The 230,016-nt window shown below is 41.3% G+C and overlaps 1 protein-coding gene and 2 long non-coding RNA genes across 39 annotated transcripts; 1 reads left to right on the forward strand and 2 right to left on the reverse strand.

The window, feature by feature from the left end:
• Nucleotides 1-6,561: 6,561 nt before the first annotated feature.
• Nucleotides 6,562-8,122, reverse strand: LOC122461148. Its single transcript, XR_006282917.1, has 2 exons — nucleotides 8,017-8,122; nucleotides 6,562-7,595 (listed from the first exon to the last, which is right to left on the reverse strand). It is a non-coding gene; the product is annotated as an uncharacterized LOC122461148 (long non-coding RNA).
• Nucleotides 8,123-42,698: 34,576 nt separating this feature from the next.
• Nucleotides 42,699-225,130, reverse strand: ADD3 (adducin 3). Of its 37 annotated transcripts, none has more exons than XR_006282909.1 (19): nucleotides 224,851-225,130; nucleotides 162,604-162,649; nucleotides 97,354-97,577; nucleotides 85,325-85,463; nucleotides 80,522-80,673; nucleotides 80,288-80,368; nucleotides 78,545-78,694; nucleotides 77,330-77,473; nucleotides 77,142-77,240; nucleotides 74,626-74,808; nucleotides 72,328-72,585; nucleotides 70,934-71,053; nucleotides 69,584-69,673; nucleotides 62,712-62,835; nucleotides 51,690-51,785; nucleotides 47,483-47,586; nucleotides 45,995-46,847; nucleotides 45,715-45,898; nucleotides 42,699-42,804 (listed from the first exon to the last, which is right to left on the reverse strand). XR_006282909.1 is itself a non-coding variant. In XM_043519437.1 (18 exons), the coding sequence occupies exons 5-18, from the start codon at nucleotides 97,546-97,548 to the stop codon at nucleotides 50,327-50,329; spliced, it is 2,130 nt and encodes a 709-aa protein (XP_043375372.1). In that variant the 5' UTR covers nucleotides 97,549-97,577; nucleotides 127,011-127,112; nucleotides 137,195-137,288; nucleotides 162,604-162,649; nucleotides 224,851-225,128; the 3' UTR covers nucleotides 48,274-50,326. The 37 variants fall into 37 exon arrangements, 32 of the variants coding, with proteins under 32 accessions (XP_043375372.1, XP_043375388.1, XP_043375371.1 ...); XR_006282906.1 differs by having other exon boundaries at nucleotides 45,715-45,919; XR_006282908.1 differs by having other exon boundaries at nucleotides 45,711-45,919.
• Nucleotides 69,360-83,828, forward strand: LOC122461149. Its single transcript, XR_006282918.1, has 3 exons — nucleotides 69,360-69,891; nucleotides 70,244-70,245; nucleotides 83,817-83,828. It is a non-coding gene; the product is annotated as an uncharacterized LOC122461149 (long non-coding RNA).
• Nucleotides 225,131-230,016: the final 4,886 nt, after the last annotated feature.

Consider the following 230,016-nt stretch of genomic DNA (forward strand, 5'->3'; position numbering starts at 1 on the left):
TAGCCCGAGGCAGGTGATTGACATGAGACTCCGAGTGGTTTGCTTTCATTATGTTTCATACAAGCCTGAGTTAAAAGAAAAGGAGTACTTGTGGCACCTTAGAGACTAACATTTATTAGAGCATAAGCTTTCGTGAGCTACAGCTCACTGCATCCGATGAAGTTAGCTGTAACTCACAAAAACTTATGTTCTAATAAATTTGTTAGTCTCTAAGGTGCCACAAGTACTCCTTTTCTTTTTGCGAATACAGACTAACACGGCTCCTACTCTGAAGCCTGAGTTAGTAGCACACCTACAATGAATTGAGTTGTCCTGCAAGAGTAATTAGTCTTTCCTCTGTTTAATTGCTAGGTGTATGAGAAATAATTGCCCCTAAGAAATAGTTTCAAAGTAGCCCCCTCCTCATACTGGCACGTTCAGCCATCCAATACTGTTTGTGGCACAGATTAATTTGATGCTGGGCTACATTACTGGATTCAGAGTAGCAGCTGTGTTAGTCTGTATTCGCAAAAAGAAAAGGAGTACTTGTGGCACCTTAGCGACTAAGAAATTTATTTGAACATAAGCTTTCATGAGCTGAGCTGTAGCTCATGAAAGCTTATGCTCAAATAAATTTGTTAGTCTCTAAGGTGCCACAAGTACTCCTTTTCTTTTTACATTACTGGAGTTTTCATCCCATTGTAGTTGTACTTGAAACCTTAAATTGTTCTTGGTTTGAGTGGTTTGTGTACAGTTCAAAACTTACTTGGACCCAGGGGTTGTCTCCAAAAAACAGAAATGGAGCCCACAAATGTTGGTAGTTATGTCAACTCTGAAATTGTGTTGTCTCAAATTGTGATACAGCTGACGTCTTTGTGAATGGCCAGCTGGGAACTTAAGTTCAACAGGGACAAAAACTGAGAGTTTGATCCCCATTCCCCCAGGACTTTCCTTCTGCATCCCTCCCTCACCATGGAGAACACCACCATCCTCCCAGTTACTCAGGTGTCATCTTGGAAATGGCCCTTTACCCGCACATCCAACCCACATCCAAGTCTTGCCCCTTCGACCTGTGTAACATTTCTCAGAGTTAGCCTTGCCTGTATGGACTGCCAAGGCTCTTGTTCAGGCCTTTGTTCTGTTCCCCTTAACTACTACAATCCCTTATTTAGTCTTGTAACCAGCCGCTTTGCTCCCCTCAGGTCCATTCCAAATGTTATTACGTTCAGCTTCCCAGCTCTTTGTACTGACCACCTCACCCCACACTGTGTGTTCCCTCATTCATTCTGCTTTCAAGGCCTTCCGCATTTTGCCCCACCCAACCTATGTTTACTAGTTTATTGAGATGCCTTCACTCTGCCAGAGACGGCAGCTTCAATTGCCCACCTGTCCACTTTTCCCTCTAACACTCCTGCACATGGGGGAAACTCCCCTGCAGTATTGGTAAAGCTGCAACCTCAGTATGTTTTAAATCCCTCCTTGAAACTTACCTCTTGCGATGCCTCAAAACCCACTTCTGTCTGGCACAGGTAAAGCATGTGGCAAACTAACCTCTGCTTTTATGATAAATTCTTTTTACGACCACCTCATTCACTCACTCCATTTGTCTTGTTTTTTCCTGACACCTAGATTGTACTCTCTCTGGACTCAGGTACAGTTATCTTTATTACTAGTCCTCCAATGCTTTGCACCCTTGGGCCCTGATTCTTGATTGGAGTTGATAGGCACTACTGAAATATAGATAACAAACAACAATGTGCCTTTTTCTATCCTTAAAGGGAAAGCACAACTGAGGTCTCATGCTGTAATGCACTAGCAGGGGATGGGTACATCTTTTCTGTGGATGGATTAGCTGCTGGATATTTCAGACAGGTCTGGGTGTCTCTGACGGGATCAGCTATCTTTTTAGGTAGATGGAATGACACATCAAAAGTCCTGAGATCATGTCCCTGGTGGGATGGGCCAAATGGAGGATCTAGTTCTCTGGCCACTGAAATGTGAATTTTACACCACTCTTAGGAATACATTGATTGATCCACTGTCTAAAAACAAGTCTAGGCTGGCAGATAAAGAGAAGGTCATTTGGTATTATAATTGCAGAAAGAACTCAGACTATTTTCAGCAAGCAATTTTGCACACAGTGTACTTGAGTTCTTATATCAAGCCCAATCACTGTGGCATCCATGTATCTAAGGGCCAAATTATGCCATCCGATTTACACCTACCACTCACACTAATTCTAATGGGAGTAGAATTCATTCCTTAACAGGCAGAGAAGAAAAAAAAAAAACACACACTGTATCAACACTACCTTAGAGCCGGTCCAGTTGCCTTACTCATCTGAGTTGTCCCACTGAAGACAAGGGATCTGCTCGGGTGAGTAAGATAAGCCAGCGTTAGCTCTGAATTTGCCCCCTTAAAATATGGTTGGGCATTCATAAATTTTTAAGTAACACTTTCTTCCAAACGATAGCAATTCCTGAAACCCCTTGCAATTGATTTTTGAATTTTTATTGCAATGTAGAATAGTTTTCCTGCTTTATGTACCGTCCTGTGCATGATGTATTGAGGTTTTGCATATACCATAATATAGATACTGAGTGGTACAAGGTGTAACTGGTCCACGCTTCACTCTAACCTTCCATGGGCTTCAATGGATCCAAATAACCAATTTCAAAGGATTCTCAGGGAGCACCAGCAACAGATAAGTGGACTGAAGAGCCAATAGCAAAGGGGTTATTAAAAGAGGCATTCCTGGAGGCTTTACAGTGCACAAGTAAATCATTTGGAACACAATTAGGTTGTGTTTAGGGGAAAGTGTGGAAGGAATGGCTTACACCCCAGAGGTGGATAATCATTTCCTGAGCCTTTTCTGATTTTGACTACCTGACCACCCCAACTAACCTCATATCAAATCACCTCCTGCTCCCCTGTGTTTTGATACAGGAACTCTGGTTGGAGTTCCATGACAACTGAGACTCTGTGCTAACCCCATTAAACCAAGATTCCTTTATGACTGTAAAGGAGGAGCTTGGAGCCCTGGTGACTGTAGCATTGTGTCAGCTGCTGCTACAATGATTAACCCAGCTATTTTTTTGTTTGCTAGGCCTGAAACCACACACACACACAACCAGTGGTTTTAAAGGGACAACTCGTATGAGTAAGAGCTAGAGGCCTGGACCTTTATACAGTACAATAGAGTTTGTACAATGCTTCCTGATCCCTGGGGAAAAGGGAGTAGAGCATATATTAGGATTTGTAATTACTGTATTAATGACTATGCTTTCACTCTTGTTCAGTATGTTTCACCTTCAAAGCATTTACAACCTTTAAGTAACTAATCCTCACAATAGCTTGTGAGGTATGGAATTATTATTCTGCCCAATTTACAAATGGAGAAACTGAGGCAGAAACATAAAATGACTCACCGCAGGTCAAAGAGGGAGTCAGCATCAAGAGGCCACATTAATCTTTGGTGTAACTCCACTAAATGAGTGATGAATTTGGCCCAAGCTATCTCTTTTCACATTGACTTCTCATAAATTGAGGATCCACATATAAGACTTAAGTGACTCATTCATCCTTTCAGTCCCTAATTCAAGGTTGACTGGACCTTGTCTCTCTCTGAGGTAGTTAGTGATGATGGAAAGAAAAACAGTCTATAGAAAGAAAAGGCAGCAGTTCTCTCAGAAGAAAATATTCTTAGAAGATTCCAGCAATGCTCTGCGGTTAACATCGTGGAGAAAACTGGATTGATGCGTTGGCACTGGGCAGGGTTTACAAACATCCCTTAGTGCACATGCTGGCCATGCTCTTTGGAACCTTTGCAGGCGCTGTATTTGCTCTGTATCCAGCTTGATCAATCAAAAATCAGAATGGGTCGCCCATCAGGTTGTATTGGTTGTCACTAGAAATCTGAAATCGGGCATGTGAACTCCTGGCAAACCAAACAAAACCCCAAAACAGAAAAACCACCCTCAAATTTCCCCCTTAAATTGTATCCATATAGTTTGAGTAATCCAGACGGTCTCGCTGTTCCTGTGTGTTTTGTTCTTCTAGTTGTGGCAGGATTTTATTGGTGGTGGGTTGCATTTATAGCAGGAGCACATTTAATGTAACAGCATCTTCACCTGCTAGTTTATCCATTCATATTATTTCATATTTAGGTACTGTAATTCTTAGAAACCCTCTACCATGCTCAAAGTCCCTTTTGTGCTAGGCACTGTACACATGCAGAGAGAGTTCCTGCCCTCAAGAGCTTACCCATCTCTCCGCATTGCACCTTTTTTGTAAGCTCATTTTATAAAGTCAGTAGGAATCCAATAAACACACGACAAATGTCAAATCAACCATTCAGAAACTAACAATTAAAAGACTTTCCAAGGGGTAAAGACTTCAGTAAAATGATGGGGGCATGGTTTGTGTTTCCTTAATTTTAACAATAGTTTGAAATCGTCTCCCTCATGTAGACTTTCTGAGTCAGTCAGGTTTTCCATGACTCATATGGCCCATATTTTGGTCATCCAAATTTCAACATCAGTTGTTCTTTCTGTATTCAGTGGGATACTGCAGCCATCCTGAGCTGGGAATTCTGTTGTCTCCTTTGACAGCATAAATTCCCTCAATGCCTAATCCCATAAGAAGGATTGCAGGAGCCTATGGGAGAGAGTTACTGCTGAGATGCAAGAACAACGTGAGGGTATTCCCACCAAATATGCAGGAAGTAACCTGTCTCCCCACACTTTCATCAGCCTCTATTCATTTAAAAAAAAACCTTTTAAAGTGCAACTGTTCTTTAAGATGTGTGCTTGCCCTGTTGACTTTACAGTGAGTAATTAATAGTCTGAATAAGGCAGTCATTATTACTAACTCCCGTCCAAATCAAAGGGAGCTATGTCTGAGTAAGCACTGAATACAAAGCAAGAAAGGACCTCAGGATTTGGCCCGTAATAACAGCACCTAATGCTCAGAACACTTTTTATGTAAAGATCCTGAAGTGCTTTACCAAATCAAACATTATCCCCATTGCACAGATGGGGAATCTGAGGCACAGAGCGGTCATGTGATTTTTATTTGTCACATGGCAGAGCTGGGAACAGTATTCATGTTTTCTGATTCCTAAGCTTCACCCATGAAACAATATTGCAGCACAGGGCGCAACAGAGGGAAAGGGTCTGGGAAATCCTTTGCTTTCAGTAACAGCACCACACAGGATCAGGCCCAAAGAAGGGACCTAGACTCAGTTTTTACATTTCTGGCCCAGTTACCATTTTGGGCTCATAGGTTCGGCCTTGGAAATAGAGAAGAGAGGAGAGGAGGGGTGGGAAAGAGAGTTCTTAGACAGATTGTCAATATCTAAGCATGAGAAGGGGGAAAACAGCCCTTGGACACAGTGTCAATAACTAAATAGGAGACTGTCTCAAAAAGAGCATGTGTTGCTGACAGACATCAAAGTGCTTCCATTGAAAAGAACTTACAAGAAAACAAAACCTTGAGATCAGCCTGTGTCATTAGCTACCAAATGGTTCAGCTGTTATTATGTAAATGACATATTGAAATACAAATTGGAAGCTTTACAGTGTAATTATTGTTGCGTATTTATTTCCTTCATTTCCTACCAGCATTTCCCGCTAAACCCCTCTTATCTAACATTGGTGAGGTTGCTTTGTTTGGCTTGTTTTCTTCCTCAGAGAGGAAAGAACAGCCATGGGAAATACAAGATTTAATGAAAAGTTTCTATTTCAATCAAATAATAATAAAACAACACACATTTCTCTGGCATCTTTCATTTGAAAGATAACAAGGCTTATGCTCTCTTATAGCACTGGAACTCAAAGCACTTTACAAAGGACATCAGGCACATCCCCATGTAACAGACAGGGACCACGAGGTGCAGAGAAGGGACTTGGCCCCGCTCACCCAGTGACAGAGGTGGGAACCAAACCCAGAGCTCCTGAGGCTTAGTTCAATGCCCTATCCGCTAAACCACGCTGTCTGATTAAGGAAATCACCAGTCCCTTTACTAGTGTTCACATTCCTGTACGTGATCCTACAAACAACTTCCCACACTGATTTTACAAAGGGGTTAAAGTGTTTTGCCCAAGGTCATAAGGGGAGACGTTCACCCCATGCTGAGAGCCACCATAAGGCTCATATATCACTTAGGTCCTCAAAAGAGGGCTTAAACATAGGCCTTGTGCTGGTCCCCTGCCTGTGGCTGAATTTTACGCACGGGAATGTGGCAGATTCACTGATCTGCAGTCCCCTGCATTTGCCACTAGACAACACTCCTTCCTCATTGGATTTAGCTAGCATTCCCCAGAGTGCCTCCAGGCTGAGCGATCCACCATTATTTTGTTAAAGGTAGAAGACTCCACGCTAAAGCAGAGGTGTTACTCTGTCTCCCATATGCTGCACTGTTACCGTTAAGTGGGCAGCATGAGGAAGGCCCAAGGCAGTGCTGTCTATGGCTAGAGGTGACACCATTACTTTGTTATTTACTGTTGGAAACATCACAGTATATCTTTGAACAGCCAATGCTACATCACAGGGAGGAAGAACCACAAGGAGAGAGTCTTGAGAAAAATTGTAGCCTTTTATTAATCTAACAAAATGAATAGTGGAAAGATCTTCTTTACTTGATTTGAAGGTTGTAGGGCTCTGGGTTATTTAAACTGTATTTCAGGGGTGAGTTTATGACCACAGTTCAGGGAAGAGTACAGAGAGTGGATTGTTACCTTACCTTTGAAGCACACAGGAATTGCCGAATGACAGAACAAAGGGAATATTTAGAAAGATCAAAGCCTTTCCGGGTTTTTTGATATTGCTTTTAAGTGAATTTTGAAATGTAGCTCCTCCTTATTTCGCGAGCAACAGCTGGACGGCACAGGAGACAGTCCAACTCAGCAAGGACCTAAATGGTGAGGCACATTTCACGTCAGGTGCAAGTGGGAAAGCAGTGAAACACACACCAATTTTAAACACAAAATGGCCTCTGTCTCTCCAGACAACAGAGGCCTTTGAGATTTCAAGATGAAGGAGGCGGCAGTGAGTTCTGAGACTGAGAACTGTCTGGGGTAGGGACTGTTATTTGTTCAACGTCATCAACACAGTGGGGCCCTGATCCTGACCGGAGGCCTCTAGATGCTCCGGGAATTCAAATAATGATGATGATAATATGGCTAAATAAGCCGTCATAATCAAGGTCTGGAAGCTAACATTAGGGGAAGCCTGATAATATACTGGCCATAGACCTCATGGCCCGATGTTCCACAGTTACCGGTTATGAAGGACAAGGAAGAGACTAATTCACGTCATACACAAATGCTGAGTGCTTGGCAGGCCATAAGTCTGGAAGCTTCTGTTTCTTTATGGAACAGGAACTGAACTCTGCCCCCAAAACTGACCTAACTCCAGACTCAGAGCGGTAAGATAAAGGAATATGTGCTTACCTACCTGGCTTTGGAAAACCCTGCTCCAATTTAACAAGCGTTTCTTGTGGTAGCTCTGAAGTGGAGAGTTCTGCGTGTGCTGCTCTTTGCCAGCTGTGTGGTTCAGACCTGAGTCTACACTTCTCCGCAATGTTCTGACCCAGAGCCTGGGTTTGACCCTGCAAGCTAGTAGACGGAGGTGGCAGAAACAAATTACAGGGACCAGAACTCACTTTAAAGGATAATGTCAAGATAGGCCCAGTTGTGGATTCAGCACAGACCTAGGCAGTTCTTCTCCTTTCTGTCTCCCCAGCAGCTAATATATAGTCCTTCTCCTGAGCACTGGGTGCAGGTGGTGGTGGTTGTGAGGGGCTGCTGAGCTGAGATTAACTCCTTGCTCAGTAGTGATCAGAGAGGACACACTGCCCCCTGCCACAGAACCCATTTCTAGCTCCCTGCTGTTTCAGAGAGCACTGGGGTCCAAGTTGTGGGAATACACAATGAAGAAAACAAACCCCACACAAATATCTTCCCAAGATCTTTCTTTATCCAAGGAACTGGCCACAGCAGCAGGCAGCCCTGCTGTGTCATTTTCAACAGGACTTACCTTTTGGGAAGGTAAATTGGATAACCCTGTAATTGGATCTCCTCTCATTACACAAGTGGCATCTTCAGACCCAAAGGGGATAAAGTATTTAGCAGCACCTGCTGGGGAACAGCAAAGAAACAAAGCTTCAGTAATAGCAGGATCAAGTCCGTGATATTTAAATGTGCCCCCATCTACCATTTAAATTGGATGATTTAGTTGGGGATTGGTCCTGCTTTGAGCAGGGGGTTGGACTAGATGACCTCCTGAGGTCCCTTCCAACCCTGATATTCTATGATACCCAAGCTGACGTTATTTGTAGAGATGGGTGAAACAAGGGACAGTTCAGATCCAATCAGATTTAATCAGAACCCTCAAAGTTTAGCAGGGTTTGGATACTATTTTGCTCATGTCTGGTTACTTCAGATTATGGAGTAATCTGGCATCATGGCAAATCCCAAAGGGACATAGCCTCCTGGCAGATCAAATGCCATGCAGGTCGATCTCTAGATAGGCCCTTAAAACCGAAAATCCAGCCAGACCATCTAATGTCCATCATTGGGAATCTTATTGCGCCATCAAAGCTTTTGGTGAACAAATCCATGCTCATCTGCCATGGAGCAACATTTCTCGTCAGACATGCTTCAGAATTCGTTGGTCTTTCATCCTAGTAATATGCCTGTACAAAGAAAGCCACTGAAACCAAGCGAGAGCTAATGGAGGTGGTAGGTGGGTTTAGCTACAAAAATCCTTATTTCTGATCTTGTCCTGCCATTTAATATGAAGCAGCTGAGGAAGACGACAAAAACAATCTGGTATTCTTGACCTTCCTCCATGCCCACGTTTCATTCCTGTATGATAGCATTGATGTAACCATGGTTCTATAGATCCGGACCTTCGTAGCAGGCTTGATGTCTCCACAGAGGCCACCATAGTGCCTGAAACCTGGTGGTGGCTCATATTATGTTATTAGTAAAGACCTCACATGATTATTGAAATATAAATAAAATACGTTTCAGTGACTTATAGCACCTTTTCTTCCAAGGATCTCAAAACACTTTATAGTGCACTGAGTCTCACAGCATCCAATGGATCAGGCAAATATTATCCTCCGTGACAGATGGAGGTACAGCATCCAGTGGTGTGGCCACTTTGCATCAGCTTCGCTGGCATAAAGTGGCCACAGACTGGGAGCTAGAAGTCTCCTCGTGGGATATACCCTGGGTGTAGGGGCCTCTCCAGAAGATGCAGAGTTGGTTCTGTGGGAGATGTTCTGAAGTGGGCTGGGTGTTTTGTATGAGAACTTGATAGCAGAACTGGACAAGTACCTGAAAACTGTTTTCCATGCATATTAGGAATAAAAAACAGAATTCACTCTGGATATATTTGTGCCCCTTTTTTTGCATTCACTTTCTATAACTCTCCTAGTGAATGAGTTTGCAGGCATGAAATGTACATGGAGGTGGTGAATTTTAAGTAACTATCCACAGAAAATTAATTTTGAATATGTGAACTGGAGTCTGAGCACTAAGGAGCACATAGGTCATGCTCAACCACCATGGCTTATAATTCAAACGTTGGACACTAACTACAATTTGCTCATGAACACTCTCTGAGCCAGAGGCTAGTCACTTACATTAACTGCCAATAACACATCAATATGAGAAAATCAGCAGCTGATTATGGACAATTTGTAAACAGAAAGAATTGGAATACATTATTTGCTAAGAATTATTCACTATTTGATAGCGCATGTAACTTCCTATGCATATCTTGGGCACTTTCATTCTAGACTTGCAAAGTATTTCATAAACACTAATGCATTAAACCTCCCAAGACCTATGGTAAAGATGGATCCAAATGCTTCCCCCGTTTTACAGATTGGTGAACTGAGATGCAGAGAAGTGACTTGGCCAAGACCACACAGAAAATCAGTGGCAGAGACAGGAATAAGACTTAAGAATTCTGTTGCCTTGTCCTTGCTTCAGCCACTAGAGCACACTTTCTAGCCAAGCTCATTTTGATAGGGGGCTTAGAAGGTCGAGTAGCCTAGTGGTTAGCACACCCGACTTCTGGCCATGTGCCCCTCTCTCAGGATGGTAGTGGTGCCTGTTCCTGACCTTAGGCAAGGAATCTTCGGTTTTCCACCAGCATCTGGGCCTCAGCCCTTAAGAGGTGTGGTGGGGACCCGGGCCCTCCCTCTCCACCCAGTTTCAGCCCAGGGACTTGTGGGAAGCAATACTGGCTGGGTCCTCCATGCAGCAAGTCCAAGTTCACTTCCCTGGGTTACTTCCTACCATTAGGTCCCTTCAGTTTGGGGTGTGGCCAAACAGGCAGTCTCTCAACAAATCACAAAGGAGTCTAAAGGAGCAGGGCCTCAAAAGGGGTGGTGGTGAGAGACGGAACTGCCTGTAGGCCTCATCCGCTCTGTCGTCCCTTCTCAGGCTCAATCTTCTGTCTGGCTTCCTTGAGAAGGACTCTTCTTTCCTGCACCCTGTCCGCTACTCTTTGTCTGGGCTTCTGAGATCCATTTTAACCTGCTCTTCCAGTCAGAGCATTCTTGACAGGCCAGGAGGGCTGGACCAACTAGACCCGACATTGCCTTTTAACGCCCTGAGACTCAGTGTGGGGTTTGTATACCCCATCACGCATGTCTATTTGTAAACATCACTTATACAGGTAACATGCCTAAATCAGCCTGGTTCATCAGCGCCCAGTCTAAACTATGTCGTTTAGAAGAGCTCCAATTCACCCTGTGCACAAGCCAGCCTCCAAGAGTACATGACTGCAATCCTTCAATATTTGTCAAGCACCAGTAAAATACTCAGCACTGTAGAGGACCCAAAGTGAGACAGTCCCTGCTCCAAAGAGTTCACGGACTAAAAGATATGGAGAAAAGGGGATTTACTGGGAAGCCGAGAAGAACAAACAACTCACAGGAGGATTTTGATGTCTTAAAATATTTGGCACAGTTCTCTTCTTATGGGTATTGTAGGAGAAGTGAAGTGAATCTTAAGGAGGGAGTTGAATGTGACATAGGTTTGGGTTTGGTGAATAGGAAACAGCATTGCATGCATATGGAAATTATATTTGTGGGAATACTGGACACCCCTGCCTTCACATCCCTTTCTTGTGTGAAAGTTCAGCCCAATGATAAACCCTGGCTCCAACAGGAGGTGAAAGATCACAGATGGTCTCAATTCATGGTTAGTTTACAAGGCAACTAAATTCCTGATGCCCACAGAGTATCTGGGTCTTGAACAATAGAACTAATAATGTACAGAACTCTCATGCAGGAAGTGGCTTTAGGTTTAGGATTTTCCAAAGGGCCTAAGTGAGTTTGGCACCCCACTCCCAATGAAAATCAACTAAGGCTTAAAGGCCAGCATCTGTTGAAATCAATGGAAACCTGTCAGGACCCTGGTCTCAAACCCAGGCCCACTGGATTTTTGGGAAGCAACAGTGGCCATTGGGACACCGGACACATCAGATTACCAGTGAATTCCTTGGCTAGGTCAGCGTCCAGGGCTCTGCAACCCGCCTCCTGATTGGCCATATAGTCTTGACCCTGATTGGCTAGTGGCTATATATAACTTCCTTCTTCCTTTCTGGACTTGTCTGAGCAATTTCCCCGCTAGTTGCTACTCAAACCCTGCCCCTGCCTTGTCACTGCTCCTGACCTGTGTTGCTGCCCCACCTGACCCTACCAGCTGCCTTGCTGCCCCGTCCCCTTGGATTGGATCTCCTGGCAATCAGACCTCGTGTGTGAACTCTGATCACTGATAGGAAGTACCTTACAGAACCTTTCCATTGACTTCAGTAGGAGTGCAGCTCTCCTTGTGCTCTTGCTCTGATCCAATCTCACTGAAAACAATCCTACTATCTTCAGCGGACACTGGATCAGGCCCTTTAGTCCTAGTTTTATCATTCTTTGGCAGTCAGGACACTTCCTTAGTGGGATGGGATAGGAGCCCAGTGGGCTTTTCATGCTAGAAACCAATCAATGAAAGCTAAAGGACTTGTCCGGACTGTAATATTAAGGGGCCACTAAATGTGTTGTCAGCTATTGGTTTACATAAACTGGTCCTGAGTGCAGTCAGACTTCGAGTGAGGATGAGGAAGGATCATGCTTAGAATTTGGGCTTCAGCAAAATAGCTGAACACAGTTTCTCTTTGTCTCTGCTTGCATCTTTAGCATGCTCAGTAGCAATTCAGCCAAATCAATTACTGGCAGTCGTGCTAGGTAGAGGTTTAAGTTTTGCTGTGCAGACAATGCGGGCAAGACAAGACAGACAGAAATAAAATGGAGTTTAGAGAAAAGGCATAAGTAGGAAGGTTAATATTTTCTGCCTGTCTCCCCCAGCTGCCAAGTGGATTATGGCTGCCTCTCAACTGCCCTGTTGGCTGGGATACCAGTTTCATTGGTATTTAATTGTCTGCGCCTAACTATACATTACACAGAGTGTAATTTAACATTGCAGGCCAGATTGTAGAGATAAGCAAGGTTTACACAAACAGCTACCAGAGCAGAGAATTGTTTCTGTCTAGAGTCCTTTGTAGTTAGTGGCTCCAGACAAGGGTGGGACATCACATCTTCAGATGTTTCTGAGAGTTATAGGAAAATCTTGTAACACCGGAAGAAAAACTTTTAAACAAAAATTATGGTAGAGATCCTCAGCTGCTGTAAATTGGTGTAGCTCCATTTCAGTTGCCATAGCAATACTGATTTACACCAGCTCAAAATCTGGCCATACATTTGTATGATTTAGTTTATCCCCTTTAGCAACGATCTGCAAAAGGGGAGAAAAAAGGGGTTATGCCCCCTATTTTATTTACATTATTTACGTATTGTTACTTTATCACATATGGAGGAATGAGACATCTTTAAGGGTCCCCCTCACCATACTTTTCACCTTAGCAATATAAGGACTGTCAAGCCTATTCTTCCCTTTGTCATAGAACTTGGAAGGGGAGTAGGGGTGGTCTCAGAGATGTGGATTAAAAGCTTCATTGGCCAAAGGGACCGAAGTGTTGATTCTTTAGCAAAGATATTTGTTTCAAGAGTTGTTTGGGCAACTGCACTAAACAGGAGTTTAGAAGAAGCAATCAAACCCCAAGAATTCTAAAGAGCCTGATTAAAAATTACCTTCTCTCTCAATTAATCTGATTTCACACCTTAGTTCTGTGCTGCCATAATCCTAATAGTTCTTTGATGGTCCATAGAATCTTTCAGGGTAAACAAGCTCTGAATTTCTAATAAAAGAATCAAGAATGTTGGGAATCATTAAGAAAGGGATAGATAATAAGACAGAAAATATCATATTACCTCTATATAAATCCATGGTACATCCACATCTTGAATAGTGTGTGCATCCATCCATCTCAAAAAAGATGTATTGGAATTGGAAAAGTAGAGAAAAGGGCAACAAAAATGATTAGGGGCATAGAACAGCTTCCATATGAGGAGAGATTAATAAGATTGGGACTTTTCAGCCTGGAAAAGAAACGACTAAGGGAGGATATGATAGAGGTCTATAAAATCATGACTGGTGTGGAGAAAGTAAATAAGTGTTATTTACTCTTCATAAGAACTAGGGGGTCACCAATTGAAATTAATAGGCAGCAGGTTTAAAACAAGCAAAAAGATATTTAAGGCTGTCAAGTGATTACAAAAATTGTGCACTTAATAATAGAATACTATTTATTTAAATATTTTTGGATGTTTTCTACATTTTCAAATATATTGATTTCATTTACACCACAAACTACAAAGTGTACAGTGCTCACTTTATTTTTGATTACAAATATTTTCACAGTAAAAACAAAAGAAATAGTATTTTTCAATTCATCTAATACAAGTTGAACTTACAAATGTAGAATTATGTACAAAAAATAACTGCATTCAAAAATAAAACTATGTAAAACTTTGGAGCCTATAAGTCCACTCAGTCCTACTTCAGCCAATCGCTCAGACAAACAAGTTTGGTTACAATTTGCAGGAGATAATGCTGCCTGCTTCTTTTTTACAAGGTCACCTGAAAGTGATAACAGGCATTTACATGACATTGTTGTAGCTGGCATCACATGATATTTATGTGCCAGACGCGCTAAGATTCATATGTTCCTTCATGCTTCACCCACCATTCAAGAGGACGTGCATCCATACTGATGACGGGTTTTGCTCGATAACAATCCAAAGTAGAGCGGACCAACGCATGTTCATTTTCATCATCTGAGTCAGACGCCACCAGCAGAAGGTTGATTTTCTTTTTTTTTGGATGGTTTGGGTTCTGTAGTTTCTGCATTGGAGTGCTGCTCTTTTAAGACTTCTAAAAGCATGCTCCACACCCCGTCCCGATCAGATTTTGGAAGGCACTTCAGATTCTTCAACCTTGACTCGAGCGCTGTAGCTATCCTTAGAAATCTCACATTGGTACCTTCTTTGTGTTTTGTCAAATCTGCTGTAAAAGTGTTCTTAAAACGAACATGTGCTGAGTCATCATCTGAGACTGCTAGAACATGAAATATGGCAGAATGCAGGTAAAACAGAACAGGAGACATACAGTTCTCCCCCAGGGAGTTCAGTCACAAATTTAATTAACGTACTTTTTTTTTTTTTTAAATAAGCATCATCAGCATGGAAGCATGTCCTCTGGAATGGTGGCCAAAGCATGAATGGGTATACAAATGTTTAGCATATCTGGCATGTAAATACCTTGCAATGCCGGTTACAAAAGTGCCATGCGAACACCTGCTCTCATTTTCAGGTGACACTGTAAATAAGCAGCAGGGAGTAGTATTTCCCATAAATGTAAACAAACTTGTTTGTCTTAGCAATTGGCTGAACAAGAAAGAGGACTGAGTGGACTTGTAGGCTCTAAAGTTTTACAGTGTTTTGGTTTTGAGTGCAATTATGTAACCAAAAAAAAAATCTACATTTGTAAGTTACACTTTCACAGTAAAGAGATGGCACTACAGTACTTGTAAGCAGTGAATTGAAAAATACTATTTCTTTTGATTTTCATTTTTACAACGCAAATATTTGTAATAAAAAATAATATAAAGTGAGCACTGTACACTTTGTATTCTGTGTTGTAATAGAAATCAATATTTGAAAATGTGGAAAAATATCCAAAATATTTAATAAATTTCAATTGGTATTTTATTGTTTAGCAGTGCTATTAATCATGATTCTTTTTTTAATCACAATTAATTTTTTTAAGTTATTTCCATGAGTTAATTGTGACTAATCGACAGCCCTAGAAGTATTTCTTCACACAACACACAGTTAACCTGTGGAAATCTTTGCCAGAGGATGTTGTGAAGGCCAAGACTGTAACAGGGTTTAAAAAAGAACTAGATAAATTCATGGAGGATAGGTCCATCAGTGGCTATTAGCCAGGATGGGGAGGGATGGTGTTCCTAGCCTCTCTGTTAACCAGAAGCTGGGAATGGGCAACAGGGGATGGATCACTTGATGATTACCTGTTCTGTTCATTCCCTCTGGGGCACCTGGCACTGGCTACTGTCAGAAGACAGGACACTGGGCTACATGGACCTTTGGTCTGACCCAGAATGGCCGTTCTTATGTTCTAAGCAGGAAAGAAAACTCAAATCAATCCCGGTTAAAAATAGAACATACAAACAAAAATCTTCCCTGGTCCTTCTTTATGAACCATAAAGAGGCACATAAAAGAGATCCAACCCAATTTTTGTTTGATTTTGCAGGTGACCTTTCAGTCATGTTGAGTGTGAATAATTAACTTGGCTTGTCAAAATGCAACTAAGCTCCAATATTATAAGCATATCAGGACCAAGACTGTGTAATGCAACCAATTCCATGCATCTAATCCAGACAGGTAAATTCCAATGTGTAAAGTATATTTTTCACCCTCACTAAAATGTATTTCCTTTTTATAAAGATTAGTCTTTAAACTAATATCCTGGGAGAAAAGGAAAGCCATGTCACTTGCACAGAGCATAAATGACACGTGCCTTGGCTTCTATTAGTCACATGCAGAATGTTCACTGGGTGTTCCATATGTATCAATCATTTTATTAATCATTGCATTTGTGAGACACTCAGCTCTTTAACAAGCAAAGGAGCGGCTGCTTAACAAGCGGGACAGAGGCTCAGCTGACCAGCTAGCTAAACTCAAACTAAATTCATAAAAGCAAAATTGCCAGAAGGTAGCGGGAATAATTAGGTTGTTAGAAACCCAGTGGTTGATTAGTGGACTGAGCAGCAGCACAAGGTGGCTTATGGAAGCTAAGGCAAGGACGGCTTTTGTTATATACGAAGATTACAACAACAGTCAAAGTAAGTTGGATTCCTCAGTCTGGGCTAATCACTGCCCTTGCTGGTTGTTTGACTGGCTTTGCATCACTTGCCCTGAAGTTTGCCATCATACACAAACACCTGCTGCTCCCTCAAGTTTTAAGTCTTTACACTCCCTCTGATTCTTATGCATAAGGGGCATTCTCTGTCTTCAGCAAATCCTCCCACTTCTTCTGAATTACAGACATGCAGCAAAGCACAGATTGAGCTAAACAGCACTCATGATTTTTTGCTTTGTGGGTCAGTTCTCCAGAGGAAAGGGTCCTGAAGGTCACTGGGCCCCGAAACGTGGAGTCTGTCCTGGCAGAATGGGAAGGGGAGAAGAGTGTGTTAAACTAAATAAGGTCACATGAGAGGCAGGCGATTCCTTGTGAACAGTTGAATTGGTGTACAACTTCAGGGGAACCTTGGGAAAGTTTCCTGGGATGCAGAGTAGCTAGAGATAATCACGGGAGGTCCTCTTCCCACTTATAACCCACATTTGACCTCTCCAGAGGTGGGGACAGAGAGGAGTAGCTGTGCCCGTGTCTCTGGGGGGAACTCTTTACCCTCTGGGATCTTTGGGGCAGGTTCTGAGATGGTGACATTGGGGTGGGTGGATATTGAATCCAGTGGCTCTAACATCACATGCAGGCTGGGGAGAATGGGGGGCTCTGACTGTGAGGAGGAGCTGTGACCAGAGGATAGAATAGCAGCTGTAGCCCCGCTCCCTGTCATAGGCTGTAGGGCGAATTTCACCTTCCCAGACCTGGCTCCCATCATACGATTAGCCGGGCTGTAGGCAGTTATAAATAAGGGCCAGGTAGTTAAAAATTAATCCCTCCTTGCAGTGTGAAATGCACTGCAGTATAAAAAGCTATATGTGCCTATGCCCTTCCCTTTTCAATGCATACGTTTTTACATCCTAACTTTATATAATGCCACCACGAGTAACAAGGTAGAAACCCACACATCCAATATTGATATAGAGGTAAACATGGTTGCGCAGATAACCGGATGGATTTTAATAGTCCTTAAATATTTACACATTCCAAGTTGTTAGTCAGTGTCACTTTAAATAACTTAGGTATCAAAATCAAATAAGCCTTAAAACAAATCAGAAGCAAGGCGTTTTGCTGCTGAAATTCACTGACAAGTCATCTGGTTTAAAAACAACTGTGTATATTTTAAGTTTCATTTAGAAAGGGATGTATTTCAATCTACAAAATAATTGCAAATATTTAGTTCTTACATAGCACTTTCCATCCCAGATATCTCAGTGGTTTATAAATGAAGTGTAAGTAAAGTTTATCCCCATTGTACAGAGAGGGAAACCGACGCATAAAGAGGGGAGCTGACTTGCTCAAGGTCACATAGCTGGTCAGTGGCAGAGCCAGGAATAGAACTCAGATCTCTTAGGCTACATCTATGCAGCAATAAAAGACCCACAGCACCGAGCTTCAAAGGGATGTCTATGCTGGAATAAAAGATCTGTGGCAGGGCCATGGCTGGCCCAGATCAGCTGCCTCAGGTTCCTGAGGCTTAGGCTGTGGGGCTAAAAACTGCGGTGTAGATGTACAGGCTCAAGCTGGAGCCCAGGTCTGGAATCTTCTTGCCTCATGGGGCCTCAGAGCCCAAGTCTGAACATCTACACAGTAATTTTACAGCCCCACGAGCCCAAGTCAGCTGATCTGGGCCAGACTGTGGGTGTTTAAGGGCTGTGTAGATTTATCCCCAGCACCCAGGTCAGCTGACTGGGGCTCACGAGGCTTGGCCTGTGAGGCTGAAAATAGCAGTGAAGAAATACAGGTGTAGGCTGAGCTGCAGGGTCTACACCACTATTTTAGCCCTGCAGCCTGAGCCCCACAAACCAGAATCAGCTGGCCCGAGCTCAGACTTGATGCTGTGGGTATTTGATTGCTGTGTGGAGGTATCCTTTTTCTTCCAATCCAGTGCCCCAGAATCGTCTAGGCTATTCTGCACCATAATCTAGCATTTTCAGGAATCTAAGTATTAATGTCACCCATGCATGGTAAAATCCACCACTCATTTCACTTATATATGTATATACACACACACACACACACACACACACACACACACACTAAAACAAAAGGTTAATTTATGTAGGCCCTTATGAAAATAATGTGCTCTTGTGTGCCCTCTGCTAGTACTGCAGCAGCAGCTCCTTATTAAACCCTGTTCCCACAGGTGAGGTGATGTTTGAACACAAACAGGGAGGAAGTAAATAAACAAAGAAAAAGGGCCGCTTTTGTCTCAGGCTGTTCTAGAAGGGCAGGAAATCAAGGCTTGCCAAAATGGAAAAGAACAAAACTGGTGGGGAAATATGGTTTATTTTTAAGCCTCCCTGAGAGTCATTGCAAACAATGGGGAGTAGGAAAAAAAATCCTAAAAACCATAAACAATGAAAATGTGCTAAGAATCTCTGTCCTAGGACTCTGGCTTCCGTTCATGGGTTTGCTTAAAAGTTCTTACAATGCATGGCTTATATTAAAAAAATGTCTAGCCTTATACTTGGGATCCCTGCACTTAGGGCCTCATCTTATCTGTTTAGGTAGCCACATGTTCTCCTTTACTATGGTATCGAAGCCTCTTCTAATTATTAGTGGATTTTGTCCTCATAACCTCCCTGGGAGGTACGGCAGGGCCATTATCTCCACTATACTCATGGGGAACAGAGGCAGAGAGAGACTAAGTGACTTGCTCAAGGTCACACAAGAAGTCTAACTGAGCAGAAAACTGAACTCAGATCTCCTGAGTCCCAGTTCAGTGCCTTAGCCACAAAACCATCCTCCCTACCCTATCAAGTGATAACAAAGACTCCTATGAACTTACAACACAATTGAGCATCTGAAAGGCAAGTGTCTTAGAGGAACAGGCAGCAGGTAACTCAGAGAAAGGAAAATTACCTCTTCAACAGAATGACATGAGATATTCCAGTTGTAACAAAAGTGGTGAGGATATAGAAAAAGTTACTTTACTGAAACATATCTGAGATAGAACCCATAAAAAGGGGTTAACAGACAAGTACAGATTGCCCCAGACCAGAACCAAGCTGAGCTAGAGCAGGAATAATTAAACCTTAAATATATTGTTATGAGCTGGATGGAACCTTGTTATGGGTTGAGTTAAAAACTCATTGAGATTGATAGGTATGCACTCACCTGTCAGTTAACATAACTGTAAGCATAAACCCCAATCTAAGTCAAAAGGGATATGTGAACCTGCCCAGGAGCTTTTGTCTGGGTATTGTTTGAGTAGGCAGGTGTGGGAAGAGAGATCACACAACAACACAGGGAGGGCAAGAAAACCAAGCAGGAGCTTGTGAACACAGCGTGACCCTGGAAAAAGCTAGAGTGTTTTTGGGTCTCGTATTGGCTAAAGAGGCTTGTGGACTGGTAAGCCAAGAAACTGCTCCTTTTGTTCTTGGTTCCTTCTGTGTTTGGAGACACAGGAGTTTGTACATTCCTTGGAAATAAACAAGATTGTCTCAAAGAAAATACCAGACTCCATCAATTTCTACTTCGAACTGGCACATCCCCGGGCCCTGAACTCTGGCGAGCTGGTCAGGTTGAAAACAGGCAACAATATCTTGTGTATCAGAAGATCTCCAAGCCCTTTACAAAGAAGGGCCATATCATGATCTCCACTTTACATACGGGGAAACTGAGGCATACAGTGAAGCTGCGACTCGCCCAGGGTAGCCAATGGAATAGAACCCAGATTTTCTGAGTCTCAGTCCAGTATGCTATCCACTAAGCCACAGGTGCCATTAAACTGGTTGTACTATTAGTAAGATACTTAAGTCTAAGGCTTTATCTACACATGCTACAGTGTCATCATCACACAGGTGATTTTCCGCTCAGTGTCTCATCCACAAACACTCTGCAGTCTCATTAATTCCCAGTTCCAGATCCTGTCAGAGGTCTGTATGAAAGTGAACTGGCTTGGGTCAGATGGAAGCGATACCGCCTAGTCCATGGGGATACTTTGGCAGGCATTGCTATCTTACAGTGGGTTAAAGTTCTTTTGTTATCAGGGGTTAAAGCAGGAGATTCTTTCCATCTCTGGTGTCTAGGGCTCGTCTAAGTGGCTGCAGCTCCATTGACTTCAGTGGCATTTTGCCAATTTATGCTAGCTGAGAAGTTGGCCTCTAGAATCCTATGGTGCTTACTGAAAGTTAGAGGTTGACCAAAATTATGCTATTTCTTGGGCCTATGAACACACAAGATAATTTCAAACATTCAGCCACTCATTGGTAGACTGCTACAATAATGAGAGAGGTTTATACACGGATCCCTGATGCAAATTGCAGGTCCAAAGGACACTGAAGGAAATCTCTGATAGCAGCTCTTATTTTAAGAACTGCTAATACACAGATATATTGAGGCATATAGGCTACAGAGAGTGTGTATGTCGTTGACCTCAACAGAAATTAAGAGAGCTTGAACCTATATTGATAGATGGATGGACTCAGTGCTTCATTTGTAATGAAATTGGTGCCAGGACTCAAGCAATTTTTTTACATTCAGAACTGATGCAGCAAGCCCAGAGGTGCCGGAGCTACGAATTGCCAAGCCTCGAGGTGCCAGGGCTCAGCCCTGTCAAAAATTAAGGACGGGATGGAATGGATCACCCATTAGGTCTTTTCTATCTCTAACTTCTATGATGCTTTGCCTCAGCCTTTTAATTTTAAATTTTCTGTAATAATTAATCGTAAGTACCACAACATCTACAGTATTCTTTCAAATATACACATAGCAAACAAACTTTGAAGGGATCCATTTTTATGCTAAAACAATACTTAGCATTTCTACAGCAACAAGTTCTATCCATGGGTGTCAAAGAGGACACTAAGTACTATCATTGCAGATGAGTGGTTAAGTGACATACCCAAGGTGAACCAGAGCATCAGTAGTGGAGCAGGGAACAGAACCAAGGAATCCTGATTCATTGTTCCGTATTTTAGCCATTAGACCACACTCAACCCATGACTTTAATTTAGAGATAACACATCAACAAGAATAAAAGTTAGATTAGATGGTGAATACAAGAAAACAGCAGGGCTTTTCTTATATAACAGAGACCATTTAATTGATAAATATGTTTTAAGTCAATTAACTTTAAGTATGTTTTTAAGTATTCTGCTGAAAAGCAATGGATTTATGCATTTGCTTAAATGCTTTTTGAATCAGGACTCCAGGCCTCAGTCTAGCAAAGTACTTAAGTACATATTTAACTTTAAGCACGTGAGTAGTGCCATTGACTTCAGTCAGGTCAACAACATGCTTAAAGTTGAGCACATGCTTAAACATGTTGCTAATTGGAGAATAAGTGAGGAAAGGTTGCAATACCGGGCCCTAATCACCCAGGGCATTAATTTTATTTTCTTAAATGCAACATGGAAAATATTAGAGGTTTTTTTAAAAAATCGTGTGCAAAAACAAACTTTTTTTTTAAACAATAGTAACAACTGATGGAGATGAGAAACCTGATGGAAATAATATGAAGTGGGAACTGCAAAGATGCTCTTAATCAAGAATTTAGAAGCTGAAAAAATGTCCTAATTTTACTATTATTTTTAAATAATTGCTCCAACAATTGTAACCAAGTGAATGCAAATAGTACACAGAATTAACTAGGCTAACAAGGTAATTCATACAGACAGAAAATAGATGCAACACAACAGAGGAGTAATGGGATAAAAGGAGATGTCAAGAAACTGACATTATCTCCATCTGTCCAGAAACTGTGTGGGATTGTTATATCCAAGCTCCTCAGTCTATGCAGCTGGCTGGCCAGTAGAAATGTCCTTTTAGGTTGCTGAAGACAGATAGCAGGAATAAAGGGCTAAACTAGCTACAACTTTGACAGCCTTTTGGTTAACAAAGAGAGTTAAGGAGTATCATATTTCCATTTAGGCCAGAGAAGTAACGATAGCTAATCCTAAAATCAATCCGTTAATCACATCTATCAAATTAGAGGCAGCTGTCAAAAAATAACGCACACAAATGCCTCAATGAGAGCATGGCTGAGTGTACACAAAACAAAGGTCTTTAATTCAATTGCTGGACACAGACTAACATGGAGGAATGTTCCATGCATACCAGAATTTCTTTTCTCTTCTTATGGGATGCTGCCACATTTAATTTAAATTTTCCGAATATTAAGCCATTTGTGTCCTTCAGAAATTTGTGAGTTAAGTCAGGAAGAATCGCCATTGTGGGCTTGGCTGGCAAATGAAAAGCTGGTCAGACCCAAACCATGAGTCTGATGAATTTGCCCTTTTAAAATCGAGCTAAAAAATTAGTTTGGAAAATTAAGTCTACTGGACATAGTTTCGCCCATGCTCCCAAAGCAGGCACAGATGTACACTGCAAAGTTATCCTTACTGTGTATCTGTGGTCTGGTCAGTGACTGCTCATTCATAGAATCATAGAATATTAGGATTGGAAGAGACCTCAGGAGGTCATCTAGTCCAACCCCCTGCTCAAAGCAGGACCAATCCCCAACTAAATCATCCCAGCCAGGGCTTTGACAAGCCTGAATTTAAAAACTTTTTAAGGAAGGAGATTCTACCACCTCCCTAGGTAACCCATTCCAGTGCTTCACCACCCTCCTAGTGAAAAAGTTTTTCCTAATATCCAACCTAACTCTCCCCCACTGCAACTTGAGACCATTACTCCTCGTTTTGTCATCTGCTACCACTGAGAACAATCTAGATCCATCATCTTTGGAACCCCCTTTCAGGTAGTTGAAAGCAGCTATCAAATCCTCCCATATTCTTCTCTTCCGCAGACTAAACAATCCCAGTTCCCTCATTGTTCATGTTCTCTATACAGAAGATTCCCCCAAGAGCACATATATGGAAGCAGAGCATAATAGCTATTCCTGGGTCAGGTGATGCAAGCTTAAAAGCTCCTTGACCATACAACCCACTCCCAAATCCATTACCCTCCCCCACAAAAAACAACCACCAACCACCACCACCTCATGCCACGCAGGGCTTACCTGTTTTCTGGCAAGTACCTATGGTCAGTGTTCAGATACTATGATGATAACTGCACTGTGAAAGTTAACACATCAGAATTTGGTCCTAGATCTTCTAAGCATGACTGCCAAAATATATTAGAGGGGAAGCATATTTAAAAAGGTGGAAAATAGATAGAAGATGGACAAAAAAATCATGTCTGGCTTCAGGAGGTTGTTCTTTACAAGGTTTTTCCTTGTGGTTTATCCAGGAGACCTATAACTGGCAGTAATGACAACAAAACTACACAACTTGAAAACAAACTCCCAAAAAATGCAATGAGCATCACATGGGGGCGGGGGGGGGGGAGGATGGAGACTCACCTCTAGGGCACTGTAGTTCCAGCAGCACATGGAGAAGATGTCTTGAATTCTATCAGACAGTAATGGGCCAGATTTAAGCCTATGTTCTAGAGATACTATTTGGAGAGGTTTACCTACAGTTTTATTTTAAGATGGAATTTATACACATTTGAGTAGAATCAGAGAGTTTATCTTCACCCACTTTTTTCTGTATTTATTCAGGTCCATATTCAGCAAAGTAGTTAAGCATATGCTTAAACCTCATCTTGACTTCAGTGGGACTAAAACACATTTTCAGTTAGGGCCTCAGTTCCTCAGCTACGAGATACTATAACTGTGTCTGCACTGACAATTTTGGAATAATTTCCCATCAGTCCAGCTAACGTTAGCAGTTCCCATCAGAACTGCTAATGTGGCACCGATGTTTTACAACCAAATCATCTACAAAGAGCAGATCTGAACAAAATTTGCTGCCATCATGTCTACACTAGTTCTCCCGCCATTGGTATCACCAGCAGAGCTGCACTGATACTAGATTTCCTGAAAATTGCACATACAGACAACGTCTCTAGTACAGAGTTGGATGAAATTTTTTGGCAATTTTTTTTTTAATAAATATGAAGATTTGGATTGACCCCAATATTTTCCAAATTCATGTCAATTTCGCCAAATTGTTTTGGTAAAAACAAACCTAAAAAAAATCCTGAAAACAGCCTAAACATTTCATTTTGACAGTTTCAAAACAAAACATTTTCATTTTTTGATTCAAGATGACTGTTGTGAAATTTCCTTCAATTTTATTAAACATAAAAATACCAAATACCTCAAAATTGAACATTTTTTGACCTGATTTTTTTAAATTCTCCAGTTTTCCAAAAATTAAAAAACCAAAAAAAACGAACAAACAAACAAACAAACAAAAAACCCCATATTTTGGTTCGACCCAAATAGCCTTTTTTGAATTTTTGAAACTGCCAGGAAACCGAAAAAATCAGTTATTCACCCAGCTCAACCTGAGTCATATTTGGCAGTCAGTCAAGTTTTGTTTGTTTACAGATCACAGATCTTGGCTCAACGTCACTGAACACTAGCAAGAACTATTTTTCTCTCTCTCAAAGATTTCCTGAACTGGGATAATCAGTGAGTGGAGCCTCATTTGCTGATTTCATTAAACACGAAAGGCAAAGGTTACAAAAAAATTAAAAAACTGTTTAAGATCACAAATTAGTAATGGAATATAATGTAGGATGATGGTCTAAAAGTTGCAAATAGACATCTAATTCACTTACCTGTCTAGACTGGATTGCAAGATTCTGTGTTTCCTCTGCAGAGAGTTTTGTGGTGCATGTAAGCTATGTATTTGTTATTTAATTGTTTTGCATACTGGACCTTTACGTTTCTAGAAGCCTGCTGGAGGTATATGTCATTTTGTGTTCGGTTCAGGTACAACCTGTTACAGAGGAGATGCACACACTCTCCTTTATTTCTGGAGATTTACTTTTCTTCTTTCTTGTTTTAGTGTTTTCCCATAAGAATATGGCTATGCCTTGTGCATAGAAAACATTGATAGCATCAGTTGTATCCAAATGAGAGAATGGACTGCTTTTATCAGAGGCTATATCTCTGCTTTAGGTGATACCACCAGCTAATCAATTCTTGCAGGGAAATCACTGTGATGGAACTTAGCACAATATTACCTCACTCACCTTGTCTCTCTAGCCAGCATTTCTCAAATGCGGCCACTAGGGACTTTTCTTGGGCAGTGATGGGGGGTGGCGGGGGGCCCCTCCCTCCTCCAGGGCTGCCAGCAGGGGTTGGGCCCTGCCCATCTCTGGAGACAAAAGCTGGAAGAGCAGGCAGCCAGTGGGTTCCCCACCTTCCCAGGGCTGGTGGGGGTCAGGCGTCAGCCCTTGGGTGGCAGGTGGGAGGCTCCATTCCCTGGCCATATGGGGCAGGCTCTGGCCCCAAGGTCACCCCCCCGCCCCATCCAGTGCCCCTGACCCCTGCTACTTTCATATTCACCTCCCCATCCAGGCTTACCAGGGCTAAGTAAGTCTGCTGTGAAAAGTGATATATGTATATGTTTGTTAATATCGCTTTTCACAGCAGACTTATTAACTAGCACATCTTGAAAAAAAAGCAAGCAAAAAAAAAACAAAAGACAAGAACAAACAAAGCACTTATTTGTGTTTCTATTCTGTTTAGGTCCAGTAAAGAATAGAGACAACTGTACATTATTTTTATTATTGAGTCTGCAATAAAAATCCTACATAAATAAACTACAACGATGGTGCTCAGATCCTGTTGGCTGCACTGTCTCAATAGATCTTGGTTTGAGATTGTTCTGGGCCAAAAGATATGGAGGATTTTTTTGAGGCAAGTTGTATGGAATGAAGACAGTTTGGACATGTCAGACTTTCTCATTCCCCAGCATTCTGCACTATAAAGTAGTGTTGAAAGTACGCAGCTCTGATAATCTTGAGTTTGGTGTTGTGCTGCCCAAGTATGTGACCGTTTCTACGTAGGTGAGAACATAACCCTCTATCCGTACTGGTGATGGTGAGGCAATATTAAAGGCGATGGAGATGGATCAGTCATGAGCTTTGGATGGAAACTGATTCCATCACCAGAGTATCAACAAGATGGACACCTGAAGGCAAGCGAAAATGAGGCCGCCCGAAAACAACATGGTGAAGAGCTGTGGAAGCCAAGCTGAAAAATCTGACACACAGCTGGAGAACCACTGAAAGACTTGCCAGAAACAGACAGGAGTGGAGGAGCTTCGTCACGGCCCTAAATGCCAGAGGCATAATAGGAACTCATGATGATGATGAAATAAATTACAATGATTTGGACATGGATATGTGCATATTTATTTGTTTTTCCTAAAGTTACTTAAGTATTTTAGGAAAAATTGTCAGCATTCTGAGGCCACCAAAAACATTGTTGTGAGAACCCCTGCTCTAGATGTTTTCCAAGTGTAGAGAGGCACAGTGGCCTCCCTCCAATCTTGATGGGGAGGAACCACCCCACAGCCCCTGGTGGGTGGAGCCAAGACAGTCCTGCCCACTCCAACAGAAGCAAAGGGGCAGGACAGGAAGTTTAGGAGGCAGGCCCTCCAGCTCAGTTGGGCTGGATAAAGGGAAGGAGGCAGACATCTCTGTGGAACTCCAGACCAGGGACCGAGCTGTGCAGCGCCCTGCTCTTGAGTGGACCTAACGTGGAATGGAGTTGCTGGGACTTCCGTCTACCGTTTACTCCGAGAAGTCCGAGGACCCAAAAAACTATGGAGCCACGCCAAGGAAGTGGGGTAGGAAGTGGCCCAGGGAATGAGTCATTAGTCCGGTGATGTTGCTGGGAAACGAGTCAACATGTTTCAATGGCTTCCCCGCGGACTTAGTGGCGGGAGCACCCACCACTGTTAGGGCCCTGGACTGGGACCCAGTAGAATAGGGTGGGCCGGGGTCCCCCTACTGCCAACCCCATTCCTGTGGTGGCGGTCTGGTCACCCTCGGCTGGAAGACTTGTGCCTTTTTTGTGGCTTGTTGCTCTATCCCACCCAGAGGGTCCGAGCCCCAGACTGTGTTTGCTGTCTGCCCAAGCCAGAGGCTGGACAATAGACTGTGTGCTGCTCTGTCTGACCTGAGGGCCAGAGCCAATGCCTGCTAATTGACTGCTTGCTATTTGACATGGTGAGGCGGAGTGGCCTCCCTCTGAGCCTGACTGAGAGGGATGAACACTGAACCACTACACTGAGCGGAATAATAATGATTTTCAAAAGTAATTCCCTACCCATTAACCCCATGTGAATGTGACTACAGGACCAGGATTTACAGAATTATTCACAATCTCCAGGTAACAAACACATTCAAAGCCCAGTCCTGGTTCCAGGGGAGGCAATGCCATGAGTGACTTCCCCAAATCCACATAAAGTTAATGGCACAGGAAAGTTAGAACCTGAGTCCCAGCTCTGTGGTCAATTCACTAGACCATGCTATTATTATTATTTATTACTTGTATTGCAGTAGGCCTAGGGGCCTCAGCCACAGACCAGTACACTGTAAAAACAACAAAAAGATGGTCCCCCTCCCACAGAGCTACCCTGAGAGCTCTTAAAATCTATGAAGATGAATCCTAGTTGTTTTAGGACACATATTCAGGATGGACTTCAAACAATGTTAGAAAAAGTGGCATTAATATGGTTAGCTATGAAGATTATACAAGCCTGTTCTAAGACTAAGCTTTGAGCAGACAGTGAATTGACCAAGAGGATTTACCATAACAGAAAGACGGCCTAAAACAGTACACAAGTGACCATAGAATCATAGAATATCAGGGTTGGAAGGGACCCCAGAAGGTCATCTAGTCCAACCCCCTGCTCAAAGCAGGACCAAGTCCCAGTTAAATCATCTGGGACCGACCTTTTCCATGTTGTACGCAGTGCTGTTGTAGCCGAGCCATTCCCTGGATATTAGAGACCAGGTGGGTGAGGTAATATCTTTTATTGTACTAACTTCTTCTGTTGGTGAGAGGCGCAAGCTTTGGCGTTCACTCTGACCTGAAGAAAAGTTCTGTGTATGCTCAAAAGCTTGTCTCTCTCCTGGAGAAGTTAGTACAATAAAAGATATTGCCTCTCCCACTTTGTCTCTCTAGATATTTCCCTAGCAGAAATAGAACAATTTTCAAAACTAATTCCCTAGCCATTAACCCCAAAACAGCATCTCCTTGTCACTGGCAAAACAAAAAAAATTCTGATCCTCGATTGTGATTTATCTTACTGTTTCTTGCCCATTCCTAAACAGGTTCCATCTAAAAGTGATATATTTCTGTCAGGCTGTCAGCTCGATTCACCAGCTGTAAAGAAAATTTCATTTTAAAAAGGTGCTCATTCAAAAGGGCCATTTGTACTGTCGTCTCCTTTAAAGCCAACACATGTGATTTAGCACAAAGTGAGAACTCGTTAGCTTAGCCATGCATGCTCGGTAAGGTCGCAGAGCAGACAATGAGTCCAGATGGTAGGGGGTTGCAGATGTATTGGGATCCACAGCTGAAATGCACTGCACTGTGTCCGCAAGTGCTTGTGATACTCACACAAACTCAGCAGGGTCAAGGGAGAGCTCAGACAAGATTATTGTCATGCAGATTAAAGGTGCTGATCCCCTTTGTAAAACAGACTGGTTTCTCGGGCCAAATTTTATATCTTTTATTAGCCTGCTTTGCATGCTGTCTCTTGCTAACATCCAATTTCCCATTTAGCAAGAAATTATGACTATATACACACAAACATGTGCACAACCCCTCTGCTCCATCCATATGTGTGTGTGTGTGAGGGGCATATAATATATTGTATGTAATGTAATCATTATGGAATGGGAATGGTTTTTAAATTATATATAATACAATATTCATTTACACACGATTTATAATATAAATAATCAAATTAACATTTCCACTTCACCATTCTGAGACAATAACTAGGATTTTGGCAGAATTTAAGAGCCACTGGTCTGTCCAATTTAAGTTATATCGTGGGGGAAAAAAGACTGAAAGGAAAGGACAAAAACAGTCAGACTTCGTTACTAGCTGTGAATTGCATTTAAATCCAAAAAAGGTTGATGTAGGACAATTGACAAGTACATTTCCCTCCTTCCCACACCCTGTTTCTTTTCTCTGTTAAGTTTTTTAAAAAAGAAACTGCATTGGGGTACTTGTTGAAATTTTCAATAAAGATTCAATGAACATGAACATATAGCTGCTCTTTCAATACTAAATGATGTGCATGGTGCTGTGTTATCCTGATGGCACAGAAATAGTCTGCATGCATCCGATGAAGTAAGCTGTAGCTCATGAAAGCTTATGCCACAAGTACTCCTTTTCTTTCAGCATGCAAAGTTCTTCATGGTTTCCATCCTCATACTGGACAGTCAGCCAGCCTAGGAATTAATGCACATTCAGTATAGCTTAAGTAAGCCCCAAGTAGCATCTGGCTATCAGAAGCCACTTGAGTAAACATAGGTTAGCTTCTCAAATTACCGGAACACATGCAGAACAAAGTCTCCCAAGTTGCTCCTTTCAGGTAAAGTCAGGATGTAACCAGATTCATCAAATCCAGGAAGGATCAACTAGTCTAGATGAAGGAGAATGAAATTATTTTGAGAATATACCAGAAGAGAGAAGAGTAGAGGGATAGAAATGAATGGTTATTACTCTTACATATTCAGTAACTTTATAATTTCAGATAGGTTTCAGAGTAGCAGCCGTGTTAGTCTGTATTCGCAAGTTTACTTGTGGCACCTTAGAGACTAACAAATTTATTAGAGCATAAGCTTCGTGAGCTACAGCTCACTTCAATCGGATGCATTTGGTGGAAAAAACAGAGGATTTCCACTCTATACGGCTAAATTCAGTGCCTTGCATAATGACAGGTTTCAGAGTAGCAGCCGTGTTAGTCTGTATTCGCAAGTTAATTTCAGATAGTAATTCATAGTTCTGCTGAAGATTCAAAATCAGGCTGGAAATAAGACCTACATTTTTAGGAGTGAGAGTAATTAACTACTGGAACAATTTACCAAGGGTTGTGGTGGATTCTTCATCACTGTCAATTTTTAAATCGAGACTGGATGTTTTTCAAAATATGTGCTCTAGGAATTATTTGTGGGGAGTTCTATGGCCTGTTTTATGCAGGTCAGACTAGATGATCACAATGGTCCCTTCTGGCCTTGGAATCTATGAATCTATTTATCAATGAATTTCATCTGTAAGTATTTGCACAATATTGTCCTACGCTGCTTGAACAAAAAAAATGATTTGTGCCTCGACTCTAATTTTATTTTACAGCTGAAAAATAAAAAGCAGTCATGGGTAAGAAGACTTTCAGTGTCAGTGGCTTACAATTAAATGTGTAAGACATAATTCTCTATGTGAGAAATTGTTGTATACCCAAGAGTAGTTAAGATTTAACTTACAAAATATTTAATCGTACAACAGAAAAGCAGCGTAATTTACTGGAGTTAGAGCTCGGAATTGGGATTTAAAGTTTCTGGGGTTTTTATTCCTAACTTCCCTGTCTTGCTGCTTGAATTTGGGCAAGTCACTTCATTTCTCCATCTCCCAGTTCCCCCATCCATAAAATGGAGATAATACATGTACCAACTTTTACAAAAGTATTGAGATCCTTGGGCAAAAAACTATAAATCGCACATACTGCCAACATGTACATATACACACACACACACACACACACACACACACACACACACACCCATGTTATGTGAAAGTGATTCTCACATGAGAAAGTGCAGAGCTATGTGATACGGAACTTATTATTTTCCTGGGGTATCACTTGTACTCTGTGCATGATCCTGTCCCTGCATGGATTGCTTCTGACAATCCAAACAGCTACCACTACTGAAAAAAAGTCAACCTGCCACAAACGCGTATCTTTATTTCCATCCAAATTACACTACCTAGTGGTACTGGGTGGGCAACAGTCCTTGAGGATTAAGTGCCATGCTAAAAACTCCATGATCCATTTGGGCAACAAAGTAGAAATCTGTCTGTATTCCGAGCCCTGGCAGATCATGAGATACTGAACATTAAAATCCCAATGATGTGGTTGACAGAAAAGCTGGTTTAGATCCTTTCTAAAGTTTTCTAAAATGTATTAGCTGTAATTTCTCTCCCTCTGAGGTCCATATGGTTGGGTTCATGGTACTAAGGATCCCTGATTTTACAGGTGGAGGAAATACTCATGTAAGGCACCCAAACACCATTAAATCTACCCTGCAGTGACACCAGGAGGAAAATAGGAAAAAACCCGACCCTGATCTATCTTCAAAAGTCAGTTTCATCTAATATGGGCTTGCAGACAATAAATGCTTAACCATAATAACATGGCTATTGCATAGTCTCTCTACAGGGCCAGAGTTAAGGTTGTCTTAGGTGACTTAATTTTTTCCCCTTCATTGACATTTTAATTAATTTTGAATACATAATTAAATGGAAGCAGGGGAACAAAGGGGAGATACCTGCAGGGGTGGGGGTAGGTGCTCATATCCCCCAACTGATGCTCCCCCCTTGCTCCTGAGGGAGGTATTCACCTTGCTCAGTTGGAGTCCTGCTCCAATGAACCTGGTCTGGCCTTTTGGAATGGAACTCCCTTCTGAGCTTTGTCACAAGGCAAAGCTGAAATGGTCGCATGTGGCTGTGGAACTTTTAAGAGCAGTGACAATTAGAGGCCAGGTCATCTGCCAGTGAAAACTCTTGACACACATACAGTACAGTCACCCTCTTGATACTTACGCACTTCAGCCAGCAGAACAAGTACATTCAACTTGGTTGGAGAGGAGGGCGGTAATTGGTGAGTGACCTCCCGTCACAATGGTCCCACATTAGAGTGATCTCAGCTGTTGTCCCAGCCCTGTCTAAAGAACCATACAAGAAACTTGGTATTATTATTAATAATTATTATTATAGTTTAGGGGTGGGATTTTAAAAATACTTAAGGAAATTAGGAGGACAAGTCCTATTCATTGTCAATGGGTTTATGGTCTTAAATCCTTAGAGCTTTTTGAAATCTTCCCTATAATAGTAACAGATTCAGCAGCCATGGCAGCAGCAGTTGGCATGGGAATTAAAAGCCCCCTGGCTCTCCTTTACACCCCACTGTGCTAAACGTTAACATGCATGACGTTCAAGAGCTAGCTCTGGCACTGTCGTCAGTGCTTAGGCCTTTCTTAGGGGGACAGCAGTGAGAAAATAAGGAGCACTATAAACGTAGGCCTGAAAAAAAATCCAGTAGTGCTCATGAGAAGAGAGAGAGGAGATACCGGATACATACAAAGTATGCTCCCCAAGAGACAGACCCGTATTCAACCTGCAGGATTTCTTTTGGGCCAGAAAGAGTTTTAAAAAGGAATTTTGCTCATTGTTGCTAATGACCACCCGTACATGTGCCTTCACCTGCATCTGGCTGCCACAAAGTAGTATCCTCCTCCCACTCCTATCCCTTTCATATGCACGGTCTTTGAACGTAAAGGCTGCACTTTGCTGCAAGGTTAATGTAGACAGCAAGACAACAGTGATGGGATGTTAGATGGGGTGGATCTGAGTTACTACAGAGAATTCTTTCCTGGGTATTAGAGTAGCAGCCGTGTTAGTCTGTATTCGCAAAAGAAAAAGGAGTACTTGTGGCACCTTAGAGACTAACAAATTTATTAGAGCATAAGCTTTCGTGAGCTACAGCTCACTTCATGCATCCGATGAATGATGATGGATTATGAAATGCATCCGATGAAGTGAGCTGTAGCTCACGAAAGCTTATGCTCTAATAAATTTGTTAGTCTCTAAGGTGCCACAAGTACTCCTTTTCTTTTTCCTGGGTATCTGGCTGGTGAATCTTGCCATATGCTCAGGGTTCAGCTGATCGCCATATCTGGATGTGGGGAAGGAATTTACTCCAGGGCAGATTGGAAGAGGCCCTGGGGTTTTTTCACCTTCCTTTGCAGCATGGGGCACGGGTCACTTGCTGGAGGATTCTCTGCACCTTGAAGTCTTTAACCATGATTTGAGGACTTCAATAGCTCACACATAGGTGAGAGGTTTATTGCAGGAGTGGGTGGGTGAGATTCTGTGGCCTGCATTGTGCAGGTCATCAGACTAGATGATCATAATGGTCCCTTCTGACCTTAATGTCTATGTGTCTATGGAGTAAGCCACGAGCCACTCGAACCGAACATGGCAGAGTGCCACTGTTCCTTAGCAATATCCCCACCCCGCCCATTCACACACAGGGCCAAAGGTTCTTTGGTCATGTTTACTACTGTCAATTGCTGGTCTCAATATATTGGAAATAGAAAATCATTCATCCACAGCAATCACCCTTTTCCCTATTCCCAATTGGGGCTCAATCACCAGAACTTTAGCTGTGAAACCTGATCCTCATGAGACCTTCAAACAGTAATGCAACCCAACTGTTTGTGTTTTGGCTCTAATTCCCTTTCAATGACTTCCTATATTTTATGAAAGGGCCCATTGTGAGCCTCTTATGCAGCAAAGGGGTTATGATCTCATATACTAGAAGGACTGGGTGAAAGGCAGTGATCTGCTATTACAGTGATCTCATTTGTTTGGGAGGCTGAGGGAGCCTATCCTGAGCGTGAGGGATATTACGAAGTGAATGGATGCAACAGCAGTGGGTTGGCGAGTGCTGGGAGCATCTGCTTTAGTTTGGCCCTTATTACATCAACCATTTCAGTGCATGCTGCATTTTCCACTTTTGAGAGACTCCAGAGGCGTCTGCAAAAAATTGGGCATTTAAAGGGAGGTTGTATTCAGCAAGGTGACTATGTAGAAAAGGCACTTCTTGGCTAGTCTTGGGTCAGGTGACACAAACTAGTTTTTATTCCTTTTGCCCTGGTAGCTACAGGAGAGTGAAATAGGTTCAGTCCTCCCATGCAAAATCAACAGGATTGTGAACAGAGTCCCAACTGCAGAGTCTTTACTGTCAGCGATATAAGGCAGAGCACCCACAGATGGATTTGCTGCTCTCTGGTGGGCTTTGCAGCTCTGACTCTGCCGTTCCCTTGTTCCCTTCAGTAGAAGTTCTGGATGCTCAACACATTTGCAAATCCAGCCACCTATTTAGATGCAGCGTTCAAACTTGGATGCCTAAAGCTCTAGGCATCAGAGCTGTGGAGCATCCACAGCTCCCACTGACTTCAGTGGGTTTTGTGGATGCTCAGATGTCTGATAATCAGGCCATACATTAGGCAATCCAGTTTGAACATCCTGGGCTTTAGGAACTGTACTGAGATCAGCAACGCCTTGCTCAAGAGGCCAACAAACAGCTATTCGATGAGATGGGAAAGGCTTTTTGTCACAACCAACTTGATCTACATTGGCTCAGCGTCCAAGAGGGGAAAAAGAAAAGGAGTACTTGTGGCACCTTAGAGACTAGTACTCCTTTTCTTTTTGCGAATACAGACTAACACGGCTGCTACTCTGAAACAAGAGGGGAAAGGCTCCCAGTTGCATTACCAATACCAGGAGCCATGCAGTCTCCCTAGAGAGATCATCAATATTTATTATTTCGTTGAGAAGCTTAACAAGTCACTGATCATGTACGTGTAGCCCAAGCTGTCTCTTCAGGTGGCTTGTTGTAGGAAACACAACTTGTGCTGCTCACAAGCTATTATTTATGTAATGTAGCACTTAGAGCAGGGTGGGCAAACTATGGCCCGCAGGCCACATCTGGCCTGCCAGTCGATTTAACACGGCCTTAGATCCCCCTCCCCAGCGGGAGCTCGGAGGCTTGCCCCGCTCCTGCGTTCCAGCCAGGGAGTGGGATCGGGGGTTGCTCTGCATGTGTGTGCCACAGCGCTGTGTGGATCCCGCAAGCAGCGGTATGTTCCCCCTCCAGCTCCTACATTAGGGCTACGCCAGGGGCTCTGAGTACTGCCCCCCACTCCAGTACCACCCCCAGTAGTTCCTGGCCAATGGGGAGCTGCAGGGCAGTGCCTTCGGACAGGGCAGCGCACAGTGTCACCTGGCCGCCGCCTCCACATAGGAGCTGGTGGGGGGACATGCTGCTGCTCTGGAGCTGCTTGAGGTAAGCGCCGCCCAGAGCCTGCAGATCCTGAACCTCCCCCCAAACCGCTGCCCCAGCCCTGATTTCTCCTCCCACCCTCTGAACCCCTTGATTCCAGCCCAGAGCACCCTCCTACACCCCAAACCTCATCCCTATCCCACCCCAGAGCCCGCACCCCCAGCCAGAGCCCCACCACCCCCAACTCCCTGCCCAGCCCAGAACCCCCTCCCGCAACCATAACTCCTCATTCCGGCCCCCACCCAAGCCGCACCCCCAGCCAGAGCCCTCACCTCACCCCAGGAACGCACCCTCAGTCCCTGCTGGTAGCCAACCTCCTACATCCCAAATCCCTCATCTCCAGCCCTCTACCCCCCCCCCCCAACCCAACCCCCTGCCCCAGCCCAGAGCCCCCTCCAGCACATTGAACTCCTCATTTCGGCTCCACCCAGAGGCTACACCCCCAGCCAGAGCCCTCACCCCTCCTGCACCCCAACCCAATTCATGAGCATTCATGGCCCACCATACAATTTTCCAATACCCAGATGTGACCCTCGGGCCAAAAAGTTTGCCCACTCCTGACCTAGAGGCCTGCATGAAGATCAGGATAGATGCTTTATAGACATGTAGTAAGAGGCAGCCCCTGCACTGAATAGCTAGCATTCTACATCGACAAGGCAGAGAAAGGGTGAGGGAAAGGAAGCATTATTCACCAATGGCTGGGGCACTGGGCTGGGCCCAGGAGACTTGGTTCTGTTCCTGACTTGGCTACTGAGTTGATGCGTGACCTGGAGCAAGTTACTTCATTTCCCATCCCACCCACTAGCCTATTTAGATTGTAAACTCTTTGTGGCAGAGATGGTCTCTTACAGTGCATTTGTACAGCTTCTAAAAAAATAGGGGAATCGTGGTAGGGCCTCTAGATGTAAGTGTAACACAAATATTAATTATTATCCCCATTTTACAGATCGGGAGTTCAGACACAGAGATTAAGTTACACTGGTAGCCTATGGCAGACCTGGGAATTTCAGATCAGTTGACCCATCTCCCTTGCATCCTTTTGACACTTAGATCCCTTTGACAAATAACATGCACTTAAAAACTAAGAAGACAATGAAAACAATGAGAGGGTGGGGTGTGAATCCTCCTCACGCCCAATCAGTGCCAGCGGTGCTCCAAGTACACACCAATAGTTCAAGAGCAGAATATCATATGCCTGACACGCACACAGTTTAGGCCAACAAATCCACTTATAAGGCTCTTAGACTTTCAAACAAAAACTCCTGCTGGAGTTAGCAAAACACTAGCTCAGCAGAGTCAAGGGCATTTTCATGCACATGTTGGTACAGCAGGAGTTTGAGATCTAGGTCAGAGTCTGAGGCTTCAAACATGAGTCCAAGTGAAGAACTAAATCAAGAAACAGCCAATGAACTGGGAACTAAATGCTGCTCTCAGTTCCATGGTGTATAGACAGAGCAACTCCAGTGGCTTTAATGGGGTTACTCTAGATTTACAGCACACTGGTGTAAATGAGGTCAGAATCCGCCTTAACTGTTCAGCCATTGACTGCACCCAGCATTAGAATCACAAAAACCTGCTCAGAAACTCTGACAGCATTTTAATGATGAAAAAATGTAGAGTCTGTTTGAAGAGACACTCGCATGTTACCTGTGAAACCTGTCGGGCCTAGACGCAACTGGAGTGAAAAGCTTTTGTTTGCATGCCAGCAGCTAATTCAGCCCCTAATTCTTTCTCTCTCTCTCTCTTTTTTTTTTTGTATTGTACACATAGTTCCTCCACAATTAAAAAGAAAATGTATTTTTCTCTTAATTTTTTCAGTCTGAGGAGAAGCAAAAAAAAAATAAAAAGCAGTCCTGAGGCAGCAGCTTTTGCAAAGCCAGCGTCCTGAAGTGCCTTGGCAGACACTGCGTGTGCATGGTTTGCACAGAGAAGGAATATCTGACACAAAATGTCACTGAATTACAGAGATGTCATCAGAGCTGACGACATTTTCCTAGAGTGTAGGCAGGCCTGTGCAGTCTGCCTGCCATGGTGTAATGAGATGGGAGGTTGGGGGTGAGATATAGAGGGGGTGTATCCAGACAGCTTCACCTGTATGGGATCTGAAAGTGCTTATCCTCCTCCTCTTGTGACTATCCTGAAGAAAAAAAAAGATTCAATATTAGTTCAAATGGTCGAGGTTATGATATTCCAGGATGCATCCAGCCTAGGGAGGGGCTGTCACCACTTGCCCTACAGCCTGGGGTGCCTCCCAATGCTTTGCTGTGGTAGCTCCCAACCCTGCCTCCTCACAAGTAACCAAACAGTATGCAGGTTCCACCCTGAGTGTCTGTGTACAGCCACAGCCCTGATCCAGCAGCTCTGACCCCAGCAGCCTGTCAGCAAACACCAGCCACACTCTGGCTTCTGGCAGCCTTGGTTATTACTTGCAGGGTGACCCCAACACATTTCCAGTCCGAGATTTCCCCCCAGAAACATGTGTTCTGCACTGTTCATCTTTCTTCTGGACAGTCCAGATTATTAAGTCCATTGACCCTCTAAGGGATCAACATACAACAGTCTGCTACCCTAAATGGAGTTACCCAACCAGTTCACAACACTCAGTTTTAATTAAAGAATAAAACAAGTTTATTAAGGTAAAAAGAGAAATTTTAAGCGAGTACCAGTAATGAGGCATTCAAGTCAGAAATAGTTACAAGAGAAATCATAGAATCCTAGGATCAGAAGGGACCTCAAGAGGTCTTCTAGTCCAGTGGTTTTCAAACCGTGGGCCGCGGGAACGGAAGGGACTGGGTTGTGGCGACTCTGGTCAGCACTGCCGACCAGGCCATTAAAAATCCCGTCGGCGGGGCTGCCCAGCTAAGGCAGGTTAGTCCCTACCAGTTCTGACACCGCGCTGTGCCCTGGAAGCAGCCAGCAGCAGGTCCGGATCCTAGGTGGGGGAGGCCACAGGGCTCCATGTGCTGCCCTTGCCCCAAGCACCGGCTTCACACTGGGGGGTGTGTGTGCGCAGTACTTGCAGGCAAGAGCCACTTTTGGGGCACAGCATGGTCCTAGGACAGGCAGGAAGCCTGCCTCTGCACCCCCACTGTGCCGCTGACCAGGAGCCGCCAGAGGTAAGCCTGTGCCCCAAATCCCTACCCCAGCCCTGATCCCCCCCAAATCCAGAGCCCCTCCCTGCACCCCAAGCCCCTCATCCCTGGCCCCACCCCAGAGCCTGCACCCCCAGTCCAGAGCCCTGACCCCTTCCCATACCCCAACCCCCTGCCACAGCCCTGAGCCCCCTTCCACACCCTGAAACCCTCATTCCTGGCCCCACCCTGCAGCCCTCACTCCAACCCTCTGCCCGAGCCCTGAGCCCCTCCCACACCCTAAACTGGATATGAGTCAGCAGTGTGCCCTTGTTGCCAAGAAGGCCAATGGCATTTTGGGATGTATAAGTAGGGGCATAGCGAGCAGATCGAGGGACGTGATCGTTCCCCTCTATTCGACACTGGTGAGGCCTCATCTGGAGTAGTGTGTCCAGTTTTGGGCCCCACACTACAAGAAGGATGTGGATAAATTGGAAAGAGTACAGCGAAGGGCAACAAAAATGATTAGGGGTCTGGAGCACATGACTTATGAGGAGAGGCTGAGGGAGCTGGGATTGTTTAGTCTGCAGAAGAGAAGAATGAGGGGGGATTTGATAGCTGCTTTCAACTACCTGAAAGGGGGTTTCAAAGAGGATGGCTCTAGACTGTTCTCAATGGTAGCAGATGACAGAACGAGGAGTAATGGTCTCAAGTTGCAATGGGGGAGGTTTAGATTGGATATTAGGAAAAACTTTTCACTAAGAGGGTGGTGAAACACTGGAATGCGTTACCTAGGGAGGTGGTAGAATCTCCTTCCTTAGAGGTTTTTAAGGTCAGGCTTGACAAAGCCTGGCTAGGATGATTTAACTGGGACTTGGTCCTGCTTTGAGCAGGGGGTTGGACTAGATGACCTTCTGGGGTCCCTTCCAACCCTGATATTCTATGATTCTATGATTCTATGATAAACCCCAGCTCCATTGGGTCACAGGCATCAACAATTTTCTTCAACTGGGTCACCAGAAAAAAAGTTTGAAAACCACTGTTCTAGTCCAGTCCCCTGCACTCACAGCTGGACTAAGTACTATCTAGACCACCCTTGACAGAGTTTGTCTAACCTTCTCTTAAACATCCCCAATGATGGAGATTCCACAGCCTCACTAGGCAATTTATTCCAGTGCTTAACTACCCCCAACAGAAAGTTTTTCCTAATGTCCAACCTAAACCACCCTTGCTGCAATTGAAGCCCATTGCTTCTTGTCCTATCCTCAGATGTTTAGGAGAACAGTTTTTCTCCCTCCTCCTTGTAACCTCAGTCCCCCCTCAATCTTCTTTTCTCCAGACTAAACGAACTAATTTTTTTCAATCTTCCCTCATAGGTCATGTTTTCTAGAACTTTAATCATTTTTGTTGCTCTTCTCTGGACTTTCTCCAACGTATCCACATCTTTCCTGAATTGTGACTCCCAGAACTGGACACAATACTCTAGCTGAGGCCTAATCAGCGTGGAGCAGAGTGGAAGAATTACTTCTTGTGTCTTGCTTACAACTCTCCTGCTAATACAGCCAGAAGGATGTTCACTTTTTTTGCAACATTGTGACACTGCTGACTCATATTTGTGATCCACTATGACCCTCAGATCCCTTTCTGCAGTACTCCTTCCTAGGCAAATCCATTTATTGTTTTTGTGCAGCTGATTGTTCTTCCCAAGTGGAGTACTTCAGATTTGTCCTTATTGAATTTCATCCTATTTACTTCAGACCATTTCTCCAGTTTGTCCAGATTGATTTCAATTTTACTCATATCCTCCAAAGCACTTGCAGCCCCTCCGAGCTTGGTATCATCCACAAACTTTATAAGTGTACTCTGTGCCATTATCTATAAATAAAGATAAAATGTTTCCTAAACTTAACCTAGACTTGGTTCAAGGTGAAATCCCTTACCACATGTTTTCAGTATGCTGCTGACCAAACTCTGAGGCCAGGATCTGCTTCCTAAGTCCAACTGCTGTTTCTTTTTTCTTCTTAGGTGAAAAGAGAGAGAGAAGGGTAGGGAAAGATAACTTGGCATGTTTTTGCTCCTCCCTTTTATAGTTCAGTCACCCTTTGAAATGCATTTTCCTGAGAGTGACCCCTAGATACAGTTCTTTCCAGCTGAGCAAGGACACAAGGAGTCTGGGAGAGGTTTATGCTGTTTGCTAAGATGCAGATCTGTTTGTTCCTGTCCTGCTTCCTTGCCAAATAATGGCACTTGAAAGGTGATGGCCCATCAGCTTTGGTAACACCAACTTTTTTTTTTTTGAGCAACCGATTTACTCATTCCCCAAACTTGTCTGGTAAACACACTTCAGTCATGATTTCAGCTTATGTTCATAACTTTACATATAATGTTGCTACATACATTTCACCATGATATTATTGACTAGCACGTTATGAGTTTTCCAATTATACCTTACAAGGCATATTTTGTATAAAGATTAATACAATAGTGTGTAGGGTGTGAATACAGGGTGCACTCTGCCACAGAGGCACAAAGGAGTGTTGACTCCATCAAGCTGAAACTCACGAGTTCTCTTCCTCAAGAAGCAAGTGTGCAGATTAGCCAATGACTATGGTGTCTGCATGCAACCATGAATTAGATGCATGAATGGGCACTGGCTCTTCTCCAGCTGATGCTTCCGCTACCACTGACAGCAGGTATTGTGTCCAGCTGTGCAGATTCAGTACTGGGCAACTGATGGCTCACTGGATGAAATGACTGAGCTGTGGCAGGGTGAAGGGAGGAAATCTATGGGCTCAAAATCTCATATAAGCTACCTCCCCCAGGACATGATTTCACCTTTCTACTGAGATGAACCACTGGCTAAAATGGGGACTGTGTAATGCCCTTATCCTTGGGGCTAGAGCATTAAGGTAAAGCTTTGAGGAAACGCCACATCAGAAAGTATGAGCGCTCTCACCAAAAGTTTAAGAAGTTTCATTTTTCCCCCCATTTGAGATGCTGCCAAGTCAACACCACTAGAGCTTTGAGGCTTTAATTTATCCACAATACATCTGCGGAGTGGGTAGCTTCCCCCTTGCTTCTGTATGCCACGTTCCTGACCTGGAAAACCTTGGTCCATTCATTCCTTGGCATTTCTGCTGAAACTGGCAACCAAGTATCCATCAAAGACAAAGGAGCTGGTTTGTTGATGTGGGTAGATTATCCACTAGGAACTGAAGCCATCAGCTCAGGTAACGTAGTTCACAGTCACAGATTTCAATCACTACTAAACTGAGCTGGATTCAAAACTGGGAACGGGGAAACGAAAGACTCCATACTGTGTTATCAATCCTTTGGTCCATCTCATCCCCTAACAAACAGGAACCAAGTGGTTTGGAAGGGAAGAGCAGAGAGCCTCAGGGGTGTGGGTGTTAATACAGGTTTACATACATTTTTGTCTTTGTTAGAGTAAATATTTAGTTAGCTTTATTAAAAGCAACCCATCCACTTAATTGTTATTTTTGCCCATTGGCATGTGGAAGTCTCTCTCCCCATATTGTTTGACAAGGACAAGGACTCAAAGCTTTGCTCAGAGAAGTTTATTCGTCTCTGATATGGTCAGTTGTCTCTGACCTTTGCTTTCACTTCACGAGCAAACAACATTTGGAGAAACTATTGGTTTTGACAACAGATCAGGCGGTATCTGGCAGGTAGGGGAAGAAAAATCTATATTTGGAGCAGTGAGGAAGAATGGATGCATTTTTCCATGGTGTTATCTTGTTGGGACAGACTACTTGTGATTACGACCGACAGTTGAGCACCAGGGTAAACAGCACCTTATCTCTATGGTGCCTGCCTCTGCTGATTTCAGCAAATGTACACTCACTCCTGAGTCATATAGCTCTGCAAGCTGTTACAGTGACCTCATTTACTTAACATGTTGTACTATCAAAGCCTATATTAAATAAAACCTAGGATTGTGCCAAGGAAATATATAGTAGCCTGAAAGGAAAAACTATAAGCAAAAGCTTGTGTGCACTAATAGATTTGGGCATCATGTGGTTCGATTTAAAAAAGCACTTTCGTACTATGGAAAGCAGTGTAGTTCATGTATAAGCATAAAATCCAAAAGAGAAAAAAAACCCCACGTCTCTCTCTCTCTCTCTCGTGGTTTTGATTTTCCTTCTCCACTTTTGATACAGGTCTGAAGCCTACTGGGGACAAGAACAACAAGAATATTCAGAGCAAGACTGGCCAAGAAGAAAGTTCTGCTAAACATCTGTTTGGACACTTCCAGCCATTGTTCTCCTCTAACCTGATTTTATTTATAATTGAATCCCAAATAAAAACAGTCTCTGACTGATCCACTTTGACTTACTTTGAAAGGTTATTGGCAGGTTGTCAAAATGTACAATTTCCCTTGAGGGTATCTGGAGCAGCCATTGCCTTGTCCATCATCTTTCTCCCAAAAGGACTTTCACCAGCTAGTGACACAAACATAGAAATCATATTTATTATTTGCTTGAGACAATGCCCGCAACATGCTTGGTACTTTCCAGGCACCATGCACCTTCCAACACACACCCAACAGGGCTCTTGTCATGCTAAAAATATTAGTAATAGTATGTGAAGACATTTTGTGCCTATGCTCACACCTCGTGGTCATTTTGCCGGGCTGGTTTAATATCACATCTGAAGGATGGAGTCTGTGACAGCATTGGTAGTGCACTGCAGTGCACATATTAGGATTTGGAGCTCATGATTTTCCCTGGAAGCTGAACCAGTGAGCCAAGACACTCTGACACACTGGATTGCAATGCAACAGGATCATCAGAATCATAAAAAATTCACAAGTCATTGAAAAACAAAAGCATTTCACGTACTGGTTTGGTTTTGGTGATATTGACATTTTGCTTTTTTGATGGGAGGTAAGTTCTTGGAAGGCAGGAAGTTGAATATGAGACTTGTATAATCCTCTGTTCCAGAGGGTACAGTTTTAATAATATTCATACCTATATTTTTGCACCTGTTGCTGGTTGGAAAAGTTAGGAAATAGTCTCAAAAACTTTGAATAAAATGGATGGAGCTCACTTCCCAGAGTCTTCATTCCATTTCAGGGTTTTTAACTGAACTGATAATGAAATCAGTTCTGTAGCCAGATGTCTGCTTTCATCTCTCTGCCATGCAGCTGGAATCATGCCCACAAAATCTCCACCAAAATACTTTCTTTGAAGGCTGTTTGCTAATGGCTTTCAAATAATGTAGAACAAATGTATCAGAAGTAAAAGTCGACAGATGCCATCTAATGGCCATTTGCATGTTCAGCTACAGAACACTGGGCTATAGTTTGGTCTCTTGATAGAAGTTCCAAAGATGCACAGGCCTGAATTTTGTTTAAAAAAGGACAATCTTTCCATATGAAGAGACTTAGATTACGAGTGTTTAGTTTAGAGAGGAGACTAATAAGGAAGGACTTGATAGAAATATATGAAATAATTATATAGTTACAAAAAAGTAAATTGGACATTCTCATTAATCTTTTTTCATAGCATAAGAACAAAGGGACAGTCAAACTATAGGCAACATATTTAAAACTGAAAAGAAAAACATTTTACACAACATAATTGACCTGTGGAATTCACTGTCAAGATATTATTGAGGTCAAGAGTATAGAAGGATTTTTTTAAAAGGATTAGACATCCTATGGATAAGAACAACCACCATACTTAAGTTAGACAGGATAATTACAGGCACTGCCTATTAAGGTTGCCTATACATCATGATAGTCTTTAATTACATACTCTTTTTTCCACAGGATCCATGCCTCATTCAGTGCAAAGGGTGTATAGTGCCGATTTAATGTGCGACTATTCATTGTTTTTTTATCCTCTTTGTTCAATGGGTTGCCCCAGACCTTGTTTACAACACACTTTTCAAACCCTGCTCTGAAAACAGAATTATATTAAGTTTCCTTAGGGGCTTTTCTGTCATGCTCATTGTTTCCAATGTATGAGTGCTTCACAAATATGAACTTATCTTTTCAACATCCCTGGGAGATGAGGGGACATTGTTACTCCTTTTTACAGAAGGGGAGAAGAGACAACGAGAGGTAGGTCAAAAGTTTCCACTAATTTTGGGTGCCCAATTTGAAACACTATGGGCCGGATTTTTCAGAGTACTTAGCATTACATAGCACTTAGACTATTCAAAGCACAGCTCCCATTGACTTAAGTTGCAGCAGAAGTGTAGAGCGCACACAGCAACCGTGACCCCTGCATATTGAGTCGGGAATCCAGTGACTTGCCCAACATCAAGTGTCCAGTGTCTGAATGCTGGCAAAGGCAGGGACAGAACACAATTTCCCAAGGCAGCATTCAACTACTTTAACTAAGAGATCATCTTCTCTCTTCCTGCAGTCCCCTGCCTCAATCACTACACACCTTCCAGCTTCTGCAGCAAACAAGGCAGGGGTCAGAAAACAGCCTTTTTCACCACATAACCCTAATTCATCTCCGGAGCAGGTCCCTCCTGTGTACTGAATGAAGCAGGTGTCCTGTGAAGAAAATTAACGTGATCATGTAATTAAAGACTGTCATAATGTGCATGAACAAGGGGTTTGTGTGTGTGTGTGTGTGTGTGTGTGTGTGTGTGTGTGTGGTGTGTGTGTGTGTGTGTGTGTGTGTGTGTGAGAGAGAGAGAGAGAGAGAGAGAGAGAGAGAGAGAGAATGAAGCTTGCTTGCAAAGGCATTCCTAACTTTTGAGTACATGATTTTACAATCTTAGTGTTCTTATAACTGTTTGTGTAATAATCTACATAAGTTCTTGTACCAACTCTTATGATAGTGTCTGAGCGCTTTCCAATAGTACATTAAGTGGTATGACTAACATCCATCACACCTGGTTTGTAGTGCTCAAGAAATTGAGGGCCTAGAAGAGTTTTCTAAGGAGCCTGGCACAGGGCAGACTTCTCTGCACAACCCTTAGGCAGAGACCGTCAATGCTGCCAAAGTCTGTGGTAGATATGAAATATGGAGACAAAGATGAGACCTTCCACTTACAATTTAAGCCAAGATTTAAAGTCTCCAGTGATGAAAAGCTCTAATCTACCGCAACAGCAGCAGCACTGCTGCATACTCATCTAAAATAACTTCTCTGTCTGGGCTTGATTTCACTGCCACTGAAATCACTGGGAAAATTTTGGTATTGCAAATCATTGGATATGCAGTACTCTATTTAAATTCTTAATTGCACATATGTTAATATATTTTGATCATCATCATGAGACAGAACACACTAAACTCTTGCACATCTGACAAGTTGAGTAAGACCCATGACATTTTAAATGGAAATGGATTTAAGGAATTATGGAATGAAGCTTAAACTGAATTACATACCTTATCAAGGTGAAAGGGCAAACAAAGCCACTTCAGAGATCAATTACTACTGGCTTTATTCATTCAAGTTTTCTGGTTCAAAAAGGCACAGGCCACAGATCCTTCATGACTGGTCCTCTGACTTTGATTTCTGGCTCCATGCAATTCGTGGAAGATCATTCAACGATCTTCAGCCTTTTCCCATCTGCACAGGCCAAAATCCCATCTGATGAACACACACGACACATGATTATGGTTTACAATTTTATAGCTGCGGTGATGCCTACTGAGTGATACTTACACAATCAGGCCGCTGAAGTCGTCATGAGGAAGGGGGTGTTTCCAAGTTGATTGGCATTGGTTCTCTGATCATTCCAAATTTTTTTTTTTTAATAGCTCCTCAAATTGAGCACCCACATTTTAAGAAAAAATACAAATGTAAGGTCAAAGACACAGACTAGTTTAAGATAAAGTGTAAACCAAACATCTGGGGTAAAAAATGGATGGAAATGAAAGAGTTTGATTGCACAGGCCTGGGAAACTGCAGCAGTGCAAAAAGGCATCTAGGTGCACTTACATTCTGAGGGAGCAACAGGTGGTGGAAAGCCAGCCTTAAGGAGAGCAGGTAAGGGGAAGACTCTACTAATGCAATCCTGCCATGGTCTCAAAAAGAATTTAACAGGAGAATGTAAAACAGTTCAATATAGTTTGAGCACTTTACATGTAAGAAAGTTACAAAATAGATTCTCAGTACTGATAATATTCTTTTAATAGTACTTGATATGTTAAAAACATGTTCCATTGCACAATTAGGCCCTATGGTGATGCTGCACTGTCTGTGTGATCCTCTATAGGGTTCCTGCATATGGTGATTTGAACAGCTGGGAAGGTTACTTTTTTCCTCTTATTGCCTTGGTTCCATCACAATTGCTGTCTGCTGGGCCAACAAACAGCTTTCTTAGCAGTCTGTCCAACCTGGGTTTTCCAGCATCCCTAGCTTCCTAACACTGTTGTGGACTGCACAGCCTCTGTGCCTGACTTACACTTGCCTTATTTTACATGTTCAGGGTCACAGAATCATACCCTTTTGTAACTCCGCGGAAGAATTTGGCTCTAGATAACCAAATAGATAGGAACCATGGTTCATGGACACTCTGAAACAAAGGGAGATCCCTAGTAACCAACAAAAGCATTTAGAGAATAAGCTATTTGGGGCAGATTTCATGCCTTCTTTTGTGTTTATACATCACTGAGCACAAAAGATAAATAGTAAGACAACAGGTGTGGGTACCCAATCTAAGATCTGACTCTGCAGCAATTTATCTGCTAGACTGAGGTTGATGTTGTTCATGGAAAGATCACTGGAACGATGAAGAGCTTGGGTTTGGCCTTCATGGAAAGAAAGTGTCAAAGACAGATTTGTGGAAGACAGTGTGCTACAAGAAGTTTCAACACCATTTATCAGCTCTCTACAGTAACCAAAGCCATAAAAAACACAACACACAAACTCGCAATTTGGCAGAGATTTTGAGGTATGCTGTAGGTTGCTAGAACATGACACAGATCACTTCATATGAAGAACTTTAGGCAATGGCCTTCTTTGTTACTTTTCATAAAACAAGGGAAGCTAAATTTATCTAAGATATTTCTATATAACCCAAAAAACAGTAATATTTTACACTTATAGATCGCTTTCCATTCAAGGACTTCACACTACACATGTAAAGTCAGTATTATTAAACTCGTTTTGTAGAGAAGGAAATAAGGACACAGGGATGGAGTGACTTGCCCGAGAAAGAAAGGAAGGAAGTTTGTGGCACAGCTGGAAAGACAGAACTCTGACGACCAGTCCTCTGTCTTGGTGGCAAGACTGTCCGTTTTCCCCAATGTGGCCTACAAATTAATGACAGAAACATTAACCAAATCTCTAAAGTCCAGGTTATTTCCTTGCAGGTTTTAGGGGCAGGCTGGGAGAAAAGTTGAAGTCATAATTAAGGCAGTTTTCCCCTTATGTTGATGGTTTTCAGTTGAAGAAAATTGTTGATACCCAACAGAGCTGGGGATGAGGGGTTTAGGGTGTGTGTGGGGGGGGACTGGGGCAGCGGGTTGGGGTGCGGGGGGTGAGGGCTGCAGGGTGGGGCTTGCAATGAAGGGTTCCGGGTGTGGGTGGGGGCTCTGGGCTGGGGCAGGGATGCAGGAGGGGGTCAGGGCTTTGGGGTACAGGAAGGGGCTCCAGGTTTGGGTGGGCTGAGGGCTGGGGTAGGGGATTGGGGCACATAGCTCCCATGCATAGGAGCCGGACCTGCTGCTGGCTGCTTCCGGGGCGCAGCACGGCATCAGAACAGGTAGGAACTAGCCTGCGTTAGCCGGGCAGCACCACCGACGGGACTTTTAACAGGCCGGTTGGCAGTGCTGATCAGAGCCACCATGATGCAGTGCCTTACATTCCGCAACCCAGTATTGGGTCACGACCCGCAGTCTGAAAACCACTGGCTTATGTAATCTTTATAGTAATATACAAAAATAAAATGACATTTGACAGGCAAATGAACACAATGAAAGACTGCAGTGCAAAATTCATCTATTTAAAATACTGTTTATTTGTGATTTAACATTAATTAGCATTACATCTATGAGCAATTTCAGATAACATTTATATATTTTCCACAGGACACAGAGTTGGCTGGCTCATTCTTTATGTCAAAGCAAGTAAATAGAGGCATTAGCAAAAGGTGCAAATAGTTCATGGTTGCATTTTAAAAAATATTTATGCACATTGCATTCATTTAGATATATTTTTTAAAAAAAGTTATGAAAAGCATAGTTCACAGGTTACTGTTTCTACATATGTTGTAATACAACACAAATAATGTAGAACATAAAAAACCAAAAAACAAAAAAAAATCCCAAGTTAAGCAACTGGAAGTTTCCACTAAGATTAAAAACACTGTTTCCAGTATTTAGTGATAACTAGAATATCATTTCCAGGATCCATTCCAACATTGCATTGTCACACTTACACGGTCAAAGCTAACCAGCCCCAGAACATGCTATAGTCAACATTTTTGCATGCCAAACCACTCTCCAGCCATACTTAATCTATATACTGTATATTTATCAACTGGCAATCTGGGAATCACACTGATCTTTTAAATTTATTTGCTATTGCAATGACTGATGTACTATGACAAATTTGAAAAGAAAAAACCTTATGTTAATTTCTATGTTTAGTTTGTTTTTACAATACAGTAAAAAGCAAAAATGAAAATATCAGCAAAAATGAGGAAGTGGCACTACTGCCACTACCCGTGGCACTAAGATCTAATTTGTTCCGGGTTTGTCTGAAGGACACGACACCGATTAATAAAACCCTTTTAAAATTAAACTGAAAGTAAGAAAAAAGCGTAGATCTCCATGTGAAACCATGCAAGTTATTTTAACTTCTAATATGGAAATGTGATTTTGCTGATTTAATAAAAATACCTCACAATCCATATCATGTATTTAATAAAAAATAATCACCAAACTTTTACTTTCTTTGCATCATTCTATTTTCTTACTATTTCACTTTCCCTTTTAACAGGTTTGTTTCCTTCATTTGGTTATGTTAAGAGATTATTTTTCTTCATTCATCAGCAATGCCATGAGGAAAAAAAACACAGTAAGATTTAAACATGAATCCAGTTTAATTTTATATGCTTTAATCCTTTGATAGCAGAGTCCCTGGATTCCTGAATTATATTTAAGTATACTCTAAACCAAGCATCCTTAAATACACTCTACTGTTAGACGCTTGGTTTACATGCGTATAATACTTTTATACTAAATGGTATACAAACATTTCAACATATAAAATCTTATTTTGTTTTGCCATAGTTTAACTAAGTTATCAATGTTAAGTGTATAAAATCCCCTTTATTGAAAAATAAGGGTTTTTTCCCAACTGATAGAATAAAAAAAGAAGTATTCAAAAATTATATTTCACTAAAATGAAATATTTGGCAAAAAAAGTCATTGATGAATGGTCTTCTTACACATTTTGTATAATTCCAAATAAAATTTCTTACAGTTTTTCTTCTAATATGTGCCAGTGTATAATATTCGATATAATCTAACCTTAAAAGATTTAAAGGTGTGCTGTTAATATGCACCCATTGAAGCAGGGTACAGAAATAAAATGTAGGATCTGAATCACAATACAAAAAAGTATTATATGATTACCAAGTGAGGCAGCAGTTTAAAAATGAAAATTCATATAATCACTCAACAGTAGCTCTATTAGAGACTTCAACTGTGCTGAAGATTTTAAGGTCTGCAAAATACTCCAAGTGTAACTTGCCACAACAATGTACTACAATGGTATCTGATCTCACTATGATAGTATTAAAGCACCTGCCAGTGTAGCTCTATGTGAAACTACTGAATGTTTCAAACCCTCAGTAATTTTTGACATTAAGTGAGAGATGAATTAATTTCTTATTTAACATAAAATTGTTTTTAGTAAAACCTTTTCCAGTTCTGTTCATAGATTAAGGTCCAGTTTACTGCACACCCCTAACACTACTTTGTTAATTTTCGACTTAAAATGTGGTTTTAAAATGTGCAATGCCTTCTCTTAACAACAGAGCTGCACTTATGCTTCCACCTTTTCCTTCTTTTTGTTCTTTTTCAGAAAAGATGGAGTGCGGAATTTCTTCTTCTTCTTTGATGGAGATTTGGAAGGGGAGCCCTCAGGGGACAGGGTCTCTTCAATCTTTTCAGAGGTTTTAATTGTAATCTCTATGCTCTCCAGAGTACTAGTGGTTAACTGACTGACCCGCTGGGTGAGATCTTCTTCCACGTCATGCATATCTTCCTTGCCATTCACCACCACAACTGGTACCTCTGTGGAGATGAGGTTAGCATTCTGGGCATACAAATCTTCATGATTTTCTATGAAAATGGAGAGTTCCACTATTATTATTCTTATTTTTGTGAGCAATGTCTATGCAAAAAATCAGAAATGGGCCTGGAATACAAAGTTTGGATTTGGATTCAGATAAGAACTGCTGCAAAATTTAAGGTGCTCAGATGTGGGGTTTTCCCGTCTTCTCTGCTCTTTATTTTGTTTTTGCCAAACGATACAAAAGTCATAGTGTGCAAATTTCATTAAAGGATACAGGGTCAACTTCTCAGCCCATTCATATCCAATGGCAAGTCAAATACTTAGAAGACTAAACAGCCTAAAAAGTGCGGTTAGAATTATTTGTGCCCGCACTAGGCCAACATATGAAGATGCACCCACTATGCAGGGTAACTTTCAGAATACAAACCTTTAAAAATATGCTGTGTTGCTTCTGTTGGTTATGTATTAACAGAGGCTCTCTTCTGGAAGACTGTTATACAAAAAATATAATAGCTACATAACAGGGAGCAATCGACAACGTATATGCCTCCCATTTTATTAACGTGTGATTTTATTGTGTGGATTTCACAACAGGAAAAATAATTCACTGATAGACTAAGATGGACTCACACATGACACTGTAGTTAACTAGGTCAGTTTTTGACCAGCTGATTTTGAGAACGTGTCTTATCAATTCCAGTTTTTCATTTAAATTAAGTCTAGAAAGATGCAGGATTCATAAAAAGAAAAGGAGGACTTGTGGCACCTTAGAGACTAACAGATTTATTTATTTGAGCATAAGCTACAGATTCCGATGAAGTGAGCTGTAGCTCACGAAAGCTTATGCTCAAATAAATTTGTTAGTCTCTAAGGTGCCACAAGTACTCCTTTTCTTTTTGCGAATACAGACTAACACGGCTGCTACTCTGAAAAGGATTCATAAACTCACTGGTTGTAAGAGGCAAGAATCTCGTACTGAAGTACTTAAATTCCAGTTTCTAAAATACTGAAATCCGGCTGTACTGCACCCTACTTAAAGGTTATAATGAAACCAATCAGTGACCCAGATTACTAAAGCTCTTTGTGTTTTATAGGAAGTTATATTTAATACCTTCTAATTTTTCAGGGACATTTTGCGGTGACTGTGTTTGTGACTGAATTTGTGACACAGATGAACCATCATCTGAGACTAATTCCTGTTCAGCATCTGCAGGACAAGATTTGAATTAGTAGCCATGCAAAAATAAAAATGAGCAAGAATATCAGTGTTAGTATATACAATATTCACAGCTCTGCTCACATTTAACTGCTCATGCTAATATTGTCAAGAAGTTAACGCACAGTAGCTTAAACACATCATTAGGAAGTCATTACAGTCATTAACAGTTATCAGATGTTAGCTCTTCTATATAAATAATTAAAAACAAGGCTGAACACAAGGGAGCAGGGAGCCCCTGCATATGTGGCTTCATCTCACCATTAACTATGCGATGTACAAGAAATCATGACACTATTCATACCTTTAAAAAGTCTAAACTATGAAAGTCAATCATGCAGTATTAGTGCAGGAGAATGCATTAAAAATGTTATTGTTAAGCAATTCTGAATTAGTAATTCTGATAAGAGTAGCAATATAAAAAAAGTTATAAAATGCTTTTAACTGAAGTGGATGAAAGTCTTGGGGATATAGGAAAGATTACTGAAAGAATGTTTTTACCTTTGAATCTTTAAGCTTTTGAAAATAAAAAATTACAAAGGTGTGCTTTAAAATACTGGCATTTCAGAGTTAAGACATTGCCAATGATATTGCGAAGTTTATAGCAAACAGAAAACTATACCATTTAAGAATATTATTTTTGATAAATGAGGGTTCAAAGGCTTTCGCTTTCTATTTCTATCGGCATTGATGGGAAAAATCAACCAGGGTAAATGTTTAAAATTTTATTTCTTGGTATGTGTTTCCCAATTTACGGTGACATACCTCTCCTTTCAAAGGATCAACTATTCCTATCTGCAATACACAGTGTCAGAAGACAGTACAAAATGAACATGTTAATGTATTTATTCGACTTCCATTGTTGTATAAGCCTTCTGGTGCTTTAGTTCCTACACAAAGTAAAATCAACTAAGATAAAATTCTACAGTTCTCAAAGAGTAATCATTTTTAAGTTTTCCCAGGATGGTTGCTCTTATCATGTGAGAGTAAGAACTATAGCATAACAAAGTTTCAAGATGTGCTATCCCGCCCCAACATAACAATGGCAGTATGTCCATAATGCAATACATCAAAGTTCAATAAGGTCATCCGGTTACTGTTTTCCAGTTTGTCAACCCAATTAACTCCACATCTGTTTTTTTATTATTATATTATTAATTATTCTTATTATTATTAACATTGCAATAGTACCTAGAGGCTCCAATTGTGGATGAAGGTTCCATTGTGCTAGGAGCTATACAAACACATTACAAAAGACAGTCCCTGTCCCACAGAACTTACTAAAGGTTTGCAGTGTGCTGCATACTAACTGTTCATGTAGATCCTGCTACCGTGCACTAAAGGTTCCCTAGTGCACAGTGACCTACTCATGTTTCAAAGCAGGATAGATCAAAGCACACTAGGGAAATTTTAGTGTGTGGTAACAGGGTCCATCCACATGGACTGTTAGTGACTGGCACACTAATGTGTGGTAGATTTATACCCCATCTAACCTTGAACTTACTGTTCAACTAGATAAACCCTCAGTATAAGCAGAGACAAGAGAGACTGGGAGAGCACAAGGAAACATTGGTTAGCATAAAAAACAGAGGTCTCAGTACACTAGCTAACCAATAGTGTCCGGATTGGGTTGTTTTTTTGGTAGGGATCATGGCAAAGAGTTTTAAGGAGGGATTTAAAGGCGGGCAATGAGGATATTTACAAGGACCTCCTGTGCATGAGGGTACCAAGGGAGAAAGCACGAAGGTGCTTGTTTGAAAGTTTAACAAATGGGTGCTGAGGGCTTGAACCATTGTCAGAGTGGAGGCAGTCTGCCATCTCAAAAGCATACAAGAGGTAGAGTGGGGATAGGGCATGAAGGGCCTTAAAAGTGAAGATGAGTAATTTGTGGCTGATGCAGTGGAGCAGGGGGAACCATTGAAGAAATGCAAAGAGAGGAGTGACATGGTCAAAGCAACAACCCAGGAAAATTATCTTTGCAACAGTATTATGAACGGATCTCAGTGAGGAAATATTGCATCTATCAAGGCTAGAGAGGAATAGGTTGCAGTAGGTAAGATGTGAGATAATCAGGGCCTGGGCAACAGATGTAGCTGTGTGGATGGACATCAAAGGTCATAGCTTAGAAATGTTAAGCAGGAAGAACTGGCAGCATTTTAACACTGCCTGCATGTGATGATCCAGAAAGATGGTTGAGCTGAATATGATACCTAGGTTATAGGCCTGTGTGACAGAGATAAGAAGGTTTTCCACAGTGACAGAGAGGAGGGGAGACATGGGAAGAAGATTAAAAGCTCTGTGTTGGCCTCTAGCTTAAGATGATATCTGGACTTCCACAAGAAGACATCTGAAAAACTGACAGTGATTTTAGTGTATACAGAAAGGACTGGACAGGACTGGAGATGTATACACGAGCTGTCAGCTGAGAGTTGATAGTTAATATCATTTACAAATGAGATTGCCCAGAGACAAGGTCCAGAGGAGGGGGCCAATAATAGAGCCCTGTGGAACTCCCACAGAAGGTTAGTGGGGAATGAAGAAGATCCTCTTAATGAAATGCAGAAGAAGCAGTTAAAGGTAGGAGAACCAGGAGAGGACAGTCATCAAAGCTGAGGGAGGATAAAATTTCAAGAATTCTTAACTTGGTTGAAGGCAGCTGGCAGACTGAGGAGAGTGAAGATTGAGTATTGTGTCTGCTTTGGCCAGAAAAAGTTCCTGAGAGGCTTGGTGAGAGCCACTGAATTGGAGTGCAAGGTAGAAGCTGGATTGGCAAAGGACTTCAGATAGTGATTGTACATGACACAGTCAGTTTACAGATAAAGGGGAGAAGCCAGATGGGGTGGTAGTTGTACAGTATAGGCAAGTGGAGATAAGGATGGAAGAGACTAAGGCATGCTTGCATTGCAATGGGAATTGAGGAGATAATGGGAGCAGAGGTAAGATCTGGAGATGGGATGAGGTCACTGAGGCCCATGGAAGGGGTAGAAGAGGAGAACAGATGAGAAACGTGTGTGTCATTGAGAGGGGAGGTGGAAGAAAGCACGTTATAGGATGGGATGGAAGGATGGTAAGCAGGAATGCAGGAGGTAATGCTGGAACCTGTCAATTTCCTCTTTGAAGAAGTTAACAAGGTATTTTGCAGAGAAAAAGTGCAGGGTGGGAAGTGAGGAGGATGTAGTCAAAGGTGGAGGACAGGTGACTAGGACTGTGGCCATGGGAGTCAATCAGGATGGAGAAGTAGAAATGATTAGTTAGGGAAATAGCAAAATTTGAGGAAAGGAGAAGTTTTTAGTTTTAATTCCTCTTCACTGTTAAAATTCTCCTTTAATGTTAAATCTAGCAACCGCTGCCACCACTCTACCGCTGACATGCTGTACTGAAATATGTTCTACCAGAGGGGACTTTTCCTGTTGTAGAAAGGTCCTCCCCTAAGGGCAAATTCAGTAGGGCTGAACTAGTGGAGATCATTGTCAGACTGATGTCAATGGTTTTACAATCAACCAGCTCCTTCAACTAAGGGAGGCTGTCTCATATTTAAAACAAAAGCAAAGATTCATACTTTACAAGTACTTTTTTTTTAGTGAAAAACATTTCCACTATTTTAGATTAAAGGGAAAACTGTGCAAAATACAAAAGCCTTATAATGAAAAAGATTTAAAGTATTTAGAAAAGGCACCAAAAATGATGCAAGCAATAAGTGGTTCTCTTGAGCATCTAGTGCTAAACCACACAATTTTCTTGAAATAATTTACTGGCCTGACAGTATCTGAACCAAAGAACTGCAGTTCAAAATTGAAATCTGTGGTTTTGTGGTAATTTATAACAGCTTTGTCATTCATTTCAATGGGCTTTTATAAAACTACACTTAACTATATGCAGTACACAGCAAAACAAATGGAGATGGATAATTAAGTTATTAAACCAGGGTTTCTGCGTGTACCACAAATTGTAAGAGTAAGTAGAACGAGTTGCAATGACAATGGAATATAAGACTAAGTAGTAACTAGGCAGCCTCTGTCTGCAAAAGAATAAATTATAATCTAGAAAAATGTATATACTTTCCTCAACTGTCAATAGATTTAGATGTTGATGGTCCTTCTACGCCAGTATAGGCATCTTATAAATAGCATAAATATAGCCTATGTAACTTGGGTATCAAAGCACCAAACAAAAGTACGTGTGTGTGTATTTGGGGGGAGGGAGGAAGGAGAGAGAGAGAGAGAAGATCACAACAGTCCTGGCCAACTGCTATACCATTGCTATTAATATAAGAGTTAATTTCTTCTTATGTCAAGCTGGCAAAGGTGGCCAGTGAATCATCAGCCATTTCTATAAAAAGACATTAGGTGAGTGAGGTAATATCACAAGATTGTAATACACAGGCTTGTCTCTCTCACCAACAGAAGTTGGCCCAGTAAAAGATATTACCTCACCCACCTTGCCTCTCTAATATTCTGGGACTCACAAGGCTACAACACCACTGCATACAGCCATTCCTTTGTAATCCCTTACAACCTCTCACAGGCCTCTCTCCATAGGAGGACTTCAATGTTTGATCAGGATCTTAATCTCTGAAACTGAATTCCACAATTTAGCTAATTAATAAGAACTACTTACTCTTCTTAAACTACTTTGAAGAGAACAGTTAAACAATAATGATCATGAATACTGAACATGCACCAAGAATCTGACTAGAGAAAGGAACTCTGCTACTTTCCCCTATGAATTGCATCTGTCCTGTTATAGTCAGATAACAGGAACAATTAGCACATGGTTTGTTGCTCTGAGATTTGGCTGCCATTAGTACAGACCATAGTGTGCTCTCTTGCACTCTCCAGGATGAAAGTGATAAACAACCCCGGGTGGGGGGTAAGGGGGAGAGAAATACAGATGTAGAAAGGTAAGAATAGGAAGAAGCAAATCTCCTGCTGAGCTAGTATTGCTCTCAGCATCTGGCATTGAAAAATCTTATTAGTTGCAGTGGTTAAATGAATGCATGCAAGGAATGACAGGCAGCTGTGCTTTGCTCATTTCCTCTAGCAAGGCTTCCTTGAGGAAGCTCGCTGCAGACCTTGTAAAATAAGCAATTATGCCCAGACTTTGCATTGTATTGAGAAGAACTTGTTTTTTTGTCACCACTCACTGAAGAGACCAAGGGCATGTCAATGATGCAGCTGCGCCACTACAGTGTGTCTGGTGAAGCTCTCCTGTCAGCATAATAAAACCAACTTAGGCCACTCGCAGAGGTGTATCCACTCAAGAGGTATGGATGTAGTGCTGACCACACCAGCACTTGTGTCGGTGTAACTTATGTCGCTCAGGGGGGTGTTTTATTCACACCCCTAAACAACAAACTCTGCTGACATAAACTGTAGTATAGACATAGCCTAAGAAACTAATTCAAGAGGTAGAGAACCATAGGGTCAAACACCAAAAAAGTACCCATGTAAAAGAAAACCTGAGTATAATTTAGGGCTGTCAATTAATTGCAGTTAATTCACACAATTAACACAAAAATTAATCAGGATTAAAAAAATTAATCAGGATTAATCGCCATTTTAATCGCACTGCTAAACAATAGAATACCAATTGAAAAGTATTAAATATTTTGGATGTTTTTCCTACATTTTCATATGTATTGTATTCTGTGTTGTAACTGAAATCAAAGTATATATTATTTTTTAGTACAAATATTTTCACTGTAAAAATGATAAACCAAAGAAATAGTAACAGGTTTCAGAGTAGTAGCCGTGTTAGTCTGCATCAGTCAAAAGAACGAGGAGTACTTGTGGCACCTTAGAGACTAACAAATTTATTTGGGCATAAGCTTTCGTGGGCTAAAGCCCACTTCGTCAGATGCATGCAGTGGAAAATACAATAGGAAAATATATATATATTTTCCTATTGTATTTTCCACTGCATGCATCTGATGTGTGTGTATGTGTATATACACACACACACACACACACCCCCACACACACACACACACCCCCCCACGAAAAAATAATTCACCTCATACAAGTACTGTAGTGCAATCTCTGTGGTGAAAGTTACTTACAAATGTAGATTTTTTTTTTTGGTTACGTAACTGCACTCAAAAACAAAACAATGGAAAACTTTAGAGCCTACAAATCCACTTAGTCCTACTTCTTGTTCAGCCAATCGCTAAGACTAACAAGTTTGTTCAGATTTACAGGAGATAATGCTGCCCTCTTCTTATTTACAATGTCACCTGAAAGTGAGAACAGGCATTTGCATGGCACTTTTGTAGCTGGCATTGCAAGGTATTTACGTACCAGATATGCTAAACATTTCTATGCCCCTTCATGCTTCAGCCACCATTCCAGAGGACATGCTTCCATGGCGATGACGCTCATTAAAAAAATAATGCGTTAATTAAATTTGTGACTGAACTCCTTGGGGGGAGAATTGTATGTCCCCTGCTCTGTTTTACCCGCATTCTGCCATATATTTTATTTTATAGCAGTCTCAGATGATGACTCAGCACATTGTTCATTTTAAGAACACTTTCACTGCAGATTTCACAAAAGGCAAAGAAGGTATCAATGTGAGATTTTTAAAGACAGCTACAGCACTCAACCCAAGGTTGAAGAATCTGAAGTGCCTTCCAAAATCTGAGAGGGACGAGATGTGGAGCAAGCTTTCAGAAGTCTTAAAAGAGCAACACTCTGATGCAAAAGCTACAGACTGAACCACCAAAAAAGAAAAATCAATCTTCTGCTGGTGGCACCTGACTCAGCTAATCAAAATGAACATGCGTTGGTCCACACTGCTTTGGATTGTTATTGAGCAGAAGCCATCATCAGCATGGACGCATGTCCCTTGGAATGGTTGTTGAAGCATGAAAGGACATATGAATCTTTAGCGCATCTGTCATGTAAATATCTTGCGACACCGGCTACAACAGTGCCATGCAACTGCCTGTTCTGACTTTCAGGTGTCATGGTAAACAAGAAGTGGGCAGCATAATCTCCTGCAAATGTGAACAAACTTGTTTGTCTGAGCGATTGGCTGAACAATAAGTAGGACTTGCAGGTTCTAAAATTTTACATTGTTTTATTTTTGAATGTAGTTTGATACATAATTCTACATTTGGAAGTTCAACTTTCATGATAAAGAGATTTCATTACAGTACTTGTATTAGGTGAACTGAAAAATACTATTTCTTTAGATTTTTTACTGTGAAAATATTTGTAATCAAAAATAAATATAAAGTGAGCACTGTACACTTTGTATTCTGTGTTGTAATTGAAATCAATATATATGAAAATGTAGAAAACATCCAAAATATTTAAACGGTTTTTTTTAATCGTGCATTAATCACTATTAATTTTTTTAATTGCTTGACAGCCCTAGTATAATTTAAAACCTGGTCCTGACCCAGATGTCACCTGAGGTGTCCAAGATATTCCTATGCCCTAACTAGGCTTCCCTGGAAGAGGAGTTTCAGTAAAGTAGGAAAAAAAAAATCCCACTTTTTGTGTGTGTTTTTGTTCAAAGAACTCAGCTTCATCGTGCTGGGACCCCACAGGAATGGTACATAACACAGATCTGAAGATACCATTGATTTAGTCTGGAACTGTGTCTCCTATGCCATGGAGGCCTAATCTACACAGTACTCGGGGATAAGGAGAGAAGACTATTCTGGAGACAATCTCGCCTTAACGGCTTCAATAGATCCTACCTAAAGGGGGGTTGACAGGATTGGTGCCGATGATTATTCTGTGTCCTCTCACATCCTCTAAAGAGGATTGACTCTTAGTGTTGTGGCCACATAGATATAATGTAAATGATCGATCCAACAGGCCTAGATCTGACGATGCCCTCTCCTTTTCAAGACCCCACTTGGCTGTTAAAAGGAAAGACCCATCCCATCCCCAAGATCGGTGTTTGTGTCAGCTAGATTTCGGGGGTGGGGTTGGCACTGGAGTATGCCATATTTTTGATGCAGCAGTGTCTACTATTGGTCTTTTAGATCATTTGAATTTGATTTTTCAGATTAATTTTTATGCATTATAGAAAGTGTGTCTAAGCACATGCAAAGATCTTGCATTTGCAGGGAGACTGAATCTAGTTGGCCTCTTCCATCTTTTATTTTGATGACTACAGTTAAAGTGGACAAAACTCCATAACTCTATATTTCAAAAGTCACTAGGAGTTAGTCAATCCCAATATCATAGCAAGTAACAAATGAAATAAATAGGCATAACCAAACTCCACACACGAATATTTTATTTATACCAGACCATATCATATTTGCTTTTAAATTGTGTTTTAGTTTAAATGTTCTTTTATTGTCAGATTCATACAAGAGAATTGTTCAGATAAAAATTAGCAATTAACTGACCTGCTATATTAAATTATTATAAGTTATTCCTTTCTAAACTTAACTTCAAATTTCAAGTCTCATTATTATAGTTTTAGGGGCTGCTCCTGCTCCCACTGAAGCTGAGAGTTTTGACACTGACTTCAGTGGAAGGAGAACTGGGTCCGTGTTTACAAGAATTAATACACTGCTTTGTCCCCCAACACTCCTGCCATCAGCTGTCAGTTTGAGTCTAGCACAGATGCTTTGAGGGGGTCATGTTAAAGCTGCTTTGCTAATGGCAGGGACTGACCTTTTGGAAACGTACAATAATCCAAATGAACTTGATTGCTGAGCCTTTTAAATAAAAGTACTATATTAAATTTTCTATTGTTGAGACATATCAAACCGCAACAATAATAAATTAGTTTCCAGAGTGAAATGAATCTTTCAGGTATTTTGTAAATTTTTTTTTTATTATTATGTTGAGTGTCTAACATACTACTGAAAAGCCTTAGCTAACCCCCTTGGAAATTCATTCAGACAGACACGCCTTATTCGCTTTATGATGCACAAAGCTTTCAATGCAGACTAAGATCTGAGATTTTTCATATTTTTTCCTGATACAAGATGTGTGTGTGTGTTCTTCTCCTCTAATTCCACCCTAGACCTTCTCCAATCTGTCCGCCATCCCTTGCACTCCACTGAAATTGCTCTCACCAAGTTCTAATGACCACTCCCTAGCCAAATCTTCACAACCAGTACTCCATCCTCATGGACCTGTCAAGCTGCCGTTGACACTGTCAACCAGCCTAATCTTTTCCTCCCCTGGGCTTCTGTGACTCTCTCCTCTCTTGGAATGAGAAATTAGGAAGGTAGGAGGAAAACCCACTCCCACTTTCCATGGGGGTTTCACAGGGCTCTGTCCTTGGTCCCTGTAAAGGATTGAGGCCTATTTTATAGTGCCCTCCTCCTACCAGATAAAGGTTTGATCTTGCTGAGCCAACTCACAGCCAACTCTGTCTGAGCTCTCACAGAATCTAGGGAAGCAGTTTCCAGCAGGGTTACACTTGTTTTATTTTAAGCCTTCTTAACAAAAACACCACAACTCATATCCATTCAAAACTGGTGCTGCAGAGATTATTTTATTAAAGCTTGTGGCTTTAAACATATTATCGCCTCTCTTTGAATTCCTCCTGTGGGTCCCCCTTCTCTACTCAAACATAAGCTATTTGTACTCACCTTCAAGGCTCTTTAGATATTATTCCACCCGACTGATCACCCCTCATTCACTAATTGAGGGGTCAACTCCTGCCTCCAGTCAGTCTCCATTGCCCATGGGTTAAAATTTCAAAACAAGCACCACTGTGTTTTCTCCCATGCTGCACCTCACAACTGGGAGGAGCTCTCCATAAATACCCACTAAACTACCTCAGTATCTTCAAATCCCTCCTCTGCTGTGATGTCTTAAAAAAAAAAAAAACCCAAAAAATCAACCCCCCCAAACTTCATAATTATTAGGCTGGTGGTGTGCTGAAACAGTGGCCTATCATGCTGACCAATACTGACTCATCATTTCCTTGTACTCCCGTCAGTTTGTCTGTATCCATCGGTTGTCTCTTGTCTTAGAATGTAAGCTCTTTGCAACAGGACTGTCTTTTGTTTTGTGTTTGTACAGCACCTAGCACAATGGGTTCTGGTCCATGATTAGAGCTCCTTGGTGAGACCACAATACAAATAATAAACCAATAGTTATAATAATACTTAGAAATTTAAGTATGAATGTTGTTTAGATTAATTCCTGTCGATGTAGTGCCCTTTCATTATCGTTAGTAATAGCACTTCAGTTAATGACAGACATTCTGGTTTAACTTGTGGTTTGTTTGACTGGGGAATATTTAAACATATTCTGATTGTTAGCTGCCCTAAGTAAATAGGACAGAATGACTATTACAAATAAGTCTGTCAAAGAAATATGACACCAATAGAGTGTAATATTTCAGCTGCTTTGGAATTATTCTATGAAATGTTTCTTCTCTTTTGGATATGTTTACTACATTATAATTCCCTAGCAACTGTCTTCTTTAGGATAGTAAAGAATATCATATTTTAGTATCACCAGCTTCCTCAGTTCAATAAAGAAAATGCTTCCAATACAACACATCCAAGAGACCCAACATTAGAAAGGGAGTAATGGGATTCAGTACATATGCAGTAAGATGAATATCCTTTTCATTTCTGATTTTGTATATATGTTATGTTTAATCTACTGATTATAGTAGATTTTTTAAAACAACCAACCAAGATTTAATTTTGCCAGAAGCTGGGAATGGGCGACAGGGCATGGATCACTTGATTACCTGTTCTGTTCATTCCCTCTGGGACACCTGGCATTGACCACTGTCGGAAGACAGGATATTGGGTAAGATGGACCTTTGGTTTGACCCAGTATGGCTGTTCTTATGTTGTCATGTTCTAATTACAATTAAAAATCTCAACCACTTCATTTATAGTTAATTATTTCAGAATAGCTTCCAAGAAGCATCCACCTCAAACTTAACCGCCAATGTTTGGCAGTTTAGACCACTGACCTTCCACTCCTTGTTGCTTGCGCTCAATTGTCTTCTTGTACTCATCCAGTTCCTTTTCTGTAAGATCGCTGAATGGATTGGGAGGGGCTGGTGGTGCATGGTCATCTTCCTCAAACTGCATGGGCTGGAAAACAAGAAAATCAGACATAGTAAGTAACAGAAAATATTTATAATATCAGTTCCTTCCTTTCCCCAAGGTTTGGGGACAACAGACCTATAAGAAAGAGCTTTATGGAAGGAAGGAATATAATCAATCAAATGGGAATTGCCTCAATTAATAAGCATTTGCTTCCAAGCATATTATAAACATTTGCTTATTTAAATACTGTGGGTTGGGTATTAAATTCAAATAATCAGAACGTTTACGTGTGGTGACTTACTTCAAGAAACTACTAGGTGAGACTTCCAATGACTGACCTATTGCTGTTGATATAAAGTGGCAACAGGCATTTATTGATTGCTTATTGTATAAAATCTCAGATTAGCCACCAAGGTGCCAATTTATTAAAGCACTTAAAGCATATACATAAGTGCTTTGGTGAATTGTGGTCCAAATATCCAAGCTCTTTTGAAAATGCCATTTTGTCCATTTCGATCAATGGATTGCTCTAAAATCTCATGATAATTCATTTTTATAAAAGAGAATTTTAATGCTTGAGAAAAATGCCTGATTGATAGTGACTGGATGCGAAGGGTGGGATTTTCAAAAAATGCCAAGTGACTCAAGACTATAAATTGCACCGACTTTCAGGAACTTGTACTCCGCGATCATGTATGCACGTTTGAAAATCTCATGCAAAATTCTAATTTACAGAATACCTATAGACAATGAAGCATTGTGAGCTTCCTTCTTCCTTTCTCACCACGGTGCCCAAACTCTCTTCTGTAGGGTCCACCCCTAAGTGGATAACTCTTTATCTAGTTAATATTTGATCATTCTGCTGAGAATTCTAACAAAAGCACCACTGAAATAGGGACCTCTCTCTACACAAGACTAATCAACACTAATCAAGACTAACTTATTTTACACTGGCCACTTGACAGCGATCAAAATAGCAGGACTTCACTATCAACCCGGGCTAGATTTACATCAGTAATTTACAGGAATATGGAGTCTGAGTTATTCAGTCCTAGCTTATTACAATTCCTACAATAAGAAGTGTATAATTCTTCCATCTACACTTCAATATAATTTTATTCTTTCAGTTTATGATTGTTCTACAGCCAGCAAACTACTCTGAAGTTCAATTTTATGAAATAAGAGATGGAGAAATTGAATGGTTGTTTTGTTCTGAAAACAGTGTCCAAGTCAATAAGATGACATTCACTTACACTACATAACAAAAGAAAAAAATGAGTATAGGGAACAAAAGTGAGGAAAAAGGCATAACCCCAAACATTGTGGCACAGCTGCACTCAAAAAATAATGACACGAGATCACTGTCAGAATAAAAGGATTTTCTATGTTTATCTTCCAAGGCATGCAGAATTATGCATAATTAGGGCCATCTGTATAATTCAGAAATAAATACAATTATGCTAAAGAAAAATCAGAGGTATGTGTGCAAGGAGGTAAGAAATTATCACCACAGAACTGGAAGTCCTTCTTGCTCTGAAACATGGTCAACTGATACATAGTTCCAAGTTAATTATATAATTTACAAATGCATTACTATAGATAGTGGACAGAAGTAGTACCTGATTTTATTGACAAAGTTCATCTCATTGGTGAAAGAACTGGTTAAGGACTATTTAGAAAAGCTAGAAATGCCCAAGTTCATGGGTCTGGATCTAATGCATCTGAGAATGTTGGCTGATGTGATTGCAGAGCCATTGGCCATTATCTTTGAAAACTCGTGATGATCGGGGGAGGTCCCGGACGACTGAAGAAAGGCAAATATAGTGCCCATCTTTAAAAAAGGAAAGAAGGAGAATCCGGGGAACTACAGACCCGTCAGCCTCACCTCAGTCCTTTGAAAAATCATGGAGCAGGTCCTCAAGGAATCCATTTTGAAGCACTTGGAGGAGAGGAAGGTGATCAGGAACAGTCAACATGGATTCACCAAGGGCAAATCATGCCTGACTAACCTGATTACCTTCTGTGATGAGATAACTGGGTCTGTGGATATGGGGAAAGCGGTGGATGTGATATACAAGACAGTTACTTACCTCTCGTAACTGTTGTTCTTCGAGATGTGTTGTTCATGTCCATTCCAATTAGGCGTGCGTGCACGGATATCAGAACTTTTCCCCCTTAGCAGCTCCTGTTGGGATGGCAGGGGAGCCCCCTAGAGTGGCGCCCTCATGGCAGTGAATATAGTACCCTGCTGGCCCGACCCCCCTTCGGTTCCTTCTTGCCATTGACTCCGACAGAGGGGAAGAGGGGTGGGTATTGTAATGGACGTGAACACCACATCTCGAAGAACAACAGTTACAAGAGGTAAGTAACCGTCCTTTCTTCTTCGAGTAATTGTTCACGTCCATTCCGATTAGGTGACTTCCAAGCTTACCATTGGAGGAGGGTAGGAGTCATGGAACAACTGATTGAAAAACAGCTCTCCTGACCGCTGCATCATCTCTGGCCTGGCCTAACAGCATAGTGGGCTGTAAACATGTGCACTGAAAACGGGGAGCTCCTAAGGGAAAAAAGTTCCGATATCCATGCACGCGGCACGCGCACACCTAATTGGAATGGACATGAACAATCACTCGAAGAATATCTTGACTTTAGCAAAGATTTTGATATGGTCTCTTACAGTATTCTTGCCAGCAAGTTAAAAAAGTATGGATTGGATGAATGGACTATAAGGTGGATAGAAAGCTGGCTAGATTGTTAGGCTCAACGGGTAGTGATCAACGGCTTGATGTCTAGTTGGCAGCTGGCATCAAGCGGAGTGTCCCAGGGGTCAGTCTTGTTCAACATCTTCATTAATGATCTGGATTGCTCCTTCAGCAATTTCATGGATGACACTAAGCTGGGGGGAGAGGTAGACACGCTGCTGGAGGGTAGGGATAGGGTCCAGAGTGACCTAGACAAATTGGAAGATTGGGCCAAAAGAAATCTGAGGAGGTTCAACAAGGACAAGTGCAGAGTTCTGCACTTAGGACGGAAGAATCCCAGGCACTGCTACAGGTTGGGGACTGACTGGCTAAGCGGCAGTTCTGCAGAAAAGGACCTATAGGGTTACAGGATGAGAAGCTGGATATATGAGTCAACAGTGTGCCCTCGTTGTCAAGAAGGCTAATGGCATACTGGGCTGCATTAGTAGGAGCATTGCCAGCAGACCAAGGGACGTGATTATTCCCCTTTATTCGGCACTGGTGAGGCCACATCTGGAGTACTGTATCCAGTTTTGGGCCCCCAACTACAGAAAGGATATGGACAAATTGGAGAGAGTCCAGCGGAGGGCAACAAAAATGATTAGGGGGCTGGGGCACATGATTTACAAGGAGAGGCTGAGGGAACTGGGATTATTTAGTCTGCAGAAGAGAAAGGGGGGGCCGTTTGATAGCAGTCTTCAACTACGTGAAAGGGGTTCCAAAAGATGATGGATCTAAACTGTTCTCAGTGGTAGAAGATGACAGAACGAGGAGTAATGGTCTCAAGTTGCAGTGGGGGAGGTTTAGGTTGGATATTAGGAAAAACTTTTTCACTAGGAGGGTGGTGAAGCACTGGAATGTGTTACCTAGGGAGGTGGTGGAATCTTCTTCCTTAGAGGTTTTTAAGGCCTGACTTGACAAAGCCCTGGCTGGGATGATTTAGTCGGGGTTGGTCCTGCTTTGAGCAGGGGGTTGGACTAGATGACCTCCTGAGGTCTCTTTCAACCCTAATGTTCTACGATTCATGAAATTTCTTTACTACAGTTGAATATGATTATGTGAGTCTTACTCATTTTAATCTCACACTCTTTTTGCTATCACAGAAGTTACAGGCGGAAAAGAATGATTAAGACCATCTTGTCCACCCTTATGGCAATATAGCACTATTCCCTACAGTAATTGTAAACATTTGGTCCTTTTTTGCAATTAATTTTTAGTAACAATTTTCAGAGAGATTAAAATATAAATATACAACACACATACATATACGAAAATAAGAATTAGCAAGAACAAACAAGACATCACACATTTACAAATACTTAATCATATACATTGTTGCAAACAGAATCATAGAATAGAATTACAGAACTGGAAGGGACCTCGAGAGGTCATGTAGTCCAGTCCACTGCTCTCATGGCAGGACTAAGTATTATCTAGACCATCCCCAACAGGTGTTTGTCCAACCTGCTCTTAAAAATTCCTAATGATGGAGATTCCATAAATAGTTTTTATTGTAACCATATTTTTTATATATGTATATATAGGGAACAACTAAAACAAAATTGAGAGATGACTTCTAGTGTGGCTAATTTTATATGAATTAGGCCAATGTTGTAATTTATCACATTGCTAATAGCTACAAATACGGTTAGCAGGATACTAAATTACTAAGATGTACAACTATTTCTGGGTCTGACTGGTTTATAAATTTAGTTATAAAAAAGTGAAAAGAAAACTACCACCCATAAAACAAAGTCATCGTACCCAGGCTAATGAAGAGAGCTACGCATCTATGCTGTTTTGATCAAATGAAAAGTGACCATGCAAAAAAAAAAAAAAAAAGGGCTGCTCGCACTATCTATGCACTTGGTTATAATACAAGTGTACCTAATGTTAGTTTTCCATCTCACTGTTTATGTAGATCATGTGAGCTCTTAAAAGCAGCATCAGTAAAAACTACTCACTCCCTGAGGAGGAGATTTGGACCTATTTCTGCAAAGGAGTCCTCCAGTCTGGATCCTGGCCTGCTGCACTTCGCTGCCACATTGCTGTCAGGTAGCCCCTCCAGCTAGACTGGTTACTAGTGTTGAGCTTCTGACAGGCATGTATGAATAGCAAGAATATGAGGGGGTCCCATATCCAAAGAGAAGGCAGTAAGAAGTTGAACACCAAATGGATACTGCTGCTGAAGGGGCATATGTTCCCCACAGATGTCTTTGCTTCCCCATTTTTCTACGGGGCAGCCAAGAAATCTGCGGAAGGTATTAATTCTACACCCCCACAGGGTGCAGAATTCCCCTACGAGTAAAGGGGGTTATTCTTTGTCATCAAGAGTAAACTGATTAGCCCTGTAAAGTAAATGAATTGAGAGAGGAAAAAGAACAAGATGTTGAAGCTTTCTATCATTCAGAACCTCCCCGTGAAATTAGTTTGAGTTCATAAGGACATAGGAATTGCCATACTTTCCATGTAGTCCAATATTCTCTCTCTGACGGGGTCCAACACCAGATGCTTCAGAGGAAGGTTGAAGAAACCCTAAAGTAGGCCAACGACGGGCAATATCTGTGATGAGGTGTCCAGGGTGCAACTTGGACTGTGGGACCACTGAGCTCTGTGTCCCCCCAAACCTGGGATATCCCTCTCATTCTGTGATGCTGTTGCCAAGCTACAAACCTCTGACAGGTTCTGCATTTACACAGACATCCACAGGCAGTGACACACCCGACTGAGTTACATGAACACTTTGCCAACCACTCATGAACCAACAATAGAGGCTCCAGCCAATCCTCGCCCCCCGCCTTTGCACTAGTCAGAAGCCTGGCCAATGTAAGTTCATTACGCAGTCTGTCCCTCCCTCAATGTGGAGAGGGCACACCCTAGCCTTTGTAAACTGAGTTGAGATTTCCCAAGCACTTCAACCAAAACACATTGTTTTAGGTAAAATATAGAACAGATTTATTAACTACAGAAAGACAGATTTTAAGTGATAAGTAGCAAGCACAGAGATCAAAGTTGGTTATCTAAGAAATAAAATAAATTCATAGCCTGAGTTCTACAAACTGAGTAGGATTTGAATCAAGTAGTACCGCTCATTGACAAATGGTACAAACGGGTCACAGATCTTCAATACACAGGCTGGAACGGCCACCACCCTCCCCAGTTCAAAGTCTTTATTCTCCAGACGTGTTTCCAGGTGGTAAATTGTGGCGGGGAGTGAGGCTGGGAAGAATTGGCTGGAGCCTCTCTATTGGTTGGTTCATGAGTGGCTGGGAGAAGCATCCATGTAACTCAGTTGGGTGTGTTCCTGTCTGTGGATGTCTGTGAGGGTGCAGTGCTGGCCAGAGGTTTATAGCTTACCAACATAACAGGGTGAGAGGGATACTCCAGATTGGTGGGACAGAGGCTCAACAGTCCCACAGTCCCAGTTGTATGCTGGGGAACCCATCACACTGTCCCACCATGAAGGATTCATCCTAATCACTAGTAGTTAGGGACAGTCTTAAATCCTGAAACATGAGTTTTTATTTCTCTTCCAAAACTCTTCTTGTTAGCATTAGCTAGAACAATATTGCATACTCTTTTTAGCTATGTAAGTGTGCAATCCCTATCTGAATCTTGTTAAATTCTTGGCCTGAATGATGTCCTATGGCAATGAGTTTCACAGTCCTATTAGGAGCTAGGAGTAGTTCTCCATTGACCTAGCTACCACCTCTCAGGGAAGAGGATTAACCTCTCCTGTTGCTATAGTGAGAGTACACTGAAGCATTATAGCAGCATAGCTGCAGTGCTGCTGCTGTGTTGTTGTAGTGTTTTAGGTGTAGACAAACCCTGAGTAACTAGAAGCCTCCCAAATGTATTTTTTTTTTAAACATTGTAGATAAAAACTTGTATTGTGAAAGACTAAAAGACTAAAAGCTTCCAGGTTAGATATAGTATGTCACATTTAACAAAAAACATTTAAAAAGAAAACACCAAGCCTTCAAGTCTGACAGAAAGATTGATAGAACCCATTTAAGGCAGTGAATTAAACCCAAGTCATGATGTACACTTACTGGACTAGGCTTTTTATCCACAACAATCCCAGCAAGTAATTGAGACTGTGGTCCTGCTGTCTTTAAGTCATATCGGTTTTGCTCACGAATCTATACGGAAAAAGACAAAACATTATTTGAAGCATCTATTGTCCCTATATAGCAAACCCCTCTCTCACCATCAACTTTGTATGGCCGATGTACTGGGCAATGGAGCAGAACTGGAGCACTGGACTTCATATTGCTTTACTCTGGGATAAGGTGCCCCCTGCCTCTGACTGCACAGTACCTGCTGATCCTATGACTCCACTTCAACATCACTAAAGATTGTGAGCCACCATGTATGGGACCCCGGTGGAGGTGAGCTCTGCAGAGAGACTGCACACCATTTAAATCTGCCTTCCTCCCTTGTGAGGTAGACTCACACAGGCTCACTTGCCAATGGGTCATTATCACGTGTGGTCACAGCAGTATTGATAGAATTTGCCCCACTTGAATAAATTGCTCCTTTCCTCAATGAGCAGCCCTGTCTACATGGCCATGATGCACACTGCAAGTATTTAACTAATGAAAAAAAAACAAACAAAAAACCACCCCAGGACTCTAGCCCATCTCTCTGAGACAGTAAAGCTTGTGAATCTGCCTGGGAAGAGAAAACTTAGTGTCTGGGACTGATAACAGTAGTCTAAATTAATGTCTGGGTGATTACAGGGCATTGTTTTATTTATCCTTTTTGAGGAAGGGAGTTGCTCCTTCTGAATCATATTCAGTTCTCAGGGATGGTAGCACGGCCCTTTAATCCCTAAAAGACTCCAAGTAAGTAAATCCCATAATTTCACAGAAACAGCATTACATGTCTAGCAAAATAATTATGCCTGGGTCAGCTTTCTGAAAATGGCTGCTTTTCTCATTCATGATATTTATTAGTTATGTACATTTAAAATACATATTAATTCCCAGAAACTACCTATGCAATATTTTAATTAGTATTTCTGCAGTCTTTTGAGAAAGGGCACCTACAACAGAGAGAGATGGGTCAGAGCTGTTCAGTTCAGATCTAGATTCAAACTTTCACTAAGTTTTGTGCTAAGCAAAGTGTTACAGTTTGGGGCCATCTCTGATCTGTCATTCCTAGCGTAACTGCTGATCATCCAGCAAAGTATTATAATCAAGGTATGATATTACCAGTTTTATTATTCAATTCCAATAGCATGTGGAACTTAAAAAAATTTTTTGGTAAAGCTAGGATACTTTCAGTAAACCACTTTATTACTGTTTCTAATGATCACTTGATGGCCGACTTAGAATATATTTGGTACCTGTAAACAACTCAAGGTATTGTTACAGATTTCTTCATTAATCCTTTCTTACCTTATTCCTCTTTTCTAACACGTCACTTGGGTTTGTATTTAGAGGCACAAATTGGTTAGGATCTTCAATTTTGATTGGAGTTCCTCCACTAATCTTGGAGGAGTCTTCAGCTTTCATCCACTTAAAGAAAAATGTCTAGATGTTAGTTGAAAAAAAAGGGGGAGAATGTGGCCATTGGGAAGAGCATGGTTTAGTGGTTAGGAGGAGGAGCAAGGACTCATGGGTTCTATTAGCAGCTTTGCTAGTCACTCACTAAGAGATCATTGCCAATTTATTAAACTGTTCTGTGCCCCAGTTTACAAACTTGTAAATGGATGCAATACTTACCTCATGATATCCACACAAGGCAGGTTAACTAAATGACGGTAAAAAATTGATAAGATCACTTGAAAAATGATACAGAACTACAAAGTTATATTAACATGATTATGTTTAGAAAGGATCACTTTTACCAAAAATCCTGTATAAAAAGGGATAAAGACGACTGAACTTTTTATTCCATTAATGCAGCATCTAATGGCACCAGAATTGGTTCTCTCTCCCTATTACTCTATTTGTACTATAATCTCCTATCTCTGCTAATTTCAGGTTTCGTATTGGGATTTTTCCTTTTTAAGCAAAGTTTAACATAAGCCTGCCATTGATGGTATATCTATCAAACTAAAGGAACAGTGAAATTGGTTAACTACCAGCAGGTGGTGCTGCTGCTTTTAATCTTTTATGCAACTGGGATCAGGTGTATAGCAAATGGGATACCTCTCCGAGGCACCACTTTGCAAGAGACTTGATCTTTCCCCTGGCTGGTTGGGAATGTGGTGGAGGCAATACACTGGGAGAAGGAAGTCCTGCACATCATTCAGAGAGATATGTTAACAGGTGGCATTAATGGGCTCTAAAGAAAGTCCTGATCAGTTGTCTTTGAGCAGGGATAGTGACAGTGACCTAGACCCAACAAGCACGGAGGAATTGATTTAGCTTGAAAAAAAATAGCACTCCTGTGGGGATGGAGAGGCCCCAACGTAGAGGGGGGGAAATGAGAGACACTGCCATTGATGCATGGGTAATTCTTCGCATGCTAGATGCAGTACAACAACAAAAAAGCTCCTATTACAAGAACCAATAAGGAAGAGGAACTCAATCAAAGAGTGGAGAACAAAGCTCTCTTTTTCTATCACCAAAATTCTCCCAAACAGAAAGGGCATCTCAGTGCAGCAGCTATTCTCACATTGAATCTCAGACAAGCCTATCTTCTTGTTTGCTAGCTTTTAATTAATTAGATGATCCAGCTAAAAAAGATTTTGTAAGTGGGCCAGATTTAGTGATATAAACTCTGCATAATTCACTTTCTCTCAGGTAGAGTAAGAACAAGCTGACTACCAAAAATAGCTTCCTACCGTTATCTTAGTTCTGGGACTAGTCTCTCCGTTCCAAGACTCCTCAGGCACATTCACTTTTAAGTATGTATTTGGAGAATTCAGCCATCTTGTCTTTTCTCGCTGTTGTCTTTGTGCTAGGAATTTGAGAGGGGAGAGTGGAACTGTATCATCTTCGAAAGAAAAGGCAGTCACAGTGGCTGGGATCTCAACATCACTCTTGTGCCTGGGTTTTTCTCTGACTAGAGGTTGCCTATAAGCATAGCCAGTTCTGTATCCCTGAGAAGGTTTAAAAAAAAAAAAAAAAGAAAGAGAGAGAGAGAGAGAGATCAACCAATTATGCCCAAAGAATAAGAAATTATGGCAATTTTGTACCACTGTGTACGTATTAAATGAACTATCTGCACTCATCCAAGCAAGAGGTTTGGGGTATCCTTTTCCAAAATATTTTTCATTTATTGATTTATAAAAAACCCTGTACAGTCAGCATCATAGCAGACAGTCAAAATTTCATATAACTGCAGTTTTTCACATATTTGACAGTCTTTCCACTTCCCTTATGAACAGTGCAATCTGGAAGGATTAAGAATAATCTATAGAAGTTTATAATGGTCAATTCCTTCCTCCATTCAAGAGCCAACAAAGATAACATTTCCCTTCTGATGGAAAGTAACAATATAGTTTGAGCTAAATTGGCCTCTAGAATTCTGCCCTGAGTAAGGGGCAGCACAGAAGCAGAGCAGGACCAAAGGGTGACCTACAGTCATCATCTGATTTCTGCTTAGCCCTTGCTCCATTGAGGGGGAGGGGTAAGAGGATGGAGAGGAAGAAGTATGTTCTACCAGTCCTTTTCCTGCCCCTCCATGCCTGCTGAGCTGTGCTGGCCAGCATGTTCAGTGGAGCCCCGGCTCCACCCACATCTCACTCCTGCCTAGCAACTCCCTGCCCACCCATGCAAAAGGGGGAACAGTTGCCCGGGGGGAGATACCCTGGTTGCTGTGTTGTGACCTGTGTTATAGGTAGTCCACACAGGAAAGCAAGGGGGCATCTAACCTCCCTACTTGAGCACATAGCGTAATTCATGTCTGAGTCTAATACATTGCACTAATATGCGACTGGTATCCTCTTTTGCTTTGCTTTTACTTTATCAGTAAATAACTTAATTTGAAATTAATATTGAACTTAATTTCTTCCAAGTCCATAAAAATTAAAGAGATAAAAACTGATAGAAGTTAGAAACAAACACTACAATTCATAACAAAATAAAAATGAAAGCTTCCAAGTATATTTTCTAAGGTGATGACTGAAAAATGTATGTTGTAGCAATACAGCTTTATACAGAGAAATTATTAACCTTTATGACAGTGTCCTGACAGAAATTTTAGCTTAATCAGCTCTTACTATTCTGCTGTGTTAGGCTTCAGAAATGGAAAGATTTTAAAAAATATTATATACACTGTCCTAAATTAAATGTTCAGATACTGGAGATATTAAATATTCAATAAAAACTACTTTTCATTTACACATTTCATTTTCAAGTTTATAAAGAAAATCAAAACAGACAATTCCTTTACTTAGGGGAGAGGCGGGCAAACTACGGCCTGCGGGCCACATCCAGCCTGTGGGGCCATCCTGCCGGGTCCTTGAGCTCCCGGCCAGGGAGGCTAGTCCCCGGCTCCTCCCCTGCAGCCTCAGCGCACTGCGCTGCCAGAGCGGGAGGGGGCTGCACTGCAGGGGCAGGGGAGAGGAGGAAGGGAGGCTCACCTGCAGCCTCAGGGGAGCAGGCGGGTGGTGTGGGTGGTGGGAGTGCGGCGAACACGGGTGGAGGACTCAGGAGGAGCACCGGGTGGCCACGCAGCTGGCTGGAGAGCAGTGGAGCTTTGAAGGGGAAGCTGCCGCTTCTCTCCAGCTGCCCCGCTCCTCCTGAGTCCTCCGCCCATGTTTGCAGGGCCACATTCTGAAAGGGCCTTTAGAGGGGGGGTTGGATAGGGGGTGGAGTCCCGGGGAGGCAGTTAGGGGCAAGAGGTCCCAGGAGGGGGGCAGTCAGGGGACAAGAAGAGTAAGGGGGGGTTGGATGGGTCGGGAATTCTGAGAGGGGCAGTCAAGGGGCAGGAATTGGGAGGGGGCTGATAGGGTTAGGGTTTGGGGAGGCACAGCCTTCCCTACCTGGCCCTCCATACAGTTTTGGAACCCCAATGTGGCTCTCGAGACAAAAGGTTTGCCCACCCTGACTTAGGGCCTAATCCCACAAAGAGTTGGAGTAAAAGGCAACCAAAACTCTCAAGGGTTGCATTTGTATTGTTATAATTGTGTACCTACCAGGTTGTCTAGCATCCTCATGAGAGCTTCAAACTCTTGTTCGCCAACTTTCCATTTTTGTTGGGAGCCCATATTAACTCCACCTCCTCCAGCTGCTGCCACAGCGTGTGTGAAAGGCTTGTACTTCTGCAGGTCTAGTATAAGAAGATTGTCTATTCCACCTGCACCAGCTAATGCATGAACCTGTAACAATATACACACAGTAATTTGCTTGTTTATAGATAATTTTATGGGGTGTGAAATTCTCAGCTTGTCTGAATTTAATGGAAAAATTGTAAACATAAAATTGGCTGCAATTATGTTTTCAGGTTACTTTTCTTCTCACTAAAATTATGAGAACTGCATTAAGACTGCAGAGAATGATTCCTATTGTATGAATGACAGTATCAGTTAATAATTATGGCTCTAAAAGGAGTAAATGCAATAAACTTCAATTATTTATTAAGTGCTCAACAATGTACTTTTAACTGAAGACAGAGAAATATCTAAGTCTTGATACAGATGTACCCTTACCATTGGCGAGAAAGGCAACTGTAAGTCTGATTAATTACTTTATAAGACACTAACAAGTGATTTCTGGATTCTGCTTAATTTATTTAATAATACACCATTCTCTTCCGCTTTGTGCTTGTAGTGGAAAATCCTCTTTTTCTCATCCCAACATTGAGCTTGAGTAATTGAGTTGGGCGCTGTGAATCTCCACAAGGATAGAGGGTGGAAGGAATTCTTCAATCAGACCACAGAGGATCTAGTGGTACCCACAGACTTTGTGTCCCATTTCTATGCAGAGTAAGGAGTTGATGGATCTGTTGCCTTCCTGCTCCTCTAATGGTCGCTGTGTTCAGCCCTGCAGGGAACGTTCATGGAGCTATGCTCTGTGGGGTGTACAAGTATGCACCCCTGGACACAGGCTCCTGAAGTTTACTCTGTCCACCATGGAAAGCACTGTTAGTTTCACATGGATGATCTGCATTTAGAGAAGAGGGACTCCATATTTGCCCTGTAATATTACAGATCCATCTGCATTTCCCCCCAGATTGCCTGGCTTTCAACAGGTTAGTTGGCAAAATATTAATGGCTCCCAAAATAACTCATGAAATGGTATCATGTTGCAATGTTGCAGTCATAAAAATAAAGGGAAGGGTAACCACCTTTCTGTATACAGTGCTATAAAATCCCTCCTGACCAGAGGCAAAACCCTTTCATCTATAAAGGGTTAAGAAGCTAAGATAACCTCGCTGGCACCTGACCAAAAATGACCAATGAGGAGACAAGATACTTTCAAACTGTATAGGGGGGAACAAAGGATCTGTCTGTCTGTGTGATGCTTTTGCTGGGAATAGATCAGGAATGCAGACTCAGAACTTCTGTTAGTTAGTAAGTAATCTAGCTAGAAATGAGTTAGATTTTCTTTTGTTTAATGGCTGGTAAAATACACTCTGCTGAATGGAATGTACATTCCTGCTTTTGTGTCTTTTTGTAACTTAAGGTTTTGCCTAGAGGGATTCTCTGTGTTTTGAATCAGATTACCTGGTAAGGTATTTATCATCCTGATTTTACAGAGGTGATTCTTTTACCTTTTCTTTAATTAAAATTCTTCTTTTAAGAACCTGATTGGTTTTTGATTGTTCTTAAGATCCAAGGGTTTGGGTCTGTGTTCACCTGTACAAATTGGTGAGGATTTTTATCAAGCCTTCCCCAGGAAAGGGGATATACGGCTTGGGGGGATATTTTGAGGGAAGACGTCTCCAAGTGAGCTCTTTCCCTGTTCTTTGTTTAACACGCTTGGTGGTGGCAGCATAGGGTTCAAGGACAAGGCAAAATTTGTACCTTGGAGAAGTTTTTAACCTAAGCTGGTAAGAAGCAGTTTAGGGGGTCTTTCATGCAGGTCCCCTCATCTGTACCCTAGAGTTCAGAGTGGGGAAGGAACCATGACAGTTGCACTGCAATAAAACGGCTTTCTAATAAAGGAAACTATCCCATGGGACAAACTCATTCAAGTGAACACAATGTGCTCTACAGCAAAGCCAATACATGATGCCTAAACTAACTTGCACTCATACCCAGAGTGGTTTTGATATTGCTAATTGTGCACATACAAGGAAGTAAACAGAAACATGATTTTAATTTCATTCTATAATAGAAACAAGTCTCCTCTTTATCCCACAGAACTTCTACACTACAGTAGTCTATTTTTTGTCAAGGTCCAAATTTCTTGGTGGAGGTAGTGCAACGCCAAGATTCCAAAGAAGAAAATAAAAAAATAATAATGATAATAAGTAAATAAAAGTATTTTGGGGTCCGTTCAAAATCATCTGGTAGTACAGATTTGGCCCATGATCCACCTATTGACTACTCCTGTTTTACACAAATATTGTGTCTAATAGCAGAGATTCTGTTGAATACTTTGCAATAATGGAGCTTCCTCCCTATGGAGTCAGGTCTATCCATTGCAATAACTCGTTATGGCATAAGTATTTCCTTCAAAAATTAAATAACGACAAATCATCTCTTACCTGTATTTCACAGGCAAGCTGCACATTGAAAATATAGTGAAAAGCCTCCTCTAATGTCTCTCCTAAGGCTACCACACCATGATTTCTCAAGACCAGCACCTAATGAATGAAAACACAAACGTTAATTAGTAGAAACTGGTACAGAACACACAAATGATCAATGAAAAACATGAATAAAGGTTGACTACCTTGCAACTTGGCCCAAGAACCTTCTGAAGCTGAATTCTCTCTTCCTGTTCATCAAGAGATCCTTGGTAATCGTAATAAGCAACATCTCCCAGAATCAGAGCCTCCTGAGAGATTGGAAGGATACCACACTTCATAGATGAAACCTGTTTCAAGATAATTGAACACTTAAGATTCTGAAAACAAACATTTAAACCAGGGTTCTGTGCAAAAGTGCCATGTTCCACAAGTTTCCTGGTTAGTCTTCCAAAGTTATAAGTGAACTATTAGGTCATCCAGAAATTCACCATATCAGTGGGAGATTATTCCCAATGGTATTTTTCCAGTACATGGGTTCTCTACCTGTGGATCACAACCATTTTTTCCCACCTATATTCTTAAATGAAAGTGAAGTCTTGGCTATATGCTGGCTAGATAAGAGGAGTCTCAATATGGAGTAGACACTGTTCTACTCCTTTATCCAGTCTAGTTTAAAATATGGTGAGAGAACTGCTACCATTTCACTTGGGGGACTATGTCACATGATAGATGAAACCATAAGCAAGTTTTCCCTGGCAATTGATATTAATGCATCTTTTCCTCATTTCATTCCCATCACTCTATGTCAACCCTCAACAATTTTTCTTCCTTCCTGGTTTTTTACACACTTCAAATATTGGTAAACAGTTATGTCTTCCTTTTCTCATCTCTAGCCATGCTATATAAATTTATCTCCTTGTTTCTCTCATTAGTTAGTTCAGTCCAGCCTCTTACTCATTTTGCCCTTTTTTGAACTTCTAGTTTAGCTATAACTTTTTGAGAGATCCCCAGAACACTTATAATATAACCTCTTAAAAATGCCATTAGTGTAATCTACATCGTGACTTAGAACACATTTTGTAGTACTGAGATGATTTTTAATAAGCGTTGGCCTAAATTGTACATATTCTTCCTTCACTCTGACTGAGGTGGTCCAATACTCACTTTATGCATGGCTTATTCCAGCAAAGTGCTCAGCACCTTCGGATCACTCAGCATCTTGAAGAATAAGCCCTTTACACTGGTGTAAGTCAAGAGTTACTGAACAGAAGTCAATGGAGTTACACAAGTATAAAACTGCAGAGAGGCAAGTTTGATCCACAGACACTAGATCTACATTCATAATATACATCTTTAATATATTTTATATTTTGAAACGGTTTCCTCTTTAGGTCATGTTAGGAATTGTACAGACTTACAGCTGCAGTTGCAGGGGTGTGTATGTGTATCACACATCTCACATCAGGGCGCATGGAGTAGATGGCAGCATGTGGACTGAATCCTGCATTGTCGATGCTCAGATTGGTACTCCCCTGGTCAACTACATCTCCTAAGATATTTAATTTAACCTGGAAAAAAATCAAACAAAGGAAACTCATGGAACTACTGTAAGTTGGCCATGACTAAATGGCCATGAACCAACTGAAAAAAACAAACCAAAAAAACCCAAACCAAAAAACCTATAGCTCAGTAGGTACCATCATGGGAGGAGAGAGGAGAGGAAACAATCAATTTAGCAGTGATCGTATCCGATCTTAAACTTGTGCTTAATTTGACCTCTTCTAAAAAAGCTAAGATTTTTTTTTTTTTAATCACATTCATCAGTGAAATAACGCTTAGAAGTATTAGGGCTGCCAGGACTAAGTATATAAATCCTCCTGCTGTTTAAGATCTTGCCAGATGGTGGAAATAGCCATGAAAAAAGGTAAAGGCTAGATAATGATAAACAGATAAAGAAATTCCTCTTTGATCTGGCTGCCCCTTAGCTAAAGGAAGAGTTGGTAGTATAGCACACCAAGCAGACTCAATTGGAGTAGAAAGCCTGCAAGAGACCTCAAATAACAAGCTTCTATTCAAAGCACAACCTGTATAGATATATTTAGCATACAGATACCTATAAATAAATTCTTAAACTAAAATGGTTAAGAGCAATAGATGCTAAAACTGAACATTTCAGATGAACTACATATTTTTACAACCTATTAATGGACTGTGTTAAAACATAAATTAGACCTCCTAATTTCTTCATATTTGAATTTGAAAATTTAATAAATTTAATGCGAAAACAAAGATTCAATCTCAGAACAACTGCCATTAAAGCATGTTAAATGAAAAAGTCGTGGAAATAAAAAATTGTTCCAAACTGTTAAGGAGTGGGCGGGAAAGAGTAACAGAGGCAATAGATTTCAGAGTAGCAGCCGTGTTAGTCCGTATTCGCAAAAAATACAAAAGGCAATAGAAGAAGCATATAAGATCCAGTTCTTATGCTTATATTTTTGGCTCTGCTTTTGGAAATTGACCATATTGTGCCACCTACCTTCTGTTCCCTTCTAATAATTGTCAGCAAGACTCACCAGTAGATATGACGATTTGGGTAACAAACTTTTCAGTTCTTTCATACCATGAGATGCTTAATTTGGTAATCTAGACACTGAATTAAGAGCCCTTATACCAATTCCCTTTTTGGCCTAGGACAAATTACTTAACTTTGCTGTTTTCCAGTTGTGAAATGGGGATAATAATACATGCCTCATGCGTGACAAGGATGTCATGTGGATAATACATGCAAAGTGCTTTGAAGATCAAAGCACTATATTACTGATAAGAGGTTGCTATTAATAAAGTAGCTGACAAATTCTATTTGACTTCCTTTTGTGGACCAGGTAGGAGCCCAACTAAAATACAAAAAGCTTGCTGGACAACATTAAAGCTTTAGTGAAACCAAAGCAGTGAAAAGTGAATCCGAAAACTGGACAGAAGTGTTCAGGAACAGACGATTGTATAATCCCAAAAATTAATCTGCTGTTCACTAGTTGATTTTGTGTGAATTTCAGAACAGGCAAACAAAAACCTGATGCCACTATCCTACTTCAGTAGCTGCAAAACTGTCAGAAAATAATCTAAGTGTCAATGATTATTATTAACGTAAGTGAAGCACATACCAAATTGGAGGCTGAAGCTTCAGAAAAAGACAGACCTCTTGGAATGATTAGAATGTGGTCCTGTTCTTTGCTTACTCTTACCTGAAAAAGGAGGAAAAATGATTTCTGATTTATTATTGAATTTACTTAAATATCATTTGGAAAATTAATTCTAATTTTGTATGGTTTAATTTTAAACATAAAAGTGAAAACACAAAGCAGCAACTAATCATTTTTACTCTTAAAAATACTCACTGTGATGTAGGAATTTGCTAAGTGTGCCCATCCAAACAAGTCAGCCAACCTGTACAAGCTGGCTAATTTACAACGAGTAAGTTTTTCTCCCTTAACAAATGAGGTGGTGTCTATTCCAGGTAGGTCATTGATGGGTGTAACCATTCCAAGGCCTGAAAGAAAAAAAAAAAAAGTAGCAAATTAAGTTTTCTGTGATTCTCCAAAAGCAGTTTACTTAAATTAGTCATAGAATCTCAGTTCTGGCCAAACGCTAATAGCATTAGACTACGCTTGCAGCAGAGGTTTAGTGATTTCTAGAACTGCCTTAACAACCTTTGTAATATAAGGCCCTCAATACCATACCTTAAAATATTATGAAAGTCTCCAAATTTTGAGAGAATGAAGAAAGGGTGAATTCGTGACAGAGGACTACTTTGAAGTACCACTCAGATTTTAACTATCCTTTGCTTCAAGGTAATATGCTTTGGACAGATTCCAATGTTTTAAGACCTCCTGAGCTAAGCTCAGGCTTACAGGCTGTTTGAAAACACTCCTACTGGGCTTTGCAAACTTGAATAGTCATTTGAATAGATTTCTCATTCTGAGTCACTGTAGTTAGTTCTAGGGATGTCATGAGGGAGGATACAAGAACTACTGCAAAAGTTCTCAAACTGTTTAATAGCACAGAACACATTTTAATAGAGAAATTGTATCATGGACACCTCCTAGCTCGTTTATGACTGGTAAGACCACTCCTTCTCCCCTTCACAAATATATAATATGCCTATGGCAACTACAACATTTGAATACACAGAAAGTTACTACTAGGAAAGTTAAAAATATACTAAATAGTATATTTTAATATGATTTACCAGATAGAAACAAGAAGAGTTAGTACCTTCTCACCAGCCACCTTTTCAGAATCCACTAACAAATGTTTCAAGGACAACAGTTTGAGAACATCTAGTTTAGCGGATAGTCCACAGGACTGGGAGTCAGGACATTCGGGTTCTATTTTCCTTTCTCCCACTCACTTTTTAAATTGAACCCTAAGTGACTTGTCCAAAGTCACACAATAGAAGTGTTGAGTATTATCAGCTCCCATTGGATTTCAGTGGGAGATGCGACTGCTCACAATGCTGAAAATCAGGCCTCTAAAAACACAAACACATAAGAATGGCCACACAGGGTCAGGCTGATGGTCCGTCTAGTCCAGTATCCTGTCTCTGACAGCGGCCAGCACCAAAGCTTCAGGGGTAATGTACAGAACATGGCAATTGCAGTGATCCACCACTGTCTTCTACTCCCTGCTTCTGGCAATCAGATGTTTAGGGTCACCTGAACATGGGGTTCCATTTCTGACCATCTTAGCTAATAGCCATTGATGGACCTATCCTCCATAAACTTATCCAGTTCTTTTTTGAACCCAGCTATATTTTTGGCCATCACAAAGTTTCATGGCAATGAGTCTTCACAGGTTAATTGTGCACTGTGTGAAAAAGTACTTCCTCTTCTTTGTATTAAACCTGCTGCTGCCTATTAATGTCATTGGGCAGCACCTTCTTTTTGTATTGTGGGAAAGGGTAAATAACACTTCTGTATTTATTTATTCCATACCATTCCTAGTTTTATAGACCTCTATCATGTTCCCCCCATCACCTCTTTTCTAAGTTGAACAACCCTAATCTTTTTAGTTTCTTCTTATATGGAAGCTGTTCCATACTGGTGATCATCTTTGTTGACCATCTGAACCTTTCGCAGTTCCACTATATCTTTTTTGAGATGGGGGACTGGAACGAGACAGTATTCAAGGTCTGGGTGCACCCTGGATTTATATAGTGTGTGACAAAGGTTCTCCTCCGCCTTGGTGGGTCCTGTGCTTATTGGTGGATTTGCTTGCCTCAGAGATTCATGGCAGCCCTCAGTTTGGTCACTTTTGCTAGTGGCTCAAACGTGCCGTTCACTCAGCTAACCTCATCACTGGCCAGCATGGGGAAAAGGAAAGAGAACAATCCCCACAGTCTCTGCTTGTCCACCTAGTGGGTCAGGGGACACGCCAGGGACCTTCTCCTCTGGTGGGACCTACGGTCCAGGTCATCTTCTCCTGTATCCAATAGGGAATTGGGGGGATGGAGAGAACCCAGCCCCGCCCTCTACTCTGGGTTCCAGCCTAGGGCCATGTGGATCACAGCTGTCTATAGTGTTTTGTGTAACAGCTGTGTGACAGCTACAACTCCCTGCGCTACTTCCCCATGGCCTCCTCCCAACACCTTCTATATCCTCACCACAGAACCTTCCTCCTGATGCCAGATAGCATTTGTACTCCTCAGTCCTCCAGCAGCATGCCCTCTCACTCTCAGCTCCTTGCATGCGCCGCACTGACTGAAGTGAGGTCCTTTTTAAACCAGGTGCCCTGATTAACCTACCTTAATTGATTTTAGCAGCTTCTTAATTGGCTCCAGGTGTTCTAATTAGCCTGTCTGCCGTAACTGGTTCCAGTAAGTTCCTGATTGTTCTGGAACTGCCCATTACCTTACCCAGGGAAAAGAGACCTGCTTAACCTGGGGCTAATATATCTGCCTTCTATCACTCTCCTGTAGCCATCTGGCCCAACCCTGTCACAAGTGGCATTATACTTTCTATCTCCTTTCTTATTGTTCCTAAAATACTGTTAACCTTTTTGACCACTGCTGCACACAGAGCAGAAATTTTCAGAGAACTATCCATGACGACTCCAAGATATTTCTTGAATGGTGGCAGCTAATGTAGAACCCATCATTATATACATGTAGTTGGAATTATTTTTGCCTATATGCATTACTTCGCATTTATCAATGTGCTATTTTGTTACTGCCAGTCACCCAGTTCTGTGAGATCCCTCTATAATTCTTGCCCACATACTCAGGGTCTAAATGGTCACCATATTTGAGGTTGGAAAGGAATTTCCCCCCGGGTCAGATTGGCAGAGACCCTTTTTGCATTCATCTGCAGCTTGGGGCATGGGTCACTTATAGGTTTAAACTAGTGTAAATGGTGAATTCACTATAACGAAGTCTTTAACCATGATTTGAAGACTTCAGTAACTCAGGCAGAGGTTAGTAGTCTATTTCAGCAGTGGGTGGGTGAGGTTCTATAACCTGCAGTGTGCAGGAGGTCAGACTAGATGATCATGATGATCCCTTCTGACCTTAAAGTCTATGAGAGAACTCTTCACAGTCAGCTTTGGACTTAACTATCTTGAATAATTTTGTATCATCTGCAAATTTTGCCACTTCATTGTTGACTTTTCAGGATCATTAATGAATATGTTGAACAGCACTGGTCCCAATACAGATCCTTGTTTCTATCAGTCTGCCTGGTACTGAAGTTAGGCTCACCATCCTGTAATTGCCACGACTGCCTCTGGAGCCCTTTTTTAAAAAAAATCAGCATTACATTAGCTACCTTCCAGTCATCTGGTACAGAGGCTGATTTTCAGTGATAGGTTAGATACTACAGTTAGTAGTTCTGCAATTTCACATTTGAGTTCCTTAAGAACTCTTCGGTGTATACCATCTGGTCCTGGGTGACGCATTACTGTCTGATTTATCAATTTGTTCTAAAAGCTCTTCTTTACTGACAAATATGGGACAATACTTCAGATTTGTCACCCAAAAAGGATAGCTCTGATTTAGGTATCTCCCCCACATCCTCTGCAGTGAAGACACAAAATTCGTTTAGCTTCTCTGCAATGGCCTTGTCTTCCTTCAATGAACCTTTAACACCTTAGTTGTCTAGTGGTCTCACTGCCTGTTTGGCAGCCTTCCTGCTTCTGATGTACTTAAAATATTCTTACTAATATTTATTGTGTCTTTAGCAAGTTGCTTCTCAAATTCTTTTACACTTAACATGCCAGAGTTTGTAGACCTTCTTATTATACTTACTAGGATCTGACTTGAAGTTTTAAAGGATCCCTTTTTGCCAACAACAGACTCGATTCTGTTTAGCCATGGTGGCATTCTTTTGGCCCTCAGTGCCTCTTTGGATTTGGGATACACATTTAGTCCGAGTCTCTATTAAGGTGTTTTTAAATATAGTCTTCATGCTGCTTGCAGGAATTTAGCTCCTTTTAATTTCTATCTAACAAGCATCCTCATTCTTATGTTCTCAACCATACATCTTAAATCACTTCATGAAATGGCTATCCCATTTGCACCTTTAAGTCTGCAGGCAATGCAGAGAACAGTCTAGAAAGACAGATTTGTCTATTACATTCAGACACTCTTATGAATGTTTAACATGAATATGACTTTTTGATAAGATTTCAACGATTAAAGACCTTGGAAATTAGCCAGAGGACTTTTTCTGTGAAGGCTGTAACTTAATCGCATGATCCTGGCAAGAATCTTTTTTTTTTTTAAAATAACTACACTTTGCTATTTACTAAAAATACAGCTGCCAGGAGCATGAAAGTAACATCTAATCATGCATTTGAACAGGTTCTTCCTTCCTATCAAACTTTAAAGGCAAGTGTACTACGGTAAATTGCTGCCAAGTTATTAGGTTAGTTGTCATGTTACTATTTATGTGAATCATAGTAAATTGATAATGAGGTTTTGCTACAGTAAGTTGCAAACTTTTGACTATAAGCAGTTTCTAGAAATTATAACTTTTCTATACCAAATACTAGAGAGAGAAAGTTTAAGAGTAAAATTATTTAAGACCACAATCTGTATTGCTTTACAGATTAAAAAAATCATGGCAAAAATTCTGTTGAAAGGATGAGGTCCCAACATAGACAGAATTTTAGAAAAATATTGGCAATTATACACATTGTTCACTTACTCAGTGGAGATGAAGAGAAACCTGCAAAAGAGCTTGCCATGATGTAATCGGCAATCTGTTGTAATGCAAGCAGTCCAGTTGGGTTACGGCCCTTCTTCATCTGTTCTTGAATAAGACATTCCAGGTCTTCTCGGAAGGCCTGCAAAAATATTTGAGAATCACTATGATAAACTTTCCTTGAAAGTAACGAGATGATTATTATAGGCAGGGTATAGATATCACTACTTATTAAGGTTAACCAACACTTCCCAGTATAAGACCCTATTTTAGTTGCTCATCACTTTGAAAAACTTTAACAGTCACAGGGCAAGTCTGTGGCACCGCTGAAAAAGGAACCTACATCTCCTATTTTCCAGTTGTTTGCTTTCTCCACATGATCATCCTTGTGCAGGAACATGCTATTCACCAGAGATGGCTTAAAAGTTCAGAACTATGAGCCTATTCAGCAGTTTATGAACTCAAGAATGGCAATCTATTAAAATATAATTACTTTAGGGACAGGAGGAGGCAATTTTACTTATTTGAAAGAAACAAACAATGGAAGAAAACACCTACCAATCTAACTTGACTAGAGCAATCATAATAACTTCAGTACAGTAGGGACTATTCAGTACATCTCTCAAAATATGTAATATTCTGGCAAACCCATTGCACTTACATTGAAACTCATTTTGAAAACCATCAGCAATGTTACAACCCCTCTTCTATGATTAAATTTACTGTATCTTCATTCTAATCCTCATTAAACTGCTGCAGTTATAGAATGGTCAGATTAAGGGCTTGTCTAGACACAAAGCATTGCAATAGTACAGCTGCAGTGATGAGGCTGAGCTGCTGTAGTACTTAGTGAAGATGCTACCTATGATGATGGGAGAGCTTCTCCTGTTGGCACAGATACTCCACCTCCCTGAGAGGTGGCAGCTATGTCGACAGGAGATGCCCTCCCATTGACACAGCGCTGTCTACACCAGGAGTTCGGTCGGTATAACTGCTTTGCTCTGGAGTTTGGAGATTCCATGCTCCTGGGCAACAGAGTTATACTGACATAAGTCTGTTTTATAGCTCATTGGTGTTTTGAAATACAGAGGAGTTATTTTCACTTTGGTGCTGTGTGTCTAAAATTTGCTGTCTGGTGCTAGAGGTAGTATATTTCACACTTATTACTGCTTATCCTTGTGGCAGCTGATTTTAGTGATAATCCTTTAATTCATTTCTTGTTTTATTATTAAACGGACATGTCCTTGAAAAACTGTATCACTGTTAATTTCAAGAAATCTCAGAATAGGTAAAAGCCAGAGTGTGCAGCTGAAGAAAGTACATCTTCATTACAACTTGTGAAATACAGGTGACTGTGTGCATGTGATTTTTCACAATCAAGTACAGAATGCACAATATCAAAGCATGTCTTTTTTAGTAAACTGGAAGTTGCTGTGTGTCATGCAGATTCAAGCTTGTAATGATTCATTCAACTAAGTTTTTCCATACATATTTATGGATATCTTCACTACCTTCAGACACCTACAAAAAGTGGGGACTCGTACATGATTCTCATGTGATTCCATCACTGTTGTGAATTTACAGTATTTTTTAATGGTGGTGGTGTGCCATATATTTTAAGATTCTACAAATTCAAAAAACTGTTTTCATGCTATTTCTGATCATTCTTGACTCACTGTCTAAAATGAAAGGCATAACTCAGAGAACTCAAAACCAATCACATAAAAACGGTAACCTACCTTTCATAACTTTTGTTCTGCAAACTGTGTTGCTCTTGTCCATTCCATTCTATGTGCACGTGGGCACATGTGCACAGTTGTCGGAAACTTTTGCTGTAGCAGTATCTGTAGGGCTGGCTGTGGTGCCCTCATGCTATGGTAGATCAGGTGCCGCTGGCCCTACACCCTCTCAGTTCCTTCTTGCTGACAACTCCGACAGAAGGGCGGGTGATGGAATGGACATGAGCAACAAATCTTGAAGAACAGCAGTTACGAAAGATAGGCAACTCTTTTTTTTCGTCTTCAAGTGCATACTTCTTATAAGACCCTAATAACATTTTTGTCTTTTTATTGGACAAATTCCCATAAGACCTAGCCCAATATTAGTGACTGGGGCATCTTGCAATTGGATCCCTCCAGGTGCAAATGTTCACCTATGCAGGACTGGAGTCCAAGTGGCTTTTTTTTTTTTTTTTTGCCTGTTTCAGTTACCTATTATAATTTTTTAATTCATGAGTACATTATAGACCATTCCACATTAGTTACAAACGCAGGTAGATCTATTTTGAAATATTATGTTCAAAGTTTACATTTTAAAAGAGATATAAACACTCCACATACAGCACAAAGCATACATTTTTCAAGTGGAAAGGGCATGAGTCATTTCAGATCTAGGATTTGACAATAGAACACAATCAGGAAAACAAACAGTAGCAATTGTCAGAGGAATGAAAAATGATGTTATTCAAATTGTGTGCACCCAACACTCTGTCCTATGAAGGAAATGTTTTAAGTCTGGATTTAAAACAGTTGTTTCGGCCTACATGAAAATTCTTTATTACGATTCCCTACAGGCTTCAAATTTATATAAGTACTTCAGGCTGAAACAGATATATTGGACTAACATTTCACAGGATCTTCTAACTAGTCTACTCATACGTACATCTCTTTAAAAAAAATTGTGATCACCAGTGCAGTCAAATGATAGATTTAATCACTGTACATGGAATAGTGTTAAAAATGTGCAGGCAAGTATCTCCATATAAAATGGGAAACATGATTTGAAAATGTGGCCCAAAACAGCTACTCAAGAAGGAGGAGGTAAAACAAGCTTAAGACATTTGCACAAAAGCAGGATGAATAATCCTCTCAAGACCATCCCATTACAGCTGAGGTGAAGACCGACTCTGTAGCTTTCATTCACTCAGCAACAAAACACCCACCTGTTATGAGATGAACTCAACTTCTATTAATGCTCACCAGAGTTGTACCTGGAAATCTCCAGACAGGAAAATATGTTGGTAGTTTGTATCTAAGGTTACAATAATGAATCTGATTTTCATGGGAGCAAAATGAAATCTCGCAGGATGAAATGTTTTGGAGCTATTGGATCAGATCAGCTGGAGTATGTCGGCATAACTCCACTGAAGTAAATGAAGCTACATTAATTTACACCAGATGAGAATTTGATCCCTTAACTTTACCAATGTAAATGTAATACAATGTAATGTAAAATGTAATATAATGTAATCATAAAACCTTGCAACCAAAGGGTTAAACACATTTTATAGAGCTGACTGTTCCTGAATGTCTTTTTTTAAGTCACTGTTCTCTTTGAAAGAAATATAAAATTCCTACCTTTAAAAATAGATAATCTAATACTTCCTGGTTATATGTCTTCACTTCAGAGTTAATTCAAGTTATCTACACTCAAGTTACTTCTGTTAAGTTAGCCTAGCTTGAGTGAGAGCGGTCATGCTATGAAATAACACTCAAGCTGCCTCTTCCACACTGATGCTGCACTCACTTGTCTGTGGCACTAAGACCTTCGGGGGCATATCCTATGGCTCTTTGTGCCTCAGGAAGCTCAGCTGCTCTATGAATTTTTTCCCAGTGAATTATGAGAGAACTTGATCTGTACTTTCAGGGCACGCTAGCGGAATTATGGAAAGGAATTGGAGGACTAGTGGCATTGAGTGCAGCTAACCTGCATCCACTCTGTACAGTGGTCATGTTAACAGCTGATAAGTTTTGCCACCCTGAGTTTTAGCCTATACCTCCTGACAGGCAAGCCAACTTGAATTAAAAGTACCACAAAACACTCAAATTAAGGGTTTTAGTATATGACTGGGACTCAAGCGAAAAGCAACATTCGAGTAATAACTCCAGTTTACTTTGCGTTGAAGACAAGTCCACAAAATTATAGAAAATTGAGACACAGGACAAGGAAAAGCTCATATAATAAGAGGAGAATTTGTTAATGAAACTTATAGATTATATTACATTTGGAGGAGGAGTTGCAGACACCTGTGAGAACAGAGAAATACAGAAGTATGTAGAGAGGTCAGAAATATGGATGGGATATTTGGATAGGCTCAGCACAGAAAAAAACCATCAAGCTAGTATAGCTGGTGAAAAATAAATGTAAAACTACAATTCACTATTGAAAGAGGCATAAGAGCTAATGGTGGATAACAAATTAGATACGTTTGTAACATGACATGGCAGCAAAAAAGGCCAGTGAAATTTTGGGTTGCATGTGCAGAGGCATCATGTGGCAGGACAGGAATATGAGAGTTTCCCTCTATACCACCTTGGTGTAAATGCATCTAGAAAAGGTAGTTGGGTACCTGTAGTTCTTGTTTCTGCAAGATATACATGTCTGTGGATTACTACCCTTGAGTTCATGCAGCACCAGTCCAGGTGACTACTCCCATAGATTAAAATTTTGAGCTTCTGAGGCATCCTTAGAAATGTTTCTGCAGTCCTCAACAGGGTACTTTCACATGGTAAGTCACCTCTTGCAAGGGGATGGGGGCTCAATGTTACCTGTGCCAAATTTAGCCTGCCTCCCCAGGTGAAAGGAATGACACCAAGAGCTATGTAGTGGGAGCATGTGACTAGACGCCAGGTCATCTGCCCAGTCTTCTTTTCAGCAAACAATTCTTCAGAGCTCCCAGGCAAAAGGTTTGGGAGAGATCCCTAAGAATGGGAGCCTGTTGAGGGGTAAGCTTCAGCTGAGGGGCCTATAGAAAGCAGGAGCCTCCTGGATGAGAAGCTCCAGCTAGAAGAGTTGCAAAGGACTGTGAGCCTGACAGGAGGGCTCTAAGCAAAGGGAAGCCCTGATAAAGGACTTGAAAGACCTTTCAGCCTAGAAGTAGGGCTGTTTGGATGCAGAAGCCCATTATCAACTGAGAGGTCTAACTGAGCCCAGGGAAGAGGGCTGGAAGGCGTTTACTATTTTATGATAACAAACCAAATCTGGAAGGTGATTGGAATTGTGAAAACACCAGGTGTGGTGGTTTGATTCAAGACAAAGTAAACTGAGGCAGCGGCAGGGCCCAAAACCAGACTGGGTAATCCTTGCTACACAATTACCAAGGCTTTCCTGGTCAGTTACTTTCAAAAGCTAGACATTGTTCTTTATGAAATAAAACTGCTTGTCCAGCATTTGGAGGCTGACTGGCTGGTGGATGGGACTGCCACTTCTGCCTCCATTCCTTGGCCACAATGCTGGCAGGGAGGGGAGGAGGATACAAGCACACAACAACAGAGGAAAAAACAGGTTTTTCACTTTTACGCATGTGAGAAAGGCAGGCCCTGGCAGTACAGATGGGCTAAAATTGGATTAGTTATATAATAGTAGCATAGGAACAGAATCAGGCTGCAAACCCTTCAGATCTGGAATGTTTTGTTAACTGCTCTTTATATCCAATATGAAATTAAAGCAAAATCCCACAAACAAACTTCATGGGCTGGTTTAAAATAGCTAAGAGAAAAGCAAACAGATCAGCAAAATCTTAACTGACAACAAGAACAGTTTTTGGCTACTCCTAAACAAAAAATCCCATTAACTTATTAAATTGCATACAGTCCTACAATGTTATGCTTGCATACAATACTGCTACTACTAGACTCATCACTTCACCTGGAAATCCCCTCACTCCATTTATTCCTCACAACCTTTGTATAATACTAATTTTAAAATATCCTCTAGTTCTGGTCTCTGCAAATGACCTCAACTAGATCATCGGGGTAACATTTTATAATAAGCCTTAAGTATTTTAAATACTTCATATCATCTCAACACAAGACCAAATCTCTCCAAATACATCTACACGTACATTCCACTTATCTTAGCTCCCATAGACAGTACTTTCTTCAAATTTTCAGCTTTTCTTCAAACACAGTTATGTAAAATACACAGTATACTCCATTATACAATAAAGATGTTATATACCCTGAAAATCCTAGGCATTTCAAGTTGGGGTCTCAAAAATTTAGCTTTAATCTCTGTGCCTCAATTTCTCAATAGTAAAATGAAGACAACATTAATACCACCTACTCTTACAGGTGTGTTGTGAAGATGTAGTCATTATTGTTTGTGAAGTAGTCAAAGTATTATAAGAGCGCCGCAGAAACACCCAAAAGAAAATTAATACATTTTGTATTCAATGCAGAAGCTGGATGGTGTGCATTAAATAAGGCTTGAGGCAACACACTAAATGAAAAAAAAATTGAATGAAGGTGTGTTATGGGAAAAATAGTATGCAATCCTGTAATTATAATGTATGTGCACAAGGGGATCAAATTAATCTCCTACAGGCAGCCTTGATTCTGGATTTCCCTAATTTATGAGTACTTGACTCTTCAGCTTCAAAAGTTTTTTTCCCCAACTTTTTTTTTTTTTAATGTAATATAGATGAGAGCTGCTGTCACATACAACACAAAGCAATAAAATCGGTTTCGGTATAAAGATGCAGTTTCAAACAAGCACAGTGTCCTGGAAATTTTATAATTAATGACACTGAGATTATTTGAACCTTTCTAATGGTAAATTTGTAGATACTGTTGGAATAGGTTCAAACAGTTTTAGATTAAGAGTTTGTCAGTAGTACCGTGAGGTGCTAGCAGGTACTGAGACCTAGCTGATCGTAACTTTCTTATGCCTTTCAAATAGGTAGCAGCGGGTAACATTCAAGGCCTTAAATAATCTTGCTGAGTACAGATGGCTTATACTGTCACCACTGGTACCCCAAAACCTCTGAATTGTAGACCATAAACAAACAGTTACCAAGTAGTTTGAAATGTCTCCTAAGGATACTATGATCCTATTTCCTGGTCTACAACTTTGCAGGTGTTCTCCATTTTAAAGCAGTATAAACTAGTGGAAGCTCATGGAGGAGCTTTCATTGTTCTGGGAGTTCTAGATGACCACCTAGCTTAATTTAAAATTCTTCCTTCCAAATTTCAACCTTCCAAATTTCCAAACATTCTTCCATGTAACATCAATAAGTATCAATCTTTAGCAAATATGGATTAATAATTTTGACCCGAGACTGCCAACTGCAGCATGCTAGCCCTCCTAGATAGCTACATATGTGTTTATTTCATGATTGTCACATAAGAATCTTAGAATTTTACAACACTCCAAACGGGTTACCTACACAAAGCTACCATTTTCTCAACTCCTCTACTTTAAGAATGGAAAGAAAATGTTAAACTGTTTATTAGTGGCAAAGAGCAGCGTTTTGCATTTTTTTCTGAAGGTGGCCATTTTTCTGGTTGTTCCTAATTCTTGTGGCAGGGAGTTCACAGCTGTGTGTTAGAAGACTCTGAATTCAGCTCTCACTAGTATCAACCTGGCCATTGAGAAATCTGTTGTTTCTCAGGATTGCAGCTACCATGGAGGGAGAAGTGGTTTCTGAGATATCATGGGTCCTGTCTATTTGAGAGTTCTCAAAAATCAAATACCAAGACTTCACACCCAATCCAATATGTAACGGCTAGCCAAGGCAGTAGCTGGAGCAATATACTAACAGCACCCTTTTGAATCAGTATGTTCTACACCACTTACTTTCTTTAGTCTGTGGTTTTATTCCCAGTAAAGTGCATCAATCTTGCCTGGATATATATGGCCAAGTCTGATATGATAAGATGGGGCATAGTCTCTTGGCAAAACAAAAGTGTAAAATGACAATTTTTGTTGCTATTGCTGTTTGGTTAACTCAGTATAATGAGGAATACAGGTGGACTCGTAGACTGTGTAGCATTTTGAAGAAGGTGGGGCATATAGAAAAACATTTCAGACCACTCATTAGCATCAGCTCAATTTTTCTTGGATTTAAATTCAGCCAGGGTTCTTCATCCCTAGAATATCATTCAGGCACTATGATATCTGGGGAATGGTGTTGACATCTGACACTTTGCTGTGTGTCAACTGCATATTTAAGCCATTAGTGTCCCGCAGTCTCAGAGGTTTGACTAGAATGGGGGAAGAGAATGGATGAGAGCTATAGATGATGAGGTGTAGAAGAACTCTCTCAGCAAACTGCTGTTAACTCCTGCCAGTTCAGAAATAAAACAGCATTACCCGCTGCAAATATCCTGCAGAATAAGGAAGGATGTTTTTTCATTGTCTATGGCCAAGTAGAGATCATCCAGAAGCATAATCAATCTGTTTCTGGGCTATCTCCTGATCTAAAACTGGATCAGGATGGGTTCAGGACATTGAGAAAAGGCAGGTGTAATAAAGATGGCTTTTCAGTAGCTTCTAAATTGTTTTACTTAAAAACTGGAAATTGAATATCAGATTGCAGCTTGTAAGGCTGGCTGCATCCAATGTTGATGTAATAATGCATCATGCACACAGGCAGAGCGATTCAAAGGAATGTTGAATATCTGGTGTGTCTTTCACCAAGCAGGAATGGCATTGGTTAACATGGCAAGTAATGTCATATCAGACCTCTTCAACCACCCACCAACTTGCCTGACTTCTAGAAGTCCTTTATGGTCATTTATGCCAACACAGGACATGACATTGGAATCTGCTTGGTGTAATTAATGGTCAATGACAGTCATTATCTATACAGTCTCATCACTGTCCCAACCATCTGTCCACCAGCTTTTGGTCGGCCAAGAAACCTGTGGTCATCTCTGAACCGGTTTCGAACGGGAGAGGGCAACTGTGCGGCCAGTCTCTTTAAATGGGGTTTTTCTAATGACCCATGATGCAGCTGCGGTCAACGTCAGACTACGTTGCATATCACCGTCGAGTGCGCACTGACTTATTTTCAGTGGTGGGCTACCAGTTCTCCACCTGGCTGATGACGACGCCATTAAATGGCTGGCCACATTGCACCTACACCAATGAATGACATGAGTCACTATTTTCTACAGGTTTCTAGCCTCTGTCAAACATTGGCATAAACCTGCAGTATTAAGTGATTATCTTTGTCTGAGAATTAATGGTATGCCAAGAAGAAAGAAGCCTCAGAGAAGATGACAACTGGATAGTCCCCTTTTATTAGTACTTCCACTGCAATGCATCCAAAGATTCTTATCAAAATTTGAGTCCCTATATATCAGGTGTTGTACAAAACATTGCAGCGGTGACTGCATCATTCCCAAAAAACTTACATCCTTAGCAGATTCTGAAACATTTTTTAATTTGCTTTCTTACTAAATTAATTGGATTCTCCAATTAGAAGCAGTAAGAGATTTCTTGGTACTGAAGATAAAATCTGAATAACTGAGCTCCCTAGTACTTTTTAGTGTTTTGCATAAGAGATTCTACCAGCATGGCCTAGTTTATCATCTTGTCACCTTTCGTCAGTGTTTCAATCCAAAATTCCTCCCCCACAAAGAGCAGGGATGTCTGGACAACCCAATCCTGCGCACATAAGCTTTATATTTTAAAGGAAAGGAAGATAATTTCTCCCTACATGCACTTCATAGTTAAAAACTATATTTCTCTAACTTGAATATATTTTAATTGCTTCACATGCTAGAATTGGCTTAAAACGTTACCAGCAAAGAAGCCTTTTTAAAAAAAAAAAAATAAAAATAAAAATATTTTTCTCATTTTTCTAAATTCCTAAAAAGAATTTAGTACTTACAAAAAGGAATAACCCAGAGATACCAGACAGACAAAATACAGGAATGCCCTTGCAAGCTTCTTGCATAAGGTAACTCTTCCAGTGTATCTCAAAAACATCACCTGCAATACCCAGGACATTCCAACCTCGGACCTATACTGAGCAGACTGGCAATAGAACAGAAGTTTTCTGGTATTTTTGTGACACCAAGCGTTCAGAAGGGGCCACGTCATTTTCATTTCTGACCCAAAAGAAACTGAAGCTAAATCTCAAGTAATCCACTTGATACAGCCATGGAGAAACTTAATTCCATCACTGTCCCTAAATCTGTGAAGAGATTTGCTTTAAGGACATTCTCTCCTCTGGACACTAATAAAAAGTGTTTATTCCATCAGAGAAGGAATTGTAGCAGAGATCTCTAAATATTCTCCGTTTCAACAATGAAACAGAGAAGCGGGAAAGGGGATTCAGGTCTGACAGATGTCTGTAGGTCAAGCATAGCTTCTCATTTTTGACTAGATTGTCAGACACTGAGCACACACAGCTATAGTTTTCTTCTTCAGCATCTCAAGGCCTAGCAGCCTCCACAACCTAGCGTATTTGGCCAACTTTTAAAATACTGGCATCTATAAATGGTCCCTGGCTCTAGCTGTGGGCTCAGCTTTTCCCACAGCAGGATGCAGATAATAACCTCTAGGTTCCTGTGTCTTCCAATTTTCTAATAAACAAGTCAGCTAAACTTGGGAGTACCATCTCCCCGACCCTCCCTAAATCCTCAGGCTGACCTTGCATATCAAAAGTAACACGATCACAACAAACAGGAGTTGATTATATTTGGCAAATTGGAAAACAATCTTTCACCCAATAAGGCTAAGGTTAGTTGTGCCTATGAAATTCAGCACTTTTTCTGCATTTAAATTAATAAAAGAACACTGTGTAAGAAACCATATTGGCCCAGTGTAATTTATTGCAATCTCATTTTATCCCTCTCAAACAGCTGAAAATTTGATGAGTTTGTTCTGATTGTTTAAGAATTTGGGATTTCCACTTCCCCTCATTTCTGAATAGTTTAGTAATATAGGTCAGAGTCCAATCATTATCTTTGAGAACTGAATTATTTTTCTAACTTAGTATGATTATGCATTACTCCCTTACAGTATTTCCTGAACACTGAAGAGTTTGGTTGAAAAACTAAAGTTGCACAAAGTTACTTGAACATAATAAATTCCTGAGTCATGGGGTTTGCACATGTAGATTCAAATCTATATGCAGAATCTGAAAAGCACTCCAAGGTAACGTTTTAGTGAACAATCCTATTATTCATGAGTTTCTATAATACGGTGGGTTTCAGAGTAGCAGCCGTGTTAGTCTGTATTTGCAAAAAGAAAAGGAGTACTTGTGGCACCTTAGAGACTAACAAATTTATCAGAGCATAAGCTTTCGTGAGCTACAGCTCACTTCAACAGATGCATTCCTGCATCCGATGAAGTGAGCTGTAGCTCACGAAAGCTTATGCTCTAATAAATTTGTTAGTCTCTAAGGTGCCACAAGTACTTCTTATAATATGGTGATTACTAACAGCTGTTTGAATCTTATTATGCGTTGAAAAATGTCAAGAAATTAACATTTTAAACCCCCCCCAAATTATTTAAAAACAGACGAGAAAAAAAATTTAAAAACAAAATTAATTCAAGAGAAAAATTGCTTCATAATATTTTTGGCACCTCTGCTATTTTCAGACATGCCATGGATTTTCAAGAGTACTCAATACATTAATGCCAAACAGTACATAAATTAAGACTAACTCCATCAAGGGGTTATGGAGACCTTCCCCCCCCAGGACTTTTGATGGAATTAACAGACCTATATGCCAGTTGTACAAGTGCTGAATTTACATAAGGTGTACATGAATGCTGGTGTTATAAAGTATGCACATTACTCCTTCCAAGTACCCAAAGAACAATTTAGCTTTTAAACACACCTCGAAAGCACAATTTAAAAAAAAATTTTTTTAAAAGGTAAGAGTGTTGCTGATACAACTGATAAGTCAAATATTCAAAATAAAATTGGAATGCAGATCTGCGTATAAATGTCTTAGTTTGTTCACATTTGGCCAGTGACTCCATCACTCTCTTCCCTGCTTTTAAGTTTTAATCAAGTGCCTTGTAGTTGGCTAGATACTTTTGTACTTCTTTAATGAAGCATTACACCATGAAAACATCATTTGAAAACCAATAATGGGCAGTTTGTTCATACACTAAAACTATGCAAACAAAATGTTGTATAACCTAAGTGTTTGTTGATTGTTCTTATGAAAAGTTTCATGGCCCTCTAGCTGTGATGTAGTCTCAAGTTTTGTTTTGTGCTGTTTTGTTTTTGAGTTAATCTCTGGAAAGGGGCGGGGGGGGAAATCTTTTGTTTCCTTAATCCTACTCACGGGACTCTGCAGTATCTGAGTGACCCTCTTCCTTTGCTCCATCATGTTGAAATCTTGTCTCAGATCAGGAGACATGTTTCTCTCACGGATGTACTCTGGGTCATTTTCATTGATGCGGTCAAAATACCTCTCTTTGTGAGGCATGCTGGGAGGGGGAGGGGTGGTGATCACCCCCTGACTGGCATCAGCACTCATGATTCAATACTGCAGATTATGCTCCTCACCTGGAACAATAAGGAGAGAATTAATGCCATTTAAAAACAAGACATCCAATAGTCCTTACAAAATTGGACAAATACAATCCTCTCTCCTCCCCAGCAAGACAAATGACAATTGCTTAAAATGCAGCAACTTCACAATCAGCAATTGAGGGGTCGGGTGGGAGGAGCTGTGTACCAAAAAATTCACACACAAAACAGAAGTTACATAACACAACCATTTATTCATTCATTTATTTAAAAGCCCTTTAAAGTCCTCAGTTATGACTTTATCATCAATCATTCTGATTGAAATTTTTAAAACACACCAGTCATTTCAACAAAACAAGAGTTAATGTTGAGAATATTCATAATGCACTTTGACAAATCTCCCCCTCAACATTTTATAAAAATCCATTCACTCTCTGGCCCCCAGCCCACCATCCTGTGCAATTCCGCTTTCTGAACTTCTGCTAAATTCTATTACAATACTGGACCCTTTGTATACAACACAATTATATGCTCATAGCTCACTGCCTAACTTTAACTAAGGAAATAAGGGCATTTCTCAATTACAACATTTCCAAACCATCCTTTAACTTCAGAGGGAAGATTAAGCTCTGGTTGCATTAAAGATTCCCAGCAGATCTCAACAGCCCCCAAGATGGTGCCTCAACCCTGAGAAGACTAATCAAAAACTGTTAAGAAACTGGGGGGGAGATTATGTGATCAGTTTCCTAGGCCTGCAGCTTTAATATTCGCTAAAAATAAATACACAGTGCTAATTTTCTTCCACTTGTGTGTTGTTATAAGATACTTTCTTGCCCAAGCTGAAATTTAATAAATTATATTGGGAAAAAACCTCATGTATGCTTGATTTTAAAATATGATTTTAAAAGCCTCAAAAGAGTATTTGTGAAAATGTTGTAGAACTGGTTTTAAGCAGAAATCTGAATCACCACTCATGGAGATCCAGGTTCAGACACAAACTCAGGAATCTTATTCTTCAAGCCGGAGAGGACTCAGTGATGTTTTTTTCAGTTTTGCGTTATTTCTGAAGAAATAACTCCAGCTTTCATGATTGAGATTATTGAAATAGAGGGATGTTGGGACTTGTGACAAGTGCAAGGGCACAAACTGGCTTACAATGAACTAGGTATTCATCACATTTCAGCTTCTCTGTCTTCTTGTTCAGGAAAAGAAATTAACATTTTAAAAAATCCTTATGTATTATATTCGTGCTAGATAAATAGAGGATAAAAAAAATACACAGTAGGCTCCCTCTCAAAATATGGGTTTAATCCCTTCCACAACACAAAATTAACTACAACAGATTTACATCAGATTCTCTAGACACACACTCTGGGGCAGATCCCCGGCTGAGGATCTGCTCCCTTGTATTTTTTCTTTCTATTACAGATCCAAAATTGCTGAACTCATGCTTTGGCCAACCAACTAGCCTCAGAGACCACCTCCAAAGCTATTCTGTAAATTGGCTCACAACAGCCCATCTTGAAAGAGTGGCAAACTATAAATCTTGCTCTGTGCTTGCTTTTTTCTTCCCATGAGCTGCACTGTTGACAAGAATTAGATTTCCTAAAATGCTCCTGCACCCTGGTAACCAAGTAGCAAATTGTTGCTCTGCTGCTAATTCACTTGGCTGGTCTCAGGAAAAAAATTGGAGCACACACATCTTACTTTAACTTTTTAAAAAGTGTATGGGATATAATTAGTTCTAGTCTGTTACTTTACAATACATTCTTGTGGTGACAGTAAAGTCTAGTCATCTGTAAAAAGAAAAGAATCAAATACGTGACTGGCAATACCTGGATTTCCGAAGAGATATTTTCTAATTGCGGGAAACTTCACTTTTTTCTTCACTCCCCTTCCTTTCTCTCTTATATGTTGCCTAGTCAATAAAGGTGTAACATTTAAACCTTGGAACTCCAACTAGACATATGCACTATCTGTGTACAGTGCCTGCAGCCATATCATTTCAGGCCACAACTTAGAAGGGAGACCTCAAACAGGCAGCTGCATGACATGTCATTTGTGACTTAATAGTTGTCACTCTTCCTTCCGAGACTCTAACAGACGAATACTCTTCACATGGTACTGGAGGTGCCACTTTTCACATGGATATAAAACTGAAGGCCTGAACACCTGTGGTTATTGAATATCCCATGGCATTTTTCACAGAGTAGGCATGTTAATCTCAGTATTTCATAATTTACCCAAATAGACATTTGGGCAAATTACATTCTGCTTGCATTTTAAACTGCACAATACAACTGACTTCATACCTTGTCCTAAACTTGTGTGAGGTTGCTTTTCACTCTTAAACAACTCCCACATTCCACCCACAGAGATGGCTATCTTCCAGTGGTGAAAGGAAAGGCTCCTATATTATCCAGTTTGACAGATGCTTTGGAAATATAAAGTAGCAATTCCTCTTTTCCCATCTTGAATAAAAAAGTGCAGACAGACACACTGAAAAACGTGCATGGTTTCTGGATCTCTACAACAGCCTCATCCTCTCCCCTTTAGCACAGGGCTGCTGAGGATATAAAGGTTGGGGACTTGCAGGAAACCCAGACCCAAGCTACATGAATCACTGGGCAAGCGCATGAGGGGGATACTCTCTTTTTGTGCTTATATAAGGGTCCTTAACCCAACTAGCAGCAAAGTCAGCACAGTGGCTGTGCTGCTATTGGTTCCTGGCCCTTCCACTGGTGATCAGGAAAAAAGGAAAGTGGAGTTAAGTAGCTCTCAGAATAGTGTTAGCTAGTCTGTTTCCTGTTCATGCTATGCAGCCCAAGTTGGATAAATGGGGTACATCAGTTCATCTAGATATTTCCCTCATTTTACAACACGCTACATAAAAAGCACTAGCAAAGTCAGTGCAAACTAAAATTTCATACAACTTGTTTATCCTGCTCTATATACACTATATGCTGAAATGTAAGTACAATATGTATATTCCAATTTATTTATTTTATAATTATATGGTAAAAATAAGCAAGCAAGCAATTTTTCAGTAACAGTGTGCTATGACACTTTTGTATTTTTAAATCTTATTTTGTAAGCAAGTAGTTTTTAAGTGAGGTGAAACCTGGGGTACACAAGACAAATCAGACTCCTGAAAGGGGTAGAGTAGTCTGGAAAGATTGAGAGCCACTGGTATAGAGCAACATGGGAAAAAAGGGAGAGAAATGGCAGAGACAGCATTGCCTACATAAATAGCAACCTGCCACTGGATCAAGAAAGGACAGTAACAGTAATAACAAATGGACACAAGGATCAAACCTGAAAGTGTGTATCCCTACCCTCTGTGGGTTGTACTCACTCAGACACCCAAGGCATCTGTCTTTTCCAACACTTGAATTCTTATTGGTATAAAACTCTTGTTGTTGGTTGGTTGGTTGGTTTTGGGGGGGGCAGAACGGGGGGTTTGGAGAAAGTCAGAGTTGGCTAACAACTGCTCTACCTCCCTTCCATTTAGTTATGTCCTCATTCACATGGAGCTGAATTCCTTTGTTGGAAGAGAGATGGCTGTGTGTGTGTTTGGGATGGGGGAGGGGGAGGATGCTCTTACGTGGCTGTATTACTTCTCTGTGTGGCCTCCTCACTCCATTTCCACTGGATTTCCTGTTTTGCTTCTATCTGTCTTGGACTGGAAACTTGAGAGAGTGTTTTAACTTTATTACTACAGACTTTTCCACTGAAAATGAAGTTTTATACAAAAAAAGCTCTCAATTACATACAACAGAAAGTTCATTTCAGGCTGCAAGACTGAGCCTTCGTCACACATTCCCAGCCTGATACTTTGTAGATTTTATCCCCCAGGATAGCGTGGTCCACTATCTTACCTGGAATAACTGTTAGTAATAATTGTGTTAAATACTAGAAGCAATTTGGGGACAAAGAGGTTGGGAGTAAAAAGAGAGAAGAGGTAAGAGATAAACAGAGGTGTGGAAGAGGAAGACTGAAATCAAGAGACTAAGACACATGGAAAATTTCTCTCACCAAAGAAAGTGCCTTGAGGGTGAACATAAGAAGCGCAGACTTCAACAAAGTCAATTGTGGCATTTGGAAATGACAGGAGTTATAGAGGACATGCCAAATCAAATGACCTACAAGAAAATATTCAGACTTAACTCTTCCTTTCAGGACAATAGTGAACAAATTTCTGAATCAAACTGTCCATTGCCATTAGGCACCCTCACTTCCACCATGTAGCACAAACCCCACTCTGAAATTTTTCAGTACCCCAAATTAACCACTGCTATTACTGAAACCTTTGGATTTCATTTGAAAATGCTTTGAGATTAGACATCCAATCTGACTGATTATTAACCATAATGGTGATTTATGCCTTATAATTAGCTTTGTTCCAGAGCATAATAAAAATCTAATTAAGCAAAGGAACAGAATTCAATAGAAAAAAAATTAACTGAGAACTAAATCTCTTTCCAACAGTCAGGTGATGTGATTTCTCTCAAGTTACAGCAGGTCTGTTCTGCCACCACCAAATCTCTTGTACATCAACAAGACAAATAAGTTACATGTCCAAGCATCATCTCTTTTCCAAATCATTTGTGGAATTGGAAAGATCCATGAAATATTAGAGGGAGATTATCATTTGTTCAAAAGTAGATCTGCTTTAGCCAATATATAATAAATACAGACTAACATAATTCCACAAATATTTTGCAGAAAATGTATACCTAAATCTGGTTTCATAAAAGTAAATCGAGGCAAACTAATGCCTGAGGGTTACCAACAGAATAGCTTAATATAGTACTACACTTTTGATCCATCTCCTATAGTTCTTTTCCACTTAGACTGAGTTGATGGAATAATTTTCCTCGCCTTTGAAACTCCACTTTAAAACAAACCAGACACTGTATGACAGTTTACACTTTTTTCTAAGTAATGAGAGCATTAATAACACAAAAAGACAGTTCTCCAGGTCCAATTTTTAAGTATTTGAACCATTGTTACTTTACAGTAAAGAGCAATTGAATTATCTGGCTTCATTGTAACTAGCTGGACAACCTACCCGGAAAACAAGAACAGTAACTTAAGTAAATTTACTTTAGAGGCTAGACTGAATGATTTCCTCAGTGTCTGCTTGAAACTGGGGCACAGACCAGGGCTAGCTAGCTGTGGTTCAAGCCAGATAATGAACTGACTTTAGTGGATATCAGGAGGATATCTGCCCCTTTAATTGAGGGTGTGAAATTCTGAGTCTTTAGAGAGAGACACTCTGTGGTAGATCCAGTGCCTGTCACTTTATCTCAGCAATAGCAACAATCCATTGCAGGTGCAGCTACTGCTAGGCCACATTTTCAGAGCAACACATGGGGATTTAGCAGCACAACTCCCACTAAAAAAAAAAAAAAAAAAAAAAAAAAAATCTACATTTGTAAGTTGTCCTTTTATGATAAAGAGATTGCACTATGGTACTTGTATGAGGTGAACTGAAAAATACCATTCATTCTGTTTATCATTTTTACAGTGCAAATATTTGTAATAAAAATATAAAGTAAGAACTGTACATTTTGTATTCTGTGTTGTAATTGAAATCAATACATTTGAAAATGTAGAACATCCAAAAATGTTTAATAAATTTCAATTAGTATTCTATTGTTTAAACAATGCAATTAATTGCAATTAATTTTTTTGAGTTAATCGCGCGAGTTAACTGTGATTAATCGACAGCCGTTATCATAATGCTATTGTATAAATTCGTAATGCACACACACGCTGAGTACTGCATGCACTTCTGGGCACCCCATCTCAAAAAATATAGAATAGAATTGGAAAAGGTACAGAGAAGGGCAACAAAAATGATTGGGGTGTATAAACTGGGACTGTTCAGCTTGGAAAAGAAACTACTAAGGGGGGATATGATAGAGGTCTACAATATCACGAATAGTGTGGAGAAAGTATTATTTACCCCTTCACATAACACAAGAACCCTGGATCACCCAGTGAAATTAATAGGCAACAGGTTTAAAACAAAAGGAAGTACTTCTTCACACAATACACAGTCAACCTGTGGAATTCAAGGATGCTGTGAAACCAAAAGTATAACTTGGTTCAAAAAAGAATTAGATAAGTTCATGGAGGACAGCTCCTGTCATAAATATAAAGGGAAGGGTAACCATCTTTCTGTATACAGTGCTATAAAATCCCTCCTGGCCAGAGGCAACATCCTGTTACCTGTAAAGGGTTAAGAAGCTCAGCTAACCTGGCTGGCACCTGACCTAAAGGACCAATAAGGGGACAAGATACTTTCAAATCTTGGGGAAGGCTTTTGTTTGTGCTTTTTGTTTACGTGGTTGTTCTCTCTTGGGACAGAGGCCAGACAGAAATCCATCTTTTCCAACCCATCCTAATCCAAGTCTCCAATATTGCAACCAGTATAGGTAAGCCAGGCAAGGCGGATTAGTTTATCTTTTGTTTTATGTGAATTTTCCCTGTGTTAAGAGGGAGGTTTATTCCTGTTTTCTGTAACTTTAAGGTTTTGCCCAGAGGGGGATCCTCTGTGTTTTGAATCTGAATACTTTAAGTATTTTCATCCTGATTTTACAGAGATGATTTTTACCTTTCTTTTAAGAACTTGACTGATTTTTCCATTGTTATAAGAATCAGGGGTTTGGGTCTTTGATGATTTTGTAACAAATTGGTTAGGATATTATTCTCAAGCCTCCCCAGGAAAGGATGTGTGTGCAGGGCTTGGGGGGATATTTTGGGGGAAGACGTCTCCAAGTGGTCTCTTTCCCTGTTCTTTGTTTAAAATGTTTGGTGGTGGCAGCATACTGTTCAAGGACAAGGCAAAGTTTGTACCTTGGGGAAGTTTTTAACTAAACTGGTAATAACAACTTAGGAGATCTTTCATGCAGGTCCCCACATCTGTACCCTGGAGTTCAGAGTGGGTAAGGAACCCTGACAGCTCCATCAAAGGGTATTAGCCAAGATGATCAGGCATGCAGGCCCATGCCCTGGACATCCTAAGCCTGTAACTGCCAGAAGCTGGAGCGGATGACAGGGAATGGATCACTCGATAATTGCTCTGTTCTGTTCATTCCCTCTGAAACATCTGGTATTGGTCATGGTCAGAAGACAGGATACTGGGCTAGATGTATGATTGATCTGACCCAGCATGGCCATTCTTATGTTCTTATATAAAACACTTGGAGATTAGAACAGACAGTCATATAGGCAAAATTACTGCAGAGATGAGGAAGGAAAGCTGAAATGCATAAGCATACAGAAGTAAAACAGGTATTCGTGAAGTGAAGAGAGAATGGAACAATACAGTCTTGTGGTGAGAAATGGGTGAGCGTGGATAATATCAACAGAGGAGGGGAAAGGGGAAGTTCCAAGATTCAAGCCACAACAGATCTGTCCACTCCACAAACATCTCTATGCCTTCTTTGTTGCTACTAAACACCTCCCTCTATCACAATGACTACAATGACCCTCACACCATGGTAATTCAAGATGACCTATTAAACACAAAACAAATTGGGTTGTTAAAGCTGTATGTTAACAGGAAGTGGCCAGTCACCACATGGCTACCTCACTAATTTGTTGTTTCCCTTTCACTATATCTTTTTAAAAAAACAATATTTTCTCTTTTCGGCAGGGACCTTGCCTTCTTTTATTTTTGGAAAGCACCTGGCACACAGTGGATATTACAAGAAAAAACAAACAATCTGAAAATAATTTGTATATGCAGACTAATAATCAGACATGCAGCTTAGAGTGCAATGTCAGTGCTTAGCTGCTAAGATGATTGTTGCTATGTAATAGCTGTAGATATCACAGTGTTGTTTTGAATGCAGATTTTCAAATGCATCTCTCTAAAAGCTTAAAAGCATCTGAAAAGGTAAACATAATTTCTTTCTAAATTACAAACTTTATTTAGAACTGTAATTCACAATAATGCACACAACACTGCTACTATTCCTACTATATATGTACCGTTTTCTTCTGTTCTTCCTACCTTCATCCCCTTTCAAGTTCACAGTATAACAGTTTTTACTAGACTTTTATTGAGTGCCATTTTCTCTTTTTTATGACTGTCATGATTTTTAAACATTTTTCCTCTTACTAAGCCTGTCTTTTCTTCCCTACTGTAGGTGATTGTGCGGTGAAATCCTAGATTTCTATCATTCATTTCTATACAACACCACCACCACCGATGTCAACACAAGATTATTATTTTAATTGCAGTATAAAGCATGGAGATGACTTTGGGATAGCTTGGGAAAAGAAGTGGTCAAACTATGGCAGTGTGAAGAGAAATCTGCTCAGGCTCAAATACTGAACAGCTGAACTCTCAAGTTTGCTCTGCGAAGCAAACAAAAGGATCTGACAAACAGTGTGGCATGAATTGTTACAAAATGTCCATTAATCAAATGGTAAGTCTTCCAATACTAGTTTCCAGCACCATTTTTAGGAGTGCTGCAGTCTACTCCCTCTGCTTTACAAAACTGTTGATAGGTTAAGCAAAGACGTGATGGGTCAGAAGTGCCATTTGTTTTCATGCAGGATTCTCTTGCACCATTTCCAGCGGGCATTTAGATAAACTACTTGATTTTGTACAAAATGGAATAAAATTTCACTATTTATAAATGGTTTCTAGCATTAAAGTCCAACAAACATTAAAGATCATTTTTACTAACACTATGTTAAGTCCTAGGCATTATATTTTGCAGAATAAAAATAAATCCAATATAACTGAAGAAATATTTTATTACAATAAGCACATTTATAGTACATTACCATTTTAAAGCAGCATGGAAGAGCAGATAGGCTCTGCGCAAGGAAGATACTTAAGCATGGGAATAACTTCAAGCATGTAAGTAATCAATTTGTTTCAATAGGATTATTCACATGCTTAAAATTACACATGATTAAGTACCTTCCTGAATAGGGGCCTGATTCACAAGAGCCAGGATCTACTCTGGCTGTGGTGGATTTTCTACATGACCTTGGGCCATCTATTTAGCCTCTCAATGCCTTGAGTTTTCTCATCTGTAAATGGGGATAATAACGCTTACCCATCCCTGTCAAAACACAGATCCTGCAACAGAAGTACTATGATTCAATATTTCACATACAGAATTTGTCAATGATCTACGTAAATATTTACTGAATATTAACAATGTCCAAATTTCCTTAATCCTTTCCCAAAATTGCTTATTGCTATTTTGATGGATTGTCACTGATTTAATAGATATAGTCAAATCTGAGGGAAGGAATTAGGTTTCTTATGTATTCTCTTTACTATAGATCATGCAACTTTCATGATTTAAAGCTGAAGAAAAGTCTTAGAACAATGTCAGGTAGTTCTAGCCCCAAACTTACATTTTAGAAAAGCTTTTTAAAACAAACCAATAGAAATATCTTCTCAAACATTTTTAATAACTCACATTTTAATAAAAACAGCTGTTTTTCTTTGTTTGGATTTAAGGATTCTGATAGTCTTGGCAACAAACATTGCAGCATAGCAAAAGTTTCAATTTTTGGTTCTCACGACCTAAGTTATTTTCATTGTCCAAACCGAGTGAAATAGGAAAGCGAGCATCAGCAAAAAAGGAAAGCGGGAGGGACAGGCCTACATAAGATCCAGACAGGGATTTTGAACTTGATCTAGTCTGAGAAGGGTCTTGGACCCGGCTCTAGTGAAAGAATAAGTTAATTCAATTTCATTCAGCTTCTATAAAATATTTAAAAGATAAGTCTTTTTAAAAGTAGTATTTCTAACCTGACAATGCTTCATTATATAACTGAATGTAGCTAAAATTACCGTGATAGACAACAGTCATACACTTTAATTCAACTTTTAACAGAACATAATTCATTGTTATCGGTCTTTGCAGCTCTATCTGTAAACGGTCACAGAACAATTTCCCTTACTTTTATGGGCAGTGAAATGTATCTAAGATTCCACTGAGATATAACTACGACAAGTGCAAGAAACATGTTTTACCATACATTTGGTTTTAATTATGAAGATCATTTTTAGAACCCAAGAATTCTGTGTTTTACAAATATATCCTTTCTAGTACCTTCTGGCCTCCTAACATCCTCTTGCAATATCAAGTTTTTCAGGCTCACCCCAAAGTCCACTCTGTAGCAGAAGAGAGGGCTTTAATAGTCATGTGAATGTGCACAGTTGGCATGCTGATTGTGCATGCTGGAAGGATTGCATATATTACAGTAGTTAATCAAACATCCTACAGATTTTCATATGTCCCCTAAAAAGGCACCACTTTGAACTGGGAAGGATACAATAGAATAAAAGTTCTTCTATTTCATTACTTGGATGTATTCCTTTCAGTTTTAGGGACGCTTCTATTTGATTCCACATCACATCAGAAGTCTTTTTGATTTTATGATGGTCTTGATTATCATTAGAAATATCATGGCAAAAACAGGTGCTCCTTTGGTTTAATGAAGGGTCAAAAGTTGTGAAGGCTGGGCAATCCAAATGACAGACATGAAGCAACTGGTACATTTTACAAAATGTTTACATGAACAACTGATCTTGCACACTGCAATATGTGGCCAATTCTTTTTATAGCCCAAACTTCTGGACCATCTCCTCTTCATAACATAGTAGCAATACTGACCTTTAACAGTTACCAGTTTAGCAACCTCGTGCCCCAACTAAAGGTAACATTAATGCTTTTTTAAACACTGCCACCTATTGATAGTTTAGAGATAGAACTTAACTGTTTAAATGTTCCCGAAGAAGGGATTTGGAAATCCAACCAGCAGTGTATTCTACAAGGGTCATTTGTAACTGGAAATCTGTGGCAAAGATAAAACTGCAACAAGTCATAGATAATAAATGCTTCAGGAAAGGGATTGTGTCTTCATGTGCATTTATACAGCACTCCACATAATGGAGTCCTGATTGGGACCTCTGAATATTGCTGTATTATACATTTTAAATAAGATGAATAAAATTCATGAAAAATCTAAATTTAAGCTGGTAAAATGTCACACTTTTTTTCAAACAGGTATTGGAACATGTTTCCGTAAATATAAAAACATATTTTGGAGAAGCTTGTGAAGCTGAATTACGTATTAAATACAAAGTAATTGTATATTTAAACAACATTACATTTGTGACAGAACTAGCCAAAAGCTAAGACATTTTAAGGTAAAAAGGATATAATTATATGCCCTAAAACTCATACTAATAAGAAAAGGAAAGGTGACAACAGGAGTGCTAAGGATGACTCAAGGTTTCTAATTGTAGTTTAAAACATTACTTTTGGGCTATTGGATCCAAACCCCGTAGCTTCCTTTAGGGGCACAACTATTTCATGGTGATTGAACTCCACCTCCAGTGCTAGCACCAACACCCATCCCCATACACAAGCCAATGGTTGGTTTGGAGTGGTGCAGGTGAACTTGGACTTGTCCTCTATATTGGAGTGAAGCATTTTAGTCTACATATTTTTTAACAATACCTACTATTTGTAAATAAATATTTTAACACAAATACTAATTTAAAACACCAACTGAAAGACCATAGTGAATTTAATCACGTTAATACGTAAGTATTTTGTAAAAACGGATATTTGCCCTAATGGAACTTAAATCTATTCATGTGTGAGTTGGAAGGTTTCAAGAATTTAGCAGACGAGGTGAAGAATTTTCCAGGAAGGCAATGAACAACCCTCACTGAACCCAAAAAGATTTGATGATGTGTTGTATAACCTTTCTAATCAATATGCTCTCCTAATCTATATGCTTCTATAGGGAGACACAGTTTACTCCTCCAAGCACAAAGTCAGAAAAAACAGGTTTTGGAGGAAGGAACTCAATGAGGGTTGAGTGGGTCTGAATCCATGTCCCTACCTGAGTGCAAGATGCAGAGGTGCAGTGTTCAGTCCTTTTATGCTCCTACATGTATGTTCCCTGACAGGAGATTTTTACAAAAAATCTTCGCTCACGATCATACACCCCTTCAGGGTAGATCACTTGAAACTCTCAGCCTCAGAGCATTTACACTAGCCTTCTGCTGCGCTGAGGAACATTCCTTCCAGAGACAACAGAGTTATGCAGCAGAAAGGAGAAAACAAAAACAAACAAACAAAAAAAACTTAAAAACCAGGTTTTTTTGCATTTATACTTTTTATATTGACCAACATGCCAAAAGAAAGCACAGGCCCTGTACTTATTGGGGAAGGACAACCAGGAAGGTAAGTTTGATTTAGCTGGGGATTGGTCCTGCTTTGAGCAGGGGGGTGAACTAGGTGACCTCCTGAGGTCTCTTCCAACCCTGATATTCTATGATTCTATGATAAAGGGCTTAACCTGCATCAATGGATATTAGATAAATCTTTCTAACTAGAAGGGTAGTTAAGATCTGGAATAGGGTTCCAAGGGAGGCTGTGAAATACCAAACACTGGAGGTTTTTAAAAAATGGTTGGACAAATACTGGTAAGGGATGGTCTAGGTTTATCTGGTCCTACGTCAGAGCAGGAGGCTGAACTTAACTTCTCAAGTTCCCTTCCAGACCTACATTTTTATGATTCTATGATCTTTAGAAGATGCTGTTGGAATTGGGATGCATGTTTAGACACAGAATGGGATTTTGACAGGTAACTTGCAAACCACAGTACACAAGGTTTACAGTGGACACGCTGACACATTTAATAACTGCTCAAAAACCACTGACATAACTTCATAGTTCAAAACATCTTGCTTCACTAAGTAAACAGAAGCATCCTGTTTAAAAGGCAAAAAGTCACACACATACAACACATTAAAATATAAAATTCCTAAGCTTGTGCCAGTTGAATCCAGTGAACAACATTGTGCTACCTTCTCAATAAAACAGAACAAAAACGTTAGGTAAGTAGGAGTAACAACATTCTGGTGTGCAATGTATTTCTCTTGACTCAGCAAGTGGGTGGCTTGCTTCTCCTAGGGAAACAAGCTCCAGTGATTCCACTCAGAGGGTTTTGTAGTTGCTCAAAAGTACTCACAAGTGCTCCTGTGTATGGTTGCACTGCTGGACAGGAAGGAGTTGGCCAGGGAAGAGCCATGTTTTACCAGTCAGACTCCTACTGAGCCTTCTATTGCAAATTAAATTTGTCTTCCTTAGTGGAATCCCTGAGGGAAGATGGTAGGGCACACACTACCTCTTCTGTGGTCGATTTACACCCTTGAAGGTTTCCTTGAATCACTGAATTGAATCAAAGCAACAAAAACAAAAAAAACCCCTTGAACTAGTAAGTTCAGAAGCAACACAGGATGCCTTAAGAAAGCCCCACCCCTTCTTGTTCTGGATCAAGTTCTACTTACATAAATGTGCATAAGAATCCCAAATTTTTGAGCTACTGATTCATTGTATTAGAGGGCTTGACCTGGTTTCTTCCCCTCTCCAACACCATCCATTGAAGTGATTAAAAATGTAAATACTACTAAGAGTTGAATGGGGGTTCTGGAATCTCATAAGTCTCAATAATAGAAGATAATTTAACCTAGTTCTTAAGGAAGCCAATTTAAAGTCAAATCATCAGTTTAGAGGCAGCCAGTGTAGCGAACGGAGAATACAGAATGATCAGTAGCCCAAACCAATGAGCACATGTATCCCTGAATTCTGAACACGTGCTGAAGGCTTACTGTTAGAAGCCTTGCTAGAACACAAACAATGACTGATACAGTCGATCAGCTATAAGAAGGAAAAGTACTAATATTGTCCTCCCCGCACATTTTAAACACTCCAGGTGAAAGTTACTATTGCTTTCCAGTGAGAGTCATGAATTATCTCGTTTTCTCGTGTAATTCTCCCTCACGTCTGGGCAAAACAAAAGATGTTCTCAAATAAGACACACAAATAGCATACCACGTGAGCTACATGCCTGACATGCTAAGCAAAACACTCTGGACATTGCAGGGATTTCAAACATTTTTCAGGATGCAAAACTAGCTTCACTTTACAAACCTTTTTCCTGTGATTTAAACGATCTCTCTCACCTGGACTTATTCAATTTAAAGAAAAAAAACAGAGGCATGTCTACATAGCTGAAGGGAAACCTGTACCACGTGTTAGGGATATAATCATCCTAAAAGCCAGGGTGGCACAAATGGGTACCCTTTAATACATGCAGTGTATAAACTGCATTTATATTCTACTGGGGGCCAAGATGAGGGGTAGAGAGGATCTCTTTCACAGTCTCTCCTCAAGGAAAAGCAAACCAAGCACATTAAAAGTTTGACTTAAACTGTAAACCACTGATGTTGGATTGGTTTTGAATAAATTCATTATTTTTAACCAAATACAACAGATGGCCCCTGCTCATTTTTAAACCCCACAGAGAGTCACAGTCACTGCTGCTGAAGAGTTCTTCCCTAAACAATTATTCCAGGTTATTTTGTTTTCTAATTTCCAACAGAACAGAAAAATATGTAGAAATGTTTCAATATTTATTCTATTATATGAAAAAGTCACTGTTACTCTTACTTTTATTTTGATTATAAGCAACATATGCCCATGCTAAGCCTGGAAACGAGTCACTTCAGCCTCCTTATTAGCCTATCCCAGATAAACATGACATTTCTAGCTACAGCATAAAGGAGGAAAACATTGCTCTGTCATCAAAGCTTGAGGGCACATACCACAGTCTGCTTTACAAAAGAAGAAAGCATGCTTGATCTTTTCTATGTTACTCTATTATTCTATTCATGCATGTTTTTTGTACTTCTGGAAAAATCTAACATTGCTTTTACGTTTTTCATAGAATTAGAGATGTCCACCTTAGCCTAAGAACATGCAAAAAAAATACAGATCATTTACAGTATGTAAAATAGATGGTGATAGATGCCTGCCAATGATTTCTGTTGTCTTTTTATTAGAAAAAAATAACGCTCCAAACTAGAAGCCACATTTATAACAGGCCCCATAAGTATTTTGGGAGACTGTGTTTAGTCACATAAAATCAAGGAAGACGTAGGCTTTTCTTTCATAATAATGAGGGTGAATTGTATGCTTTTAGAAAGTACTGTCTACTCCAAAGAACAACCTGTAAAGAGAATCTGGTTTAAGGGTTAAGCTAAGGACTGTTGGAAGAAGGACGGTTGGTGGTTCATTGGTGGTTTTAATATTTGAAACTGTATGTCCCTAGCTTGGCAGTTCATTGTGTTTGTATTTTTGGAAAGGGATGGAAATGGGAGTTTACTATTGTTGGTTTTGATCTCTGGGCAATACTTCGAGTTTGGATACAAATGAACGTAGATTGGAAAGAAATATCTAACGTTATCAGGTTGGCTTTTTTTTGTTTGTTTTTTAAATTATAGTAGTTGCACCATCCAGATTTCTACTTGTTGCATCAGTTTTATTCTCCTTCTTAGATAGAAGTTACTCAAAACTGGTCAGGATTGGGATTACAAAGAAGCCACACAGATGAGAAGAAGCCTGTTAAATTCCACTCTATGTGGACTGACCAATATTTTTCCATGCATTTTCAATTTAACCTCAAAAGCCAGAAATCACAAATATAAAACTTCAAACATGGCCCACAAAACCCTTGCCTCACAAGCATCGGCATGCCATTAAGTTACATGGAACTTGTGAATAAGTTTGCAGTGTATTTGAGCCATATTCATTTTTGTATTAATTCAAATTAATAGATTCAGAATAGATCTTTATCCCTGAAAAGTCTGACAAAACAATGTATTTGGGATGTGGAACAGGCTTTTATTGCTTTGCAGGTTCATGAGGTGACCCATATCAGTTACGCTGGTAAGGATAATGTATATCACCTCAAAATATTTGTACATAAAGAGAGCATTCAAAACAATTTTCAGACTAGCCTATTTTCATGAGTAAAAGGTAGAATTACAGGGTATATAGGTTATATTCTTGAGCTCCAACTTTTCTTTTTCCTGCCTTTTTTTGCTCATTAATATATAGAAAGAAATGGCAACAACAGTTTTACGTGCAGCGAGACTTAATTTTGTTGGCAGGAGAGGAGGATTGCTCTGGGATAACACATAACATTATGTCTGGTCTGGACTGTTTGTGCAAACTGCTTACATACTGTCTGCAAATTGTCATAACCTTCCACAAGGCAGACAATTGGTCACATAGAACACATTCAGGTGTGATTCCTGAAGCAACTATGTAGAGCTGCTGACAATACTAAAGCCATATGAAAATTTATTAGACTAAGATGCAGCATACCTCATTTTAAACAATCATCCAAATGACTGGAAGAAGGGGCAGGAAAGGGAATGCATTAAAAATAACTAGAGATGAGGGCAAAGACACAGAGAATACCAAGGGCTATTGGGTAGTCCTTTGGCCTTCTGATGGCCCAACAGCATATCAGCTAATAGTTATGTTAAGTTAGAACTTCTTAATAAAAGGTGAGATATATCAGAAAATATCACCTATGATAATATATCTCAGGTATTTCTAAGGCCTTGTCACTGAGGTATTTTTATTTATTAGGTTTCAGAGTAGCAGCCGTGTTAGTCTGTATTCGCAAAAAGAAAAGGAGGACTTGTGGCACCTTAGAGACTAACATTTATTTGAGCATAAGCTTTCGTGAGCTACAGCTCACTTCATCGGCTCACTGATCACTGCATCCGATGAGTTGAGCTGTAGCGCACGAAAGCTTATGCTCAAATAAATTTGTTAGTCTCTAAGATGCCATAAGTACTCCTTTTCTTTTTATTTATTAGCTGATTATACAAAATCTTTGTGGACCTTTTGTAAAACACAATAGCACAACTGCAAATATGTTGCAAGCTTTAAAGAAGTTATTTATCTATAAAGCACATGGAACCTTCTTAATATACAGAAGAGATTTAAGACATAACCAGGAAAAATAGCCTCAGAACACTAATATTTCCAAATTGAAGTGCAATTTCTTCCAATTAAATTAAATCCATTTAAAAACTATAAATGGTTTAAGTGGTCCATTTCTTTGAGATTGATTAAAAATTGGATACTTACCTGGGCAATTTACAACAAAAAAGCAATTTTGCAAGTCTGATGAAGAAATTTAATGAGTAAAGCAATGGAATTTCTCTTCAGAGGAGGAAAAAACCGTGCCTCCAAGATAACTACCATAGTTTGTTATTGAGCCCCTATGCAACACATTAGATTTTAATGTATGATCCAACAAGCCATGCAGAGCTCTCTAGGAAAAAAGTATAATAAACTGATGCCTGGAATTCTGACTGAAATAAATAGTAGACTGAAATAAATTCTGAAGGCAGAATTTGGTCCATAATACTTTAAGAGAGAACTAAATGTCTCTTAAAAAAAAGAAAAAATCCATTTCCTAATTCTTTTCAAGTTACATTACAAATGTTTTTCTTTAATTCCTGAATCTCTAATATTCACTCGTTACAGTCTGTATGGTAACATCCATTGTTTCATGTTCTCTGTGTATATAAAATCTGCCCATTATATTTTCCACTGCATGCATCCGATGAAGTGAGCTGTAGCTCACGAAAGCTTATGCTCCAATAAATTGGTTAGTCTCTAAGGTGCCACAAGTACTCCTTTTCTTTTTACGAATACAGACTAACACTGCTCTACTCTGAAACCTGTCATTATGCAAGACACTGAAACCACTCCTTTCAACAATCTGTACCACTTGTAAATACTGGATACTTTTTGTTTAAAATAAGGACCATTTGTGAAATCATTTTTTTAGAGACAGATCCTAAACAAAAAAAATATTTTTCAGGGGAAATAATGTAGTATATATTTTTACAAGGCTCTTCAAGATACTGCAATAAAGTCTGACATACGACAAAGGATGCTGGGCTAAATTTTCAAACATGTATAGCCACCTTACGGCTGTTAAATATACCTCAAATAACCATCTTAACGAGATATTTTGGTAAGAGGTTGTATCATTGTTACGATAAGATTATCTAATATATTTGGGCTTGCGCGGGGAAAGTTTCATAAATTTAATGCAAGAAGGTGTTTTATAGGAATATATGAAGGAATTAAAATCTGAAAACAAATTTAAGGCTGGTGGGACAATCTTAGCAAATGAAAAGTAGTTTTACAACTAATACTTGATTTGTGTAGTAAACAGCATAGCTGTTCAATTTTCTAAGGGCCTAAGACTGAAGGATGACAAGCACCCAAAACTCTAAACAATTGCCAGTGGGTGCTGATCTAGAAGAGTTAATCCTACCTGGACTGACTGTAGTGTTGAACAAAATAGGGAGTATACAACAAATGGGAGTATAACAGGCAAATACGAGAAATGGTTACTTACTGCAACTGGAGATTCTTCAAGTTGTGTGGTCCCTATCTGTATTCCACATACGGGTACACATACTCTCCATGCACTAGAGTGAGATCAGAGATTTGGGGCAAGTAGTATCTGTTGGTCCACACATGTGCAGTTGCTTCTCCTATGTTCCAATCCGAGGAAATGAAGAGTGGCATGGACTAATACCTCTCTAGTTCCTTCTTTTACAGCAAATCAGATAGGATCCAAAGCAGAGGGGAAGAAAGGTGGATAGCAAGACACAGATAGGGACCACACATCTTTAAAAACCTCCAATTGCAGGTAAGTAACCTCCATTTCTTCGAGTGGTGGCCCCTCTGTGTAATTCCACATGTTGGTGACTGATAAGTAGTATTCAAATAGGAGGAGGGTGCGAGAACGCAGTTGGTATGAATGTCTAACACCGCTGTTCCCACAGCTGCATCTGCCGAGGAAGCCTGATCCAGAGAGTAATTCTTCATGAAGATGTGGACGGACCTCCAGGTAGCCACCTTACAAAGGTCCAGTATTGGAACTTCTCAAACAGCTACTGGTGAAGTTGCTTGTGCGATCGTAGAGTGGGCCCTCGTACTGTCCAGGGGATGAATATGTTCTGGTCATAGAATCACAGAATAGAATCATAGGACTGGAAAGGACCTCGAGAGGTCCTCTGATCCAGTCCCCTGCACTCATGGAAGGACTAAGTATTATCTAGATCACCCCTGACAGGTGTCTGTCTAACTTGCTCTTAAAAATCTCCAGCACCCAGTGGTCCGAGGTGACCCGCAACCAGGCAGAATGGTAGGGATGAAGACGGTGGAGGAAAGAAGAGGGTGGATCCTGGGAGGTGACTGGGGCGTCACTCTCGACCGCACCCTCAGAATGAGTGCTTCTGGCCCCTGGGGTGCATCATTGGGCTGGGCTGCACAGGAGAGCAGGAGGAGGAAGAGCAGCAGCAGCTGAAACTAACATCTCTGTCCCTTCTCCTTGCAGAGCCTAGACAAGACTGCCAAAGCCTTGGCGGCAGCCGGAACTGCTTTCTTGCAGACGGCGGCGTATATATGCCCAACATGCAAAGAGTGGCCCACATGTCTTAACCCATGCGGCATTGCATCCGTCTGCTCTGAAAAAAGACCGATCCCATCGAGTGGGGGGGGGGGGGTCTTGGATGGAGGTCTGCATAACTTTGGAGAGGCCGGTGGCCTGAAGTCAGGAGATGAATCTCACAACCACTGCCGACGCGACCACCCTAGCCGCTGAGTCAGATGTGTCCCATGCCATTTGGAGGGAGCACCAAGCCTCCGTGGTGCCCTCTTCCACCAGTGTGCCATTCCTGGGGCAAACCCTGTGAGAGGGACTCTTGAACTTATAGAGGGAGTATCTTAAGTTGAAATTGTATCTCCCTAGGAGATGAGCAGAAACAGCTCCAATTTTTTGGCCTCTATTTTTGGGAGTCGAGCTGGTATGCCCTTGTTTATCTTTTTCATTGGCCGCAGAGACCACCGGTGAGCCCGGGGGGAAGGTGGGTATTCAAATTCTTTGGTTGGGACAAAGTATTTCTTTTTGGCCCTTTTAAAGGTGGGATGGATGAAGGAGTTTGCCAAAGGGTCTTGGCAATTTTGAGGACACCGTCATGCACTGGTAGCGCGACATGGGCCGGGGTAGAGCCTGACAGGATGTTAAACAAGGTGTCCACCTGCTCAGCCATTTCCTCCAACTCCAGGCCCAAGTTCTTGGCCATCCATCAAAGTAGGGCTGGTGTTCTTTAAAATCAGCCGGTGGGCTGGCCCTTGAGGGTCCTGCAATCACCTTGTCTGGGAACAAAGATGACGATTGTATGGAGGCCCCGGAGCATCTTCCACCATGGGGGAGGAGACTTAGGGGTGGGTGCAGTCGCTTCTGCCTTGACCTCTGAGCATGCCTCATACACCAAGCCCGGTGTCGCCAGCTGTTGCTATGAGGCGGCGTCCGATGAGCGGTGCGAAGAGGGCATTGCCATGATTGCCAGGATCCCCTGGGGGACTAACATGAAAGGGAAGGGAGTCCAGGAGAGCTGGCTGTATTTCAAGGAATCCCTGTTGAGGTTACAGGGACAAACCATCCCGATGAGTCGAAAGAATAGTAAATATGGCAGGCGACCAGCTTGGCTTAATGGTGAAATCCTAGCGGATCTTAAACATAAAAAAGAAGCTTACAAGAAGTGGAAGGTTGGACATATGACCAGGGAAGAGTATAAAAATATTGCTCGGGCATGTAGGAAAGATATCAGGAGGGCCAAATCGCACCTGGAGCTGCAGCTAGCAAGAGATGTCAAGAGTAACAAGAAGGGTTTCTTCAGGTATGTTGGCAACAAGAAGAAAGCCAAGGAAAGTGTGGGCCCCTTACTGAATGAGGGAGGCAAGCTAGTGACAGAGGATGTGGAAAAAGCTAATGTACTCAATGCTTTTTTTGCCTCTGTTTTCACTAACAAGGTCAGCTCCCAGACTGCTGTGCTGGGCATCACAAAATGGGGAAGAGATGGCCAGCCCTCTGTAGAGATAGAGGTGGTTAGGGACTATTTAGAAAAGCTGGACGTGCACAAGTCCATGGGGCCGGACGAATTGCATCCGAGAGTGCTGAGGGAATTGGCGGCTGTGATTGCAGAGCCCTTGGCCATTATCTTTGAAAACTCGTGGCGAACGGGGGAAGTCCCGGATGACTGGAAAAAGGCTAATGTAGTGCCCATCTTTAAAAAAGGGAAGAAGGAGGATCCTGGGAACTACAGGCCGGTCAGCCTCACCTCAGTCCCTGGAAAAATCATGGAGCAGGTCCTCAAAGAATCAATCCTGAAGCACTTAGAGGAGAGGAAAGTGATCAGGAACAGTCAGCATGGATTCACCAAGGGAAGGTCATGCCTGACTAATCTAATCGCCTTTTATGATGAGATTACTGGTTCTGTGGATGAAGGGAAAGCAGTGGATGTATTGTTTCTTGACTTTAGCAAAGCTTTTGACACGGTCTCCCACAGCATTCTTGTCAGCAAGTTAAGGAAGTATGGGCTGGATGAATGCACTATAAGGTGGGTAGAAAGCTGGCTAGATTGTCGGGCTCAACGGGTAGTGATCAATGGCTCCATGTCTAGTTGGCAGCCGGTGTCAAGTGGAGTGCCCCAGGGGTCGGTCCTGGGGCCCGTTTTGTTCAATATCTTCATAAATGATCTGGAGGATGGTGTGGATTGCACTCTCAGCAAATTTGCGGATGATACTAAACTGGGAGGAGTGGTAGATACGCTGGAGGGGAGGGATAGGATACAGAAGGACCTAGACAAATTGGAAGATTGGGCCAAAAGAAATCTAATGAGGTTCAATAAGGATAAGTGCAGGGTCCTGCACTTAGGATGGAAGAATCCAATGCACCGCTACAGACTAGGGACTGAATGGCTCGGCAGCAGTTCTGCGGAAAAGGACCTAGGGGTGACAGTGGACGAGAAGCTGGATATGAGTCAGCAGTGTGCCCTTGTTGCCAAGAAGGCCAATGGCATTTTGGGATGTATAAGTAGGGGCATAGCGAGCAGATCGAGGGACGTGATCGTTCCCCTCTATTCGACACTGGTGAGGCCTCATCTGGAGTACTGTGTCCAGTTTTGGGCCCCACACTACAAGAAGGATGTGGATAAATTGGAAAGAGTACAGCGAAGGGCAACAAAAATGATTAGGGGTCTAGAGCACATGACTTACGAGGAGAGGCTGAGGGAGCTGGGATTGTTTAGTCTGCAGAAGAGAAGAATGAGGGGGGATTTGATAGCTGCTTTCAACTACCTGAAAGGGGGTTTCAAAGAGGATGGCTCTAGACTGTTCTCAATGGTAGCAGATGACAGAACGAGGAGTAATGGTCTCAAGTTGCAATGGGGGAGGTTTAGATTGGATATTAGGAAAAACTTTTTCACTAAGAGGGTGGTGAAACACTGGAATGCGTTACCTAGGGAGGTAGTAGAATCTCCTTCCTTAGAGGTTTTTAAGGTCAGGCTTGACAAAGCCCTGGCTAGGATGATTTAACTGGGACTTGGTCCTGCTTTGAGCAGGGGGTTGGACTAGATGACCTTCTGGGGTCCCTTCCAACCCTGATATTCTATGATTCTATGATTGGCATTCCCCATATGCTCCAATAAGGACACTGTGCTGGCCACTGGCTGTGCTGCCAAGGCGGTGCCGATGTTGACGCGGCCTCGGTTACTCATTCACACTGGTGGAGCCTAGGCGAAGGGCTGACCTGCCCTTCTGCGCTGGAGGAATCCCCTTCCGTTGACCATGGTGGGGCCGCAGATGCCCAAGGCTGTCTGCTGACCAGTGCCCAGAGCTAGAGGATTGGTGCTGGTATTGAGGGGACCGGTGCCAGGGGGACCAGAAATGTGACTGAGAGCACTCCCACAGGGTAGGCAACCAGGACCTGCGCCGAGAGGACTACCGTTGGGAGGGCGAACAGTTCTGGTAGTACGGACATCAGCATCTCCCTCTAGGCAATCTGCGTTGGGATGGCAGGGACCACGATCGCGGTGCTGGTGACTGAGGGCAAGCCCCAGAGGATCTAGGCTATGACTTAGGCGATCTGCGGCACGGAGGTGGAGAGCACTGCTTTGTCTTGGGGGGGGATCAGCAGCACTCCACTGCCCCCGAGGGGTCTTAGAGGCTGGCTTGCCCTCGTGGGGAGCCTTTGCCGATTCCTGTGGCATGTGCTGCATCAGCAGCATGGGCGGAGGCATTTGTTCTCTCAGCACTGGGAGAGCTTGTGAAAGCATTGATGCAGTCAGGATTTTGATCCCATGCCACTCCCGGGAGTCGGTGGTGGACTTTTAAGGGGCTATTGGCCCCAACCAGGAAGGCACAAACCCGTGGCTCCAGAGTGGCCGGGTGGCCCGAAGTGGGACCCTTGCCTGATGACCCACGGCCCTTCTTGCCTGGTGCTGGGGAGCCGTGTTTCCTGACCTTCTTTTGGGGGACCGGCAATTGGGAATGGTGCCAGACGGAGCCCAGTGCCGCGGGCGCACTGTGCACCAAAGCAGTTGTGAGTCCTGGCGGGATGGCACTGAAGCCGGACCCAGGGCAGACCCCAAGAGGAGAGCCAGTAAACGAATATCCTGCTCTTTCTGCGTGCAGAGCTGAAAATTTTTACAAATATGGCACTTCTCTCTCACAGGTGATTCCCCCAAGCACTTGAGGCAGCTGCTATGGGGGGGGAGGGTCACTTACAGGCATAGCCCTGTTTCAGTCCACACAGGGCTTAAAACCCGGGAGAGCAGGGCATGCCCTACCTGGAAGGAAGTCTCCGCTGGGACTCTAACTACTAACTACACTTAACAACAACTACTTACAACTAATTACTACAGCTATAAACAAACTATTTACAAGGCCCTAAGGCACAAAGTCAGTAAAGACAAAAAACTGCTAGCCCTTGCTATGCAAGGAAAGGCGCTCCGACTAATCTCCATGGGCGGTAAGAACAAACAGAGAGGGCATAGAGCCAGCGGCGCCTGATATACTGACGCATGACTGTGACACTCAAGGGAGCACCACTATTGACACTATGGATACTGGCTAAGGCAAAAATCTCTGGTAACTGTGCACATTGGCACGCACACACTTAGAAAGGAATTGAGATGAGCAACCACTCGAAGAATGATGACTCTTTGGGAAGAATACTAGTAAGTGAATAGGCTGGTTCATGTGATATTCTGAAATGACCTTGGGGGTGAATTTTGGGTGGAGACGAAGCGAGAAATATGAGAACAGTGGGACTGCTATGAGTGCTTCCAGTTTAGCCCTCCATCTGGCCGATGTGATGGCAACTAAGAAAGCAGCCTTCATAGAGATGTGGACCATGTGGCCATTGGTTCAAAAGGTGGTCTAGTTAGAGCTGATAGTACCAAGTTGAGGTCCCATTGTGATGTGTTTCATAACTGCCAGGAAGTCCTTTCAAAAGGTCTTGAGACCTTCCAAGAACTGAATAGTAGTAGGGGAGTAAAGATAGAGTGGCTTTCCACCAAAGGATGAAAGGCACTGAAAGTCCACTTGGCAACATTCAATGAGCTAAGAGAAAGCTCTGACATTTTGAGGGACAGGAGATAGTCTAAAGTGACAGGGACACCTGCTGATTCTAATAATGGATTCCACTGTGACCAAGTAAAGAAACACCTCTATTTAGGTAAATAGCATTTTCTAGTGGAGATTTTTCTTCCGTGATTTAGGATAGTTCAGACAGCCTCTGAACATAAACATTCCAGTTTTGATTCCCATCCAAACACCAAATAATGAAATGAAGATAGTCTGGGTTGGAATGTCTGATCCTGCCCTTGCCCTGAGTTAAAAGATCCAGAAAAGGTCAAATATAGATGAAAAGACAGGGTGACATTTGCAGAAGGTTGGAAACCAACACTGTCTGGGCTAATTGGGTGCAATGAGAACACCATTGGCCCTGTTGTGGAGAATTTTGTGGAGAACCTGAGATAACAGGGGATGGGAGGAAAAACATACTTTAGATGGTCCATCCAGGAGAAAAGAAAAGCATCACCCTTGCAGTCTTGGCCTAATCCTGATCCAGAGTAGTAAAGATTTAATTTCTTGTTTGTTTGGGAGACTAACAAGTACCAACATGGTGTTCCCCACTCAGTGAAGATTTTGGTCAAGATAAAATTGTGTACTTCCCACTCGGTCTACAGAGAAATGCCTGCTGAGATTGTCCACCAGAGTATTCTGCACACCTGGTACCTACATCCAGAAAGTATGATGTGGTTCTTGATGCGCCAGTTCCACAAGTCCACTGCCTCTATACACAGAGGAAGAGATCTTGCTCCACTCTTTGTTTTATATTAAAAAAGACAGTTATCAAGTTGTCCAACATTATTTGGATGTGGCACGACTGTATGAGGAGGAGGAATTATGTTCCCCCAGCCTCTGTTTGCCAGAAGCTGGGAATGGGCGAGAGGGGATGAATCACTTGATGATTACTTGTTCTGTTCATTCCCTCTGGGGCACCTGGCACTGGCCACTGTTGGAAGACAGAATACTGAGCTAGATGGATCTTTGGTTTGACCCAGTATGACCGTTCTTATGTTCTTGTAGGAAAGTGTTATAAGCTAGGAGAACTGCCACCATCTCCAGCAGATTAATATGCATTCTGGCCTCCCATGGAAACCATGGAGCTTGTGTAGTGCGACTGTCCATACGAGACCCCCCCATACCAGGAGGGATGCATCCATCATTGTGGTTACATCAGGGGTGGGTGGAAGAAAGGGGACTCCCACTCACACCTGGTCTGGTTTTGTCCACCATATGAGAGAGCTTTGACTTTTGGTTGAGACTGCTACTTTAGCATTCATGTTGTCCTTATCCGATAAAGTAAGCAGATTGAAGCCAATCCCGCAAGCAACAAATGTGTAGTCTGGCGAATGGCGTTACGTATGTATATCTAGCCAAGTGGTCTATTATGGAAAGGCAGACCCTGATAGTGGTTTCAGGTCTGAGGGTGACTTGGCTTATCAGGCTGTTCATAGCCTAAAATCTGTCTATAGGGAGGTAAGCTTTTCACGAGGATGGTTTAGGGTTGCTCCTATGAAATCTATAGTCCTCATGGGACTTTTCTTTGTTTACAGACTCTCAGCAATGTCAGAAGTGGAGTAAGCATAGGGTTGCCAACTGGACTTCCTGGTTTGATCTGCTTATGAATAGTCAGTTGTCATGATATGGAAAGATTGTATGACCACTGCATTTCATCTGGACCACTACTTTTTGTGAAGACCCTGAGTCACCAGCCTGAATTGAAGTACCCTGAATTGGTAGTCTTCTTGTTCTACCATGAATTTGAGAAATCTTCAATGTGGATATTCACCAGTCCCAGAGAAGTGAGCATCTTTCGTGTTGAGGGCATGAACCATGTGTTCTCTTCCAAGGAGGCAATTATTGATGCCAATGTTACCATGCAAAATTTTGATTTGCACATAAAGACTTTTAGTTGGCATAGCTTAAGAATTGATCTCCATCCTCCATTTTTCTTGGAAGTTATGAAACATGAGAACTAGAATCACTTCACTTGATGTTGGGATGGCACCTGCTCTATGGCCCCCTTCTGGAAGGGAGAGTTCACCTCCTGATGAAGGATCTCCTCTTGAGAGTCGTCCCTGAGAAGGAGCTGGGAAAGGGGCATGTGGCAGGGAAGTGAGATAAACACCTCATCCCCAGCCCCACCCCAGTGTCTGAACCCCTGCTGCAGCCCTCCCACCCCCCATACCCCAACTCCCTGCCCCAGCCCTGGTCCCAGCCCAGAGCACCCTCCTACACCTCAAACCTCTCATCCCCATCCCCCCCACCCAGAACCCTCAACACCCACTCACCCCCCCCACCCACTTCATCCTCCCTATCCCAGCCCAGGGCCCCCTCCTGCACCCTGAAATCCTCATTTCTCCCCACCCCAGTACCCACACTCCCAGCCAGAGCCCTCACCCCCTCCCACACCCCAATCCCAATTTCATGAGCATTCATGACTCACCATACAATTTCTATACCCAGATGTGGCCCTTGGGCCAAAAAGTTTGCCCATCCCTGTTCCACACAGACCTTACTGTTACTTAGTTGGAAATTTTTTTCAAGAGGGGAACAAACTATAAAAGAGCGGGACAAACACCCCAACACACCCCTCTCTCTCTCTGCTCATTGATTCACTACACCTGAATGGTAAAAGGAAGCAGGTGTTGGACTGGCGGAGAGGTTCTGAGCTAAGAAGTTTAGTCAATAAGGCTGCTGAAAGCACCTGGTGAGAATACTGCTTTGAATTTAATATAGTTTAAGTTTTAAACTTAAGTTTTAAAGCACCAATAGTGTTTTATCCTTATTTTTCTTGTAACCATTTCTGACTTGTATGTCTCATTACTTCTATTCACTTAAACGTTCTCTCTCTGTAGTCAGTAAACTTGTTTTATTTACTCCAGTGTGTTTAAATTGAAGTGTCTGGGAAACTCCATTTGGGGTGGCAAGTTGTGTGCATATTATTTCTATTAAAGGAATAAATGGACCTAATATAGCTTCTATCGTCCAGGAGAGGGCTGGGTGGTACAGGACATCCAGTCTTACATTTTCCTCCCAGAAATGTGAGTATGTTAGGGGTTCAACCAAGGCTGGTAAGAGCCAGAGTGTAACCCAAGCATAGCTGGCAGGCTGCAGTTACACTCAAATACTCAGGATATGGCTTGCATGCTGGAAGGATGTTTGTGAGTAGCACAGGTGGGAGCTCCTTCAGCAAGGCATTATAAAGAACCTAAGGTTTTAGGGCAGAGATGACACACCTGCTCTTTAGTCTGGATTGTACGCTGTCTGGCAAATGGCAGATGCTATTATGGTGGGTCCCACGCTTGTTCTTAGTGTGGTGGGTCAGGGTTCAACCCCTTGCCCCTATTTTTGGGCACTGTGGGCTCCGCTCATGCCCAGTGGGGGAGGGAGAGAAGTGGGGAAGGGTCCCAGGTCCACCTCCTACTCTTCAGCTTTGTGGACCGCTTACCCTCTTCCTGCTTGGGAAGAGTTTCCCTTCCCCTGGTACTCTAGTTAACAGTACTCCTCCAACTCTAGTCAACTCTCCTTCCCCTCCCCGTCTGATTGAAATGGTTTGTTTTTTTTATTAGGTCTCAGGCAGGGCCTTAATTGGCTCCAGGTGCTCTAATCACCCTGCAGGGAATAAGGCTCTAATCATTCTAGGGCTTGTATACCGCCTATCTATCACTCTCCTGCTGCCCTCTGGCCCTGCTGTATCTCACCTGGTATGTTACAGAGGAACAGCAAATGCTACACTTGGTGGCAATGTGAACCTCCCCAAGGCAATAAAGGCAGCACTGGGGTTAGTTACTGACACAGAAAGAATTAGGTCAAGAGATAGTTCTTAAACCCCTGGAATCTTGGCATAGTCCTCTTCCATGGGGAGAAACTTCCTAAGGCAAGAAGACTAAGCTATGTTAACTATAACGACACTAAAACACAAAGTCTACACTTATTGTAAGTAGTTTTTAGTATGTATTTACAAGTATACAAGTAGAGGACGATCATAGTGGAAGCAGCAAATTCCAACTCAGGCAAAGTGGTGGTAAGAAGGAACCAGAGAGGAATCAGTCCGTGCCACCCTTTATGCTCTTGTTTTGAAGCATGAGGAGAGCAACTACTTCTGCACGGGTGAACAGATACTACTTGCTACAAATCTTCAGTCTCAGATGTATGGAGCACATACAAATCCATGTGTGGAACGTATATAGGGACCAGTACTCAAACAAGATCAGATACCTACCGAGCTAAAAATATTTCTAAGGTTTCTGGCCATATCTTGCTAAATTATAGCTTCTAAACATGAAGGTAACCAGTTCAAAACTTGAGATTCTATGATACTTTCAGTACATAAAGTTAGTCCTTATTTTGCAATAATGACAATAAATCCATCATCCATGCATCCAAAAAGCATGTTAGTGCCCTTTCGCTAAAGAAAATCATTAAAAAGTTTTAGGATTATGTAGAACCAGAATAGCACAACAGAAAATTACTATGAAATATGTACAGAAAATATAGTAGGGCTCCCAAAATAGTAAGACCTTTGCTTCTGCCTGTGAACATCAGTTTAAAGTTTCCATGGGAACCTGCTACTAACATATGAATGTTCTTGTTACATTATATTTTGAACAGAAATTCCTTTGTGAAAAAGGCCAACTACCAGCATCAATCACCTAATGAAATTATAATGACCTTCACTATACCCAATACAGCAGAGGCATGACACACTATATCTCATGGTACAGCTACTGCTATAGGTTGGTTTTATATGCTCATACTGAACTGGAGACTATGTACACGGTGGTTTTTAAACACTTTTTCCTGCATCAAGAGCCTGATTTTGCTCCCCATGAAGTCAATCAGGAAAGTCCCAGCATTTCAGAACTGATCTCTAACAGCCTGATCCAGTGCCCATAGAAGTCAGTGAAACACCTCCCATTCACTTCAATGGACTTTGGATGAAGGCCTAAATGAGCAACTTAGTATTAGTGTGTAGAGAGTAACCCAAAATACATCTAGCAATCCCACAATATTAAATATTTAAAAAAAATTAAACAAAATTTGTTTTTATGATGTGTATGCCAAACAAACACAAAGCAAGACAGAAAACTAGTCTCCTTACCTTAATTTTTATTTCTCATAATGGAAGGCATCCACTGGTCTGGACATTACTCATGGATTAGATCTGTTCAATCCACCACAATGCAGGCAGAAAAATTCTACCCTGGAAGGAGATGTGGTATGAAATTTCAGGAGGGTTGGTTTTGTTTGTTAGTTAAGGGTATGTCTCTATGTGCAAACTGAGATTGTAATGTGAAACAAGCTTCAACTTTAGTTTTCTTTAAAGAGCAGTTCTACCCTGAAGAAAGCATCTATATAAAAATGACACCTTTTTATTCAAGAGATCCACTTCACATGGGTATAATGTGGAGTCCCTGTCTTTCTATTGTATTGACTAAAATGTCCTTTCACTACATTTCACTCCTTGTGAGGCTGCATAGGCAGAGCAAACTGAATTATTTTCCTTTTGGTGCATCAGCAGCATTGTTTACTAAATTCCACTCATTTTTGTCTGTGCAAAGTCATTAAAGATTATATGACTGCAGGGTAAAAAGGTGAAAGAGTAATTAGCCTTGTAGACTCTTCATCACTGGTAATGGTCCATTAAATGGAAATAATTCAGCTTGACTTTCTGATTCCAAGTGGAATTTGAGGGGCTGGTAATTAGAAGAGATTCTGATTTCTGTATCAGATCTGCTCAATTATACATTGATACATACACCAAAAATGAAATCTCATTACACCAATTATGTAGTCAGAGTCATTCTTCAAAATGCAATGAGAATTCCATAAAATAGTAGTTGTGTTTTATTTTCCAAAATAATGAATTTAGATTTTCAAAAAGGAAAAAAAAAATGTTTTTCTTTGCCAATATTCTTGAATTACTAAGTTTATTTTTATCATTTTTACTACAGGAAACTATGACAGGAAGCTCTCAAAGTTCAACACAAAACTAAGTTTTTATTTAATATTTGAAAAACAATGGTTAAGGCCTTTACACACAAAGCACTGGTGAGACCTCACCTGGAATACTGTGTGCAGTTCTGGTCTCCCATGTTTAAAAAGGATGAATTCAAACTGGAACAGGTACAGAGAAGGGCTACTAGGATGATCCGAGGAATGGAAAACTTGTCTTATGAAAGGAGACTTAAGGAGCTTGGCTTGTTTAGCCTAATTAAAAGAAGGTTGAGGGGAGATATGATTGCTCTCTATAAATATATCAGAGGGATAAATACAGGAGAGGGAGAGGAATTATTTCAGCTCAGCACCAATGTGGACACAAGAACAAATGGGTATAAACTGGCCACCAGGAAGTTTAGACTTGAAATTAGATGAAGGTTTCTAACCATCAGAGGAGTGAAGTTTTGGAATAGCCTTCCACGGGAAGCAGTGGGAGCAAAAGATCTATCTGGTTTTAAGATTCTACTCGATAAGAATATGGAGGAGATGGTATGATGGGATAACATGATTTTGGCAATAAATTGATCTTTAAATATTCATGGTAAATAGGCCCAATGGCCTGTGATGGGATGTTAGATGGGGTGGGATCTGAGTTACTACAGAGAATTCTTTCCTGGGTATCTGGCTGGTGAATCTTGCCCATATGCTCAGGGTCTGGCTGATTGCCATATTTGGGGTCAGGAAGGAATTTTCCTCCAGGGCAGACTGGAGAGGCCCTGGAGGTTTTTCGACTTCCTCTGTAGCATGGGGCATGGGTGACTTGAGGGAGGCTTCTGTGCTCCTTGAAGTCTTTAAACCACGATTTGAGGACTGCAATAGCTCAGACATAGGTGAGGTTTTTCGTAGGAGTAGGTAGGTGAGATTCTGTGGCCTGCGTTGTGCAGGAGGTCGGACTAGATGATCAGAATTGTCCCTTCTGACTTTAGTATCTACGAATCTACACACTATTTCTACTGATTTCTGAATTAATCCTGAAGACTAGCCAATGCTTTCTTTCGGGATAATACTCAGAACAAAGTACATATTGAGTTAGTTATGACACTTGTTGTTCTAATACTTTAATAGCCTATTGTTCACTCTTGGTTGCCTCAGCAAGGTAAAACATTGGGGGGGGGAAAGCATTTCTGACAGGAAGTGAATGCCCACTGTGTGTCACAGGATTCCAGCCAAGTTCTCTGCTTCACAAAAGGAGTGGCGGCCCTCTTCTGTGATTGCAGAATGACAACGAAATCATGGTTTTCGTTTATTAATTAAACAAACTATGTAGTCTGTGAATATTGCAGCTCAAGATGCAAATTGCATTGTATTCTGCATGACTTACCATTCAACTACGGTCATGTTACCAATCCTGAAAAAAGTTATTAGGGTTGTCAATTAATTGCAGTTAACTCGCACGATTAACAGTGCAATTTTAACTGCGATTAATCGCGGTTAATTTTTTTAAATCACAATTAATTTTTTGAGTTAAATAGAATACCAATTGAAACGTATTAAATATTTTTGATGTTTTTCTATATTTTCAAATATATTGATTTCAATTACAACACAGAATACAAAGTATACAGTGCTCACTTTATATTTTTATACAAATATTTACACTGTAAAAAGAATAGTATTTTTCAATTCACCTCATACAAGTACCATAATGCAATCTCTTTATCATGAAAGCATAACTTACAAATGTAGATTTTTAAAAAATTTATTTATTTAACTAACACATAACTGCACTCCAAAACAACGAAATTCACTCAGTCCTACTTCTTGTTCAGCCAATCACTAAGACAATCAAGTCTGTTTACATTTTACAGGAGATAATGCTGCCAGCTTCTTATTTACAATGTCACCTGAAAGTGAGAATGGCCGTTCACATGGCACTTTTGAACCGGGCATTCCAAATATTTACGAGCCAGATTGCATACGAATGTTTAGCATATTTCACGCTTCAGCCACTATTCCAGAGGACATGCTTCCATGCTGATGATGCTCGCTAAAAAAGTGTTAAATTTTGACTGAACTTCTTGAGGGAGAATTGTATGTCTCCTCCTCTGTGTTTTACCCGCATTCTGCCATATATTTCATATTATAGCAGTCTCAGATGATGACCGGGCACATGTTGTTCATTTTAAGAACACTTTCACTGCAAGTCTGACAAAATGAAAAGAAGATACCAATGTGAAATTTCTAAAAATAGCTACAGCACTTGACCCAAGGTTTAAGAATCTGAAGTGCCTTCCAAAATCTGAGAGGGATGAGGTGTGGAGCATGCTTTCGGAAGTCTTAGAAAAACAATACTCCAATACGGAAACTACAGAACCCAAACCACGAAAAAAAAAAAAAGTAAGTCAGCCTTCTGCTGGTGGCAACTGACTCAGATGATAAAGTGAACATGTGTTAATCTGTACTGCTTTGGATCGTTATTGAGCAAAACCCGACATCAGCATGGATGCATGTCCCCTGGAATGGTGGCTGAAGTGTGAAAGGACATATAAATCTTTAGTGCATCGGGCACATAAATATCTTGCCATGCCGGCTACAACAATGCCATGGGAACGCCTGTTCTCACTTTCAGGTGACACTGTAAACAAGAAGCGGGCAGCATTATATCTCCTGCAAACGTAAACAAACTTGTCGGTCTGAGTGACTGGCTGAACAAGAAATAGGACTGAGGACTTTTAGGCTCTAAAAGTTTACATTGTTTTATTTTTTAATGCAGTTATTTTTTGTACATAATTCTACATTTGTAAGTTCAACTTTCATGAGAAAGACTGCATTACAGTACCTGTATGAGGTGAACTGAAAATTATTATTTCTTTTGTTTTTTACAGCACAAATATTTGTAATAAGAAATATAAAGTGAGCACTGTACTCTGTTTTGTGTTGAGACTGAAATCAATATATTTGAAAATGTAGAAAACATCCAAAAATACGTACTTAAATGCTATTCTATTAATAACAGTGCAATTAATCACGATAACATTTTTTAATTGCTTGAAAGCCCTAATTAATAGATCAAAGTGCATCCCCAATTATAGTTATCCTCTGTATGTTACATCTAAGGATTAAGATCAGACCTGACTATTTCTAGAATTTAGTGGCAATCATTCTCAACCTAAAATTATTTCTATACGATAGTCTGGTATCCTTTCTAAAATGTTACAATACACATGGTATCAAATTTACAGTGAAATTATTGGTACTAAATAGCATTTATTTATTCATTTATTCATAGCGTGCCTTTTTAGTAGGTAACATTGCTTAAGTAATATATGCTGTAGATAAGTGCTCAGACACGATGCAGGTCATGGAATAAATACCTAAACAGAAAAATTAATCCAACAGTATAGTAACGATGATAAGATCAAAAAAGTTGCTTGTTACAAATTTTCATCATACACTCTCTTCCAATTAACAAGACCATTAAAGATAATTAACATCCTGCTAACAAGACATTGGACTGTCTGCCATAATACAGTAATAATGAAAATGTGCTCTGTCTCCATCAAATTTACCAGCAACATTTTTAAGGGTTTGTCCTCCCATTGATATGAACACAAGACTCATTAGTTTTAATGAGAATGAAGCAAATGCAATCAATGGCAGAATAAACTCCAGGAGACTGCATAACTAAATTGCACCGTGCCTGAGATGTAGCATGGACTTCTAAAGAAAGCAAACTTTCTGCAAAATAATACTCTTGCTGGAATTTTGCACCACTGCACAGCACAGAATTTGTACAGAATGAATACTCCCTGCCGATTCCTTCCCCCCGACAAGAATTTACTATTTCCACCAAAATTCTTAATTTTTCTGTTTTTTCTGCAAGGGTTGACAGCGGGAGCCCCAACCACACACAATCATATTGTGTTTTTTGAGAGAACAAAATACGCAACATGTGCAGAATTTAATTTTTTGTGGCAGAATTTCCCCAGGAGTAAAGATAACTGTAACAGAGAAAATTCTTTCATAGAAGATTCCCAAATCAGTGTCGTCTACCTACACTGCAGTTTAGAACCTCAGACCTTTGGGTAGCAAAGACACTCCTATGCAACTTATGTTTTGTGATGAAATTATGGCTAAACAAACCAAATGGTGAAACTCTGGTCTTTCAGGCAATCCTGCACGTTACAATTACAAATATACACACACTGTACATTTTAAAAAATTGATTCACTCCACAGCAAACATCATGACATGTAAATTCCTGCTTCTGTAACCACGTAAATGTATTGGCAGGATGGTAGGGTAAAGTTCACCTCTCAGGCTGCTTCCTCAGCACCAATCAGCAAAGTCTAGTTATGTCAATTTATGTCACTTTTAGTGCTCAATGAGGCAAGGAAATGGATTAGAGTGCTAGACTGTGGAAACAATGTTAAACTACTATGCCAAAACAGAGTATCAAGCTCCCAGGCTCAGCTTCATATGCCCGACTTCATAAAAGTTAATGGAATAAATTAAGTTTAAAAAACGCAATATAAAAAGTGAAACCTATTTCCAGATGGTGAAACAAGCTTTACCTGTAGGAAAAACTTTTTAAATAGAATATATTTTTGCAAAGAGAAATATGTAATTTTAAATGCAGTTTTACAAGAAAATCTAGTTTAAAAGACATTAAAAATGTTTTGTTTTTAGAATCTGCTCATGACACAAGAACTAAGGAAATATAAATGCATGACATTACGTACAACGCTCAAGGCTATTAAAAAACCCTCCCTACATACAATTTTCTCTTATACTTTTAAATCAGAACATACCCCTCTGATAAGTCCCTATTTATAGTGCCATGTATTATGTAATTTGGATTTAGTTCATGACATATACTGGTTTTACTCAGTTTTAAACGCATCCATTTTGTTTGATTTATAATCGTTCAACTGTAAATCTTAAAGGTAGCTTCAATAACTCACTGTATCATATCGCTACTGAATCCTTTTCTGAACATATAGTGTGGAAATGCACATTGTAATGTACTCCAAAACAAGAGTCCCGTCTAGCTCCTACTGAAGTAGGAGCTTTCCATTGACTGAAATGAAAGCACAAGCAGGCACCATGTTCCCAAACCCCCCCACAATGAACAGTAACAATAGAGAAAAAAAATCTTAGAAGAGGTAAACACAGACTAACTGAATACTCACTGCATGGGGAAAACAATAATTAAGACACAAAAATTCAACTCACCATTCACCTACCTACATCAAGGATGAAAACAAAAATGTCTGAAATAGAAGAGAATCAAAATATGCTTCAAACAACTTTCTGCTGCATCCCTCCCCAACTGCTCTGTGAAATACAGAACAGCAACAGCACAAAAGCATCTTTATGGCAGGAATAAAAGGCTCTTTAAATGCTCCTTTTATTTTTTTATTGAATGAACCCACTCTTACGCAAAGTTCATGCCACAATGTCTCAAGCTTCAGTATTGTCAGATCATGGAGTTGTCAGTCTGCTAATGCTGCTAAAATTACACACAGAGCAATCTGATGTATGAAATTTCTATATTGGATCAGGTAGTTAAATTGTAATCAAGTAGTTGATTAAAAAGATACCATCATTTTATGATACTTAACAGCCAGTAAAATGTTTACAATGTTCTTTAATTCCCCCCCCTCCCCAAAACAACAAGAGCTTCACCCCTACTAACTGAAAACTGTTCTCTCTTTCAGAGCCACTTTCTTGCATGGAGAAACTAAGGCGTTTACTGAGATACAAAGCCACAGACTCCTCCCGACTACAGTATTAATCATTTGTGTGGTTTACAGTTTCCATAGAATTAACAAATCTATACCACCTATGTTTGTTTATACAGAAGCATATTGCAACAGACATCCCATTGCTTTAAAAAAAATACAAAAAAAAGCTGCAGTTTAAACTGATATCATATAGTGTGGCAATTCTGAAGAAACCTTGCCCTAAAGATGACCTTTATGATTTTTCAAGCTATCCCAAAGTACTATATATGCAAAAAAGCAATGGTGGAGCTCATTCAGAAGAACCACCCACTACTACAAGACTCACAGAATGCAAATTCATTTGCAAGCTTGGCAGGTAAATAATGCTACCAAGTATTGATGTGATCTACAGGAACATTCAGCTGCAAGCATACCAGGAGACTGGAAAATTCCGACCTAAAAATGTGTGCTTTTGCTTGTAACCTTCATCAATTCTTAGGAGAAGTCCATTTTCCCACCTTTAAACCTTTAAGTTAGGCAGATAGGGCATTAGAAGAAAACTGTCTGGGAAAGGATTGACAAGAAGGTTGAACAGAAACTGGCCTGTTTCTAAGCTGAGCCTTTGCAGGTTTCACATGCTCTTCGCTGCAATGAAAATTCCATCTCATCTGCAAAATTTTGTAGTGATTTCAAGTCAACAGGAACACAAATATGTTACCAGCAACTAAAATAAATACAGTAGTCCTTTTATATGTTAATACTTACCAGTAAAGCAACATACAGTATTTGTATTTATTAGACAAAATATACATAATAAATCAAACTATTCTTCATTTTCAGGATTGTCTGATAGGAATTTATAAAAACAGAACATATAAAACAAGACCAAAAAAATGGCAAAGCTTTCTGGTGAAAACTCCCCAGATACATATCATTCCAAAGCAAACAATTTTTGTTTTAAAGCAAAGAACTGTTCTTTATTTCCCAAACACCACCCACTCTTCCAAATAAACAAGTGATCCAATGTTGCGTAAGAATTTTAATTGTTTCCATAACTCTTATTACCTGCCAAAGAAGTACTTAACATGAGATATCCACTACAGCGGGCTCAAAAATATATGCATGTTTAAAATAAAATAATTCTGTATTTGTACATAAGCTTGTTTTACATAAGGACTTTAACTTTGCACAGATAATTCACTTTTTTGCAGCTTCTTTAAAAAGCTACGATTTACTGTTACTAACCTGGACATTCTTAATCCTACTGTAGTTTTCCACAATCTTAAAAACATTTTGGTTCAAATTCTGTCACCCCTACTCACAGTAAGCAGCATCTCACACTGCAAGCAGTCTCACTGGCTCCAATGGGACCACTTGTGGCACAATGCGCTACTCAACACAAACAGGCGAGGACATATTCTAATGTGAAATGCTTATAAAGCTTAAAGTTATTCAGATTTATAAGACCAGGTCTACACTTGAAACTATTTTCTGAACAGAAATGTCAGTTGGGGGAGGGGGTGATTTTTTTTTAATTACATTTCATACCAGCACTTTATTGCATCTACACTAGATATTCTAGTGTACATGCAATTTACCATGAAAAATGTTTTTGCCAGTATAGCTTATTTCATTTGGGAAACAGGATGCAGCTATACTGGCAAGCCTTTTGTAATGTAGACTAAGCCTAAAAATCCCTCTGTTGCAAGATTAATTTAAACCATTTTACAGACAGTGTGGAAAATGTCTTTGGGAGCTACAGGGTGGAAACTAGCAAAATATTGTCTTTACAATACATAGATTTTTCCACTGAATTTTAACACTAAATCAGCATGTCACAGATTCTCACACCTTCAGTGTTTGGAAGCTGCTCTTAAATCCACTTTTTGATTTGTGATCTGTTGATGGAGGGTTGACAAGCCTTTGGTTTGGCATGCAATGTTGTTGATAATGTGGGGCTTTCTGATCCCATGATAATATTAAAATCCCCCGACTGTTCTAAGTACCGAGTATTCCTGACTTTAAACAATTAAACTTGTGTGACTATCATATCTGAATGTAGTAGGGTCATGCCATTACTATTACTGCTTCAAGGCTACAAATATAGGGGCATGATTTTCAAAACTAACTACTAATTTTCTATGCCCAACTCAAGACACCCTAAAGCTGCCTTATTTTAAGAAAGTGTTGAGTGCTCACCCTCTGCAAGTCAAACCTCTTAAGGTTTTTCAAGATGGGCACCCAAAAGTCACAAGATACCTTTGAAAATCTTTGCTAGAGTTTTTGCATTACAGTTTTTATTTAATAGCACAAGTTCTTAGAGTTCAGGAGAGATGTCTGTATGTTCTATTTCTAGCCAAATAAATAATTTTAGTAATTTTGAATTATTACTGCTGAAAAAGTGTACATTGTTTTCAAAGTCTAAAAAACTTGCCTTTCACAGATGCAAAGGAAATGACAAGAGAAGGGAAAGGAAAAAAAAGACCCACACAGTCGGTATATATCAGCAATTAATTCCATCCACAACCGCCCAGCTGTTTGCGCATGGAAGAATCAGACTGTTTCCTTTAGGGACTTTTGCCACTGAAAACTGATATTGCACTTTCAGAGACACAAGCTGTTTGTAACATGTTAGGAATGTGCACTAGATCACACAAAGTTGAAGAAGAAATGAAATCCAGATCTGATTCTCTTTACAGCTTGCCAACATATTGCATATCTACATTAAGATAAAGTTATCCCATCCCTCTCCTTCTATTCCCCCAGATAAGAATGGAAAATTGCCAGCAAAGTCAGATTAAGTGTCTAGAATGGACACTATTGTGATTTACTGGCAAAGACAAGGTGTGACATTCTCAGGAATCCATATGTCCATGGCATGTTAAATTCACCCAAGACATTAGTATTTTATAGCTCTTTGCCAAACTGGTCAATTCCAGGACATCTCATTACAGTAGTTAAGTATATGTGGAACCTGTACTTTTACCATGAAAATGCAGGTTCTCTCTGGTTAGCATACACAGCCATGTTGTACAAAGAAAACAATACTTTGTCCGATTGGAACAAATTCATTATGCTCTAAATGTAGTGTACCTTTTTATTTAATCACATGGGTTCTTAGAGTTCAGGAGAGGTACTCACTGCATGATTACTTATGAGAAGACAGCCTAGAAAAAATTGTTGGCAGTAAGGAAACATTTCATTTCCACAATTTCAAAAGGCAATGCCAAGCAGTAAGAAGTAACTGTCAAAATGTGCTCTCTCAATTTGAGAGAAGTGTCCTTTAATTTTAAAAGGTCAATAGGTAGTAGCTTGTATGTTTTTACTGGATTCATAGTTAGTTAGGTTTCAGAGTAGCAGCTGTGTTAGTCTGTATTCGCAAAAAGAAAAGGAGTACTTGTGGCACCTTAGAGACTAACAAATTTATTAGAGCATAAGCTTTCGTGAGCTACAGCTCACTTCATCGGATGCATTTGGTGGAAAAAACAGAGAGCGTTAGTTAGTTAGGTAAACTACCTCTGTATGTGTCAGTGGGTCTGAGAATATGTTTTGCAGAAGTGGGACAGGGAATAACCTAAAAATAAGGTTACATGTAGTTTAAAGTGACCTCAGGACTCACCTTGAGGAAAGTACTTTATATGGTAATCAGTCCAGCCAAATACAAATGACAAAGATGTCAATTGTTAGAAATTGTATAGCCTGTATCATTGTGTCTGTGCCAGAGGAAACAAAGAATGTAACATAAAAATACACTTTCACTTTAATTAATATAAAATTTATTCTAAATTAAAATAGTATATTTTTATATGGAGTTTTTGTACAGTACAGACATGTACTTCCAGAAGACTGACATGGTCTCAAACACTCAGAGTGGAGGGCTACCTTAGCTGGGAAACTTCAAAATCATTTAAACTTTCAATTGTTTACAGTCTCCCTTGGGATCTAATCAGTCTCCATTACTGACTGGGGATGGAGTGAGGCACTGAAAAGGGATGAATTGTTTATATCACCTTCTCTTGTCATTCCCTTAAAACCAAATCAGTCAAAAAGTAGTAGGTGAATGAGAGCAACATTTAATCTCTATCTTTAAATTATTCAATACCTGTAATCACAAATAATCTCACTATATTACAGCAGGAGTGGCCCCACAGTTAATGGGTAGCAACATCCATTGCATGCCACTGGCCCCACCTCCACTGTTTTAATTTGCTCATAACCTTCTTAAATAAATTCCTTTGGAGATGATTTTTTTCTTTGCTTCGTGTAAGTCCCGCCAGAGAATTTTTTGGAAAGGTTAAAAATCACGGCCATTTTTGAGTTTTGTGTATGTAAAAATAAATGTTAAGAACCTTGTTTCCCATATGTACTTAACGTAACATTGGTACTAACTGTGTTCAGACTGGTTTGACAGATCACAATGAAATCTAAAGCACAAACTGGGTCTGAAAGAAACTGGGTTACTAGTTCTGAGCACTGGAAGTTTTGTAATGCAAACAAATGCTAGACTTATCAGAAATAGCAAAATGCAAAGTAAAAAGTAGCTTATACAAACATTGAGGGAACTCTGAAGTCATTGTCATCATCATGTTACCATTACGCCTCTGGCGTTTAGGGCAGAAATGCCAGAGGCGTAATGGCAGAAAGGAAGCTCCTCCACGCCTGTCTGTTTCTGGCAAGTCTTTCAATGGTTCCTCAGCTGTACCCAGGTTAAGCATTATCAAAAGTTACAATATCCCAGATTTTCAAAAAGGCTTAACCAAAATTTTAAATTCCTGTAATTACTTACAAGGTGATGGCATTTCCTTAGGTGTGAGTTCTTTATTTCTCAACCTCAATCTTGCATTAGTGTTTTTTTTAAAAAAAAAAAAATAGCACGCAGTATAATATGGTAAAAATAAAAATGGTGATATAGTACATACCGGTATTTCATTGCAAGAATTAAAATGTGCAAAGTGGCAAAAATTCAGTGGAACCATCGAGATGTGTCTTATGGAGTAATCATGTATCATCACCACTAGGACCCTTTTCACAGCCATGAAAAACGCATCATGGACCATGAAATCTGGTCTTCTTGTGCGCTTTTATCCTATACTATACAGATTTTACAGTGGAGATCAGCATTTCTCAAATTGGAGGTCTTGATCCAAAAGGGAGTTGCAGGGGTCACAAGGTTATTTTAGGGGGCGTCACGACTCATGGTATTGCCACACTCACTTCTGCACTGCCTTCAGAGATGGGCGGCCGGCAGCTGTTGCCTGGGTAGCCAGTTCTGAAGGCAGCACCCTGCCAGCAGCAGTGCAGAAGTAAGGGTGATAATACCATACCATGCCATCCTTACTTTTGCGCTGCTGCTGGCGGCGGCTCTGCCTTCAGAGCTGGGCTCCCAGGCAGCAGCTGCTGCTCTCCAGCTGCCCAATTCTGAAGGCAGCGCCACCGCCAGCAGCTGTGCAGAAGTAAGAGTAGCAGTACAGCAACCCCCTCTACAAAAACTTCGCGACTCCCCCCCCCCCCCAACTCCTTTTTGGGTCAGGATCCCTACAATTACACCACCATGAAATTTCAGATTTAAATAGCTGAAATCATAAAATTTATTATTTTTAAAATCCTGACTGTGAAATTGACCAAAATGGACTGTGAATTTGGTGGGGCCCTAATTATCACCTATAGCTTTCCTACCCCTTCCTCCTTTACCATGAAATTCTTCCCTATGCAGAGAGCCCATTCAAGGCCTATGCACCACTTAAATGCCACTTATATCTCCCATGGCATATAAAGAAATAAAAGAATCTTGTTTAAATTACTGGCTAGTCCATATGTTAAAATTTGACACACATTACAAGTAAGTTTAGACATTGACTGAAAATATGTTTAAGTACAGCTCCTTTTAACTAATTATATCATAGCTAAGGCTGTGAGTTTGTCACAGAGGTCACGGATTCTGTGACTTTCCAGGACCTTCGTGATTTCTGCAGCGGCTGGCCCGGCGGCCACCTGAGCAGCTCAGGCAGCCCCTGGGCCAGCCACACCGGCTGCTGCTGCGGCAGTCTCGGGCCACCATGCCCGCCTTCCCTAGCAGCAGCAAGAGTTTGGGTGTGGGAGGGTGTTGGGGGCTCTGGGCAGCGCTTACCTGGGGGGTCTCCCCGGAAGCGGTGACATGTCTCTCCCTCAGCTCCTAGCTGATGGCTCTGCGCGCAGGCAACTCCCTCACAGACCCTATTGGCTGCGGTTCCTGGCCAATGGGGGCTGCAGACCTGGTGCTCAGGGCAGAGGCAGTGTGCAGAGCCATCTGGCCGTGCCTCCTCCTGGTGGGGGAGCCATGAGGAGTCGGGTAGGGAGCCTGCCGGCCCCGCCAAACCCCCCAGCAGGGATCCTGGGCTCTGCACCACTGGCCCCCCCAGAGCACCCGCGGCACCTCTGGGCCACACCCTCACCCAAGATTTAGTTAGGGGTACATAGTACAAGTCATGGACTTGTCACAGGCCATACATTTTTGTTTACTGCCTGTGATATGTCCCTGACTTTTACTAAAAATACCCATGACTAAAATGTAGCCTTAATCATAGCTAGGTCTTTTTGATTCTAGCTACATGATTCATGGAAAATACTCAATCAGACCCCATATTTATGAATACATACGTTTCATTGAATGTGCAAGGCATTCTGTATTGTTTAGAAAGTATGCCAACCTAGAATATCCAACTACAAATCTCTTTGCTTCAAAGTAGCAAATTCTGTAGTTACAAGTGTGTGCATCTTGTATTCTATATAGTAAGAGAAAGGGCTAAGTTGATCCAGAGTATAACTCCTCTGAAGCCTAGTGGATGATTTTGGTCAAACATATCTTTTGCCAATGAAAAACCTGATACCTTAAAACAGTCCTCCTCTTCTATATAGTTTTTCCTTGTTATAATTTCTTTGTATGCTATTGGTATATCCTGCTTCATATACATCAATGAAATACAATTTCCAACTATTTAGTAAGATAATTAACTTAAAAAAAAACCACTCCTAGCAAACAGCCTTATTGATCTTTTGAGGAAAGATACTGCATACATAAAAGTACACAGGACTGGATACAAGGCCAGCTCTTACCTTCTTCAGCTGTTCTTTTCTTCATTGCTGAAGTCTTTTATTTCACATAAACAGATCTTATCCTCTTTCATTCCATAATTATAATCTCTCAAGTGGAGAAAAACAAATTACAACATCCTAACCCAAATGTTTTATTTAACCTAGACACACAGTCTTGAAGTAGTATGCTGAATCTATTAGAAAGCCACCTCACAAAGACCCTATAAACTATGACCACATTGGATAAAGTTAGGCTCAGTTTACTTTTGGATCATCTTTGTTCTGAGAATTTTTATAGTGGGAAGAGAAAGACTCGTGCTTTATTCATTTTATTTGGAATACTATAGGTCTTCAACTGCTGTTAAACATTTGTCTGGCAGCCTCACTCAGAAAGCTCAAAGAAGTCATACTCCAGATGCAACATGTCATCATGGGTGAAGCCCCTAGAAAGTTCAAACTTGGCAGAAAGGTTAATTATTTGGGTCTACATACTAACCATGTCACACTCTTCATTAATACTGACCAAGTGTGATATGGTGAATTATTAGCTAAAATCTCCTACATCAAAGCTGTAGCAATACTGAAGGAGCCTTCACGTACATCAGTTTGGAGCTTATGGAAGAACTGATCCTGGATGTGGGCTGGGAAAGACAAGTTCACCCTTATAGAGTAATACAATTCATTTTAGCCAACTATTTCTTTTAGTCTATTTTAATTACAGACATTCCATCTTAATTAAATACAAGATTGTTTATGGACCACATCCTGGCTAATTAGTGAATAACTACAGTCAGTCAACACTAAGTATATCCCCTAAAGATTAAGAGAATAAACTTGAAGTGTCAGATTCACCTTGTCATATGAATTTTAGAATATAATTTTAAATAAGAGAAAGACACCCAGCTAACAGGACGTTATAATACATAGTCTCAGTGAATATATGACAGCACAACAGCACATTAACTGCTCCAAATTAACCACTATGGTCTTGCATATCTATGTGATAAACCTCCCCACATAGTAAATGATTAGAGCTGTTGTGCCTAGGCAACCATTATGGTCTACAGTAGCAAGTCACAAACATTTTCATAAGATGGACTACATCTTGGAGAGATTGTCTAGAAGACTTTTTTACTTCCTAAAATCATTTTTCTGCCATAAACAACTGAACACACAGCTTCCAGTAACTACATCAACCACTTATATAGAAAATACAGCATCACGTAACCAGCAAGCTGTCTACTAACAAGCATTTTGTGGATCACATTTGGGGAACTGCTGATCCACAGCGTTAAACAATCCCCTTTTAGAAGAAATATCTTTTTAAAAAACCCCAAAAGACTGATGGCTTCTTTAGAGCAATTATCAGCTACCTGCCAAATGTGGTGCACTCCTGAAGTCTCTAAATACGCACTTTAATGACAGTTTGTATTTGCTTCTAAATATGCACTTTGCATTACATGGCTTCTAGAGCCCATGGACACATTATGGTATAGAAAGCAAACGCTACTTATCCAATTTGATCCTCAGTTACAAGTAATCAAGTCAAATGGAAACTCTGCGCACATGGAAAGATGACACTGGGAGGGAAACAAAAATAGAACCTTTGTAGTTTGTTTTAAAGCCTATGAAAGAGTAGTCTGGTTTCTGTTCACATTATAAACCCCAAAACATATTCAAAAAACTATTATAAAATAATATTAAGGGGCTGAAAAACTGGAAAAAAAGAACTAGAGAATTCAGGATTAAGCATGCAATTACAATTGCCTCAGTGAGAGCAGATACTGTAACTGATCTTTTCCCACATCAGGGGATCTAAGAACAGGTCAGATTGTTCAGCATCTTAACTACAATACTGGCTGTGGACAAAACAACAAAAGCTGAGAAACAGCTTCAGCGTTAATTCTATTTCTAAAAAAGAAAAGGAGTACGTGTGTCACCTTAGAGACTAACAAATTTGAATTTGTTAGTCTCTAAGGTGCCACAAGTACTCCTTTTCTTTTTGCGGATACAGACTAATACGGCTGCTACTCTGAATTCTATTTCTATTATTTCTATCAGTTTAAGACAAATGCAATATTATTTTAACAGTTGTTGTACATGTATTTAAGAAGAAACGATCAGAGACCCCAATATAGGACATAATTTTAAACCATTAAAAGTTACTGGAAAATATACTCTGGGTTTTAAGTGTCAATCCACAACTCTGTTGCAGAGAATTTTTAAACCATCACCACGAATTTATAGCCTCTATTTATGTACAGCCTTATAGAGCTCTGCTCCTGCAAAGACAGCAAGACTAAAAGTTAATAGGCAGCGATTAACTATAAAATTTGCATATGTATCATACATTACTTTCTCAAAGTTTCTCAACTTTCTTAAAGTGTTTGCAGCTGCTGTTTTCATCTACAGAACAGTGATATGAAACACTTAACATTTAAAAATGGCGCAAGAGCCAAGATCAAGGGGACACAAAGACTTAAATGCAAAAACATTTACCACCAAGTATCTGAAAATCAGTTCCTCCTGGAGGGATTCATGCTCCCTCTGAAAGAGCTGATAGTGACACTAACACCTTAAGCATAATACAGAATGCTAATCCCTGCTTTAATGTAGTGAGGTCACTAGTAGCTGCAGGAAAAACAGAAATTTGGTTTGGGATGGTATAGTGAGGTGGACTGGCCCTCCCCAGACACAGAGGAAGAGGGTCGTTCCACCCCCTTGTGGGCAGAACCCTATCCCCTAGCTCTCCCCCCCAGAAGCCAAGGGCCGGGGCTAGGAATATAAAGGCAGGACCTGGAAGCTCAGTGGGCGGCCAACCCCTGGAGGGGACAGATGTATCCTCCGAGCTCTCGCACTGGGAGATGGCAACAGGACCGTGGAGTGCAGACGACTGGCCCGGACCACCTGGACCATGGACTGACCTGATCCCAGGGAAAGCAGATGACTGGCCTGGGCTACCTGGACGAGCTTCTGCTGGCAACTGAGGCCCCTGCAGATAACCTTACCTCACCGGACCAGCGGGTACCATTAAAGGAGGAGCGTGAAAGTGGCCCAGGGGTAGTAGATCCCTGTTGGGCTGCAATGCTGGCAGAGGGTGAGTCAGCATGTTGCAGCTTGGATCCCCGCTGATGAGGTGGCAGAACCCTCCGCCACCTTTAGGGCCCTGGGCTGGGACGCAGTGGAGTGGGAGGGCCTGCGTTCCCCCTTCCACCCAAGTAGTGGGTGGCAGTCTCTCCCTCTCAGGCTAGCTGAAGGAAAGCCTGAGGTAACTGACTGTGGGTACAGGCCCAAGCTGAGTACTGCTTCCTGCCCAGCTCTGAACCAGAGCCTGGGCTCATTAACTATTTGCAGCCCCACCTGACTTTGCTTACTGCCCCACTCTGAAACAAAGTCTAGCCTAATTAACTATTTGCAGCTCCACCTGAGTGCAGGTTTGAGCCAAAGGACTGCAGCTTGCCCTGAGCAAGGGGCTCGACTATGGGCTCTAGCTCGCCACTGCAGCGAGAAGCTGGGCAAAGGACTGCCCGTTTCCCTGGAATGGGGGGCAACAACAGAGTTGGGGCACAGCTGCAGGGCTGTGCCCTGAAGTGGACGCTGAGGTCCAGGAGTGACGCAGGCCCCCCGAGACAGAGGAAACAGCAAAGCAGATAATGGGTGAGACACCATCTGCAAAGGGCGCTCCAGAGCTGTACAGAGCTAATTCCCAGAGCAACCAGCAGGAGGTACCATGGTTGTGCGCACAACCTGTTACAGATGGTAAAAGGCCTTTAAATTTTTTTAAAATGTATTTATTTTTCTAATTTTAAAGCTTGTACATATTGTAAATGGATTTGGGACCTCAAACAGACTATTTTATTTATTTTGTAAACATCTATCACTATAGCAGTGAGGCACTTGTTTAGAGTCAAAGAAACATTAAATTCAGTAAAATAAGGACAATCAAACAAAACACTAAAATGTTACACCAGATAAATTTGTCTTACACTGCACCCTGAAGACTGTTAGACTCCAGGTCCAGTGAGCCAAACAGAATATGAGATAATTGGACCATGAGAGGAGAGATTCATCGTTAACTAACTGGGAATGCGGTCTGCCCTGGAGCAAAACATCTTGCATTTGTTGTTCAGGTTGGTAACAAACAAAGTCTATTTCTGGGTAGCCCATCTGATAGAAGATCTGGAGGAGGATGTCCCGATTGACAACTGATGGTGGTCTGTAAAATTCCTGCTGAAGGAATCTGCAATGATGTTCCTCACTTCTGGAAAATGGAAAGGTCTCAGAGCAACTTTGTTTCTTATGCATAGGTTCCGCAGATGAACAGCCTCCCGATACAGCTGAGTTGATCTTCCATTCCCCTGCTTGTGGAGATAAAATTTGGCAATGGTATTGTCTGTAAGGACTTGCACAAACTGGTTCTTGATGGGAGACAAACAGCTCCCAGGCTTGATGAAGTGCATGGAACTCAAAACCTGTTTATGTGCAGTGAGACATCCTAGGGTGACCGCAGAGCTTGTGCAGGAAGGCAGCAGAGGTGGGCTACCCAGCCTTTGGTAGACACATCTGTAACCAGAGTCATAGCTTGGTTCTGGAGATAGAAAAGGGACACTTTGCACACGTTGCAAGGGTTCAGCCACCAGTTCAGAGGCTGAAGCACTCATGCAGGTACACAAACCAGCATGCCCAGAGGATGACTGGTCAGACAATAGACCAAAACAAAGCCAGACCGATAGACAGCAAAGGTGAAGATTGGCATGTGGAATTATGTACCTGCACAAAGCCTTGTGGCCTGACAGCTATATACAGGAACACACTGTTGTCATTGGGTTGGACTTCAGGCCTTCGGATAGAGTGACTATGAACTGAAACCTGTCCATTGGAAAATAATCTATTGTGGTTATGGTGTCAAGGTTTGCTCCTATGAACGTTATACGCTGCGTCAGCTGTAACTTTGTTTTGTCTAAATTCAGTTTCAGGCCTAGATGAGAGATCAGCTGTCTGATAATGAAGATACTGCTGTAAACTTCATAGATTCTATAAGGCCAGAGGGGACTATAATGACCATCTAGTCTGATCTCCGATATAGCACAAGCCAAAGAACTTCCCCAAAATAATTCCTAGAGCAGATCTTTTAGAAAAACATCCAATGTCAAATTAAAAATGGTCAGTGATGGAAAATTCACCCTTGCTAAGGCTAAGTTGTTCCAATAGTTTATCGCTCTTATGGTTACAAATTTACCCCTTATTTCCAATGTAAATTAGTCAATCCTGAACTTCCAGCCACTGGACATTGTTATACCCTTCTCTGCTAGACTGAAGAGCCTATCATTAAATATTTGTTCTTCATGTAGGTACTTATAGACTGTAATTGATTCACCCCTTAATTGTCTCTTTGTTAAGCAAAATAGATCAAGCTCCTTGAGTCTATCATTGTAAGGCATGTTTTGTAATCCTTTAATTATTCTTGTGGCTCTTCACTTTAGCAACATCCTTCTTAAATTGTTGATACCAGAACAGGCCAGAGTATTCCAGCAGCAATCACACCAGTGCCAAATACAGAGGAAAAATAACCTCTCTACTCCTGCTCAAGATTCCCCTGCTTATACATCCCAGGATTGCATTTGCCCTTTTGGCGACAGCATCACCATGGGAGCTCATTTTCAGTGATTATCCACCACAACCCCCAAATCTTTTTCAGAGTCACTACTTCCCAAGATTGAGTCTATCATAAGTATGTCCTACATTCTTTGTTTCTAGAAGCATACATTTATGAGTTTTAATATGGCTACTGTTTGCTTGAGCTCCACTCACTAAGTTTGCTCTGAATCAGTGACCTGTCCTCTTCATTACTTAAACACTCCTCCAGTTTGTGTGTTTGCAAACTTTCAGTGATCATTTTATGTTTTCGTCCAAGTTATTAGTAAACATGTTAAATAGAAGAGGGCTAAGAACCAATCCCCGCAGGACCCCACTAAAAACACTCACCACCTAATGATGATTCCCCATTTCTAGTTACATCATGAGACCTATCAGATAGCCAGCTTTTAATCCATTTAACGAGTGTCATATTAATTTTAACTGTTCTATTTTTAAAATCAAAATGTCATGTGGTATTAAGTCAAAGGCCTTACAGAAGTTTAAGTATATTACAACAACACGATCACCTTTATCAACAAAACATATAAACTCGTCAAAAAAAGATTGGGTTCCCACATTAGCCAATCATCCAGGTAAGGAAAAATGTGGACACTTGGGCAGCACAGGTAGGCCACTACTACCTCCAGGCATTTTGTGAAGATCCTTGGGGCTGACAACAGGCCAAAGGGGAGCACCGTGTATGGTTAGTAGATATCTCCTGCCATAAAGCCACAGTACTTCTTGTGGCCAGGATATATTGTCACATGGAAGCATGCATCTTGGAAATTAAGGGCAGCATATCAATCTTCACGCTCCAGGGAAAGGATAATGGAAACAAGGGTAACCATCTTGAACTGCTAAATTAAATTCAACTTCCTGAGGTCTAAAAATTGGACATAGGCCACCAGACTTTGCTATTTTGGAAGTAACAGAAGTAGAATCCTTTCCCTCTGTGATGCCAGGAACCTCTATCACTCCCAATTCCAGAAAATATTGTACTTCTATAAGCAACATGGTCTTGTGAGGTGGGTCCCCAAAGAGTGACAGGTAAGGTGGGTTGGAGAAAGGAAGAGAGGCGTACTGGATAACATGACCCCTCCTTTATAGTGCTGAGCACCCACTTGTCTGATGTTATTTCATTCCAAACACTGTAAAAGAGCGATACGGGTATTCCAAAAGCTGGGAATAAGGAGTGAGATTAGTATGCTGATCTCAAGGAGGCATTCAAAATGACTGCTCAAAGGCAGTCAATGTTTGGTGAGAAGGGCCTGATTTAAGACTAAGCTGTCTTGCAACATCAAGAAGGCCTATATTGTCTTAGTATAGTTCTGGAATTTCTGATGAACATGTAATCTGTAGGACGGCTGAGGTCTAAAACACTTCCCCTCTTTCAGCTTGAGATGTAAACCCCAAGAGATCTCAAAGTTGCCCGGGAGTCTTTCAGGGCATACATCACATGGTCAATTTTTTGAGAGAACAACTTAGACTCCTCAAGTGGCAAGTCCTCGATTGTATTTTGCTAATGCCTACAGCCAAGAAGAATGCCTAATGGCAATGACAGTGGCCATGGACCATGAAGCCAAATCAGTTGTGTTTGACATAAGGTGCCTTTTGCAGACAAGATTAATAAGCTGTTCCTTATACGCCTCTGACAGTTTGTCTGCAAACTTTGCTAATGCTGTAAAATTAACAATCCTGTATTTGGAAAGGAGAGCTTGATAGTTAGCCACATTCATTTGCAGAGCATCTATGAGGTAAGTTTTCCTGCCATACATATCCAATCTCTTCAGCTCTGTATCTTTAGGAGGGGCTCTGGGATATGATAGGTGGGAGCGGTCATTGGCAGCCATGGCCACCAGTGAGTTGAGGAAGTGTGAAAAAATAATGTAAATTCTATTGAGCGACTTGGTAGCATCTGTGTGATCTCTTGGCTGTACATTGTATAGAGGCTGGAGTCTGCCACCAGGGTTCTTGCCATCTCCAGCAGGGCATTATTAATGGGAAGGGCAACACTTCCTAGGGTTTGTAAAATATTGAGGCGATTATGCAGATTTTCTTGAATGAGCTCCAACTGTATTCTTAAAGAAGTGGCAACTCCTCCGACTAGGTTCTGGAAGATCTCAAAGTCATCCAAGTCCATCTGCAGAGAACAGCCTCATGTGGAGAGGAAGAATTATGTGAACAGACATCCAGGGGTTCATCCAGTATCTCACCATCCTCAGTAGGGTCCAAACCCATGGGAAGGGAAATAATCAGCAGAGTTTGGTAAGAGGTTTCTTGGCCTGGAGGCTGGGGACCTTTCTTCTGATAGGAGATCTCAACTCTTTTGGAATGGGCCAAGACCAGTATGGCAAGAGGGATACTCTCTCGCCAGTTGAGTCCCCCACAATGTAGTGTACCATCTTGTGGCTTCCATGTAGGAAGATCATTCAAAGTCCTTACAACCTGTGCCCTGTCATGTCTATAAGTTGATCTGAACAATCAGGCTGGTGACATGTGCCCCTCAAGTTCCAACTCTGAAGAGAAAAGTTAGAATTCCTCCTCAGGAAACAGAGGGGCTGTTTCTATATGTGAGGGTTTTGATGGGGAGCCACCCTCGGGTATGTATATAGTATAGAACAAGGAGATCTGAAGGCCAATGAGGTAATCACTACTATCAGCATTGAAGCAAACTGCACTGACAACACTGAAGACTTCAGTGGTGCTGATCACACTGATGGGTCAGGTATTGGAAAAACACCGGCAGTGCCAGAAGTGTCTGCATCGAGGGTGTTGGGTGCGTCAACTGTACTGGACAGCACCAGCAGTGCCCCTGGTGTTAATAGTGCTGAAGATCTTGTACCAGTCAATATTGGAGCTGGATGCAGCTGTAATGGAGAACCTGGTAAATGGAGACACGAGATCCCTTGCAGACAAGACGACTCAAGGAGATGAAGGCACTGAGACATGCAAATGCTGTACTATCAGCGCATGCAGCTCCAGTGGAGCTAGTAGTGCCGACAATGCCAAGATGATCTGGATTGGCTGTACAGATGAACAAGGGCTGGTAAAGATAAAGGCACCAGACTCGATAGCCTCGGAGGAGCCAGAGTCAACAGTGCTGCCTCTGACACAGTCAGTACATGTTTGTGTTTACGACGCTTAGAACTGGTACCAGAGGAATTACTGGAAGACTGGCTTGGTGAAAACAGATTTTGAATGTTTATCAGCATTGGAAAGCTTTAGGATGTTTTAAGGCGGTCAACTGTGAGGAGGAAGAGCAGTGCTTTTCTCCTGACTTGCACTTTGAGTTGTAGGCAGCTGGGGTGGGGGAGGAAGAGGGAGGCATTTTTTGTTGGTTTGGAATCAGTCACCTTCTGTCACTTCACGTTCAGGATCCAGTTCTGATGCAGGATACAAGGTTTCCTTTATTAGGTGAACTTTTAAGTGGTAGGCACTCTGCTTTTTTGTTCTAGTAGGGAAAGATTAATACACAAATTGTATATTTGTCCCTCACATGTTCTTCCCCCAGGTATCAGAGTAGCAGCCGTGTTAGTCTGTATTCGCAAAAAGAAAAGGAGTACTTGTGGCACCTTAGAGACTAACAAATTTATTAGAGCATAAGCTTTCGTGAGCTACAGCTCACTAATGCATACAATGAAGTGAGCTGTAGCTCACGAAAGCTTATGCTCTAATAAATTTGTTAGTCTCTAAAGTGCCACAAGTACTCCTTTTCTTTTTCCCCCAGGTAGTTTACTTAGCTGTTTTGCCTGTCCATGACAAGGGTAACTGCCCTGAACATAACACACTGCTTGAAACCTGGGTTTTGGGTTTTTTTTTTTAAACTAGTAAATCCCAAGATATCTACACAGAGCACTAAATTAACTAAAACACTAAGATCTATCTAAACTAGATAAAGTTTTTCGGAAAACACTGGCTACCTGAAGCAAACCACTATGGGAAACTCTGACTTTCACCATGGGTGGTGAGAAGGAACAGAGGGAGGTGGTGGAGACGCCCATTGTATGACACTGGCTCAATGCACTAGGAGAGCAGAGGCACATGTGCCACCTAGTAATACTGCTGGCAGAAATCTCCTAGTCAATTGTACTTGGCACTCATACACCTGAAGGGGAATGTATACGTGCACAAGCAATCGAAGGAGAACTTGGGACTAGACTTGATTAAGCACTCAATAACCAGCAATTTGTGTGGCTGCACCAGTGTTAACGCTGAAGTATAAACAAGGGCAAGCTGAGGTTTATACCAATTGAGCCAATCAGAGTTTACTTCAAATACAGTGCAACTGAGCTGATCAGCACAAACCCCTGCACATTCTTTTCTATATTGAGGGTCAGCACTGATGCAGCAGCAACGATTGCTGGCCACTAATTGTGGAAATGAGGCTATTCTGGAATGTAAACAAGGCATATGTGATCATACTCACATTTACTCAAGTGTTTCTGAAATATGTAATAGGTTAGTGCCTTTTTTCCTTAAAAAAAAAAAAAAGTTAAGTCAGCCTTAAGACCACCAGATCCTCCATATTATACCACACATGATTGATATATTATTCTACTGCAAAAAGTGAATAAATACACCACTGGAATACTGAAACAAAGCTGGAGAAAGAGTCTGTAAAACCAGTGCTGCAGAAAACCAAGAATTGAGAGGCATCCAGCTGTGACTTAATCTACTGAACAATGCTTACAAAAATGACATCATTTTAGGCTCAGAGGCCAAGATATTTAACTAAAACAAATATTTAAGCTAATTCCACTTTTAGTAGTTAAACACAAATTTTTCTCCACACACAGCTATTGGTCAGTAGTAAAAACAAATCCTCATTTTATGAAAATTGCATAACTGTTACTGATAAACCTGTTTTGACAAAAGGAAACACAAAAAGCTGTATGTTTGTAAAACTGCATTTCTAAATATCAACATTTGCTAAGGAGGTCATCGCTAGTAGCTGCATGTGAATGGGTATGGAGGAAAAAAGCTAAAGAATACAGACTGCCTGTTTAACAGAAAGCTTTAAGGCTTATGACTATAACTTGGAAAAAAGTAATTTTTTAAACAATTATTTTTCATTCACCACATTCTGTCAATTTTAAGACTGAATAAGCCAGACTGGGTTATAGGTTGAAAAAACAATCCCCAGTCCAATATCATAGCACTGTGCTATTGCATATTAAGTTGCAGTTTCTTTTCTACTGATACAGATTTGTTTTGTAAGTACTGTAATCAAACATAAAATAATTGCTTCTCAGACAGTAAAACCACTAAGCAATTTTTAAATCAAAATATAGTGTGGTAATAATACACGTGGGTCCATTTTTCACCCAATTTAGATAATTATCATAATGTTAGCTAAACATAATACACATTTAAAATTTAAATATTTTCTCCAAAGGGCAAAATTAAGCAATCAGCCATGTTAACAAGTTAACGTGTTCCAGCCTAGAGCTCTGAATCAGCATTTTCTACACACATTGCAGTGTTATTTAGAAATGGATGGAAACTTAATGTTCAGGATGTAAACAAGGAACTGCTGCAACTAAGGTATCCTTTATATTTGCTTCTTAAGAGTTTCTCTTCATGATTTCAGAACTAAATGAATAAGAGAACACACATCTGTGTTACTAACCTTGAACAATCCATTAGTATTTACCTGAAAAAAGCCTCAATAATTTTCTGTTTGGTGAAAATCCAGAACTTTTCCCCACTATAGCAAGCATAGTTCACGTCTGCATAATTCAATCTTGAAACAGCCTAGTTTTTCTGACAATGAGAATAAGATCAATGAGAAGCTTTACATTAATGTCATCCTCCTCCTTTTGCCTAGCATGAAACTGTTTTAACTCATAGACCAGGAATCTGACCGTGAACGTGATATGGAAGTTTATCTACAGCCAGAAAACTGCTTCCATGATAGGATTTTGGAAAGAGGAGGGGGAAAAACACTCTTCAACACTCTCCAGATGCTAGAAAGAAGAGTAATATCAGTGTTTGATTAATTTAAAACCATGAGACATACATCCAAAAGGTAAGGGAGAAAAGTCAGAACACCCTTACAGTTTAGTGAAACAGCACCTACAGACACAAATTCATCATCTATAATTATAAACCCTACAACCACAAAGAGAAAATACTGGAAAAGAATGGGGATGTATAAACAGACAAGTTCTTTTCCTGAAAGGCTGCCTGCCTTTGGAGAAGCCCTCCCTTACTTCCAAGAATCTAAAGGAAGGCACCCCCCATTCTTTTATCACTCTTCTGGTTCAGCAAAACAAAAAACAAAAAAACAAAAACAAAAAAAAAAACCCACAAAAACCACACAACACAACACACTACACATACGAGGAGTACCTTAGAGACTAAAATTTATTTGGGCATAGATTCATAGATACTAAGGTCAGAAGGGACCATTCTGATCATCTAGTCCGACCTCCTGCACAGCGCAGGCCACAGAATCTCATCCACCCACTCCTATGAAAAACCTCACCTATGTGTGAGCTATTGAAGTCCTTAAATCATGGTTTAAAGACTTCAAGGAGCAGAGAAGCCTCCCTCAAGTCAACCATGCCCCATGCTACAGAGGAAGGCGAAAAACCTCCAGGGCCTCTCCAATCTGCCCTGGAGGAAAACTCCTTCCCGACCCCAAATATGGCAATCAGCTAAACCCTGAGCATATGGGCAAGATTCACCAGCCAGATACTACAGAAAATTCTTTCCTGGGTAACTCAGATCCCATCCATCTAATACCCCATCTCAGGGGATTAGTCCTATTTACCCTGAATATTTAAAGATCAATTACTTACCAAAATCCCATTATCCCATCATACCATCTCCTCCATAAACTTATCGAGTAGAATCTTAAAACCAGATAGATCTTTTGCCCCCACTGCTTCCCGTGGAAGGCTATTCCAAAACTTCACTCCTCTGATGGTTAAAAACCTTCATCTGATTTCAAGTCTAAACTTCCTGGTGGCCAGTTTATACCCATTTGTTCTTGTGTCCACATTGGTGCTGAGCTGAAATAATTCCTCTCTCTCTCCTGTATTTATCCCTCTGATATATTTATAGAGAGCAATCATATCTCCCCTCAAACTTCTTTTGGTTAGGCTAAACAAGCCAAGCTCCTTATAAGCTTTTGTGGGCTAAAACCCACTTCATCGGATACGTGCAGTGGAAAATACAGTAGGAAGATTATATATTAAGATACACACACACACACACACACACACACAAATGGATGTTGCCATACCAACTGTAACGAGACCAATCAATTAAGGTGAGCTATTATCACCAGGAGAAAAAAAACCCTTTTGTAGTGATAGTGATAATCAGGATGGCCCATTTCAAACAGTTGACAAGAAGGCGTGAACAGTAGGGGGGGAAAATTAGCATGGGGAAATAGTTTTTACTTTGTGTAATGATCTGTCCCCTCAGTCTTTATTCAAGCCTAATTTAATGGTGTTCAGTTTGCAAATTAATTCCAATTCAGCAGTTTTGCATTGGAGTCTGTTCCTGAAGTTTTTTTTGTTGGAGAATTGCAACTTTTAGGTCTGAAATTGAGCGACCAGTGAGGCTGAAGTATTCTCCGATTGGTTTTTGAATGTTATAATTCTTGATGTCTGATATGTGTCCGTTTATTCTTTTGCATAGAGACTGTCCAGTCTGGCCAATATACATGGCAGAGGGGCATTGTTGGCACATGATGGCATATATCACATTGGTGGATGTGCAGGTGAACGAGCCTCTGATGGTGTGGCTGATGTGATTAGGTCTTATGACTGTGTCCCTTAAATAGATATGTGGACAGAGTTGGCAACAGGCTTTGTTGCAAGGACAGGTTCCTGAGTTAGTGTTTTTGTTGTGTGGTGTGTGGTGGCTGGTGAGTATTTGCTTCACAGTTGTGGGGCTGTCTGTAAGTGAGGACTGGCCTGTCTTCCAAGATCTGTGAGAGTGAGGGATCGTCCTTCAGGATAGGTTGCAGATCCTTGATGATGATTTGGAGAGGTTTTAGTTGAGGGCTGAAGGTGATGACTAGTGGCATTTTGTTACTTTCTTTGTTGGGCCCGTCCTGGAGTCGGTGACTTCTAGGTATTCTTCTGGCTCTGTCAATTTGTTTCTTCACTTCAGCAGGTGGGTACTGTAGTTATAAGAATGCTTGATTGAGATCTTGCAGGTGTCTGTCTCTGTCTGAGGGGTTGGAGCAAATGCGGTTGTATCTTAGAGCTTGGCTGTAGACAATGGATCGTGTGATGTGGTCTGGATGAAAACTGGAGGCATGTAGGTAAGTACAGCGGTCAGTAGGTTTCCGGTATAGGGTGGTGGTTATCTGGCTCTCTCTTATTAGCACTGTAGTGTCCAGGAAGTGGATCTCTTGTGTGGACTGGTCCAGGCTGAGGTTGATAGTGGGATGGAAATTGTTGAAATCATGGTGGAATTCCTTCTTTTCCATGGGTCCAGACGACGAAGATATCAGTGTAGCATAAGTAGAGTAGGGGCGTTCGGGGATGAGGGCTGAGGAAGCATTGTTTTAAATCAGCCATAAAAACGTTGGCATACTGTGGGGCCACGTGGGTAACCCATAGCAGTGCAGCAAGTCCCAACTGAAGCACTCATAAAAGATTCCAGGACAACACATTCGGACCATTTCATCTTAGCAACCTCCTCCTCCATTCCTGCTCTCACTGGGGATACATCTTGTTTTTGAACAGAGGCTTTGGCTATGAGGAACAAGTGGATACTGGCCATATTAAAAATGGAACACCCTATTGAGTTCTCAAACCTCAACCTGTTGTTCCCTGAACCTTTCGGTGTGACACTCCTTGAAGGAAGGACATTTGCTAGAGGAGTCCCACTCCCTCTTGTAGTAGGAGTTTGGAATCAGGGTGGGAATCAAACTGGTGGGTTCTTTAAAGAGTGACCTAAACTGGCTCCTTCAACTGGTAATAAAAACATTAACGAGTGTGTCCTCTGAAGTTTTTCTGATGTTGTCTAATTAAAGGCTTCCTCCTTTCTACATAAAATTGAGGTATGGAGGGTGCAAAAATATACATTTTCCAATTTTTCACATTCCTAAAGGAGTAAAATCAGTTTACACATTAGTCAGTTGTATTTTTAAAAAGGGGGCATTTCTTATTTATTGCACATAATGGAGAAATGTTGAAATGCATTTTTAACCTGTTAAATGGGACCAATGCCTATACTGCTTTTGTTTTTTGTTTCTATGGTGTATATGAATGTCTTATTTTTGCACAATATACACCCCAAAATTATATTTCATTTGTGTCTCCAACCCAATATTTAACTACTGTTTACACTTACATCTGGGCAGAGCTCCAATCCTTTGACATAGTTTGTTATAGTAAATAATATAGTTCAACACATTAGCACAATCAGCACAGAAAACTGGGTGGGTGGAAGAGAGATAAAATCATTTCCATGCACACCACAGGATATGGCTGTGATCATTCTAGCAAATATGGGCTAAATTACAGAATAATTTCTTCAGCTGAACAGGAAACTAATCTAAAAAGTGAAAATACTGGTCTCTCCTTTTCCATAGAAGATCTCACCACAAAAACAGTTTGTCCTTACAGCATTGTAACAATTCCATCTTTTCAAACTACAATGAAGAAATTGTATGAACACAGGGTGTAACTATGGTGAGAAAAGAATTATCTGTAATGGCATTTCAGAGGTAATAACCCAGAATGGATGATTTATACTCTATCCTCTTGACCAAAAGGTAGCAGTACAAAAAGGGTTTTGTCTTTCTCTGAATCAATCTTCCCGCTCACCACCTATGTTCCTAAGATGAGTCTTTTATTATATCAACATATTTTTAAAATTCCTCCTTTCGTTTAAAGGGCCAATTCATTCATTATCAGATTAAGTCACACAAAGTGTCCCATACTGCCAGTTTCTCTGGTGGAAAAGAATCCCAATTAACCAGTGTCGACAAAATGGGAGATTTCTGCAACATTACCTAGATCTGCAAACTTTCTTGCACTATCTACATTAAGAACAACTGTATCAATTTTTTTTAAAGTCTGTGCCTGGTTGCTTCAACAATCAAGTCCTTCAAGAGGTCAATTGGAAATTGAAATGCCCATAAGGTTAGAGCTTTGGGACAGAGTATGCTGAAACGACTGGGGATTTTGGGGAAGTAGACACTAGTGACAGGGCCTACGCAGTCAAACCATGGAGTCTCAGCTCTCATAAGAGGGTGTCTGAAAGAAAATCTGCACCGAGACTGTGCATACTAACCCAAAACCAGAGGCAGTGCCTGGACTTTGTACAGATGTAAAACACAGGGCCCAGTGTGTTGGGATCCAAACAGAGTGGTGTGGTATGCATCCAAAAGGAGGAGCTCCACTCAAGCTATGACAGCCATCTTTGCAAGGAGGTCGTGTCCATTGTCTCAATGGCGATACCACCACATATACTTTTCTGTTATGATCTTCAAGGTGGAAAAAAATGCTAATGGCAGGGTACAACCAAAAAATCTGCAGAAACTCATGAGTACACCAATCTATTAGCATATAAAGAAAGTATTCAGCCTAGAGGAACTTTCCGGCATTGGTGAACTGTGAAAATACTTAGGCAATTGTTCTCACCAACTCATTTTCATCTTTTCCTTCACAAGAGAGTCATGTAGCGATTTTAAATCTATAATTGGGAGCATCATTTATTAAGCTCCAAGGTGTGCTTGATTATATACAAGGTACATTATGAGACTCACCACTCAAAGTTTATAATCTAATAAAAGTAACCACTGTGACATAACTGGGATAATAAACTAGAGTAGACTCCTGAGACTTTTGGACAAAGGGCTCACTGACATTGCTTCAGAGGTAGTTTAAGGCTGTTGAATTCTCCTTTTTATGGAATGTAGAAAAAAAATCAGGAAAGAAAGAGTGTAGGAAAGATAGATTGCAGTTTGTGGGATGTGAATAGTAAGACATTGAATTCTGCTGAATTGGGTTGAGAAACTATAGACAATACTCTGTTTAGTCCCAATTCCTGCCAATTCCTTCTGAAATCAGGTAATACGTCTGGACAACACAGGCCCACATGATCTTCTGTGTTATCACTTTGCTATGCAATTTGCCCACTGCTTGTTCCAAATAGAACAATACAAAACGTTGACTCAATCTGCTCTCCCACCACATTTGAAATTAGAAGCGATATTCTGGACTGGGTTTATTAAATAAAATGGAGAAATCCCCTTGCCTTTTTTTGGGGGGTGCACATTGCCAATTTTGCCTCCCAAATAAACTCTGCTCTTACATTTTATGATACGGGACCATTTGGTCCATGCGTTCAGAGACCCTCAGTGGGTTTAGATTCCAGACTCGCTTTTATTAAGTCTCCTCAGATACCGAAACATCATTTACTTCTTGTGAGGTGCTAAATGAATACCGTGAAAAGTCTATGAGCCAGTAGCATTAAAGAAAATAAATATTAGAAAAAAGTTAAAGATCAAAATGAGATGGCACAAATATGCATATAGTTCTTAGGCTCCCTAACCTATCGTACTAGAATAAAGAAAAAAAAAAATACTATGTTCACTTTTCACACTCAGGCTATCAGAGACCTTGTCTATCCTTTATCATTGCAGCATGTCAAAGATTTTCCCCTACTATCAAGTGACCTGCCTATATCTACCTTTGGCTATCTCAATCAACAAGGTATTCCCTACCCTTTCTCCCCTTATGTCAAGTTTAAACACCTTGTATGAACCTACTAGCTATGGAGTTGCAGATAGTATTCTCTTTGGGAATATTGTTTGCCTGTCTAATTTATTTTAGAAAGTAGGTTGATCTCTACTCTATTCCATTACAATACTTGCAGAACAGTTCTCATTTAATTTACCATTGTATGGAATACAACTTCCCTACATTAATAAGTAGGGTGCCTATCTCCTGTAAGTTTTAAGAGCTCTTTTCAAACTTGCTTGAATATCAATTATAGCCTATATTTGCTTATATTGTAACGGTCACCTCTCCTCCCAGAAGGTTACCATTAATTTTTCCCCTTGAATTGTTAAAAGATATTCTTACCTGTTTTTCATTTATAGCCCCAAAGATTCAGAAACCATTTATTTATATTTTTAATTTATCAGCAATTCTAAGCAATGTAAAGTTTCTAGTCTCTCACAGGCATTTCATAATGTAGCTTTGAGAAATTTCCCAAAAGAAACAGCCTCTACGCTATAGAAAAAAGAAACTGACTTAAATTTTCTGACCATGTCCAAGAACCAGGGAGAAAGCCACAGTGAACTCCTTCACCTGATTACGGATACTATCTCTGCAGCAGACAGAAAAGAATAACTAATATTGAGCTATATTATGCAAAAAAAGAATCGACTAATCACACAGCAGAGAGACTAACCCTACATTTTCTCCTTTTCAAACTTTTCAGCTGGAGAGTATTTTTTTAAATGGCTGGAAAAGGGAAAAGCTTGTAGTCTGGAGCCAGCCACATGTTACTTATCAATGCTTCAATTGCAGGGTGAGTAGGAAAGGCCATGTCTGGTCTTCCTCTGCAATATAGGAAATATCTTTAGAAGTCCTTTTGAGGGACTAGAATGGGAGGCAGAAGTGTCAGGAAAAGAATCTGACAGGGTTTTGCACAGTTAGGGAAGGTCTCCTGGGGCAAAAAGCCTCTGGAGAAGTATCTTTCCTCCACATTAGGCAAGGAGACAGAAACCTCTCCTCCACCAATGGAAAAATTCAAATGAAGGAGTTGAGGTTCACTTGCATCTTTCTTTTCAGTGATGTAATAATTCCTTTATATGATCTCCTGCCAGCTTCTTATCTTACTGGGAGACTGTGAAAGAGGTAATTTCCAGAGTGAATTGAAAGGAGTGAGTGCTGGGAATCAGAGGCCCTTAAGTTTTAAGGGGAAAAAGGACGAGCATTTCAGTCAACCTCAGGCATCTCAGGTGGTCTGAATTTACCAAGGAAGTTGGAAAAGACAACAGGAATTACTTCAAAACAGAGTCAACTGGATATACTTCTATTGCTTCCAGAAGTGGGAAGGCATATTAGTGGGCGTGACATTTTCCCCACCTCTGGGGAAGATTTTCTCCTCTGACTCCTTAAGTCTACACAAGTGACTTACAAGGGAGGCTTTGCATAACCTCGAGCCTTGGTGAAGACACCCACCAAGAGATCAGGAGTCTGGGCATAGTCCATATATATACACACACAAGCCCCATAAGACTGACTACCTTTTCTTGTGGATTTCCTGTATATTGGAGAAACTGTTAAAGAGAGAAACGTCTTTTGATGAGGGGAAAAACAAGAGGCAGGAACAAAATATTAATACTGCTACTCTCCACACTGTAGCAAGAACTGAGATCTAAGAGATAGAAAGCAGATAAACGGGGAAATTAGGCAGATGTCAAATCCTGTTTTAGCAATGGTATAGAAGCTTGTTAATTAAGGAGACTCTAAGCTCACTACTAATTACTAAATAATGAAGAGAAATAGTGGGCATGTGGAGTTCCCTATCACCTCTTCCTGCCCCTCCAACATATGAAAAAACTTTGGTTTGATGTCACTTTAGCAGACAAGAAACAACTATATTCAACCCACTTCAGATATACCAGTTGTACTGGAGTTGAAGGCTGGTCACCAAAGTAAATCCCAATTATTCATGCTAGACAAAATTATTTATATGTAAATATAGTTCTTTTACATACATACATGAAGTTGCTGTTGTATGATTTGCATCAACAATCTGTATAGCTGAAATCTAGATAATTAACCAAAACTATTACATACAGCATCGAGCTCAACAATCATGCCTCTCTTATCATTACTAAGTCACAATTTCAGGTATTCTTAGTGAAGCAGTTTTTTTGGGGGGGGTGGGAGGGAGGGTTTGTTTGTTTTTAAAGAGCTTTCATCACTATTTGATTTCATTAAAAAGTACCAATAGTCATCCAAGAACATTTTTTAATAATTAATTAAAGTTATGAGTTTTACAATCTCTCCATGAACTGGCATGGTACTCCTGTAGGAGACAAAGCTTAGGAAAGACAGGTAAGTCATTTTGCATACAGATTTGCATTCTATGAAGAGAAGCATGTGATGGCAAGAAAGAGTTGGTGATGAGGAGGACAAATCACAGCAAATTAAACTGTCGTTTGGTCACATGAGTTTCTTTTGGTTTAAGAAAGGTGAATAAAATCAGGCCCAAGAGCATTGGGGCTGAGGTTAGCAAAAGAATGGTAACTAAAAACAGAGAGTTTGGGAACGTAGGCGGAATTTTGGGAACGAAGACATATGGCACACCAAAAGCAGGCTGTTCAAGGCTCAAGTGACTGAGTAACAAAGCAAGAGTAGCGGGCCAAGAATACGGCTGTAGACAGGCCCTACGGCAAGGTATCTTCTAAAGTAGCTGGTTTACCAGCACAGAAGGCATCAGGACACAAGACAGATAATGAAGTGTTTTGGCTTATTTCATCTCAGGCAATGGTCTCCAACCTTTTTATACCCAAGATCACTTTCTGAATCTAAGGGAAGCTCAGGATCTACCCTGTCCCTTCCCTAAGACCCCCCCCTTTTCCCCCAAAGGCTCCCCCCTCACCTCACGCCACCACCACCCCCAATCTCTCCATCGCTTGCTCTCCCCTACCCTCACTCACTTTCACTGGGCTGGGACAGGGGGTTGGGGTACAGGAAGGGGTTTGCAGTGTAGGAGGTGGTTCTGGGCTGAGCCTGGGGAAGGGGGTTGGGATGCAGAAGGGAGTGAGGGCTCCAGGCTGGGGCAGAGTGTTGGGGTGCACGAGGGGGTAGAGGGCACTGGCTCTGGGAGGGAGGGCTGGGGCAGAGTGTTGGGGTGCAGGAGGGGGCTCCAGGCTGGGGCAGAGTGTTGGGGTGCAGGAGGATGTACAGTGCGCTGGCTCTGGGAGGGGGTATGGGGCACTGGCTCTGGGAGAGAGGGCTGGGGCAGGAGTTTGGGGTGCACGAGGATGTACAGGGTGCTGGCTCTGGCACTGGGTTCAGGGCTGGGGGTTGGAGTGTAGGAGGGGGTATAGGGTGCTGGCTCTGGGAGGGGGCTCAGGGTGGGGTTCAAGAGGGAGTATGGGGTGCGGCCTCCCACCAAGCAGCATTTACCTCTGGAGGCTCCCGGTCGGCAGTGGGCACAGTGAGACTAAGGCAGGCTCCACGCCTACTCTAGCCCCACACAGTTCCTGAAAGGGGCCAACATGCCCCAGCTGCCCCTGGGCGGTGGGGAGGTACGTGGCTCCGTATGCTGCCCCTCTCTGCAAGCATCGTCCCCGCAGCTCTCCCGGCCAATGGGCGCTGCGGGTGCAGTGCTCGAAGGCAGGAACAGTGTGTGGAGGGAGATCCCTGCCCTTGCCCCTCCCCCCCACAGGAGCCGCAGGGTTGCACTGGCTGCTTCGGAGAGCGCCATGGGGCCGCGACAGGCAGGGAGTCTGCCTTAGCAGCAGTCACACTGCGCCACTGGAGATCACGATCAACATGGAGATGCTCTAGGATCGACCAAGCGATCAAGATTTATCAGTTGGTGACCACTGATCTAGGGCATCTAAAATTAGAAGCACCTTCAGTGGAAACAAGGTTTTAGGGAAAGGAAGAAATACACTGCTAGAACATTTGCTGCCTACCAGCTTGAAGATGAAAACCCATGGCATACCATCTCCCTAGATTTACACACCGGGCAACTTTCCAGGGGGCAGCAAATAATCAGGCTGTGAGGGGAGGAAGGTATGAATGACAATAGCCACCTTGTATCTAAAACACAGGCAACTGCTCAGGTTCTGCTGCCTAAAGACTCTTGGAAAAGAACGTAAGATGAATAGCAGAATTTAACACTCTGTAAAGCTGACTATAGAAATTATTTCAATTCAGCAAAGTGACACACCATAGACAAAATACTTGCTACGTGTTCTTTGGCACTTAAACTCTGACTTATGTTACCCATTTATAAAATTAGGATAATACTTTCCTATTAAATGTGGTGTTGTGAAGTTTAATTATTGTTTATAAAGCACTGTGAGATCCTCAAATATAAAAAGGTGCCATAAGAGTATTATATGGTATGTTCAGATCTAGACCATCCCCAGACAATGCAAGATCGCTTCCTACTACAGTATATTATATAACAAGAGAGAGTTTGATAGGCAGAGGCGTAAAATGTATCACATTGTCACTTTAAAGCAATTTTAATAATTTTTAAGGTGTTTAAAATAAATCTCCATCATTTTTAGCCAATACTGTCAAGATCATCATTATATTAAACTGCCTCCAAGAACACATTGCTATAGAATTTAAAACATTTAATTACCTGGGATGTTTTTCACAATTCTTCTTGTTCTATTAATGTAGTTAACCTGTAAAGTGAAACAAAAAGATCATTGTCTCCTGAGAGGGCTTCTGTATTGTTGGAATTGTGTTGCGTTACCTTTCAGCATACTGTATACTTAATTCTAAACATGTATTAATCAAAAGGTTTCTTGAACTCTTCAAAATATTTACATAAAAACTCATTATGAAATTTGAGAAGATGTATGTAGATTTAAAAGAATGAAAGAACAATACATTATAAATAGAACCCTGCACGGATACAAAATCCGTATCCGCATCGGAGCTGCGATCCGCAATCCGCAAACATGGTCCGTGGATATCCACATCCGCAGATGCAGATATCCACAGAGTTGCAAGGCTCTAATCATACAGCATCAGTCATGGAAAAGGGGAACCCTTAAAATTGGAGAAAGTTGATAAATATCCAGTCAGGAATGTGTTAAGTACATGAATCCTGCCATTTTGCCAAATTCTCACAATTCTGAATCCAAAATTCAATAAAAATATCAGACACTTAAAAGTGTTACCACCATTTTAAGTAAATATGATCCATACTCTTCTTTCAGCACAACAAAAAACAAACTTGAGAAGTAACCCTGCTGCCTCTGAAATGTAGTTGAGTGAGCAGACCACAATTTGGGTGGGGAGCAAGAGAAAGAGGAACATTTCTCTTTGAAGTTTGGCCTTGTAAGTACTGCACTAGAGTTCAAAGTTCAGAGAGAAACTTCTGCCTCTTTTTAACCCTGTCCTTCAAGGCATCCAGGATGGTATTAAGTTCCCCTTTGCCTCCAATTAACCTTTTTATGTGAAAGTGAAATGCCTAAATAAAAACGTATGAAAAAAAGTATCAAAAAAAAATCCCTGTATTTCTATCATCTTTGTTCTCTCTGGCATGAACTATTTTCTGCAGTAAAAATCTCTTCCCCTGTTTGCAATACACAGGGGGCAAAAAACCAAAGAGTATTTCTACTATTTTCTCAACAAATCAAAACCATTCTTCACATTCTGAAGTCATGCCATATATAACAGATTACAGTGGAGGGGTGGGGGAGCGGGGGACAAAAATAAACCAAAACCCACAAGACAGCAAGAGCACATCTATAGGATTCAAACTTAGCAATAAAGTTATAAATGAATATAAGGGTTTACCATTATGAAACCAGCCCGCTCTGTTTGTACAAAGCAATCCAGACATATACATCTCATTAACCATGGTATTTTTATTCATAAGGCTGTGACAGCCTATTCCAGCCATCACCAGTTTTTCCTTCTTACTGTTTCACAAATTGACTAGAGTACTCCCAAAATATTTTTTTGATCTCTACAATGGAATGCTACGCATATTTCTTGCATCACTGTTTTTCGGCTGTATTAGACAGCCCTAACCCCACCATTACTACTTCTTGGTCAGTCCAATGTTCTCTAATAATTTTAGTTGTATTAAGAGTTGGCCTTCCAGGAAAGCAAAATTTAAGAATATAAAAAACCCATGTACACAGAGTCAGGTAAGGCTTACTATTAACACATGTGATTCCAAGAACATAATATTTTTTTAAAAGACATGTGATTAAATAATTATTAAATTCAATTATTCTGTGTGTAATCAAGTAATATGTTTTCCCCAATTATTCAGCTGGATAAAACCAATTCCTCACTCTCAGTCATGTGCATATTTAATGACATGGCAAGATTCTGAATAAATAAATGTGAAGGTTTTTTGGTAACATGTTTATATATTGGGACCAACGGTATATCTCATAGCAATAGTCATTTTAAACTTCATCTGTTCTCTTTCTACTTGTAAGACTGACAAGTGAGAAATTTAATGCTAAAAAGAGCAGCTATATTATAGGAAATTGTATGAAAACTATCAGGTCGCCATCTATCCTAGCAGTGAGTATAATTTGTTCTTCTCTTACCACTTCACATTGCTGAAGACATACCAAAGTGCTACTTCAATGGTAGTTACTCACCTGCTTCTAAATTCAGACCTCATTTACAGTGGGGGGACTTCATCAATTGTTGGCCAGCCATTGGTCTGGCTGCATCAGGGCAAACCCCCAGAGCAGACAGGCAAAGCCACTATAAGATGCAGTTTCTATTGATACAGCTTACTGTGGTTTCTATGTTTGTTCAATAAATATCTGTTTTGTATTTGGAATGAGGCAGGATGATGTATTCCTCTCATGCCAGGATAATGAAGTACTCTCGCTAGTCCATTAGTAACTGAGGATATAAAATACCTATAGTGATAAACTTTTAAAAACATTTTTAAAATCAGGCCTGGATAACTTGTACCCAAGAGTCCTAAAAGAGTTTGAAGAGGAGATCTCTGGCCTATTGATGTTAAATTTTAATAAGTTTTAGAATACTGAGGAAATTCCAGAAGACTGGAAGAGTCCTAATGTGGCAATCTTCATAAAAGGGCAAGCAGCATGATCTAAGTAACTATAAGCCAGTTAGCCTAGCATCAATCATGGACAAAATAATAGGAAAACTGATATGTTATTTCAACTGATAAAGAATATAATTAATGCCAGTCAATGTGGTTTTAGATCTTGTCAAATAAGCCTGATTTCATTCTTTGACGAGATTATAAATTTGGTGGAAAAAGGTAACTGAGTAGATGTAGTAGACTTAAAACTTTGGTAAGGCATTTGATTTAGGACCACACAACATTCATATTTAAAAATTAGTATTATACTAGATCATAAGGCACATGTTAAAACGAATAAGAACTGGCTAACTGACAGATCTCAAAAAGTACTAAATCAGTAGGGAACCATCAGCAAGTTTCTATTGGGGTTCAACAGAGATAGGTACTAGGTTCAGTGCTATTCAACATTTTAATCAATGATCTGGAGGTAAATATAAAAATCATTGCTGGTAAATTTGCACGTGACACAAGATTGACATAGTTGTAAATAATTATGGAGAGGACAGTCACCTAGAAATCAGGTTCACTTGGTAAGTGTGGTCAATTCCAACAAAATGTATTTTAATATAGTCAAATGAAAAATTACACATCAAACTAAGAATGCAGACCCTACCTGCAGAATGGGGAGATTGTATCTTGGATAACAGTGACTCTGAAAAGAATTTAAGGATCACAGCAGATAAGCAACTGAATATGAGCTCCCAGTGCAATACTGTGGCAAAAAAGGCCAATATGATCCTCAGATGCGTAAACAAGGGACTAGTGAGTCGTACAGCGATTTGGAAAAGGATTTTGAAAAACTGGAGAGGGTGCAGGAAAGAGCCACAAAAACGATTCAAGGTCTGAACAAATTGTGAGAAGACCTAAGTTTAAGCAAATATCTTTAAATATTTTAATTTTCTCTTAAGAAAGCCACTGACTTTTGGCAGAATTATGATATTTTCTCCACATTCACTGGATCACCAGTGGACTTTAAAACCTAAACTTGGATGCACATTTAGACGTCAGCTGATTTGTGAAAGACACCATCCACATCAAAGTTGGGCAAGAAATGTCAGAGATTTTCATTCAAAACTCATACAGACAATTCTAATAGGACTGGATTTAAGAATTCAGTATTGAAAATTAACACTGTGTAGAAATGAAAATAAGCCTGTAAATGAAATTTTTATGAAGTACCTCACCCATTGGCAAGAAAGGATTTGTTGGTCAAAGAGCCTGTTCCTCCTGATGAATAAATATTTACGCAACAGAGGTTGCTATTCTAGTGACCTCTCCCATAAAAGCTGGGCAAAGCAACACTGACTAGTTTTCTAGAGTTCCATCTAGTAACCATGATGAGTCATCATGATGCCAGATATTCAGGGGCACAAGGAAATATCCCAAAGAGAAACATTTGTGGGGAAGGGAGAAATCCTATAGCCACTGGTATTTAATGGCTGATCAGTATAAAAAAGAGCTATTACCTCTGGTTTGATTCCTGACATTGGGTTACAAAATCAAAAGATAAAACCTGTAGATATTACAGATTTCTGAGTTTCAAAGTAATGAGCTAAAAACTAATTTCTTCTTTTTTACAAACAAAAAGATCAAAGGATTGTGCAATTGAGAAGAACCCTTTAGGAAACAATTGGAAATTTTTACAACATGGTATTTCCTTATACCACTGATCACAGAAATGCGAACAACTGCACCAAGGAGAGATCTCTTCATTGGAAACAACTGACAACCACCCAAAAAGGTTCCATCCTCTTCCACTCCTAGACCCTCAACATACAGAATGTATGATAGAATAGAATACAGAAGTGTTGTACCATCAAGGCCGCAAGATTTCCTTAATCAAATCAGCAGCTGACAGACTTGCAATCTCACAAAAACACCCCATCACCAAACCCTGGGGTTTTTAAAAGGAGAAAAGTAACTAGAACTTGCCTATGTTTAATTACTGAATAAGTTAATCTAATAGTTTTGCAACATTTATTTTTGCATTACATTTTCTCCTTGGTTGTTGGTTTATCCCCAAGATGGGAAATTCTGTAATAGAATCACTGAATGAAAAATAGATTGTTACTGAAATAAGTATAAAAAATGGTACCCACCATTAGTAGTCTCACTTGCATTAATTTTTAATATTAATTTTATTTATTTAGGCTCTCCTAAATTTTTTCAGTTTGCAGCAAATTTTGTGGACAATGCACAACATTATAGAAGCTGTCAGGAGGAAGTTAAAGATTTTGGCAACTTGGGGAGGTGCAGATGGGGCTTTTGGCCCCCCAAGAGGTAAATTAAATATATGATATAGGTGAGAAGATGTGTTTCTCCTTTCCCTCTAGCTTCTGGGTAGGGTGAGGTGTGTTTTTTTGGGGGGGGGAGGGGTGCGAAAGAGGGAGGGACTTGAATTCCTGGTTTTTCCTTTTAGCAGAACTTAACAGCAGCTAGCTGTTCCACCACTCCGTAAGAACGTAAGAACATATGAATGACCATACTGACCAAAGGTCCATCAAGCCCAGTATCCTGTCCTCTGACAGTGGTCAATGACAGGTGCCCCAAAGGGAATGGACAGATAGGGCATGGATCACTTTATGATAACCTATCACCCAATCCCAGCTTCTGGCAAACAGAGGCTAGGGATACCATTCCTGCTCATCCTGGCTAATAGCCACTCATGGACCTATCTTCCATGACTTTATCTAGCTCCCTTTTGAACCCCATTATAGTATTGGCCTTCACAACACCCTCTGGCAAGGAGTTCCATAGGTTGACAGTGCGTTGCGTGAAAAAATACTTTGTGTTTGTTTTAAACCTGCTACCTATTAATTTCATTGCGTGGCCCCTTGTTCTTGTATTATGAGGAGTAAATAACACTTCCTTATTTACTTTCTCTATACCACTCATGATTTTATAGACCTCTATCATATCCCTCCTTAGTCGCCTCTTTTCCAAGCTGAAAAGTCCCAGTCTTATTAATCTCTCCTCATACGGAAGCCATTCTATACCCCTAACCATTTTTGTTGCCCTTTTCTGAACCTTTTCCAATTCCAATATATCTTTTTTGAGATGGGGCAACCACATCTGCACGCAGTATTCAAGGTCTGGGAGTGCCATGGATTTATAGAGGCAACATGATATTTTCTGTCCTATCATCTATCCCTTTCTTAATGATTCCCAACATTCTGTTTGCTTTTTTGACTGCTGCTGCACATTGAGTGGATGATTTCAGAGAACTATCCACAATGTCTCCAAGATCTCTTTCTTGAGTGGTAACAGCTAATTTAGGCCCCATCATTGTATATGTATAGTTGGGATTATATTTTTCAATGTGCATTACTTTGTATTTATCAACATTAAATTTCATCTGCCATTTTGTTGCCCAGTCACCCACTTTTGTGAGATCCTTTTGTACCTCTTCACAGTCTGCCTGGGACTTAACTATCTTGAATAGTTTTGCATCATCTGCAAATTTTGCCACCTCACTGTTTACCCCTTTTTCCAGATAGTTTATGAATATGTTAAATAAGACTGGGCCCAGTACAAATCCCTGGGGGACACCACTATTTACCTCTCTCCATTCTGCAAACTGATCATTTATTCCTACCTTTTGTTTCCTATCTTTTAGCCAGTTACCAACCCATGAGAGAACCTTCCCTCTTATCCCATGACTGCTTATTTTGCTTACAAGCCTTTAGCGAGGGATCTTGTCAAAGGCTTTCTGAAAATCTAAATACACTATATCCACATGATCTGATTTGTCCGCATGCTTGTTGACCCCCTCAAAGAATTCTATTAGATTGGGGAGGCATGATTTCCCTTTACAAAAACCATGTTGACTATTTCCCAACAAATTATGTTCCTCTATGTGTCTGACAATTTTGTTTTTTTACGATGGTTTCAACCAATTTGCCTGATTCTGAAGTGAGGCTTACTGGCCTGTAGTTGCCAGGCTCATCTCTGGAGCCATTACCTATCCTCCAGTCATTTGGTACAGAAGCTGATTTAAATGATAGGTTACAGATGACAGTTAGTAGTCCTGCAATTTCACATTTGAGTTCCTTCAGAACTCTTGGGTGAATACCAGCAGGTCCTGGAGATTTATTACCATTTAGTTTATCAATTTGTTCCAAAACCTCCTCTAATGACACCTCAATTTGTGACAGTTCCTCAGGTCTGTCATTCAAAAAGAATGGCTCAGGTTTGGGAATCTCCCTCACACCCTCAACAGTGAAGACTGATGCAAAGAATTCCTTTAGTTTCTCCACAATGGCCTTATCTCTGACTGCTCCTTTAGCATCTTGATTGTCCAGTGGCCGCACTGGTTGTTTAGCAGGCTTTCTGCTTCTGATGTATTTTAAAAAAAAATTGGAGTCTTTGGCTAGCTGTTCTTCAAATTCTTTTTTGGTCTTTCTAATTATATTTTTACACTTCATTTGCCAGAGTTTATGCTTTCTATTTTCCTCTTTAGGATTTATATTCCACTTTTTAAAGGATGCCTTTTTGCCTCTCACTGATTCTTTTATTTTGTTGTTTAACCACGGTGGCTCTTTTTTGGTTCTCTTACTACGTATCATACAAATATCTCCAATGCATCCTACAATGGATAAGACCATTATCTTAATGTTTCACAGTGATTGTCAGTAAAAGAGTAGTATTGTTGCTACCAAACTTTTCATTAGGTTTCAGAATTCAAAGAGCTACAGTCTCAGGCTATCTACAAACTCACCACATTAGCAAATACTACCTTCTGGGCACGAAGAACATCACACATATGTACATAGTTTTTGAGGGCTGGGTGATAGCTGAATGTTTGTTCTTTGTTGGGGTGGGTGGACTTGACACTGGGCTAGCCTCCTGATTTGCCGGACCTGTACTCGGACACAAGGGATAAAAACGTTGTAGAGGAAAAGCAACTCAGCCGCCACCAGGGTACTTGGCAGTGTTCTTCACTGTAAGGCCTGTGAGCCTGTGGCATCTCCCATGGACCCTAAGTGCGGCTCCCGGTCGATCGCACTCTCCGGCATTGCAACGGGGCTATAGCTAAGGTAGGCTCCCTGCCTACCCCGGCCCCACGCTGCTCCCAGAAGTGACCAGCACACCCCCGCGGGGTAAGTGGGGGAGCAGAGATCTCCACACGCTGCTCCTGCCTGCAAGCACTGCCCGTGCAGCTCCCATTGGCCAGGAACGGGAAACTGGCCAATGGGAGTTGCGGGGGCAGTGCCTGCAGAGAGAGGCAGCGTGCAGAGCCCCATCCCCCCTCCAGGGGCTGCAGGGGAGCACTGACCCCTTCCAGGAGCAATGTGGGGCCAGGGCTGCCTGAAGTAAGTGCTGCACCCTTCGATGAGCAGGTTCTGAATAGCTCTTCTACCACCCAACCTGCAGCCTCCCAGAGCCAGCCCCATACCCTCTCCTGCACCCCAAACCCCTGCCCCAGCCCTAAGCCCTGTCCCAGAGCCAGACCCCAATACCCCCTCTGCACTCCAAGCCCCTCCCCCAGCCCTGAGCCCCCTCCCAGAACCATATCCCATCCTGCACCACAAGCAATATTACCATATCAACCAACAACAAACTCAGTATTCAACCGTCTGTGTCGCATTGATGTGGCTTTGACATTGAAGGTTTTTTGCCAAAGTGGCCCCCACTTCAAAAAAAGCAAAGAGCACAAGTATAGGGAGTGCCTTACACTGTTCAACAGACATCTTTTTAGAAGCTAATTAATACGTGTCACTGAAATAATAAAAATAAAAAAAAGAAAATGCATCCGATGAAGTGAGCTGTAGCTCACGAAAGCTTATGCTCTAATAAATTTGTTAGTCTCTAAGGTGCCACAAATACTCCTTTTCTTTTTGAAATAATAAAAGGAGTTTCAACCAACTGTCATCCACAGGTGGCCATACTTATTGCCCTCTGAGCCACATAGGACAATCTTTAGAAGTTCGAGAGCCAGCACACACCTGCCAGGGCCTGGGGCTTCAGCCTCACTCCTGCTGAAGCCCCAAAAGGCACGCCCTGCAGGGCTGAAGCCCCGAGACCCCCCTCCCCACTGGGCAGAAGCCCCACCCCAATGCAAGAGACAAGGAAGAATTCCCAAGCTCCCCTCCCATCCCCACTGTCTCATATGGAGAACGGGGGAGGGGGGTCCACAAGTGGATTTAACTACGAAAGAGCCACATGCAGCTTGCGAGAGACAGTTTGGCCACCCCTACATTAGAAGGATGACACTCGGTGCTCGGTCTGACATGGGGAGAAAGTGAGGGAATGTAAATAGGGGTCAAATGGGAGCACCAGGATTCAGACAGAAACCAGCTGGGGGAAAGATATATATTGTTTGTATTTTAACATACATTTGTTGTTACAGATTTGCAGAGGTTCTTTGTGTCAAAGCTTGACACAGGACTGCAAATATACAATATTCACTCCACCACACCTGCAGGACAAGAGAGGGCACAGGGTTATAGAATGGAAAACAGATGGAAAGAGAATGATGGAAACAGAATAAGAGGAGAGAAGTTGCCAGGAAAAGACGCAAACAATTCTCAGAAGGAAAGAGACTGGAGGTGAGGGTGTGTGCGCGTGCAATTATATAGCTATTATTTGCCAAAAAAGGAAGACAAAAAAAAATGTAACTTACTTTTAGGTAGAAATAGTATTTAAAAAGTGTTTTGGCTCCCAATTTAATTAAACAGTGTGAGTTTAATTGATAGCCAAAGGAAACATTAAAATCTCCTATATGAAATTTGTATATTTCCCATTTGACAGTGTTCAGGGATAGGGAAGAATTCTCCCCGACTCTCCCCAAAAACCAAAGTGAAACTGCAGCTCGGATGTTCTGTAAATGGACAAGCTTCCACAAGCGTTTAAATATGACAGGGGAGAAACTTATGCTCTGATGATGCCTTGGAAGCGAAGACTACCATTACAAATGAAAAGATACATTGTATACTAATTTACTGGATAACAGGAAAAGTATTCATTCCATATATGCAATAATTTTGAAATAGGACACACAGTTTGCTAGAGGTTATTAAAAGAAAAACTGAACACAGAAATTTGTTTAAACTTCTGAATTTCTTGCTCTTTACCTTTGTGAAAAGAACACGTATTGTACTCTAAACAGCACTGACTTAAAAAAAAAAAAAGGATATTCACCCTACTTAAAATTTTACTAATTTTTAATCAGCATGTAATATTCTGGTTTAAGATTCCAATTGTCGAACTTCAAAAGCTTTCTGTAGTGCAATATCAAAAGATCTAGGAGAAAAACACAACAGGTAGAGCTATTATGTTTCACACCAGAGGGAAAGGGCCTGATGGGATTCCTTCAGATATAGGGTTACATTGTGGTTTTTAAACTACTGCTTAATTAAGGTGGTGTAGGAGGACATGATACCAGCACAACAATTGCGGGGCATTCTGTTAGTAGAGGAGAGAGGCAGGCAGAAAGCATCTGTGGGTGCAGAAGGAGAAGTCACAAGCACAGATTGACGACATTGCACCCTGTAAAGGAGTACAGCATGCCAGAATTGAGCATTTGATTCCCAGCCTTCTCAAGCAGAATGTCAGCTGTGTCATTAAAAAATGTTAAAAGAAGCAAAAAGCCCACACCTGGATCTCCAGAGTAACAGGAGAACACATATCACTGTCTGACAGAGCCCCTGAAGATTACAATTTTCCTGGAGAAGCCTCCATGTTTTTTTCTGTACACTTTTACCTTTCGTTTTCTATTTACTGTTTCCTGATATTTTACTATTTTTCCAGGCACTTGACAACTTTGCTAGAGTTAGACAGGGAAATTTACTGAGGAAAGCAAAGAAGATCCCTGTTCTGCAGCCCTAGGAATTGAGGGGCAGTAGTTTGTTCTGTGTTACACAGATAGCTGGTAAACTTTAGAAGCTTTGGAAGCGTTTTCATTAAAATATGGATCATCAAGACACACCAGTGCAGTGATCCCTAAACTGTGGGACCACTAGGCAGGGAGGAGAGGGTGTCACAGCTCCACGCCCAGTCCCAAGTCCTCCCCCTTCCCCAGTTCCGCCCCCAGCTCCACTTTCGGTCCAACCTCCTCTGCCGAGCCAACTGTGCAGTAACGGAGGAGAGGCATGGACCAATTCCATTACTAGTTGGGGGGATGCGCAACAAGTGTCTGACCTGCAGACCATAGTCCCAGGCCAGTAATAAATGCAAGAGACAAATATACATTTTAACAGAGTATAGCTATTAGGCTATCTAATGACAAACAAAATGTATCAGTATTTTCCTATATAGTTAAGGTAACAAAGCACCACCTAATTAGCAAAAGCACTATACAGGAATACAAAACCCACTGATTATAACCAAACATGCCAAACCTGCAGCGAAAAAAAAAAAAAGCACCAGAAATTAGGCTTGTTTTTAGCTTAATTGGCTTGTGAGTTGTTTGTTGGCTAGTTTTTGGCTTGTAGATTGTTTGGCTTGTTGCTTTTTTTTTTAAAATCAGCTCCTGCAAGTAGGAGCAGGGGGCTGGGGGGAGGGGAAAGAGAAGAGTCTGGGTGAACAGTGGACCCACCTCAGGCCCAGACTGCACACGGGGGGGGAATCTAGTCAGGATGTTGGGGTTCTTAAGGATTGGCTTGTTTTGGCCTTGTTTTCAAATGGGATTAGCTTGATTTATGGTTTATTGTGAAAGCTGGGGTGCTTATTTACTACATGAAAGTTGGCAACTGTGATTATAACCACTCTTCTTAACAGTCTTATGATGAATATCAATATCTTAGGAAAAGCATATACTAAAGCTTTTCAATCTCATTTTGTTGACAATGCCATATGGAGGATTATTCAGTTTTAGATTACCCAAAATATGCAGGCTTTAAAGCAAGGCAGTATTTAGAATTCACCAACATATTTCTATAATGAGGGCTGGATAATGGAAAACTACGCAAAAATGACTTGCTGGTTTCATTTTAATTCATCCCCCACTATTTTCTCTACCAAGCCACCACACCAGGTTATAGTTTCTTGCCATTTTGAACAAATTCTTACTCAGGCCAAGCTTCCACTGCAATCAATGGAAGTTTTTCCTAATTACAGACCACACAATTTTGCCCTTAGAGAGATAATTGCTTGAGATTATAGAAGGATACGGAACAGTTTTTAAAACATGCTAGAGATTATTTTTTGTCCCAGTTTAAAAACGTGTTAAAACAGTTAAAAATTTTTGATCATTAACATCTCATTTTGAACAGAATACTTGAAGATTTACCTCAAACATTTACTAAAGCTGTCACATCTTAAGTGTTAGATTCGGTTCATTTCTTGACCAAAGTTGTTCAAATGCATACGATTTCACTGAAAAAGGTTCTATGGACTTAGAAAAAAAAGTCATTTCTAGAGATACAAAGTACAATCATGAACCCAGGCAGAATCTTCTAACGTAGACTGTGCTGGTCATACTAGCTGACTCTGTTTTCTCGGATACAACTTAATCTTTCCTAATAGGCTACAGAAAGAGAATAACGTTGTGGAACAAGTCTGAATTAAACATACAATAGAAAATGGAAACTAGGTAATGGATGCGTTTTGATAAGATATCTTGAAGTAAAAGAATGCAAAGGTTTCATCTTAAATTAACAAAAAGAAAAGGATCTCTAAGGTGCCACAAGTACTCCTTTTCTTTTTGTGAATACAGACTAACAGCTCCTACTCTGAAACCTATCTTAAATTAGGCAATTCCACGCTTTTTATAAAAAGAATTGTAATGAAACATCACTAAGTGGCTTTTCAAAACTTTTTTTTGCTCATAAGACAGAAATTTTGGGGGTTCTTGCAAGAAACCATGTACCTTCATGGGGATAGTTTGCATCAAAACAAACCTTTTATAGTGTTGTAATGAAACATTACTGATATAAGCTTATAATCAGACTCTAAATACAGAAAACATTTCCAGTTGCTACATTTCTAAGATAACCAGATTTACCAGTTTACTGATATATAGGTTCTGAGTGCAATAATTCTCACTATGCATTCAGGCATGAAACTGAAGACTGAAGAATCTATAGGTCTAGGATAATAAAATGACCCTTAGATTTTGTAAATGTTTGTAAATGCATTATTACATCAAACTAATACAGTTCTTTAGTATAAATACAGTATGAATTCAGTAAAGGGAATGAGTGAAAAATGTCTGTGTGAAGGAGACATCACTGGAACTTAAGAAAATGGATACTAGTTGCACCTCTCTCAAACCTTCTATGTGACCTTGGCCAAATCATTTGAGTATCATGTGCCTCGGTTTCCTCATGTGTAAAATGAGATTAATACTGGTTTCAAAGGGGTGGGGGGTTTGGTCAGGCTTAATTCATTAATATTTGTCAAATGGTTTGAGATCCCTAGATAACAAGTGCTAAATGGCAATATACACACTTCCATTAGTGTATTTTTGTAACACTTGTCAGTGGCTCCCAGAGCATTGGCTGAGTGCCCTTTTATTCTAATTTAGGGGTGGGGGGAATCAAAGTTCAAATAAATACCTTCCAAATATTTATCTAGATTTAAATAAGTAAAATTGGGAGCACAGAGACCACAACTGGTATAATATTTTACATCTTCTAAATGCTATACAAATACTAACTAATCCTTTTTGGCTCTCAAGTTTAAAATAAACTTCCAAATATCCCAATACTAATTTTTCTAACTCCCTTTCCACAATGCTACCGAGTTTTCAGGAACCAACAATTTTCTGTTTTTAATTTCTGTCAAAAATGGTCAAAACAGCCTCCTGTCACTAATAGAGACTTCCTGACTTCTCTCCTCCTCTGACTGCACATCTCCTAGCCTTCCATACCCATATTCTCACCCATCTCACTTTTCTAGTGAGCCTCTCACTCACATCCGGTTCTTTCCTCTCCCAATACAAGCATTCTGTATTCTCCACATAACTAAAAACAACCACCATCCCTCCCCACCCCCACACACAATCCTTCAACGCCTCAGACTCAAACTACCATACAATCTCTCTTCTATCCTTTTCATGTCCCAATTCCATTCTCAACCTGAGACCACTTGGCAGCTTTTGAAGTGGTCAATGATTCTTGATATCCTGTCCTGTTGGCTTTCATGACTTCATCCTCTTATTCCTTCAGTGTTTTATCTGGTAAGTCATAGTCCTAACTCCCTGTTTCTGTAGATGTCCCAGCAGCTCTGTCCTTGGCTCCCCTCTTATCTCTTGGTACTTTTATCCACAGGTATGGCTTCAACTACCATCTTTAAGTCAATGACTCACAAATCTACTTCCCTACTGATGAGCTACCTCACTCATCTAATCCAGTACTTTAACCTCTCTCTGCCATCCTTAAAAAGGGATGCCCGTAGTCATCTCAAACTCAACATGGCCAAAATTGAATTCTCAGTCTCCATTCCCCAAGCTTCCACTCCCCAATCCTCCTTTTCTCCATCACTGTGGGTAACACAACCATCTTCCCCAAACACTCAAGCCTGTAACTTGGACACATTTGACTCAGCCCTCTCTCTAGACTCACAATACAGACTGTGTGTAAATCTTTCCACTTCTTACACAGCATAACTGAAATCTGACCTTTCGTCTCTACGCACAGCTAAAACTCATACAGCCCTCATTTCACATCTTAACAACCTCCTCCTTCCGAACCTTTATTACTGCAACTTTGTCCCCCTCAAGTCCTTCAAAATGCTTCTGCCAAGATCTTGCTTCCCGTCTTGTTGTCTTGACAACACCAATCACGTTGATGTTTTTTCTTGCTCCCCTTTCACCACTACATCAAACATAAGCTCCTAGTCTCTAAGGTGCCACAAGTCCTCCTTTTCTTTAAGCTCCTTAAGGTTCTTCATAAATTAGCCTCAAACCCCAGCTGATCTAATAGCTTATCTATTTGATCTAGTTGCAAAGTCAAAGCCTGCTTCGCTCTGCCAACTGTGCCAGCATTTACAGAGCACTAGTCAGCTTCTCTCAATACCTTCATGCTTACACTGGCGTTAGGCATGAGGGAAAATGCTCACCTCTGCTATGTTTACAAAACCTGCTTGCAGGTGGCTAGGCAGGTGATGAGCTGAGACTATCCCTCTTTCTATTCTCTCACCCTACTAACTCTCCCACCCGCTCCTCTCCATTCCTCTCCCAACCTCTATGCTCAATTAAAAAAAAATAAAACAGTAAAATACAAATACAAACACACACAATGAGATCAGTCCAGCAATACATATTAATGTCTTCTGCGTGTGGTCTCTACTTCATTGCTGTGAAATGACCGAAAACATTTTACAAGATTAATTTTAAATGGAAATACCAATGTCTTATAGTAATAATTACTGGGTAAACTAGCTTTGATGAAGCGATGTAAGTACACTAACAGTATACATACTTACAATATGACTACTACTTAGCACTTATAGTGCAGTACTTAATTTTTTCAAAGCACTTGACAATCACTATGCGTATAGGTCTTAAAAAAAATTCAAGGATGAAGTGCTCCAAGAAAACAAGCGTTTCAACAGCATATATTTGAGAAGCTAAAAGATTTACAATGATTTGTTTATTGTCCACCAACTACCTAGCTAACAGATTTGTATTATCTCTTTCTTTTGAGTCCAATAGAAATACATAAACAAACCTTGTCTAATTTAAAATTACTGAATTATACACGGTTTCAGAGTAGCAGCCGTGTTAGTCTGTATTCGCAAAAAGAAAAGGAGTACTAGTGGCACCTTAGAGACTAACAAATTTATTTGAGCATAAGCTTTCGTGAGCTACAGCTCACTTCACCGAATGCATCCGATGAAGTGAGCTGTAAAGTACTCCTTTTCTTTTTTGTGAATTATACACTTGGATTTACTTTGAAGATTATCCTAAAGGCTCAAATCTGCTCCTGGGCTGCAGGAGTGGCAGTGAAGGACAAGAGTACTTTTCACATTCTAACTTTAAACCTATATTTTCCACAAATCTCTTAGCAATTCACTACTATCTGTTAAGTTTAATTCTGCAGCTGGCTCTCCCTCCCCATACCACCCCACCCCTTCCACCAGGACTTTGTGTTCTCCAACCATCTGGATTGGATTTACTTTAATATGAAGGAAGTTAAAATTTACTCATCAACAATGAAAAAAAAAAAAGTTGTCATGTTTGCACAGTTATTTACATTCGTTCTTATTTTCCTAGTAGAATTATTGTGCCCTATAGGCTATCCTATTAGGGCTTTCATTATTATCTCAACTGAGGTGAAACATGACTTCTTCCATCAGATTCTCCTGTTTTCTACTGCGACATAAGAAACTCTCTAGTTTTTGTCCTATTAGTCATTTTACAAACACTAAATATCATCCATAATAGTCTGGACTGAAATCAATCAGAAAGTGTTTATTCAGCAAGTTAAGACGATGAAGTGTTGCACTTGGAATTATCCTCTAGTCAGAAAGGCTCAGATAGAATTAAGGTGCACACGCACAACTTATATTATTAATTTCAGAGGTTGCACCTATTTTCACAGTAGTTTCTAGCTAGTAACTTTGCCAGCTGCTGGAACAGAATTTCCACATATGCTTGTCTGAGAGCAGCACTGCAACTTCTGCCAGGCTGACCATGCTTCCACCAACATACCAACACTATGCATGCAGGAGACTCAGTAAAGACTATACAGCTGGGTGGAAGACAGAAAACTAAATTTCAAAGTACTTTTTGAAATTGGCTTTCATTTTATCCTTTATGTTCTAGAACAGAGCTTGATTTTTGCCTGGCATTATCTATGTTGGCATTTAACTTTTCTCTCTGATGTATTTGGTAAATGAGCTTTGTATTTAATATTTCGGACAGAGTTGGTTCATGCTGTCTCTTTCTGTCGGGGTAACTGGTTATTTCTCTTATATCAACTACTTTCATGGCCTCATCCTACTCCTACTAACATGAATGAGAGATTTGAATTAAATTTGAGTGGGGGTAGTATTGGACCCTGTTGATTTAGTGTAGATAAATGGACCTAATCCTGTGCGTTTACACAATTAAACTTAGAAGGGAACTGAGGGCACATGACACTTTGCAGGATCTGGCCAAGTGTTTGATCTATTTTCACATTTTCAATTTTAATATGTTAATTTTATGCCCACAGTTAATAGAAAACTTCAAATAAAAAAAATGCAGTGACATCTACAACACTGTTAACTAGTTTGTTCCACATTTTAGCCATTGGAAAAAAATAGCATCTCTTCAAAAAACTAGTTATTTTCCATTGCTTTTTCCATTAATTGTTACAATATTTCTAGTAATTTTCTAATAATGAAGTTTAAAGTAACTGATTGTCGTTCCCTCATTTAATTAAAAGTATTCTATGTACCAAAGGTGTGTATTTGAGTTATGACCCAAAATGTTTTGTTATTCATTTCTGGTTCTTTTTAGAATTTGAAAGATTGGAAGTGTGCAGTCCTTCAAATGCAGAAGGCTGCACTCTAGAAAGTGATTTATTTCCAATAAGAGAGGAAATGAAGTAGTACAAAGATCTGAATGAACTTAAAAATGGGATAAAATTTGTCCATATAAGGAATTACCACACTCCAAAAAAATAAAAATAAAATAAAATAAAATCCATCGGTTTTCTGTTAGCAATTCTTTAAAAAAAATAGATTTTTTTGACGTGAACAGAATATCTAAATAACAAGGATATCAAAAAAGAGGAAGAGAACAAAACCTAGGCAGGCTGCCATAAATAATAAACTAAAGTGTAGAGGAAGTTCCTCAAAAATGTTATAAGAAACAGATAGCTAAATGTATAGTATAGTGAGGGTTGTAAAGGTATCCAAAGCACTATCCCACTGCGAGACTGGAAGAGGAAGAGTAAAGCAACTATAAAAGCAGTGACATTCACCTGAATTGCAAGTTTCCAGTGCCTGAGCTTGTTTTACCAACTTTATTTTTCCCCACCCCAAGAAGTAGCACCTGGGTGAACAAAACGTGTTAACATACTAAACAGGGAAGATATATTTCTCTGCTTAAGGAACTCTGTAGGGCCTCAATACTTCACACATTCTTCATAAGCAAATGCAAGAGATCAAAAATAATATTTCCCAGGAACTCCATTCACTAGTTGAGGAATTTCACTATTATCAAAAGAAAAAGGATGCCTGGACATGATTTTCAAGCTATTATGAGTTGAAGAAAAAATGTGAACAGAACTTTTAATCCTTTTTTTTGCTAACAGAATTGGCATGAACAATAAAATTACGTAAAAGAATTTCCTTTTCTTGGGACACCAACCATCTAGCTCAGATGTTCATGTAAGCTATTCAACTGGGCAATAAAATTTCATTTCAAGCTATGGCAAGTTTCTACAGCTCATCAAAATGGATACATAATCACAGCTTAATCAGCTCCATCTTCCAGATGTTGATGCATTTGTCCCAATACAGACTAAATTAAGCTTGCTTTTCCAGAACTCAATGAAGCATGGAAGATCAATATACACTGCAATTAAAACACACACCATCTAACTGATGCACACCACAGTGGACAGAGAAAGTAAAGCAAGTACGCCACTCCTAGAATTACCACTTCCAGAAGAGCATCAGTGTGGGGTGATGAGAAAAAAGGATAGTTTCCATGGAAATCTCACAGGACATTTCCACTTTGCCAATGCTTCTACCATGACACAGCCTATACAGGGTAGGTGACATTGGGTGGGGGAAAAAAAAAAACAAAACAAAACGTGATCATTGGTTGTGGTTTTATTTTTTAGGCTCGTGGCTCAGGCGAGCACTCTGTCCAGATTGCTCCTGTTCCCAACTTCATGAGCTTGGCTACAGGATCACCACACGAGTAAACGAAATGTAGAAGGAGGTGGATTGTAGAATGAACTCTAATGGAAGGCTGAAGCACAAGCAGAGCATTTTCTTCCCTTCCTTTTATTGAAGAGTCTTCGGACTTTTCTACAGAAACTTTGGAGATAAGGCCTGCAAGCAAAGACAGCACTCCAGAAGAAAGAAACGTGTCACCTGCAGCTGCTCCAGTGAGGTCTTGACTTCATTACAAAACTTTGTATGTGTTAGCGTTCAAATACTGAAGAGTGAAGGTAACCAACGTGATGCAGATCATGATTTTACAGTCAGCATAGACAATGGCAGAGTCAGCAACATGCCAGCTACTCATATTTAAACTCAGGTTTAAGACCAAGTTTTAAAAACTGCAAAAATAGCTAGATGATTGCCCGCCTATTGGGAGAAGAGGGGTTGGATGTAGCTTTTAACCAGCTGCCATCTGATTGTTGAGAGGAGACACTCCCAGCATACATATTACTGTGGTTATTTCCAAGCTATAGCATTATAATAGTTAATGTTAAAAAGAGTTTTGGAAGGGAAAGAAAACCTCATGCTTCAGGGTGTAAAGCAATTTCTAACTTTTAGGATTTAGGACGAGACCTTCATGGGAAGCAGATTATTGCAGATCTTCCTACTGGTGGTGAGCGTGACATATGTTCTTGCACCTTCCTCTGGCCACTTCCAGTATCAGGCTACTTGACTGCATGGACCCCAGCTCAGATCTGGTATATATTCTTACATTTATTACAGATTGTCATTGGAGACCACCACCACATTGGAAGCCACTTTTTCAGGAACAGGATCCAATATTTTATTTTATTTTATTTTTTAAAATTGATAAGGAATGATCTACCACAAAGAACACAAGGAACTTCGATACTGAATTACCATTAACATTACATGACAAATGGCGAAGAAATTCAGACTCAGCGCCACTAGGAGTAAGTAGCAACTTTGTACTTACATAGGAACAGACTGAAATACATGAACATTTTTGGACAGCTTTTTCTTGTCCTGAAGTGAAAGAGAGGCTCATCATCGATTTCTCCACTGCTGCTTCTGTAACATATTTTTGTTTGTTACTGGACAGGGTTGTTAGCCCTTTGCCTAACCCTGAACACAGAGGACCAGGGTATCCATTTTGTCAGACTCCCTCCCTCACAGACCAATCCAGCATGGTTGAACCTGCCAGGAGCAAAAAACCTGCTGGCACAAACTCTGGGGATCATTAGAGCGCACAAGCTGTCCCGTCACAACAAGGCACAGACACCAGAGGACAGAAGGAATCTAACTGACGGACTATTATTGGAAGTCCTTTTTGAAATATTGCATGAGAGAGATATTAGCCCACCAGTTCTATCTTAGAAAAGAGATTGCTGTAATCGGTACTTTACCCACAAGGTTATCAACTTCTTAGATGTTACATAACTTTGCCTCCCTGACTATTTGAACAGTCCACTTAAAGATGGTCTGCACTACTAGCTCTGACAGACACTTGTAGTGTGAACAAGGGAAAGGCATGTGCAGTCTCTAGATTGTTTGCTATTATATCTTACTGCAGGGACAATAAAATCTTTCGCTGAGAATTTCTAGTCAACTTTGGTTCTAAATGTGAATTGTCTTTTTCTCTGATGTACTCCTTAAGGCAATGGGCTGTCTTGTTTTACATGCATGTAAAACATCTAGCATAGGTAGAGAATCTGCATTCTTTCTCTGGACACAGAGGTCGGTAGAAGGAAATCCAGGAGGAAGCAAATGCCCTGGGATCCTTTCCCTGAAAGAAGGGGTTTACCAAGAGGAGTTGCAGAGGAGAAAGGCGAAGGAGAAGGCAGGGGAGGAAGAAGCCAAAGAGAATACAGGTTGAAACTGGGTAGTCCTTGGCAGCAGCTGCTGCTACTAAGGACCCTGGGCTGGAACCTGGAGTAGTAGGTGGGCCCATGTCCCCCTATCAGCCACTGGGGAACTTGCACAGACTAGGAATTGGCATGAAAGACTACCTGGGACAGTGTATTGACAGTTGGTCTAGAGGGACTTTGATACCCTGAAAGAGGAACATTTTATTGACCTGGTTGGAGGGCTGAATCATGATGAGAGAGCACCCCAAGTCCTGATTAGGGATTTATTTAGAAACTTGAGAATTAAAAATAAAACTTTCTCTGTGCTCAACTGAATGACCAGGGTAGATTATGTCCTTGTGTTACCCTTTTAAAGGCATATATGCACTACAGTACTTTGTCCAGGGAACTAGATGAGTTGGGTGACTGTTTGGGGTTCTTAATTGTTAGAAGGAATGTTTAAGATATAAATTAGAGTATTAATTGTTTTTCCTAATGGACCTGACCTAATGTCCTTTCCGAGTGTGATTGTTGCACTTTGGGACCCCACCCTACAACCATAATTCTTGCAAGTGCTGTGTACAACTAATGTAATGCTATGGGAGTTCCAGTGGTTCGGGCACTAGCTAGGACTTGGGAGACCTGGATTTAAGATCCCGCCCCACCACAGACTTCCTATGAGATCTTGAGCAAGTCTCTTAGAGCCAGATTTTTAAAGGTATTTAGGTATCTAGTAGCATTTTCAAAAGCACCCAGATGCCTAACACCCAGTGGGTGGTAGGCACTTGGATGTTTTTGAAAAGCCCACTAGGTATATAAATACCCTTAAAAACCTGGCCGTTAATGTGTGTGTGTTGGTTCATAGTGCCACGAGGGTGTTGGAGGATAAATATATTAAAGATTAGAGACTAACAAATTTATTAGAGCATAAGCTTTCGTGAGTTACAGCTCACTTCATCGGATGCTAGTCTCTAAGGTGCCACAAGTATTCCTTTTCTTTTGCGAATACAGACTAACACGGCTGCTACTCTGAAACCTATATTAAAGATTGTGAGGCATTTAGAAACTACAGTAATGCAGGTATGACCAAGCCTTCTTCGTCCCCTGCTGGAGGCGGTGCCACCCTGACTCACCCACTCACTCATTTTCACCAAGCTGGAGCAGAGTGTTGTGGTTTGGGAGAGGTCAAGGGCTCCAGCTAGGAGTACAGGCTCTGGGGTGGGGCCAGAAATGAGAGGTTCAGGGTGTGGGAAGGGGCTCTGGGCTGGGGTAGGACTGCGGGAGGGTGAGAGGGCTCCAGCGTGGAGACAAGAATGAGGGGTTTGGGGTGCAGGATGGGGCTGAGGAGTTCAGAAGGGGGCTCTGAGCTGGGGCAGAGGGTTAGGGTGCGGCTTCCGAGCAGCGCTTACCTCAGGCAACTCCCAGGAAGCAGCGACATGTCCCTCCTGCCTCTAGGTGGAGGGGTGGCCAGGGGCTCTGTGCGCTGCGCTCATCTGCGGGCACCGCCCCCCCCATAGCTTCCATTGGCCCCAGTTCTCGACACTTGGACTTTTAACAGATGGGTCAGCACAGTTGCCAGGGTCCCTCATAAACTGGGTGTTGTGGTTGAAAACCAGACACGTGGAAATCCTAAAGCCACTGGCATGAAGACTGAAATGCTCACCACCAAGACAAAAAACAAACCTGGTTTTTGGAACGTACAGACAATGTATGAAACAGGGAAGCTAGCTAAGGTGACAGCAGAGATAAGACACCTTCAGGAGCTTAAATACAGTTTGGAAATCAAAATACAAACACCAAGACCAAAAACAATTAAGATTTATCAGAGCTGTGTACTTTCAATACTACTTTATAGTGCAGAATACTAGGGAATGAAAAAGCATGACATGTTCAAACTGTCTTCATTCCATACAACCTGCCTCAGAAAAATCCTCAATCTCAAACCAAGACTTATTCATACAGTGCAGCCAAGAAGATAGGAGCACCATCATTACCAGGTGGCATTGAAGATGGATTGGCGATGCGCTTCAGATGGAAACTGATTCTGTCACCAGAATAACACTAACATGGACACCTGAAGGCAAGCAAAAACGAAGCCACCTGAAACCATGGCGAAGAGCTGTGGAAGCAGAGCTGAAAAACCTGGGGGCTCAGCTGGGAAACCATTGCAAGACTTGCCAGAAGGAGTGGAGAAGCTACGTTGCTGCCGTAAACGCCAGAGGCGTAATGGGAACTAACCAACCAACTAACCAAACTTAACCAACTAACTAGTAAAAAGAAAAGAGGTAGGAGGTATTAGTTGACAACTGTGTCAACCTATTACCTGGTCTAGGGATTTTTGTTTTAAAGGAACAGTCATTTTCAGTAATTTTAAGATTCCTACCTGTGTTACTTTTACTTAGTATTAAAACTGAACGATATTTTAACATATACATTTTGATGATTTCTGATTTTTGTTTGCACTATGCATTGAACAATGAAAGTGGAAAAAAATGAATGGTCTTTTATCAGTTTCTTCTTAAACTAAAAATAATAATCTCTATGTACTGTAATAGTATACAAAGGCCATTCACTTCTGGTTTAAAGATAGCTCAATGAGCATGATTCTAAGCATGGGTGGTCACTGATCTAAAACAACTTTTAAAGAGTCATAACTTGGAATGATCAATGATGTTTTGGTGTGATGTTTATTAAAAAGACATGGATTTTACTGGATTAGCAACTGCTCCCCATGATACTATATATGTTTGAGGCACTGAGGGGCATAGCCAGTCTATAGAGCATCATCACCTAGCAAAGGTGTGAGAATTACTTCTGCACCTGTTCCTAAAGTCTTAAAACTCTTTCAGACCAAGCACAGGTGAAGTGAGGTAGAGAAAGATTGGCTGAAAAGATTCTAATGGAGCCATAATACTGTGATGGAAATGGAGTGAAGACAGTCTTCTGTGGATGCCTTGAAGTTTCACAACTTGCATAACAATGGCAGGAACACAGCCTCAATTCAGGGATGCAAGATCTGTCCTCCACTCCTCCTTTCAAATACTATAATTCCTCAAGAAGTACACACTTTCTAAGTATCTTTAGCCATAATTGTTTAGGATATTCCAAGAATAACCACATCCCCTCTACAAAGGAAACGCCAAGATACGCAAGCCTATCATTTCTTACTTCCCAACTCAGACAGATTTGGTATCCAGTTTGGTATTTTACCAACACTTCTGAGTGATACATGGGAAGCAACACTCCAGACATGAGCAAACCACAGGAGGCATCCTATGAAGAAAGGAACTTAGTTTTTAAGGTTCTTACTTGGAAACTCCATGCCTATTACTCTGGAATTGAAGTCAGACTGCATATTATACAAATTTGTCTATAAATATTTAAGCCCATTTGAGAGGCAATAAACTAGAAAAATCATATGTGAGGAATAAAAAATGGTTGCATACTGCTAAATATATCCAACTCTAAGGGCTTGATCCTGCATGATGCTGAGCACTGTGGTTTGATTCAGCAAAGCACTTAAGTATCTGAGTACTCTCATCCCAATGGGCCTTGAAGTTAACTATGTGCTTATGCGCTTTGCTTGATGGGCCAGAGTGCTCAGCACCCTGTAGGATAGCCCTTCAAGAAGGAATTGCATTTATGTATCTAAAAGAGACAGAAAGGGGAGAAAGCTGTTTGTTTTAAAGAAAGGATGTGAAACCCAATTTACTTACCTCTCTCTCATGGTGGCTTCTCCCTGCCCAGTTTGACCTGAATCCAGGTCACATTTGTTGAAAAAAGAAAAAGTTTTGACACTGTGGGCATGGCTCCACTTGCAGATGTAGAGCTCTTTGAGTTAAACCAGCCTTCGTAGAGTGCAGTAGGGAAAGCGCTGCAATCTGTTCACACTGACAGCTACAAACGCATTGGTGTGGCCAAATTAGCAGCTCTTGCAACAGCCACAAAGAGCAGTGCATTATGGTAGCTATCCCAGCATGCAAATGGCTGCAACGTGCTTTTCAAATGGGAGGGGTGGGATGGAATGTGACAGTGAACGTGTTGTGTGTATGTTGGGGGGGAGAGTGTGGGGTTGGGGGGGCTGAGAGCATGTCAGCATGCTGTCTTGAAAGTTCAGACAGCAGCAAACCCCCCGCCCCCCCTGCTCACAGCATTCTACAGTAATGGTTGCTTTTGTCTCGGGGCAGATAAGCACGCCGGCTGTCAGAAACAGAGCTTTCATAGGGCATAACCGCATTCCTGCAGTGATTCCAAAACAATGAGAAAAGACTGGCCACTTGACGTAAGGGGATTATGGGACATTTCCGGAGGCTGATCAGAGCACAGTAATGCAACACCTCGTCCACACTGCCACCCAGGCATTTAAGCCAAGGCACAACAAGTGTTAATCTTCTTGCCGAGGTGGAGTACCAGGAGCGCTCTAGCCATGGAGTCAGAGCGCTCTATGTGCCTTGCCATTGTGGATGGGTAGTGAGCTAGGGCGCCTGGGGCTGCTTTAATGCGCTCTAACTCGCAAGTATAGCCAAGCCCTGTGGCAATGCTCAGTCACCCTTGAAACATCCCCTTGACTTGGTGTGGATGTTGCTGCTATCTTTGTCTCCCAGTGCCTCCTGCTGAATGCCTGTTTCTGACTCCAGATTTTCCGTCGGCCAACCCTCTGGTCAAGCTACAAAGTTCAGATGACTTCCAGGGTATCACAAACAAGTCCAAATAAATCTGGATAATTTTCCAGCCCCCTGGGGCTACTGAAATACTTGCCTTGTACTTGCACCAACTCCGTCTCAGGGCTTTCTGTGCATAAGCCTACTCTGCCCCTGTAGTACCCTGCCCCCATTATCGATGTCCGTTACCCTAATCCTGGGCTTCTCTCAGTCAGAGAGACCCGTCTCTTCTGCAGTCTCTCCTTTAGCCTATTATAGCGGCTTAGGCTCCACCTGTTCTGGCCAGGAGCCAGTTAGCTACTCACCTCCCCAGGAGAAGAGCATGACTCACTGGGTGCATCTGCTAGCCTGGCAGGTGATGGGGATTAAGCCCCATCACAGATGCCCAAAAATATCTACTGTTAAGATGGAAAACTATGGATTTATGTTGGAGAACTTTTTAAAAGCATCTGTTGAAAGAAACAAGCTTAAACCAGTTTGAAGAAGATACCAGAGGAGATTACTTAGCAAATTAAAATTGTTCTTTGAGAGTCACCTCTGTGTCAGATAAGGAATAGGCGCCTGTAAAGACAAGGTTACCAAAGGAGGACATAGTGTTGGAAGGGGTATGAGTGTCAATGACAGAGCTGGTCTTGCGGACTCCAGCAGGGTATTCCATGGACTCTTGTATGCAAGCCACATGAAGAGCTGAAGAGGGCCCTGCATATCATCCTTCCACGATGACCGAATCTGACGTGAGGGAAGAGGATTAGGGTTTCCAGGTCAAGTTAGGAGACCCCCGAGTTTCATCTCTGAAGGTACCTTGAGGCAGTTCTGGATTGGAGCCAGAGAAGTCAGTTCAGGCTCATAGATAAGAAGCAAAAAAGCATAGTGTGGGGGGGTCAACAGCTTTGTCAGTGGACCCCCACTCAGGCACAGAGAGATTGATAGTCTTCTTGGACATCTTACCAGTTCAGATCCCAAGTCAGTCAGTGCCAAGATGTTTACCTCTAGAGGAATGTGGAGGAGCAGGACTGCTATGCTGATGGTCTTTGAGGCCTTCATGGGTCAAGAGAGTACAAAGGAAAAGTAGCTGCTGCTTCTTTTTCTTATTCCCCTTCTTGTGTGGAGACCTACCGCTTTTTCTAAGTATACCTGGTCCTGCCTCAGGGCAGTCTCTTCCAACCCTACATTTCTAGGAGTCTCCTCCCTCCTTTTACCCTTACAGGCAGCTGGGTGGACTTGTGGTGCTGAGACAGAAGTGTTGGTGCCAGATGATAGATCCAGAGTCAGCACCCAGGGCAATGGTGCCAAATAAGGAGTAGGTGCTGGGATGGGCCCGTCCTATGGCTATTGAAGCTTGAATAGCTGGTGTTGGTTTGGTCTTTGGCTAACCCCACTGATGCCCGGTAAAGAATTCACTCCCACTACAAAGCCAAAGAGATTCCTGTTTTAGGCCCATGACAGAAGGCAGCACAAGGTTGGAGTGGCAAAATGTGTTTTGAGGCCTATGTCACAGGAACTAGGCATAGAGACTGCCTTGGTATTCTATGGAACAGTCACCGTAACAAGCTGTTGATAGTGAGAAGCCAGATAAGCCTGGAGCCTCAAGTGTGTCTTCCTTCCTAGCATAGTGAGTGAAGGCACAGCAAACACCCACTGGATTACTGAGCAGATCTCAACCAGTCATAGACTGTACCTGATGCAGGTGTTGGTCTCCAGCATGATTGATGAGCGGAAAGTGCACTTCTTGAAGCCATAATAGGGCTTGGGCCCAACATTGTTCCAGTGAGGGGCTGAAGGCTTCTAGGACAAGAGGCTGCTATGTATGCTAAACTATCCTATAGTACTCTACACTATTTATAAGAAAAAATAAGTTATACAAAGGAAAAATCTAGCCCGAGGCCACGGAAGGGACTTCCGTTCTCTCTGTGGTGGCAGAAAAAGAAATGAGGTGATTGGGAGATGAAGTAAGGCAATGATATCACCCTTGCACAGAATCTCAGATGCACCTCTTCGAGGACAAAGCTTTTCAAGGCAGTTCCACAGCTCAATACAAAGGGCAACATAGGCCATAAATGAGAATACACAGACCAATGAAGAACAACTAGATATGAAGTAATGATTATTTGTAATTGGGTGTTGTGTTTATAGTTAGTCTTTTTATTGACTTATATATCTGAATTTACCTATTTTCCTCTCAAAATTAAGTTATAAAAAGACAGTTAAAGAAACTCAATTCTAAAATTATTTACCTAGAATGGTGTCTGCAATTATGTGTAGTGGAGCAAGTATGTACATCTTTTACTTTATTGTAAAAAAATCTCAATCAATTCCTGAGAATGGGAAATATTAATATGAGGAGCAGAGAGATAATGAATTAAATCCTGAGTCAGATTAAATGCAAAGAGAAAAAAGGCCATAAAAAACTATCACAAGCGCAGAAGTGCACAACTTCCTAACTGGTTATGAAAACAGGTTTGGAAACCAATTCAGTGCAAACACAATGACTTTGCAGAGTTTCATCTAGCTGATGTGGCCACAGTGAGGCAAAAGGACAGATCCAAATTGCTTCATCATCCATAGTTATTACAACAAAACCCGCTATAGATGATGAAGCCTAATGTTGTAATTCTTATTTTCAAATTATCAGAGGGATTAAAATTCTCCCAAAATTTTAAAAAAACTATGGAATCACTACAAACTAAATACATAAAGTGGTGGTTTCACAGCCTGCCTGGATTATAGATGGGGCCCTACCAATTTCACAGCAGTAAAAAAATGTGTCATGGACCGTGAAATAAGCCCTTCCCTGTAAAATCCAATCTCCCCCTGCTGCTAGGACTGCCCCAACCAGAGGGCTCCTAGCTCCGCATGGGCTGGGGAGGGACAGGACTTCCTCGGAGAGGGGTTGTGCAAAGGATGGGTGAGATCAGACTCACCTTTGGGTGCCTCACCCTGCTGCAAGACACTCGGGGACTGGGCAGCAGCCCCAGAGGTTCCTGCAGCTGGAAGAGGCTTGTGGAGGTGAGTCCGATCTCCTTCTGCTGCTAGGAGCACCCCAGCTAAGGGGGCTCCTAGCTCCAGCTGGGCTGGGGAAGGATAGGACTTCTCCCCCCAAGAGCGGCTGTGCAGGGGATGGACCTCAGACCCATCTCCAGGAACCTCCTGGGGTTGTAGGAAGTGCCACAGTTGCTGCTTTCAGAGTCCAGCTTTGAAGACAGCAGTTAAGTGAGGGTGGCAATCCCATGACCCCCTAAAACAGGTTTGCATATCCCCCCCCCCACACACACAATCCCCTTTTGGGTTGGAACCACCACAGTTACAACACCATGAAATTTCAGATTTAAACATCTGAAAACAGGAAAATTACCAATTTTCAAATCTTGTGGCTGGGAAATTGACCATAATGGACTGCGAATTAGATAGGGCCCTAATTATAGAAAATGTAAACAAAAGGCTATCAAATGTACTTGTTCTAGTAATAAGCTAAAACCCTGCTTTGCTGAATACTTCTAACACTCAAAAAATACTTTCAGTAGTGAAATATGCTAAATTAAGTATCGGGGGAATGAGTATTCACATCCTTGTGATTTCCTGTGGTGAACAAAGCCTCATAATAGTACTTAGACACCCCTAAAAATCCCATGTTCCTTTTCTAAGAAAGGTGGACTGATGCCTAATTTCCAGGGAAAGAGGGCTGAAGCACACCCTTCTGACCTTTGGAGGTTAAGAAGAATCAACCCATGCAATGTCTTTCCTCTGCTGCTGATAGCAATCCCTCTAAAGAGATTTTGAATTTTTGCTACCAGGATCTACTGCTTAAAGTTTTGATCCCCTTTGAAACAAACAACATTTGAAGAAACCAAGAAACCCCTGCACTGATTAAGCAGACAGTACTGCACAAAATGACGACATAAGTCCATAGGAAATCTGTTCCAGAAGCCTGTGTAACTTGGAAATCCCTGGATAGCTATGCCATTAACTTCAAATTCCTTGGGTACCTGCACCACAAAATCCACACAAATGCTTCAATTCAGCTGATCTAGGCAATTAACTACCACTCCAATACCTGCTAAACTCAAACACAACATGCAAACTAAATCAGGCAACCAACTGAAAATAGCAAAGCATGAAGGGGCTCCATTGCAATGCTCCTGGGGTATGGCTTGCCTTCTGGGTTTCACCCTCCATTACCATGCTGATTGTGAGGACTTAATGTGCTTTCTGAAGGGATCTAGAAGGGTTCATGGTGACAACTTGAGAGACAAGTTATATTGTAGCAAGGTGAAGTCAAATGCTAAGCCAGCCCCTTCATTTGAGATTCTTCAGGTGAAAAAAAACAGGAGCTCTCACATACAACATTTGTATAATCATATTTGTACTGTATTTAATAGAAAATAAAAATAAACCACGCATGTACCCCCCATGTTCAATATTTGGTGTTTTTGTACTATTCTGGGATGTTGCTTTAAAATACAGGTTCTTTAAATGCATTATACTATCACATCAGGCAATTTGTGCACCAAACTGGGCACGTGAAAGTGTGCATGCACAGGTGTTTTGAAATCTGGGACAGAACTAATTCACCACTTCCAAAATGTATTCAACCACCAGACAAGTAAATAATTACCAACTCATTCTAACCTTGAATATCTTTTTCTAATTTAAAAATAACTGCAGTTTATTTTTAGAAGTATTTGGCTCTTCAGTGCAGTTTCAGAGATGTAAACAAAGATATTACTACATGTTCATTGGTAAACTAGATTTGTGCTGTATAATGATGCATTAACTGATTTGGTCAATCACTTTCTTGAGAGGCAGTCACATGCATTGTCTTTTGGTTCTTGCACAGTGTTTACAGGTTCATGATAGGACAAGTCTTACTGCAGTACAGTGGCTCTTCTCTCTATTTGGAAGTTTTTAATCCTCAAACGGAAACATTTATTCAAACAAGCATCTTCCTCACATAAACTCACTGTCAGCAAAACTGCTATCAGATTACCCTGATGGGCCACAGGTTGCCCACCACTGCTGTAATCCCTTCCTAGTCATCGAGCTACCTATGCTCCTCACACAGCAAGGACTGCTGCTCATCCAGTAGCCTTTTTAGCCATAGCTGCACTCACAAGACATAAACCTGTAGTCATCATCACCTTCGGTCACAAAGGATACCACCACCACCAGGAAAATATTGGTAACGGTGATTTGAGTCTAGAGCTCACTAGTCTTATAAGTTATTATTATACATGCTTCCCCATCAAAAACATTTGGTTCTAGAGGAGATAAAACTGCAGCTGTTGTGTATACTATCGAAATGTAATGTCAATAAGCCCAAAATGTTTAGTACCATCATTTTCCAAAATAAAAATCCTATGCTCTCAGCAATGATGACCTGTTCACAGTCACCCGAGGAAGTGTGTTTCTTGGCAATTGTGGGCATTTTTATAAAGCCTGACCATCCCTTCACCCTACTTGCTTCAGTCTTGTGAACAAGGAGTACACTGAATTATGCAATACTCCTGGTCTCCAATGTGCTTGGAGAGCATGATTTTTGTACATTTCAATGCCACATAAACCTGTAAGAATGGAACACGAAACCAGGAGAAAGCACAATGGGCACATACCCACAAACCAAGTAAACACTGGAAAGGCTAATATTAGGCCTAACAGCCCTGCCAAGTGTCTCTTAAAAACACACAACAATTAACTTGAAATGCTCTAACAAACATCACTTTTGTAAGATATTTACATTTGTTCTCCTTGTTTGGATTCACAGATCTCTATACATTTCAAGAATTCACAGGGTGAACAGTAGAGTTCAGCTGTCCAGAGACTAGCCACATTTACGCAGTAACGCGGACTTGCCAGTTGGATGGAGTCTCAAAGTATTTTAAAGGGTGGCCACTCCCAAAAAAAGCTGGTACTTCGCTGAAAGTCTCTGGCTAGCCATCTTACAAAACATGTGAAATGAGTATGTATTCAAAAGGATTACATTGTTTCCATCTGACTGATAACTGAACAATTTATTAAAGTTATTTTCTGGATGCCAAATTTTGCTGGGTCTAACATTTACATGGCAGTGATTGAAATATATGGACTAAAACCATGCAAATATTGTACCTAAACCCTACACAAACAGGTAAGTCTGTTCTCCAACACTGGATCAAAAGAAGTTGCCATATGGTACTCTTCCTGAGCAGGTGACCCAATTAGCTAAAATTGAACTGCTCCACACTCCTTTGTGCAGCATTACATATCATCAGCATCCCTGATTAGATTTTAACATATACAAAAAAACAAGAATTGGAAAGAAGGACCATAAGACGACATGACATCTAGAAGCCAAGTTACAGATTGCCCATTCTGGGCACATACATGATGGGAAACTTCTACATGAGGATTGTGACTTCCTGGGGGAACGCAAGTGCCAGCTCCCTTGTACAGTCCCCCTTCTCCATACATAGCCCTTTGGCACACCACAAAAGGCTCTGTAGGAGCTCCACGGAGTTCAAGAGTACATCTACACAGCAATTGAACACCTACAGCTGGCCCTGGTCAGCTAGCTCAGGATCACGGGGCTCAAGCTGCAGGGCTGTAAAACTACTGTTCAGGCATTCTGGTTCATGCTGGAGTCAAAGCTCTGGGACCCCACGGGCAGAGGGGGGAGAAAGTCTTAGAGCCCCGGCTCCAGCTCAAGCTTCTAAACAACAGTTTCTCTCCCCCCTCTCCCCACCATAGCCTGAGCCCCACAAGCCGAAGTCAGCTGACCTGAGACAACTGTGGTCATGCCACAGGGTGTTTTATTCTCATGTAGATGTGCCTTTAGAGGCCAGGTTTGAACAAGACTGGCTAGCTTTGAAAGGAGTTTTCTCTGTCATGCCTCCATGACAATCTAGTCAAGAACAACAGAGCTCGGAGCTGCATTAATTCCTCATATTTTCCCTCCAATATCAATAGCAGGATAACTCTTCCTTGCCAAAAGAAAGGAGGCAGCACATAGAACTTCACACAAGAGCAATTCAGCCTCTGTGGATCTAGAAGTGTTCTTTTCTTTGGATCCCCAAGAACCATGTATTTGGAAACGTTTCACTGCTCTTCCTAATGCCACAGCTCACTCCCCTCAACTCCTCTCCTACTAGAGAGACTGACGTAGGAAAAAAAAAATAGAATCTTTTATGTTCCCTGACTTTTTACTCCACTCACAGGTTTCTCCTCTAATGTATGTGATCTGTTCTCAAGTTAGAAAAGATTTGGCCCCAACCCATACCACACAATGACCTGCTCATGTTTTGTATGTTAAAAAAAATAGAGATGGTCAGTCTTGAAGTGCAGTGCTGACAAACACTATGATGACAGACATCTACATGGTTTTCCCTGGTTCCATCACAGTCATGTGCACTTTTGTCACAGGAATCCTTCCTGTGATGTATACAAGTTACTTTCTCCCCTCTCCCTCTGCTGCTGCCACCTGCTTCAGTCTCAAAGGGTGAAGGAGCTCTGGGTCTCCTCACAAACTTTGTTTGCATTGCTCCAGGATCTGTGGATAAGGAGAAATCTCTCACTGTCTAGAGTGCTGTCACACTGCAAGTTACACAGAATAAAAATGGGAAAAACTAAGATTAAATATTTAACCTAGTCCATCAATCCACTTGAAGTACTGTTCTGCAACCTACATCTCTTTAAAAACAGATTACAGCCTCTGAAACTGCCCCCAACTCTTATGAGTAGTAAACCAGGGGTTTATTGTAAATCTTAAAAAGTTACCACAAATATTTACAAAATTTGCCATTGGAAAGATTACTGTTTGAGGCCACATGACACTTCATGCATCTTGTTAGCACTGCACTAGCTACTTCAGAACTTGTTTCACTTGGTCTAGTTGTTAGGGCATCTGGGTTCTACTTCCAACTCTGCCACTAACTCAGGGGTTAGGGAAGGTTATTACATGAGGGGGTCATGAGCGGTCAGCCTCCACCTCAAGCCCCACTTTGCCTCCAGAATGTATAATGGTGTTAAATGTATTAAAAATTGCTCAAAGGCTATGTGAAAGAGGTCTCCAGTACGAAAGTTTGAGAACCACTGAACTAACTGAATGTCGCCTTTGCAAAGGTATAATCTCTGTGCCTCAGACTGCCCATCTTTGAAATGGATACACTACTTGCTCACCCACGTAAAGCACTTTGAGATGTTCAGATAACCTATTTCATCTTGTGGTGCTGCATAAATAATTGCAGAAGCATTATTATAAACAACTTCAATCAGATAAAAATGAATGTGTCATAGGATTGCTTTTTTTTCCACAAAACAAAAAACACTTTATATAAAGTACAATCAGATGCTGTTGGCAGATAATTTGATTTAAAATAGGACTGATTTCTAAGAACATTACTGTATTACAAATGTGGTCTAAATATATCTATGTTTACAAAGCATTCACTCAATATAATCCCTTCACTCTTCCCCATCTCTTCTTTAATTCTTTCTTAAACATAAAAATACAGTGAATTTCCTGCAACAGCCATTTCATATATCAGTCAAAAGAGCACGTAAATGATGAAGTAAACGCTATCCTATGAAAAGCTAAGCATGCCACTTCTGAAATGGGGTCTAAATTATGATGATGGGGTCTAAATTAGCTACTTACCACTCAAGAAAGATCTTGGAGTCATTGTGGATAGTTCTCTGAAAACATCCACTCAATGTGCAGCAGTAGTCAAAAAAGCAAACAGAATGCTGGGAATAATTAAGAAAGGGAGAGATAATAGGACAGAAAATATCATGTTGCCTCTATATAAATCCATGGTACGCCCACATCTTGAATACTGTGTGCAGATGTGGTTGCCCCATCTCAAAAAAAGATAAATTGGATTTGGAAAAGGTTCAGAAAAGGGCAACAAAAATGATTAGGGGTATGGAACGGCTTCCGTATGAGGAGAGATTAATAAGACTAGGACTTTTCAGCTTGGAAATGAGACGGCTAAGGGGAGATATGATTGAGGTCTACAAAATCATGACTGGTGTAGAGAAAGATAAGGAAATGTTGTTTACAACTTCTCATAACACAAGAACTAGAGGTCACCAAATGGGCAGCAGGTTTAAAACAAATAAAAGGAACTATTTCTTCACACAACACACAGTCAACCTGTGAAACTCCTTGCCATAGGATGTTGTGAAGGCCAAGACTATAACAGGGTTCAAAAAAGAACTAGATAAATTCATGGAGGATAAGTCCATCAATGGCTATTAGCCAGGATGGTCAGGAATGGTGTCCCTAGCCTCTGTTTGCCAGAAGCTGGGAATGAATGACAGGGGATGGATCATTTGTTTACCTGTTCTGTTAATTACCTCTGGCGCACCTGGCACCGGCCACTGTCGGAAGACAGGATACTGGGCTAGATGGGGCTTTGGTCTGACCCAGTAGGGCTGTTCTTATGAAAGACATTCTATTGCAGTTCTGATCATCAACTACAACAAGGAGATGTTTCAGTCTCTATGGAAGTCAATGGTCAAAATGGACTTATTTTTAAAAAGTATTTATTTTATCTCCGTACCATTTAATGGAATATTTAAAATATTTTCTCTTAAAATAAGCCTATGTTTTTATTTTAAAAAATGAAGTGAAGGATTAAAAACCTTTAAGTAACAGTCTGGAAACTCCCTTCCTACAGAAATCTTTCTAATTAAACATAGAAAGTAATCTTGTAACACTTAAAATCTTATGTCCAGTCATCATCAACGATCATAAGAAAAACCATCAGTAAATCTTAAGCACAGTGAAACTTCATTTGCTATCTGTAGATAAGAAAATTATGAAAAAATTGATTAACATTAATTTATCAAATCTGACTAATTAATAAACTGAGTAACTCAAAATATGATATTGGTTTACTTTCTTCTTCTGAATTCTGGATTATGAAACAACATTAAAAAACCTGACCAGTCCTAAAAATGACTAATCTGTCCCTATTAATCTTTCTTACAGAAAACTATTACATTAAAATCAATTTCAGAAAGAATGTTTAACAATGTTCTATTATAATATGGTAATCAAACATTCACAGACCATTAAATTTTTGTAGCAATTATTTTCAAATAATGTTCATAAAGTTTGATAAACTAATTATACTATGCCTTGATAACATGCTGGAGACAGCAGAGCAAGGTTTTGTATAGAGTTTAGCAGCTAAAAATAGAAGGCTTTCACTATAGTTGATATCCAGGTACTTAATATTTAAAATTTTTATCCTTACCTGAAACCAAGGCACTTCCAAATTGGATTAGTCAGTTTTTAAATGCTTAATTAAAAAAAAAATAAAGAGAAGATTGTTGTATTCTTGAGGTTACTGCCTTGGCCCAGTATTTATTTTATTAACTTGATTAAGATAATTGCAGCTAAGTCAGTAAATTGCCACAACTACATCACCTAATTTAGCAGTTAAAACAAGAGCAATTATATTTTATTTGAGCCTTTAAGGATGAAAATCAAGTAACCTTTTTAAAATGAATCACTTAAGCATGCTGTGAAAGTTCAGCTTTTTATTTTTAAGGATCAAAGCAAATGTTTTAAATAATTTAATTTTATAAATTATTTTTTATGAGCACCAGGAAGAAAAGGCCAATATTAAAATAAATTAGAAGAAAAATGAGTTGGAAGAATAAAGTCAGTCTTACATTTGAAAGGCTAACAATGATTAAATTCACACCACACAGTCTTAAAAAAACACTAATCAAATTTGGACCCTGTATTGTATTTGCAAAAAGAAAAGGAGTACTTGTGGCACCTTAGAGACTAACAAATTTATTTGAGCATAAGCTTTCGTGAGCTACATCTCACTTCATTCATTCCCTACAGGGAATCCTCTTTTCTAAGATTCCCACTGCTATGGTCCTAAAAAGACCTCTTCATCCCACAAGAAATTTTCTAGGTGAATATAAAGTCTCATCCTGAACTTTCAACAGCCTAGTTTTGAGAATACTTCAAAATTAGAGCCAGTAGATGTATAACTATATTAGTTGTGAAAAAAAAAAGTCAGACAATAGTTTTCTTCCATTGTTGCTTTAAACACCCAACACCTATTTTTAATAGGAAACTAAAATTTATTTCATGTTTGTGCTACCATCAGTAGATTCTGAAGGCTGTATATATTTTAAATTCTTTGCTTTAGTAGCGGAATCAAATTAATTTTAATCATGACTAGGAGAACTGATTTTAGATGCGCTTTCAGAAGCGGAATTTACACTAGAACAAACACAAACAAACCAGAAAAATCTTGCTGAGGGAAGCATGTGTCTCAGGTCTGTAAACAAGAGTTACGCAAGCTGGAGGCAGACTATTCAGTCAGTATAATGCCAACCCTTAATAATGCAGTTATTCAAGCCTTAAGTTTTTCAAAACAAAAAACCACCATAGGGCAGCCAGGACATATGATGTAGGCTAGCAACTTTGCCCAGATACTAGCTCTATAATGACTAAAAATTAAGTCTGGTTCAATTCAATTATGAATCATCTTCACTCAGAGATGTAGAGCCCAACAAGAAATGAGAATTAGCAATTATTGTTTGTTTGTAGTAGTAGTACCCCATGTGTATCTGGAAAGCATCTAGCAAAAGAAAGGGCTGATTCCTGCCCTGAAGAGTGGCAGTAAGTCTAGCTCAAACTATGATTTGCTTGCCTACTTCTAGTTTTAGAAGACGACTTCTTTTAATCAAAGGAATGAATCAGATTGATATCGGTCGCATATTTGAAATTTAGGGGTGAAACCATGGCCACATTAACACTAATGGCATCGCTCCTATTGTACTTTACTGGGGCCAGGGATCTCACCCTAGGTACCCAAATTTAGACATATAACTAAGAGTACTCTGATGTGCAAAGGTACTGAGCACTGGCAGATTCCACTTCAATCATTGCAGATTTTTATTTTGAGAAAGCAAATATAACTCATTTAAATAATGTTCATCTTCCAAAAAAAACCAAAACAAAAAATGCATGTGACTCAATCCTCAACATCTATGCAAGGTAGTTAAGTATTATACTACTGAATTATACTAAACAAGGATATAGACACAGGATTTTAGTAACCTATTTCTTTTCTGATGGTAGGGGCTAGGACTCCAAATCAAGGATGAGGGCACTACTGTGCCAGGTGCTGCACAGAGACATAAGAAAGAGACTTGGCCAAAAACAGACATTGTCATACTCAGGAATTCTGGATCCCAACCCAATGCTCAGACCACAAGCACAATGAACACATCTAATCTTCCTACAAGTGAAAGACTGAGGAATTACTGTTCTATATTTACAAACCAATTTAATCAAGGTGTGTAGAATATACAGCACCACTTTAACCAAGTTAATTAAAAGCTACATAAAAGCCAAATCTTATTTGTGTTAATACTATATTAATTTAATTTATGCCCTGAGAATACATTCACATCCACTGTTAGCAGAGGGCAAGATCCTGCAAACATTTAAGAGTATCTGTTAATTTGAAATCAATGAGACTACTCAAGTGAGTTAATTTACTCATGTTTTTAGGATCACACAATTTAAGAGGTGAACTACAAATTTAAAAAGATCTAAAAAGTTAAAAAGATATAAAATCTGTGTAACCATCAGCACAGACACTAACATAAGTGACCCACATGTTGTCTTCATACTTACCCTCCCCGCCCTACTTATCGCCATACTGCCTTCTCTTAACTCAGACTCAGATCCTATAGTGATTTTCATGTAGGCAGAATCACACACTTGCACAGAGGTCATTGCAGGATTGAGTCATTCGAAGTTTCAACTTTTTAGGGCAGGCAGTTATGGAGTTTGACACTGACCAAAAAAGAAAGGATCAACAAAGCCACTGGCTAGAATTTTCAGTGATGGAAACCACTGAAGCTTCTGTGCAGAGGATGGATCTGTGATTTGAATGTATGCATTTTACAAAGATACTACACTTGTTTTTATTGATTCATTCACACAAAAGCCTCTTTTGGATTAAGATTAAACATGAGAAATGTTCGCAAAAAAGAAAAAGGAGTACTTGTGGCACCTTCTTTTTTGCGAATGCAGACTAACACAGCTGCTACTCAGAAACATGAGAAATGTTGTACCCAAAAGGAAATTCTGGATGGTATTTAAAGGTCATTAGAAATAGATGAACAAAAAGGCACTAGTGATTTTAAGTATAACAGCCGTACTGTGCTTCTAAAATTCATACATCCTCTACTCAAATCTAGTTGAAGTCAATTCCAGTTCATAGCTGTTTAGGCCCATAAAATCTTTGTCTCAAAAGTTCTCTTGGGAATTGACTTTTCCCCACCACAGAGGCTGAAGCCACATTCACTTTAGCAAGTCAAGTTTTCCTGCAATGCCACAATATATTTTAACAAAGACAACTGATCCAGCCTCCTTCGTCCAGCAGTGGCCAATCTCATGCTTCAAAGGAAGGTGGTGAGGGAAGGGAAGGGATTACACTTAGCCTACTGCGGAATGCTGTGCTTTTACATAAGGAAAAAGCAAAACAAAAAAAAGACAACCTAATATTCCTATACTGAACCCCTCCACAATCTGGTTACACCCTGAAGTATGAGCTATACGTTTCTACCCTTATCTTAAAGCATTCACTGGAATATGATACTGTTTTACTACAAAAAGAAAAGGAGTACTTGTGGCACCTTAGAGACTAACAAATTTATTAGAGCATAAGCTTTCGTGAGCTACAGCTCACTTCATCGGATGCATCCGATGAAGTGAGCTGTAGCTCACGAAAGCTTATGCTCTAATAAATTTGTTAGTCTCTAAGGTGCCACAAGTACTCCTTTTCTTTTTGCGAATACAGACTAACACGGCTGCTACTCTGAAACCTGTTTTACTACAGTGGAAGAGATGATTTAATGGCTTATTGACATCTATAATAAATGAGAGCTAAAGCAGGAATCTATTGCAACTGAACTCCTAGGCAATGCTATTCTAGAATATATAATTTCTTCTTGTCCAGTGCAAATGGAATGCTGGGAGTAAGTTTATGAAGACTTCAGACATAGCCATATCCTGTAGGCTGCTTTCAATTACATGCAATCATTGTGACTACAGCAGAATCTCAGATTTATGAACACCAGAGTTACGAACTGACCAGTCAACCACACACCTCATTTGAAACAGGAAGTATGCAATCAGGCAGCAGCAGAGACAAAATAAAAAAAGCAAATGCAGTACAATACTGTGTTAAACTACTAAAAAAATAATGGAAAGTTTAAAAAAAGATTTGACAAGGTAAGAAAACTGTTTCTGCACTTATTTAATTTAAATTAAGAGGGTTAAAAAGCAGCATTTTTCTTCTGCATAGTAAAGTTTCAAATCTGTATTAAATCAATGTTCAGTTGTAAACTTTTGAAAGAACCACCATAAAGTTTTGTTCAGAGTTATGAACATTTCAGAGTTTCGAACAATCTACATTCTGAAGGTGTTTGTAACTGAGGTATTACTGTAGTTTGAATGCCCTCTGCTGAATTAACTGCTCCTAGGGCATCTACATAGGGGACTTCCCAAGATAGAAACTAGAGTATAATGAACAAGCATCAAAGACATGATACAATGATGCCACATACGTTGACGGGAGTAATGCTAGATTTGGCTACTACTGGACTTTCCCAATAATTTACTGCAGGCACTCGCACTGCTTTCAGTTTTAATCTACACTTAAAGCAAAGTCAATGAATGGCTAAAAATAAACTACTGGAAAGTCCAACAGCAGCCAAACATTATATTTGCATTGGGCAAGAAGAAAAACTACCTTTGATAATGAAAAGCTACTCCGTAGTAGTGACCTTAATACACTACTCCTTGATATAAAAATGTGAAATGTAATCCCAAAATTTCAGGAACAAAGCAAGAAGATCATAAATAAATACGTTAAGTATAGCGATTTGAAAAAAACAAGTCCAGGATTGCGGACAGATTACATTACGGGTAAGAAGGGACATGACATCAAAAGTTTGGGGACCACTGCCCTATGGACTCACACCTCCCCTCTGTAAGAGCCTTTTCTCTAGAAACACCTGCTCCCTGAAAGTATCTTAGGGTTGGTTAAGATTGGTAAACAATTAAGAAAGATTACCTATTAACCATTGAATAGCCACCTGGGCTGCCAGTTACCCCCAGATGGGCCTTGAGAAGACAAATTGGGCCCTGATTCCCCTTAAAGGGGCCAGTCACCCCTTTAACAGTACTATTATACAGATATTAAAATTTAATTTGAAAAGCAAATAATTTTCATGCAGAAGAGTTATTTATAAATATTTAAAATAAAATATTTTAAACAGTACACTAATTATGCCTAGAGAAAATTTGTTATCTACCGTTACCCTCTGTCTACCACCCCCCACACCCTAGTAGAAAGATAAACATACGGCCATAAAAAACCAGCAGCTCAGGCAGCTTCGCTATCTACATTGTGTCTGTACTATAGCCACCGTCAAGAAGAGCAGTAGGGTGGGGGAAAACCGTGGAAAGCAACAGAGAATAAAAGGAGAGAAAAATACCGAACAAACAAAAAGACATACAAGATCAAATAAATGTGAATCAACTTACAGAGTAGCAAAGAAGCCAGACAATCGTAAGTGTGTGGCAAATATTAGAGTTGTGAACGTTCAACATTTCTTGGTTACTTAAGTTGAAAGTGGTTTGTTTATGTTCAACATGGAAAATATTAGTCCGTTTTGGGTTTCCCATGTTGTATTACAAATAAGTAGCATTCAGATCTTTGGGAACCCCGATATTTACCTCTCTCTATTACCAAAACTAACCATTCATTCCTACCCTGGGTTTCCTATCTTTTAATTAGTTACTGATCCATGAGAAGACCTCCTCTCTTATCTCATGACTCTATTTTGCTTAAGAGCCTTTGGTGAAGGACCTTGTCAAAGGCTCCCTGAAAGCACACATATACTCCCTCAAAGAATTCTAATAGATTGGGGAGGTATGATTTTCCTTTACAAAAACCATGTTGACTCTTCCAACATATTGTGTTCATCTATCTGTCTGATAATTCTATTTTTACTATAGTTTCTACCAATTTGCCTGAAGCTCAAGTTAGGCTTACTATCCTGTAATTACCAGGATTGCTTCTGGAGCCTTTTTTTAAAATTGGCATTATGTTAACTATCCTCTAGTCATCTGGTGGAGAGGCTGATTTAAATGATAGGTTACATAACAGTTGTGCAATTTTATATTAGAGTTCCTTCAGAACTCTTGGGTGACCACCTCCTGATCTTAGTGACTTATTACTGTTTATCAATTTGTTCCAGAACTTACTCTACTGGTACCTCAGTCTGGGACAGTTCAGCAGTGACCACTAAAAAGGATAGCTCAGGTGTGGGGATCTCCTCCATATTCTTATCTCACGATAAGCCCGGGGGCAAAAAAAATTTAGTTTCCCACAATGGCTTTGTCTTCCTTGAGCGCCCCTTTAGTGCCTCAATCATCCAGTGGACCCACCGACTGTTTGGCAGGCTTTCTGCTGCTAATGGTGGCTTCCTGTTTCACACAACTTTCTATCAATATATTTTACTAATTTGATACAAAGTATGTGTGTTTCTCATATTTATTGGAGAGAACTGTACTATTTGACTGGGTGACCTTCTGTTGCAAATGGAACTTCCACACTAAAACTTGGCTCTATCAATATTCCCAGGGCTACATTCAGTCTAGTAACCAAAGCAAAAAATTGCTGTCTTAGTAGAGTGTCCAGACTTCAAGAATGAACTTTTAGTTGCAAACAAACAATGGCAGTTACTGCCATCTAAAAAGTTTATAGCTTGTTTCCATCCAGTTATATACAAATAGGAGTATTTTAGCAAAGAAAACAGATCTCAAAAAGGAAAATAGTCGTCTTTGTGTAAAATGATAAACACTCCTCTATTTCAGAGTAGTAACCGTGTTGGTCTGTATCCGCAAAAAGAAAAGGAGTACTTGTGGCACCTTAGAGACTAACAAATGTATCTGAGCACAAGCTTTCGTGAGCTACAGCTCACTTCATCCAATGAAGCAAGCTGTAGCTCACAAAAGCTTATGCTCAAATACATTTGTTAGTCTAAGGTGCCACAAGTACTCCTTTTCTTTTTACTCCTCTATTTGTCTTCCTCTTGCTTATGAAACACCAGTCAAACACCCTCAAAAATTGAAATCCTCTAGCGTGCAAGATGAATAAAATATCAATTGTAGTTTAAAGGAATTTGATGGTTATAGATCTACGGTATCTTTGTACAAAGCAACATTCTACCACTACCAATTGCTTAAAAGGCAACAATTCTGTTTTAGAAAGGTATTTCAGCTTACCTCACTTTATAAAAGTAAGTCAACTGTGGCTCACTGTGTTAAAGTTAATTAGCTAGTTAACACGCAATAAATTTGCTTTTTAACTTGTATTTTATTATGCTCTCTTCCTCTCAGTATTATGCTTTCAAGAATGCAAGTAATTCTTACACCTAGCCATAAAGAAAATGACTATTAAATCAACTTTTTTCATTTAATGTAAAAAAAAGGCAACATGTAAAAAGAAGTGTATTAAGTCACTATATTAAGTTTATAATTTGGCATTTCCTTGTTTTCTTTTAGGCCACATCTATAACAATCTAGTCAAGTTCTTGGCATATTTCAGCTACTGTGGGTCAACAGTGTCAATTTTCAAAATCTGCCTTTTTGATTCAACTAGTGCCAAATGCTTACCAACAGATAACAAGTTCATGCTTACCGTAGGTAATACATGTGACAAAACATAAAACAATTTTCAGAAGCTCTTGCCTTTAGAAGTCAGTAGCAGATTGTCCAAAGCTGTAAAATGTGCTGACACAGACAAGGCTGTAATTTTTAAGACACAGCCATAGTCTATTTAACTAAAGCATCTTTTGTTTGACTGAACCAGTATTATTATGGTAATATTCCTTAAGTAACTACGCGAAGACTGTATAGTCTAACTAAATAATACAACACAGTGAAACTTCTGGAGACCCTGTAACACAATCAGAAATTGACACCTCAGCAGCAGGTTTCAGAGACTAGCTCTTTGACAGCACGTTAATTTTTGTTGAATGTAATTTTGACAGCAAACACCCATTGCCATCCTTACTTCTGACAAAAAAATCCTTTAGCTATCACATTTATAAAGCTTATTTTCCATAATTACCAATATTTTGATTCTATTAGTCAAGAGCTTTCTGCTGGCATGAGGTGAAGCAATTAAAAATTAATCAGCACCTTCCAGTTTTTACTTTTGATCTGATGTTGGATATTCCAGAAACAAAAGGGACATATAAATAAAGATTTAGGAACCTTCTAGGTCAGGGGTTCTCAACCACAGCATGCAGAGGTCTTCAAGAGAGTACATCAATTTATCTAGATATTTGCTTACTTTTACAATAGACTACATAAAAAGAACTAGCAAAGTCAGTACAGACAATGACTTGGTTATACTGCTCTATATAATATACCACTCTCACTGTGGCCAGTTGCAGCTGCTTTTGTAGTTTGACTGGAGAAGGCCCAGACAAGCATGATAAATACTGATACTGGACACAGAGCAGAAATGGCTCACGATGAAAAGAGGAAGTCAGAGAAACATGAGGAGCATTTTCTCCCTTTCCTCCTCTGCTTTTTTCTCTTTATAAGCCCCATGTTGATCCAAACGCATTTTAGGGCAAAGGATCTACCTTAACCTGAAGTAGATCATTTTTTTCTTCCAACTAAGGAAGCCCTTCTGCTGGAGGAGATAGAGAAAGAAGAAAGATATCTGAGTGCTAAGTACAAGATATGTTCCATTTCAAATGGAAATTAATTCAGGGAAGTTCTATTGTCTGCAATATAGGAGGTCTATAGCGGCACAAGAGTCACCCCTGCGGCGCTTCCTACTGGTCTCAGGGAATTGGCTCTTCCAGCCTCCAAAGCACCCTCTGCAGGCTGGTGTCCCGCTTGCCCCTGTATCCCTCCTGGACCCCGGTAACCCTTTTACCCAGGGTGCTGCTCCCTGGCAATACTCCCACCAGTCTCTGGGTCTCCCCTCCCCAGGAACCCCCACCCACTATCTCCACCTCGCCTCAGTCTTTGGCTACTGCCAGTCACCATTGAGCCCCTGCACACTGGGGTGGACTGCAGTGTATAAGCCAATCATCACAGCCAAAGGGGGTTTGGACCTGCTGCCTCTGCCTACCTCTTGAGCTGCCCTCTGCAACCCCAGTACCTATTTGGCCTTCCACTAAGCCTGCAGCGTGGGGGGTTTCCAGGCCGGAGCTCCCTAGCTCCTCTGACCTTCCTCCAGTCCTGCTCCACCTCAGGTACTCTGGTATGCTCCCCAGTAGCCAGGCCCTTCTCTCTCTAAAGGCAGAGAGTGAGAGTGTCTGCTCCTGGCCCACTGCTCTCTAATAAGAGCCAGCTGAGCACTGATTGGAGCATGGCCACAGCTGAGCCTGCTTCCCCCAATCAGCCTGGGAACTGCTTGCTCCCAGCCACAGCCCTCTCCTGGGCTGTTTTAAGCCCTTTAAGGCTGGAGCAGTTGACCACCCCACTACAAGATTATCACAATTGTTCCTTCTGGCTTTACAATCTATGAATTATTAATATCTCTAAATGCCTACTATGTGAGAAGGGCAAACCCACTGTCTGCACTGGTGGCAGATATTCATACTCCTAATATCTGTCTTTTGCTTTAGAAATGTGTATAGTGAATTACACAGGCTACAATCATATGGCTAGAAACTCTGCTAAATTCTCATTGGGACAGCAAATAAAACCACTGTCTCAGGAGGAGAGAGGATGACAGAATTATTAAGAAATTTACATGACATTTTCTCTTTCAGGGTCACTAGTTCAAATCCATGTGTAGTCAGAAATGGACAATGTCATTACCACCATTCAGACAAACTGACGTATGCAATTTAAAGTAGGTAATTTCAAATCCAATTCCTAGGACACTAGCGTGTGTATCATACAAATATTGGTAATTGATAGCTATGGCAAGGAATGAATGAGCATGCATACTGAATTACTTTACCCCACACTATGATGGTCTCTTCAAAAATAAAATTGAGGAATATTGCTGATGAGTGGTGTGTGGTAAGCCATTGTCCATGTTCTATCTGTTCTGCAGATAAAGGATTGCTAATCTCTAGGACTGACATTCCAGGACTTTTCATATGCAATGAATTCACAAGGAGCAATAAAAAAAAATATTCACACCTCATGCCTGCAAGATGATCACCACATCCTTCTTGAAGGAGTTCCCACTTTGGAAAAGAGGCATTGGAAATCTGGGGGCAATGGGAATAGGAAGGATGTGAAGGGCAGATAATACATACAGTATAAATTTTGGGAGTGTCATTCGCCACACACAGAGACTAACTGACCTAACTTGGGGAAAGTAAACAATTATCAGCTTTCTGTCATCTCTTGAAATTGTGTTAAACAGGAGAATCCAAATTTACCTATTCCTTTTATTTGGATTAGTGTCTGGGTGGGAAGAGAAGAGATTTTTCACTGCTTATAGAAGCATACATGCCATTAGTAGTTTTGGTTGTATGCTACTCTGAAGCAGATTCCTGAACTCACACAAAAAATATTATTGACAAAATGCTAACACCTAATGAATATACAACTCAAGCAAAGTGAGATTTCAGACTAACATTATAGGAAAGCACTGTCTTCAACAATGTTACGTGTACTAATTTATCTCATTTCATTGTTTTAAACCAATTTTATATAAATAAGAACTACACATCCATTACTAAGACCAAAGGAAAAAGTAGAGAAATTATTTTTATCTAGATGTTGCAGAATACATTTTACACAGTGGACAGAGACTCACTGAGCTACCAAGATACAACAAAGTTTCGCTACAGCAATAGTTAGCTTGCGCTTCTCACAAATGAATGTGTGCAACAGAAAGGGAAGAGGACCTGGTGCTATGTACTGCTCAATAAAGAATAAAAACAAATCTACAAAAGGAAAAATAAATTACGTACACTGGTAAAGACAGATATAGCAAACTAAGAAAGCAAAGAATGGGCTATTTCAGGAAGAAAATTTAACAAGGCAATTGTATATTCATCTTCACTTCCTCACATACCAGAAAGCTACATGCTGCTCAAGAGGGGCATCCATTGGTGGCTCCACAGAGCTGGGAAACACACTTGTAAACAAGCCGAGTTCTGTAGGGAAAAAAAAAGACGTTTGGCCCAGTATGTAGTCTGTGGCCCTGTGCACATGAAATGCTATCAATGCTGGCCACAACGGAAGGACAGAATACAGAACCACCTGCTACCTTACCCTCACCTAGGAGGTTACATTTCCAGTAGTGAGGAGTACACATATACTTGTGATGCAGCTTTCTCAATCCCCCCCCCTCCCCACCCATGATCCACTCTTCTACAGAAAAGTCACCAGCCTCCAGGTTGGGAAGTACCATTGTTCTTAAACCAAATGTTTCAATAAGTTAAAGCTATTTTGCTGTAACAGTAAGTTGACCTCAAACAGTTGACAGATTTCTGTATATTAAAAAATATTCCTCATATATTTGCACAAAGAGATGTTCCTAACGTTGTGCTCCTTATTTCTACATGTATGAACACTCAAACTTGCCATCTCCCCTATGATAAATGGGGCAAGTGGAAGAGCAAGAGAGTCACGTGCACATGCACCAAAAAAAACAAACCACTGAGCCAACAAGATAGCTACATGCCTTATTGAGCAACCATGCGATAGTCACTGTTCTACTCACCCAACTGGTTTTTTATGACCCTAATTCGTTTATCGTGTTTAATTTAGTTGATACACTCTTTGGAGTAGAGACAAATAGTAAACCAAGCAGATATACACTAGATGAGGGGTGACCAACTTGTGGCTCTGGAGCCACATGCGGCTCTTCAGAGGTTAATATGGGGCTCCTTGTATAGGCACCGACTCCAGGGCTAGAGCTACAGGTGCCAATTTTCCAACATGCCGGGGGGTGCTCACTGCTCAACCCCTGGCTCCGCCACAGGCCCTGCCCCCACTCCACCCCTTCCCGCCCCCTCCTCTGAGCCTGCAATGCCCTTGCTCTTCCCCCATCCCACCCCAGAACCCCCTGCATGCTATGAAACTAGCTGATCAGGAGGTGTCGGGAAGGAAGGGAAATTTCCAGAAGCAGGTATAAATATATCTGCCTCTGGAAATTTCCACTACATGCATCTGACGAAATGGGTATTCACCCACGAAAGCTTATGCTCCAATACATCTGTTAGCCTATAAGGTGCCACAGGACTCTTTTTGTTGCTATTTCCAAGAAGTTACACTATGGATTTCCCTTTGGGCTGTAGAAGAAAGATTTCAATTATGTGGATAATGCAGACAAAAGACAACATATTACACTTTGGTATATGCATTCATATGCCATTTGAGTCTCGTATTTTCTGTCTGCATCTCCAAAAATAACCCCAGCAAAAAAATTTCTACTCATGTAGATCAAACTTGTCTGCATTTCAGCTGTAGCTGGATTCTGAAAATGTATATTTATAACTTCATGTCAATTTAACTCCCATGCAGTTTGAAGTGTCTGATGGAGTTCTAATGCAAGCTATTAATCTGCTCATCCACATGCTATAGCTCAATATTTCTCAGCATAATCTTCCAAAAGCAAACGTATTCTGAAGAGTCATTGCAGCAAGTGACATCAGGCTGTAACCAGGCACAAAATTTCAAGGCAAACACATAAATGAAGATATTAAGCACGCAAAGTAACAGTCAGATGTGGGTCTGATTCTGCCATCTACTCAGGCAGAACTTTCAAGAAATGCAGGATCACTAACAAGCTATACAGTTTTGATAATAACTAACACTTCAATTCTACAGTATTTCATAGTAAGAAGGGACCGATTTTTTTATTGCCACTTTCTGGTGCTATTACCTGCCCTCATACTAACCAGGATGAAGGGAGATCCTGTACAGACAGACTTGAATGGATAGAACAGTTACAAAAATTTTGATAGATTTCTTCACTGAGGATGGTGTTCTTACCCCAGAGAAAGTTTACTGTAGCTCCTTTTCTATAGGAAAAGACTTCACTCTCCAATTTGGGGGGAGGAGAGGGAGGGGGAAACCACAAGTAAACCAAACATTTTCTAGAATACACACAAAATATATTTCAGATCCTATTCCTAGTTCAAGTCCTTTAGAAATACAGAAAACTTAATGGTTGTCTTTTTTTTTTTTTTTTAAAGATACAATTGCTAAAGGACTGGAATAAAGCCAGTACACATGCTCTAACACTTTACTACAGAAATGACAGGTTTCAGAGTAGCAGCTGTGTTAGTCTGTATTCGCAAAAAGAAAAAGGAGTACTTGTGGCACCTTAGAGACTAACAAATTTATTAGAGCATAAGCTTTCGTGAGCTACAGCTCACTTCATCCACCAAATGCATCCGATGAAGTGAGCTGTAGCTCACGAAAGCTTATGCTCTAATAAATTTGTTACTCTAAGGTGCCACAAGTACTCCTTTTCTTTTTACTACAGAAATGGCAGCTTTACCACTCCTTATCTTCCACCCACATTGGTGCCAATACATACAGGTTCTTCAGTCCCTGAATCTCCTCTTGCCCAGCCAGTCCTGGTATTTGGGAGGAGAACCAAAACTTTTCTCACACTTTCCCCTTAAATTCCCAGTGCTCCAAAGGAATGAACTCTCCAAACTCAGAAAGCAGAATTGGCTTTTCGAACTCTGCAAGAAAGTGCCATCTCTCTTTCAGCCTCCTGAAAGCTGCCATGCATCTCCTTGTGATTTTTCCTCTAGTAATCTCAAACCCTCATGGATTCACCAGGTTTCAGAGTAGCAGCTGTGTTAGTCTGTATTCGCAAAAAGAAAAGGAGTACTTGTGGCACCTTAGAGACTAACAAATTTATTAGAGCATAAGCTTTCGTGAGCTACAGCTCACTTCATCGGATGCATTTGGTGGAAAAAAAAACAGATTCACCAGTGTCACATTTGTCCCAAAGTAACTACTCTGATAAGCCTGCCACCATGCTGCATTTTCAAGCTATGGGGAAATCAATTAAACCACTGCTGCATGGGGGGGGGGGGGTGTCTTATCCATATGGACCCACCAAAAAGTGCTCTACCACTACCAAAACAGCTTTTCTGTCAGCGTCCTGTACCAAGAACAACTTTAACCTAACAGCTGCCATATTACATCTCAAAGCCTCATATAAGTGGCCAGGCCTTTCCATTACTGGAAGCCCTTCTTATCTGAAAATCTACCAAACTAGATGCAGCAATGACTGTTTCCTTATTTTGGCTGGGTTTCACAAAGGACTCAATCTTTATAACAGTTAAGCAACTGATCTCTTTACATTCTTATATTCACAAACTATGATCCCAGTCCTACAATCTTATCTATGCAGGTAGACCCTTGTGCCTGTGTGTATCTGATTTCAGGATGGGGACTTATGGTAGCAACTTCAGAGGTATAGTCTAAAGATTGGTAGAACCAATATATTTTTTAAAATAAACTGGGTAAAATAAACCTTTCCGTCTCCTATGAGGATACAAAAACCTTTAACAGCCCTTTCAACGAAGGGCTTTAGCACTGCTGAAATTCCAGCATTAAAATGGGCAACTTAAAAAAAAATCTGGGATTTATTGACATTATGAATCTCATATGCAAGTTTCTCTTTGCCCATTCTGTTCCTGAGAGCAAATAAGTTTCTGGAACAAAAAACAGAATTATGTTTAGTTTCTTTTACTGGGGGACAATGGGGGAAAGGAAAGGGAGTTAGAGCTGGGAATGGAAGTGTTGCATTTTGTGCTACGTCACCCTTGACAGCTTTTCATTTAAAATACAGGCATCATACACATTTCCCCATGTTAATCAATAAGCAATTCAGTCTAAAAAGATACACAAATATTGCATTGCATCTGCCAGTTCTGTACTTTGAACCCATATATTTTCTGTAATTATGAACCCGGTCAGGTGTATTTCATGTTATAACCATTAGCATCAATGGGAGCTGCATGTATATTATAGGGAGAAAAAACTAATAATAAATGACCTCTACATAACCTTAATAGGCAAATAAAACATTTTACTGTCATCTTCAAACAAGTTTTGACAGCTAACCACTGGCATGGTATAGTTAAGTGAGGGCTGTAAATAAAATCTTTACAACATGTCCCAGTGATATCAAGCCAAAATATATCAAAGGTCACCCTTGTATAAAAGAGCCTTATTGTTTGCATGTATACTTAAACAAAACCTTTGTTGGCACAGGTAGAGATGGGAGTCGGTGAAATTCAATTCAACTCCTGGGAATGGCAACAACATTAGATTTATATTACAAAGGTGGATTATTGCATAAGTAGTACTACAGACTTACAGCAACCAGTATTGTCAGTTTGGAAAAAGAATGGTGTCATAACACATATATGCAAAGCTGTAGGCTATATTTTCTCTTATGAGCTAGATCAGATATTACCTGACACAATGAATTTAACTTCCCCTAGTGATTAAATTACTTTAATTAGTAGCAGACCAATATTTATAGTACCACCATAGCTTTAAGCAAAGCACAACAAAAATGTCAATATTAAGCAGAAAGAGAAGAACAGAATCAAATATTTCAGTTTTTCCAAGTATTTTGGCTCAGAAGATAATGGATGTAAAAATGGAATCCACGTTCCCACTATGCCAGCTGTTTAAGGATACAGGAAGAATCTTAGATCTGAATAGTGTAACACCAAAACCATAGACTTTTAAAAATTGAATTTACTTTATGCTGTTTATAATTTGCACTTCATTCTGCTTGGACAAGAAAGTTACACTATTTAGTTTCAAATATTATTTCTAGTCAGTTTTGATTCATGGTTCTCTCATGCTAGCACTATATTGCTGTGTTCAGGTACACAACATCATAGAACACTATTTAAATACACAACAAAACCCCACATACTGCAAAACCTCACCAGGAAGCTTTTATTTGGATCTAAATAGCATGCTTTTATTTCAAAAGGTATCCCTTCATCATGTTATCTGGAGCCCAGCAACATGAATGCACTGAAGATAATATAAATGAAGTTACAATTTTCAAAAACAAAATAAAAAACTGATACTTGCTAATTCCTCCCTGCTCCCCTCCCTCAAATGTTTAGTTTATTTGATGTTTGATTATGTTGATTAGAAAAAACTCATAAAACGTGTTTTGCTGGCTATAGGCATACTTTGGCTTGTCTCTTACCAATTGTTTTTCAAAGCACAGCACTGCCTATTATTGCAGAAGAAAACACATGACATCTGGATATAGTTTTTTGTAATCAGTTGCTCGAGTTAACTGTCCTTTTTTATTACAAAAAAAATAATAAAAATTTTACTAGAATGATGTACTTTGGACATTTGCTCTTCAGTCTTAGAAACTGAATTTTCTTTGTTCCAACTAAGCACATATTTGGAGAGATCTGCAAAGCATTTTAACTGTGCTCTCTCAGCCTTTTAAAGATATTTAACATGGAAATGAATACCTTCTTTGAATGCCAAGCCAGCCATGCATCAAGTATAAAAGACTAACAACAAATTTTAAATATTCAATCCATACCATCAGCAGGCCAGCAAGAATTCTAACTTGTATTCACCATAATATCCATCAAATGGAAAAGATATACTCTTTCATACCCTAAAAATCATTTTAAATTTTTGATGGGGACAGAGATTACACAATGGAGAATAGAAGACAGCATGAATTTCTGTATGATAATTTTATTTTAGAATCACCTTTGGAGAGTACATCTTTGGCAGTTAGATAGTTCACTGTCTACAATATTTGCCTTTCTGCATTCCATCCTGCAGGATTTAGGAAAATACCAGATTTTAAATCACTAGAAGTATGTGGCGTGTGTGTGTGCGCGCGTGCGCTCGCTCAAGTCAAAAGATGCATTTGAGGATTCTTGCTATATGAAAGCCCAAAGAACCACATCTGCTTCTAGAACTGTGCAGCATGGTTTTGATTGACTGTAAGCTCTACAGGGACAATAACTATCTTTTACTATGTGTTTGTATAGCACCTAATACAATGGAGCCTTCAATCTTGACTGGACCCTCTGAGAACCACTATAATACCTCTTAAACCTGAAATTTCACTCTACTGAATGCACACGTGTTTAATAAAGCAGAATCCCAAGTGTGATGGGGTGTATAGATCCCACTGGACACAGAAGGTGCCAGAGAGGCCCTCGTGGTAGAGCTGGCCCTGCCTCCCAACTCCTACCCACGAGACCTTCACCCAGACCATGAGGACAATACAACGGACTACCAGGATAAGATGGACACTGACCCTAACTCAGAGACCCTAACTCAGAGACCCAGCCAGAGCAACTTCCACAACCCAGCCCACCTCCCCCCATGTTGGAGCTGAATCACAGGCAGCACTGTAGACTCACTGTGCCCCCCTCTTTGCTGGAGCCAGAGGGAGGGAGTATCCCTGAATACATTAATGTTTGTGACTTTCATTTTGATCACCTTGAGAAGTTTCATTTTGAGAAACTTAAGGCGGCCCACCAAGGGCAGAGCCACTCCTGCCTCTGCCCCCTTTTAGTAGTTTTGGCTTATGATGGGATCACCCACTGTAGATAGCTGGACATGGTCAAGTCCTCCCTGTGGAAAGAACCATCGAAGACCTCGTTAGACCAAAATATCTATTCAACAGAATTTTTTTCCTGTTATGGCAGTGCCAACGCATCACCCTATTTAAACTTATGTTCAGTTTTGCATTTAAAGCAGAAGTTCAAGCTCTGTATGAAAAAACAAAAAAACCCCACAGAATATCTGCCCCCAAATCTCTACCACTATCTGAATAAAGCTTGCATTTTCTGAAGTTTTTTTTTAAATTGGTTAATTAGTTTGCATTCTAGACAATTACAAATTGGCCTCCGAGAAGTTCACATCCTGAGTCTCAAAATTTTTGAACCCCATTAATTTAAAAACCGCAAACTGTACAGTTACAAAAAAAAAAGTACATTGTGAGAATTTGGTGAATTCTCTGGGGTTATGTAATAATTAACAAAATAATTAGTTTTTTACATCACAACTTGGTTTGTGTCACGCTTAGCTGAAGGAGATTATGATTTACGACGACAACCTACATCTTCTATTAAGCAGCTACCGTTGGCTCATCATTGTCCAGGAGCTTAGTGAAACTATTCAACGAGTTCACCAGTGCTCCTGAATCATCTGAATAGTTTCAGTCCATGAGACCAGGTTCTTCAACACAGCACTGTTTTGCTGAAGACCAAGATCTATGGGAAACCGTTCAACTAGATTAGGAGATGCATTACTGAATGGGTTAAAGAGCTTCACCAAGATCCTCTGCTGGCTCCTGAGCAAAGCTCCTGAGTCCACTGAACAATTTCAAAGTGACCGTGGTCCCCTCTGAAGTAACTGCTGGTTTGTCAGAGACCAGAAGCTCCATGAGAACATTCACCACTAGAACATACCTTACTTAGGCGGCATTCAGGTATGCATAAGTGTGATTCACAAACATGTGTAAGTGTGATTTTCCAGAATAGTGCAAAACAGAGGAGAAGGCTAGGAGAAATCTGGCTGTTTATGGTGGCAGGCCATTTGGGATACGGGATGCTGGAACACTAGCATCCCTACTAGAACAGAGTTACGGCTGCAGCTTATTGTTCATGTTGCATGGTGGTTATTCTAGTGGTAAAGTGAGAGTCTGGTTGGAGGAGTTAATTAGGTCATGTTTATGCCTTAAATTTTTTTTATTTCTTCTTTGCTTTGGTGGTTGTGTGTTAGGCATGTTATGCCTAGAGCAACCGTACACATCACATTTTGTGCATTAATATACATATGTATACACACTGCCAAGAAATTTTGGGAGACTGAATTATGTCAAATATTAAGAGTAACAATGAATATAAATGAAACATTTATATGCTTTTATAATCTGGCAAAATCATCCCCATACCAACAAAAGGCAAATCTACATCCTAGGGTTTATATCACTACCAAAACTCACGTTTTTATGAACTTCCACTGATATGGTAGGGCTGTTAAATTCAAAAGTATTTTTCTGCCAAGAAAATAAGCATTTTCCAGACCACTTTATATTGAAAGAGAGCTTGACTGTTTTTGATTAAACTTAAAAGAAACCCCTTCCTGCTAAAGAGCAAGCATACCAAATTTGAACCAAAAAAAGAGTACAACTTTGAGAGTTACAAGGTAGTGACCGTACCATTTATAAGGGAAATACACATGCAACCGCATTTAGATTGTAAACTCTTTGGGGGCAGGGACAGTCATTTACCATAAATCTGTACAGCATTTACCACGAGTCCCAGAACTGGCTGACCTCTGACCTATATCACAAAGAGTATGTAATAAATAATAATATGCATCACTATGCACACTGTCTGAAGTCAGTCAAATGTAAAGGAAATAGAGTTAAAAATATAACTTAAGATGGAAAAGTACATGTACAAAACATGAAATAGAAAGACAAAACTAAAGCAAACTTTAGAAGTGATTCAACAGAATCCTCTTCTTTGAGCCAGCACAGCAGACTGTTTAAAACTGCTTTCCACAATTAAAACTGGATACCCTCTATGCTCTAGGCAGGATATTGAGAATCAAAGTGAAACAAAATGGGAGGAAATTTTTGACTCCTTGCATTTCATCTTGATTTCTTCATTTGAATCATTATTTTGACAACTTAATATGATGTCAATCCTGCACTCACCCAAGTAAACCATAAGAATTCACTTCAACGGAAGCAGGAGCAGGCTACAAGTCCTTACCTTCACTAGAAAGAAAGTGCGGCTAATGTGGTAAAATCCTACGTGGAGACAAGGCAAGTTATAGCTTTCACATGAGTTAGAAGGTTGAGGTAAATCCCAGGCTCCCCCACTAGTCTTTACCTTAACATGCTGACACACATTAAGGCCATAACCCAACTTGTTTTCACTAGGATTTTACCTTGTTTTAGCTACCACATAAGTATGTTTTTACTCCCCCATGTTAGCTTTTTTCCTAGTGAAGACAAAGCGTTTAGGAGACCAAGGTGGAGAATGAGACCTCTGTAATGTGTTTAACCATCACAACCCAATAATACAGTACCATCCCAATTAAGCAGCAGTCATTACCATTTGTTAATATTAGTTTAAATAAATTCCAAGGACAATGTCTTGATAAAACCGCTATTCTGATTAAGTTTCAGAGTAGCAGTCGTGTTACTCTGTATCCACAAAAAGAAAAGGAGGACTTGTCGCACCTTAGAGACTAACAAATTTATTTGAGCATAAGCTTTCGTGAGCTACAGCTCACTTCATCGGATGCATCCGATGAAGTGAGCTGTAGCTCACGAAAGCTTATGCTCAAATAAATTTGTTAGTCATTCCCTAGGAGTCATCATATAGCTTTTATTCATTACTTTGTGCCAAATGATATAGCAAACATATTGTTTTGTTTATAAGGCAACAGGCATTACAAAACATAATGCAAGGAAAATGCTGGTGCAGCAGGAAAGTTCCGTGATAGTCTCAAGTCTGGCCACTTGGTCAGTTTGTAGGATTGGGACCCTAATTTCCTTTGTAACTTCAAATGGATAGATTTCGCCATTTTCTGCTCTACGCGGTTATGTAGTGGTGTTGTATAATACTGCAGCTATTTAACATTCTCCTCCAGAAGTGGTTATATTTCATTGGTATCTGAAATGATTCCTGTATATCTGAAATTTTTAGTGTACCTTGAGATATAAGGCACTATCTTAACCTATCATCTCCTGCTACACAAAACTGAACAATTTTGTGATGGGATGTACCAACCTCACACGAGGCCTGAAGAGGTTAATGAGAGCCTGTGGCCACAATCAGCCTTGCTCAGCTATACCCAGGATTCTTTACATTGGTGGAGGGACATACAGGGAGCAGAAGACTCTTGCTGAGTAGGGGCTATCTTGTGAGGTGAGTGGAGAAAGCCCTCCAGCAGAACCAGCTGGATAGCAGAAAATGCTAAGCAGCTCTGGAAGAGGCATACAAAGAGTATACAGGGAGCCCACAAATAGGCTAAGGCAAAAGTCCAAGAAACAGCAAGGTAGAAAGTGATCCGGGGAGGCAGAAGGGTTGTGTAGTCAGGCCTTGACTGCTTCTCCAAGGTTCCCTGGACCAGAAGATAGTGGAGAGGGAAGTCTTGGGTTCCCCTACCAAGAAAGGTTGAGTAAAAACCACAAAAACACACACACCCCAGTACCATGGGGGTAAGGACTAGTGAGCCCAGACTCAGACTGAAGGGCCAATGTCAAGTTGACAGACTACTATTTGTTGGACTATTGGTACGCTAGGAGGGGGTGGAACTCTGACACCCAGAGAAAAGACCAACTTGCAAGAAGCAGCAGACCATCGCATGGCTGGAAGGGCTGTCAGTCAGCAGGGTGTGCTAAAGGAGGAAAGCATGCTACACCATGCCCAGCCAAAAGAGGGTGCACCAGCAGGTGAGTCACACATACATTTAAAGGCTGGATTCAATGGAAATGAGTCACGGCTAGGTAGGTTAAGACAAAAATTTTCTTTTTTTTTTTAAAAAAGCTTTTAGGAAAAAAATCCACTAATGAAATATATTTTTTTTTAAAAATCAGTGACTTTACATCTGGATTTAAAATAGTTTCCCCTACATCATTTGCAATTCAAGGCTAGAATCATTGTGCTAGTTTATGAGTATTGAGTAGTATTGGGCTGCTCAGCCTATCACTGACTCAGAAAAGGCAAGAATCACTGCACTCATCTTGTCTTCAAACATCCAGAAGAGGTGCCTCAGGTAAGACAAGTTCAATGGATACATTTGAATGAACAACAGAAACAGAACCATAACTAAGATTCTGTGTTCATTTACAGAACATCAAAGACTAAAGGGTTCATAAAGGGGCTCCTTGATTTATTTCCATAGCTCACAAGGTAAAATCCCAGGCTCATCATCCTAGGAGATTTCAACGTTCACACCAACAATACTGCAGATGCAAAAACCCAACTCCTCCCGAACTCAACTTCGTCCTTATAACTTTCATGGGTTACCTCTGCTCCAGCCAACGTAGCCAGTCACAGTCTGGACCTGTTTTTTGGATTAAAATGTCAGAGGACACTGTTTTGGACTCACCGTATCACCTCATTAAAACAGTAGTCGGAGCTCTCCAACCTCCCAGGCAACAAGACCAATGACTCTGATTAGACCATGAAGACTCTTAGCCACTCATCAAATTCCAAAGCATGCTAAAGGACAGCAAGAACTCTGCCTGTAGGACAAAGAATCAAGGATCTAGTGAATCATTATCACTTACACTAGCCTTGATCATCAATACACTGCACCCCCCCAAATAGCCCCTCCTTCACCATTTCCCACATAGATCTCCTTGGTTTTCTGACACCCTGCACCAGGTGAAGAGAGAGGGTTAGAAACTCAAGGACTGAGGGCAGAAATCAAAGGCTGAAACAGACAGGATAAAATATAAATTTCTCAGAGCCTATGCTGAGACTGTATTACAGCCACCAACAGAACCTTCCCATCACTCCACCGAAGCTGCCAAATCCCACCTAAGGAGCTATCCTACGGTGATAAATTGGTTCATGAAACTGGAGCGCCTACAGCCCACAACAGAATCCCTCATCCTACTTCACTGATCAGATCTCACACACACACACACACACACACACACACACACACAGGAAGGCTTTTCAAACAGTATGGCTCCACTCCGCCTACCAGCCAGCAACCAACCTGTCTGCATTCTCCAAGTCCAGTACTTTCATTCCTTGTGAAATACTGGACACACTAAAGGAGTCTCAACCCAAGACCTGTGAATACCCTAACAGGTGAAAAGAAAAGGAGTACTTGTGGCACCTTAGAGACTAACAAACTAAGGTGCCACAAGTACTCCTTTTCTTTTTGCGAATACAGACTATCACGGCTGCTACTCTGAAACCTAACAGGTGAGAAAGTCATGAGCAATCAATGACACTTGTGGCTGAAATAGCCAATGCCTCATTTCCACCAAATGCATCCGATGAAGTGAGCTGTAGCTCACGAAAACTTATGCTCTAATAAATTTGTTAGTCTTTAAGGTGCCACAAGTACTCCTTTTCATTTAGAAAAAGAAAATCTTCCTTTCCTCCTTCAAACATGCAATAGCACAACAGACACTGAAGAAACCCACCTGGATACATCAGTTCTATCTAGCTACTGCCCCAGATCAGACTAATTTCTGAGCAAGCTCAGAGGATCAAGCCAAAGGCCAACTACAGTGGAGTTGCATCATACGTGCATTTAACTTTCGCAAATTCAACTATATGCGCTCGGCAAAAAAAAGAAAGAAAAAACAACTCGCAGCGGTGGAGTACTGTACAGGAGTCGACAGGAGAACACTTGGGGGTTGATTTATCACATCTAGACTAGACACAATAAATCGCCCCCATTGGATCGATTGCTGCCCACTGATCTGGTAAGAATCTCACCACGCAGAGTGCAATTCTAGTGTTTAAAGATACGTATTTTTTGTACAACATGGCCCCTAAACGCAAGCCAACTACTTCATCTGGTGCTCAACCAAAGAAACAGTCATCTGTTCCAATGCTGGAGGAAAAACTGGCTGTGTTGGACTTACTGAGAGACGGTATGTCAGTCTCCAAAGTGGCACGTAAATATGGCCGCAACGAATATAGCATCCGTGCCATCAAGATTTGAGAGAGAGAAATTCGTCAAGCCTTGGCATCAAGTGCTCCAATAACTGCAAAGGTGATGAGCCAGGTGCGTGATAAGACTTTAGTGAAGACTGAAAAGGCATTAAACTTATGGCTGGAAGACATGAACCATAAACGTGTGCCTATCATAGATTCATAGATACTAAGGTCAGAAGGGACCATTCTGATCATCTAGTCCGACCTCCTGCACAGCGCAGGCCACAGAATCTCATCCATGGCAACGCTTTGCGAGAAAAGGCTCTTCGCCTCTACATGCTGTTCAAACCTCTTGCTGAAGAGGGACAGCCTTCCGATGAGAAGGAATTCAAAGCCGGCCAAGGTTGGCTTAACAGTTTTAGAAACTACTTCAACCTCAAAAACGTGCAGACTACTGGTGAAGCTGCATCTGCCAAAGAAGAGGCAGCAAAAGCCTACCCCGAACAATTAAAGAAAATCATAGACAAAAAGGGCTATCTTCCGGAACAAGTTTTTAATGCTGACGAGACTGGGCTCTTCTGGAAAAAAAAAGTGCATCTGCACTTATACGTCAAAAATCAGAAAGACAAGCCCCTGGCTTCAAAGCACCTAAAGACTGTGCGACTGTGTTGTTTTGTGGCAACGCGGCTGGGCATTTAAGAAAGCTGGGCTTGCTCTACAGGGTTGCCAATCCCCATGCCCTAAAAGGCAAGAACAAAAATCTCCTGCTTGTGTTCTGGCAATCAAATAAAAAGGCTTGAGTGACGGCACCATTATTTCTGGATTGGTTCCACAAGTGTTTCATTCCAAAGCTCAAGAGGTACCTCGAAGAAAAGGACTTGATTTTAAAGTGTTGCTGATCGTAGACAATGCTCCTGGCCATCCTGAGGTACTCCAGTTTGCACATAATGATGCTGAAGTTGACTCTCCCTTTTTTATTCTTTCATTCTTCTGTCTCTCTCTCTCTCTTTTTGACTATATGCGATTTTCCCCTTATGTGCTGACTTTAGAATCTAACCCCCGCATAAGATGCGACTCCACTGTACAAGCTTATCTAGTTGAAGTCAATATGCTAGACCTGGCACAAATCTGGATTCAGGCTAGGACATGGGAGAGAAACAGCTTTAGTGGAACTGAAGGATGATCTCCTGCTATTAACGGATGATGTCCAGGAGGATGAAAATGAATGGCTTCCCCTTTCTACAGCACTCAACCCTGTTGACCATAAGAAACTGTTGTCCTACTTAAGAGAGGTGACAGAGGTCCAGCAGAATATACTAAAATAATTTAAATCCAAGAATCGCGATGGTCAGTATGCCTCTGCCACTAGACCCTTAACTTGTCAAGTTCCACAAGGATGAATTCTCTCTTCCGTCCTATTCAACATTTATATCCATCCACAAGGGAAACAGGTAAAATGCCATAAACTACAGTACCAGTACTATGTAGATTACATACAGCTCTACCTTTGTTTCACCCCACACAACCATAGCACTACCACCAAGATAGGCCGGTGCTTGGACAAGATCACAGATGAAGAAAAAGCTGGTAGAAGCTAGAGTTGAGTATGACAACATGATGCTAGTAGGCAGAGGAAAGCATTTTGCACCATAGTTGTAAACTGTTCAGTCTCCTTTGGTTAAAGATACACAGCCACAGCTGGCCAATTCAGTTCCTAGTTTAAGAGTGCTCTAGAGTAGCTTCCCCTAGAATCTCTGGTCAAGTTCAAATCTCCATACTTATATTCAAAAGTAATCAATGGGCTGGTGGTCCCAACATATTTAGAAGATTGCCTAGAGCTCTGCAATGAAAACCATAGCTGATATATCCACTCCTCAGGCACAGTGAAACTTCTGGCCTGGAGGAGACAGAGCTTTCTTGGGGTCCAAGCTGAGACTGTGGAACAAACTCCTACAGAAACTAAAGACCATCGTAAACCTCGCGACCTTGCATTCCAAATGTCAGGCACACTTCGACCTTTCCTTCTGTTTAAAAATAAATGAGATTGCTCGACATACACAGTTCTCCCCCTGGGGAGGGGTTGAGAGAGAATAAACCATACATGACAGATGTTAGTCACATCACTTAATGCACTACTGGAAGCCATTCAGATACTATAGTGCCGAATATAAGAATCTATGTAATAGAATAGAATTTTTAAGATCTCTGTCTCCATGCCAAAGAAAAAGTTGCTGCTAAGTTTAAGTAATAAGAAATACTACTCACTTTGAGCATAGGTTTAGAAAAGTTTCTCCTAGATACAGACCTACAAGCTCTCCAAAGTTTCCCATCACTATAAAGACTCAACATATTGATACTACATTTTTCCAAACAGAGATGACATTTTATTTAAATCCTAATTTTTTTTTTTTAAGATCAGCACTGCAGTAAAGAGAAAGACACTTCCATCGCCAGCTCCTCTCTAGGAAAACTCCCTCACTGAGATAAAGTTCCACATTAGCCTGGTAACACTCATATCTATGAAAGCAACAACTGCATTTCAACCTCTATCATATTACTCAGCCTAACAAGAATAGTGGGGAAGGACAGACATGAATACCACTTCTTTTTCTGAATATGGATGGGAAATCATTCATTCACACCTGTGAAAGTGATGGCTCTGGCCCATGGGCAACTACTAGGTTCTTATACTTAAACAATAGAGCGAGCAAAGGTTTTACAATTACAGAGGATGCAAGGGACCCTAGACCATCCAATTCACAGTGATATGCTCTTTTCCCCTAAATACTGGTGGCATCAAGTAACCCCTTCAGTCCACTTATTTACATAGCCCCAAGCCCAACAGCCACAGCAGGATGCACACACACACGTAAACACAACATGCTTGCATTAGATCTATCCAAACAAGCACTCAATTGGTAAGAAACAGGAGGGAACAGACTTTAGATTATTTTATAAAGGAACGCAAAGGAAGCTGGTTAGGTATAAAGAAAAGGAGTACTTGTGGTACCTTAGAGACTAATTTATTTGAGCATAAGCTTTCGTGAGCTACAGCTCACTTCATCGGATGCATTGATGCATCCGATGAAGTGAGCTGTAGCTCACGAAAGCTTATGCTCAAATAAATGTGTTAGTCTCCAAGGTGCCACAAGTACTCTTTTTTTTTTTTTCCTTCTCACCCAAACATCCATCCCCACAAAAAAGCAAAATACATTCAGGACATGCAGCCCAGCTGGATTTTAGGGTAACTAGCTCCCAGGATTGAATGATGGGCGAGGGGGGGGGGGGAGAGAAACAGGAAGAGTTTGACTCACACCCTCCTTCAGGGGATCTCCACATGCGATGCCCAATAAATCACACCTCACCCGTACACACTATGAAACCCTCACCCCAGCCCTGCGGACTTCCCAGACAAACACCCCACGGAGCTAATGGGGGGGGGGGGAGTGCGGAGGGGGAGCCTCTCCCACGTGGTGGGATATACCAATGTGAATGCCTCTCTAGGTGCCCCCCTTGAACCTCTCCCCCCAGCCCCACTGGCTTCCCAGGCAAACACCCCACAGCTCCGCAGATCATGGGCACAGCGTCTCCCACGCGGGGCGTGTAACAATGTGAACGCCCCCGCCAAGGGATAAGCACAGCCCTCACCCCCCCCCCGCTGCCCCCCTGACTCCCTCCCAACGGCGCCCCCCACAGCCCCCAACTGGGGGACCATCCCCCAGGGAAATAAGTCTATGCGTGGGGAGGGGGGGGTCACACGGCGTCTCGATCAGCCCAGCGTGGGGGGGGCTCTTGAATCGCCCCCCCCCCCAAGGGCCGGGGCAGGAGAGACGTTTGTTTACCTCAGAAGCGAGCGCGCCTTTGTGCGTCGCCCCCCCCCCGCCGCTACTCGGCGAGAGCGCACCTCGGGGGCGGGGCGGCGGAGCTCCGGATGTGGCAGGAAGGGACACCTGGGCCCCTCCTCCCGCCACCCGCGCTGGTGGCTCGCTATCTGGCAGCGGCCCCACCCCCATTGGCGCGCGCGCGCCCGCCCCTCCCTCCCCGCGGCCGGCGCCGCCAACGTTCGGCCGAGTTTGAATCTCTCCCGGCCCAGCGCCGCGGCCCGGGCGGAGGAGCCGAGCTGCGAGGGAGGGAGGCGGGGGGGGAGTGAGCGGGGGGGGCCGCAGGGCCTGTCCGTTATTGTCGGCCGGCGGCGGGGGGCGGGGCTCTGCAAGGACGAAGCCTGCGGGGCGGAGCTGCTCCGCCCCCCCCCCCAGTCCCGGGCTGGCCCCTCCCCTGCCCGTTAATCCTGACCCCTCACAGGCACAGCCGCCCTCCCCGCACACCCCCCACACATCGCGGGGGCCTTCGCCCCTCCACACCCGCCTGGCGAGCGGCTTCCTCGGGGCCGCATGTCCCCCCCCGAGCCAGCTGCCTTACCCCTGCCCTCGTCCGTCCGACTCCTCCATTGCCCCACCCCCGGCCCCTAGAGTGCTCCCCCCCCGTTAACTCTTACCTCTCCTTTACCCCCCACCCCCTAGAGTGCTCCCCCCCCGTTAACTCTTACCTCTCCTTTACCCCCCACCCCCGGCCCCTAGAGTGCTCCCCACCCCCCGTTAACTCTTACCTCTCCTTTACCCCCCACCCCCTAGAGTGCTCCCCCCCCCGTTAACTCTTACCTCTCCTTTACCCCCACCCCCGGCCCCTAGAGTGCTCCCCCCCCCGTTAACTCTTACCTCTCCTTTACCCCCCCACCCCCTGGCCCCTAGAGTGCTCCCCCACCCCCCCGCCGTTAACTCTTACCTCTCCTTTACCCCCCCACCCCCCGGCCCCTAGAGTGCTCCCCCACCCCCCCGCCGTTAACTCTTACCTCTCCTTTACCCCCCACCCCCTAGAGTGCTCCCCCCCCGTTAACTCTTACCTCTCCTTTACCCCCCACCCCCGGCCCCTAGAGTGCTCCCCCCCCGTTACTCTTACCTCTCCTTTACCCCCCCACCCCCTAGAGTGCTCCCCCCCCGTTAACTCTTACCTCTCCTTTACCCCCCACCCCCCGGCCCCTAGTGCTCCCCACCCCCCCCTTAACTCTTACCTCTCCTTTACCCCCCCACCCCCCGGCCCCTAGAGTGCTCCCCACCCCCCGTTAACTCTTACCTCTCCTTTACCCCCCCACCCCCTAGAGTGCTCCCCCCCCGTTAACTCTTACCTCTCCTTTACCCCCCACCCCCTAGAGTGCTCCCCCCCCCGTTAACTCTTACCTCTCCTTTACCCCCCACCCCCCGGCCCCTAGAGTGCTCCCCCACCCCCCCGTTAACTCTTACCTCTCCTTTACCCCCCACCCCCGGCCCCTAGAGTGCTCCCCACCCCCCGTTAACTCTTACCTCTCCTTTACCCCCCCACCCCCCGGCCCCTATAGTGCTCCCCCCCCCGTTAACTCTTACCTCTCCTTTACCCCCCACCCCCCGGCCCCTAGAGTGCTCCCCCCCCGTTAACTCTTACCTCTCCTTTACCCCCCACCCCCTAGAGTGCTCCCCCCCCCGTTAACTCTTACCTCTCCTTTACCCCCCACCCCCGGCCCCTAGAGTGCTCCCCCCCCCGTTAACTCTTACCTCTCCTTTACCCCCCACCCCCTAGAGTGCTCCCCCCCCGTTAACTCTTACCTCTCCTTTACCCCCCCACCTCCAGCCCCTAGAGTGCTCCCCACCCCCCGTTAACTCTTACCTCTCCTTTACCCCCCACCCCCCCGGCCCCTAGAGTGCTCCCCCCCCCGTTAACTCTTACCTCTCCTTTACCCCCCACCCCCGGCCCCTAGAGTGCTCCCCACCCCCCCGCCATTAACTCTTACCTGTCCTTTATCCCCCCACCTCCAGCCCCTATAGTGCTCCCCCACCCCCCCGTTAACTCTTACCTCTCCTTTACCCCCCACCCCCCGGCCCCTATAGTGCTCCCCCCCCCGTTAACTCTTACCTCTCCTTTACCCCCCACCCCCCGGCCCCTAGAGTGCTCCCCACCCCCCGTTAACTCTTACCTCTCCTTTACCCCCCACCCCCGGCCCCTAGAGTGCTCCCCACCCCCCGTTAACTCTTACCTCTCCTTTACCCCCCACCCCCGGCCCCTAGAGTGCTCCCCCCCCCCGTTAACTCTTACCTCTCCTTTACCCCCCACCTCCAGCCCCTAGAGTGCTCCCCACCCCCCGTTAACTCTTACCTCTCCTTTACCCCCCACCTCCAGCCCCTATAGTGCTCCCCACCCCCGTTAACTCTTACCTCTCCTTTACCCCCCACCCCCCGGCCCCTAGAGTGCTCCCCCCCCGTTAACTCTTACCTCTCCTTTACCCCCCACCTCCAGCCCCTATAGTGCTCCCCACCCCCCGTTAACTCTTACCTCTCCTTTACCCCCCCTCCAGCCCCTAGAGTGCTCCCCCCCCCGTTAACTCTTACCTCTCCTTTACCCCCCGGCCCCTAGAGTGCTCCCCCCCCCGTTAACTCTTACCTCTCCTTTACCCCCCACCCCCGGCTCCTAGAGTGCTCCCCCCCCGTTAACTCTTACCTCTCCTTACCCCCCCACCCCCCGGCCCCTAGAGTGCTCCCCCCCCGTTAACTCTTACCTCTCCTTTACCCCCCCACCCCCCGGCCACTATAGTGCTCCCCCCCGTTAACTCTTACCTCTCCTTTACCCCCCACCCCCCGGCCCCTAGAGTGCTCCCCCCCCGTTAACTCTTACCTCTCCTTTACCCCCCACCTCCAGCCCCTATAGTGCTCCCCCCCCCGTTAACTCTTACCTCTCCTTTACCCCCCACCTCCAGCCCCTAGAGTGCTCCCCCAGCCCCCCACTGTTAACTCTTACCTCTCCTTTACCCCCCACCCCCCGGCCCCTAGAGTGCTCCCCACCCCCCGTTAACTCTTACCTCTCCTTTACCCCCCACCCCCGGCCCCTAGAGTGCTCCCCCAGCCCCCCACTGTTAACTCTTACCTCTCCTTTACCCCCCACCCCCTAGAGTGCTCCCCCCCCCCGTTAACTCTTACCTCTCCTTTACCCCCCACCCCCGGCCCCTAGAGTGCTCCCCCCCCGTTAACTCTTACCTCTCCTTTACCCCCCACCTCCAGCCCCTAGAGTGCTCCCCCCCCGTTAACTCTTACCTCTCCTTTACCCCCCACCTCCAGCCCCTAGAGTGCTCCCCCAGCCCCCCACTGTTAACTCTTACCTCTCCTTTACCCCCCCACCCCCCGGCCCCTAGAGTGCTCCCCACCCCCCGTTAACTCTTACCTCTCCTTTACCCCCCACCCCCGGCCCCTAGAGTGCTCCCCAGCCCCCCACTGTTAACTCTTACCTCTCCTTTACCCCCCCACCCCCTAGAGTGCTCCCCCCCCCCGTTAACTCTTACCTCTCCTTTACCCCCCACCCCCGGCCCCTAGAGTGCTCCGCCCCCCGTTAACTCTTACCTCTCCTTTACCCCCCACCCCCGGCCCCTAGAGTGCTCCCCCAGCCCCCCACTGTTAACTCTTACCTCTCCTTTACCCCCCCCCCCCCTGGCCCCTAGAGTGCTCCCCCCCCCGTTAACTCTTACCTCTCCTTTACCCCCCACCCCCGGCCCCTATAGTGCTCCCCCACCCCCCGTTAACTCTTACCTCTCCTTTACCCCCCCCCCGGCCCCTAGAGTGCTCCCCCCCCCGTTAACTCTTACCTCTCCTTTACCCCCCCCCCCGGCCCCTAGAGTGCTCCCCACCCCCCGTTAACTCTTACCTCTCCTTTACCCCCCCCCCCTAGAGTGCTCCCCCCCCGTTAACTCTTACCTCTCCTTTACCCCCACCTCCAGCCCCTATAGTGCTCCCCCACCCCCCCGTTAACTCTTACCTCTCCTTTACCCCCCCACCTCCAGCCCCTATAGTGCTCCCCGCCGTTAACTCTTACCTCTCCTTTACCCCCCCACCTCCAGCCCCTATAGTGCTCCCCACCCCCCCCGCCATTAACTCTTACCTCTCCTTTACCCCCCACCCCCCCGCCCCTAGAGTGCTCCCCACCCCCCGTTAACTCTTACCTCTCCTTTACCCCCCCTCCAGCCCCTACAGTGCTCCCCCACCCCCCCCATTAACTCTTACCTCTCCTTTACCCCCCCCCCCCGGCCCCTAGAGTGCTCCCCCAGCCCCCCACCGTTAACTCTTACCTGTCCTTTATCCCCCCACCCCCCGGCCCCTATAGTGCTCCCCCACCCCCCCGTTAACTCTTACCTCTCCTTTACCCCCCACCCCCCGGCCCCTATAGTGCTCCCCCACCCCCCCCGTTAACTCTTACCTCTCCTTTACCCCCCCCCCCCCCCAGCCCCTATAGTGCTCCCCCAGCCCCCCCGCCGTTAACTCTTACCTCTCCTTTACCCCCCCACCTCCAGCCCCTATAGTGCCCCCCCCGTTAACTCTTACCTCTCCTTTACCCCCCCCACCTCCAGCCCCTATAGTGCTCCCCACCCCCCCGCCATTAACTCTTACCTCTCCTTTACCCCCCACCCCCCGGCCCCTAGAGTGCTCCCCACCCCCCGTTAACTCTTACCTCTCCTTTACCCCCCCTCCAGCCCCTATAGTGCTCCCCCACCCCCCCCGTTAACTCTTACCTCTCCTTTACCCCCCACCCCCCGGCCCCTAGAGTGCTCCCCCCCCCGTTAACTCTTACCTCTCCTTTACCCCCCCACCCCCCGGCCCCTAGAGTGCTCCCCCAGCCCCCCACCGTTAACTCTTACCTGTCCTTTATCCCCCCACCCCCCGGCCCCTATAGTGCTCCCCCCCCGTTAACTCTTACCTCTCCTTTACCCCCCACCCCCCGGCCCCTAGAGTGCTCCCCCAGCCCCCCACCGTTAACTCCTACCTCTCCTTTACCCCCCCCACCCCCCGGCCCCTATAGTGCTCCCCCACCCCCCCGTTAACTCTTACCTCTCCTTTACCCCCCCCCCCCCCGGCCCCTATAGTGCTCCCCCACCCCCCCCGTTAACTCTTACCTCTCCTTTACCCCCCCACCTCCAGCCCCTATAGTGCTCCCCCCCC

The sequence above is a fragment of the Dermochelys coriacea genome, chromosome 7 (genome assembly GCF_009764565.3).
Source record: "Dermochelys coriacea isolate rDerCor1 chromosome 7, rDerCor1.pri.v4, whole genome shotgun sequence".
In the NCBI taxonomy this organism is placed as follows: Eukaryota; Metazoa; Chordata; order Testudines; family Dermochelyidae; genus Dermochelys; species Dermochelys coriacea.

Excerpts from the sequence above, each read along its gene's own strand:
- ADD3 (XM_043519440.1), bottom strand. The coding sequence starts at position 97,548 with ATGAGTGCTGATGCCAGTCAGGGGGTGATCACCACCCCTCCCCCTCCC. Across the intron at positions 80,369-80,521 it reads TAGCAAATTCCTACATCACA|GTAAGAGTAAGCAAAGAACA; the intron begins GTGAGTATTTTT and ends CTCCTTTTTCAG. Across the intron at positions 77,474-78,544 it reads ACACCCCTGCAACTGCAGCT|GTTTCATCTATGAAGTGTGG; the intron begins GTAAGTCTGTAC and ends ATCTTGAAACAG.